Genomic DNA, 288,358 nt, shown 5'->3' with positions numbered 1-288,358 from the left:
TGCGCTGAGTCTAGAGGTGTCCCCAGGGTGCACATTAAAGTTGGGGGCAGTCTGCTGCCTTCCGTGCCTGTGACCTTTGATGCCCTTGGCGGACGTCCTCTGGAGGGCATGGAGCCAGAGGGCACTGGTCAACTTATCGGTGTCACAGGCGTCACCATGCCACCCTGTTCTGCCCGCTGCCCTTGAGATACGCTAGTGTCAGGATGGGGGTAATCGGAGCTGGAGACCACCTTCGTCTCCTTGGTGGCAGGCCCCAGGTTGGCCACCAGCACTTCCTTCTCTCTGAGATTGGCCATAGGGGGCTCCATGGTAGGGCTAAGTGACTGGACCACCCTCTGCAGTGCTTAGCGTTGTCCACCTGTGTCTGGGCCATGTCCCTCAGTGACTGGGACATGATGTCAAGGCTCTCAGCCATGGTCGTCACAGTCTGAACCATGCCTAGGACACACCACTCAGGGCATCGTGCTCCAGACTTTCCACTGCCACCCTAGCAGTGGTGGCCTCGGTGCCATGCATTGTTGGCATTGTTGCTGCGCCTGAAGCCTTTGGTGCTCCTCCAATCTGCCTTGCCGTCGCTGGAGTGTCGCTGACATCCCCTCCTGAATCTCCCGGCCGTCCCCTCGCGTCTGCATCAGCTCCAGGATAACCTGGTCCAGAGGCTCAGCATCGGACCAGGCCTCAGCTGAGTCGCGGGGTCCCTGACTCCGACTGCTGACTCCCACGGACGTTCCTGCCTCCACCTGATGTGCATCAACAACCAGATTGTGCCCTCGAAGCCTGTCCATTAATGTCGGCCACCAATGTGTGTGTCCCTGCGCTGGCAGAGGGTGTGGGTGTAAGCTGTGACACCTCGATTGTGGTCTCCTTGGCGCTCCTTTCTGAGGTGGTCTCTTGGGTGTCGGGGGGTGGGGGGTGATTTAAGGATTGTCCGTTCCCATCAGACAGAGATCCTGCAAGAATGGACATGTGATCAGTGAGAGGGAAGGGTCATTTTGTCAGACGTGAGCAAGTCACCTGAGGCAGGTCACCTGGGTGAAGGGCAGTGGATTCTCACCTCTCTGGCACGGGCCAACCTTGCTATCAGTGACTTCTCTCTCCTCAGGCGATTTCCAGGGCCCGTTCCTCAGAGGAGGTGTTGACTCAAATGTCTGGGTCTCCTCACCCTATCTTGGCCTATCTTGGCCTTGTCCATCTTGTTATGGGCTATCTTGTCTTGCGGGGACAAAGGGAGAACATTGTGAGCCACACGCTTGATAAGTCAGGGGGGTTTATGGTGGGCGGCATGTGTGGGTTGTGCCCGTGGGTGCGGGAGGGTGGAGGGGGTTCTGAGGAATAGGCTTGAAGACCAGATTTAGGAGGTGCAAGGCATCAACCAGTGGATTTTGGGGGGGGGGGGGGGGTGTGTGGGGGTGGTTTGCGAATTTGATGGGGTGATAGGCAGAATTGGAGAGAGGTGGTAACTTACCCTTGCCGCTCGTTGGAGGTCGTTGGTCTTCTTCCGACATTGGATACTTCTCGTCCTGGTCATGCTGCCCGTACCCACTGCCGCTGTCACTGACTCCCAGGTGGCATTCCTGACCCCTCTGGGGAGAAGGGTGACTGACCTTCCATCCACAGCGTTGAGAAGCCTGGCCAGGTTGCCATCGCCAAAGCGAAGAGCAGGCCTGCACACTGCCATGCTTGTGTTGTGACTGGGAGTGAGGGTGAGGGAGCGTTTAAAAGCAGCTCCTCCTTGTTAGCAGCACTGAGGCGCGAGGTGGGTGATCAGAAGGCGAGGGAGCCAATAATGTTGAGATTCTCGTGGGGGCTCATTTTATTAATAATAATAATAATAATAATCTTTATTAGTGTCACAAGTAGGCTTACATTAACACTGCAATGAAGTTACTGTGAACAGCCCCTAGTCGCCACATTCCGGTGCCTGTTCGGGTACACAGAGGGAGAATTCAGAATGTCCAAATCACCTAACAGCACGTCTTTCGGGACTTGTGGGAGGAAACCAGAGCACCCGGAGGAAACCCACACAGACACGGGGGAGAACGTGCCGACTCCACACAGACAGTGACCCATGCGGGAGTCGAACCTGGGACCCTGGCGCTGTGAAGCAAGAGTGCTGACGTTGAATACGGGCCGTGATCTCGTAAATGCGGCCAATACGGAAGTCGTCATCAAACGTGTTCAAAACCGGATTTTAACTTTTGTCCGCTGAATCACACCTGATATGTCTGAGTTTTCCGAAGCAATGGCTCAGGTAATTTGCTGTGCATCTGACAGTGATTCCAATGTTCTCCTGATTGACCCCCACCCCCACTCCCGCCCCCCCCCCCCGACCACCCGCCACCCCCACCCCGACCCCTTGCAACCTCCGTACACTTGAGCTCATCCAAACCTCGCTGTTTATATTTCACTCGCACCAAACACCATTCACTCCTACAAAGAATAAATAAATAACCTTTATTGTCACAAGTAGGCTTACATTAACACTGCAATGAAGTTACTGTGAAAAGCCCCTAGTCGCCGCATTCCGGCACCTGTTCGGGTACACAGAGGGAGAATTCAGAATTCTCAGCTGGTACGGGAATTGAACCCGCGCTGCTGGCCTTGTTCTGCATCACAAACCAGCTGTCCAGCCCACTGAGCTAAACCAGCGCTGCTCATATTTAGATTGGCTTGATTTACATCCGCGATGTCCCAATTATAAATTCTCATCTTCATGACCTCAGCCAACCTCCTTTTGTAACTTTCTCCATCCCGACAATCCTTTGGGACCTCAGCTCTCCTCCAATTCCACCCTCTTGCACATCCCCGATTTTAATCGCTCTGCCATTGGTGGCTGTGTCTCTCTCTCCAGCTGTCTGGGTCCCAACACTGGATTCCCTCCCTAAACCTCTCCACCTCTCTCTCTCTCCCCCCACCCTCCTTGAACCAACTCCTTAAAATCTAATCTTTCACCAAATCTTTGGGCATGGAATCTTGACAATGCAGAAGGAGGCCATTTGGCCCATCAAGTCTGCACCAACCCTCTGAAAGCGCACCCTACCTAGGCCCACTCCCCCGTAACCCCATAACCTAAGCTGCACATCCTTGGACACTGAGGGCAATTTAGCATGGCCAATCCACCTAACCTGCACATCTTTGGACTGTGGGAGGAAACCGGAGCACCCGGAGGAAACCCACGCACACACGGGGAGAAAGTGCAAACTCCACCCAAGGCCGGAATTGAACCCGGGTCCCTGGCGCTGTGAAGGCAGCAGAGCTAACCACTGTGTTGCTCGGTCACCTGCCTTAATATCTCCTTCTGTGCCTCGGTGTCAAATCCTGTTTGAAAATGCTGCTGTCAAGCACTTGAGATGTTTTACGACATTAAAGGTGCTAATAAATGCAAACATTGCTGTATATTGTAGCTAACCACACTTGACAATTACATATGGGCAATCATTAATGTGTCATTTTTGAATGAAGTGCATCACAAACTGGGATATGTTTGGTCTCGACAGCATTAGAAAGCTGTAGATTCAATCCTTATTTTTTTATATGGCCATTATGAATTCTTATACGTGCAGTTAGAATGGAATTTGCCCCAGTAAACAGATCACTCGATAGTTTCCGTCTCCTACTGTCAATGATGCTGGTTCCTCTCCCTCTGGCACCGGCTCGCAGAGATGTAATTAAAGATTGATAAATCTACATAATCACACGCGTTCTGAATGTGAAGCTTGGAATTTAGAATGGAAATATTGACAGGAAGTGTGCACAGAGAGAAGATTTTTAAAATTAAGAGAAATTAATTTGCATTTTCACTGCACCTGAGGTTCTCCCAAAGTTGGTGGCGGGGGGGTGGGGGGGGGAGGACGGGGGGGGGGGGGGGGGGGGGGGGGGGGGGGGGACGTAGTGGCATTGTCACTGGGCGCGTAAACCAGAGACCCAGGGTAATGCTCCGGGAACCCGGGCTTGAATCCTGCCACGGCGGATGGTGAAATTTGAATTCAATTAAAAATCTGGAATTAAAAGTCTAATGATGACCATTGTTGTAAAAACCCATCTGGTCCCTTGAAGGAAATCGGCCGTCCTTACCCGGTCTGGCCTACATGTGACTCCAGACCCACAGCAATGTGGTTGACTCTTAAATGGGCAATAAATGGGCATTAATGCTGACCCAGCAATGCCCACATCCCGTCAATGAATAAAGAAAATAAAGTCCCAAAGCACAAGACAAGGAAGTACCTGTAACGTTCCTTCCCTCTTGCAATATAAGATGCACGAGGCCAAGCTGCATGCAGCCTGATTCTACAAACAGCAACCTTTATAATAAAGGATAATCTACTTTTACTGGAGAGATAAATGTTGGCCCAGGACATTGTCGAGAAATCCCTTGTCCACCTTCGGTATGGTGCTGTGGGATTTCCTGCCTTCAGCTGAGAGGGGCCTCGGTTTAATGTCCACACCTGTTTTCATAAAAGTGATCTTTGTGTCATCTGAACACCCAGATGTTGCTTAATCCCCTTTCGCAATAACCCTCTGAAAATTCTTTGTGTAAATGCCTTAACTGAAAGTGTAACTAAAATATCCGTGATCGGCATTTAATATGCTATTATAGGGGCTGTTTAGCACAGGGCTAAATCGCTGGCTTTGAAAGCAGGCCAGCAGCACGGTTCGATTCCCGTACCAGCCTCCCCGAACAGGCGCCGGAATGTGGCGACTAGGGGCTTTTTACAGTGACTTCATTGAAGCCTACTTGTGACAATAAGCGATTTTCATTTTTCATTTCATGGGCGGCCCGGTGGCACAGTGGTTAGCACTGCTGTCTCACTCGCCAGGGACCCTCAGTAAATGTGACCATGTAGCTTCCAAACTGTCATAAAATCTCATCCGCTTCAGTAATATCCATTCATGATGGAAAGTTGCCACACTGTCCCGGTATATAACTCCAGTTTCCTACATTCAATCTGCTGCCGTTGAATCCCTACAGTGAAGTTGGAGGCCATTCGGCCCATCGAGTCTGCATTGACCCTCTGAAAGAGCACCCTACCTCGGCCCAATCCCCTGCTCTATCCTCGTAACTCCACCATTTTCCCCGAACCTGCACATCTTTTTGGGAGGAAACCGGAGCACCCAGAGGAAACTGCAGAATCCAATGCATGAACACGCGGGAGGATATGTGTGAATAAAGATTTATTACGGTATACACAATAATCTCAAAAGCAACAACTCTTCCTGAATGGCCGCATTTCCCGACCTGCACCCAGGTTGAGTTCTTTATACTGAGAGGTTCCTCCTGGTTAAGGGGAAACTCCTCCCCCAGTTACCAAGGGCTTCATACTCTGAGGGAAAGGGGGGGGGATTGTATCGAGCACAGTCCTTGGCACCTGAAGGGGTGGCGACAGTAACCCACGCAAACTGCACACACAGACAGTCACCCGAGGCCGGAATCGAACCCGGGTCCCTGGTGCTGTGAGGCAGCTGCGCTAACCACCGTGCCGCCCTGAGGTTTATTCTTAACTGCCCTCTGAAGTTACTGAGCACTCGGTTGTATCAAATCTCAGGCAGCTCGAGTGGGGGGTAAATGCCAAGCATGTCAGCAGCGCCTGCATCCGAGAGCAGAAACAAAAGCGTCTACAAAAACGAAACATTATACATTTTGTCACAGCATGATGACATTTAGCCATCAAGTTTACTTTCTGCTTTTTACTGACATTATGGTGACTTTAAGCTTCAAGTACACACTGTTTTATGATGAGTATCACTTATTTAATCTGAGTGTGTGTTTGATATTTGCCAAGTTGAGAAAAGAAATACAAAGCAATCACTTTTTTCCCTTTGCTTACTGGTGCGGGCTCCCTGCTGGGGAAAGGGTACAAGAAGGTTCGTGACAGGTACCACCCAGTACCGAGCCTAAGAAATCGAAAGATCGACACAGGTGAGAAAGGCCATCTCTCTCAACCTTGTTCATGCAGAATGTCTGCAGTATCGAACCGATCCTGACTCCCACGATACTCGCCTCCACCAACCAACTCAGAGCCTGTTCCGCATACTGACCATTCTGTCAGGTAAGGTTTGTGGTGATATGGCCCGGCAGAGTTCTATATATAGTTAGTAATGCAAACTCAATCCAGCTGATGGTGATAGAGATCTAGCATGTGACTCAAGATACCTGCCAGTTGGGAGTAAGACGTACAAGAGGATAGTCACACTTATAGTAGCTCCAGAATTCACTGAATTAATTTAGTAGTCATTGTCTGTATTATAGTTTGTTAGTTATCTTTCCACGTGTTTGTTAATAAAACATCTTTCTACTTAAACAACTAGGTGTTCTGTGTACATCATTACAATTGTTATATCTCAGAACACAACAAGGTTAACAGGGTAAAACTAAAGATATTTGGCCAGCTGCATGTTACACATCCCCACCTGATTTTAATCTCCATTTGTACATTTTGCATTATTGCTGAAAGCTTTCTGTGTGAAGCAGAATTCTTTGAGATCAATCCCAGATTCCCATTCATCTGACTTGAACCGCTGTCCTCTCCCAGCACTGAAATTGTGATTTGATTGACCACACTCCATCCAAGCCCCCTCACATTCATATCGACAAAAGCAAAATGCTGCAGATGTTGGAAATCTGAAATGAAAACAGAAAACGCTGGATAAACTCAGCAGACCTGGCAGAGCCTGCGGAGAGAGAAACAGAGTTAAAGTTTCGAGTCCAATGTGACTTTTTGTCAGAGCCGAAGGATGGGAGAAAGGTGACGGGGGTTTATGGCACTGAGGTGGGGGAGAGGAAGGAAGAATGACAGGGCAGGTCTGGGATAATAATAATAATCACTTATTGTCACGAGTAGGCTTCAATGGAGTTACTGTGAAAAGCCCCTAGTCGCCACATTCCGGTGCCTGTTCGGGGAGGCTGTTACGCGCTGCTGCCTTGTTCTGCATTACAAGTCAGCTGTTTAGCCCACTGTGCTAAACCAGCCCCAGTATAGGGCAGAGAGCAGGACAGATTAACTGATAAAAATGTAATGGAACAAAAGGCAAAGGGAGTGGTAATGGTTATAGTTACGAAACACAGTATTGTTCCAGAGAGAGTGTGAAAGGCAACATAATTAAAGGTTTTGTCCAAAAGCAAAAGGCTTTTAGACTGGCATGTGGCAAAAAGAAACATTATAAATGGGGGATAGAGGCTGTGGGTTGACACTGTTGAACTCAATGTGGGAGATAAGGTGCGTTCCTCAAGATCACTTCAAAGGCAGTGAAACTGCCATATCCATATTGGGCACATCCAAAACTTGAAGGTGATGAATTTAAAGTGGATGTGATACGGGAGCAGCTATATCGCTAATACCTGAGCCAATTTATCATCAAAAGCTAAAGCATCTGCCTTCAAAACCATCAAATGTGATTCCAAAGACAAGCACCGAAGATGTCGTACCATTCGAAGGATGTGTTGTGGTGAATCAACTTTTACAGATGCACTATAGAAAGCATCCTATCGGGCTGCATCACAGCCTGGCATGGCAACTGCTCGGCCCAGAACCGCAAGAAACTTCAGAGAGTCGTGAATACCTCCCAGTCCATCACACAAACCCGCCTCCCATCCATTGACTCCATCTACACCTCCTGCTGCCTGGGGAAAGCAGGCAGCATAATCAAGGATCCCTCCCACCCGGCTTACTCACTTTTCCAACTTCTTCCATCGGGCAGGAGATACAGAAGTCTGAGAACACGCACGAACAGACTCAAAAACAGCTTCTTCCCCACCGTCACCAGACCCCTAAATGACCCTCTTATTGGCTGACCTCATTAACACTAGACCCTGTATGCGTCATCCGATGCCAATGCTTATGTAGTTACATTGTGTACCTTGTGTTGCCCTATTATGTATTTTCTTGTATTTTCTTGAATTTTGTTTAATTCCCTTTTCTTCCCATGTACTGAATGATCTGTTGAGCTGCTTGCAGAAAAATACTTTACACTGTACCTCGGTACACGTGACAATAAACAAATCCAATCCAATCCAATCCAAGTAGAAGCAAATGGGCAGACGGTGAAGCTGCCTCTTTGTGTTGTCCGTGTAAACCTTCCTGATCTATTTGGCAGAGCGTGGTTGGCCAAGATTAGGCTTAACTGGGAGACAGTCACTCCATTAGTGGATTCAAAGTGCAATTTGCAACAATGTCTGAAGAAGTACGAGAAGGTATTTGAAGATTCACTTGGCGCTATGACTGGAGTTGAAGTACACATAAAAATCAAGCCAGACAGCACACGCAAATGTATCAAATCTAGCACTGTACCGTATACCATCAGGCCTAAAGTTGAAGACGAGCTCGAAAGGTTGGGAAGGACAGGAGTCATTGAACCGGTTGCTACAAGTGATTGGGCGACACTAATCATTCCTGTATTAAAGTAGGATGGCTCAGTGAAAATTTGTGCAGATTTAAAAACCCCTATTAGTGTGCTTTTGTGCATTATCCACTATCCTGATGGAAGCCTTGCTTGTTGGACTTTCTGGAGGGCAGGAATTCAGCAAAATTGATCTTTCAAAGAACCATCTGCAGATGGCTGCCGAATGACAGTCACTACTCGCCATAGTGATGCACAAAGGTCTGTTTCAGTCCAGAAGACTTCCTTTTGGAATAACATCTGCCCCTGCTCTTTTTCAAAGATCCATGGATCAAATTCTAAGTGGGTTGAATGGAGTGCACAGGATTGAGTGAACAGAAACACTTGGAGAATTTGGAAGTTACCCTAAAGCAGTTACACAGCCACAACCTGAGGGCTAAAAAGGAAATTTGCGACCTTTTCAAGTCATCCATAAATTACCTTGGTCATATTATCCACAAAGACGGTTTGCACAAAGAACCAAAGACAATGTCAGCAATCCTAGAAGCACCACCTCCTCAAAATGTGAGACAATTAAGGTTGTTTTTAGGATTGATTAATTATTATGGTAAATTTGCGCTGAATTTAGCAACACGATTGAAGCCTTTACGCACGTTGCTATGTGTCAAACAGGCATGGAACTGATCAGAAGAATGTGAAAATGAAGACAATGAAGTGAAAGATTCTTCACTGAAGTCAGAGCTTCGGCTCATTATAATCCCAAGATGAAGTTGCAGTTAGCTTGCGATCCCTCATCCTATGGGGTTGGTGCCATCGTCTCGCAGTTAGGAGCGGAACAACCAACAGCATTTGCTTCATGCAGAATTTAATGAAACCCAGCTAGTAAAAGAAGCTTCGAGCATCATTTTCGGTGTAAGAAGGTTCCGCCATTATCTTTATGGGCCTCATTTTATCTCTTTGATGGATCCTTGACCCTTGACTGCAATCTCTGGGCCGTATTCTTTAGCAGCTAATAGATTGCGTGACGACTGAGAGATATTAGGAAATTGGACCAAAGATGAAGTGGGAAATTTAGGGGTTAACAGCCTGAGGGTAAAACTGTCAGCACTAAGTCAGAGGTATACACCCACACCTGGCCTGAGTTACATTGTCCCATTCAGAATTAAATTTGTTAATGGGAATAAACAGGATAACCCTGTTCAGCCGGGGTCATTCATTCAAGATCCACTGTCCTCATGGACACTATTGTCTGACCAGCCATTAGCCCCTTATGGAATCTGACTACCTCTTTTGTCCAGAAATTGGAGGTCAGTTGCGTATTCATAACTTGGCCCTGCTCTTTTGTGTAAACGGGAGTGGATAATCAAAAGTCTCGATAGCGATGATGAGTTCAAGCCTGGACAGAACCATCTTTGAGGGGCTGGGTGGAGCTCAGAGATATAAAAGAATCCTATTTGACCAGTGTTATGGGAGAGGTGCTTTCAGAACCCCAAAATGTATCATGGAGTTCAACCAACCCCCACCTTTAATGGATTGTTGCTTTTGAAGCACACGGCTTGTTCCCCAGGTGTAGTATTACAATTATGGACACGTGGTTTTTAAAACAAACCAATGTTTATTCCATGAACTCAAATTAACCTTTTAAATAAAAATTGGATCTCTTAACACCCCTTACTTCAAAGATAACCCCAAAAATAATACAACACTACCCAATCCTGCAAACTGTTCCTTTACACATCCCAAAGACTTAAGAAATCCTTCAAACAGAAACACATTAGATTTATATTCAATACTGAGACCTTTTTACAACTCCAATTTCACCAAAGGATTAAGAGATAGTCCTTCATGGCAGAGATCACCAGCAATGCAGCTCACAGCTACACCCAAGCTTTCTTCAAATTGAAACTAAAGCTCCCAAAAGCAGAAGTGAGCTCAGCCCCCCCCCCCCCCCGTGACATCACTTCAGTAATATGATCAACTTAATTTCTTAAAGGTACATTTCTTAAACATCCAATTCTTAAAGGCACTCTCACATGACAACAGGTGGGAGCAGAAGGAATTGGAGGACGATTGGGAGAGGCCATGAAAAAACTGCAATAGAGACCGGCTTTTGGACAGTGCCTGAAAGAGCCTCACTACCAGCAGGAAGATGTTCTGTAATACAAGTATCATTTTTTCCTGGCTGTGTAAGTGGAGGTGAGAGCTGTATGTTCATTTTGCGTGCTGTTTAATGGAAAATTGTGTGTTCGTATTGAGAGATATATGGAAGCTGTTCATGTTATGTTTGAAGATTCGAAGTTTAAATATTGTTTTTCTTTTGTTATAATATAGTTTTGTTTGTAAAAATAACCATGGCTTATCCCTCAAGGCCTGGAGGGCAGCACAGTAGCACAGTGGTTAGCACTATTGCTCCACAATACCAGGGTCCCAGGTTCGATTCCCGACTTTGGTCACAGTCTGCGCGGACTCTGCATTTTCTCCCGAAAGATGTGCTTGTTAGGTGAATTGGACATTCAGAATTCTCCCTCAGTGTACCCGAACAGGCGCCGGAATGTGGGGACTAGGGGCGTTTCACAGTAACTTAATTGCCGTGTTAATGTAAGCCTACTTGTGACACTAATAACGATTATTTAAGGGCAGCGTGGCAGCACAGTTGCTTCATAGCTCCAGGGTCTCAGGTTCAATTCCCAGCTTGGGTCACTGTCTGTACGGAGTCTGCACGTTCTCCCCGTGTCTGCGCGGGTTTACTCTGAGTGCTCTGGTTTCCTGCCACAGCCCAAGGATGTGAAAGTTTGGTGGATTGGTCAGTGTCCAAAACGGTTAGATGGGGTTACTGCGTTACAGGGAAAGGGTGGAAGCGTGGGCTTTCATTAGATGCAGACTTGATGGGCCGAATGGCCTCCTTCTACACTGTAAATTCTATGATTCTATGAATCTTTACGCACAGTCTTGAAAGGGAATGATAGACAGCATATGTAGTCAGCTCCATATCATCAGCAACAAATGGATTGGTCATATGTTTTAGAACATAGAACAGTACAGCACAGAACAGGCCCTTCAGCCCTCGATGTTGTGCCGAGCCATGATCACCCTACTCAACCCACGTATCCACCCTATACCCGTAACCCAACAACCCCCCTCCCCCCCTAACCTTACTTTTTAGGACACTACGGGCAATTTAACATGGCCAATCCACCCAACCCGCACATCTTTGGACTGTGGGAGGAAACCGGAGCACCCGGAGGAAACCCACGCACACACGGGGAGGACGTGCAGACTCCACACAGACAGTGACCCAGCCGGGAATCGAACCTGGGACCCTGGAGCTGTGAAGCATTTATGCTAACCACCATGCTACCATGCTGCCGTGCAGTCATTAAAGCTTTCTGGAAAAGCATTGAAGGGCCAGGGAACATTATCAAGAGTAAACAAATTTCTAATATCTTCTCAGACATGCTACCATGCAAAGTTCACCAGCAAATGCCATTCAAGTTCAAGAGAAAATTACAGACAGTTTGATTTGTTAACTCCAACTGATGCTTCAGAGATTGTCAAATTACAACAGCAAGCTGAGATTGCTGGGTGGGAGAAAATCTCTAAAGAAAAAGCAGGGAGAGAGTGTTAGCTAGGAGCTGCACCACCAATGAGAAATGGGTACCAGCTATGATCCGAACAAAGCCAGAGTCAATATCATACACCGTCCAGTTTCACGATGTCATGTTGATCAGTTACTTGCTGCACAAAGTGAATTTGCAGAAACTTCTCAAGAGGTTCGACCTTTAGAAGATCTGGAGAGCTATACCTTGGAGCGGGGACAAGAGACAGTGAGGAGTTCAGATTCCGTTTCTGCTGACTTTTCAATGCCTATGGTGGCAGATACTGAAATAACTGCACAAGAGGGATGATCTACAGAAATAAATGAGGACATTTCTGAGGTCACAAATAGTCAAGTTCAAGAGCACCAAATTCTAACAATAAGGAATAGACATCCATCACAGAGACTATCTGATTGAATTGTACATATGAATAGAAATAATACATAAGGGGATCTGTTGTATAAATGTTAATTGTTGTCATTGCAGTAATGAAGTAAAGAGAGTGGGGTGTTATGTATTTGGGAATACATTCCTGCTGGTTATGCATCACGGGATGTGTAGTGATGTCAGCAGAGTGTTTGCGTGGGCTTTGGGCCGATCACCACCTTGACGATATGAGCAACGCTCGTAATAATGCTGGCCTTGCCACATCCAATGAAATAATTAATAATTAATTACAATCAAACCAAACAAAGACAATGGAGGTTAACAAGCAACTAACCTGTTGATGGTCCCATTACTGAGGGGTGGGATTATGGTGACAGTGAGGGTGGGGATCTCCCATTCTGATGAACGTGTGCTCGGAACGATGTATTTGAGGGAGAGTCTAAACTTTTTTTTATTCATTCATGGGGGTGTGGGCATCGCTGTCTGGGCCGGCATTTATTGCCCATCCCTAATTGCCCTTGAGGGAGCAGTTAAGAATCAATCACATTGCTGTGGGTCTGGAGTCACATGTAGGCCAGACCGGGTAAGGACGGCAGATTTCCTTCCCTGAAGGACATTAGTGACCCAGGTGGGTTTTGACGACAATGGTTTCAATCAGACTTTTAATTCCACATTTTTTCACTATCTGCAGTGGTGGGATTTGAACCTGGGTCCTCAGAGCCTTACTCTTTGTCACTGGATTACTAGTCCAATGATAATATGCTATCACCTCCCCATGCACCTTGAAGGGACAAGGTGGAAAATGACAGATCTGCTGTTAAATTGGTAGTACAAGTTAAAGTCAAGATCTGCCGACTCAGCAGACTACCAGTACAAACTCCTAAAGTTCACACAACACCCTCATCGAGATGGCATTTAGCATGAGCCAAGCACAGTGTGACCACCATTTTGGTACCAAACCGAAACCCATAGTGCAAAAACTACTTGTGGCCAAGGTTTTTTCACATTTTCAGGATGTGGATATGGTTAATAATGACGCCATTCATCGCCCACACACACAGTTGCCGTCAGGTTTCTTGATGCAGCAAAGTGGCTGGTTAGGTTTACAATCATTCGTGTTGGTGTGGATCCTGAGCCCCACCTCGGCCTAAAGCAGCTCAGGGTGGCAGCTTTCCATTCTTACAGGGGCATTGGGGGCATCAGTTGAGTTTTCTTGACAATCTGACAGCTTGGAGGTCACTTTCACAAACAGCGGACCTTTTTTTTTTCCAAATTCCCCAAGTATGAGCTGCCCCCAAGCTGTTTTCAAACAGCTGTTTTCATTCGGCTGTGCTGAGATTTAAGCTCAGCTTCACTGGGGGAACTGTGGCACAGCCGTTACACGATGGTCTGTCCACGCACGGAGCGATGGGGAGTGCAGCTTTGCTTTCGTGCATTGGGCTATTTGTCTTCGAGCGACACGTGCTACTAAATAGAGTAGGTGAGAGGGTCAGACAACTGGATGGCACCTGCCCTGAAATCGTATCAGTGCTGCATGATCCCGGAGAAGGGTAATTACACAGGGAAGGCTAGGAATTTCCCAGCAGCTTGTGAAAGTGCCAGCCATCACATTCCGAGAGACAAAATCCACAGCGAGATCAGTTACCAGCTCTCAGACAAATAACACAATGAAAGGAAAATGTGTGAGAGGCTGGATCTGCGGTGTATTAGTTACCGTTCTCTATGTGAGGCTGTTGCAGCATTTTTAAGAACGCTATTTTACTTATTCATGGAATGTGGGCAAGGGTGGTATTTGTTACCCATCCCCAGAGACACTGGTGGCAAGGCCAACATTCGCACTGCCGCAGTCCATGTGGCGGTCAGGGCGGGAGCTCGCCCAGCCTTAGGGAAGATGCTCCCATGGGCAAACTTGTATTTTCTATTATTCATTCATGTCCATTTATTGTCCATCCCTAACTGCCCACGGGCTGAGTGGCTGGTTAGGGGCGGTTAAGAGTCGATCACATTGCTGTGGGTCTGGAGTCACATGTCAGCCAGACCGGGTAAGGACGGCTGATTTCCTTCATGTCGGTGACCCAGACAGAGCGGGATTCCCCGTTTCTGAGGCTAGGTGCCAGCGCCAACGCAGAATCCGCGGGTGATTCATGACAAGACGCTAACCCCTCACCGATTCCGGTACCGGTGAGGGGCTAGCACCGGTGTCGGAGAATGGCCTTGTCCCGGGCTGCGCATGCGCCGGGCTGACGACCTGCACCAGTCACGCTGCAAATGATGGCACCGGCCACCCGCCCACAGTCCACACCCTGGCTACCCCCCCCCCCCCCCCCCCCACCACCACGTCCCTCAGCCCGATCAGAAGCCCCCATTCCGACCAGCGGCATGGATCCTGGATACTGCCGCAGCCGGCACACCAGCTTCCTGACCGCTGGGACCACGCGTGGTCCGTGCCGTCGGGAACTCGGCCCATCGGGGGGGGGCGGAGCATCACCAGGGGGTGGCTGATGACGCATCAACGGTGTTGTGACTGCGCACATCGCGCCTCCCCATTGGTGCTGATTTGGAGAGGGCGGAGCATCGCCAACTGGCGTCAAACCAGCGCTTGCCACAAATCCGGCGTCGGAAGCCATTTTCCGCCTGATCGCCGATCCCGAATTCGACGTCGGGCGATGGAGAATTCCACCCATTGTTTTTTACGACAATAGTTTCAAAAGTCACCACCAGACTTTTGCTCTAGTGTTTTACTGAATCCAAATTCCACCATCTGCAGTGGTGGGATTCGAACCCAGCTCTCTGGAGCTTTCCCTGGGTCTCTGGGTGCTGCTTCCCCTGGGTCTCTGGGTGCTGCTTCCCCTGGGTCTCTGTGTGCTGCTTCCCCTGGGTCTCTGGGTGCTGCTTCCCCTGGGTCTCTGGGTGCTGCTTCCCCTGGGTCTCTGGGTTCTGCTTCCCCTGGGTCTCTGGGTGCTGCTTCCCCTGGGTCTCTGGGTGCTGCTTCCCCTGGGTCTCTGGGTGCTGCTTCCCCTGGGTCTCTGGGTGCTGCTTCCCCTGGGTCTCTGGGTGCTGCTTCCCCTGGGTCTCTGGGTGCTGCTTCCCCTGGGTCTCTGGGTGCTGCTTCCCCTGGGTCTCTGGGTGCTGCTGTCTCTGGGTGCTGCTTCCCCTGGGTCTCTGGGTGCTGCTTCCCCTGGGTCTCTGGGTGCTGCTTCCCCTGGGTCTCTGGGTGCTGCTTCCCCTGGGTCTCTGGGTGCTGCTTCCCCTGGGTCTCTGGGTGCTGCTTCCCCTGGGTCTCTGGGTGCTGCGTTTATTGACAATACCTCTATGCCACCTCCCATAGCTGTGGGACATCCGGGACAGGGCCTAAGTTTGTGTCATGGTCAAGCTGTTGTACAAGGAACCAAGGACCAGTTTTTGGACGACTAATGTTGGCTCGGATTATTTCCAGTTGCATAGGGCAGTAATTTTCAAACTCAGGGTCGCGAGCCATGGGTGGGTCACAGGCAGTTGTTGGGAGGGTCGTGGGGTCATCATTCGCGACATTCACGGGAAGAAGTGCCCAATGGCCGCGACCGGTTTTTAAAGATGCCGCCGTGACCTGCTTTCAGAATGCCGGCCGTCCGTGCATGCCCCCTTGGCAGAGCGGCGGCCCGGAGCCCAGCAACACAGACTGCCTCCTCCTGACGTCAGAGCGCTGACCCAGGAGCAGATTCTTTATCAAAATTGATGGAGTCTCCCCTCCCGAAGCAGAGGCAGTGAACAGACCACATACCCTGGCCACTGTGGTGCGAGAGAGATCCCTTCATTTTGTAGCTGCCAGCAGTGCTGATGTGAGCTCCAGGGCCTCTGGTGAACAACCCACGAAGAAGCTGAAAGGAGGAACTAAGCAGAATAAAGATGGGGCGGAATTCTCCTCTCCCGAAAAAAATCGGGAGGGCCGTCGTGAACTCGGCCGAGTTTGACAACGGCCTCGGAGGCCGCTCCTCGCCCCCTATTCTCCCCTCCCGGCGGGGTTAGGAGCGGCGCTCCGTAAATCCCGACCGAGGGGGCGTCGCGCCAAGAATGATGCGGCCGGCCGCCTAATGACGTCAGCCGCGCATGCGTAGGTTGGCTGTCTCCAACCCGCGCATGCGCGACTGACGTCATGACACTGACAGCTCGAACCCGCGCATGCGCGGTGGCCGTCTTTCCCCTCAGCCGCCCCGCAAGACGTGGCGGCTTGATCTTGCGGGGCAGCGGACGGGAAATAGTGTGTCCGATTTGGACGCCGGCCCGACGATTGGTGGGCACCGATCGCGGGCATGTCCCCTCCCGAGCACAGTCGTGGTGCTCTTTCCTTTCTAGGCCACCTACAAGCCCCAAACGGGCTTCTCACTCCCATTTCACGACGGCAGCGACCAGGTGTGTTTGCCGACGTCATGAAACGTCAGCGAATGGCAGGCCGCTTGGCCCGTCCGGATTCTTCCAAGCCGGGGGAGGGGGGGAGAATCTCAGAGGGCACCAAGGGGGCGTGACATTTGTTAGGGGGCCCTCCCATGATTCTCCCACCCGGCGTGGGGAGCGGAGAATTCCGCCCATGATTTCTTGTGGTATGGATTTGTTATTTGTGCCAATGCAAATCAGGATACAAAGCCCATGTGCGGTGAAGTAAAATGAAATGAAACTTGCTTATTGTCACAAGTAGGCTTCAAATGAAGTTACTGTGAAAAGCCCCTAGTCGCCACATTCCGGCGCCTGTTCAGGGAGGCTGGTATGGGAATTGATCCGTGCTGCTGGCCTGCCCTGGTCTGCTTTCAAAGCCAGCGATTTAGCCCTGTGCTAAACCAGCCCCAGTACTGGCAAATGAAAGATTAAAACCTTCAGAACTTCAAAGGCATGGCGACTACAAAGACAAACATCTTGATTTTTTTTCAACGGATGCAATGAGATCTTAAATCTTCAGCTGAAGCCCTGAGCGGAAATGTAACATTGAAAAACAAAGCAAGTGAGATCGTGAGGACCAAGCAGGCTCACTTGGCACATTAAAAGAAATGGTGGGTCATGAAGTTTGACCAGCATGGGTCACGATATTCGGCCGGCATGGGTCGCAAAGATTGGCCGGCGTGGGTCGTGAAGATTTGCCGGCGTGGGTCGCGAATGTCGGCAGGCGTCGGTTCCAAAGGATGACTGGTTGGTAAAAATGGGTCCCAGCAAAAAAGTTTGAAAAACATTGGCAATGGAGGAACGAGGCAAGGATGCCCTGCATCCACCTCTTATTCATGTTGGTGACTGAGTTGTGGGTCATCGCTTTGGAAAATTCGGATAAGTGGAGAGGGATAATGGGGCCGGGGGGTGGGGGGGGGGGAGCATAAGGTATCGCTTTATGCCGATGACCTTTTGTTGTACATTAGGCACCCTGTTCCCGCGATGGGAGACATAATGGGGCTGTTAAGGCGGTTTGAGCTTTCTCCGGGTACAAATTCAATTTGGAAAAAAGCGATGTTTTCTGGTCACTTTCCCGGAGAAGGGAGTTAAGTCAGGGGTACTGATGTTTCGTTTGAGCTCTCATTTTAGACACTTCCCCAGGTGGTTTGGGATTGGGCGTGGCACCAGAGTTGTGGGGAAGGGGAAAAGACTAAATGGGTGGACGAATTGGGGTGGAGGAAGATCATAGAATTTCTACAGTGCAGAAGGAGGCCATTTGACCCATCGAGTCTGCATTGACCCTTGGAAAGGGCACCCTACCTAGTCCCATGTCCCAAACCCTACCCCCATAACCCCAGTAATCCCATCTAACCTTTTGGACATTCAGGGACAATTTAGCTGGGTCACTCCACCTAACCTGCACAGCTTTTTTACTCATCCAGGCATCACATATAAATTATGTGAGAAGAGATGACTGGACAAAGGGGTAGTTTTCTTGCACAATGCCATTCATATAGTTAAGGAAGGTGGTCAATGTTGTCAGGGTTTCAGTTCAGACCTGGAATATCACCAACAATTCCATCCTTCACCAGCTCGGAGTAAGTGCGTGACAACAGCTAGTGGTCTTCAGAAAATGAATGAAGCTCCGACTGAGGGAATTATGGACACTCGAGCAGCCAGACCACTATTGGCATCAGTGTTGCTGACTTGCTGCTGGATGGAGCAGCTCCCTGTGAACCTGCTCCCGGGCCTGGTCACACTTGCCATCAACAGGTCCAGGCACCGGGCAATCGAGGACATTCACGGCCTGGTGTCCCTGGAGAGGGAACATGCAGTGTCCATGGGCACCATCGAAGCCTTCTGTGCCCAGGGGCTGGGGTGCCATATTGACCCCTTTTATCACGTTTCGGTTTAATGTTTTAAGCTTAATTTGTGATTCGCTTTTCGTTTAAGGCAGTTTCCAATGAAAGGGACTGTCCCTTTAATTTGTCCCTCCGTTTATTTGACTTAGTTTCCTTGGTAATTTATGTTGATCCAAATAGTTGGAAGCTCCCCAGTGGTCAGTTAGGGTGTTCAGTTGTGACGAGTGATGTGTTAAGAAAGTGTCCAGTCATGGGTTGTGGGGAAATGATTTAATGGGTGGCCAACTATATCAGATAAGTCACTGCAATTAAATCCAATCAGGAATTCAGGAGAAATGTCTTTTTCCATAGTGGTGAGAATGTGGAACTTACTACCCCAGGGAGTTGCTGAAGTTCTGAGTTGGAGATGGTGATGTAACGTCGATGTTGCTGGAGCAGTAACCCAGAATCCTGGGCTAATGCTGTGGGGTCGTGGGTTCAAATCTCAGCACAAGAGCTGGTGGAATTTAAATTCAATGAATAAATGTAGAATCTAAAGCTAAACAGAGCCGAGCAAGCATCTCAATTCAAGGGCAATTAGGGATGGGCAGTGAACTTTGGCCTTGCCAGGTACACCATCAACTTGAAGAAAGGCGCTCTCTGATCTTCTCAAAATCTGTGGGTCTTCCAGTGCAAAGAACTGTCTTTGACCGAGTGTTGCAGACTGGCACATTCCAAGTCCAGGACTACCTGTTGGGGACTACTGCCGCCAATGCACAATGGGACAGGCCACTGTGTGAGGCATTTCAGCTAATACACACCGCGGGCCTGACAGCCGTGTAAAACCCCTCGCTCTGTGTGTTTAACCCGAAACGTATCTAACTGTATTGAAGCACTGGAGGGTGGAACGTGACCGATATATACGGTTTGAACAGAATTGTGCTCTCTGTAATGAAGATATTGTAATGTTTGTAATGTTCGCATTGCTGGATTGAAGAACGTCAGAGTGCCTCTTGATCTCCGGAGAAAATGTAAATATCCATAGAATAGTAGAGAATTCCTACTGCGCAGAAGGAGGCCATTCAGCCCATCGAGTCTGCACCCACCCTCTGAAAGAGCACTCTATCCCGCCCCTATACCCCCCACTCTGCGCTTTGATCATGGCCAATCCACCGAACCTGCACAATTTGGACTGTGGGAGGAAACCGGAGGAAACCCACGCAAACACGGGGAGAAAGTGCAAACTCCACACAGACAGTCACTCGAGGCCGGAATTGAACCCGTGCGCCTGGCGCTGTGAGGCAGCAGTGCTAACCACTGTGACAGCTTGATGTGCTGTCTGCTTCTGATATTTAATGAATAAAGTATTTTTGTGCAAAAAGAAATGTTGGCCTTACCAGTGACACCCAAACCCCATTACAACATTTTAAAATAGTGAATAGTATCGGTACCTTTAATAGGAAGCCAGACAAACATCGAGAAGGCCACTCTGCCCATCATATCTATGCCAGCTGAAAGGATTGAGCACCCAGCTAATCCCACTTTCTAGCATTTGGTCCCGTGGCCAGCAGGTTACAGCACTTCAGGATTATAGAATCTTAGAATTTACAGTGCACAAGGAGGCCATTCAGCCCATCTCGTCTGCACCGGCTCTTGGAACGAGCACCCCACTTAAGCCCCATGCTTCCACCCTATCCCCTTTATCCCCGTAAACCAGTAACCCTACCTAACCTTTATGGACACAAAGGGCAATTTATCATGGCCAACCCACCTAACCTGCACATCTTTGGACTGCGGGATGTAGGCATCTGGGATGGCCACTTCCAGAATACAAAATGGATGTTTGCAAAGACTATAGGGAAATATGGACAATGTTAGGAAAGAAGGCAGGCACAGAGCCTGGATGCGTATGGAGAAGGCAACTCCCAGACGAGACTGAAACTGTAGGTCAATTAGCATATTGATGGCCCATCTCCGGGAGCAAAGGAATAACATTCAAGTAACTGATACTGAGGCAGACACCCCGGCGCCAGAAAGACACAAACAAAGCCAGGCCAACGGCCACCTAAGACAAGCCCAGCCATCAGGGCACCCACCCCTTTATTGGTCAAGATCAATGCGAGTGATCAAGATACGGCCCAATTAATCGGGGCCAAGTTCAAGCCCCGCCCAAAAGCGTGTGAAGCCCCTTCGGGTAGAAGAAGAAGGCCCCGAGAGAGAATCACTCTCTTGGACTCAGCTCTCGAAGCGGAGCAGCCCGTCCACCAGCTGCACCAGAAGCAGTAAGTCCACGGTCAACGCTCGCCATCAGACGGACAACCTTAGCTGTTCTCCTGTCACCTCTTCGTACCCAACAGCCTCAGATCTGAACAACGGCCATTGTTCCTCTGACTGAGTGGGCGCCCGAGGTTAAGTATAGGCGTTAGTGTTGGAGATAGTTTAGTTTATGGTATTTTGTGCATGAGTAGATATTACTGTGTGTGTAAATAAATAGTATTGACTTTGAACTAACTAACTGGTGCATTTGTTCTTTGATCAGTAATTGGGTCTGAAATGAAATGGAAATCACTTATTGTCACGAGTAGGCTTCAATGAAGTTACTGTGAAAAGCCCCTAGTCGCCACATTCCGGCGCCTGTCCGGGAGGCCGGTACAGGAATCAAACCATGCTGCTGGCCTGCTTGGTCTTGCTTTAAAAGCCAGCGATTTAGCTCAGTGTGCTAAACCAGCCCCGTGGCACCTGCCGACTCTAGAGCAAACATAATTAGGATTAAGGAAGGCGACCATATCAACCGCTGTATTTGTATCCAGATAAATATAGCAACAGGGAGGAAACCGGAGCACCCGGAGGAAACCCACGCAGACACGGGGAGAACGTGCAGACTCCGCACAGACAGTGACCCAAGCCAGGAATCGAACATGGGACCCTAGAGCTGTGAAGCAACTGTGCTAACCACTATGCTACTGTGCTGCCCTCACATCCAGACACCTTTCAATGAGACCTGCTTTTGCGTCTGCACCATTCTTTCAAGCAGTGAGCTCCAGACCCCGACCAACCTTTGGAAGAAGAAATAAATTCCTTCTCTCGCTTTGAATCCTTCAACAATCACTTTAAATCTATGCCCCCCGGTCAGCGACCTCTCTGCTCAGGTATACAGGCCATTCCCATCACCATATCCAGGCTCCACACAATATTGTATATCTCAATCCAATCTCCACTCGGCTTCTTGTACAGAGGGCAACAACCCCAAACACCCAAAAGGACCGTGTTGATAGGGATGGATGTGAAAGGATAGGAAGAGGTTTGTGTGGACATGAACGTTAGTATGGACTAGCTGGACAGACTGGCCTGTTCTCTATGGAATTCTGTGGACTAAGTTAAAGTGTAGAAGGGCTTTGGAAAGAGATCAAATGGGGGCAACGTGAATTGACCCCAACGTTAATGGGGCTTAAAGGGTTAAGTTATGGGGAGTAGGCAGGACAGTGGAGTTAAAACCACAATCAGATTATTGACACTCTTGGTGAGGGGCAGAACAGACAAGATGGACCGAATGGCCTATTAATGTTCCTACTTCTTATGATCTTATGGCATTTAATCTTATGGGTGTAAATTCCATTAGCTTGGTTTGCATAGAAGGTTGAGGGGTGGTTTTCTTTATTCTTCGATGGGACATGAGTGGTGTTGGCGAGCCCAGCATTTATTGCCCATGCCTAATTGCCCTTGAGAAGGTGTTGGCGAGGCGCCTTGTTGAGCCGCTGCAGTCCACATGGTGTAGGTACACCCACCGTGCTGTTAACTTCCAGGATTTTGACCCAGTGGCAATGACACCTCAAGTCAGGGTGGTGAGTGACATGGAGGGGAACCTCCAGGGGGTGGGGTTCCCATGTATCTGTTGCCCGAGCCCTGCTAGATGGTAGTGGTCTTGGGTTTGGAAGATGCTGCCGAAGAAACCTTGGTGAGTTCCTGCAGTGCATCTTGTAGATGGTGCACACGGCTGCCGTGTGCACCATCTACAAGATGCACTGCAGGAACTCACCAAGTCACTCACCACCCTGACTTGAGGTGTCATTGCCACTGGGTCAAAATCCTGGAAGTTAACAGCACGGTGGGTGTACCTACACCATGTGGACTGGTGGTGGTGGTCGGTGGTGAAGGTTTGTGGAAGACGGTTCTGTCATCTTCTCCCTTGTCCTGATTCTGGATCTTGCTTGAGGAAAAAGCTTGTATTTTAAAACATGTTGGCCTTTCATTTCAGATGGTTCGAGGTTCTTCGAACTCTGTTTAGGATTCATCTCCATCTGCTGGAACATAGTGAGAATTACACATTCTCAGCATCCATCTTTCAAAATGGTCATGTGACTATGCAGGATGCCACATTTTGGCTCTGTGGGCAGAATCTTACCACCATTGAAGATGGTCCAAGCGGGGGTCCCGATCCCAGGCTGCCCACTTGCAGCATGTTATCGGGAGCCATCCCGGTATGACATTCGGCTTCCACCAGGTTCACTCCGCTCCTGATCTGATCAAAACCTGAAACCAAACTTGTACAAAAGAAACTGAACTCCAGAGGCGAGGTGGGTAACTATCCTTTACGTCTAACCAGTATTTGGGTGGCACGGTAGCACAGTGGGTAGCACTGTTGCTTCATAGCTCCAGGGTGCCAGGTTCGATTCCAGGCTTGGGTCACTGTCTGTGCAAAGTCTGCATGTTTTCTCGTGTCTGCGTGGGTTTCCTCCGGGTGCTCCAGTTTCCTCCCACAAGTCCCGAAAGACGTGCTATTTGGTGAATTGGACATTCTGAATTCTCCCTCTGTGTACCCGAACAGGCGCCGGAATGTGGCGACTAGGGGATTTTCACAGTAACCTCATTGCAGTGTTAATGTAAGCCTACTTGTGACAATAATACAGATTATTATTATTATTGATTAAGTGTAATGCCAAGGAGCCCAAGCTAAATTGGAGTCAATGGGAATCAGGGTGAAATCTCTCCGCTGGTTGGAGTCATACCCGGCACAAAGGAAGATGGTTGTGGTGGTTGGAGGTCAATCATCTCGGCTCCAGGACATCACGGCAGGAGTTCCTCAGAGTAGTGCCCAGGCCCAACCATCTTCAGCTGCTTCATCAATGACCTTCCTTCCATCATAGGGTCAGAGTGGGTAATTTGCTAATGATTACCCAATGTTCAGCACCATTTGTGGCTTTTCACAGTAACTTCATTGCAGTGTTAATGGAAGCCTACTTGTGACAGTAAAGATTATTAGTATGATGGTATATATTTTTTAAAAGTTTTAAAAAATTAATTTAGAGCACCCAATGAATTTTTTCCAATTATGGGACAATTTAGTGTGGCCAATCCACCTACCCTGCACATCTTTGGGTTGTGGGGGTGAGACCCACACAGACACGGGGAGAATGTGCAAACTCCACACGGACAGTGACCCAGAGCCGGGATCGAACCTGGGTTCTCAGCGCTCCCCAAGTCAGTCTGTCCACCGTTCTCAAGGCACAAGTCAGGAGCGTAATGCCTGGATGAATGCAGCTCCAATAACACTGAAGAAGCTCAAAAACATCCAGGACAACGCAGCCCATTTGATTGGCACATATCCACCGCATTAAACATTCACTCCATCCCACAATGATGCACAGAGTACATCGAGTGGACGGGGGGAGGATGTTTCCACTGGTAGGAGAAACTAAAACTCGAGGGCACAGCCTCAGGCTGGAGGGATGATCCTTTAAATCGAAGAGAGTGGTGGATCTGTGGAATTCATTGCCACAGAAGATGCGGAGGTCAATTCACTGAGTGCCTTTAAGACAGAGATAGATAGGTTCCTGATTAATAATAATAATCTTTATTGTCACAAGTAGGCTTACATTAACACTACTAAGGGGCTGGTTTAGCTCACTGGGCTAAATCGCTGGCTTTTAAAGCAGACCAAGGCAGGCCAGCAGCACGGTTCGATTCCCGTACCAGCCTCCCCGGACAGGCGCCGGAATGTGGCGACTAGGGGCTTTTCACAGTAACTTCATTGAAGTCTACTCGTGACAATAAGCAATTTTCATTTTTTTCATTTCAATGAAGTTACTGTGAAAAGCCCCTAGTCGCCACATTCCGGCGCCTGTTTGGGTACACAGAGGGAGAATTCAAAATGTCCAATTCACCCAACAAGCACGTCTTTCGGGACTTGTGGGGGGGAACCGGAGCACCCGGAGGAAACCCACGCAGACACGGGGAGAACGTGCAGACTCCGCACAGACAGTGACCCAAGCCGGGAATCGAACCTGGGACCCTGTAGCTGTGAAGCAACAATGCTACCCACTGTTCAGGGGTTATGTGGAGAAGACACGAGAATGGGGATGAGAAACATATCAGCCATGATTGAATGGCAGGGCAGATTCGATGGGCCGAATGGCCTAACTCTGCTCCTCTATCTCATGGTCTAATTGTTAGATGCACACGGAAGCTCCTTCAATAGAACCATCCAAATCTGCTACTTGTACCACCTAGATGGACAAAAGCAGCAGATACCTGGGAACACCACCAATAGCACGTTCCCCTCCAAGACACATACCATCCTGTCTCGGAAATATATTGTCGTTCCTTCACTGTTACTGGATCAAAATCCTGGAACTCCCTCCCTAACAGCACTGTGGGTGGATCTACATCACGTGGGCTGCAGCGGTTCAAGAAGGCAGCTCACCACCACCTTCTCAAGGTCAATTCGGGATGGACAATAAATGCTGACCTAGCCAGTGATGCCCGCATCGCATGGAAGAATAGTATCATCCACAAGTAGGGCAGCACAGTAGCACAAGTGGGTAGCACAGTGGCTTCACAGTGCCAGGGTCCAGGTTCGATTCCCCGCTGGGTCACTCTCTGTGCGGAGTCTGCACGTTTTCCCCGTGTCTGCGTGGGTTTCCTCCGGGTGCTCCGGTTTCCTCCACGGTAGCATTGTGGATAGCACAATCACTTCACAGCTCCAGGGTCCCAGGTTCGATTCCGGCTTGGGTCACTGTCTGTGCGGAGTCTGCACATCCTCCCCATGTGTGCGTGGGTTTCCTCCGGGTGCTCCAGTTTCCTCCCACAGTCTAAAGATGTGCAGGTTAGGTGGATTGGGCATGCTAAATTGCCCTTAGTGTCCAGAATGGCCCTTAGTGTTGGGTGGGGTGACTGGGTTATGGGGATGGGGTGGAGGTGTTGACCTTGGGTAGGGTGCTCTTTCCAAGAGCCGGTGCAGACTCGATGGGCCGAATGGTCTCCTTCTGCACTGTAAATTCTATGTAAATAGATTTTTTAAAAGGTGGAGTTCAACATGGAGGAGTATAGGGAGGGCATTAGCGATGACCAGCAGTAAGTTTCCTTTACAATTTGTGACCTAATGCCGTGGGACTGCATGGTGCCAGTAGTCAACGTTGAGGACTCCCAGGGCCATTCCTTCCTGCCTGTATACAGTGTATCACTGCCTCTGGTAGATCTGCCACTGAAACAGGACGTAGCCAGGAATGGTGATGGAGGAGTCTGAAACATGAACTCTCAGAAATGACTTGGACAGTCTGTCCAGCAGGGGTCAGTCACCAGAGATCACAAATATAAGATAATTGGCAAAGGAAAGATGGGGGGGATGAGGAGGATATTGTTCTACCCATTGGACTGTTGTGAGCCGGACCCGTCTACCTGAACGGGCGGTGGAAACAGATTGACTCATAACTTTGAGAAGGAAATTGGATTGATATTTGAAGGAGAAAGTCTTGCAAGACTATGAGGGAAAGAGAAGGGGAATGGGTTTAATGGAATAACTCTTGATAGTGGCCAACACAGGCATGATGGGCCAAATGGCTTCCTATGTGCATTTGAAGATGGAACAGAGAACAGTACAGCACAGCACAGGGCCTTCAGCCCACAGTGTTGTGCCGACCATTTATCCTAATCTAAGATCAGCCTAACCTACACCCCTTCAATTTACTGCTGTCCATGTGCCTGTCTAAGAGTCGCTTAAATGTCCCTAATGACTCTGACTCCACCACCTCTGCAGGCAGTGCATTCCGCACACCCACCACTCTCTGTGTAAAGAACCGACCTCTGATATCTCCCCTATACCTTCCTCCAATCACCTTAAAACTTTCCCCCCGTGACAGCCATTTCCGCCCTGGGGAAGAGTCTCTGGCTATCCACTCTATCCATGCCTCTCATTACCTTGTACACCTCTATCAAGTCACCTCTCTTCCTTCTTCGCTCCAGTGAGAAAAGCCCTAGCTCCCTCAACCTTTCTTCATAAGACATGCCCTCCAGTCCAGGCAGCATCCTGGTAAATCTCCTCTGTACCCTCTCCAAAGCATCCACATCCTTCCTATAATGAGGCGACCAGGACTGGACACAATATTCCAAGTGTGGTCTAATCAGGGTTTTATAAAGCTGCAGCAAAGCCTCGCGGCTCTTAAACTCAATCCCTCTGTTAATGAAAGCCAACACACTATATGCCTTCTTAACAACCCTATCAACTGGGTGGCAACTTTGAGGGATCTATGTATGTGGACCCCAATATCCCTCTGTTCCTCCACACTTCCTTTTTATTAAATTTAGAGAACCAAATTCATTTTTTCCAATTAAGGGGCAATTTAGCGTGGCCAATCCACCTACTCTGCACATTTTTGGGTTGTGGGGGCGAAACCCACGCAGACACGGGGAGAATGTGCAAACTCCACACGGACAGTGACCCAGAGCCGGGATCGAACCTGGGACCTCAGCGCCGTGAGGCGGTTGTGCTAACCACTAGGCCACCGTGCTGCCCTCAGCATTCAAATTCAACCTTGCAAAATGAATCACTTCACATTTATCAAGGTTGAAATCCGTTGAGGAGTTCAACTCCGAGGGGTTGAACCAGGGGCTGGTTTGCACAGTGGGCTAAACAGCGGGCTTGTAGTGACAATAAGCTATTACTATTATTATTATCTGCCACTTCTCAGCCCAGCTCTGCATCCTGTCAATGTCCTGTTCTAACCTGCAACAACCCTCAACACTATCTACAACTCCCTCAACCTTCGTGTCATCAGCAAACTTACTAACCCACCCTTCCACTTCCTCATCCAAGTCATTTATAAAAATCACAAAGAGCAGAGGTCCCGGACAGATCCTTGAGGGACATCACTGGTCACTGACCTCCAGGCGGAATACTTTCCATCCACTACCACTCGCTGTCTTCTTTCGGCCAGCCAATTCTGTATCCAGACAGCCAAATTTCCCTCTATCCCGTGCCCCCGACTTTCTGAATGAGCCTACCATGGGGAACCTTATCAAATGCCATATGGCTCTGAATCACACCAGGTGCTAAATTCAGTTGCGCGACAACAAACTGAGGCATCGTTGGTTAATGATTCGTTCAATTTTCATCCTCAGTAATTCCTCCCAACCACAAAGGGACCACCAGGAGGTGGTGTTCAAGCAAATACGGCATCTGGCAAAAGCCAGCATCGTGGACACTAGCCTTTTCAGCTCTGGCTCAGTAGATAGTGCTGTCACTCTGAATCACACAGCCAGAGGTTCAAATCCCATCTCTGCGTCTCGGGCCCTGAATCCAGGCTGACACATTGTGCACAGTGCGGAGAGCATGCTGCACTGTCCAGTAAGTCATTCAGCTGAGGTATTAAACAGAGGCTCCATCTACCCTCTCATTTGTCGGGCGAAGGGTGGATATCGGCCATAATAATAATCTTTATTGTCACAATTAACACTGCAATGAAGTTACTGTAAAAAACCCCTAGTCCTCACATTCGGGCGCCTGTTCAGGTACAGGGAGGGAGAATTCAGAATGTCCAATTCACCGAACAGCACATCTTTCGGGAGGAAACCGGAGCACCCGGAGGAAACCCACGCAGACATGGGGAGAACGTGCAGACTCCGCACAGTGACCCAAGCCGGGAATCGAACCACTTGACCCTAGTGTTGTCAAATAATCTTAGAACATAGAACATACAGTGCAGAAGGAGGCCATTTGGCCCATCGAGTCTGCACTTAGCCCTCACTTCCACTCTATCCCTATAACCCAATAACCCTTAATAATGGTGCTACCCACTGTGCTACTGCATATCCAGGACACTGGGGTGAGATCCTTCATCTTCAACCAATGGTGTGGGATCTTTATCATCTATCGGACAGAGCAAGTGGGCACACTTCACATTCTGTCTCTAAGGTGAGATTATTATTCACTGAACCACCATGACCCAAGACCCTGCATTGCATCCTCCAGTTGGATTTATCATTCTGTGGGCTCGTACTTTGCTGAGACAATGTTTACCAACACGTCAAAGGCTTTCCGCATTTCAAAGTTCTCTGGGATGGATCTGGGAGATGTGAGGAAGTAGTGAGTGTTGTGATCTCAGAAGACGTGTCCTCTGCATCTCACATCCTGAACGTATGCTGGGTTAAATGAGGCAGCGAGTTGTGCTGGTTTGATACGGTCACGGTTCAGGGAGAGGTGACATGGCTGAACGGTGTCAGTATTAATAATTAGCCAGCACCCAGAGACGGTCTCACAGGGATTGAGGCAAGCTCCCAAACACACAGCACCATCAAACAGGAACAAGAGGAAAGCACGGGGTCTCAGAGTACAGAAGACGCAGAGTGAAACAGGTAGGGAAAGGGGCTCTGCAGAAATGTCACAGTCAATGGGATAGAAAGAGGCAAGAGATTGACAACAACTTCCAATTATATAGCGCCTTGAACATCCAAAGAAACTTCACAGGAGCATTAACTTTTCTTTTCTAAATTTAGAGTACCAAATTCCTTATTTCCAATTAGGGAGCAATTTAGTGTGGCCAATCCATCTACCCTGCACATTTTTTTGGGCTGTGGGGGCGAAACCCACACAGACACGGGGAGAATGTGCAAACTCCACACGGACAGTGACCCAGAGCCGGGATCAAACCTGGGACCTCGGCACCGTGAGGCAGCAGGGCTAACCACCGCGTTACCGTGCCATCCCGGTAGCATTGATAGATTTTACACCAACTGCACAATAAAGAGACATTAGGACAGGTGACCAAATCGATCGGTAACGTCGGTTTTAAGGAGCAGCTTCCAGGACGAGAGAGAAGCGGAGAGGTTGAGGTAGGAAATTCCGGCGTTTACAATCAAGGCACAGCCACCGATGGTGGAGCGGTTAAATTCGGGGTGCGCAAGAGGACGGGATGTTGGAACTCAGAGATCCCAGAGGGATGTAGGCATGGCGGTGGTCACAGAGACAGGCAGGAGCAAGATCGTGCAGGAGGGGAGGGCACAGTGTTCCTGTGTCAGGCAGCTGCAATGGAGCTGGCGAAAGATATTTAAAATGAAAGAAAAACGTTGAGAAGGCAAAGGAGGAATGAAAGTCTGAGAAAGAACCAGACAGCGAAAGGCAGGAAGGACAAAAGCAGAAGGAGAGAAAGTGATAAATTAGCGAGGGTTAACGGCCAGAGTGTGCGGGGAGGTGAGAGGGTTTTGCCAGCTTGGAATGCGCATCTTATGTGGGCGAACAAACTAACCTCAGCTGACGATGTATAACTGTTGATATGTGCAGTACGTGTAAAGTCACTCATTCTGTGGATGGTGCAATGTTTCAGTGGAAGTTGGTTTCAGTTCCTCTGCAGGCAGCCAGATATTGAACAGGAAGCTGCTTTTCCTGATGAAGTAATATTACCGCTGTGTGTCAGTTAGATGTTTTACACCCCTCTAGTGCCATGGAGGGATTGCAATGAAAGGTTCTGGGGATGGCGGGAGATTGGGTAAACTCGGCCTGAATTCTCACCAGTTTTGAAGAATGAGAGGTGATCTCACTGGAACTGTTCTAACCTGCACAAATGACAAACTACCCCCGTGGACCTTGCAGAATACGAGCTCCTCCGATAATGGGGGTGGGGGACCCTTAATAATAGTTGGCTATGATGTGGAGATGCCGGCGTTGGACTGGGGTGAGCACAGTCCCGAAGCGTGGTACATTAGCGAGACCATGCAGACGCTGCGACAACGAATGAACGGGCATCGCGCGACAATCGCCAGGCAGGAATGTTCCCTTCCAGTCGGGGAACACTTCAGCAGTCAAGGGCATTCGGCCTCTGATCTCCGGGTAAGCGTTCTCCAAGGAGGCCTTCAGGACGCACGACAACGCAGAATCGCTGAGCAGAAACTTATAGCCAAGTTCCGCACACATGAGTGCGGCCTCAACCGGGACCTGGGATTCATGTTGCATTACATTCACCCCCCACCATCTGGCCTGGGCTTGCGAAATCCTACCAACTGGCCTGGCTTGAGACAATTCACACCTCTTTAACCTGGGGTTACCACTATCTCTGGATCTGTAAAGATTTAATTACCTGCAAATGCTCGCATTCAAAGCATTGTCTTGTATCTTTGACTTTGTCTACATAAATGTTTCTGGAACATACCTCTTCATTCACCTGAGGAAGGAGCAGTGCTCCGAAAGCTAGTGATTCGAAACAAACCTGTTCTGATGATGCTTAGAATGCGAGCATTTGCAGGTAATTAAATCTTTACAGATCCAGAGAGAGGGGTAACCCCAGGTTAAAGAGGTGTGAATTGTCTCAAGCCAGGACAGTTGGTAGGATTTTGCAAGTCCAGGCCAGATGGTGGGGGGTGAATGTAATGCGACATGAATCTCAGGTCCCGGTTGAGGCCGTACTCATGTGTGTGGAACTTGGCTATAAGTTTCTGCTCAGCGATTCTGTGTTGTCGGGCGTCCTGAAGGCCGCCTTGGAGAACGCTTACCCGGAGATCAGAGGCTGAATGCCCTTGACTGCTGAAGTGTTTCCCGACTGGAAGGGAATATTCCTGGCCGGTGATTGTCGCTCAATGTCCATTCATTCATTGTCGCAGAGTCTGCATGGTCTCGCCAATGCACCACGCTTCAGGACATCCTTTCCTGCAGCGAATGAGGTAGACAACGTTGGCCGAGTCGCACGAGTCACACCAAAGAGAAGGAATTGGTGGATGTTGAGTCTGGAGAAGGGTGTGTAGATAGCCTGGGTCACATTGAGATCCAAAAAGATGAGGTGTTGGGCGTCGTGAAAAATATTAAGGTAGATAAGTCCCCAGGGCCGGATGGGATCGACCCCAGAATACTGAAGGAGGCTAGAGAGGAAATTGCTGAGGCCTTGACGGAAATCTTTGGATCTTCACTGTCTTCAGGTGATGTCCCGGAGGACTGGAGAACGGCCAATGCAGGTCGGGAATATACAATGAATGGTAGAACCCTCAGGAGTATTGAAAGTCAGAGAGATCAAGGTGTACGGGTCCACAGGTCACTGAAAGGGGCAACACAGGTGGAGAAGGTAGTCAAGAAGCCATACGGCATGCTTGCCTTCATTGGCCGGGGCATTGAGTATAAGAATTGGCAAGTCATGTTGCAGCTGTATAGAACCTTAGTTAGGCCACACTTGGAGTATCGTGTTCAATTCTGGTCAGCACACTACCAGAAGGATGTGGAGGCTTTAGAGAGGGTGCAGAAGAGATTTACCAGGATGTTGCCTGGTATGGAGGGCATTAGCTATGAGGAGCGGTTGAATAAACTCGGTTTGTTCTCACTGGAACGACGGAGGTTGAGGGGCGACCTGATAGAGGTCTACAAAATTATGAGGGGCATAGACAGAGTGGATAGTCAGAGGCTTTTTCCCAGGGTAGAGGGGTCAATGACTGGGGGGCATAGGTTTAAGGTGCGAGGGGCAAGGTTTAGAGGAGATGTACGGGGCAAGTTTTTTACACAGAGGGTAGTGCGTGCCTGGAACCCGCTGCCGGAGGAGGTGGTGGAAGCAGGGATGATAGTGATGTTTAAGGGGCATCTTGACAAATACATGAATAGGATGGGAATAGAGGGATATGGACCCCGGAAGTGCAGAAGATTTTAGTTTAGTCGGGCAGCATGGTCGGCACAGGCTTGGAGGGCCAAAGGGCCTGTTCCTGTGCTGTACTTTTCTTTGTTCTTTGTTCTTTGACTAGTAATCCAGAGACCCAGGGTAATGATCTGGGGACCTGGGTTCGAATCCCACCACGGCAGATGGTGGAATTTAAACTCAATAAAATATCTGGAGTTAAAAGTCTAATGAAGGGGCGGCACGGTGGCACAGTGGTTAGCATTGCTGCCTACGGCGCTGAGGACCCGGGTTCGAATCCCGGCCCTGGGTCACTGTCTGTGAGGAGTTTGCACATTCTCCCCGTGTCTGCGTGGGTTTCACCCCCACAACCCAAAGATGTGCAGGTTAGGTGGATTGGCCACGCTAAATTGCCCCTTAATTGGAAAAAATGAATTGGATATTCTAAATTTATTTTTAAAAAAGTCTAATGATGGCCATGAAATCATTGTCGATTGTCCTAAAAACCCATCTGGTTCACTATGTCCTTTAGGGAAGGAAATCTGCCATCCTTACTTGGTCTGGCCTACATGTGACTCCGGACACTCAGCAATGTGGTTGACTCTTCAGTTCTCCCCTCTGAAATGGCCGAGCGAGACCCTCAGTTATATTCAACTTCAAAAACACCAGAAGGAATGAAACTGGGCCACCTGGTATCGGACCAGGCACCGGAAATAACAAAGGCAAACCCAGCCCTGTCTAACCCTGCAAAGTCCTCTTCATTAAAAGGCAAGTCCAGAGGACTGGTGACTAGTCAATGTTGTCCCTTTGTTTAAAAGGGTAGCAGGGATAATCCAGGTTAATTATAGGCCTGTGAGCCTGACGTCAGTGTGGGGAAGTTGTTGGAGAAGATACTGAGGGACAGGATTTATTCACATTTGGAAGCGAATGGACTTGTTAGTGATACGAACATGGTTTTGTGTGGGGAAGGTCAAGTCTTACCAACTTGATAGAGTTTTTTGAGGAGATGACAAAATTAATTGATGAGGGAAAGGCTGTGGATGTCGTCTACATGGACTTTAGGCGTTTGACAAGGTCCCTCATGGCAGACTGGTACAAAAGGTTAAAATCACATGGGATTCGGGGTGTGCTAACTAGATAGATAAAGAACTGGCTTGGCAACAGGAGACAGAAAGTAACAGTGGAAGGGTTTTTTTCAGAATGGAGATCTGTAACTAGTGGTGTGATGGACGATCAATTACACAAAGACGAGAGTTGGATGCAATCGAGGCTTTATTACACTGAGATGTGTGGCCTCCTACAGCAGCTGGCAAAATGGCTGCTGTACGGGGAGCACACATATTTATATTCCACCTACTGGGCGGAGCCAGCAGGCAGGGAACTACCCCGGTACCTGTAGTACAGGGCCTTACCATACATACCCTAATATATACAGCAGTATTTACTACCACATTCACCCCCTGTTGAGTCCGGCAGGGGGTGGTGGAGAACTATATATAGCACAAGTTTAATGAATGAAATGAAATGAAATGAAAATCGCTTATTGTCACGAGTAGGCTTCAATGAAGTTACTGTGAAAAGCCCCTAGTCGCCACATTCCGGCACCTGTCCGGGGAGGCTGATACTGGAATCGAACCGTGCTGCTGGTCTTCTTGGTCTGCTTTAAAAGCCAGCGATTTAGCCCAGTGAGCTAAATCAGCCTGTTTGGGAAGGCTGTTACGGGAACATTAATTTTGGGTCCGTATCCCGTATACAGAGAAAATAAATTTTGTGTCCAGAACCAATTCCAGGTTTAGCCGGTCCGGAGCCTTGATCTGACGTTGGGAGCAACGCAGTGGTGGCGGCGATTCTGGCGTCAGTCGGATCCTTGGTGACTCCGGGAGCGTGCCGAGATCCTCCATCCTCAGGCATGGGTAGGGGGGGGATGGATGGTCCTGGGGGGGGTCGCTGCTGGGTGCGCCAGGGGAGGGGAGGGTGGCGCCGGGCTGGGGGGGGTGTGTGTGGAACCTGCTGGTGCCAGGTCCCTGAGGGAGACAGTACCTTGGCGGCCGTCAGGGTACGCTACGCAGGCATACTGGGGGTTGGCGTGGAGTAACTGCACCCTTTCCACCAACGGGTCCGCCTTGTGGAGTCGTACGTGCTTACGGACATATACGGGTCCTGGAGCTGTGAGCCAAGTCGGGAGCGACACCCCGGAGGCGGACTTCCTGGGGAAGGCAAAGAGACATTCATGGGGTGTGTCATTAGTCGCAGTGCATAGGAGCGACCGAACGGAGTGCAGTGCATCGGGGAGTACCTCCTGCCAGCGGGAGGCCGGGAGATTTCTGGACCGTAGGGCCAGCTGGACGGTCCAGACTGTCCCGTTCTCCCTCTCCACCTGTCCATTTCCCTGGGGGTTATAGCTGGTCGTCCTGCTAGAGGCGATACCCTTGTGGAGCAGGAACTGACGCAGCTCATCGCTCATGAATGAGGGCCCCCTGTCACTGTGGATGTAGGCGGGGAAGCCGAACAGAGCGAAGATAGTGTTGAGGGCCTTGATGACAGTGGCAGACATCATATCAGGCATGGGATGGCGAAGGGGAATCTGGAGTACTCATCGACCACACTGAGGAAGTACATGTTCCGGTTGGTGGAGGGGAAGGGCCCTTTGAAGTCCACGCTGAGGCGTTCAAAGGGGCGGGGGCCTTCACCAGGCACGCGCGGTCCAGCTGGTAGAAGTGCGGATGGACTCCGCACAGACCTGGCAGTCTCTGGTGATGGCCCTGACTTCCTTGACGGAGTAGGGCAGATTGCGGGCCTTGATGAAGTGGTACAACAGTGTGACTCCCGGGTGACAAAGATTGTCGTGCAGAGTCCGGAGTGGGTCCACCTGTGCGCTGGCACATATACCTCGGGATAGGGCATCGGGGGGTTCGTTGAGCTTACCGGGACGATACAAAATCTCGTAGTTGTAGGTGGAGAGCTCGATCCTCCACCTCAAGATTTTATCATTTTTGATTTTGCCCTGCTGTGTGTTGTTAAACATAAAGGCAACTGACCGTTGGTCAGTGAGGAGAGTGAATCTCCTGCCGGCCAGGTAATGCCTCCAATGCCACACAGCTTCAACGGTGGCTTGGGCCTCTTTTTCGATGGAGGAGTGCCGAATTGCGGAGGCATGAAGGGTTTGTGAAAAGAATGCCATGGGTCTGCCTGCCTGGTTGAGGGTGGCGGCTAGGGCGACGTCTGATGCGTCGCTCTCCACTGTGTGCATCGCGGCCTTGGCAATGTTGGCCCTAATACGGTTGAAGGCCTGTTGAGCCTCAGCCGTCAGGGGGCAAAGGGTGGACTGGATGAGTGGGCGGGCCTTGTCCACATAATTTGGAACCCACTGGGCGTAGTAAGAAAAGAACCCCAGGCAGTGTTTGAGGGCCTTGGGGCAGTGTGGAAGGGGGAGTTCCATGAGGGGGCGCACGCAGTCAGGGTCGGGCCTTACCATGCACACCCTAATATATACAGCAGTGGTTACTACCACATGGTGTTCCACAGGGATCAGTGCTGGGGCCTCTGTTGTTTGTAATATATATAAATGACCTGGAGGAAAATGTAGATGGTCTGATTAGCAAGTTTGCAGATGACATTAAGATAGGTGGAGTTGCAGATAGTGAAGGGGGCTGTCAGAGAATACAGCAGAATACAGACAGATTGGAGAGTTGGGCAGAGAAATGGCAGATGGAGTTCAATCCCAAGAAATGCGAGGTGTTGCATTTTGGAAGATCAAATTCAGGTGTGAATTATACAGTAAATGGCATAACCCTCAGGAAAATTGACACAGAGGGATCTGGCCGTTCAGGTGCATAGTTCCATGAAAGTGGCAATGCAGGTGGATAAGATGGTCAAGAAGGCATTCGGCATGCATTGAGCACAAGAGTTGACAGGTCATGCTACAGTTGTATAAAACTTTAGTTAGGCCACATTGCTGGTCGCCACGCTACCAGAAGGACGTGGATGCTTTGGAGAGAGGGCAAAGAAGGATTACCAGGATGTTGCCTGGTCTGGAGGGTGTAGGTATGAGGAGAGGTTGAATAAACTTGAATTGTTTTTGTTGGAAAGACGGAGGCTGAGGGGAGACCTGATTGAGGTTGACAAAATTACGACAGGTTGAATATTCAGAAGCTTTTTTCCAGAGTGGAAGACTCGATTACAAAGGGGGCACAGGTTCAAGGTGAGAGGGGGAAAGTTTAGAGGAGATCATAGAATCATAGAATTTACAGTACAGAAGGAGGCCATTCAGCCCATCGAGTCTGCACCGGCCCTTGGAAAGAGCACCCTACCAAGGTCAACAACTCCACACTATCCCCATAACCCAGTAACCCCACCCAACACTAGGCAATTTATCATGGCCAATCCACCTAACCTGCACATTTTAGCACCCGGAGGAAACCCACGCACACACGGGGAGGATGTGCAGACTCTGCACAGACAGTGACCCAAGCCGGAATCGAACCTGGGACCCTGGAGCTGTGAAGCGATTGTGCTATCCACAATGCTACCGTGCTGCCCACCGATGTGCAGGGAAAGTTTTTCATGTAGAGGGTGGTGGGTCCTGGAATGCCAGGGGAGGTGGTGGAGGCAGTCACGATAGCAACGTTTAAGATGTAGCTTGATAGACACATGAAAGGGCGGGGAATGGAGGGATACAGATTGTTTGGGCAAAAAGTAATGAGTCTAAATAAGGAATCTGGATCAGCACAGGCTGGGTGGGATGAAGGGTCGGTTCCTGTGCTGTAATGTTCTTAGTTCTTTGTTCTATCTGGGGGCTTGTGCCAAAGTTGGGAGACCTGTCTCACAGACTAGTCAAGCAACAGCCTAACATAATCGTACTCACAGAATCATACCTTGCAGACAATGTCCCAGACACCCCTATCACCATTGCTGGGTATGTCCTGTCTCACCGGCAGGACAGACCCAGCAGAGGTGGCGGCACAGTGGGATACAGTCGAGGGAGTTGCCCTGGGGGTCCTCAACATCGATTCTGGGCCCCATGAAGTCCCATGGCTTCAGGTTAAACATGGACAAGGAAACCTCCTGCTGATTACCACGTACCGGCCACCATCAGCTGATGAATCAGTTCTCCTCCATGTTGAACACCACTTGGAGGAAGCACTGAAGGTGACAAGGGTGCTGAATATGCCTCATAACGCAGCGTAGCCAATCCACCTGCGCTGCACAGCTTTGGGTTGTGGGGGCGAAACCCATGCAAGCACGGGGAGATTGTGCAAACTCCACACGGACAGTGACCCAGAGCCGGGATCGTACCTGGGGCCTCGGCGTTATGAGGCAGCAGGGCTAACCCTCTGCATCACCGTGCTGCCCTGGGGAAAAACTTACTTGACCTTATCCTCACCAACCTGCCTGTTGCAGATGCATCTGTCCATGACAGTATTGGTGGGAGTGACCACAGCACAGTTCTTGAGGAGACAAAGTCCCATCTTCACATCGAGGAAGCCCTCCATTGTGTTGTGTGGTACTACCACCGTGCTAAATGGGGTAGACTTTGAACTGATCTAGCAACTCAAGACTGGGCATCCGTGAGGCGCTGTAGGATATCAGCAGCAGCAGAATTGTACTGAACCACAGGCTGCAACCTCATGTCCTGGCAGGGGGGAAACTCTCCACTGGGTGGAGTCATACCTGGCACAAAGGAAGATGGTTGTGGTTGTTGGAGATCAATCATCTCAGTTCCAGGACATCACTGCAGGAGTTCCTCAGGATAGTGTCCTAGACTCAACCACCTTCAGCTGCTTCATCAATGACCTTCCTTCCATCATAAGGTCAGAAGTGGGAATGTTTGCGGATGACTGCACAATGTTCAGCACCATTCACGACTCCTCAGATAATGAAGTCCATGTCCAAATGCAGCAAGACCTGGACAATATCCAGGCTTGGGCTGGCAAGTGGCAAGTTACATTCAATAAGAGTTTCTTTAAATATAAGAAAAAAAGAAGAGGTCAAAGTGAACATAGGCCCCTTAGAAAATGAATCTGGGGAGAAAGTTATAAGAAACAAGGAAATGGCAGAGGAGTTAACAGATATATTGCATCAGTCTTTATGGTGGAAGATAGTTTGAACTTCCCATTGATATTAAAGAATACAAGGGAGGAATTAAATACCATCTCTAGAGAAGTCATATTGACAAACTAATGGGGGTAAAGGTAGATAAGCCCCATGGCCCTGATGGTTTGCACCTGGGCAGCATGGTAGCACCTGGGCAGCATGGTAGCACAGTGGTTAGCACTATGGCTTCACAGCACCATGGTCCCAGGTTCGATTCCTGGCTTGGGTCACTGTCTGCACGTTCTCCCCGTGTATGCATATGTTCCCTTTGCGTGGTCCAGTTTCCTCCCACGAAAGACATGCTGTTTGGTGAATTGGACATTCTGAATTCTCCCTCAGTGTACCCGAACAGGCGCCGGAGTGTGGCGACTAGGGGCTTTTCACAGTAACTTCATTGCAGTGTTAATGTAAATCCACTTGTGACAATAAAGATTATTTTTTAAAAAGTGTGCAAAGGGATATAGATAGGTTAAGTAAGTGAGCGAAAAGTTATCAAATGGAGTGTAATGCGGGAAAATGTGAAATTGTTTATTTTGGAAGGGAGAATAAAAAGAACAGAGTATTATTTAAATGGAGAAAAACTTCAGAAAACTACAACATAAAGGGACTTGAATGGACTTGTGCACCAAACACAGAGCGAGCACAAATGTGCAGCAGGTAACCAGGAAGGTTAATGGAATGTTGGCCCTTATTTCAAGGGGGTTGGAGTATAAGAGTTGGGAAATCTTGCTGCAGCTGTACAAGGTGCTGGCCAGCCCACATCTGGAGCATTGGCAGCAGTTTGGGTCCTCTTACTGATGGAAAGTTATTCCATTGGAGGCGGTTCGGAGAAGGTTCACTAGGATGATCCCCGGTATGGAGCGGTTGTCTAATGAGCAAAGGGTAAACAGGTTGGGACTCCACTCATTGGAATTTAGAAGAATGAGAGGTGATCTCATTTAAAAAAAATAAATTTGGAGCACCCAATTCATTTTTTTCCAAATAAGGGGCAATTTAGCGTGGCCAATTTGACCTCCCCTGCACATCTTTAGGGTTGTGGGGGCGAAACCGACGCAAACATGGGTCGAGTGTGCAAACTCCACGCGGACAGTGACCCAGGGCCGGGATCGAAGCTGGGACCTTGGCACCGCGAGGCAGCTGTGCTAACCACGGTGCCACCAAGCTGCCCGAGAGGTGATCTGATTGGACAGATAGGATTCTTAAGGGTCTTGACAGGGTAAATGCTGAGAGGATGTTTCCCCGTACGGGAGAGCCGAGGACCAGAGGGCATAGCCTCAGAATGAAGGGCTGCTCATTTCAGACAGGCATGAGGAGCAATTCCTTCTCTCAGAAGGTTGTGAGTCTTTGGAACTCAACGCCACAGAGAGCTGTGGGGGCAAAATCCTTGTGTATATTTGAGGCTGAGATAGATAGATTCTTGGCCAGTAAGGGAATCATGGGTCATGGGAAAGGGCAGGAAAGTGGATGTGAGGAATGTCGGATCAGCCATGATCCTATTGAATGGTGGAGCAGGCTCAAGGGGCCAAATGGCCTCCTCCTGACCCTATTTCTTACGGTCTTATGGCTTTGTGGTTTCTGTCCCACAGCAGAGAAATTTCAACTCCTGGGTTTCCAGACACGTGGGACACCACAGCGGCAGAAATGGATTCCAGATCCCAGTCTCCATGCCTTGCAGGATTGAGGAAGGCCGTGGGAGATTTCCTGGATCTAATGGATGAAGTGCTGAGCACCGATTCCCAGCAGCTGACCAGCAGAGTTCCACAGCTTCATCAGAGGACAAAATATATGGTGAATGGAACAAGACCCAATGTAACTTCGACAAACAGTCCAGGATGCTCTAATTCAGTTCCTGGTGTGGGGGGGCGGGGGTGGGGGGGGGATGCTGACTGGGTTATGGCGCTAACTGATGGCGGTATCACCTTGGAAATGGGGTGAATGGCCACGAGTTATGGCGGTATCATGATCCACGATGACAGACCAACAGTGGTGAGGATTCAGGACCAAATGGCGGGTAGCTGCACGGTCTTAAAAAATATGTATATTAGGGTTTTGGTCCTGAATCCTCGCCTGACCCCTGCCCCCCCCCCCCCCCCCCCCCCCCCCAATCAGTGGCACTACTGAGACCAGAAAGCTACCCGCCATTTGATTGGCCAACACCTCTTGGAGGTCGAAGGCCCGGCTTATGCCAATAAACAGCCTGGCAGCTGTAATGATCGCAGGACATCCCTGAAAGGAGAGGGCGGGATCACCCCCCCCCCCAATGTTTTTGCTGGGGTGGAGGGAACGTCAGTGTCCTTCAGACTCCAGCCCCTCCACTGGGGTCTGGTATGGTGTGGTGAACATTATTACAATATCACAGGGTAATATCCTGCCTCTCCCATCTCCACCCTTCACTGTGTGGGATTAGCAGTCACCCACTCGATAATTAATGTTGCCTCACAAAGATATGGGCCAACAAATGTGGCTGAGGTGCAGATTGGGCCTAATCTCACAGAACACCAGGACAAGGTTAAGGGGCTAAATGAACTAGCGTTCCTGTGTTCGGAATAGCAAAGCAGGATGATCTGCTGAGGGGTCACATGTGAGAATGAGAACACATTATAGTTAACATCAGTGTATCTGCTTGGTGGTGAGGCGGGGGGGGAGGCTCCATTGGAAACGTTTATCAGTTTTTGAATATCGGTGAGGTGAAAATGCTTCCCTTCCTGGATGAATAGCCTCCTGTCACTTACCAGGCAACATTAAAGATCATCTGTCCCTCAAGGAGAATCAGTTGTGACTGCAGAGGGCAGCAGTGGATGGATTTTAAAATGACCCACAGACATTTAGTCAAGGCTGCGGGAAAACAATAAGACAGAGGGCATGGCCCCCCCTATTCCTCCGTGTAACAGCCTGCGAGTCTCCCCGTGCCAGGCCGTGTACTGGAATGATATTACGTGTGTCCTTTGTTGCAGCATTTTCAGCCCCAGGAAACCCACTCATTGCTTCTTGAGCAGCTGATCAGCAAACTGGAGGAATGCAAGAGGGAAGTCTGCACAAATCTCGAAGTGAGTTCACCAGAAAATCAGAAAGGTTCAGAGCACAATGAAAATGAGAATCGTTTGTAGAAAATTACTCCCCTGCTGTACCTGTCTTGGGAATTTTTGAGGGGGACTGTGTAGAGGGAGCTTCACGCTGTATCTAATCCCGTGCCGTACCTGTCCTGGGAGTGTTTGATGGAGACAGTGTAGAGGGAGCTTTACTCTGTATCTAACCCCGTGCTGTACCTATCCTGGGGGTGTTTGATGGGGACAGTGGAGAGGGAGCTTTACTCTGTATCTAACCCCGTGCTGTACCTGTCCTGGGAGTGTTTGATGGGGACAGTGTAGAGGGAGCTTTACTCTGTATCTAACCCCGTGCTGTACCTGTCCTGGGAGTGTTTGATGGGGACAGTGTAGAGGGAGCTTTACTCTGTATCTAACCCCGTGCTGTACCTGTCCTGGGAGTGTTTAATGTGACACAGTGGACTGTATCTTAATCCCTCTGTCTAAGTCTAAGTTACAAACCTTCTCTAGATTCTATAAGTCTCTCTGAACAACAGCAGAAGGGCTCAGATCTGAAACGACAGTAGAGTGTCCCAACGAAAACAGGATAATCTCTGGAGAAAAATGCAGAGTGGATCATACTGATGTGATACAAGTTATATACAGAACAACAATCCCAGTCACTTTGAGCCAGGCTATTTTATCATTCCTTGATAAGTCTTGTGCGATCACTACATTTCGCGATATTCAAATCACTGGTGTCCTTACATAACTCACAGCAATGATTGATCCCAATGAGCAAGAAAGATGATGAAAAGGATGAATCATCTGGGGCCCACTAAATTTACAGGATGGTATTTGATTTGGGTGGCATGGTGGCACAGTGGTTAGCACTGCTCCCTCACAGCACCAGGGACCCAATTTGCACGTTCTCCCCGTGTATGCGTGGGCTTCCTCTGAGTGCGCCGGTTTCCTCCCACAATCCACAGTGCAGGTGAGGTGGATTGGCATTGATCAATTGCTCCTTAGTGTTCAAGAATGGTTCGGTGGGGTCCACTTTCAGAGGGTCAGTGCAGGCTCAATGGGCCAAATGGTCTCCTTTTGCACTGTGGGGATTCTGTGATAGGCTGGCACCGCAGTAGATGCGACACTCTTTTTCAAATGTTGCCCAGTTGACTGCGATGTTTTTGTAAATCACGAGTGGTTGAATGCGGCAAAGTCACTGTGCCATTCCGTCAACACTTGACACTATTGAAGTATTAGATACCCAGGGACTAACAACGCAAGATGTTTATTAACAGTTACTGAGCAGCTGTTACACGCTGTGTTGCTGTCCACGCTCCAGGAGAACACAGGCGCTCCTGACAGGTGACCCCTGCAGTGGTTGCTTCATTCCAATATCCACTTGGCCAATCGGTCTACACTCACAATCACCAAGGAAACGGCTCACAAGTCCCCACAACCTGATGGCCTGCTTCCTCGGGTCTCAAAAGAATTGGCTGACAGCGGCATAGTGGTGTTATCATTGGACGAGCAATCCAGAGACCCAGAGCAATCCAGAGACCCAGGGCAATCCAGAGACCCAGAGCAATCCAGAGACCCAGGACAATCCAGAGGCCCAGAGCAATCCAGAGACCCAGGACAATCCAGAGACCCAGGGCAATCCAGAGACCCAGAGCAATCCAGAGACCCAGGGCAATCCAGAGACCCAGAGCAATCCAGAGACCCAGGGCAATCCAGAGACCCAGGGCAATCCAGAGACCCAGAGCAATCCAGAGACCCAGGACAATCCAGAGACCCAGAGCAATCCAGAGACCCAGGACAATCCAGAGACCCAGGGCAATCCAGAGACCCAGAGCAATCCAGAGACCCAGGGCAATCCAGAGACCCAGAGCAATCCAGAGACCCAGGGCAATCCAGAGACCCAGGGCAATCCAGAGACCCAGAGCAATCCAGAGACCCAGGACAATCCAGAGACCCAGAGCAATCCAGAGACCCAGGGCAATCCAGAGACCCAGGGCAATCCAGAGACCCAGGGAAATCCAGAGACCCAGAGCAATCCAGAGACCCAGGGCAATCCAGAGACCCAGAGCAATCCAGAGACCCAGAGCAATCCAGAGACCCAGAGCAATCCAGAGACCCAGAGCAATCCAGAGACCCAGAGCAATCCAGAGACCCAGAGCAATCCATAGACCCAGGGCAATCCAGAGACCCAGAGCAATCCAGAGACCCAGGGCAATGCTCTGGTGCCCTGGTTTCAAATCCCGACACTGCAGATGGTGAAATTGGAATTCAATAAAAATCTGGGATTAAAAGTCTAATGATGACCACAAAACCATTGTCGATTGTCGTAATAACCCATCTGGTTCGCTAATGTCCCTTAGGGAAGGAAATCTGCCACCCTTACCTGGTCTGGCCTACATGAGACCCACAGCAATGTAGTTGACTCTTAAATGTCCTCGTGGATGGGCAATAAATACCAACCCAGCCAGCAACGCCCCACATCCCAAGCACAAAAAAAACAATAGTTAGCCTAACATCAGTCACAGGGAAATTGCTAAAATCCAGTAGGAAGGAGCTTCAAGCAGAATACTTAGAAAATGATTGGGCAGAGTTAATATGAAAGGGTGTTCAGCTAAATTCTCAGAATTAATGGGGGAAATAACAAGCCGGGTGGATTGCGTAGCTGTGGTGTATGTAATTGCGAAAAGGAATTTGATAAGGGGCCTCATTAATGATTACTCCAAAAGGCAAGAGCTCATGGTGTGGGGGGTCACATTAACATGGATGAAACACTGGTTGACTAACAAGCAGCAGAGAGTAGATTTCGATTTCGATTTATTGTCACGTGTACAGGGCTGCAGTGAAAAGTATTGTTCTGTGTACAGTCCAGGCAGATCGTGAAGCATCTGGAGTGTAGTACTACTCAATAGGGAAGATGTGTGGAGTGATCAGTTCAGTCCATAAGAGGGTCATTCAGTGGGGTGACAGTGGGGAAGAAGTTGTTTTTGAGTCTGTTCGTGCGTGTTCTCAGACCTTTGTATCTCCTGCCCGATGGAAGAAGTTGGAAGAGTGAGTAAGCCGGGTGGGAGGGGTCTTTGATTATGCTGCCCACTTTCCCCAGGCAGCGGGAGGTGTAGACAGAGTCAATGGATGGGAGGCGGGTTCGTGTGATGGACTGGGCTGTGTTCACGACTCTCTGTAGTTTCTTGCGGTCCTGTGCCGAGCAGTTGACATACCAGGCTGTGATGCAGCCCGATAGGATGCTTTCTATGGTGCATCTGTAAAAGTTGGTGAGAGTCAATGTGGACATGCTGAATTTTCTTAGTTTCATGAGGAAGTATAGGTGCTGTTGTGCTTTCTTGGTCATATGGGTGGACCAGGACAGAGTTTTGGTGATATGCACACCTAGGAATTTGAAGCTGTTAACCATCTCCACCTCGACCCCGTTGATGCAGACAGGGGTGTGTATGACATTTTGCTTCCTGAAGTCAATAACTAGCTCTTTAGTTTTGCTGACATTGAGTGAGAAATTGTTGTTGTTACACCACTCCACTAGGTTCTCTATCTCCCTCCTATACTCTGACTCATTGTTTGAGATCTGACCCACTCGGGTCCTGTCATCAGCAAACTTGGAGATGCCACATAGTTGTGTGAGAAGGGATAAATGGGTAATTTAAAGATTGGCAACATTTAAAGAGTGCAGTGCCGCAGGCATCAACGTTGGAGTCGCAACTATTTACAATTTATATCAATGATTAGGATGAAGGGACCGGATGCACAGGAGCTAATTTTGCCAATAAGTACGTTGGCAAGAGGAGGTAGAGAGTCTGTAAAGGGATATATAGAGGGTAAATAAGTCGGCAAAACATTGGTGAAGTATAATATGGGAAAAGGTGAACTGGTCCAATTTGGCAGGGAGAATAGAGAAACGGAATATTATTTAAATGCAAATTGCAGAACTCTCCAAGTTTTGACTAAGATGAAGATGTCAGTTTGGATCCTGTACAGTTCATTTCGGAGGACAATGGATTAGATTCATAGAACCATAGAATCCCTACTGTGCAGAAGGAGGCCATTTGGCCCATCGAGACTCCCGAAAAAGCACCCTACCTAGGTCACTCCCCTGCCCTTTCCCCGTAATACCACCTAACCTGCACACTTGGACACTAAGGGGCAATTTATCATGGCCAGTCCGCCTCGCCTGCACACCTTTGGACTGTGGGAGGAAACCGGAGCACCCGGAGGAAACTCAAGCAGACACGGGGAGACAGACCCCAAGCTGGCTTCAAACCCGGGTCCCTGGCGCTGTGAGGCAGCAGTGCTAACCACTGTGACACCGTCATTCAATTTGGATTTGAATTGTTTTTGGGGTAAGAAAGGAGATGGATTAAGTCCTTGCCCTGTCCACTCTGCACATTGGTTTTGTAATTAAAGGAAGGAAGGAATAACATTTTAAAAAGCTCTGAGCTACAGAGGGATCTGGGCACCCTGGTAAATGAATCATAAATAGTTACTGTGCAAGAACCACAAGTGATTCGGGAGAGAAATGGGATGTGAGTGGAGTTGACACCGCAGCAAGATAAGCCATGATCTTATTGAATGGCCTATTCCTGCTCTGAAGCCAAATGTTCCTTTTTCCTGACCCTGCAACCTACGGATTTGGAATTACAGTGGGCTGAGAGTATCGGTTGGAACAATGATTAATGATCCCTTTGTTTTCTCTCATTCAGAACAAAATGTTCAAACAACCCAGCATGACGTGGCAAATGTCAAAAACGCTCGGTAAGTTTGAAAGTGGCCTTTTCCTTCAAGAGAAGAAAAAAAAAATGGGCGGGATTCTCCGTTGCCTGACGGTGATATCGTAATCGGCGATCAGGCAGAGAATCGATTCCGACGCCGTAATTGGGGCCGGCGCCGGTTTCCAATTTCTCCGCCCCCTCCAGATCTGTGTGACGGTGACGGGCAGCGCAGCCGCGATGCCGTTGGCACCTCATCGGCCGGCCCACTCACGATGCTCCGCCTCTGATGGGCCGAGTTCCCGCGACGCGGGACACATGTCCTCACACAAACCGTGAACCTGACCTGGCGGCTGTGGACTCGGTGCCGCTGGCCAGGGTGTGTGGGGGGGGGGGCTTCCGTGAGGGCTGGGTGGACTGGTGTGGGTGGCCAGGAGGTGGGCTGTGGTGTTGTGGATGGCGGGTTGGGTCCGGGACCATGTTGTACGGCGCGATCGCTGCAGCCGCGTGCATGCGCGGCCCGGGATCCGGGACCCGGCCATTCTCCGGCTGTTTTCAGGTCAGGAGGCAGGAGTTCCATTTGGAGTCGATGACATCGCCGGTACCGGAATTGCTGAGGGGTTTGCCCCGATTTTTTTCACGTAAACCACCCGCTGATTCTCCATTATAGCCACATTTAGCCGCAGGGACGGGGAATCCTGCCCCATGTGTGGTTAAACCTTCGGGGTCGAAGACTGCAAAGTGCCTCAGTATCGAAGGCAGTTGCAGTGCCCTGTGGGCAGGTTTCAGAGAGGAATCATACCTGCGCCATCCCCGACAGTGCAGGCAGTTTCGAACATCATTTTGGAGAGGGCGCGGGTATAGGCGATATGTGCTTGCACCTGCAGTATGCAGAATAGATGCATTGTGGTGCCTAACGTTGCTTTGACATCAGAACTACCATTTCCGACTTTGCCTCTATAGTGAATATCCTCTCTTAAACACCCACGGCTGAGTGTGCATTCAGCAACATGAGAGATCTGCCATCCCTGCTATTTAAAGGAACAATTCACGTTGCAGAGTAATTGCTCGTCAGATTCTGCTGGCTCTTGCTAGCTAGTTGGAAGGATTGGGTGGTTGGAGGAGTTCAGAAAGTTGCTACATCAGTTAATGGGATCAAGCTGTCAAAACCAAGACTCTGAGCTTTATTTTATTAAGAGAGTTTGTGAACCTGTTCAGCCTCACCGCTCTCCTCCCACACACCCAGTGTCCCAGAAATCCCCTTCTTGTACATGCTCAGTTAATACCCATTTCCTTTTAACATTAACAATTTAACAAACAAACCTTGGCAACGTTATTTGATGTTCGGATACTGGACCAGACCCCAGGTTTTGTTGGGAAAGCAGATGAGAAACCCCAAACAATTTGCAATTTGTAAAACTGCAAGGAAAGGATACTGCACACTAGACGCGAAGACTCTGACCATTAGGTATGCCTTATATTAAAACAAACGTTAATTTAAAACCAGAATCAATCACATTAATGTCAAAGAAATAGCTTTATAATCCATCACCTTCATTATGTATCTGTGCCAACAGCTAGGGGCTGTTTAGCTCACAGGGCTAATCGCTGGCTTTGAAAGCAGACCAAAGCAAGCCAGCAGCATAGTTCAATTCCCGTAACAGCCTCCCCGAACAGGCGCCGGAATCTGGCGACTAGGGGCTTTTCACAGTAACTTCATTTGAAGCCTACTCGTGACAATAAGCGATTTTCATTTCATTTCATTTCACTAAGCAACCCAAGACAATTCAAAATCACTTATAAATAAAGTTCTTTTTAATAAATTTAGAATATCCAATTCATTTTTTCCAATTAAGGGGCAATTTAGCGTGGCCAATCCACCTAGCCTGCACATCTTTGGGTTGTGGGGGCGAAACCCATGCAAATACGGGCAGAATGTGCAAACTCCACACAGACAGTGACCCAAACCCGGGATCTAACTTGGGACCTCGGCGCCATGAGACTGCAGTGCTACCATTGCGCCACCGTGCTGCCCTACTTATAAATAAAGTTAGAAATCTGGGTTACTTGCTGTTCTCTGTGCCAATCTTTGGAGATGGACCCTTTCAGGGACAACCTGAAAATCCTTCGGTCTTGTCAGACTCAAGTCCTGTGGCAAAACTGCCAAAACTACAGACAGACCTGGCTCCTCCCATTAATTACATCATCTGTATCCCACTAAGACGTCCCACTAAGATTATCTAGGACTAAACACCACTCACTCATAAATTGTTTACACACCATGGAATCTTCTTCACATAAACAATATTCCATTGGCCATCTATATGTAAACAAATAAATGGTTAAAATCAATGTGTACCTCACTTTACGAAACCTTAAGTTAAAGTAAAGTCACCATAATCCCAGATGACAATAGGCTGCTTTTTCCTTTGAGGGGGGAGAGCTGACTGGTGGTGATTTAACCTGAGGATCTCCCACACCTTAGGCGAGGGGCAAGATTGAGAAGGTGAGGTCTTCATGAATCATCACAGCTTCAGCAGACACACCACCTGTGCGTATTTGAACCCAGGGTTTTAATAGCATTACTACACAGAATATACAATTAGTCAATATGAATAAGGAGCAATTATTTCAACTGGGCGGAGCTCAAGATTTATTTAGATACTTGGAGTGAATGTATTGAGGGACATCGGTAGATGATAGTTATCTATGGTTCTGATCTGTGAAAATAGGACCAGGTCCTTGAGCTCTGAAGAAGCATCATGCGAACTCAAAACGAGAACTCTGTTTCTCTGTCCATAGATGCTGCCTGACTGACTGAGTCTTTCCAGCACTTTCAATTTTTTTCTAGCAACAAGCTGGTTGGGCTTTATTGAGTTTTAGTTCTTCTCAGAACTCCTCGTGTCACCATGGTTCCACGAGTGAGTAGATGTTCAACAGATCAGATGGTTTCATATATAACGCTGAGCTAATTTTCCAGAGATGATTTGGGAGGAGAAGAGGGCCTTGATGAAGATGAAGGCAGAATGTAAAGACGTGATAGTGATGCGAGCCGTCCTGAGCACAATGCAACGCCAGGTGAAGGAGAAAAATGAAGAGATAGCACGGTGAGTAACATAATAGGCATGTAGCTATCTGGAGTCAAACAAGGCAATATCCCCCACACTCATCCCCAAGATTTAGTTCTGTATAGTGAACTCCTCCACTGTTATTTTCTTCCAGGGCAGTCCCTCAGGATTGAAACTTCTTGGTTTCTATTCCGCTTCAATGGGTTGAGATGGTGATGTGTCCAATCCACAATCTGTAGACTCTGCCGCATGTGGGGCCATTGCAGCTCTAAGGGTCGGCTATGTGGATTGTTTGGAGGTTCCTGTACTCCCTCCAATGCCACAACTTCACCCTTTCCCATTCCTGAGCGAGCCGCCCCATGTGTTCAGCGTCTTCCTGAAAGAGCTCTCTCCATTTTGGTGGGTCACTAGTAGGGTCTCCCATGTGTCAGCGGGAATGCTTAGAGGACATCGCTAAGGTGTTCCCTCTATCCACCTGGGAGTCTCCCGCTGTGGCCCAGCTCTGAGTAGAGCAGTTGTTTCCACAATTTGGTTTCAGACAAGTGACATTCCCGACCCAGTGGAATTTAGCTGGAGTGATTAGCGCTTCGATACTGGGATTATTGTTTTGAGAGAGGATTCTGCAGGAGCATCACCTTTCCTGCCAATATATTTGAAACAAAGCACCACTGATGGTACTTCCCCAGTGCTTTGAGGTGTCTGCTGTAGGTTTTTGAAGTCTCTGAAGCGTATCGGATCATGGTGTGATGATTGTAGTTCTGTGTAGATGCAATACAACTGAGCAAACACTAGAGGGAGCACGGGAGAGCTATAAATACAGAGGAACAGGAAGTGAGGGCACACTTCACAGAAGGGAGAACTGGTAGCAAGACACAGGCAGGCAGGCAGCATCGAGGTAGCTGTAAGTTGAGCACTGAAGACAGTACAAACTCACAATAAAGCATCTACTCCAACTTTGAGACTACGAGCTTTATTAAGACACAAGAAACAACACACATGGGGAAGCTAAATGTTTCCATTATCTTGCCCAGCATTGTCTAGTTTTATTGAATATTTCCTCACCCTCTGTCTGAATATGTTTGACAGATTGAGGCGAGCGAGCATTGTCCAGCTGTGGGAACGAGAGAGACAGAAAGTGCTGTGTGAAGTCTTGGAGAGGTAAGAGACAGAGGGGGTGGCATAGTCCTGCAAACAAAGGAGCACACTCATCACTGTCAGTCTACCTCCTTTCCACCGTCCACCCCCACCCCTCCCCATGGCTCCTCCATTTCTCTGGTACCTCCAATGCCCTCCCACCAGCCTTCAAATCCTCCATGCACTCCAACTTTCCCTCGAATCCCAACATCCTTCAATGTGTCCCCTGTTGATCACTGACTAACACTATTCCCCATGCGCCATATACCAGGAAACTCTTCATCACAGTGAAAATCTGGAACCCTCTCCCCCAGAGGGTGGGGAGCAATTGAAAATTTTGATTTCTGAGGGTGATCCATTTCTTTTCATTTATTTTTAAATTTCATTTAATTTTTGTTCAGTAAGTGTATGAAGAGTTCTGGGAGCAAGGCAGGAAGATGATGTCAATGCACGTGATTAGCCGTTTTTAATTGGATTGTGAATTAATGGTCACCTTCCCCCAAACATTGGCCATCTGTCCGGCCTTTAGCCTTTGGCCTTGTCAATACAGGAATCTCACTGGAAAGGAACACACGGCCAACTCTTGGCTGTTAGAACAAAGAACAAAGAACAATACAGCACAGGAACAGGCCCTTCGGGCCTCCAAGCCTGTATCAACCACGGTACCTGCCTAAACTCAAACCGTCTGCACTTATAGAGTCCGTACCCTTCCATTCCCACCCTATTCATATATTTGTCCAGATGCCCCTTAAATGCTGCTATTGTACCTGCTCCCACCACCTCCCCAGGCAGCGGGTTCCATATATTTACCACCCTCTGTGTGAAAAACTTGCCTCGAACATCTGTTTAAACTTTTCCCCACGCACTTTAAACCTATGTCCCCCAGTACTTGACTCTCCTACCATAGGAAAGAGCATCTGACTATCCACTCTGTTTATGCCACTCATAATCTTGTAGACCTCTATCAGGTCGCCTCTCAACCTCTGTCGTTCCAGTGAGAACAGACCGAGTTTATCTAACCTCTCCTCATAGCCAATGCCCTCCATACCAGGCAACATACGAGTAAACCACTCCTGCACCTTTTCCAAAGCATCCACATCTTTCTGGTAGTGTGGCGACCAGAATTGTGCACAATATTCCAAATAAGGCCTAACTAAGGTCCTCTACAGCTGCAACCTGACTTGCCAATTTTACATTCAATGCCCCGACCGATGAAGGCCAGCATGCAGTATGCCTTCTTGACCACCTTATCCACATGTGTTGCCAATTTCAGTGATCGGTGGACATGCATGCCCAGATCTCTCTGCCTGCCAGTAGTTACAAGGGTTCTACCATTTATTGTGTAATTCCTACATGCATTGGACCTTCCAAAGTGTACTACCTCACACTTCTCCGGATTAAACTCCATCTGCCATCTCCCTGCGTAAAACTCCAACCAGTTTATATCCGGCTGTATCCTCTGACAATCCTCTTATCCGCAACTCCACCAATTTTCGTGTTGTCTGCAAACTTACTAATTAGACCAGCTACGGTTTCTTCCAAATAATTTACAGACACTGCGAACAACAGAATTGATCCCGATGGAACGCCATTAGTCACAACCTTCCATTCAGAAAAGTACCCTTCTACTGCCACTCTCCGTCTTCTGTGTCCAAGCCAGTTCTGTATCCAACTTGCCAGCTCTCCTCTGATCCCATGTGACTTCATGTTTTGTGCCAGTCTACCATGAGTTTGTCAAGGAGAAGAGGACAATTAAAATGCCAGGTGTATGAGTGGATTAGTAAAAGCACATACACTGAGGGATATTCCTGAGAACCGACTGACATTAAACTCCATCAGTGTTTGCCCGATCGTAGTGTCCTCCATGGTTGTGAAGGTCACTACAGGCGCACGCACAATTGATCCCCAAGACAACTGAATTTGCTTATGAAAAGAGAAAACAATGATGACAGGAATGGGGCTGATGCGCAGAGGGTGAATCGTGATGGGAAGAATCAACCTCACAGCCTCATCCCTGTTGCTAAAATATTAACACAATTTGAAGAACATTCTAAGAGCATTTATCAGAATTGAGTCTGTCATGTGGGAAAGAAGTGGCATAAACATGATGGGAAGAATGGTCTTTTTCAGGACTGCAAACCTGACTGAATCTATGAATATAATAATTCTCTTGCGTTTTATAAGTGGAGGCACAGAGTATAGAAGCAAAGTGGTGCTGAACCTTTATAAATTACTGGTTAAGCCTCAGAATATTGGAGTACTTTCCCCAATTCTGGGTGCCACACTTTAGACAGGGTGTCAAGACCTCGGAGAGGGGGCAGCTTCCGTGCCCAGGGGGCACCTCAGGGTCGAGAGTGCCTTTAACGACCCCCTTTAATCACTTTTTAATTTGGTGTCTTTAAGTTTCATTTGATCTTTGTTTTAGTTTGGGCAGTGCCCCTTTAAGGATCGGCCCCATTTTGATTTGTCCCTTAATTTGTTGACTTTCTTCTAATTGGTTGAACTTCAAAAGAGGCTCAAAGTCAAGGAGACCTCAAAAAAAGTTGAGAGAGGAGGTTTACTCGAATGGGTCGCAGGGATGGGGGGCTTTATGTGGAGAGTCTGGAGACGCTGGGATTATTCTCCTCAAGCAGAGAACGTTAAGGGGAGATTGAAATGAAAAATGCTATGGTCACGAGGAAGCTTCAAAGAAGTCACTGTGAAAAACCCCTAGTCGCCACATTCCGGCGCCTGTTCGGGGAGGCTGTTACGGGAATTGCACCGTGTTGCTGGCCTGGCTTGGTCTGCTTTCAAAGCCAGCGATTTAGCTCAGTGTGCTAAACCAGCCCATTTAATAAACGTGTTCAAAATCACAAAGGATTTTGATGATGTAAACAAGGAGAACCAGTTTCCACTGGTAGCAGAGCCAGTAATCACATGACACTGATTTAAGGTGATTGACAAAGAAGCAGATGAGGAGAATATTTTAACTCAGTGAGTTGTGATGTGCAGGGGTGTCTGAAAGGGAGGTGGAAGCAGATTACTAAAGAACTTTCGAAAGGAGAATTGGACAAATTCTTAAAGGAAAAATGTGAAGAGCAAAGGGGATGATGGGGGAACTAACTGGGGAGGTCTTTCAAAGAGACATCACAGGCATTTACTGTGCTGCTTTATTGGATGAATATTCTAATATTCTCAGTGAAGCTTCCTGGTTTCTTCTCTTTCTGACAGAGAGCAAGCGTTGAAAGAAGAGACAGAGGATAAAACGGCTCAATGGATGGAGCTTAAAGAGAAGCTGACAAAGAAGTTGAAGGTCACTTCATTTTTTTGGTTAACAGGTTGGATTGGCACTGAAACTACGTCCATGTTCAATGAGAGGGAAGAACTGAAGATGATCAATATTAGTAGAGAAACATGTTGGGGAAATGGATGGAGTTGAAGGCTCATCCCCAGGGCCTGACAATCTACATCCCAGAGTACTTAACAAAGTGGCTCTAGAAATTGATTTAGATTTATTGTCACATGTACTGAGGTACATTGAAAGGTATTGTTCTATGTACAATCCAGGCACATTGCTCCATACATGAAAACATACAACATAATCTATTTTTAAAAAATTTTGAGTATCCAATTTTTTTTTCCAATTAAGGGACAATTTATTTTGGCCAATCCACCCATCCTGCATATATAACATATAACATAGAACATACAGTGCAGAAGGAGGCCATTCGGCCCATCAAGTCTGCACCGATTTTGGACTGTGGGGGTGAGATCCACGCAGAGATGAGGAGAATGTGCATACTCCACATGGACAGTGACTCGGGATCTCACTCAGGCCCTGTACAGTTGTAGTAGAACTTTTATACTCCAACCCCTCTTATTAAAGATGAGCATTTAATTTGCTTTCCTGATTACTTACTGTACCTTTGTGCAAACATTTTTGATTCATATATGAGAAGACTCAGATTCCTCGATACAGCAGCATTCTGTAGTCGCTCTCAATTTAAAGAATATTCTGCTTTTCTGTCCTTCCCACCAAAGTGGATAATCACACGTTTTCCCGCATTATTTCCCACCAAACACATTTCTTCGTATAACCGTCTTTGCAGACACATTGCGTGGAATGTTACTGCGGGGGGGGGGGGGGGGGGGGCAGATGGTGTGGCCTCCCAACCCCAGAAGAAAAGTCAGTGTGGAGCCATCCTGCTCCATGCTGGCCCACCTCGCAGCCATAGACTGGGTGACATGGTAGCACAGTGGTTAGTACCGTTGCTTCACAGCACCAGGACACCAGGTTTGATTCCCGGCTTGGGTCACTGTCTGTGCGGAGTCTGCGTGTTCTCCCCGCGTCAGCGTGGGTTTCCTCCGGGTGCTCCGGTTTCCTCCCACAAGTCTTGAAAGACGTGCTTGTTAGGTGAATTGGACATTCTGAATTCTCCCTGAATACCCGAGCAGGCGCCGGAATGTGGCGACTAGGGGAGTTTCACAGTAACTTCATTGCAATGTGAATGTAAGCCTACTTGTGACAATAAAGATTATTATTATTATTGTGTGTGGGCTAAATGGGCGGCTTTTGGGATATCCGCCCGCTCACTGGGGAGGATGCCCTGCCCTCGGGAGCTGCCGGCCAAGCACTTTAGTGGGTGCTTCTGGGACTATAATAGAGACGGAGCAGAAGCCCAGTGGATCCCAAGACACAGGAAAATCCAGGGTTTTGGACAGGAGGGTATGAGCAGGTTAGGAAGGGGCAGAGGGTAGGGAGGGGTTGTGGTGGTGGAAGATTTACGGTAGAAAGAAAGAGTGGGTTCGACCTTCGGGCATCCGCCTCCAATCTGCCAAGAGCAGTGCCTGATCATAACTCCCCTTCCTTCTCACCCTTTGAGGAATTTGTTTAAAGACTTGGGGCTGTCTATTCGCACCCAATGCCAAGTACAAAGCAAAGTACAGCACAGGACACTTCGACCCTCCAAGCCTGCACCAACCATGCTGCCATGTCAAATGTTTTATTGCTTGGGCAGTGTATTGCAAGGGTCAATTGACTTGGTAACAGGCTTAATTAACCCTTGATTATCTATTTAAATAGTGTGGGTACTTTCCCGATTTCAGCATCAGCCCCCCCCCCCCCCCCCCCCACACACACACACACACTCATGGGGATGAGCTAGAAGGTGGCTGGGTATTCATCTGATTTTTCTGACCCCCTATCAAACACATGCCCGGCAGGGCCACGTAAAATGCAGCTCTTTGTGTCCTCTTCGCAACCTCCTGTCCCACCCAGCCTATCTTCAACCTATTTTCTGAGCGCATTTAGCCACCTTTATCTTCAGACCTTTAGAATGGTCTTTATTTAATTTTAAGACTCTAGTTTCAGACCCAGGTTTCTCACCCTCAAACTGAAGAACTGAAAATGAGAAATACAAACATGTTGTGATCACTCTTTCCTACAGGCACATTTACTATGAGATCATTCAGTAATCTTGTCTTATTACGCATTGCTAGGCCTAAAATAGCTTGTCCCCTTTTTTGCTCACCACACATTTTCTAAGACACTGATGAAATGTACTCAATGAACTTGTCCTCAAAGCTACCTTTACAATTTTATTTGTCCAACAAATATGAAGATTAAAATTGCCCATGATTATTGCAGCACCTTTCTTTCAGGCTCCCATTAATTTATGATTTTAACTATGTCTTACAGTGTAGCTACTGATAACGGGCCTGTAAACTACACCCACTATTGACATTTCCCTCTTCTATTTCCTATTTCCATCCAAACTGAATTGACATTCTAAGCTTCAGAACCAAGATAATTTCTCACTACTGTGTTTCTCTCACCCTTTATTAACAGAGCTACCCCACCACCTTTTTTATTTTTTCCTGACCTTTCTAAATTTCACATGCTTTAAATATTCAGTTCCCAGCCTTGGTCACCTGGCAACCATATCTCTGTGATGGCCTCCACATTGTATCTATTTAATTTAGTTTTATTTATTACATTGTGACAAATGGAGAACTTTAGGAATGTTGTCTTCTAAATATTGGGGCAATTTAAGGGTTAAACATCTGGGGTTATAGTGCGTTTGACTGCAGTGGTCATTCTTTTAAAAAATGATTTTGTTTTGCCGGGCCTGGGGCTTTAAGGAGCCAGAAGGTGAAACTGACCAGAGGAATGGGATTTTCAGTCTGGGCTAATGCACTGTGGTTTGACTGGGGGAAGTCCCTGGGGAGTCCCTGGGGAGTTAATATACTTTCAGCTCGGCGAGTTTTTCAGCTTGGGGATATGATGTCATTGTTACTGGGTGGAGCTAAGGGATGCAGAGGTATTTTGGAAAAGCTTTGCAGAGGAGTTGAAGGCTGATCTGTCTGACACTGTGTCCACACTTCTCTCACAGTACGATGGTTAGAAAAAGAGCAATAATATTTAAAGCAAAACAGTCTTGTCTGAGGACAAGGAAGGAGCTGAAACACACCAGGCCACCCATCATTTTGAAGATATTCAGCCAGAGTCTGAAGTGGTTCTAACAGGGGCCAAATCTGTTCTGTAAAGCAAGTGTTACTCTATGGCATGCTAATTTTAAGATGGATAAAGAGCTGTATGATTATTTCCTTGCTGTTTAAGGGGTAATTGCATGCTGTTGTTTTCAGGTGTGAAGTTAGAGTTTAATATTGTATTCATAATAACGTTCTGTTTTTAAAATACCAAAGCCCTATTTCTTAATGCAAGCACTCCTGGAGGGAATCATTCCTTCTGCACACTCTTACAAATGAATTAAAATAATAATAATAACCATTTTAGTCCAGTATCCCAGCCACTGTTGGGATCTGATCTGGGATTGTAATACTATCAATCCATCTGTCTTGTTATGGATGCATTCAGATAAAGAGTTTTTAATTGTGTCTTTTCAGCATTTGTTCCGACACTGACCCTATTCGCTGGTGAACTCTCATGTTTGCGCGCTCTGTCCCTCCCTGTCACCTTCTGCTTGTTATCACTCATTCCACTGTGGCCTTGCCTTTTCTAAATTTTTCCTGACTTCAGCCCTTCCTTATTCCCTGCAGAGGTAGTCTTCCCTGAACCTCACATTTGTGACCTGCCTTTTCTGGTTTTCCATTTGAATTTTTTGAAAGGTCGACGAGAGGGTGCCTCCGTGTGGAACCCCTCTTTCGTTCACTTACCCTTTCCTCCAGCCAAGTGTTCCTCTCAAGCTGGAAGGCCCCTGATTGGCCCCTCCAGCTTCAGGCACCCGCTTGCCACCTTGAATTGGGCAGCGAGCCTGTCTCTGTGCCAATCCAGGAGGTAGGTACCCTGGTCGAAACGTCAGATCAGTGATTGCCTCCCCCTGTGTGTGGGTTTGACTGTAAGTGTATGTGGGTGTGCATGTGGGTGGTTGAGTGGGTGATTCTGGGGTTCCCCCAACACCCATGGAATTGAACCCCAAAGAGATTCAACATCTGAGGAAGGAGGGGGGTGAGAATGGAAGGGAGAGAGCCAGGGCCATGAATTCTCTCACAAAGGGGCTTTTTGCCTTGGATGGAGTAGACCGGGTCATTGTCGGGTCACCCCAAATCTTCAATTTGAGACTAACAGAATCTGCTTTGTTAACAGGGACAGGAGGAAGAGATCCAAAAGCTGCGCTTGAAAGAGAAGATGTATGCAAAGTCCCTCTCTCACCTGGAAACCCGGGGGCTAAAGGAAGAGTTGAAATATCTGCGGCAACAATTGCTCCTGGCAGAGAAAGATTTGCGTGACTCTCACAGTGAAATCCTGATGCAGCAGCAGCGTACGGCAACATATCTCAAAGGCCTCAACACCGACTTACAGTAAGAACTTTCGGACTGAAAAATTGATATGCACACATTGTCATTGAGTGCCAGAAGCAGGGGCTCTATTCCCCTGTCAGGAGAGTCTTGAACGTGGGGTAACAGTCTGAGGATAAGTGGTTGAACTGAGATGAGGAGGAATTTCTTCACTAAGAGGATCGTTAATCTTTCGAATGATCGATCCCAGAGAGCTCTGGACACTCAGTCATTGGCTTTGACTGATCTCATGTCGATATTAGGACACTTGGGGAATGGAGGGGACTGGGTGAGATGGTGGAGTCGATGTGGAAGATGGGTCATGATCTTATTGAATAGCAGAGCAGGCTCGAGGGGTTTTACCTCCTGCTCCTATTTCCATGTTCTGTTATTATGCAATAAGCTTGACGGGCTGAATGCCTACTATTGTTCTTAATACCATTAAAAGAAAGAAGGATTTGCATTTGTGTAGTTCCTATCATGACCTTGGGATATCTCAAAGCACTTTCCTGCCAATTAAGTACTTTTTTGAGATGCAGGGTGGAATTTTCCATTTTATTGCAAAATTGTGGTGGCGGAAAGTTCCGGAAACACCGGAAGCGCATCTTCAGAAGTCCTTTGGTCTGCTGTATATGGGGCGTGGGGAGAGGTGAGCAGCGTTGTTCCTCTCCTCGGCTTGAGTTTGAAGACAACACATCGGAGTCATCAACTCGTTTTTATTTTTACTCATTTTTACGGGATGTCAATTTTACTGGCCAGCCAGAATTTGTGCCCATCCCTACCTGCCCTTCAGAAGGTGCTGATGAGTTGCCGTCTTGAACCACTGCAGTCCTTGAGGTGCAGGTACACCCACTGTGCTGTTAGGGAGGGAGTTCCATGATTTTGACCCAGCGACAGCTAAGGAACGACCGGTATATTTCCCAGTCAGGATAGTGAGTGACTTGGAGGGGAACCTCCAGGTGGCGGGGTTCCCAGGTATCTGCTGCTCTTGTCCTTCTAGATGGTAGGGGTCCTGGGTTTGGAAGGTGCTGCCTTAGGAGCCTTGGTGAGTTCCTGCAGAGCATCTTGTAGATGGTAATCACGGCTGCCACTGTTCGTCAGTGATGGAGGGAGTGAATGTTTGTGCAAGGGGACGTAAATCAAGCGGGGCTGCTTTGTCCTGGATGGTGTCGAGCTTCTTGAGTGTTGTTGGAGCTGCACTGATCCAGGCAAGTGGAGAGTATTCCATCACACTCCTGACTTGTGCCTTGTAGATGGTGGACAGGCTTTGGGGAGCCAGGAAGTGAGTTACTTGTCACAGGATTCCGAGCCTTTGACTTGCTCTACATTATTAATATGGCTAGTTCAGCTCAGTTTCTGGTAAATGGTAGCCTCCAGGATATTGATAGTGGGGAATTCAGCGATGGTAATGCCATCAAATGCCAAGGGCGATGGTTGAATTCTCTCTTATTAGAGATTGTCTGATACTTGTGTGATGCAAATGTAATTTGCCACTTGGCAGCCCAAGCCTGAATATTATCCAGATCTTGTTGCATTTGCGTGTGGGCTGCTTCAGTGTCTGAGGAGTTGTGAATGGTGCTGAACATTGTGCAGTCATCGGCAAACATCCCCATTTCTGACCCTATGATGGAAGGAAAGTCATTGATGAAGCAGCTAAAGATGGTTGGGCCTAGGGCACTACCCTGAGGAACTCCTGCTTGATGCTTGAGACAGTATCGGTAACAGTGACCTCCACACAGTCCCTGTGGAGACAATCATGTCTTCACATTGAGGATACAGTCCATCGTGTTGTGTGGAACTACCACCGTGCTAAATGGGAACAGATCCAGCAACTCAAGACTGGACCCATGAGGCGCTGTGGGCCATCAGCAGCGGCAGAATTGTATTCAACCACAATCTGCAACCTCACGGCCCGGCATATCCCCCACCATTACCACCCAGCCAGGGGATCAACCCTGGTTCAATGAAGAGGGCAGGAGAGCATGCCAGGAGCAACATCAGGCAGACCGAAAAGTGAGGTGTCAACCTGGTGAAGCTACAACACAGGACTACCTGTGTGCCAACCAGCATAAGCAGCAAGTGATAGAGATAAGCGATTCCACAACCAACGGATCAGATCTAAGCTCTGTAGTCCTGCCACATCCAGCCGCAAATGGTGGCGGGCAATTGAACAACTCTCCGGAGGAGGAAGCTCCACAAATATCCCCATCCTCGATGATGGAGGAGCCCAGCACATCAGTGAAAAATGTACGTTGCACTCGACGCAAAGACTCAAGTAAACGGAGGCTTGAATTGTGAATGCCTCTCCTTTTCAATCAGATTTCAGGCCAACGTGACTTCCTGCAGACGTGACGTAAGATTGGAAGGCGTGGCCAGGTTCCGCAAGCAGCTGCTTAACTCATGAGATGGTAATGAATGCAAATGTAAATGCTGTTGGCACCGCTAGGCAATGAGCTAACCGACCACTGGTAACCTGACATTGGGAGAATTACAACCTGGTTTTACACCGGCGGGTTTCTGAGTTTACTGGCTCCTGATATTCTCCGCTCTTGCCCGCTGAGAAACCCACCAGGGGGGTGATGGGAGACTCCCACCTGTGATCACTGTTAGAATGTAGGAAAGGTGGTCACAGACTTGTGAGCAGAAAGCTCCCAGAAACGCTAATGAGATAATGAGCAGATTGTCTGTTTTGTTAATAATTGTTGGCCGGCACACTGGGGAGATGGTCTCTTTGTTTAAAATGGCGCCACTAGATTTTTAACATCCACCTCAGAGAGATCTCAATGGCCTGAGATTTGAGGTAAAAACTTTCAGCGCTCCCCCTGGCACTGTGCCAACTTAAATATTGCGCTCAAGTCTGGAGTGGGCATGACCCACCTTTCCGACCCAAAGTTCAGAGTGCTCAGAAACAAGTTGAAAGGTTGAGGTGAAGACCACACAACTTATAGTGCAGGCGGCAAATTCCAAACCATGAATACTTGAACATCGCAACTCTTAGCTTCATTTTCCTGAAGGCGCTTCGTCTTCCCTCTCTCTCCCTCTCTCCCTATAGCAGCCACCTCCTGCCCACCACAGTTACCTCGGTAACAAACAACTTGCTGCCTAGCATCCACCGATGTTACTCTGGGCTGGTTACTAGGAGACATGTAACAGCCATTTGGGAATGCTACTCCCAGTGAATGTTCCCGTTTGGCTTCCTGCCTCTCCCCCCCCCCCCCCCCCCCCAACTGTGAGAGTCAGCTTAGCAATCCTTCCCATCAATAAGGTCACTGAGATTTATCATGTAATTGGCAAGGTTACTGGGTTAGTTAACTGGAGAAGCCGCCCTCAAATACCCCCCTCTCCCCCCCCCCCCCCCCCCCCGCCCCTACCCCGACCCCCCACCCCATCCAAAAAATTAACTTAGATTTATGTTCAAACAAAACAGAAAGTGAAAGTGACAATGAGACTGTCCGATTGTTGTAGAGGATTCAACAGGTTCACTAATATCCGTAAAATTGAGATTCTCCCAAGCTCTGCTACCTCTCTGCTAACACACACACGTCCTGTTCAGCCGCCATCCCTGTGTTCACTGGCCTACACTGGCTCTCAATACCTCCATTTAAAAACTCTCAGGCTCATGTTAAAATCCCTCCATGGCCTTGTCCCTCTCTCTGTGACCTCCTCCGGCCCTACAACCCTCCATGATATCTGCTCCCTCCATTTCTGTCCTTTTTCAGCATCTGCTAGTTTCCATCACAGCCCAGTGCCGACCATGTCTGCAGCAACCTGGGCCCAAAGCTGAGAAATTCATACCCCAAACCCTCGCCCGCTTCCGACTTTAAGATATTTGTTAAAACCTACTTGTGGCCAAGCTTTTGGTCAATTGCCCGACTGTCCCCTTATGTGCCTCAGGGTCACGTTTTGCTTGATAAAGTTCCTGAAAAGAACTTTGGCATATTTTATAATGTTAAAAATGTTACATAAGACCATGGGAAATCGGAGCAGGAGGAGGCTATTCAGCCCTTCAAGCCCAATCCACCATGGGAGATATAGGAGGGATGTCCGAGTGTGGTGAATGTGATTCACACCGGATTATAATCTGTATATACATGTGTCTGTATTGTAAGTGCAGTTGCATTACCTGTCCTCCAGGGGGAGTAGCTCTGGGAATGCTCGAGTTGTATGGGGCTTCTCCCTTGGCTCTGCCCAGGACTCCTCCCCCGGAAGCTGCTGTATAAAAGCTCAGTGCCACATGGTCAGCCGGCCAGTTCACCGAAAGTTCAATGGCTAATAGGCTGGCTCTGTTGTGAGTATATTAAAACCGCTATTCTAATCCTACAAGCACGTGTCCGTAGAATTGTTGGTTCCAACACTGAGGTAGGTTCTTTACTCAGAGAGTGGTTAGGGTGTGGAATGGACTGCCTGCTGTGATAGTGGAGTCAGACACTTTAGGAACTTTCAAGCGGTCATTGGACAGACACATGGAGCACACCAGAATCACAGGGAGTGGGATAGCTTGATCTTGGTTTCGAACAAGGCTCGGCACAACATGGAGGGCCAAAGGGCCTGTTCTGGGCTGTACTGTTCTATGTTCTATGTTCTATTCAATGAAATCAGGGAGGATCTTCTACCTCAACACCATTTTCCTGCACTATCCCCGTATCATTCAATGTTTTTAATGTGTAGAAATGTATCGATTTCTGGCTTGAACATACTTAACAACTGAGCTTCCACAATCCTCTGGGATAGAGAATTCCAAAGATTTACCACCCTCTGCCTGAAGCAATTCCTCTTCATCTCAGTCCTGTATGACCACCTCCTCATTCTGAGGCTTTGTCCTCTGGTTCTAGATACCTCCCCTGTCAAACTTTCCTACGAACCCTATACGTCTCAATAAGGTCGCCTCTCATTCTTCTCGACTCCATTGAGTACAGGCCCAACCTACGCAACCTGTCCTCATCAGAAAATCCCTCGATAGCCGGGATCAAATTAGTGAACCTTCTCCGGGCTGCCTCCAATGCCGGTCTATCTTTCCTTAGGTAAGGTGAGCAATACTGTTCACAGTATTTAAGGTGTGGGCTAACCCAGTGTATAGTTTGAGCAGGACTTCCCTGACTGTCATCACTCACTGATGATCCTTTGCTTCAGGAAAGCAGCTGTGAAGCAGTCCCCGGGATATTACCTGTCATCTGAGGACTTTCAGTACGTCTGCAGTCAATTGGAAGTTCTCTGTCGAGCTGCGCGAGATGGGACATTGAGAACATTACCTTCTGGCTCACCCGAGGCCCTTCTCACACTTCCCCAGGTAACATTTCACCCTTCACTTGAGGTAAGACACCAACATTAGCAACAGACTATGAAAATTCTGATGGACATATTCAGGCAGGTCACAATCAGTCGATGGAAACATGAAATGAAATGAAATGAAAATCGCTTATTGTCACAAATAGGCTTCAATGAAGATACTGTGAAAAGCCCCTAGTCGCCACATTCCAGCGCCTGTTCGGGGAGGCCGGTACGGGAATTGAACCCGCGCTGCTGGTTTTATTCTGCATTACAAGCCAGCTGGTTAGCCCACTGTGCTAAACCAGCCCCTGGTTCAACCCCTAGGAGTTGAACTCGTAGATGGAGTTCAACCTTGATAAATGTGAAGTGATTCATTTTGGAAGATCGAATTTGAATGCTGAATACAGGGTTAAAGGCAGGATTCTTGGAAGTGTGGAGGAACAGAGGGATCTTGGGGTCCGCGTACATAGATCCCTCAAACCCATTGGCCACGGATTAAAGATCCTTCTATATTGTTCGAGTAAACTTCCAGGACAGGTACAGCACAAGGTTAGATACAGAGTAAAGCCACCCTCTACACTGAAATGAAATGAAATAAAATCGCTTATTGTCACAAGTAGGCTTCAAATGAAGTTACTGTGAAAAGCCCCTAGTCGCCACATACCGGCGCCTGTTCGGGGAGGCTGGTACGGGAATTGAACCGTGCTGCTGGCCTACCTTGGTCTGCTTTAAAATCCAGCGATTTAGCCCAGTGTGCTAAACCAGCCCCTGTCCCCATCCAACACTCCCAGGACAGGTACAGCACGGGGTTAGATACAGAGTGAAGCTCCCTCTACACTGTCCCCATCAAACACTCCCAGGACAGGTACAGCACGGGGTTAGATACAGAGTAAAGCTCCCTCTACACTGTCCCCATCAAACACTCCCAGGACAGGTATAGCACGGGGTTAGATACAGAATAAAGCTCCCTCTACACTGTCCCCATCAAACACTCCCAGGACAGGTACAGCACGGGGTTAGATACAGAGTAAAGCTCCCTCTACACTGTTCCCATCAAACACTCCCAGGACAGGTATAGCATGGGGTTAGATACAGAGTAAAGCTCCCTCTACACTGTCCCCATCAAACACTCCCAGGACAGGTATAGCACTGGTTTAGATACAGAGTAAAGCTCCCTCTACACTGTCCCCATCAAACATTCCCACGACAGATACAGCACGGGGTTAGATACAGAGTAAAGCTCCCTCTACACTGTCCCCATCAAACACTCCCAGGACAGGCACAGCACGGGGTTAGGTACAGAGTAAAGCTCCCTCTACACTGTCCCCATCAAACACTCCCAGGACAGGTACAGCACGGGGTTAGATACAGAGTAAAGATCCCTCTACACCGTCCCCATCAAACACTCCCAGGACAGGTACAGCACGGGGTTAGATACAGAGTAAAGCTCCCTCTACACTGTCCCCATCAAACACTCCCAGGACAGGTACAGCACGGGGTTGGATACACAGTGAAGCTCCCTCTACATCAATGAAAGGAAACCTTGGTTGGTGAGTGGGCTGCATGCAGAGTCCTCTGTCATCTCAATGGGCTGCAAGATTGAAATCGCGCTTGTTCACTAACCTTGACCCCGTGAATAAGATTAAATACAGTTAATACAAGTGAATATTTCATAACATTGGGATAAAAGGTTCTTTTTCGGAATGGCAGCCGGTGACCAGCGGTGTCCCACAGGGTTCAGTGTTGGGGCCGCAGCTGTTCACCATATATATTAATGATCTGGATGAAGGGACTGGGGGCATTCTAGCGAAGTTTGCCGATGATACAAAGTTAGGTGGTCAGGCAGGTAGTGCTGAGGAAGTGGGGAGGCTGCAGAAGGATCTAGACAGTTTGGGAGAGTGGTGCAGGAAATGGCTGATGCATTTCAACGTGAGAAAATGTGAGGTCTTGCACTTTGGAAAAAAGAATCCAAGCATAGACTACTTTCTAAACGGTGAGAAAATTCATAAAGCCAAAGTACAAAAGGATCTGGGAGTGCTAGTCGAGGATTCCCTAAAGGTAAACATGCAGGTTGAATCCGTGATTAAGAAAGCGAATGCTATGTTGTCATTTATCTCAAGAGGGTTGGAATATAAAAGCAGCGATGTGCTACTGAGCCTTTATAAGGCTCTGGTTAGGCCCCATTTGGAGTACTGTGTCCAGTTTTGGGCCCCACATCTCAGGAAGGACATACTGGCACTGGAGCGTGTCCAGCGGAGATTCACACGGATGATCCCTGGAATGGCGGGTCTAGCATATGAGGAACGGCTGGCGTTCCTGGGATTGTATTCATTGGAGTTCAGAAGGTTAAGGGGAGATCTAATAGAAACTTACAAGATAATACATGGCTTAGAAAGGATGGACGCAAAGAAACTGTTTCCGTTAGGCGAGGAGTCGAGGACCCGTGGGCACAGCCTTAGAATTAGAGGGGGTAAATTCAAAACAGAAATGCGGAGACATTTCTTCAGCCAGAGAGTGGTGGGCCTGTGGAATTCATTGCCGCAGAGTGCAGTGGAGGCCGGGACGCTAAATGGCTTCAAGGCAGAGATAGATAAATTCTTGATGTCGCGAGGAATTAAGGGCTATGGGGAGAATGCTGGGAGGTGGAGTTGAAATGCCCATCAGCCATGATTGAATGGCGGAGTGGACTCGATGGGCCGAATGGCCTTACTTCCACTCCTATGTCTTATGGTCTTATGGTCTTAACAAGTTATATACCCTGAGCAGCACAGTAACACAGTGGTTAGCACTGTTGCTTCACAGCTCCAGGGTCCCAGGTTCGATTTCCGGCTTGGGTCACTGTCTGTGCGGAGTCTGCACGTTCTCCCCGCGTCAGCGTGGGTTTCCTCCGGGCGCTCCGGTTTCCTCCCACAAGTCCCGATAGACGTGCTTCTTAGGTAAATTGGACATTGTGAATTCTCCCTCTGTTCACCGAATAGTCACCGAACAGGTTGGGGAGTGTCAACTAGGGGATTTTCATAGTTACTTCATTGCAGTGTTAATTTCAGCCTACTTAGGGTTAATGGTGGCAGAGAAGAAAACATGCCTGTACGGACAACTCAGGTTTTTGGGTGGAATTTGACTTTAATTCTGAAGTCTTGACTTGAAGCACCAAATTCATAACCCCTGACCGTGCTGTGTGACTTCTGGTTTGCTTCTTCATCTATTCTGCGGTTACAGGAGTGTTATCTACTTGCCCGAAGTAGAAAATATTTCCACACAAACTATTTATTAACGAACTATTTGGAAATGGAAGCTGGGGGAGTCCATCTGCGTTTCCATGAAGGTTTGACTGATGATAATTGATTGTGTGTGTGTGTGTGTGTGTGTGTATGTGTGTGTGTGTGCTGACGTGAACCATGCCCACCTCTCTATTCTGCTCTCTGCCCGTAATAGAATCCTGCTGTGAGCTACAATAATCAGTGTTAGTGGACAATGGTCCGTCACATGTAATGAATCACTTTTCCTCCCAGACAGGAATTGGTAGAACTATTTTATTGCTTTCGGCCTTATTCAAGGTCCACAACGTGAAGGCTAACAGCTTCTCCTCACTCGTAGACATTAGGTAGGAAACCACCACCCCAACCCCACAGGGCTTCACTTGTCAGTTCCACGGGGAAATTGGGATAAAAATGTGTCAGGAGTTCTGAATTGAGTAGCGCCTCTTTGGCTTGCACAAAATCTCTCTCACTATGGTCCCCCTATTTCCACTTTTCATTTTGACACAGTAGATTGTACAAGGATTTCAGAATAGTTGTTAGATTAGGGACAAACCTTCTGTCGTAATTTAATAAATCGAAGAGTGATCGAAGTTGGATGTCATTTTGAGATCTGGGTGCCTCGCTAATGGATTTGACTTTCCAAGGCGACTTCTGCAGTTCCTTGGCGTCAATGACATGACCCCAGATATTCAGTTGAAGATTGAAAAAATTCTCATTTTTCTTTTCGGATTTTTAATCCATAATTTTCTAATCTCTGGAGTGTGGCATGCAGGTTGCGAAGATGTTCTTCCTCCTTCTTCCCAGTAAACAAGATAGCATCCAGATAACACCAGACTTCTCAAATCCACTTAAGATTTGGTCCATTGGGACAATGGACTGAAGTGATGCCAAATTGTCAACTTTTGCATCAATTACTGTTGTGAACCCTGATTCATATTCATTTGAAGATGTGCTTGACTGAGATCGATTTTACTGAAGTGTTGAACCTCCAGCCAACCCATCGAATAGGTCAATCAGGGTTAGAGGGAACTGCTCTGCACAAAGTAAAGGATTAATAGGGACTTTAAAATTGCCACAAATGAGTACAGATCCGTCTTTGTTCATCATGGATGCGCTTGACTTCGCCCAGTCTCTCATGTTAATGGGTTCAAGGATTCCCATTCTGACCAGCCGTTCCAATTCCACCTCTACCTTAGGTCTGATTGCGTAGGGCACTGACCTGGTAGCCTTTCAGCATCTCACCTGCATTTATTCCTTGATCTTCACTTTTCTGAGATATCCTTCATGCTTCCTAGCTCATCATCAAAGGCAATGCATGTTCCTTCAAGATTTTTGGCAGGCCTGGTTCGGAATCTGTCATTAGATTGAACTCGGCCAAAATCAATATGATCTTTTCCAGCCAAGTTCTTCCCAATAGTCCCGGATAATTTCCTTTGACTATGTGCAAGGACAGACCTTCCGTCTCTCCATTTAATTGCACCGTTATATCAATATGACTTCTCAACGGAACCACTTCTCCAGTGTAGATTTCTGACACCATTTTCAAGGGTTGCAGAGCTATTCTTGATAAACCATCTCTGGCAGCAGTGAGGCAGCTGCCCCAGTGTCCACCTCCGTCTTCACCAGCTGTAATGAAGTGACCCAATGCCGGTTTGTTGCACCAGTAATAATTAGTAGATTTAATGAGTAGACAAATTAGTAGTTTGTCTTTGGACTGTGAATTGAGTTCCTTCTCACGTTCTTCTCGTACCACATGGACAACTTTTTCCTTCATCCAGTTTGCCATTTGTTTTAGTTGACTCTTGCTTCCTGCAACGTTTGCCTGAGGCTTGTTTCTTTTTCCAACAAGTGTGTGCAATGCGGTCGTTTCTGCCACAGTTTCTGACGTGCTGTCTTTGCACCAACAGTTTGGTGCCCGGTTTATGTACACCGATGGCAAGTGCGGGTCTGTGTTTGTGTTCGACTTTCGGCCGACATCTTGTGAATTCTTGTGCTTGGTCTCAACTGTTGAGCTTCTTTGCTAATTCCATGGATTTGGCACTTCCAAAGCTTTATTTAAGGTCAGGTTGTTTTGGGTTAACAATCGCTTTTGAAGAGCTTTGCTCCTTGCGCCACAGACTGATCTGTCTCTGATGGTGTCGTTTAACACATCCCCGAATTCGCAGTGCTCGGCCAGTCTTTTTAGGGAAGCTACAAACTGTGTAATCAATTCTCCGTCATCTTGGTTGAGCTTCTGACCTATCCCTTTCTGCGATGACTAAAGGTTTTGCTGAATCGTGACCCTGCAAAATGTCCACTATTCGGATGTTATTGCGCCTGGCTTTTCCGGCTCTACCAGATTCCTAAGGCAGTTAAATGTACAGCCCCCATTATTCTCAGGAATGTTGGGACTTTTATATCTGCCGCTATCTTATTAGATTGGACAAAATAGTCGAATCATTCAGTATGTGAGCTCCATCACTGTATTCTCATACAACGGCGCCAAAAGCTCCCCCCATTTTGATGGGTGGCGCAGTAGCACAGTGGTTATCACTATTGCTCAACAGTGCCAGGGTCCCAGGTTCGATTCCCGGCTTGGGTCACTGTCTGTGCGGAGTCTGCACGTTCTCCCCGTGTCTGCGTGGGTTTCCTCCGGGTGCTCCGGTTTCCTCCCACAAGTCGCGAAAGACGTGCTGTTAGGTGAACTGGACATTCTGAATTCTCCCTCTGTGTACCCGAACAGGCGCCGGAATGTAGCGACTAGGGGATTTCCACAGTAACTTCATTACAGTGTTAATGTACGCCTACTTGTGACAATAATAAAGATTTTTTTTTTTTTAAATTAATTTAAAGTACCCAATTCATTTTTTCCAATTAAGGGGTAATTTAGCGTGGCCAATCCACCTACTCTGCACATTTTTGGGTTGTGGGGGCGAAACCCACGCAGACACGGGGAGAATGTGCAAACTCCACACGGACAGTGACCCAGAGCCGGGATTGAACCTGGGACCTCGGCGCCGTGAGGCAACAGGGCTAACCCACTGCGCCACCGTGCTGCCCATAAAGATTATTATTTAGATGTTAACACTACAGGCTGCGATACTAGGCTGACGATTTGACTGTGCAAATGGCCAATGACATCATCTCAGACACTATGGATACACAAATGAGAGCACCTTCCAACCCCATGACCTTTACCATCTAGAAGGACAAGAGCAGCAGACACATGGGAACCCCGCAAGTTGCCTCCAAACCATACAACCTCGTGACTTATTAAACATACCACCATTCCTTCACTGTCACTGGATCAAAATCCTAGTTTTCCATCCCAAACAGCACTGTGGGTGTACCTACACCACATGGGCTGCAGCAGTTCAAGAAGGCAGCTCACCACCACCTTCTCAAGGGCAATTAAGGATGGGCAATAAATACTGTCCTCACCAGCGTCGCCCACATCCCACGGGTTAATTTTTTAAAAAGATGTCACAATTTACTGACGCTAGCGATTTTTAGATTCAGCACAGGTTGTCAAAGCGGCGCAGTAATTATGTTCTGAATTTGAGTCTTTGGATTGCCAATCCCCAAACACAATCAGCATTCCATATCAACCAATCAGATTTGGAGTCTTTCACTGATTCTGTCCTGCCCGAATTTGTTGGTTATTAATTTCCGGACTTGGGTTCTGATTTCTTTTCCCCCCCCCTCTGTTCTGGTTTAACTCTGCTTCGTTTCCCACAGGATGTTCCTGTTTTGTTTCAGGCATCAACGGCGCCCCCTGAGAATGGACGAAACCTGTGAGTCAGTTATATCGTACCAGCGCTCTTGTCTTTCAGTGAGGTAGCCTCAATTTGTTTCACTCCCGGCGTATCTTGGGGAGGTGTCCCGTCTTGTTGGTGTTCACTGGCCCACTTGCTCCGCCACTTGCTGGCCACGTGATAGGCTAGTGAGGTCGAATGTCACGGTCTATTCACCAATCAGGACACGGCCTCCTCAAGTGAGGCATCATGTGACATGTGACATGCGCTCGGATTGATCAAGTGACAGGCGACATGTGACCCCACTCTTCCTGCGCCAAATCCGGGGAACTGCCCTGTGGCTTCCCACTCGTTCACATGAAGGTTGTCATCACATTTTGAAGATATTATTCTTCAGTCACACCCCTCGTTGCTGTCAGTCTCTAACTGCCACTTCAGAATGGTCCCTGTTTCTGCAACCCATTAAACGTGGTCTGTGTTATATTCCTTGTCTTGTACCCCAAGACAGCCAAAGCTGTAGTGTTGATAAAGAACATAAAACTATGGGCGCGATTCTCCCAGACAGGGAGAAATCGTAAGGCTGGCGTCAAATCCGGGCGGGTTTGACGCCAGCCTCCTCCTCCCCGACCGGGAACCGATTCTGGTTCTAGCATGCTGCGGCCGTGAACTCCGGCATCGCGGGCTTAACGAATTTCGTTAAGCCCGCTTGCCAGAGTTTGCGCCGGCTGACGCGCCACATGACGTCAGCCGCGCATGCGCGGATTGGAAGACTCCAACCCGCGCATGCGCGGATGATGTCATCGCGCATTTGCGCGAAACCCGCGCGCGGGCCGGGATGCCCCTCAGCCGCCCCGCGAAGTGATACAGCGGGGCGGCGGAAGGACAAAGAGTGCGCGGGAAACGGACCCGCTGCCCGCGATCGGTGCCCACCGATCGCGGGCCCATGGCACCCTTGGCACGGCCGTGGTACTGCCGTGCCAATCGGTGCCATGGTTTTAAAAATCGGGACTTTACGGCCGTTTTTACGAACGGCCAGACCAGGTGTGTTTGCCGTTCGTAAAAACAGCCGTAAAGGGCTTGGACTTCGGCCCATCGGCCAGCTGAGAATCGCTGCTGGCCGTAAAAAAACGGCGGCAGCGATTAGTGTCGGGAGTTGTGTGTGGGGAGGGGGAGAATAGCGGGAGGGCGTCAGACTAGCGTGGCCGTAAAATTTTACGAACCCCGCTATTCTCCGCACCGTCGTGAGTGCGGAGAATTGCGCCCTATATGTTTAAATCAAAACTAATTTATTTTACACTACTTAACTTGATTTGGCTCACACGCTCTACTGAGTAACAGTTAACAAACAATAATACTGAATCTGTGATACGGTAATTAATAATCTCTCTAATATGGCAGCACGATAGCATTGTGGATAGCACAATTGCTTCACAGCTCCAGGGTCCCAGGTTCGATTCCGGCTTGGGTCACTGTCTGTGCGGAGTCTGCACATCCTCCCCGTGTGTGCGTGGGTTTCCTGCGGGTGCTCCGGTTTCCTCCCACAGTCCAAAGATGTGCAGGTTAGGTGGATTGGCCATGATAAATTGCCCTTAGTGTCCAAAATTGCCCTTAGTGTTGGGTGGGGTTACTGGGTTATGGGGATACGGTGGAGGTGTTGACCTTGGGTAGGGTGCTCTTTCCAAGAGCTGGTGCAGACTCGATGGGCCGAATGGCCTCCTTCTGCACTGTAAATTATATGATAATCTATGTAATCTAAACTCTAACAACCTCACACTATCCTTCTACATCAAATTCTCCATCAGCTTCTTTCAGCATGCCTAGAGACGCAGCCTTTTATAAGATCACTCAGTGATGCCATCTAGTGTTAATGTACATGAACATCATCTTATTAACCCTTTACTATAATTGGACTATACATATCATTACAGTCTGTTTGCCCAACCATCTGGTATCTGACAGATTCCACGCGGAAGCATCCGCTCATTTGACAAACAGGATTTGGTGCTGCAGGTTTCCATGGAAACAGTTCAATGATCATAGTCAAGGAGCCAACACATGGTCCTCCGAAACCTAGCTGCAGTTTAGCATTCCTGGGTGACCATGGCTTATAGCTGAACATGGTTCCCTAAAGGATCCCTGGTGAGTTGAATCTCAGCTTCGAGCCAGTTCGCTGAACTTGCGGAGCCACTAGGCCGTGGGGTCCGTTTACCCGCTCCAGAGACCTGAGCACATGGCCCAGGATGGACTCCCAATGTCAGCGCTGAAGGAGTGCTGCACTGCCAGAAGGGCCATCTTTCAGATGGAAAGTTGAACCAAAGTTCCATCTGCCCTCTTGGGCTGGCATAACTGATCACATGGTCATGATGGGATGAAGAACAGGGGAGTTCTTTCAGGGGTTTTAAGGCCAATATTGATTTGTCAATTAATAATAATAATCTTTATTAATGTCACAAGAAGGCCTACATTGACACTGCAATGAAGTTATTGTGACAATCCCCTTTCCGATCACTAAAAAACGTTACCATGGCGTGGGGAGCACGGTAGCACAGTGGTTAGCACTGTTGCTTCACAGCGCCGGCGAGCCCGGTTTGATTCCCGGCTTGGATCACTGCCTGTGTAGAGTCTGCATGTTCCCCCGTGCCCGCATGGGTTTCTTCCGGGTGCTCCGGTTTCCTCCCACAAGTCCCAAAAGACGTGCTTGTTCGGTGAATTGGACATTCTGAATCCTCAGTGTACCCGAACAGGCGCCGGAATGTGGCGACTAGGGGCTTTTCACAGTAACTTCATTGCAGTGTTAATGTAAGCCTACTTGTGGCACTAATAAAGATTAAAAAGCAGATTGTTTTATTTATTCTTTTGTGGGATGTGGGCGTTGCAGGTTGGGCCAACATGTATTGCCTGCCAATGATTGCCCTTGAACACAGTTGGTTGCCACACTATCACAGAGGGCAATGGCGTGGCAATTTCTCTGGCTTCGGAGTCAACCAGCACACTGGGCTAAATCGTTGGCTTTTAAAGCAGACCAAGGCAGGCCAGCAACACGGGTTCAATTCCCGTACCAGCCTCCCTGAACAGGCGCTGGAATGTGGCGACTAGGGGCTTTTCACAGTAACTTCATTGAAGCCTACTCATGACAATAAGCAATTTTCATTTAATTTCATTGCTGTGGGTCTGGAGTCACATGTCGGCCTCACCAGGTAAGAATGGCAGATTTCCTTCCCCAAAGGAACAAGATGGGTTTAATCTATCTGGTCAACATTCTGATCCCAGACATAGCTGCAGTCTAGCATTCCTGGGTGACCATGGTTTATAGCTGAACATGGTTTAGTGGCTAGGGCTTGGCAGAAACTCCAATATTTTATATTATTTGTAAGACTGTGAGGATAGGACACCTCACTCCAGGAGTGGTTTCGCAAATAGGGATGTGGTTTATAAAAACAAACATTCTTTCCAACACTGTCTTAAAATAATTCTTGCCTGACAGCAGATAATTGCTTACAAATACCCCTTAAACAATACTACTCAATACAGTGAATAAATATCCTTAACTGCTATCTTTATTCCCACTTAAACAACAAGAAAAAAACTAATCTCAGCTCTCAATCCAATATAACTACCAATGGCGCATAGGAATACTTGCTTCACAGAGTTGTTCTTTGAGAAAAAGAAATCTCTTAACGTGGCTTTAAAGACAAGATCTGACTCCTGTCAGACCCATGCAGAAACTCTGGCGGTATACCTTCGGAATCTGTTTCTCGGCTTGTTTCAGTTCCCCCTGGTGACAGAGAAACTGGGAGAATTGATTTGCTGAGAGTTTCCAGCATTTTCTGATTCTATTTCAGATTTCCTGCACCTGCGGCGTTTTGCTTTAGCGAGAGACATGTAAGTTCTGTATATTGTATTTTTGTTTTCTAGAAATGGCCGGGAGGTACCAGAGAAACACAAAGGAAAATCAGCTGTCCCTGTAAACCGATTAGCTTCAGCTACTGCGAAGAAGACCAAGAAAGGAAGGAGAAGGTCAAAGGCAGGACCACACCAGAGGTCAATCGACCAATCAGAATTAAGAGATCCTCTCAGTAAATCTCTGACCCCACCATCATGTGATCCTCCATCATCCTCTTTCCCAACTGACCAGGACAAACTGACCAATGGTGATGACAAGGTGAAAGATGACCAATCAGACTCCCAAGAAAAGGGTCAGATGACTGCTCCCAAGGCAGTATGGGGTGTGGTTCAAAACGCAAAACTAAAGCCAGGTATCAGCTGATATTCTTTCAAATTAAATAATCATTCATGTGCAGAAGAGAATGTCATGCATCCCTCAGACATTCCCTTCCCGATCTCCATAACATCCTCCAATCCTACAACCCTCCGAGATGCTGCACTCCTGGGCCTGGATTCTGCGAGCCCCCGCGGAGAATCGACACCAATCGCGCTGGTGCGGTCGCCGTGGTGCCGGTCAGGGGCATTGAAAGCGGCCCCCGCGGCGATTCTGTGCGCTTGATGGGCCGAGTGCCCGCTGAGTTCCGCTGAGTCCCACCTGCATCGTTTGCGTATGGTCCCACCCGGCGGGACCTCAGCTGGGGGGCGCGGGGGGAAGCCGACTCCAGGGAGGCCCTCCACAGTGGCCAGGCCAGCGATCGGGGCAACCGATCGGCAGGCGCACTCATTCCGGGAGGGGGGGCCCTATGTTCCTCCATGCCGGGGTCCTGTAAGGCTCCGCCATATTGCCCGGGGGGCCGGTGCGGAGACGGCCATGGCGCGCATGTGCGGACCTGCGCTGCCCGTGTAGGGCTGGCTTTCAGCGCCGGAGCAGCGCACAGCATTCCGGCACCATTCTAGCCCCCGAGGAAGGGCTGAATGACTGGGCCTGGAGGCCCGTTGACGGCAGAGTCGCTTGCACCGGTTTTGATGCCGGCATCAACACTTGGCCGGGATATCAGAGAATCCCGCCCCAGGTCCGGGCTCTTGTGCTTCCCTGATTTTAATCACCCCGCCAGCTACGTAAGAACTAAGAGCAGGAATAGGCTATTGTATAGTTGCAGCAACTCTTCCCTACTTTTATACTCTATCCCTTTAGCTATTAGGGCTAAAATTCCATTAGCCTTCCTTATTAACTGTTGTACCTGCACGCTAATTTTCTGTGATTCATGTACAAGGACGTCCAGACCCTTCTGCACCGGAGCACTCTGACATTTCTCTCCGTTTAGATAAGTTGCCATTTTTCCAACCAAAATGGATAACCTCACACTTATCCATGTTAAATTCCACCTGCCAAATTTTGGCCCACTCACCTAACCTATCTATATCCATTCAGGGGCAGCACGGTAGCATAGTGGTTAGCATCAATGCTTCACAGCTCCAGGGTCCCAGGTTCGGTTCCCGGCTGGGTCACTGTCTGTGCGGAGTCTGCACGTCCTCTGCGTGGGTTTCCTCCGGGTGCTCCGGTTTCCTCCCACAGTCCAAAGATGTGCGTGTTAGGTGGATTGGCCATGCTAAATTGCCCGTAGTGTCCTAAAAAGTAAGGTTAAGGGGGAAGTTGTTGGGTTGTGGGTATAGGTTGGATATGTGAGTTTGAGTAGGGTGATCATTGCTCGGCACAACATCGAGGGCCGAAGGGCCTGTTCTGTGCTGTACTGTTCTAAATTCTAAATTCTAAATTAGTAAATTTCTTATTTCCTCATTGCAACTTACTATCCCACCTATTTTTGTGTTATCTGCATATTTGGCTGTAGTACCATCTACCCCTACATCCCAGTGATTAATATATGCCGTAAATAGTTGGGGCCTGAGGACCGAGCCCTGTGGCATCCCCACTAGTTACATCTTGCCAACCAGAAAAAGACGCGTTTATCCCGACTCTCTGCCTTCTGTTGGTTAGCCAGTCTTCCATCCAAGCTAATAAATTACCCCTAACCCCATATCTTGCGTATTAACCTTCTATGCGCCACCTTATCAAATGCCTTTCGGAAGTCTAGATCAACTACATCTACAGCATCCCCATTTTCCACTTGGCTTGTTACATATTTGAAGTACTCCAGCAAATAATTCAAACATGATTTACCTTTCAAAAACTATACTGACTCTGATGGATTGCATTTTCACTTTTCAAATGTCCTGATGTTACTTCCTTAATAATGAATTGTGACAATTTCCCAACAACAGATGTTAAACTAATTGGTCTGTAATTTCCTACATTCTGCCTCCCTCCCTTTTTGCACATGTCACATTAGCAATTTTCCAATCCACTGGAACCTTCTCCGTGTCCAGGGGATTGGAATATTATAACCAATGGATCCACTTTCTCCACTGCCACTTCCTTTAACACTAGGATGTAGCCCATCAGGCCCTGGAGACTTGTCTGCCTTCAATCTCAATCATTTGTTTAGTACTGATTCCCTATTGACAATGATTGTTCTAAGTTCCTCCCTTTCTTTTACCTCTGCATTACCTGTCATTATTGGGATGGTACTAGTGTCTTCCACCGTGAAAACTGAGGTGAAATATTGATTTAGCACCTCCGCCATTTCTGTGTTTCCCCACTATTAACTCCCCAGTCTAATCTTCCAAGGGACCAATATTAAGACCATAAGACCATAAGACATAGGAGTGGAAGTAAGGCCATTCGGCCCATCGAGTCCACTCCGCCATTCAATCATGGCTGATGGGCATTTCAACTCCACCTCCCAGCATTCTCCCCATAGCCCTTAATTCCTCGCGACATCAAGAATTTATCTATCTCTGCCTTGAAGCCATTTAGCGTCCCGGCCTCCACTGCACTCTGCGGCAATGAATTCCACAGGCCCACCACTCTCTGGCTGAAGAAATGTCTCCGCATTTCTGTTTTGAATTTACCCCCTCTAATTCTAAGGCTGTGCCCACGGGTCCTCGACTCCTCGCCTAACGGAAACAGTTTCTTTGCGTCCATCCTTTCTAAGCCATGTATTATCTTGTAAGTTTCTATTAGATCTCCCCTTAACCTTCTGAACTCCAATGAATACAATCCCAGGAACGCCAGCCGTTCCTCATATGCTAGACCCGCCATTCCAGGGATCATCCGTGTGAATCTCCGCTGGACACGCTCCAGTGCCAGTATGTCCTTCCTGAGATGTGGGGCCCAAAACTGGACACAGTACTCCAAATGGGGCCTAACCAGAGCCTTATAAAGGCTCAGTAGCACATCGCTGCTTTTATATTCCAACCCTCTTGAGATAAATTTACTATTCACTTTAGCTACTCTTTCTCTTTTATATACATATAGGAACTTTTGCCATCCCATCTTAGATTTTGCGCTACTTTTCTTTCATAATTGACTGTTGCTTTTTATATTACTTTTACGGAACCCTTTGTTGAGCATTAAAAGTTTCCCAGTCTTCCACCCAGCCACTGGCCTTTGCAATATGGTATGGCTTAGGTTTTGTCTTTATATTATCTGAAACTTCCTTGCTTAGTCATGGATTTTTTTACGATGACTAATCAATCTTTCTTCCTCCCTGGAGTACGTTTTAGTTGGAATAATTGAGTATCTCTTTAAACAAATGCCACTGCAAAACCTGTCCTCAAGTTGACGTAATTACCTTTGTCTAACTCCAGAATGTAAGGGCGCGATTCTCCCGAGTCACGAAGACTCAGGAAGCTGGCGTCAAAAACGGGCAGGTTTGACGCCAGCCTCCGCCCCCCCCCGACCGGGAACCAATTCTGCTCCCCGGTCGGGGCTAGCATCGCGCGGCCGTGAACTCCGGCATAGCGGGCTAAGCCCGCTAGCCAGAGTTAGCGACGGCTGACGCGTCAGATGATGTCAGCCGTGCATGCGCGGATTGGACGACTCCAACCCGCGTATGCGCGGATGACATCATCACGCATATGTGTGAAACCCGCGCATGCGCGGGCCGGTATGCCCCTCAGCCGCCCCGCGAATGGATACAGCGGGGCGGCGGAGGGAGAAAGAGTGCGCGGGGTAAGTACCCGCTGCCCACGATCGGTGCCCACCGATCGCAGGCCCATGGCACCCTTGGCATGGCCGTGGTACTGCCGTGCCAATCGGTGCCATGGTTCCCCAGATCGGGACTTTACGGCCGTTTTTACGAACGGTCAGACCAGGTGTGTTTTACGTTCATAAAAACGGTCGTAAAGGCCTTGGAAATCGGCCCATCGGCCAGGGGTGAATCGCTGCTCACCCTAAAAAAACGGCGGGCAGCGATTCGTGTCGGGAGGCGGGCGTGGGGGGGGGGGGGGGAGAATAGCAGGAGGGCGTCGGACCAGCGTGGCCGTAAAAATTTACGCCGCCCGCTATTCTCCGCCCCGTCGTGAGTACGGAGAATCGCGCCCTAAGTTTCTCCAGTTTATTGCACTCAAACTGAATCTGACATTCAGTCATGCGATGATCACTCTTCCCGAGAGGATCCTTAACTACGTGGTCATTAATTAATCCCTCCTCATTACACAATACCAAATCCAGAATAACCTGCTCCCTGGCTGGTTTCTTCAGAAATATATCAGTGATTTGGCCTCTACAGCTTTCTGTGGTCGAGAATTCCACAGGTTTTCCACACTCTGAGTGAAGAGGTTTTGTTCACCTCAGTTCTAAATGGGCTACTCCATATCCTGAGGCAATGGCCTCTTTATCAGTGCCTCCCCAGCCAGATAACATCCCTGCATCCAGTCTGTTCAGCTCTGTCAACATTTTACACTTTTCAATTAGATCCCCTCTCAATGTTCTAAACTCCAGTGACTACAGGTTGAATTGACCCAATCTCACCTCATAGAATCATAGAATTTACAGTGCAGAAGGAGGCCTTTCGGCCCATCGACTCTGCACCAGCTCTTGGAAAGAGCACCCTACCCAAGGTCAACACCTCCACCCTATCCCCATAACCTAGTAACCCCACCCAACACTAAGGGCAATTTTTGACACTAAGGGCAATTTATCATGGCCAATCCACCCAACCTGCACATCTTTGGACGGTGGGAGGAAACCGGAGCACCCGGAGGAAACCCACGCAGACACGGGGAGAACGTGCAGACTCCGCACAGACAGTGACCCAAGCCGGAATCGAACCTGGGATCCTGGAGCTGTGAAGCAATTGTGCTAACCACTATGCTACCGTGCTGCCCAGGTCATAACACCTGTCAGACCAGAAATATGTCTGGTGAATCTTCAGTGTACTCCCTCCACGGCAAGTATATCCTTTCCTAGATAACGAAACCAAAACTGCGCACAATACTCTAGGTGCGCTCTCACCGAGGGCCTGTTCATCTACTGAGACATCACTGCTCCTGTACTCCGGTTCTCTCGCAATGAAATGAAAAAAATGAAAATCGCTTATTGTCATGAGTAGGCTTCAATGAAGTTACTGTGAAAAGCCCCTAGTCGCCACATTCCGGCACCTGTCCGAGGAGGCTGGTACGGGAATCGAACCGTGCTGCTGGCCTGCTTTAAAAGCCAGCGATTTAGCTCAGTGAGCTAAACCAGCCCAACATGAAGGCCAACATACCATTATGCATGCTTTCTTTCAGTGACTGGTGTACAAGAACACCCAGGTCCCTTTGTCTGTCAATATTTTACAATCTATCACCATTTAATTAATACTCTGCCATTCTGTTTGACTATCTGAAGTGGATAACTTGACATTTATCCATGTTATAATGTATCTGCCACTCACTCAGCTTAGCTAATCAGATTGAAGCCTCTTAATATCCTCCTCATGACTTACCTTCCCACCATGTTTTGTGTCATCAGCATACCTAGAAATTAATACGTTTGACTCCCTCATCCAAATCATTGATGTATATTGTGAACAGCTGGAGCCCAAACAAGCTGGGGTACTGCATAACCCAAATAGTCACTGCCTCCCACTTTGAAAATTCGCCATTTGTTCCACCAGCTATCTCCGTATTTCAATGGTGTGAGTGATAATCCCTCCTTGACCAAATCTACATAAGGCTCAATTTCAGTCTTTCTAACGGTTTTATTTCAGATCAGAAGGATTCACATCTCAGTACGGTGTCAGGATTCCTCGATGTAGAATTGACTAGATGTCACAATCAGAGCTTCAGAGACCATGAGGTAAGGTTGGCCGTGTGACCCCTCAACCCTGCTGAGACAGACCAGTCAAGCTGGGAGTTTGTAAAAGAGCAGCTTGGATTTGACTGAACTAATCGCACATTTGTTCGCACACAATGCTCATTCCTCACAACATTTATTAACATTTATTTGCCTTCAACTCTGTCCATATGGTCCCATCAAACACCCCCAGGACAGGAGCAGCACGGGTTAGATACAGAGTCAAGCTCCCTCTACACTGTCCCCATCAAACACTCACAGGACAGGTACAGCACAGGGTTAGATACAAAGTAATGCTCCCTCTACGCTGTCCCCATCAAACACTCCCAGGACAGGTACAGCACGGGGTTAGATACAGAGTAAATCTCCCTCCACACTGTCCCCATCAAACACTCCCAGCACAGGTACAGCACGGGGTTAGATACAGAGTAAAGCTCCCTCTACACTGTCCCCATCAAATACTCTCAGGACAGGAACAGCACGGGGTTAGATACAGAGTAAAGCTCCCTCTACACTGTCCCCATCAAATACTCTCAGGACAGGAACAGCATGGGGTTAGATGCAGCGGGCGACGATTTCACTCCAAATCGCAAATCTCCGTCGCCTCGACAGTGGCGTCACTTACAGTAAACACAGATTGCATATCATTAGCGGGCCCGACCCGGTATTCTCTGGGACCTCCGCGATTCTCCTCCTCCAACGGGCCGAATTCCCGAAGGCGCAGTTCAGTTGTGCTTTTAAAATCATGAAACAAGCGTGGCGGCTGCTGAGGTGGGGGGGGGGGGGGGGGGGGGGGAGTGGGTACGGAAAGTGCCCAACATCACCATGTGTGCTGACTGTTGTACTGCTGGCCGGAGAACCTCTGCCAGGTCTGGGGAGGGGGAATAGCTGGAGGTGGCCAGGAGGTGGGTGTGGACGGGCATGGAGACCCATTGTCGCAGCCAGCAGAGGCAGCTGGAAAAAATGGATAGGAATAATGGATAGTCTGTCATACAGGGCAGGATTGGATAGGGAATAATGGGTGGTCTGTCATACAGGGCAGGACTGGATAGGGAATATTGGATGGTTTGTAATATAGGGCAGCATTGGATAGGGAATAATGGATGGTCTGTCATACAGGGCACGATTGGATAGGGAATATTGGATGGTTTGTAATATAGGGCAGCATTGGATAGGGAATAATGGATGGTTTGTAGTATAGGGCAGCATTGGATAGGGAATATTGGGTGGTTTGTAATATAGGGCAGGAATCAATAGTATAGGTTCAAACCCCAGATATTACATAGAATTAAGGTGACTCTATTACCAAAAGTGAAAACGGGGACTCCATGAGGTAACAATACCCCACAACACGAGGAGATGCGAGGTGATGCATTTTGGAAGATCAAATTCAAGAGCGGACTATATGGTCAATGGAAGGGTCCTGGGGAAAATTGATGTACAGAGAGATCTGGGAGTTCAGTTCCATTGTACCCTGAAGGTGGCAACGCAGGTCGATAGAGTGGTCAAGAAGGCATACAGCATGCTTGCCTTCATTGGACGGGGTATTGAATACAAGAGTCGGCAGGTCATGTTACAGTTGTATAGGACTTTGGTTAGGCCACATTTGGAATACTGCGTGCAGTTCTGGTCACCACATCACTAGAAGGATGTGGATGCTTTGGAGAGGGTGCAGAGGAGGTTCACCAGGATGTTGCCTGGTATGGAGGGTGCTAGCTATGAAAAAAGGTTGAGTAGATTAGGATTGTTTTCATTGGAAAGATGGAGGTTGAGGGGAGGCCTGATTGAGGTCTACAAAATTATGAGAGGTATGGACAGGGTGGATAGCAACAAACTTTTTCCAAGAGTGGGGGTGTCAGTTACAAGGGGTCACGATTTCAAAGTGAGAGGGGGAAAGTTTAAGGGAGATGTGCGTGGAAAGTTTTTTACGCAGAGGGTGGTGGGTGCCTGGAACGCTTTACCAGCGGAGGTGGTGGAGGCGGGCATGATAGCATCATTTAAGAGGCATCTAGACGGGTATATGAACGGGCGGGGACAGAGGGAAGTAGACCTTGGAAAATAGGAGACAGGTTTAGATAAAGGATCTGGATCGGTACAGGCTGGGAGGGCCGAAGGGCCTGTTCCTGTGCTGTAATTTTCTTTGTTCTTTGTTCTTTGTTCACTGCGCAGCTCCTGAGGTGTAACAACTCCTCAAGCAAGTGAAATGGCTTCAAATCAGTAAATAATTTCTCCCTTTCAAAGCACTTCCCATCGAGGAAACTGCATCCCGTGGATAGCAACAAGTCGGACAAGCTGCTCCTGTCTTCCTGCTGCCCATTTTCTACCCACCTCATGTGTTATTCGAAATGTAATGTTGCGACATGTCTAGGGTGCGTGAGCAAACCTAACTTCAATTCAAACTCATTTTGCTCCTGCAGAATGAATAGCAAAACTGGAAACTCGGACATTTGAACCATTTTGAGGAAATTGTTAGGACCCTGGGATGTTAAAAGTGAGAAACCCGTGACACCTCGTCACCCTCGAAATAACTCACAGCACGGAACCAGGCCATTCAGCCCATATCTCTCCCTCAATGTCAGGAAATCTAAGGAGCTGGTCATTGATTTCAGGAAGCAAAGTATTGTACACACCCCTATCTGGATCAACGGAGCCGAGGTGGAGATGGTGACAGCTTCAAATTCCTAGGTGTGCACATCACGAACAATCTGTCCTGGTCCACCCACGTCGACGCTACAACCAAGAAGGCACAACAGTGTCTACACTTCCTCAGGAAACTAAGGAAATTCGGCATTTTCACACTGTCTCTTACCAACTTTAACAGGTGCACCATAGAAAGCATCATATCTGGCTGCATCACATCCTGGTATGGCAACTGCTCGGCCCAGGACCGCAAGGAACTTCAGAGAGTCGTGAATACCGCCCAGTCCATCACACGAACCTGCCTCCCATCCATTGACTCTACATCTCTCGCTGCCTGGGGAAAGCGGGCAGCATAATCAAAGACCCCTCCCACCCGGCTTACTCACTCTTCCAACTTCTTCCATCGAGCAGGAGATACAGAAGTCTGAGAACACGCACTAACAGACTCAAAAACAGTTTCTTCCCCGCTGACTCCTGAATGACCCTCTTATGGACTGATCTAATCTCTTCTCTACTGAGTAATACTACACTCCTGTATGCTTCACCCATGCCAATGTCTATGTATTTACATTGTGTATTTTATGTTTGACCTATTATAGAACATAGAACATAGAACAGTACAGCACAGAACAGGCCCTTCAGCCCTCGATGTTGTGCCAAGCAATGATCACCCTACTTAAACCCACGTAACCTGTATACCCGTAACCCAACAATCCCCCCATTAACCTTACACTACGGGCAATTTAGCATGGCCAATCCACCTAACCCGCACATCTTTGGACTGTGGGAGGAACCCGGAGCACCCGGAGGAAACCCACGCACACATGGGGAGGACGTGCAGACTCCACACAGACAGTGACCCAGCCGGGAATCGAACCTGGGACCCTGGAGCTGTGAAGCATTGATGCTAACCACCATGCTACCGTGAGGCCGCATAAAATATTATGTATTTTCTTTTCATGTATGGAGTGATCTGCCTGGACTATAAGCAGAACAGTACTTTTCACTGTACCTCGGTACACGTGACAATAAATCTAACTCCAATCCAACGAGACTCCTTCCTCCCCCCTGCATCTCACCCAATAAACATCTTCTATCCCATTTTGACTCAGCACTTAGCCCATTCCCCCTTAAATGTATCCATATCATTCACTTTGACCGCTCCCTGTGGTAGTAAGTTCCACATTCTCACCCCCCTCCGGGTGGAGGAGAATTCCCGATGGGAGTTTTTCAAGACTATTATCACCTCTAGTTTTGGTAATATTTATGCACTGAAAGCTGGGAGCGCAGGCTACAGATCACAGGACAATCCTCTCAATATCGTCCAGTCCAATGAGCTGATCTTACTCTGGTGCTGAGGGCTCTTGCGAAGCAATGGGTGGTATCCCTGTCTCGGAGTCAAGTTCAGCACGCGGCAGCCAAGGAGGTTGTGTTGATAATGTGCCAAACAGGCTGATTATTGACTGGGAAGTGATTCGAACAGACACCGATGGCGGGACGGGTGGGAGAGATTCCTGATCAGCCAGTCCCTGCCAACAATATTCACACCTCCAGACTACAACATGCGTGGAAAAGTGTGAGCTGCCGCGGCAACTCAGACAGCTTTGGGAGCCGGTTGGTTGCTGTGGATCCAACAGCAATGGGGATTCGATAACCCCGTCCTGGCCTGCGTGACTTAGTGACCTTCATCCTTGCCCAACCCATGGTGGAGCTTGTAACGCTGAGGGTCAGACCTCCTTTTCGGCAGAGAGCTGTGACGAAGAAGGTGCCTGATTGAATTGGAGTTGAATCTCGGCCATTAAGGGACGCATTTGGAGTACAATTACATTTACAATTACACATTACACAAAGTGCAGCAGTAATCTAAAACTGGCAAAAGGCTGCGGGTGCTGGAGGAACAAGTCTGAGAGATTTGACAGAATCTTTGTGAGGGAGGAGCATCAAGGAATATGAAGAAAAGGTGAATGAATGGAGTTGTGATACAGGTGAGGATCTTGCTGAATGGCCTTAACCTTATATCAGCCATGATTGAATGGCGGAGCAGACTCGATGGGCCGAGTGGCCTAATTCTGCTCCAATGTCTTATAGTCTTCTAACCGACTCCAGTAATATGAACAAAATGAATCAGCAAATACTAATAGCAGATTATTTATTTTATAAAACAAATCATGAATAACCATTTTGTTTGACTGGATTAATGAGGTTAACAAGACTAGTTTGTAGACTTGTACACTTCTAATGATTGAGGATTCTCCCAGGAAGGAGGGCAAATTGCATCAGAAAACACTCCTCACCGCGGTACAGGATTTTATTGTGGCCATTACGTGGTTACCACGCAGCTGTTTATGCAGATCTGTTGCAAACAATTGGCTGTTAAGAGTTCTGACTTCCCTGGGAGACAGCACCAGTTCTCAATCAGAGTCCCATCTCCTCCGCACCGAGTTGTGTGTTGTGACAGTGGGTCCAGATATACCCGCCCCACGCGCTGGTACCATGAACTGCCCTTCGGAGGACCAGACACCGATATCCTCTGTCACCTTAAATACGATCTCGCTACGACCGTCTCGTTCCAGGAAGTTATAAATTAAACAAATCAGATAACGGTTAGGTTAACGTTGGGAAAATGGAAAGAAATCGCAACACAATGCCGATGATTGAAAGGTTCAATGGGTGAACCGTCCAACCCAGCAGGGAACTGGAGGAACCTCGAGCCTCCGGGCTGTGCACCTTTTGTTTGGCTTTGCCGTGTAAACTGTTACACACCAGCTCGATCCAAGAATCCACTAACAGTCCAGCGCAAACCCAAAAATATCGAGAGTTTGCCCAGGGGATTGAAAGGAAGATGAAAATGAGTAAACTGATTGTCAAGAGCTGGATTCAGCAGATTATTGATGTGAGGTGTAACAGGCTGGAGGAGGGACTGAGCTAAAATCCCCACTGGCTCCACCTTGGTGAGTGCGGCTCCAGCTGCCAAGACCTTGGCCGGGATTCTCAGTCTAAACCTGTCCCCCGCTGTATCTTTCAGAAGATTCTCTTGAAAACATTCGTCTTTGACCAAACTGCGGTCACCTGTCTCGAAATCTCTCACTGTCGCTCAGTGTCAGACTTTGCTTGATTACCCTCCTGCGAAACTCCTCAGAGATAAAAAGGCGCTATGTAAATGCAATTGTTTGTTGCTAACGCCACCAGCATTTTTTGACGGGACTCCGTCCAAAGGGACTTTATTCCTGTTGCATTTGAAACCTCGGTGTCATATCTGCCCCGGGTTCAGCTTTCATTCCATCACTGGGCTGCCCACCTCCACTCCTGTCTCAGCTCATACCCTGAGTAAAATAATTCCCTTGCTGCAGGACTCGACTATTCCGATATTCTCCTGATCAAACTTCCACCGTAAACCCACCCAAAACTCTGCTGCCCGGATCCCAACTGTGATATGATCTGCATACTCGTCTGCCATTGGGCCAGAGCGTCGGCTTACCATTGGCCCTGGTCGGTCATGTGCCTCTCGACCGATTGGCCGAGAGGCTGAGTTAACCACGCCTCTATCAACGAGGTATAAATGCTCAGAAGCCTGACGATCGTCCCTTTCCACTGTAGACGATCGCCAGGCTGTGTTCTAGTTAATTAAAGCCTGACTTTGGTAAATCACTCGCCTCACGTGCAATCGATGGTGCATCACCAACTTGCGCCAAATACCCCTTTACCCACATCGCCCACCCACTGTGCTCGCTGACCCTCATTGGCTCCTGATCTGCTAACTCTTCCATTTTAAAATTCTCACCCTCGTTGTCAAACCCCTCTCCACTCGATCTCTGTAATCTCTTCCAGCCCCGCAACCCGCTGAGGCCTCTGCACTCCTCCAATTCTGGCGTCCTGAATATTCCTGATTCTGTTTAATCGCTTCACCAGTAACGCCATGCCATCAGCCCCCCAGGTCCTAAACTCTGGAATTTCCTCCTTTAACCTCTGCACCTCTTCTCCTTTAAGATGCTCCTGGTAATCACTTCCTATTCCGTGGTTTTTGGTCACCCGTTCTAATATCTCGTGTGGTTCAGTGTCACATTTTGGTTTGATAACCATTCCGTTGGAGCACCTTTTATTTTTTTAAATATACATTTAGAGTACCCAATTCATTTTTTCCAATTAAGGGGCAATTTAGCGTGGCCAATCCACCTACCCTGCACACCTTTGGGCTGTGGGGGAGAAACCCATGCAGACGCGGGGAGAATGTGCAAACTCCACACGGACGGTGACCCAGAGCCCGGATCGAACCTGGGACCTCGGCGCCGTGAGGCAGCAGTGCTAACCACTGCACCCCTGAAGCAAATTTTATTGCATTAAGAGGGCTGGGAAATGCAAGTTGTTGTTCATCAGCAATCTGGTTCCCGGGTCAAACTCGATCCAGGCTAATGGTGGCCTCCTCCCTCCGCTCAGCTGTAAGCTCAGGGCACTATGAACCACAACAGAAAATTGCTCCGAATTCTTTTTTTTTCCAGTTTTATTTTCTCGGGATGTGGGCGTCGCTGGCTGGGCCAGCCTTTGTTGCCCATCCTTAATTGCCCTTCAACTGAGGGTCTCGCTCGGCCATTCCAGGGGCAGGTAAGAGTGAACCACATTGCTGTGGGCCTGGAGTCACATGTAGGCCAGACGGGGTAAGGACGGCAGATTTCCTTCCCTAAAGGACATTAGTGACCCAGATGGGTTTGTACAAAAATCGATGAGAATTTCATGGTCATCATTATTGACACAGGATTTATGTTCCAGATTTATATACTAATTGAATTTAAATTTCACTTAATTTTAACCCACGTCCGCACTGCAAGCCCACGTGTTCAGGGATGAGTTAATGGTACATTAATCTGTTTTCACGGAGTAATCAGGCCCTCGAATATTAATGATGCAGTGCCTCAGTTTCAGCATCTCTTCCGAAAGCTGGCATAGCTGACAGGGGTACTCATAGAATCCCTGCAATGAAGAAGGAGGCCATTCAGCCCATCGAGTCTGCACCCACCCTTCGAAAGATCACCCTAACTCGGCCCACTCCCCCGCCCTATACACATAACCCCACCTAACCTGCACATCTTTGGACTTGTGGAAAGAAGCCAGAGCACCCGGAGGAAACGGGGAGAAAGTGCAAACTCCACACAGACAGTCACCCGAGGCCGGAATTGAACCCGAGACCCTGGAGCAGTGAGGCAGCAGTGATAACCACTGTGCCACCGTCCCGCTGTACAGGCGCAAGAAGCACCACCCCAGACTGCATCTACCCATGCTACCACTGACTGGAGAGCGTCTGCTGAGGCGATAACTTTACATAGCGTCTAACACCGTGCTGAGTGTGTTTTCACTTTGCTTCTTCTCGTCCCTGTCTGTGTCAAGCGTCGCCTTGAGATAGACGGGAGATTGAGGACGTGAGGGACAAAGAAGACACTAGCGGCTGCTGTGGAGCTAGGGTGGCCTGTAGTGCCACCTGCTGGGTGATGCCATGCCCTGCGGCACTGTGATAGAACGTTATTTGGGGGGGGGGGCAATACAGCCATTCCCCTGATGGTGAACAGAAGACAATATTGGGGGAGATATCCTGTCTTCAAAAACCGGAGGGGGAGGGTAATCCAACCTAAATCCCCAAACGGCTTTTGTGCCGGCTTGTCTTCCCGTCGAGATTGTCCCCGTCTCCGCCAACGATGTAATGGTGTTCCCCCCCCATGACAGGTTGGGTGGGACACCAATTCAGCTGTGTCCGTAGTGGGGCAGGATTCCCTGGTGGGGAGGGTGGGGAGGGTGTCCGTGTCTGTCGGGGGGGGGTGGGGGGGGGGGGAGAGAATTCCCTGCCTAGTTTCTGCGATTGTTTAATTTGTATTTCTGCTTTTTGCGTTTATCTTTTTCTGATTGGGGAGCCTTTTAAAAATGGCGCCCTGATCTGACAGGAGCCGAGGGTTGCCGGAAGGGCGGGCTCTCGTGCTTGGTGACGTGACCCCGCCCCCCTGCACACTTTCAATTCTTACTTTCAAACAATGCTCCCCTCCCTTTTCCCTCCCGAGACATGAAAAGCAAATTGTAAAATTCTGCCCAATTATAGTGAGCAGTGAGACCGTCGCCCCCCCCCCCCCCCCCTCCCCCCCCGGGAAAGGAACGGTGCCAAATTCTTTGAGCTTAGTGTATTAATAAAAACCTGTCTGCAAAGTTACCGGGGGGGGGGGGGGGGGGGGAATGTTACGGTCAAGGCAGCATCAGCACCGCATCATCAAAAATGGCCGACATTAAATGGTCGCATTTAATGGAAAACTCCTGAAGAATTGGGAACCCATGAGAACTGTCGCTGACAGAGGGCTTTTCAACGCTGAAGGATGTCCCAAGGAGCATCTCCCAATTGAAACAACAAAACCTCTTGACGAGGCTCTGGAGCACTTCAAATCCAAAACAAAAAGCTGGAATAACCCCCACCATCCCTCCCCCCCACCACAGCAGAACAATCTGGTTCTCAGCTTCGTTGTGCACGTCAAGATTTCACAAAAAAAAACATAATTTGATTGCCACTGGTTAATTTGTTTCTTGCGGTGTTGGTTGACAGCAAAATATTGTCCCAGAAAAGGGGGGAGAACTCCTCTCCTTCAAAGTAGTGGATGTTGAGTCTTGCATGTCAAGCTCAGAATGTATAGTGTCATAACCCGCAGGGAACGTACAAAGTGGAAATGATTAAACTCTCTGTGAGACTCGCTGAATACAAGGTCCCCTGTTAAAGGGGGCGCGGAGCCCTAAACCATGTACAGCTAAACATCTGTATAATGTTGGCCAGTTGGTCACCAACACAGAGGAGAGGCCCGGCTGGGATCTTTCGTGCTGCGCAAATAATAATCATTGTAAATAAAATTTTATTTAATTCTACAACTTGGTGTGGACTTCCTTCATGGTCGAGTAAATGCACTTAAGGGGAAGCTGGATGAACACATGACGGAGAGAGGAATAGAAGGATTGGCTGATGGGGTAAGTGGGGAGGAGGCTCCTGTGGGACGGAAATCCTAGCATAAACCAGCAGGGCCAAATGGCCTGTCCCTAAGTGGTAAATACTGAGCAACAAAACTGCCGTACTTTTGGATCTCACTGTGCAGTGTTCAGTAGGTTGTGTTTTGCACATTGTGAAAAAGGAAGCCGGCCTGACATCTGGAAAGGAGGGGCTTCTGATAAGACATAACATGATGGAACTGATATCAGAGAGCCTGGAGGGGAGGTGGGGGGGGGGTTGCTGGAGACTGTGGGAGGTCCAGGCCGAGGAACAATTCTGAGGGGATACGGAATGAAGACAAATCCATTCTTCAGCTGAATGAAGAGGCTGCAACATCAATGGGGTGTGCCTGAGAAACATTAGATACCAGTTCCCAGAAATGACCCACACACACCTCAATAATCGCACAATTCACACTGAGTGAAATTAAAGAAACAACTTTGTAAAGACCTGATAGACATGAAGGTTCAAGAGTTTGAATGCCCCCATATTTGGTGTCCGGTTTGTGTAATGACAAAGATCATCAGAGATTGTAGCTAAAATTTCTTTGTTCTCACTGTGTTGAAGATTGATTTGATGGATCCCATGATTCCTTTCCCATGACAACAAAGGTTGACTATCCTGAGGTATACCTAAGTTAGTTCAGCGATGAAACCACCAGATTGAACTCCACGACTCTTCTCTCTAATGTTAGGTCCCCAATAGATACCTTCACCAGAAGAGTAGGAAGACAACTAACTGGTTGGGCCTATTCTCTTTGTAGACTTGGCATCTCTCTCGCTCGCCTGCTCACTCTCTCTCTCTCATGTCCACAACTCCATCGGGACCATTCGCTCTTTTGTACTTAAGGCTGGGAGGAGGTTTTCTTCAGACAAGAAGCAGAATGGGAATTGCACCAGGAATCCCCGGATCTTCTTCAGTTCTTCCACGGCTTTAGCTGGATCTTCCTCAGCCAGGCCAGCCTTAGCGGTGAAATCTGCCAGCTCGACATTATTCCGCACATGATCTGACGGGAGACACCTGAAGACCTGGATGAAGAGGATGAAACATTCTTTAGTCTTCTTGAACAACCCAAGTACATTCTCCGCCACCCTGCAATTTGTCCTTCTCCTCCGGCAACAACAGCTTCCATTTAAATAGCAGCTTTAATCTAGCAGGCACATTCCAAGGATTTTAACTGCTCATCAATGACCTCTGAAATGCTCCAACAAGTCATTCAGTCCAAGAGGAGGCAATTAGGGATGGGTAATCAATGTTTCCAGCAGCGCCCACATCCCATGTTAAATAAAACTCCAATGGGGAATTCAGGAGAAACCTCTTTACCCAGGAGGACTGGTGAGGCTGCGGAACTGGTGAGGTGTTGTTGAAGTAAACTGATCGATTTAAGGGGAAACTGGATAAACACATGTTGATGAGGTCAGTTGAAGGAGGGCGAGAGGTGCCAGCACGGACCAGGTGGACCGAATGGCCTGTTGATCTGCTGTAATTCTGCTAAAGGTAACCATTTGTTTCCTATTCTGAGCCCAACAATTTAAGAAGGATGTCAAAGCCTTGGAGAGGGTCTGGAGGAGATTTACTTGATTGGTCGCAGGGATGATGTTCTTCAGCTACGTGGGCGGGGGGGGGGGGGGGGGGGGGGGGGGGGGGGAACTGCAAATATTCTCCTCAGAGCAGAAAAGGTTAAAGGGGGATAATTAATCAAAACACTCAAAGTGTTTTAGAGAGTAGGAAAGGGGAAGCTGTTTCCACTGGCTTGAGGTTCACTAACCAGAGGACATAGATTAGCACATGGAAGTGAAGGGCCGAACGATCTCCGTCTGCATTGAAACAGGTTGACGATTTTTTTCATTGCTGTGACCCAGAGTGGGCTGCTCGAAACGGTGGTGGGGATCAGTTTCAATAATGATTCAAGAATCATTTTCAAAATAAAGTTGGATAAATACTTGAACAGGAGGAGGGGAGAGAGCCGCAGGGGAGGAACAAGGGAGGGGACTAATTGCCCAGCTCTTTCAAAGAGCCATTACAGACACGATGGACTGAATGGCCTCTTTCTTTGCTGTCTGTTTCCATGAGGTTTGTTGAAGGCAATATGAACTCAGCTCGGCAAAAAGGAAATTGGTGGATTCACCTTTTCATATATTGTAGCATTCCGAGCACTGGTTGGAATCCAGACTTCTTTGAAGAACTTCTCACTGATGGGGTCTTGTACCTGGATGGTGGAATCGTTGGACGCTCCGAGAATGAGCCTGTGAGAAACAATATGGTGAAAGAGCGCAACATTCACAAAGCGTGGAACAATGCCCTGCCAAGCTGTGGGTGGGTTCGCTTGGGGGAGGGGAAATACACTCCCGTCCTTCAGTATGGTCCCAGTAACTACATGAAACTTGTTCAATTACATTCGGGAAGGAGGGAACAGACAAGCGCTTGATACAGAACTGGAAACAACACTGTCACAATCAGTGTTCTGTGTTTGACAGAAGCATAAATAGAAACACTGCCTCATCAATTGCATTCAACTAGGCAATCGATCCAGATTATCCAGAGGAATACAGGAATGTAGCGGTTCTATTACTGGACTAGTAATCCAGGTGGATACAGGAGTGTAGTGGTTCTATTACTGGACTAGTAATCCAGGTGGATACAGGAGTGTAGCGGTTACATTACTGGATTAGTAATCCAGGTGGCTACAGGAGTGTAGTGGTTATATTACTGGACTAGTAATCAGAGGGATACAGGAGTGTAGTGGTTATATTACTGGACTAGTAATCCAGGTGGATACAGGAGTGTAGTGGTTATATTACTGGACTAGTAATCAGAGGGATACAGGAGTGTAGTGGTTATATTACTGGATTAGTAATCCAGGTGGATACAGGAGTATAGTGGTTATATTACTGGACTAGTAATCCAGGTGGCTACAGGAGTGTAGTGATTATATTACTGGACTAGTAATCAGAGGGATACAGGAGTGTAGTGGTTATATTCCTGGACTAGTAATCCAGGTGGATACAGGAGTGTAGCGGTTATATTACTGGACTAGTAATCCAGGTGGCTACAGGAATGTAGTGGTTATATTACTGGACTAGTAATCAGAGGGATACAGGAGTGTAGCGGTTATATTACTGGACTAGTAATCCAGGTGGATACAGGAGTGTAGTGGTTATATTACTGGATTAGTAATCCAGGTGGCTACAGGAGTGTAGTGGTTATATTACTGGACTAGTAATCCAGGTGGATACAGGAGTGTAGTGGTTATATTACTGGATTAGTAATCCAGAGGGATACAGGAGTGTAGTGGTTATATTACTGGATTAGTAATCCAGAGAGATACAGGAGTGTAGTGGTTATATTACTGGACTAGCAATCCAGGTGGATACAGGAGTGTAGTGGTTATATTACTGGACTAGTAATCCAGGTGGATACAGGAGTGTAGTGGTTATATTACTGGATTAGTAATCCAGAGGGATACAGGAGTGTAGCGGTTATATTACTGGATTAGTAATCCAGAGGGATACAGGAGTGTAGTGGTTATATTACTGGATTAGTAATCCAGGTGGATACAGGAGTGTAGTGGTTATATTACTGGATTAGTAATCCAGAGGGATACAGGAGTGTAGTGGTTATATTACTGGATTAGTAATCCAGGTGGCTACAGGAGTGTAGTGGTTATATTACTGGACTAGTAATCAGAGGGATACAGGAGTGTAGTGGTTATATTACTGGACTAGTAATCCAGGTGGATACAGGAGTGTAGTGGTTATATTACTGGACTAGTAATCAGAGGGATACAGGAGTGTAGTGGTTATATTACTGGATTAGTAATCCAGGTGGATACAGGAGTATAGTGGTTATATTACTGGACTAGTAATCCAGGTGGCTACAGGAGTGTAGTGATTATATTACTGGACTAGTAATCAGAGGGATACAGGAGTGTAGTGGTTATATTCCTGGACTAGTAATCCAGGTGGATACAGGAGTGTAGCGGTTATATTACTGGACTAGTAATCCAGGTGGCTACAGGAGTGTAGTGGTTATATTACTGGACTAGTAATCAGAGGGATACAGGAGTGTAGCGGTTATATTACTGGACTAGTAATCCAGGTGGATACAGGAGTGTAGTGGTTATATTACTGGATTAGTAATCCAGGTGGCTACAGGAGTGTAGTGGTTATATTACTGGACTAGTAATCCAGGTGGATACAGGAGTGTAGTGGTTATATTACTGGATTAGTAATCCAGAGGGATACAGGAGTGTAGTGGTTATATTACTGGATTAGTAATCCAGAGAGATACAGGAGTGTAGTGGTTATATTACTGGACTAGCAATCCAGGTGGATACAGGAGTGTAGTGGTTATATTACTGGACTAGTAATCCAGGTGGATACAGGAGTGTAGTGGTTATATTACTGGATTAGTAATCCAGAGGGATACAGGAGTGTAGCGGTTATATTACTGGATTAGTAATCCAGAGGGATACAGGAGTGTAGTGGTTATATTACTGGATTAGTAATCCAGGTGGATACAGGAGTGTAGTGGTTATATTACTGGATTAGTAATCCAGAGGGATACAGGAGTGTAGTGGTTATATTACTGGATTAGTAATCCAGGTGGATACAGGAGTGTAGTGGTTATATTACTGGATTAGTAATCCAGAGGGATACAGGAGTGTAGTGGTTATATTACTGGATTAGTAATCCAGGGAGATACAGGAGTGTAATGGTTATATTACTGGATTAGTAATCCAGAGGGATACAGGAGTGTAGTGGTTATATTACTGGATTAGTAATCCAGAGGGATACAGGAGTGTAGCGGTTATATTACTGGACTAGCAATCCAGGTGGATACAGGAGTGTAGCGGTTCTATTACTGGACTAGCAATCCAGGTGGATACAGGAGTGTAGCGGTTATATTGCTGGACTAGAAATCCACAGAGATACAGGAGTGTAGCGGTTATATTACTGGATTAGTAATCAGAGGGATGCAGGAGTGTAGTGGTTATATTACTGGGCTAGTAATCCAGGAGTATAGAGGAGTGTAGTGGTTATATTACTGGACTAGTAACCCAGAGACATACAGGAGTGTAGTGGTTATATTACTGGATTAGTAATCCAGGGAGATACAGGAGTGTAGTGGTTATATTACTGGACTAGTAATCCAGGTGGCTACAGGAGTGTAGTGGTTATATTACTGGATTAATAATCCAGGGAGATACAGGAGTGTAGCGGTTATATTACTGGACTAGTAATCCAGGTGGATACAGGAGTGTAGCGGTTATATTACTGGACTAGTAATCCTGGTGGATACTGGAGTGTAGTGGTTATATTACTGGACTAGTAATCCAGGTGGATACAGGAGTGTAGTGGTTATATTACTGGATTAGTAATCCAGGTGGTTACAGGAGTGTAGCGGTTATATTACTGGATTAGTAATCCAGGTGGATACAGGAGTGTAGTGGTTATATTACTGGACTAGTAATCCAGGTGGATACAGGAGTGTAGTGGTTATATTACTGGATTAGTAATCCAGGTGGATACAGGAGTGTAGTGGTTATATTACTGGACTAGTAATCCAGGTGGATACAGGAGTGTAGTGGTTATATTACTGGACTAGTAATCCAGGTGGATACAGGAGTGTAGTGGTTATATTACTGGATTAGTAATCCAGGTGGATACAGGAGTGTAGTGGTTATATTACTGGACTAGTAATCCAGGTGGATACAGGAGTGTAGCGGTTATATTACTGGACTAGTAATCCAGGTGGATACAGGAGTGTAGCGGTTATATTACTGGACTAGTAATCCAGGTGGATACAGGAGTGTAGTGGTTATATTACTGGATTAGTAATCCAGGTGGATACAGGAGTGTAGTGGTTATATTACTGGTTAGTAATCCAGGTGGATAAAGGAGTGTAGTGGTTATATTACTGGACTAGTAATCCAGGTGGATACAGGAGTGTAGCGGTTGTATTACTGGATTAGTAATCCAGGTGGATACAGGAGTGTAGCGGTTATATTACTGGACTAGTAATCCAGGTGGATACAGGAGTGTAGTGGTTATATTACTGGTTAGTAATCCAGGTGGATACAGGAGTGTAGTGGTTATATTACTGGACTAGTAATCCAGGTGGATACAGGAGTGTAGTGGTTATATTACTGGATTAGTAATCCAGGTGGATACAGGAGTGTAGTGGTTATATTACTGGACTAGTAATCCAGGTGGATACAGGAGTGTAGTGGTTATATTACTGGTTAGTAATCCAGGTGGATACAGGAGTGTAGTGGTTATATTACTGGACTAGTAATCCAGAGGGATACAGGAGTGTAGCGGTTATATTACTGGACTAGTAATCCAGGTGGATACAGGAGTGTAGCGGTTATATTACTGGATTAGTAATCCACGTGGATACAGGAGTGTAGCGGTTATATTACTGGATTAGTAATCCAGGTGGATACAGGAGTGTAGTGGTTATATTACTGGATTAGTAATCCAGGGAGATACAGGAGTGTAGTGGTTATATTACTGGACTAGTAACCCAGAGAGATACAGGAGTGTAGCGGTTATATTACTGGATTAGTAATCCAGGTGGATACAGGAGTGTAGTGGTTATATTACTTGATTAGTAATCCAGGTGGATACAGGAGTGTAGTGGTTATATTACTGGATTAGTAATCCAGGTGGATACGGGAGTGTAGCGGTTATATTACTGGACTAGTAATCCACGTGGATACAGGAGTGTAGCGGTTATATTACTGGATTAGTAATCCAGGTGGATACAGGAGTGTAGTGGTTATATTACTGGATTAGTAATCCAGGGAGATACAGGAGTGTAGTGGTTATATTACTGGACTAGTAACCCAGAGAGATACAGGAGTGTAGTGGTTATATTACCGGATTAGTAATCGAGGGTTTGACACTTTGTGGGACTTACTTGAAGCAGTGCAGTCGGAGTTGAAGGGCAAATTGTCCAGCCTTGTACTCCTCCCCGTCCATCACTGATGACACAAACTCTGTGTCCTCCACAATGACTGCCATCTCGCTGTCTCGCTTTCCCAGCATGCTTCGATCATTGATGTTCGACGAGCCTGGGATCACAGTAATCATTTGTAATAATGTGCAATTACCACCAATACACAAGTATGAAAACGTCAGCTGTGTTCCAATATCTGACAAGCCCATGTACGAAACGGACTTGTCCAGTTCCTTAGGATGTATCTGCATGAATACATCCTGTGTTGTCACAAGTACGGAGAGAGAGAAAGGTCATGTGCATTTCTATAGCGCTTTTCAAAACCTCAGGCCATCCCAAAGTGCAGCAAAGGCCATTTTATAGATAGATAGAATAGATATAGAATAGAACGATACAGCGCAGTACAGGCCCTTCGGCCCTCGATGTTGCACCGACATGGAAAAAAAACTAAAGGCCATCTAACCTACACTATGCCCTTATCATCCATATGCTTATCCAATAAACTTTTAAATGCCCTCAATGTTGGCGAGTTCACTACTGTTGCAGGTAGGGCATTCCACGGCCTCACCACTCTTTGCGTAAAAAACCCACCTCTGACCTCTGTCCTATATCTATTACCCCTCAATTTAAGGCTATGTCCCCTCGTGTTGTATTCATTCATTTTGTTGTATTCATTCTCAGTATGTGGGCAGTGCCAGCATTTATTGCCCATTAGGGCCAATTTAGAGTCAACCACATAGCCGTGGGTCTGGAGTCACATGTAGGCCAGGCAGGGTATGGACGGCAGATTTCCTTCCCTAAAGTGCATTAGTGAACCAGACGGGTCTTTCAAACAATCAACAAATGGTTTCATGGTCAGCCTTTGAGTTTTAATGGCAGGTACATGTTGAATTTGAAGATCACAATGTGCCGAGGTGGGAATCGAATCCAGGTCCTCGGACCATTACTCTGGGTCTCGGGGTTATTTGTCCAGTGACAGTTCCACAACACCACCGCCTCCCGAAGCACACAACTCACCTAATCCTTTGTCACATGCCATCACTTGTAATGTGGACCAGTAATCCAGCTGCTCAGTTGAGCACAGCAGGATCCCACAACAAAGAACAATACAGCACAGGGACAGGCCCTTCGGCCCTCCCAGCCTGTACCGACCATGGTACCTGCCTAAACTAAAACCGTATGGACTGACGGAATCCGTATCTTTCCATTCCCACCCTATTCACATATTTGTCAAGGTGTGCCTTAAATGCAGCTATCCTCCCTGTCAGCTCCGCAGGCAGCACGTTCCATGAAATGAAAAAAATGAAAATGAAATGAAAATGGCTTATTGTCACAAGTTGGCTTCAAATGAAGTTACTGTGAAAAGCCCCTAGTCGCCACATTCCGGCGCCTGTTCGGGGAGGCCGGTACGGGAATTGAACCGTGCTGCTGGCCTGCCTTGGTCTGCGTTCAAAGCCAGCGATTTAGCCCAGTGTGCTAAACCATATACTTACCAGTGTGATAATGACCAGAGAATTTGTTTCAATGATGTTCACTGTCAGGACTGTGGGCGAATGCCCACATTCTTCCAGGGGTAGTTCGTGTCACCTGAGTGAGTAGGTAAAGCCTGAGTTTCTGAGTTTAACATCTAATCGAAGAGCCAGTTCCTCGGACAGTGCAGCACTCCCTCATGGTTGGCCTTGAAACAACAGCTTGGTTTATGTGCTTGTGTCTCTGGAATGGGACATGAGGTCACAACCTCAGACTCTGAATCAAGAGTGTTAGCCACTCAGTCACTGCACCGAGCAAACCAAATTACAGAAAGGGAAACAACTCGCAATATTGTGCTGAGGAAAAGGTTGAAGCACAATGCTGAGACAGACAGGGAGCTTTACTCTGTATCTAACCCCGTGCTGTACCTGTCCTGGGAGTGTTTGATGGGGACAGTGTAGAGGGGGCTTTACTCTGTATCTAACCCCGTGCTGTACCTGTCCTGGGAGTGTTTGATGGGGACAGTGTAGAGGGAACTTTACTCTGTATCTAACCCCGTGCTGTACCTGTCCTGGGAATGTTTGATGGGGACAGTGTAGAGGGAGCTTTACTCTGTATCTAACCCCGTGCTGTACCTGCCCTGGGAGTGTTTGATGGGGACAGTGTAGAGGGAGCTTTACTCTGTATCTAACCCCGTGCTGTACCTGTCCTGGGAGTGTTTGATGGGGACAGTGTAGAGGGAGCTTTACTCTGTATCTAACCCCGTGCTGTACCTGTCCTGGGAGTGTTTGATGGGGACAGTGTAGAGGGAGCTTTACTCTGTATCTAACCCCGTGCTGTACCTGTCCTGGGAGTGTTTGCTGGGGACAGTAGAGGGAGCTTTACTCTGTATCTAACCCCGTGCTGTACCTGTCCTGGGAGTGTTTGATGGGGACAGTGTAGAGGGAGCTTTACTCTGTATCTAACCCCGTGCTGTACCTGTCCTGGGAGTGTTTGATGGGGACAGTGTAGAGGGAGCTTCACGCTGTATCTAACCCCGTGCTGTACCTGTCCTGGGAGTGTTTGATGGGGACAGTGTAGAGGGAGCTTTACTCTGTATCTAACCCCGTGCTGTACCTGTCCTGGGAGTGTTTGATGGGGACAGTGTAAAGGGAGCTTTACTCTGTATCTAACCCCGTGCTGTACCTGTCCTGGGAGGTTTTGATGGGGACAGTGTAGAGGGAGCTTTACTCTGTATCTAACCCCGTGCTGTACCTGTCCTGGGAGTGTTTGATGGGGACAGTGTAGAGGGAGCTTTACTCTGTATCTAACCATGTGGAGAGAGAAATACAGTTATTGAGGAGAATTTCCTATCCAGAGCCTAGGGGGTAATCTGGGGAATTGGCGATAAAATCTCACAGGGGCTGTTTGAGAACCAGCTCTGAGAGAATGTCATTAACCTGAAACATTAACTCAGTTTCCCTCTGTGCAGCTGCTACTCAGAAACTGACTATATCCAGCATTTTCTTTTTTATGAAATTTATATTCTGGCTGCAATGAGGAGAAAAATTATGAAACAAAGATTCTAAAAAATTAATTTAGAGTACCCAATTCATTTTTTCCAATTAAGGGGCAATTTAGCATGGCCAATCCACCTACCCTGCACAGCTTTGGGTTGTGGGAGCGAAACCCACGCAAACACGGGGAGAATGTTTAAACTCCACACGGACAGTGACCCAGAGTCGGGATCGTACCTGAGACCTCGGCGCCGTGAGGCAGCAATGCTAACCCACTGCGGCACCGTGCTGCCCCTGTGATGAAACAAAGATGTGCAGGTTGGGTGGATTGGACATGCTAAATTGCCCCTTAGGGTGATTTTATAGGGCATGTGATAGGGCATACTGTTACAGTAGTCCCCCTTTATAACGCGGGTGTTGGGGTCCAAGACAGCCACCCACGTTGCATCCGAGCCGCGGATATCCACGATGGGGGTTTTAAATTTATTTTAAAATCTATGCATGCGCTTCCCATTGTGAGTCTACGGGGGGCGGCTCACACAGCCTTGCCTTTGAAACTGACATGCAGCACAGGGTGCAAGCGCGTGCGGCAGATGGGGTACAGACGGCAAGACCTTGTAAGTTCCTGGTAAGTTTCTGTGGGTTGTTTTAATTAGATCCACGATGGGGGTTTTAAATTTATTTAAAAATCTATGCATGCGCTTCCCATTGTGAGTCTACGATGGGCGGGGGTAGAGGTCAGACCCCCGTAGACTCACAATGGGAAGCGCAGGCATAGATTTTAAAATAAATTTAAAACCCCCATCGTGGATCTAATTAAAACCCACAGAAACTTACCAGGAACTTACAAGGTCTTGCTGTCTGCACCCCATCTGCCGCACGCGCTTGCACCCTGCGCTGCATGTCAGTTTCAAAGGCAAGGCTGTGTGAGCTGCTCCTCTCTCACTGAATCTCAGTGAGAGAGGAGCAGCCAGCAGTCTCAATTTCAGCCGGCAGTGTCAATTTCAGCGGCCGGCTCACTTTAATCCGGAGAGGGAAGCTGACAGTTGGGGTCCATAAGCCCCCCCCCCCCCCCCCCCCCGCCGTATATCGCGAACCGCGGTATTGCGGAGCGCGGTATAACGGGGGACTACTGTATAACCTGCCTGCTTACCACTGGCTGGGGTCTAATGGCAACCCCACAATCCTGTGGGAGTATGAGCTTCCCCAATGAGATGGGCGGAGAAATCTTTAGCAGACTCCCTGCATAAATAGAGCCGGCCAGTTTGGAATCGGCTAGAGGAGAGTGAGCAGCAAGGGAAGTTGCTGCTGCTGTTGTGTATATATATGTTATTGTAAATAAATGTTATTTCTTTCTCTCCTTCGACTCGTGCTGGATTCTTCGTGGTCCTCACAAAACATACGTAGGTGATCTTTAAAAGGGTCGGTGCAGACTCAGATGGCCGAATGGCCTCATTCTGGACTGTAGGGAATCTATGATTCTAAAGTACAAATGAGATCAATTGTACTTGGTCAATCCATCCCTCCTGGGCCTTGGGCAACACAAGGAGTCTTGTTTTTCTCCTAGTCTCTGACTGTACTGTTTGGCACATTCTGTCTTTCACAGGTCTGAATCTCAGGAACACACAGTCACTCACTTTGCCGAATCCACTGCAAAAAGCGGGTGGCGATTAACTATTGCCATGAACGGTTGCAGCAACACTGGGACAGCCGAGTGATTCCAGGAAACCGGACTGGCGCAGCCGTGGGGAGATCCCATGAGATGTTGGTTCGTTCCCAGAAACCGCGGAGAGCGGCTTTGAGAGATGCCTTGGTGGTCACAGAGCCCGTGTGGTTTGTTTTTCCAAACTCCCTTTCATGCCCCCCCCCCCCCCTCCCACCCCCCCCCCCCCTCCCCCTTTCTTCCCAACCGCTGAACAATGTAGTTAGTCTGTTGGAATCGGCTCCAGGAGCTCAAATCACACCACGGCAGGTTTTACAATCTAAATTTAAACTAATTAAATCTGGAAATTAAAAGTAAAAGCTGTGAGATTTGTAATTTGTTTAGAACACGGCGAGATGTTATGTGTGCAAGGCACAGCCTGGTAGGGTGGTGGAACCAAACCCAATAATATCTTTCAAAAGGGAGTTGACTAAGTCCTTGAAGTGGAGGAGTTTGCTGAGCTTTGGCGAATTCATTGGATGGTTCTTTCAAAGAGCCAGAAAAAACATAATAGGGCCGAATGGCCTCCTTGTGTTCTCGTCGCCTCGCCCCGTGTGATGCTTTGGTCCTCCCCACTCCTGTATCTCACTCACCGATGATGACGGTGTTATCGTCAGCGATCAGCATCTTGCTGTGGACGTAGATGAGTTCAGTGACGAGACGCCCGTTCAGTTCCACATGTGTCCTGAGCCCACACACCGAGAAATAATTCATCCAGCGTTCCTCCACTGCCAGGAGAGAGAGAGGGGGGGGGGAGAGAGGGGGGGGGGGGGGGGGGGGGGAGAGGGGGGGGGGGGGAGAGAGAGAGCGGGGGGGGGGGGAGAGAGGGGGGAATGGGTTAACACACTCTTCAACTGTGGGAAGACATAGCCATAGCTGAGGGAAATGCATTTGACGTATCTACTTGGACTTCAGCAAGGCTTTTGGTCAAGTGCCACATGGGAGACTGACAGTGATGAGGCCATGGGAGCCAAAGAAATTTGGCAAATTGGATCCTGATTGGGTTGAGTGGCAGGAAGCAGACGGTGATGGTCGAAGGTCTTTCTGACAGGAAGCCTGTGTCCAGTGGGTCCCACAGGGGTCAGTATTGGGGCCGTTGCTGTTTGCGGTTTATATAAATGATTTAGACATGAATGTAGGAGGGTTGATCAGTAAGTTCCCTGACGATACGAAAATTGGTGGGGTGGGAAATAGTCAAGAGGGTAGCCTTTGATTACAGAGATGTAGATGGGCTGGTCAGATGGGCTGATCAGTGGCAAATGGAATTCAATCCAGATCAGTTTGAGATGATGCACTTGGGCAGGACAAACAAGGCAATAAAAGGTGATAAACGGCAGGACCCGAGAAAGCACCGAGGATCAGAGCGATCTTGATGTACATATATACTGGTCCCCTAAGAACATAAGAACTAAGAACAGGAGTAGGCCATCTGGCCCCTCGAGCCTGCTCCGCCATTCAATGAGATCATGGCTGGTCTTTTGTGGACTCAGCTCCACTTTCCGGCCCGAACACCATAACCCTTAATCCCTTTATTCTTCAAAAAGCTATCTATTCAATGAAGGAGCCTCAACTGCTTCACTGGGCAAGGAATTCCATAGATTCACAACCCTTTGGGTGAAGAGGTTCCTCCTAAACTCAGTCCTAAATCTACTTCCCCTTATTTTGAGGCTATGTCCCCTAGTTCTGCTTTCACCCGCCAATGGAAACAATCTGCCCGCATCTATCCTATCTATTCCCTTCATAATTTTAAATGTTTCTATAAGATCCCCCCTCATCCTTCTAAATTCCAACGAGTACAGTCCCAGTCTACTCAACCTCTCCTCGTAATCCAACCCCCTCAACTCTGGGATTAACCTAGTGAATCTCCTCTGCACACCCTCCAGCGCCAGTACGTCCTTTCTCAAGTAAGGAGCCCAAAACTGAACACAATACTCCAGGTGTGGCCTCACTAACACCTTATACAATTGCAGCATAACCTCCCTGGTCTTAAACTCCATCCCTCTCGCAATGAAGGACAAAATTCCATTTGCCTTCTTAATCACCTGTTGCACCTGTAGACCAACTTTCTGTGACTCATGCACTAGCGCACCCAGGTAGCAGAGCAGTGGAATACAGTGGTTAAGAAGGCTTATGGTATACTTGTCTTTGAGTTTAAGAGCAGGGAGATTCTGCTGGAACTGGAGAAAGCGTTGGTTAGGCCACAGCTAGAGGATTGGCGCACTTCTGGAATCCACATTATGGCAGGGGCGGGGGTAGGGGTGGTGGGTGATAGCACTGGAAAGGGTGCAGAGGAGATTTATCAGGATGTTGCCCGGGCTGGAGAGTTTAGTTATGAAGAGAGATTGGATAGACTGGGGTAGTTTTCCTTGGAGCAGAGGAGACTGAGAGGAGTGATGATTGAGATGTATAAAATGATGAGAGGCATAGAGTGGACAGGAAGAAACGTTTCCCCTTGGTGGAGTTGGTCAATGACCAGAGAGGCAGAGATTTAAGGTAAGGGGCAGGAGGGGGGATGTGAGGAAAACCTTTTCACCCAGAGGGAGGTGGGGGTCTGGAACTCGCTGCCTGAAAGGGGGGTGGAGGCAGAGACCCTCATAACATTTAAGTAGTATTTCGATGTGCACTTGCAATGTGAAGGCAGACAAGGCTGGAAAATGGGGTTAGAATTACATAGGTTGTTGATTTTGAACGGTGCAGATACACTGGGCCAAAGAGCCTTTTCTGTGCTGTACACCTCAATGACTCTAAACACAGTATTGGAAACAAGCCCCTTGGGTCCGATTCCATGCAGAGAAGGGAGGAGAAGATCATCACTCCAGCTACCAGCTTACACATTCGCCCACTCCCCATCACCGACGCACAGTAGCAGCCGTGTGCACCATTTACAAGATGCATTACAGCAACTTACCAAGGTTCCTTAGACAGCACCTTCCAAACCCATAACCACTACCACCTTGGACAAGGGCGGCAGAAACCTGGGAACCCCACCACCAGCCAGTCCCCCTCCAGGTCACCCACCACCCTGACTTGGAAATATAACAGTGTCACTGGCTCAAAATCATGGAACTCCCTAACAGCACAGTGGGTGCACCTACACCACATGGACTGCAGCGGTTCAAGACGGCAGCTTAACGCCACTTTCTCATGAGCAACTCGGGATGGGTAACAAATGCTGGCCTTGACAGCGAAGCCCACATTCCAGGAAATAATTTTAAAAAGAATGTTGGCTGGGGTGAGTAATCCTCCCGGACAGCCTGGACAATTCCCTTCATTGGCTACCAACACATTGGCACTGGTGAACTGCCAGCTGTTTGACTAAAGTCAAAATGAATCTAATTGGCTAACAAAGCATTTGTTCCTTCTTTCAATTGGCTGTTGGAAAGTGGGGGGCTGCGAGGATTGACCAATGGTGGAAGATCAGGGAAAAGTCTTCAGGAACGTCCCTAAATAGAATTAGCCATTCTTGATCAAAGAATCACTGCTGCCAGGAGGAGAGGGGGCAATCCTGGGCGGGGAGCCTGGGAGGGTGGGATTCAAGCCCATGTAGAGTAAGACGCCCCTGCCCCCACCCGCCTCCACTCAGTAAATGCACGAGGTAGCGGACAGGTACATTGCCAGCTAACATCATCCCCTCCCTCACGCCCTGTCTTCCCCTCAGCAACAGTGGGGAGGGTCATGGTCTCAACTCCTGGCTAACCCAGCCCTCACTCTGACCCCCCACCTCTCCCCCCACTCCCCCCACTCCACCCCACACCTCCCATCCCCCACACCCTCATCACACCCCCACTCACCACCCACCCCCACCCCCCCACTTCCCTCCCACCCCCCTCCTCCCTCCCCCCACACACACACACACCCCCACACCCCACTCCCCTCCCATTCCCCTCCCCTCACACCCACACACCCCCCAACAACCCCCCCACCCCCGACTCACTTTCTCTCTTTAACTGCTCGATGATTGAGTATTCTCCTTTAGCAATGGTCCTGTGGAGGGGAAAAGTTCCATTAGATTTGCGTATTACTGAAAAAAAGAGACATATTGTCAAAGCTTTTCGTCTTGCACCCATCTGGACAGATGCAAGAATACCAAAGTTCAAAGGGAGCAACAATGTCCACTGCGTGACATAAAGGTGCTGATGGGTTGGCAAGTTGGCTCTGTTTGGTCAAGACGTTGCCATGGAGACTTAGGTCGCTTCCATGGTCACCTTCAGAGATCCACAGGCCAGGCTGGGCCAGCCTCTGGATTGGCAGAAGACCAAACCCCTGTACCCGCACGCACATCGGACAGGCCGGATAGAGGATTGGGCTTCAGTGGTACACCCAATCGCCAGCCATGTAGGGATGTGTGAAGGAATTTTGGTGCTTGGGGAATGCCGGGCCTAGGAGTGAACAAAGAACAAGGAAAAGTACAGCACAGGAACAGGCCCTTCGGCCCTCCAAGCCCGTGCCGACCATGCTGCCCGAGTGGGGCGGGGGAGGGAAGCGGATACTGGACTAAGATATCAGAAAGAAAGACTCGCATTTAAGAATTTCCCAAGGCCTTTGCAGTCAATTAAATATCATTTGAAGTGTAGCTACTGCTGTGATGTAGGAAACGCAGCCCTCAATTTGTGCACAGCAGGATGCCATTGGTAGGTAACTATTGGACTAGTGGATGTGTTTGAGTGGTAGTAATGGTAGGTAACTATTGGACTAGTGGATGTGTTTGAGTGGTAGTAATGGTAGGTAACTATTGGACTAGTGGATGTGTTTGAGTGGTAGTAATGGTAGGTAACTATTGGACTAGTGGATGTGTTTGAGTGGTAGTAGTGGTAGGTAACTATTGGACTAGTGGAGTTTGAGTGGTAGTAATGGTAGGTAACTATTGGACTAGACACCAGAAGAGATTCATTAAAATTGTGTCATAGGCTCTTTAACATCTGCATGAGAAGACAGAGACTGTGGCAGTTTAAAATCTCAGTGAAGAATAGCACCTCCGACAGTGCAGCACTCCCACAGTACGGCATTGGGAGTGCCGGCCGAGATTATAGGCCCCGGGTTTCAGAACGGAAATGGGCACAGCCACCATGGGTGGAGTTATTTAAACCGGGGATGAGACGAGGCCCGAGTTAGAGGAGCACAGAGATCTCAGGGGGTTGTTGGGCTGGAGGAGATTGTCGGGATGGAGCGGGTACGAGGCCATGGAGAGATCTGACGACAAGGACGAGAAGTGTAAAACTGAGATGTTGCCAGCGCAGCATCAATGAAGGTCAAGGTTGATGGGTGAACGAGACTCAATACGGGTTAGGGCACAGACAGCAGAGGTTTCTGGGAGGTGGTAGTTGACCTGAGGTTGAAGTGCATGACAGCCTGGATTGAAGTCCCTCCACCTGTCGAGATGTCTCCTTCGAATCCGGGCATCAGCGGAGTCACCACATAAACACGGAATCTTTGCTTTTCCCTGTGAAAATAAATGAAATTACATTCAACCATACAGACTGTCTGACTGACTGGATCAAAAACAGAGACGTCTGGGGTATACTATACAAATATTTGAAGATGGCAGGACAAGTTGAAAAGTTTGTTATAGGATTTCACTTTATCGGTAAGGCAGAATTTAACGTAGTCCACCCTCGCCGCCGCTGACAGGTCCACTGCCATCACACTCAACTGAGTTCTGATTGGGAGCAGGCGGGCCTTCTGTCCGCCCTCGGAGGGAAGTCCCGGCTTGTCGGCCAGCAGCTCTCCAGCCCCTCCGGGCACAGCGCTGAGGTGGCCAGCAGAGGTACTGCGGTGCTCTGCCTGGAGGTATGTCCCAGGGATCCCGTGGGTAGGAGGCAAGGGGGTGCCCTGGTGGGGGGAGGGGGAGGGGGTGCGATCTTGGCATCAGGGGGTCAGTTCTGGATGAGTAAACCAGAGACCCAGAGTAGTACTCTGGGGATTCAAATCCCTCCACTGCAGATGGCGAAATTTGAATTCAACAAAAATCTGGAATCAGAAGCCTAATGGTGACCATGAATCCATTGTCGATTGTCGTAAAAACCCATCTGGTTCACTGAGGTCCTTTAGAGAAGGAAATCTGCCGTCCATACCTGGTCTGGCCGAAATGTGACCCACAGCAATGTGGTTGACTCTTAACTGCCCCCTCAAGGGCAATTAGGGATGGGCAATAAATGCTGGAACAGCCAGCGATCCCCACATCCCCATGAACAGATAAAAAATATATAGGTGCCACATCAAAGGTTACTAAATAGATAATGAAATGAAAGTTGCCAAAATTCCAGGGGATACTTTCCCTTTGAGGGCTGGACCAGACTGGTGATGATTTTACCTGAGGGTCACCACACCATACGGGAATTGAACCCGCACTGTTAGAATTGTTCCCTCTCACAAACCAGCCGTCCAGCCAACTGAGCTAACAAGAGTTCATGGGTTAGGGCAAGCATTGTCAAAGTCGGGGGCCTGACCCGCGGGTGGGTCGCGGGCGGGTGTCGGGAGGGTTGCGGAGCCGTCCGTCCCAGCGCTCCCGATAGCGCAGATCCGCACTCAGCCAGCAGCCGGCCTTTAATAACGCCAGCTGCAAGCGGCCTTCAAAATGGCTGCAAACATGTAAAAGAAATGTGGACGCACTGCGCATGCGTACCCCATCATCGGTGCGCATGCGCAGTGCGGCTGCATTTTTTATACGGTTGCAGCCTCTCTGTTACAAGTTCGGGGGTTTTTTATTTATTTTATTTTTTATTTTTTCATTTATTTTATTCACTTTATTTTTATTTTTTACAAGTTCGGGGGGGGGGGGGGTTTATTTGATAACATTTTACAGGAAAAAAATGCAGAACTTTGGACAGATGGAGACTCCATACTTTCCGACACCGGAAGGCTTCACCTTCATCCAACAGGTTCCATTGGAGGGTCCTGTACGAGGGCCAAAGGGACACAAAACAACTTCCTCCATTTTGTCAGCAGCAAAGAAGGTAAGAGGAAATGGTGGGTCGCGCAGGTCAGCCGGCGTGGACTGCGAAGGTGGGCGGGCGTGGGTCGCGAAGGTCAGTCGGCGTGGGTCGCAAAGGTAGCCAACGTGGGTCGCAAAGGTGAGTTAGCGTGGGTCGCGCAGGTCAGCCGGCGTGGGCCATGAAGGTCAGCTGGAGTGGCCCGCAAAGGTGGGCCGGCGTGAGTCGTGAAGGTCGGCCGGGTGGGGTCCTGAAGGAAAAGGTTTGAACAACACTGGGTCAGGGGGTAACATATAAACATGAATAAAGAATTTGTTTAACAATCAGGAAGCAAAGAATCAGGATAAATGGGTGAGCGTGCTAGATCTAGTGGAGTGGCACAGGGGTCAGTGCTGGGACATCAACTATTCAGAGTTTATGTCAGTGATTTGGATTAAGGGGCTGAATGTATGGTCGCAAAACTTGTTGATAGCACAAAGATAAGTAAATTGTCAAGAGGGGGCAAAGAGGAGGAGCACCTAGTACTGGCTCGGGAGTGAATAACAGTGTGCAGCTCGCTGGCTACACAGCATGTTTCTTTCTCCAGACAATCCACCTTTGGTGCAAAGACAATCTGCAGCCGTGGCCCCCGCTGACACATTGGCGGGGCCAGGAAAATCAGGCAACGTCAGGAATCCCGTGATGGGGTCCACCCTCGAAATCCTACCCCATGATTCGGAACACGTTTCTTTGTTGACGTAAAGACAAAATGTGTCCTTATAAAAACAGCTGTTGCTGAAACAGCTCCTCCACAGGCTGGAGCAGCCCTCCAGCTGGATACTTTGGGAATTCTCGGAATATTTAAACAACAACTGAGCCTTAAAAAAAAACCCCAAGTCAGATGCTGCTGTGCCCTCTTTCCACCACAGGTGGCTCTGTCGAGCCGTTACAGCGGTGGCACTTCCTGGGTCCGCGTGCCCTCAGATTCAGGCAGGCATACTGATTTCCTGAACCCCAAACCAGAACGATAAAGGACTGCTGTCCATTCCAAAGGGAGGTAAAAATTTGTCCGTCTCAGTTACAAATTCTTTACCCCAGCGCGTCGAGAGGGGCTCACGAGTAAGTTTCCAACTGTCAGAATTAGAACATAGAACATACAGTGCAGAAGGGGGCCATTCGGCCCATCAAGTCTGCACTGACCCACTTAAGCCCTCACTTCCACCCTATCCCCGTAACTAAATAACCCCTCCTAACCTTTTTTGGACACTAAGGGCAATTTAGCATGGCCAATCCACCTAACCTGCCCGTCCTTGGACTGTGGGAGGAAACTGCAGCACCCGGAGGAAACCCACGCAGACACGGGGAGAACGTGCAGACTCCGCGCAGACAGTGACCCAGCGGGGAATTGAACCTGGGACCCTGGCGCTGTGAAGCCACGGTGCTAATGACTTGTGCTACTGTGCTGCCCAAGAATGGGGGAGTTACCAGAACTAGTCTGGTATCGATTGATTGGAAACAAGCAAAGGGGTTTTACTGTGGTGCTGTCCATCTATGCCACCCCCCCCCCCCCCCCCCACTACCGTACGCCCCCCCCCCCCCCCTCTGAGTTACCTGCTCACTATTTACTAAATATTGGCCGGGACGCAATGGAGAAGACCTTCATCAAAATAGGGCCCATGGGATCTTTTACATCCACTTGAGAGACAGATTTAACATTTCAGCCAAAAGATAGCAATGCAGCACTCCCTCAGTCAGTCCAGCTTGTCACTGAAGAGCGATTGAAGCCACCACCAGCTGACTCCCTTGGCGAAGGTGCTCTCACTGAGACAGAGCAGGAACAAAGGGAAGCGGCCAGCAGTTATAGGATGAGTAAAAAGAACCTGCGTGAGCAAGTCACACACCGTCGGATGGGATTTAGGACCAAAATAAAGTAAAATGCTGCATTTAGGAAGGGAAGATGACAGAAGGTGCTGAAATAGCCTCGGACAGTACGAAAGTAACCTCACTTCAAAGGTACTTCACAGACTGTAAAGTGCTTAGGGACATGAAAGGTACTATTTCAATACAAAGAAGTAATTTTAATCCAAGTTAACTGACAAGTTTGGATCAGGTGGTGGGCGGCAGTGATCAAATTCTGCATCCAGCCCACCCACCGCCGATTTCAACCCAAGGTGACCAACCATATCGAAGACTGTCAGCCTCAATGTTATTTCGCTCTTTGACGTTCAGTTGTGACTAAATTGAGGCAAGGAACTGGCGGATTGGAGGAACTACCGCCTTTAAACCCTGGCCTGCCTTAGAAGTTGACCCCCAACAACTCCCCCCCCCCCCACACACACACACACAAACAGGCACGCCTCCCCCTGAAGTCTCCAAAGCCCTTTGGAAAATCGTGAGGTCGTGGAAGGTGCAGAGAGTTCTCAGCTGACCGGCGCAGGGCTAAACAACAACAGCAAACCAGATAGGGTGGTTTCCGTTGACTTTGGCAGGCTCTGCGATCCAGCCTGTTTACTTTGCACAACTCTTTGAAAATCAACAAAGGCAGAGTGAGTTCTTCTCCACAGTCAGCAGCTTTTAATCTCTGAGGGTCAGGGTCTGAGGGCGGCTTCAACGCACAACACTGAGCTCCAGCGATAGCCCAACATAAACTTTAAACCCAAGAATCCAATTGATGAGCCGATGTCCCAGGCAATTTCCACTGTCAGCTGGTGTGATTTATATGACAGCACAAACACATCCTTCCCAAACCTCCAAGCTGGAGATAATGAAACCGAGACATTTACAGTAAAACACAAATCGAGCTTGACTGACCTCCCATTTTTGCCCTCTGTAATATTGCTTGATTCCATCTCTCCCTCAGCGGTTCTGCTACTGTTTTTGTCACTCATGTTTACTTTGCACAACTCTTTGAAAATCAACAAAGGCAGAGTGAGTTCTTCTCCACAGTCAGCAGCTTTTAATCTCTGAGGGTCAGGGTCTGAGGGCGGCTTCAACGCACAACACTGAGCTCCAGCGATAGCCCAACATAAACTTTAAACCCAAGAATCCAATTGATGAGCCGATGTCCCAGTTTTTGTCACTCTCGACTCAAACCCTAAACTCCCACCCTTCTGAAAATTGCACTTATCTGAAACTCTTTTGCCAAGGTCCCACACAAGGGCTGGTTTAGCTCACTCAGCTAAATCGCTGGTTTTTAAAGCAGACCAAGCAGGCCAGCAGCACGGTTCGATTCCCGTACCAGCCTCCCCGGACAGGCGCCGGAATGTGGCGACTAGGGGCTTTTCACAGTAACTTCATTGAAGCCTACTCGTGACAATAAGCGATTTTCATTTCATTTTCATGTCCCGTTCACCCATCACCCTCAAGATCGCATTGGCTCCAATTCCAGCAATATGTCCATTTTTAAACACTCACACCTTGTTTGCAAATCCCCCAATGACTTCACCCCATCCCGACCCCGGTGATCTCCTCCAGTCCCAGCATCCTCTGAGTTTGCTGCCCTTCTCCAATTCTGGCCTCCTACTCATCTGACTTCCTTCCCTCCAGCAAACGTGGGCAGTGTCCGTTCCTTCACCGGTCAACCCTGACCAGTACGTCTTGGAAATTCCCTCCAACTCGGCACGTTCTTAACCTCTGAGACCTGGCTGGACGTTGGTCGCCTATCGCTAATATCTCTGTGAAGTCCTATGGCATGTTTAAATACATTGAAAGTGTTACAGCAAACCAAATTGTTGTTGCTCAGTTCCCTGGGTTTCATGGGGGGGGGGGAGTGTTATCCAGGTCTGATTGCTGGCATCATGCAAGGGCAATCTATTCCACGTTGGCAAAGTTGGTTCAGTAGATTGAGAGGCAGACTATAATATCGCATGCCATTAATTCTGGAAGGGCAAGAGTTTGCAGTGAAGGAGGAAGGACTGCCTAATTATAAATAAGTAATGGACCCGCCCCCACCAGTACTGTACCCCAGTGTTACACAGCGACAGACCCATCTCCACCAGTACTGTACCCCAGTGTTATACAGTGACAGACCTGTCCCCACCAGTACTGTACCCCAGTGTTACACAGCGACAGACCCATCTCCACCAGTACTGTACCCCAGTGTTACACAGCGACAGACCCATCCCCACCAGGACTGTACCCCAGTGTTATACAGTGACAGACCCGTCCCTAACAGTACTGTACCCCAGTGTTTGGGGCCTCACGGTAGCATGGTGGTTAGCATCAATGCTTCACAGCTCCAGTGGTCCCAGGTTCGATTCCCAGCTGGGTCACTGTCTGTGTGGAGTCTGCACGTCCTCCCCGTGTGTGCTTGGGTTTCCTCCGGGTGCTCCGGTTTCCTCCCACAGTCCAAAGATGTGCGGGTTAGGTGGATTGGCCATGCTAAATTGCCCGTAGTGTAAGGTTAATGGGGGGATTGTTGGGTTACGGGTATACGGGTTACGTGGGTTTAAGTAGGGTGATCATTGCTCGGCACAACATCGAGGGCCGAAGGGCCTGTTCTGTGCTGTACTGTTCTATGTTCTATGTTCTATGTTATACAGTGACAGACCCATCCCCACCAGTACTGTACCCCAGTGTTACACAGTGACAGACCCGTCCCCACCAGTACTGTACCCCAGTGTTATACAGCGACAGACCCGTCCCCACCGGTACTGTACCCCAGTGTTATACAGTGACAGACCCATCCCCACCAGTACTGTACCCCAGTGTTACACAGTGACAGACCTGTCCCCACCAGTGCTGTACCCCAGTGTTATACAGTAACAGACCCGTCCCCACCAGTCTGTACCCCAGTGTTACACAGTGACAGACCCGACCCCACCAGTACTGTACCCTAGTGTTATACAGCGACAGACCCATCCCCACCAGTACTGGGTACCCCAGTGTTACACAGCGACAGACCCGTCCCCACCAGTACTGTACCCCAGTGTTATACAGCGACAGACCGTCCCCACCAGTACTGTACCCCAGTGTTATACAGTGACAGACCCGTCCCCACCAGTACTGTACCCCAGTGTTATACAGTGACAGACCTGTCCCCACCTGTACTGTACCCCAGTGTTACACAGCGACAGACCCGTCCCCACCAGTACTGTATCCCAGTGTTATACAGTGACAGTCCCGTCCCCACCAGTACTGTACCCCAGTGTTATACAGTGACAGACCTGCCCCCACCAGTACTGTACCCCAGTGTTATACAGTGACAGACCCGTCCCCAACAGTACTGTACCCCAGTGTTATACAGTGACAGACCCGCCCCCACCAGTACTGTACCCCAGTGTTATACAGTGACAGACCCGTCCCCACCAGTACTGTCCCCATGTTATACAGAGACAGACCCGTCCCCACCAGTACTGCACCCCAGTGTTATACAGTAACAGACCCGCCCCCACCAGTGCTGTACCCCAGTGTTACACAGTGACAGACCCGTCCCCCCCAGTACTGTACCCCAGTGTTATACAGCGACAGACCCATCCCCACCAGTACTGTACCCCAGTGTTACACAGCGACAGACCCATCCCCACCAGTACTGTACCCCAGTGTTACACTGCGACAGACCCATCCCCACCAGTACTGTACCCCAGTGTTACACAGTGACAGACCCGTCCCCACCAGTACTGTACCCCAGTGTTATACAGTGACAGACCCGTCCCCACTAGTACTGTACCCCAGTGTTATACAGTGACAGACCCGTCCCCACCAGTACTGTACCCCAGTGTTATACAGTGACAGACCCGTCCCCACCAGTACTGTACCCCAGTGTTATACAGTGACAGATCCGTCCCCACCAGTACTGTACCCCAGTGTTATACAGTGACAGACCCGTCCCCCCCAGTACTGTACCCCAGTATTATACAGTGACAGACCCGTCCCCACCAGTACTGTACCCCAGTGTTATACAGTGACAGACCCGTCCCCACCAGTACTGTACCCCAGTGTTATACAGTGACAGACCCGTCCCCACCAGTACTGTACCCCAGTGTTATACAGTGACAGACCCGTCCCCACCAGTACTGTACCCCAGTGTTATACAGTGACAGACCCGTCCCCCCCAGTACTGTACCCCAGTGTTATACAGTGACAGACCCGTCCCCACCAGTACTGTACCCCAGTGTTATACAGTGACAGACCCGTCCCCACCAGTACTGTACCCCAGTGTTATACAGTGACAGACCCGTCCCCACCAGTACTGTACCCCAGTGTTATACAGTGACAGACCCGTCCCCACCAGTACTGTACCCCAGTGTTATACAGTGACAGACCCGTCCCCCCCAGTACTGTACCCCAGTGTTATACAGTGACAGACCTGTCCCCACCAGTACTGTATCCCAGTGTTATACAGTGACAGACCCATCCCCACCAGTACTGTATCCCAGTGTTATACAGTGACAGACCCATCCCCACCAGTACTGTATCCCAGTGTTATACAGTGACAGACCCATCCCCACCAGTACTGTACCCCACTGTTATATAGTGTCAGACTTGGATTAGATGGAGAGCAACAATTTCCTCTGTGGCACTTCTCCAGAACATGGTGGGTGGGTGCATAAACTTAAAATTGGAGCCAGTTTGTGTTAGGGTGAGGGATGGAAGCCCTATTTCACACAGAACTGAGTCAAAATCTGGAACTTTCTTTCCCAATCACCTGTTGCGCCTGGCGTTGAATTCGCAACTTCAGAACTTTAAGGTTAATAGAGTTTTGTTGGACAAGGATATTCGGATTATAGATCCAAGGTGGATAAGTGGAGCAGAGATTATTGATCATCCATGGTCTACTTGAATGGTGGAGCAGACTGAAAGGGGCTGAATGGCCTCCTCCTGTCCCCAGTTCTAATCAGGGAGAGGTACAGCACAAGGGTTTCCCAGAGTGAAATGTCAATAGTGATGAAGGTTCTCACTGCGTCTCTCTGATCCAGCGGTGGTCACATTACGTTACCTGTAAGCTCTCAGGATTCTCTGCACAATGGCATCACCAATCTTATTGAAGACGTACTTGTTGTCAGCACAACTGATGAAGAATTGGTTCTGACCAAACACAAAAAAGGGAAAAGAGAGAAGGGTGAAAATGAGCCAGATGTTGAACGTAATCTTTTTCCTAAGAGGCACTGCTCCCCATCCCAAACCAATCCCCAGCCTCTGGCTCTCAGTTATTTCTTTGCAAAGTTAACATCTGTTGCCGAAACCCTTATCCATTCTCTCATCTCATCCACCTTTTGTCTATATTCTCATGATAGCGAGTGTCACTCGCCCGGCCAACATTTATTGCACATCCCCCAGGACATAAAGAGTCAGCCCCATTCGTCTATTCCCACACTTGCCCACCTGGCCTCCCAACTTTCAACTTCTAATAAATTCTATCTCGTCCTTGAGTCAGCTCCCCATATCCTCACTTGCCCCGAGACTCGTTCTTCCATCACCGCCTTTGCTCACTGATGTTCATTGACTGTCTGTCTGGCAATCTCTCCATTTTAAAACTCATTCACGGCGCCGAGTCCCAGGTTCGATTCCCGGCCCCGGGTCACTGTCCGTGTGGAGTTTGCACATTCTCCCCGTGTCCGAGTGGGTCTCATCCCCACAACCCAAAGATGTGCAGGGTAGGTGGACTGGCCATACTAAATTGCCCCTTAATTGGAAATTAAAAAAAAAAAAAATTTTGAAAACTCACCTTTATTTTTAAATCCGTCGCCCAGCCCCAGCACTCTCTGAGATCTCTGTAAGCCTTTAATGGTGGGCCTCTTGTGAATTCTCTCCTCCCTCTACCCCAGCAATATGTCTCTATTGTGTATTGTATGTTGTTTATGCACAGTATACTGTACAACATGTGTGCACTGTGCGTGTACTCTGCAATGTGTACACACTCTGTATCAAATACTCTGCCTGGCTCTTTACATCTCAGAACAGTGGGCAGCACGGTAGCATTGTGGATAGCACATTCGCTTCACAGCTCCAGGGTCCCAGGTTCGATTCCCGGCTGGGTCACTGTCTGTGCGGAGTCTGCACGTCCTCCCCGTGTGTGCGTGGGTTTCCTCCGGGTGCCCCGGTTTCCTCCCACAGTCCAAAGACGTGCAGGTTAGGTGGATTGGCCATGATAAATTGCCCTTAGTGTCCAAAATTGCCCTTAGTGTTGGGTGGAGTCACTGGGTTATGGTGGAGGTGTTAACCTTGGGTAGGGTGCTCTTTCCAGGAGCCGGTGCAGACTCGATGGGCCGAATGGCCTCCTTCTGCACTGTAAATTCTATGATCTAACATTGCCTAAATCAGCAGCGAGGCAAATGCCCCAGCGATGTGCCTGAATGACGTTGCTGAATGCTCTCTCTGTACTGGTGGGAGCCAGTGTGGTCCTCACCTCAATGTAGATGTAGTGTTTGCTGTTTTCAATCACGTGTATGTAGGCGTTGTGAATAGATTCTTCGTGATATTTAATACCACACGACCAATCAGCAGCTGACCGCAACACCTAAAAAAACACGGAACATTTTATTGTGATCAGCGTGTTATCCTCCAGTCCCAATTGTCCATCCCGGCGATAGTCCGTCAGCACAGATACGCAACACAGAACTTACTGCACCTATCAGAGGCTCAGGTTACCCCTGAGGAAATGCGGCAGACAATTTGTGCACAGCAAGCACCCACAAACAGCACTGTGATCATGTCCTGATGATCAGTATTGAATAGGACTGATTGAGGGCTGCAGGACACAGGGGGGAGAACTCCCATTGCCCGTCTTCAGCGGGATCTTTTGCATCCAGCTGAGGAAACAGACAGGGTGTCGGTTCGATGTTTGATCTGAAAGACAGCACCTCTGACTGGGCAGCACTCCCTCACTACTGCACTGGAGTGTCAGCTGGGGTTTTGAGTTGGGACTTGAGCTCACAAAGCCCTGCCCTGGTGTTGAAAGTGCTACCCACTGTGCCATGCGCGGCACAAGGTTAGGTGCAAATGCACCAAAGCAGAACCGAGGCATATACACCAGGGCAGGTTTCCAGGTCAAGGTCCCCGGCCTGTGCTATCTCAGATGGCACAACAGCAGAGGGGTGATAGACTTGAGCTGAGTGTCTCGAGGGAAGGATGCAGGATGGACATGCTAACTACCTCAGTGACCGCCAGGGAAAGCCCCTGTGAATGGGTGACAAAAGAGTGGACTTGATCATGATTCCTTCCATAGTTGAATAGTCTGTCAACATTCCTGTTCCACGGGTAAGAGAAAGATCAACAACAGCAAAGAACAGGAAGGAAAGATCACTCAAGCGGAGAAAAAGCAGACAGTACATAGAAAGGGGGAAACCAAGAAGCAGTCAAATAAAGTGAGGCACAGAGATAAGGACAGATGGAAAAGCAGATAATGACATCAGAGATATACCCTCCACAAATATTACCGCAGGTCCCCAGGGAGGTCCCAGAAACTGAGCATTTCACTACTTATCAAAGGGTCAAAGGTGCAACTCTGGGGAGGTTGGACAGTCTGACCAATCGGTCTTGGTCAGTATATAGCGCCGACGGACATAGCAGCCGTGTGTGCTATCCACAAGATGCACTGCAGCAACTCAGCAAGACTCCTTCAGCAGCACCTTCCAAACCCACAACCTCTACCATCGAGAAGGACGAGGGCAGCAGATACCTGGGAGGTTCCCCTCCAAGTCACTCACCGCCCCGACTTGGGAATATATCGGCCATTCCTTCACTGCCGCTGGGTCAAAAACCATGAGCTCCCTCCCTAACAGCACTGTAGGTGTACCAAACCACGGGGACTGCAGCGGTTCAAGAAGGTAGCTCATCACCCCTTCTCAAGGGGCAATTAGCAACGGGGAATAAACATGAACCTAGCCAGTGATGTTTTAGGAAAACAGGACACATACCTGAACTCGAGCGTGGACTGAACCCGGCACCTGATAGCTCAGCTCATTTGCCGTCGAAAGTGACTTTGGCAAAAGGTAGGGGTAGGACAGGGGGCGATACTTGGCTTTAACGATCTGAAATAGAATAAAACACAGAAACTGTTACTCGTGTGAAACACAGAAGTTTCAAACACTCATTCAGTCAGTACATCGGTTTGAGCAGAAACTCAATGGGTTGGACTCGCTTTTGAGAACTCTGTACAGAGATTGGACTTCACATTCCACACTGACACTCCCAGTGGGGTGCGGAGGGAGAGCTGCATTTTGGAAATGCCATCCTCCTGAGAGATGCTAATAAAAGTCTGCCCTCCCAAGTGGTTGTAAAATATTCCTCAGCCACTGATGTGACGAGCAGCGAGGAGACTGACCCCGGTGAGCTGGCCCACCTGTGTCACACAACCAAACCCAATGAAAACAGATGATCTGATCATTAGCAGGCGGCTGGATGTCGGGGTTTCCTGGGTGGATCAGTGGCTGCCACATTTCCGACATCACAACAGCGACAACAATTTCAAAAATGCCGAATTGGTTGAAAAATGTTTTGGGATGTCTTTGAGGTCAGGAAAGGCGCCGGAGGAATGCATGGCCGTGCTCTCTTGTCAGGGGAATAGGAGCCGTCAATGGTGAACCTGACTGAACCTCGCTGCTCTGTGACGTCGACTGTGGTCAGTCTAAAAACTGGGCCCTCAAACAAAACGCTGGGGATGCTGGGAAAGCTGAAATAAAGACAGGTATGCTGGAAACACTCGGCCAATTGATAATGAGTTCAGTTGTGCCGAAAAGCCATTGACACTGGGCTGGATTACACCCTCGCTGGCAGGTTGAAGGGCCCATGAATTGTAGCCGGTGGTCTGCCCAGCCGTCTTCCCGCTCATCCCCAGATTGCCTCCCAATTTACTGGGGGGGTGGGGGGGGGGGGGGGGGCAGTGGGGTGTCGGCCAGCCGCTTGTCCTGTGACCACTTTAGAGTCTCACCCCATCCCTGTAGCTATTTCACCCCAGGCAGGGCGAGGCCACAGGCCACGAGGATATCCCGGCAGGTTTTACTGGGCCAGGTAGTATTGGGCAAGCGGACAGAGGGAACTACCTCTATGCCCATCGGAGGCATCGCACCCCCCCCCCTCCCCCGCCCACTCGCACCACCCCCAAACCTCCCTCCAGCCTCTCAAACCCAGCCGCTCATCTCCCCCTCCTCCCCCCTCACTGGGGTCTGCCAATTCCCCAGTTGACCTTCAGTCTGACTTCCATGACCTCTCTCCCTCTCTGGCCGCTGGCTGCGATCCCAGCAGAGATCACCATCCAAACCTGGAGCTGCTGGGACTACAGAGCTGCCCGTCAATCTGACTGGCCGGATTACCCCGCCGTGCAGCTAGCTTTTCCGTGGAGGGCCCCTGGGCAGGGAACATACGCCCATAAAATCCAGCCCATTAACTCGGTCTCTGCCCACTGACACAGCCTGACTTGCTCAGTATTTACAGAATTTTCTCTTTTCATTTCTGAGCATTAAGAACTCAGGTTCAACATCAAATCTGCGTTTTTATAAATTAAGAATACCCATTTTGTTCCCCAATTAAGGGGCAATTTAGCATGGCCAATCCACCTACCCTGCACATCTTTGGGTTGTGGGGGTGGAACCCACGCAGACACGGGGAGAATGTGCAAACTCCACACGGACAGTGACCCAGAGCCGGGATCGAACACGGGTCTTCAGCGCCATGAGGCCACTGTGCCACCGTGCTGCCCTTACCCAATCCATGTTGAAGTTGTTGGCTTTACTCAGGTATTTCCGGGAATTTGACTTGATCAGTTTCCTGCTCCTGGTTAATATCCAGTATTGACTGACCAGCTGACCAACTAGCCCATTGGCATTCAGCCTTTGAGTGACCGATGCAGCCCATCTCTGCCCGCCTGGGTGTGGGATGGCCACTCAGATGCACAAACTCCCCATCCAGGTGCAGAGCATCAGAGAAACAAAGACATGCATACACCTCCTCTCCATACCCTGTCTGGGTCCTTCAGTACTGTGGGTCTCGGTGGGTCTAACGGCCCATTTCTATGTTCTAGATCTCTAGGAGATGGAATAGTGTAGGGATTGAGTCACCTTTGTGAAGTTCCAGCGCTGGATGAAATGCCGTGCCACATTGCGCGCGGCCTTCCCATGCACCACTGCAGCAATATCGTGCCAAGGCATTCTGGGAGTCGTGTACCGGTCGATGAAATCTATGGGACAGATGGAGATGTTAGGCAAGAGCTGTGAAATCAGAGTCATACCAGGTCACATTCCCTGGCCAGTGAGTGGCCCCAGCATGAACAATGGGACAGGATCAGGCAAGTTCCAGGCCCAATCCAGGGCCTAAGTATTTTTCTAATGTCTACTAATTGGAATGTTCAACTTTTTTACAAACATTCACCTCAAACAATCAAAAGCAAAAAATGCAGCTACAGGTGTCGATGCACAGCAGGTACAGCACGAAGCAACAGTCATTACAAAGTTAGGAACAATAAAACCGGATGAATCAGGGACAAAATCCTCAACAAGGTCCCTCCCAGAATAAATGACCTGTCTGCACCCAAACAGCCAACATTATAGACCCACATCCCACCCATAGCTTCAAAACAGAATGACAAGGAAACAATACCCCGAGAAACCCATCACTCCGGGGAATCGACTAACTCTGACAGTGCAGTCTATACTCTTCCCGGATCTAGGCCGGAATGCGCAACCATCCTGTATCTTCGAGATGGCAAACGACAGGTACAACGACAAAGAGAAGATCGGGCACGGCCAAACCGGAATTATCAGCCCAGGAGCCCCCATAGAAGAAGTAAAAAGAGAGCAAGAAGAAGAGCCAAGAGCACGGAGCTGAGCTTCAAAGTCAGGAGAAGATTGAAGAGAAGAAGGGTAGGAACTTTCAGAACCAACTCCTCAGATTCACAATATTACGACCAGATGAGAACCGGCCAACTGACAGCCACATGGGCCCCATTCAACTCCCAAGAGGAACTGACCGAGGATGAGCATTGGACACCACCTTCGGACCTACCCCAATTCCTCACCTCTCCAGATGTGGGCCACCCACATCAAATCCCCCGTGGCTCCCCAAGGGAGATGCCTCCACCCAGGGAGCAATGTACTAACTGCAACTCCGGGCCTGGCCCAGGCCAGCACCACCATAGAATTGAGATTCCCGAAGCACAGCAGCCAGTTCTCAAACATGCTGGGAACCTCCATCACCTCAACGGAGACCCCAGGCTCAGCGGGACTCCTCACCAGCTCCTCCTCGTCCCCACCCGAATCCCTCAGTCCAGACGACAGGCCAGGCAACAGGAACGTAACCAGGCCAAGGCAAGCTTCCATCAACGACAGCGCTTTCTCTGCTACAAGAACCTCCTCATGTGCTGCTACTTCTCCATAAAGACACCTTTTGAACTTGGTTTCTGACGTCCCCACCACAGAGACGAGACATTCAGACGGATTAACTTCATCACTGGCAAGGGCGGCATGGTGCCGAGGAACCGGGTTCGATCCTGGCCCCGGCTACTGTCCGTGTCGAATTGGCACATTCTCTCCATGTCTGCATGGGTCTCACCCCCACATCCCAAAAAGGTGAGCAGGGTAGGGGGATTGGCCACGCTAAATTGCCCCTTAATTGTGAAAAAGAAATAATTGGATACTCTAAATTTATTTTTAAATATTTCATCACGAGCAGCAATCATCCTACGCTGAACACCTTACCATCAGGGCGTATCAAAGTAGTAATCTCTCTCATTGAAAGTCAACTGAGGACAAGTGGGGTACACCACACCTAATCTCACATTACTCATGTACAACATGGCCTTGGCTTTATTGAACGCTGCCCAACTTCTCTGCTCCAATGTGCTGATCTATCCTGATGGTGGTCCTCCTATCGACAGTCTCGATGGTCTTTCGCCCACCTGAGGACCCGCTCGGTGTCTTGGTACCTGGGTAGAAGCTGACAATGATTGCCTGTGGTGGCTCCCCTGATCTGGGCTTCTGCCTCAGTGACCAATGGGCCCAATTCGGGAGGTGAGAACAAGCCCCCCCTCCCCACCTCCACCAACTTTCCAAACATCTTGGACATATAGTCCGTAGAGTTTGAGCCCTCCAGACCATCTGGCAACCCAGGGATTCTTAAATGTTTCCATCTGGAGCGGGTCTCCAGATCGACCACCATGGCCTTCAAAGCTTTCCACTCTTCGGCCAACAACACCTTCTCTGCCTCCAGGGAAGGAACCCAGTCAGTGTTCTCTGAGAGCGCCTTCTGTATCACCGCACCGTGCTCCTCCATCCACTGGACCACCTTGGCCATCGATGCCCAATATTGGGGTCAATTCTCCCTCTGTTACCTTCTCCAGGTCCTCGGCGACCGCCTGCCGCTGCTTCTCAAACCCGTCCATCAAGAAACTTGCCAACGTCTCAGCCAATCACGGAGAGGCCACCGCGCAGCAGAAGTCTCCGCCATTTTCCCCCCACCGAGGCTCGAGGGACTTCTAAGTCTGACGACGATCCCTAGCCCGACTTCTGCCTTTTATTGTACTTACTGGGCATTACCTTTGTGAGGGGACCCAATTCCATCAAACTAAATTAATTTTCCCCCCCCGAAAGTAACCCTCAACCGGGCAAAAAGGGCCAAAATCAAAGTACCCTGGAGTGAGCCACTGCAGGTGCAACTGCTGCCCACATAACCACCTCCAGGTCCAAGGCTCCCATTTCAATGTGCGGTAAAAGCTAAGTGGCCATCGTCCCAGGTGGCCATCGGCTGCGCAATGACTTCTGATTGGTGCTGTACCTGTTACACATGGTGTCTCTTTACTCTCCTTTTGTTTTAATTATATATTTGTGAACATTTAAAAATTTCAAGAAAAATGCATTTTTTCAAAACCCTCGAGCGTCTGTTGTAATTTCACTCACCGTCAAAGGGTTTGTCCAACTGGACCCAGTCCTTGAAGACAAAGTTGCAATAGTCCTTCCCATGCCAGAACCTTGTCTGCCCGACCAACTCTCCGATGTCTGTGTGTGAACTGCATTCTGAACCCCTCTCTGCCTCAGGATGCACAACAGACACAAATCACATTCAGTATATTTCCAAATGAGTTGCCCAGAAAGTACTTCATGTCGTTTGTTAGGACACGGATTTAGGGTGAATAATGCCGATGCTATCTGCGAGTGACCTGCTTTATTTCATTTCATTGTGTTTCAGAGCCTTTGATTCTAGGAACGTTGGAGATGGTCGAGGAGTGGCCGCTGGGATTGATAGTCAAGAGCCATCCCATCGGGTAACGAAGAGGGGAATTGCCGTGAGGAGGCGGGGCACTGGGATGATGGTCATATCAGGTGACCAATCGCAGGAGTGCCGGCGCAGGAGTGGTTGGAGGTCATTTGATCCCGACCTTCAGGAATACATCCTTCAGTGTGCAGCGTGATGGTAATGCAGGTCAGGTTGCCAGAGCAACTCAAATGTTACAAGTGTGTTCCATTGCAACACTCAGGTTCAAAACCTGAAGTCCCACAGCCAGATAGGAGACCTGTATCTGGACACAGAGGCTCAAGTGACCATAGTTCCGAGACCCAGACCCAAGGGTCATGCTCTGGGGACCTGGGTTCGAATCCCACTATGGCAGCTAGTGAAAATTGAATTCAATAAATATCTGGAATTAAAAGCCTAATGATCACCATGAAACCATTGTCGATTGTCGTAAAAACCGCTCTGAGTCATTAATGTCCTTCAGGGAAGGAAATCTGCCATCCTTACCCGGTCTGGCCTACCTTTGACTCCAGACCCACAGCAGTGCGGTCAATTCTTAACTGCCCTCTCAAAATGGCGGAGCAAAGCTACTCAGTTCAAGGAGAATTAGGGATGGGCAACAAATGCTGGCATTGCCAGGGGTGGTGACATCACATGAGATTGACACTGACCTGATCCATGAGCTAAGACTATGACCCAGGTACAGAGTGAGGTCTACACTGACCCAGGTACAGGGTGGGGCCTACACTGACCCAGCCACAGGGTGGGGTCTACACTGACCCAGACACAGGGTGGGGTCTACACTGACCCAGGTACAGAGTGAGGTCGACACTGACCCAGACACAGGGTGGGGTTTACACTGACCCAGACACAGGGTGGGGTTTACACTGACCCAGGTACAGGGTGGGGTCTACACTGACCCAGGTACAGAGTGAGGTCTGCACTGACCCAGATACAGGGTGGGGTTTACACTGACCCAGACACAGGGTGGGGTCTACACTGACCCAGACACAGGGTGGGGTCTACACTGACCCAGACACAGGGTGGGGTTTACACTGACCCAGGTACAGGGTGGGGTCTACACTGACCCAGACACAGGGTGGGGTCTACACTGACCCAGGTACAGAGTGAGGTCTACACTGACCCAGACACAGGGTGGGGTTTACACTGACCCAGACACAGGGTGGGGTTTACACTGACCCAGGTACAGGGTGGGGTCTACACTGACCCAGGTACAGGGTGGGGTCTACACTGACCCAGACACAGGGTGGGGTTTACACTGACCCAGGTACAGGGTGGGGTTTACACTGACCCAGACACAGGGTGGGGTCTACACTGACCCAGACACAGGGTGGGGTCTACACTGACCCAGACACAGGGTGGGGTCTACACTGACCCATACACAGGGTGGGGTTTACACTGACCCAGAAACAGGGTGGGGTCTACACTGACCCAGGTACAGGGTGGGGTTTACGCTGACCCAGACACAGGGTGGGGTCTACACTGACCCAGGTACAGGGTGGGGTCTACACTGACCCAGATACAGGGTGGGGTTTACACTGACCCAGACACAGGGTGGGGTCTACACTGACCCAGATACAGGGTGGGGTTTACACTGACCCAGACACAGGGTGGGGTCTACACTGACCCAGGTACAGGGTGGGGTCTACACTGACCCAGATACAGGGTGGGGTTTACACTGACCCAGACACAGGGTGGGGTCTACACTGACCCATACACAGGGTGGGGTCTACACTGACCCAGGTACAGGGTGGGGTTTACGCTGACCCAGACACAGGGTGGGGTCTACACTGACCCAGACACAGGGTGGGGTCTACAATGACCCAGGTACAGGGTGGGGTTTACACTGACCCAGACACAGGGTGGGGTCTACACTGACCCAGACACAGAGTGAGGTTTACACTGACCCAGACACAGGGTGGGGTTTACACTGACCCAGACACAGGGTGGGGTCTACACTGACCCAGGTACGGGGTGGGGTCTACACTGACCCAGGTACAGGGTGGGGTCTACACTGAGCCAGACACAGAGCGAGGCCTACACTGGCCCAGACACAGGGTGGGGTCTAAACTGACCCAGACACAGGGTGGGGTCTACACTGACCCAGACATAGGGTGGGGTCTACACTGACCCAGACACAGGGTGGGGTCTACACTGACCCAGACACAGGGTGGGGTCTACACTGACCCAGGTACTGGGTGGGGTCTACACTGACCCAGACACAAGGTGGGGTCTACACTGGCCCAGACACAGGGTGGGGTCTACACTGACCCAGACACAGGGTGGGGTCTACACTGACCCAGACACAAGGTGGGGTCTACACTGACCCAGACACAGGGAGGGTTCTACACTGACCCAGACACAGGGTGGGGTTTACACTGACCCAGACACAGGGTGGGGTCTACACTGACCCAGGTACAGGGTGGGGTCTACACTGACCCAGGTACAGGGTGGGGTTTACACTGACCCAGACACAGGGTGGCGTCTACACTGACCCAGGTACAGGGTGGGGCCTACACTGGCCCAGACACAGGGTGGGGTTTACACTGACCCAGACACAGGGTGGGGTCTACACTGACCCAGACACAGGGTGGGGTTTACACTGACCCAGACACAGGGTGGGGTTTACACTGACCCAGACACAGGGTGGGGTTTACACTGACCCAGACACAGGGTGGGGTTTACACTGACCCAGGTACAGGGTGGGGTTTACACTGACCCAGACACAGGGTGGGGTCTACACTGACCCAGACACAGGGTGGGGCCTACACTGACCCAGACACAGGGTGGGGTCTACACTGACCCAGACACAGGGTGGGGTTTACACTGACCCAGACACAGGGTGGTGTCTACACTGACTCAGGTACAGGGTGGGGTCTACACTGACCCAGGCACAGGGTGGGGTCTACACTGAGCCAGACACAGGGCGAGGCCTACACTGACCCAGACACAGGGTGGGGTTTACACTGACCCAGGCACAGGGTGGGGTCTACACTGACCCAGGTACAGAGTGGGGTTTACACTGACCCAGACACAGGGTGAGGTCTACACTGAGCCAGACACAGGGTGGGGTCTACACTGACCCAGGTACAGGGTGAGGCTTTCGCTGACCCAGACACCGAGTGAGGCCTTCGCTGACCCAGACACAAGGTGGGGTCTACACTGACCCAGATACATGGTGGGGTTTACACTGACCCAGACACAGGGTGGGGTCTACACTGACCCAGGTACAGGGTGGGGTTTACACTGACCCAGACACAGGGTGGGGTCTACACTCACCCAGACACAGGGTGGGGTCTACACTGACCCAGACACAGGGTGGGGTTTACACTGACCCAGACACAGGGTGGGGTCTACACTGACCCAGGTACAGGGTGGGGTCTACACTGACCCAGACACAGGGTGAGGCTTTCGCTGACCCAGACACCGAGTGAGGCCTTCGCTGACCCAGACACAAGGTGGGGTCTACACTGACCCAGATACATGGTGGGGTTTACACTGACCCAGACACAGGGTGGGGTCTACACTGACCCAGGTACAGGGTGGGGTTTACACTGACCCAGACACAGGGTGGGGTCTACACTGACCCAGGCACAGGGTGGATGTGAGGTCTGAATTTTAACAAGTGGATACAAGGCTGTCATGTTTTAGCAAGAAAGATCTGTGAAAATCAGACATTTAAATGGAATGCAGGATGTGTGCCTGTACATTGATATAAATATGAAAACAGCACAATGCAGACATGACAAGCAACAGCACCTTGAAGAGTCACTGCCAGACTGATTGTTTCCTGTGAAGGTCCATTCCCATCGTCTGCGTGTTTCAGTTAACAATTTGGCAAGTTCGGCAGTCATTTTCGGTTCTCATGCATTGGATGTGTCTGGGAGAAAGCAGCAGGAGCTTGGCGTGTCAGAGAGGGGAGGGAGAGAGAGGCATGCAGGAACTGGAAGCTCAGAGCTGGCAGGCAAGCTGGGAAAGTGCACGGTCAGAGAGGGGTGTGAGCGAGGGAACTTGGTTACTGTTTGACGATTGAGCTCAGAATTCTAATTTATTCAGTTATTTACATGCAGATGTTCCAAGTTGTGCCCTGCGATAATAAACAATGCGTCAGGACAAATCAAGTCTATTGCTCCTTGAGAATCACTCCGCTTCTAACATAAATGCAGACAGGTGATCGAGGAGGAACAAAGACATGCTACCCTGTGTGCACTGACCTGGTCTGGTCGAACAACACTGATATTTTTTTTAAATATAAATTTAGATTACCCAATTCATTTTTTCCAATTAAGGGGCAATTTAGCGTGGCCGATCCACCTACCCGGCACATCTTTTAGGTTGTGGGGGCGAAACCCACGCAAACACGGGGAGAATGTGCAAACTCCACACGGACAGTGACCCAGAGCCAGGATCGAACCTGGGACCTCAGCGCCGTGAGACTGCAGTGCTAACCACTGGGCCACCGTGCTGCCCCAACATTGATATTTTGAAATTATCATCCTTGCTTTCAAATCTCCCCATGGTTTCACCCCCTCCCCATCTCGGTAATTTCCTGCAGCTTCACAACCCAAGTCCAGGCTCCTGAACACTCTGGGGGTAGCATTTTAAGGATGATTAGCGCTCAGCGTCCCGAGCATCTTTACCTAACATCCAGCCGCCGAGTCTCAAACCTGCGCTGCTGTTTGACACTCACTCAAGTGTTGATTGGCAGTGGGCGTGCCAGTGAAAGCCGTCGGCCAATCAGATTGGCTGATTGCTCTTCATCCCGGCCTTGACCAGCAGCGCTCTGCCTGGAACTGAGTCCTGGGACCTTCGACAAATGTAGGTTCCGGAGGTCCCGCAGCTGAGAGGCTGGAGTATGCCCATTGGGGACGGGATTTTCTTTGGGGGGGGGGGATTGTGACATTGGGGGAGGGGGTAATCTGGGGGAGGGGATGCCCGAGATCCAACATCCCGGGGGAGAAGGGCACCCCAAGTCTGAGGGGGCCTTCACAGTAAGGCACCCCCCCCCCCCCGAGATGGGGGAAAGGTCTTTTCTTTATCAATTTCCCACCCTACCCCCTCCTGCCAGCCTAAATATTGCCCAATTAAGGCATCTCCTGAAATCCTCTTATGTGAGTCAGAGTCAACCTGTGTTTGACCATCGATCCTGTGAAACCCCCTGGCTATTTAGAGAATGGTAAAGGCCTATATCAATGTGAATAACTGTTGAGAGTGTAAACGGTAACACATTGTCAGCGGTTGGTGATGCTGGGTGGATTACACAGATAGGAGGGAATAATACAAGGAAGAGATTGAAAATGAGGATGGGAATTTTCGGTGTTGCCATACCAGGCACCTTGCACAGGTGTGAACATTTCTTTAACTTGTCTCTTCGGTGTTTCCTGGGAAATGAAGTTCCACTTTTTCAGACCTTCTAAACATGAACCAAATTCAGGCATCATTCCTGTGATCCATCGATTCCCCCTTTCCAGATATTCTTCTCATCAAACACTCCCAGGACAGGTACAGCACGGGGTTAGATACAGAGTAAAGCTCCCTCTACACTGTCCCCATCAAACACTCCCAGGACAGGTACAACACGGGGTTAGATACAGAGTAAAGCTCCCTCTACACTGTCACCATCAACACTCCCAGGACAGGTACAGCACGGGGTTAGATACAGAGTAAAGCTCCCTCTACACTGTCCCCATCAAACACTCCCAGGATAGGTACAGCACGGGGTTAGATACAGAGTAAAGCTCCCTCTACACTGTCCCCATCAAACACTCCCAGGACAGGTACAGCACGGGGTAGATACAGAGTAAAGCTTCCTCTACACTGTCCCCATCAAACACTCCCAGGACAGATACAGCACGGAGTTAGATACATAGTAAAGCTCCCTCTACACTGTCCCCATCAAACACTCCCAGGACAGGTACAGCACGGGGTTAGATACAGAGTAAAGCTCCCTCTACACTGTCCCCATCAAACACTCCCAGGACAGGTACAGCACGGGGTTAGATACAGAGTAAAGCTCCCTCTACACTGTCCCCATCAAACACTCCCGGGCAGGTGGAGAAGTGGTTAAATACAGAGTTTCCTCATAATTGAGCCTACTGCAGTCGTAATATTGAAAATTGCAGTTCGTACCAAATTATAGTGTTCTAATCCTGAACCCAGGATGTCAGGCCCCAGTTTACAGTCTGTCAGTGTCAGCCGTGTTTTGCAGAATCTCTCGGAAAGCTCAGGCTCCCATGCTCCCGCTGAAGTAAGCCCTGGTTTTCCAACAGACTGGGATTATGTGATTCCCTGTGAAAGCTGACTGATTGTGGCGAGGATTGGTTTGAGTTGGGACAAGGTTTCTTTGTCCAGGGGCAGAGTGAATGCCTGCTGTGTGCGCAGGAGGCAGAATCCAGCCTTGCAGCGACTTTATTTCCAAGAACAACCCCATTAATTGGTCCCCAGCTACACAATGCTGTTTCTGTTCATGAGGACAGAGCGATTAATCCTGCTCCTGGCATAGTCCTCGACAAAACCCCTGCAAACAACCCCCTTTTCACTTATTAACTTCAGGCAACATTTCATCCAGTGCCTGCCTTGAGCCACCGAGTTTACCCCATTGCAGTTACTGATGCATAACGGCAATAACAATCTACAATTATGGTGCGTTAACATAATAAGATGCCCCAAGGTGCTTCACAAGAATGATTGTCAAACTAAATTTGACATCAGCGCACTTAAGGAGGTTATTCGGGGATGTGATTCAGTTAGAAAAATTAGTTATAAAAAACGTCTTAAAGGGGAATTCTGGAGCTCAGGGCCTGAGCAGCTGTAGGCACAGCATTGTGAGGAGTGAAAAAATGGCGGTGAAGGAGAAAACAATTACTCTGATGAAATATTACAGACAGCGGGAGCCGCTTTTCCATCTCCCGGTGGAGGTCAATGAATAAGATCACCAGAAAATGCCGTACTAGGGAATGGATTTTCCTGCCCCAGGAAGGCACGTCAAGGCAGGAAACTGCACAGCTGTGAAAAGACTTGGGCGCGGGTTGGGTGTACATTTTGGAAGGTGAAAATGTGCACAGGTTAGATTTCCCCAAGCTCAGAAGAAAATCTGCCCTCAGATCATAGAATCAGAGAATTTACAGTGCAGAAGGAGACCATTCGGCCCACCAAGTCCGCACCGGCCCTTGGAAAGAGCACCTTACCTAAGCCCGCACCTCCACCTATCCCATAACCCCATAATCCCACCTAACCTTTTGGACACTAAGGGCAATTGATCATGGCTCCTCCTTTCATTGGTGTTGTCTGACCTGTCAAGGATTTCCAGAATATTCTGTGTTATCTTTGAATGCAGACTTGTTTCTGCACAGGGAGCTATGAGTGAGGGGACACTCCACCACGAGGACCCCAGACGCCAAACAGTTCCTCACCAGATAAACTTAAGGCTCGTTCTTTGACTGTTTAGATCCCTTTTGTCAATTTCCTCAGGATTAATCCTTGCCCTCCTCCTTTTTCCCAGCTGCCCCTCACTAACATCATTCCAAATGGTCAGGTTACCAAGTGTAGACAGACGACACTCACTTCTACCTCACCAGCACCTCTCTCAATTCCACCACAGTCTCTAATTTCTCCCACCGTTGGTCTAACATCCGAAACCTAATTAGCAGAATCTTTCTCCATTCATTATTGGGAAGACAGAAGTCCGTGCCTTCAGTCCCTACTACACATATTCTAAACCCCACCAAATCCTTTCTCCTCCCTGGCAACCCCCAGAGGTTGACCCCAACTGTTGGTGTCTTTGACAGCCTACAGTAGCCAAGGTGAAGTTTCAAATCCACATCCACTCCTCAATACTATTAACATCGTCCAAAATCATTCAACGCCCTCAGCTCGTCCCCTGCTGAAACCTTCCCTCGCCAGTGCCTTTGCTAACTCCAAACCTGGCTGCCCAAACACATTCCTGGTTGACTTTCCAGCTTCCAGCAAACCCTGTTGCCCAAATCCTAACTCACACCAAGTCCTGTCCACCCATCTTCTCCTGTGTTCAGTGACATTCATTAGCTTCCAGTTCAGCAAATCATTCCATAGTCTCCCCCCATCCCTATCTCTGCAACCTCCTCCAGCCCTACAACCACCCCAAGATCTCCGTGCTTCTCCAATTCCGACCTCAGGCACAAATCCGACTTCCATTGTTCCACCAATGATAGCCGTGCTTTCCGTCATCTGGGGCGTGAAGACTGGGATTCCCTCCCTAAACTTTCTCTGCACCTCTCTCTACCTTTAAGACGTTCCTCCCTCCTTGTCAGAGCTTCGGGCTCACCGATCCTAATGTTGCGAGTGGTCAAATTTTGTTTAATAGTCATCCAATGAAGCAGCTTGGGACATTGTCCTGTGTTAGAGTTACTAGATCAATGTAACTTGGTTTTTCCTTGTTGAAACGTTGTACCTGGGGTGGGTTTGTGGGCCAGGTTCTGGATTTACAGCCACAAGTCGGGAAGGTCAGTAACTCCATGGGCGATTCAGAGGAGGAACAGGAAGGGCGCAGCAAGGCTAGTCATGTAGGCTGCTTCAAAGCAGAACTGTGCCTTTGTACCTACCCGTCATCAAAACCATGGGCAAACCTTCAGGAATGCTCCGACGAGCCTCAACATCAGTCATTCTGAGGCTGCTGAAGGCTCGTTTGGTAAATGCCCTTGATCCTGAGTCAGAGGTTCGTGCGTTCAAAGCCCACGTCAGGGATTTCAGCACAAAATCTCGGTTGACATTCCCACGCAGTGCTGAGGGAATGGTACACTGTCAGAGGTGCTGCCTTTTGAAGAGGGTGCTGAACGTCCCCCCTCAGGTGACCATCAATTGTTCAAATGCAGGACATGAAAGAGCAGGGGAACTTTCCCTGGTGTTGCCCCGGTCAATCCCTCAACTAATGTCACTAAAACAGATGGTCTGGTCAGTTACAGCATCGCTGTGTGTGGGATCTTTCTGTGCACAAACATTTCTGTGCACAAACTTCTCTGTGCACAAACTTTTCTGTGCACAAACTTTTCTGTGCACAAACTTTTCTGTGCACAAACTTTTCTGTGCACAAACTTCTCTGTGCACAAACTTTTCTGTGCACAAACTTTTCTGTGCACAAACTTCTCTGTGCACAAACTTCTCTGTGCACAAACTTCTCTGTGCACAAACTTTTCTGTGCACAAACTTCTCTGTGCACAAACTTTTCTGTGCACAAACTTTTCTGTGCACAAACTTCTCTGTGCACAAACTGGCTGCAGTGTTTCCGAAGTTAAACAGTGACACCACATCCAAAGCACATTATTGGGTTGTAAAGTGCTTCGGGAGGTGCCACAGAAATGCAAGCCCTTTCTTTCTCTCACACACTCAGTTGAGGAAAATGAACACAGGCGAATGTGAGGTTTTCTGTGCGGGAGAGGAGGTCAAATTTGAATCATTGGAGTGTTGACGACGGATGCAATTTCTTTGAGATTTACTTTGAGATTCATGAATCATTGCCACAAACTTTCTCCTGCCGTTGTACAGCCAGATCGCAGGGTAATGCCGTCTGCACAGGGTCTATGTCAGGACGTTAAATGGGTGGTTGAGTGTTGGACGTGCGAAATTGATGGGCCAATTGTCTTTGAGTTGCTTTTCTTAAATGATGCTCTCATCTGCACCGGAATTGAGAGGTTTTTATTATCAGAGCCATGGTTGCCCGATCCCAACACAGTGCAGATATTCTGAGAGATTGTTTTAGTGTTGGCTTAATATATATTCACTGCAAAATGCAAAGTAGCCAGATCATATATTAGCTGCAAAACCTGAAAATGATTTGCAAGCAACACTTTGCATCAAATGTTGATGGCACCTCCTATTTCTGAGTCAGCATCTGCCTAAGCTGATAACGGCAAGGTTCAACTATTGTGGGTAATATTTGCTAAACATTCCACAAGTTTGTGAAGAATTATTTTTTTGTATTCTGGGAGAAAAGAAACTGGGCAGCTGGGTTGAAAATAGACCTTCTTTAAGTTGTTGTTGTTGGTTTCGCCCTCGCCTCGGAGTGAGAGACCTGTGGATTCAATCCTGCTGAAGGACTGATGTAACTAAATGAGGCTGATAACCCCGGGGACAGTGCGAATACACTTTTGCAGTGTCAGTGGGAAATATCGTTTGCATGAGGGGTTTTGCTGGCTGCACCATCCAGGAATTTCCTGGACAATCCTAGTTGGTTGTCAAGATTGGCAATACTAATCCTGGTCAATATTCATCCTTCTGCTAACACCGCCAGCAAGCAGCAGAACTGGTCAAACCAAGGTTCCTTCGGCAGCACGTTCTGAACACAGGACCACCATTATTTAGAAGGGCAAGGGCAGCAGAGTCCTGCAAACACCTGGAGGTACCCCTCCAAATCACGCACCACGCCGGCTTGAAGATATAGAACAGAGAACAGTACAGCACTGTAAAGGCCCTTCGGCCCACAATGTCTTAAGACCATTTATCCTAATCTAAGATCAACCTAACCTACACCCCTTCAATTTACTGCTGTCCATGTGCCTGTCTAAGAGTCGCTTAAATGTCCCTAATAACTGACTCCACCACCTCTGCTGGCAGTGCATTCCACACACCCACCACTCTCTGTAAAGAACCTACCTCTGTCATCTCTCCTCTACCTTCCTCCAATCACCTTAACATGATGTCCCCTCGTGACAACCAGTTCCACCCTGGGGAAAAGGCTCTGGCTATCCACTCTATCCATGTCTCTCATCACCTTGTACACCTCTACCAAGTCACCTCTCATCCTTCTCCAGTGAGAAAAGCCCTAGCTCCCTCAACCTTTCTTCATAAGACATGCCCTCCAGTCCAGGCAGCATCCTGGTAAATCTCCTCTGCACCCTCTCCAAAGCATCCCCATCCTTCCTAAAATGAGGCGACCAGAACTGGACACAATATTCCAAGTGTGGTCGAACCAGGGTTTTATAGAGCTGCAGCAAAACCTCGCGGCTCATATCACCGTTCCTTCACTGTTGCTGGGTCCAAACCCTGGAACTCCCTCCCGAACAGCACTGCGCTGTACCTACATCTCATGGACTGCTGCACCTGAAGAAGGCGGCTCACCACCACCTTCACAGGGGGCGATTAGGAATAAGCAATAAATGCCGACCTTGCCAGCGGTGCCTGCTTCCCATGAACAGATTCAAAAAATGTTGCTAACCATTCTACACAGGAACCTTCCAAAAAATAGCAACGTGACCACAATCAGATAGTTCACTTTTTGTGATATCGATTGGGCGATAACTATTGGTTCCAGGGCACTGTGGGCAACTCTTGCGTTTTTGAATATTGTAGAAGCAAAGAGGCCTTGGTGTAAGATCTCACGTCGAGGAGGGCACCCAGCTCCGACATTGCAGGATTCCCTCTGTGCTGCCCTGGGAATGTCAGCCCGGATATTCTGCTCAGTCCCTGAGCTGGGATTTGAACCCATGACCTCTGACCCCGGGGGTGAGAGCGCTTCCCGCTGAACCAGGGCTCGAAGATCAATGTATGTTCCCCTGATTGTGCGACGTTGCATTCCCTACACGCGCACTCGCTGCATCCCAAACTGGGGTGGCAGAGGCAGAAGCGTCCCACCACACTGCAAAGCTGAAGCACCGAGCACGTCCAGGGTGTCAGACCCCCCCTGGCTTTGAGCAGCAAAAGCCCCACCACAGGAAGGAGGAGGAAGAAGAAAAGCTTTTCTCGAAATTTCAACTCACCGTCCTCGGAGTGATTGAGCCCAGGGCTGCTGGCCTGGTGGTACAATCGCTTCAGGTTGGGCAGCCTATCTCTGAGTAGGTTCTGCTGGCTGTTGTGAGTGTTATACCAACCTGCAGAGAGGCACATGGCAGCTGGTCTGGGGCAGTGTGCACACAATTCACCACCCCACCCCCACCCTGAACACTGCGTCCCCCTCTGCCCCCACCGAGTGGACAGAGAAGAAACTTACCAACGCACGTTTTAACCTTGCGAGGGGAGTCTTAAGGCATTGAATAAAAGCAGCTGCTCTCTTTAACAATGCCTAGTCCCTCCTCTTAGTGAAATCATAACGCCTTAACGAGCAATTTTGTTTCCAAGGCTCAATAAAATAGTTTCCAGTATCCACTGGACACGCGACTTCAAACGTTGAAGAACGTGGAGCTTTCTCACAGTCAGCAACTGTGGCTCAGTGCCCAACGTTCTCTGGGACTGGGTTTTGGATTTGACTCCTAGTCCACAGACTTGAGCACAAGACCCAGGCTGACTGACTCCTGGATTGTCGCAGGAGGAGAGTTTGGGTCGACTGTACCAGTATTCAGCGGAATTTAGAAGAATGAGAGGGAATCTCATTGAAATTCTGACGGTGCCGGGCAGACTGGATACAGGGATGTTGTTTCCCTCCGGCTGGGTGTCTGGAACAAGAGGGGGGGGTCACAGTCTCAGGATACAGGACGGGCCATTTCGGACGGAGATGAGGAGAGATTTATTCACTCAGAGGATGGTGAACCTGTGGAATTCTCTACCACAGGAGGCTGTGGAGACCAAGTCACTGAATATATTTAAGAAGGAAATCGATTGCTAGATTCTTAAGGAGTCGGGGGGCATGGGGAGAGTGGGGGTAAAGGTTTGAGATGGAAGACCAGCCATGATCATGTGGAATACTGAAGCAGGCTCGAAGGGCCGAATGGCCCACTCCTGCTCCTATTTTCTAAGTTTCTAACAGAGGTGTCATCTTTTGGATGAAACATCAATCATGGTTTGCCATCGCATGCGGAAGAGTCCATTCCAAAGAAGGTCCGGGAGCTCCCAGGTGGGACTCAGAAAGAGAATAGTGGAGATGGGGGGGGGGAGGTGGGTGGGGAGGGGCGGGGTTAGGAAACAGTAATTCCATTGGCTGACACCCACTTTCCATTACTGTCCAAACTAATTGGCAAGCCCACATCAGGGACATTGTCAAACTTGACAAGGAGGAATACCCCCCTTTGTGATCATTGGTTGAGGGTAACCCCTGGTGCTGGATTTTGTGTTCTTTAACGGGGTGAAACTCTGGCCCTCTGGCTCCCATTCCCTCCATCTCAACACTCAATCAAGCGTCTCATAGCCAATTACTGGCCCTCTAACAGGAAGGACGCAAATTCGTAGAATCATGGAATTTACAGCGTAGAATGAGGCCATTTGGCCCATCGTGTCTGCACCAGCCCTTGGAAAGAGTACCCTACTTAAACCCACGCCTCCACCCTATCCCCGCAACCCAGTCACCCCACCTAACCTTTTTGAACACTAATTTATCATGGCCAATCCACCTAACCCGCACATCTTTGGACTGTGGGAGGAAACCGGAGCACCCGGAGGAAACCCACGCACACACGGGGAGAACGTGCAGACTCCGCACAGACAGTCACCCGAAGCCGGGACCCTGGAGGTGAGGCAGCAGTGCTAACCACTGTGCCACCGTGCCGCCCAATTAAAGAGGCAGGTGAGGGGGTGGGGAAGGGGGGGGGGGTGGGGAGGTGATGTTGGTGAGTGTCTCTGTACCCAATCATCCCTGTTGGCAGGGACGTCACGCTGAAGATGGTTAAATCCACAGCAAGAAGTTCTTCATGGCTGGAATTGTACAGTTTCCATGAAGGCCCCGCCTTCTCAGCCTTGTCCCTCGCCTGAGGTGTGGTGACCCTCAGGTTAAATCACCGCCAGTCAGCTCTCCCCCCTCAAAGGGGAAAGCAGCCAGTGGTCATCTGGGACTCCGGCGACTTTACAGGTTCCCGGATCTCAAAATCAGTCTTTATTTGTCAAATCTTTGTTCAAATCATTAAACCCCGTTCAAACACTGCAGCCATCCCCAGGGGTGCCTGCCGGTTACATTTCACCACGGCCGCACTGCCCGGCCTTCTGCCACCTCAGGATAAAAGACTCCCAAACTATTTCTCGCTCAAAGTCCAATAAAGGCAGTGCACGATGCACAACGTGGGGGCTGGTGGCTGATTTTGGTGCCCACTCACCTTCCGGAATTTTGGGAGACTGACGGCGATGACATTAGATGACGTCATCGCGCTGAATTCTTTGTCAGTGCGGCCTGCCCAAACTGGGAAACTAAAATCTAACCGATGAGGTGTGAGACTGAACGCTAGGAAGCAAATCAGATGCAAAACGGTGTCTGGAATCTCCTGTAATTCCACTCCGAAAACAAGCAGCTCCCATTGAAAGCATGGGGCTCGTTTGCACAGTTTAACATAACAATCGATGTCTTTAAGGTTCAGTAGAATCTCAACTCTAGAACTCCCAGAAACACCTCCTGGAATTTACACAGCGACAGCATAAAACCCAGAACAGAACATAGAACATACATACATACATACATAGAACAGTACAGCACAGAACAGGCCCTTCGGCCCTCAATGTTGTGCCGAGCCATGATCACCCTACTCAAACCCACGTATCCACCCTATACCCGTAACCCAACAACCCCCCCCCCCCCTTAACCTTACTTTTATTAGGACACTACGGGCAATTTAGCATGGCCAATCCACCTAACCCGCACATCTTTGGACTGTGGGAGGAAACCGGAGCACCCGGAGGAAACCCACGCACACAGGGGGAGGACGTGCAGACTCCACACAGACAGTGACCCAGCCGGGAATCGTACCTGGGACCCTGGAGCTGTGAAGCATTTATGCTAACCACCATGCTACCCTGCTCCCCTGCTCCCCATGTAGCATGGTACCATGCCACCATGCTACATGGAACATACAGTGCAGAAGGAGGCCATTCAGCCCATCGAGTCTGCACCGACCCACTTATGTGGAGATATTTGACATTAGGTAAAGAACTAATCCTTCAATCTGATTTTTACCTGGTTAACTGTGGATCAAAGCTGAGGTGTGGCTCCCCTTGCCTGTAGATGGTGATCCACAGTCCAGTGTGACAGAGATAACAGTCACTAGAGAGGGTACTTGAGACAGAGGTTTTTGACATCGCGACCTGGTCCCTCATGGCCTAGGCAACCATAACACCCTGAATACGTTTCCACTACCAACCCCCTCAGGTGTCGGAAGTGAGACACTCGCACCCCCCCCCCCCCCCCCTCTTCCATCTCCTCCCACCCCAAGCTCATGTCACAGACGTTCCTCACAGCCAAAGGCAAGGTTCATTCCAGCCTCCCTGTCTGGGTTACCTTTGCAGATCAGTCATAAAATGTCATCGCTGTCCACAAAATGGTTGCTTTGGTCATTCTGAGGCCTTTCCGCGTAGTTCTTGTCGTGCAGTAATAGGACAGTGAGTGTTCTGGGACAATCTAAAATCGTCCCCCTGCCCGCCCCCAACCCCGCCCCAACCTGCCCCAGTCTGCTCTGCGCATCAAACACTACTGCCCAAACAACGGATCATCCCGCAGCTATTAATCATTGACCAACAGCCGGTGAATTGATTAGTCAGCATTAGGTTAGTTATTCAATTTGGCGTGCAGGTGATGTAAGTAAGTCATGCAGTTTAACAATCTGCATTCCGTCAGTAATTCATAATGCTCATGGGTCTGATCAGAATCTCCTAAACCCAGGAGCTAGGGAACAAGATCAGCAGGTGCACAGAAACACAATCCTCTCCAAAACCCCCTCCACGTCACACGCCATCCGTCCGAACTTGGACACACCTCATCCATTCTTTCAGTGCCACTGGGTCAAATGCCTGGAGCTTCCCAAACATCTTGATGACTGCACCAACACCGTATGGGCTGTCGCGGTTAGAGAAGGCAGTTCACCACCAGCTTCCCAAGGCTCGTTAGGAATGGACAATAAATGTTAGCCTTGCCAGCGACGTTGCATCCCAAAGAATGACCTAAAGATAAAAGGGCAAACAGCCTCTACCCGACCTGACCTCATTGAAGCACTTACCATGTTCTGAGCTGTCGATGCTACTCACGCTGTCACTGTGCTCCAGGTTCTGTCGCTGCAGCTGTTTAACCAGGTTCAGGACTGGGAAAGACTTTTTAGACTTTCCGATACCCTTCATCCTGGATGAGTCCACCTCGTCCTCCCCCTCCACACTCTTTTCAAGGGTCACCTTGGCTTTGTTTGTCTTGGCTTTGTCATCGTCACTGGGAGTGGTGAATGGCTGTGAAGACAGTGACGGTTTCCATGAGTTTCTAACTGTATTAAATGGGGGTCAGGGAAGCCTGGAGACGCAGCGTCACTGTGATGAAGAAGGACCTGTGGACGCTGGCCATTTTGGTGCAAAGGTGGACATGTTAGGCAGCAAAGAATTGGGTAAATATCTTCCTTTGGAATCCAATTGTCTTCCCTCTCTCTTTTTGCAATGGTTGCTGAAACAGAATGGGGGTAGGAGGATTTCACCAGTGACATACTGACCTCTGCTAGCTCCCTCATATCTATGTTCTGCACCCATGTGAGCATCCACACTGCATAGAAAACTATCTTCATCCACACATCGACTCCACACATTCACATTCTCTCTCTCACACACACACATTCACATTCTCTCTCTCACAAACACACATTCACATTCTCTCTCTCTCACACACACATTCACATTCTCTCTCTCACACACACACATTCACATTCTCTCTCTCTCACACACACATTCTCTCTCTCTTACACACACATTCTCACACACACACTGTCACATTCACATTCTCACACACACACTGTCACATTCACATTCTCACACACACATTCTCACACACACATTCTCACACACACACTGTCACATTCACATTCTCTCTCTCACACACACACATTCTCACATTCACATTCTCTCTCTCTCACACACACATTCTCACATTCACATTCTCTCTCTCTCACACACACATTCTCACATTCACATTCTCTCTCTCTCACACACACATTCTCACATTCACATTCTCTCTCTCTCACACACACATTCACATTCTCTCTCTCTTACACACACATTCTCACACACACACTGTCACATTCACATTCTCACACACACATTCTCACACACACATTCTCACACACACTGTCACATTCACATTCTCTCTCTCACATACACATTCTCTCTCTCTTACACACACATTCTCACACACACTGTCACATTCACATTCTCTCTCTCACATACACATTCTCACACACACACTGTCACACACACATTCTCACACACACATTCTCACACACACATTCTCACACACACATTCTCACACACACACACTGTCACATTCACATTCTCTCTCTCACATACACATTCTCTCTCTTACACACACATTCTCACACACACACACTGTCACATTCACATTCTCACACACACATTCTCACACACATTCTCACACACACATTCTCACACACACATTCTCACACACACACTGTCACATTCACATTCTCACACACACATTCTCACACACACATTCTCACACACACATTCTCACACACACATTCTCACACACACACACTGTCACATTCACATTCTCTCTCTCACATACACATTCTCACACACACACTGTCACACACACATTCTCACACACACACACTGTCACACACACATTCTCACACACACACACTGTCACATTCACATTCTCTCTCTCACATACACATTCTCTCTCTTACACACACATTCTCACACACACACTGTCACATTCACATTCTCACACACACATTCTCACACACATTCTCACACACACATTCTCACACACACACACTGTCACACACACATTCTCACACACACATTCTCACACACACGCTGTCACACACACGCTGTCACACACACATTCTCTCTCTCTCTCTTACACACACATTCTCACACACACACTGTCACACACACATTCTCACACACACATTCTCACACACACACACTGTCACATTCACATTCTCTCTGTCACATACACATTCTCTCTACTTACACACACATTCTCACACACACACTGTCACATTCACATTCTCACACACACATTCTCACACACACATTCTCACACACACACTGTCACATTCACATTCTCTCACACACATTCTCACACACACATTCTCACATACACATTCTCACACACACATTCTCACACACACACTGTCACATTCACATTCTCTCTCTCACAACACATTCTCACACACACACTGTCACACACACATTCTCACACACACATTCTCACACACACATTCTCACACACACACACTGTCACATTCACATTCTCTCTCTCACATACACATTCTCACACACACACTGTCACACACACATTCACACACACACATTCTCACACACACATTCTCACATACACACTGTCACATACACATTCTCACACACACATTCTCACACACACATTCTCACACACACATTCTCACACACACATTCTCACACACACATTCTCACACACACATTCTCACATACACATTCTCACACACACACTGTCACATACACATTCTCACACACACATTCTCACACACACATTCTCACACACACATTCTCACACACACACACTGTCACATTCACATTCTCTCTCTCACATACACATTCTCTCTCTTACACACACATTCTCACACACACACACTGTCACATTCACATTCTCACACACACATTCTCACACACATTCTCACACACACATTCTCACACACACACTGTCACATTCACATTCTCACACACACATTCTCACACACACATTCTCACACACACATTCTCACACACACACACTGTCACATTCACATTCTCTCTCTCACATACACATTCTCACACACACACTGTCACACACACATTCTCACACACACACACTGTCACACACACATTCTCACACACACACACTGTCACATTCACATTCTCTCTCTCACATACACATTCTCTCTCTTACACACACATTCTCACACACACACTGTCACATTCACATTCTCACACACACATTCTCACACACATTCTCACACACACATTCTCACACACACACACTGTCACACACACATTCTCACACACACATTCTCACACACACGCTGTCACACACACGCTGTCACACACACATTCTCTCTCTCTCTCTTACACACACATTCTCACACACACACTGTCACACACACATTGTCACACACACATTCTCACACACACACACTGTCACATTCACATTCTCTCTGTCACATACACATTCTCTCTCTCTTACACACACATTCTCACACACACACTGTCACATTCACATTCTCACACACACATTCTCACACACACATTCTCACACACACACTGTCACATTCACATTCTCTCACACACATTCTCACACACACATTCTCACATACACATTCTCACACACACATTCTCACACACACACTGTCACATTCACATTCTCTCTCTCACAACACATTCTCACACACACACTGTCACACACACATTCTCACACACACATTCTCACACACACATTCTCACACACACACACTGTCACATTCACATTCTCTCTCTCACATACACATTCTCACACACACACTGTCACACACACATTCTCACACACACATTCTCACACACACATTCTCACATACACACTGTCACATACACATTCTCACACACACATTCTCACACACACATTCTCACACACACATTCTCACACACACATTCTCACACACACATTCTCACACACACATTCTCACACACACATTCTCACACACACATTCTCACACACACACTGTCACATACACATTCTCACACACACATTCTCACACACACATTCTCACACACACATTCTCACACACACACACTGTCACATTCACATTCTCTCTCTCACATACACATTCTCTCTCTTACACACACATTCTCACACACACACACTGTCACATTCACATTCTCACACACACATTCTCACACACATTCTCACACACACATTCTCACACACACACTGTCACATTCACATTCTCACACACACATTCTCACACACACATTCTCACACACACATTCTCACACACACACACTGTCACATTCACATTCTCTCTCTCACATACACATTCTCACACACACACTGTCACACACACATTCTCACACACACACACTGTCACACACACATTCTCACACACACACACTGTCACATTCACATTCTCTCTCTCACATACACATTCTCTCTCTTACACACACATTCTCACACACACACTGTCACATTCACATTCTCACACACACATTCTCACACACATTCTCACACACACATTCTCACACACACACACTGTCACACACACATTCTCACACACACATTCTCACACACACGCTGTCACACACACGCTGTCACACACACATTCTCTCTCTCTCTCTTACACACACATTCTCACACACACACTGTCACACACACATTCTCACACACACATTCTCACACACACACACTGTCACATTCACATTCTCTCTGTCACATACACATTCTCTCTCTCTTACACACACATTCTCACACACACACTGTCACATTCACATTCTCACACACACATTCTCACACACACATTCTCACACACACACTGTCACATTCACATTCTCTCACACACATTCTCACACACACATTCTCACATACACATTCTCACACACACATTCTCACACACACACTGTCACATTCACATTCTCTCTCTCACAACACATTCTCACACACACACTGTCACACACACATTCTCACACACACATTCTCACACACACACACTGTCACATTCACATTCTCTCTCTCACATACACATTCTCACACACACACTGTCACACACACATTCTCACACACACATTCTCACACACACATTCTCACACACACATTCTCACATACACACTGTCACATACACATTCTCACACACACATTCTCACACACACATTCTCACACACACATTCTCACACACACATTCTCACACACACATTCTCACACACACATTCTCACACACACATTCTCACATACACATTCTCACACACACACTGTCACATACACATTCTCACACACACATTCTCACACACACATTCTCACACACACATTCTCACACACACACACTGTCACATTCACATTCTCTCTCTCACATACACATTCTCTCTCTTACACACACATTCTCACACACACACACTGTCACATTCACATTCTCACACACACATTCTCACACACATTCTCACACACACATTCTCACACACACATTCTCACACACACACTGTCACATTCACATTCTCACACACACATTCTCACACACACATTCTCACACACATTCTCACACACACACACTGTCACATTCACATTCTCTCTCTCACATACACATTCTCACACACACACTGTCACACACACATTCTCACACACACACACTGTCACACACACATTCTCACACACACACACTGTCACATTCACATTCTCTCTCTCACATACACATTCTCTCTCTTACACACACATTCTCACACACACACTGTCACATTCACATTCTCACACACACATTCTCACACACATTCTCACACACACATTCTCACACACACACACTGTCACACACACATTCTCACACACACATTCTCACACACACGCTGTCACACACACGCTGTCACACACACATTCTCTCTCTCTCTCTTACACACACATTCTCACACACACACTGTCACACACACATTCTCACACACACATTCTCACACACACACACTGTCACATTCACATTCTCTCTGTCACATACACATTCTCTCTCTCTTACACACACATTCTCACACACACACTGTCACATTCACATTCTCACACACACATTCTCACACACACATTCTCACACACACACTGTCACATTCACATTCTCTCACACACATTCTCACACACACATTCTCACATACACATTCTCACACACACATTCTCACACACACACTGTCACATTCACATTCTCTCTCTCACAACACATTCTCACACACACACTGTCACACACACATTCTCACACACACATTCTCACACACACATTCTCACACACACACACTGTCACATTCACATTCTCTCTCTCACATACACATTCTCACACACACACTGTCACACACACATTCTCACACACACATTCTCACACACACATTCTCACACACACACTGTCACACACACTGTCACACACACATTCTCACACACACATTCTCACACACACATTCTCACACACACATTCTCACACACACATTGCCACACACACATTGTCACACACACATTCTCACACCCATTCGTATTTTCACACACACATTTTTACTCACACACACACATCTACATTCTCACACAAACATATTCTTACACACACATTCATAGTCACACGCACACACATTCATATTCTCACATTCACAAGATACTGATTAGATTATTATTATTCTCACACGCATTCATAGTCTCACACAGACACATTTACAGTCACAGACACACATGCACACTCAGACACAAACTCACACACGCACACTCGGACACAAACTCACATACGCACACTCAGACACAAACGCACACACGCACACTCAGACACAAACTCAAACAGAACACACACATACTGACAGGCAAACCAAACTGAGCAAATACATAAACTCACATGCACACGCTGCCACACATACAAACACATGCACACCTTCACATATTCACACCTTCACACATTCACACACACACACACCATCACACAGAAATTCACACACACAGATACAATAAACATACACACCTTCACACCTACACTCAGACACACGCGCACACACGCATGCACACACACACACGCACATACATCACTGACCAAAGCTAGAGTCTAGATCTTTCCCGGACAGCATGGTTGGAGATTCTCATCAGGTGAAGGAGATACAGATCAGGGCTGTTCTTACTGTTTGATCGTTGGTTGTGCCGGGCGGTAAGGAGACATTCCGAGAGACGCTTCCCACATCAGTCAGTCGGTGCTCGTTATCGTCCCACCTCCCGTATGCCAAGTCAATGCCACCAACGAACGCAACCGATTGGTCAATGACCACGATCTTCTCATGGTGGGCCCACAGGTACACAGAGGAGGAGACGTGATCCGGGTGCCTCATCACCTGTGAGAGAAGGAAACCATAGCAACAGGTTGGTGCACGTTCAACAAACTGCTGTCCAGTCACTCGGCCGATGTGGAGAAAAACGGGAATGGCTGGAAGATCTTCACCTTCAGGACTGTCTTTCAGGAACTTGGGACTTTGTGAATCTGTAAATTCTGATGATCCTTCACTGGGATGAAAGTTCCTCAACACTCAAACCTGCCTGCAACCTCGTTCATGGAACTGTTCCCCCAAGGGAGGAGCAAGGACAAAATCAAAGTTATGGGCAGGGGGGAATGTTCAACAACAACTCACATTTAGCTGGCACCTTTAACTTAGCCAAAGTGCTTCCCAGGAACAATTACCAACTTTAATTTGACACTGCGCCACCCGAGGAGATATGATTTAAAAACATTTTTTTTTAAGAGTACCCAATTATTTTTTCCAATTAAGGGGCAATTTAGCGTGGCCAATCCGCCTACCCAGCGTATCTTTGGGTTGTGGGGGCGAAACCCACGCAGGCACGGGGAGAATGTGCAAACTCCACACGGACAGTGGCCCAGGGCCGGGATTGAACCTGGGACCTCAGCGCCGTAGGCAGCAATGCTAACCACTGTGCCACCGTGCTGCCCCCGAGGAGATATGATGACAGGTGACTAACATCTTGGCCAAGGAGACTTTAAAGAGCCTCTGACTGGAGGGAGGAGAAGTAGAGAGGTGGAGATGTTTGAGGAGGGAATATGTGAGGTGAGGCAACTGTAGAGTTCAGTTGGTCTTTCCTTTTTATTCTGTGCATGAAGGTGACCTGCACTTTGCAATGTTTTACAGCTACTCCTACACTGAAATGTAATCATTGTGCAGTCAAACACAATGCACGCGACCTCAACTATCGGGAAGGGCAAAGGTGATAGACACATGAGAACATGAGAAAGGGACATAAAGATCCTTCCATCTGCCCGCAGTCTCTCTGTCTCTGGGTCTAGTGAAAGCTGAGCAGCCAACAATGGAATAAAGGAAGTGGGGGAAGCAGAAGTGGCCAGAAGTTATTTTTATTCTCCTTGCAGCGGGAGGAAGAGGTGGGAGTGACGGACGATGGCCTGAAGGTGGAAGTAAAGAGTCACACTCGAAAGTAATAATAATCTTTATTGTTGTCACAAGTAGGCTTACATTAACACTGCAATGAAGTTACTGTGAAAAGCCCCTAGTCGCCACACTCCGGCGCCTGTTCGGGTACACGGAGGGAGAATTCAGAATGTCCAATTCACCTAACAAACACGTCTTTCGGGACTTGCGGGAGGAAACCGGAGCGCCCGGAGGAAAACCCACGCAGACGCGGGGAGAACGTGCAGAGTCCGCACAGACAGTGACCCAAGCTGGGAACCGAACCCGGGTCCCTGATGCAGTGAAGCCACAGTGCTAGCCACTGTGCTATTGTGAAAAGGAGGCCAGTTTGATAAACCACCACTGTACCGCTTGCTCTGACCAATAACCTTTTAGGCACAGCTTTCATGGGTGGCACGGTAGCACAGTGGTTAGCACGGTTGCGTCACAGCTCCGCCGTCCCAGGTTCGATTCCCGGCTTGGGTCACTGTCTGTGCGGAGGCTGCACTTTCTCCCCGTGTCTGCGTGGGTTTCCTCCGGGTGCTCCGGTTTCCTCCCACTGTCAAAAGATGTGCGGGTTAGGTGGATTGGCCATGCTAAATTGGCCTTAGAGTCCAAAGAATAGGGATAGGGTGGAGGGTGCTCTTTCCAAGGGCCTGTGCAGACTCAATGGGCTGAATGGCCTCCTTCTGCAATGTAAATTCTATCCTATTCTATTAGAATACAGAGTGATACATTTCTTTGCAAGCCATGTCGTGTTCCCCGCCACCCCCCACCCCCCCACATCCCCCCTAATGTTACCAGAAGAATATTGAGGCACTGTGGAAGTTGTCAAAAAAAGAAGCACAATGGTGTGATTATCAGCATCAGGAAAGTTTGAACAAGCTAGGACTCTTTTCACCAGAGAAATGAAATTCAACGATGTGGAATCTTTAATATTATGAGAAAGGGATTGATCGGATGGACAAAGAGAAGGGGCAGGGCGGGACAGGGGAGGGGCTTGTTTAGCACACTGGGCTAAATCGCTGGCTTTGAAAGCAGACCAAGGCAGGCCAGCAGCACGGTTCAATTCCCGTACCGGCCTCCCCGAACGGGCGCTGGAATGTGGCGACTAGGGGCTTTTCACAGTAACTTGATTTGAAGCCTACTCGTGACAATAAGCCATTTTCATTTCAAGAGAAGGGGCGGGATTCTCCGATTCCACGCCGATCGGAGAATCGCCGGGGGGGCGGGGGGGGCGAATCCTGCGACGCCAGCCCGCCGATTCTCCGGTGACGCAGGCACTGGGCCCCCCTGCCTGCACCACGGCGATTCTCCCAGTGCAATGTGCTGAGTGCCCGCCGAGTTCGACCGTGTCCCGCCGCCGTCGTTCTCGTGTGGTCCGACCCGGTGGGCCCTCGGCGTTCTCGCTGCGGGGGGGGGGGGGGGGGGGGGGGGGGGGTGCGGCCTGGTGGGGGCATCCGACTCCGGGGGGGGGGGGGGGGGGGGACCTCCACGGTGGCCTGGCCCGCGATCGGGGCCTACCGATCGGCCGGCGGGCTTATCGCGGTGGGGGCCTATGTTCCTCCGCGCCAGGCCCCTGAAGGTCTCCGCCATGTTGCGCGGGGCCGGCGCGGAGACGGCAGTCCACACACATGCGTGAACTCGCAACGCCCGTAGCGGCATGCGGGACCCGCACCACCCCTGCTGACGTCCGTATAGACAGCTGGAGCTGCGTAAGGCGCTCCAGTGCCGTGCTGGCCCCATAAGACCATAAGACATAGGAGCGGAAGTAAGGCCATTCGGCCCATCGAGTCCACCATTCAATCATGGTTGATTTCAACTCCATTTACCCGCTCTCTCCCCATAGCCCTTAATTCCTCGAGAAATCAAGGATTTATCAATTTCTGTCTTAAAGACGTCCCGGCCTCCACCGCCCTCTGTGGCAATGAATTCCACAGACCTACCACTCTCTGGCTGAAGAAATTTCTCCTCATAAATTTCTCCTCACCGCCCCCTGTGCAGTGTAAAATCACTGATCCTAGGGGCCCTTGTAAAATGCTCTGGTGTTTACGACGGCGTAAACCCAGGATCGGAGAATCCCGCCCAAGGTGCTTCCACATGTGAAGGAGACCAAGACCAGGGTCATAAACATAAGATGGTCACTAATAATTCCAGTAGGGGATTCAGGGGAAACTAAAACGGTGAGGGTGTGGGACTCACCATCAGATGGAGTTGCTGGGGTGAGTGGTAACAATGTATTCAAGGGGAAACTGGATAAACGCAAGTAGTAGACGAAGGATTTGATGATAGGATGATATGGAGTCGAGGGCAAACACCAGCATGGACCATTTGGGCCGAATGGCCTATTCCGACTCTAGGAATTCACAGTTACATTATATGTCTTTGATTTACAAACCCATTGAGAACTCGTGCTGAATCGATGGCAACGCACCTTAATGTTCGGGTGAAGGTGCAGCAAGGTCCGCTTGCTGTATTCACTGTTGATACCAAGGGCAAGTTCCACCTCTTTGTAGAGAATCACAAAAATCTTCACCCCTTGTTGCTGCCGGCAGAGGGACGGAAGAAAATTAACTCAAACCAGCCTCACTTCAACGAATGCTGAACATCACAAGGTACGCACGGAATCGTACAACATATTGAAGAAACTACCCCAACAGTGCAGTACTCCCTCAGTGCGACCACCAAGAATGTGAGCCTAAATTATGGGCTCAAATCACTGGAGTGGGACTTCAGAACATGACCACTTGACTTAAATGGACATGACTGATGCCCAAGAGAAATGGCCCTTTGCTATGGCATTCCCCTGACCCTGGACTGTGGGTTCGAGGGTCAGGGAGGGGAAAGGGACGCCCAATAATCTCACCCCTCCCCGTGGCCTGTTACTGTGGCAGCAGGCAACGGAGATCCATGGACCTGTCCTACGGTGTACATGTACAGACATGGAAGAGAAGAACTCACGGCTTTGCGCTTGAGCACGCAGTCCAGCCTCCAGTGATTCCCCTCCACCACCGGCCTCTTGAGAAAGATTTCTGGACTCAACCTGTGCTCCACCAAGTCAGAAAACAGAAGAATTATAAATAGTCACTGACCGCACCAGCATTTCACTTTAGGCCTGGAACATTCCTTGGGTCACACAGTAAGTATCAAGAATATTTTCTCAACCATTTCCCGAACTCTCCGGATGGTTTAATTTTAGTTAATCTCTGGATTGGAGTAATACTAGTGGGGAAGCATTAACCTCCCCTCCCTTATTGTCTTTAGAAACTGAATTGGGCTTTGCCCTTGTAACGCCAGAATGGCTTGCTTCAGAGGGGATCCAAAGTGAAGCACATTGTTGTGGGACTGGAGGCGATTGTAAGGGTAACGGCGTTGTTTATGTTGCTGCTGGGCATGTTTGGACTGATGAGATGTCTGGGATGATCTGGCTGTTGCCACACTCAGCGCCACCCAGAAAGTCTTCAGCTTCATCGAAGTTGATTTCACAACTCCGCAGAGCTGAGAAGATTAAAGGATTTACATTTAATAACAACGTTTAAACCAGATTTGGAATACGCTGTCTGAAAGTGAGGTGGATTCCAATCCAATTGCACGAAGGCAGACTTTTGTCTGCTTCCATAGCTGGTAATACCTGGAACAGGTTGCTAGCCTGTCGCCGGGGGGGGTATAGCTTCAGGGGTGCCATTCACACCAAGTACGGCTGACCAGGAGCCCCTCCCGCTCTTACCAGTCAGTGTGTTTGGAAGGATTTGCAGGTTCACAGACAAAATCTGTTTGTCCCCGTTACGAACCTTCCTTGGCCATCAACTTCTGGCTTGGGCTCAAACCCAGAGGTCGGCCGCGAAACCGTTGACTGGCCAGCCTCCATCACTCTCTGGGGAAGAAAGTTCCAGACCCTCGCAATCCTCCGTGAAAATAATTACCCCATCTTAAATTGGAGACCCCCTAATTTTTCAACCGTGTCCCCCAGGTTCCAACCCCTCCCCCTTCCCGAAGGGGAAACACCTTTCCGGCATCCACCCTATCAAGACTAAGATGAGGAAAAATGTATTTCGACACAGGGTTGTGAATCTTTGGAATTCTCGAGAGGGTTGTGAATGGTCAGTTGTTGAATACAGTTTGATAGACTTTTGGGAATGAAGTGAGTTAAGGCACAAGGGAATAAAGGAAGACAGTGAAGTTTAAGTTGAATATCTTATTGATGGACGGAGCAGGGTCAAGGGGCCAAATGGCCTCCTCCTTCTACTATACTTTATATTAAGACAAGTGAGCGAAAGTTTGGCCTAACTGGTGAGGTTTAACGGTAGCTTCCCCAGGTGGGGGTTGAATGCTCTCGAGCCATTACCCTGTTTGATGTTTTATTCTCTTGCTTCCGAAGAGTGTACATGATACAAAATGAGCTCATCTTCAGTGAAGACACAGAGCCCAAAGGGAGTGGGAGAAACAATTTTCAACAGAATCAAACATTCAACACCAAGATCACATCTCAGCTGGAAAAAGTAATGCTGCGCCTACCACCAATCGGTGATGAATATTTCCTCTCTCGCATTGTCCAAAGCATTGGCCAAATCTTCAAAATATCCTTTTGCATTTACGTACCTGCCAATAAAGAGAAGCAGGGGTGAAGGCTATTCATTCATACAACATTGCATCAAGTCCCAGACAGACCTAGAACACATTGAGACGGGGCAAGTGGGAGAAGCAGTAGGGGTGGTGGGTGAGGAGTGGGAGGTAGGGAGGATGATAGATCAGTAGGTGGGAAAGTTGGTCAATCTGTGGAAAGTGAAAGCGCCTCTGATGATTTAATGGCCTCTTGCTGTGCATGCACAGAAATAAAGTCACCATAGCCCCAGATGACCATAGGCTGCTTTCCCCTTTGAGGGGAGAGAGCTGACTGGTGGAGATTTAACCTGAGGATCACCACACCTCAGACGAGAGGCAAGGTTGAGAAGGCGGAGCCTTCATGAATAACCCCAGCCGGTACAGGAATTGAACCCACGCTGCTAGTCTCACTCTGCATCACAGTCCAGCCGTCCAGCCAACTGAGCTAAACCGGCTCCACCCCACAAACAGGCACAGTGAGGAATTCAGCAATATCGGTTCCCCTACGTCTGATTGGTTACCATTTGCACAATGTGTTTTCATGCACGGCACTGAAGGATTTGAAACGTTGATCTTCGAGAAACACTTTTGCGTGATTCTGAATGAACTCTTCTATCTCTTGACCCCACCAGCGAGCATGGCGGTAATTGTTGCATTTGATAATCAAAGTCCTGGATGGGGACAGAAATAACAGAATCAAATTAATGTTCTAGACTCCATCAGTACGGACCTTCAGATAGTACAGCGCTCCCTCAGTACTGACCCTCTGACAGTACAGCATTCCCTCAGTACTGACCCTCCCACAATGCGACACTCCCTCAGTACTGCCCTCTGACAGTGCAGCGCTCCCTCAGTACTGACCCTCTGACAGTGCGGCGCTCCCTCAGTACTAACCCTCTGACAGTGCAGCGCTCCCTCAGTACTAACCCTCTGACAGTGCAGTACTCCCTCAGTACTGACCCTCTGACAGTGCAGCACTCCCTCAATACTGACCCTCTGACAGTGCGGCACTCCCTCAGTACTGACCCTCTGACAGTGCGGCACTCCCTCAGTACTGACCCTCTGACAGTGCGGCACTCCCTCAGTACTGACCCTCTGACAGTGCGGCACTCGCTCAGTACTGACCCTCTGACAGTGCGGCACTCCCTCAATACTGACCCTCTGACAGTGTGGCACTCCCTCAGTACTGACCCTCTGACAGCGCAGCACTCCCTCAGTACTGACCCTCTGACAGTGCGGCACTCCCTCAGTACTGACCCTCTGACAGTGCGGCATTCCCTGAGTACTGACCCTCTGACAGTGAAGTACTCCCTCAGTACTGACCCTCTGACAGTGCAGCACTCCCTCAGTACTGACCCTCTGACAGTGCGGCACTCCCTCAGTACTGACCCTCTGACAGTGCGGCACTCCCTCAGTACTGACCCTCTGACAGTGCAGCACTCCGTCAGTACTGACCCTCTGACAGTGCGGCACTCCCTCAGTACTGACCCTCTGACAGTGCGGTATTCCCTCAGTACTGACCCTCTGACAGTGCGGCACTCCCTCAGTACTGACCCTCTGACAGTGCAGCACTCCCTCAGTACTGACCCTCTGACAGTGCGGCACTCCCTCAGTACTGACCCTCTGACAGTGCGGCATTCCCTGAGTACTGACCCTCTGACAGTGAAGTACTCCCTCAGTACTGACCCTCTGACAGTGTAGCACTCCCTCAGTACTGACCCTCTGACAGTGCGGCACTCCCTCAGTACTGACCCTCTGACAGTGCGGCACTCCCTCAGTACTGACCCTCTGACAGTGCAGCACTCCGTCAGTACTGACCCTCTGACAGTGCGGCACTCCCTCAGTACTGACCCTCTGACAGTGCGGCACTCCCTCAGTACTGACCCTCTGACAGTGCGGTATTCCCTCAGCACTGACCCTCTGACAGTGCGGCACTCCCTCAGTACTGACCCTCTGACAGTGCAGCACTCCCTCAGTACTGACCCTCTGACAGTGCGGCATTCCCTCAGTACTGACCCTCTGACAGTGCAGCACTCCGTCAGTACTGACCCTCTGACAGTGCGGCACTCCCTCAGTACTGACCCTCTGACAGTGCGGCACTGCCTCAGTACTGACGCTCTGACAGTGCGGCACTCCCTCAGTACTGACCCCCTGACAGTGCGGCAGTCCCTCAGTACTGACTCTCTGACAGTGCGGCACTCCCTCAGGACTGACCCTCTGACAGTGCAGCACTCCCTCAGTACTGACTCTCTGACAGTGCGGCACTCCCTCAGTACTGACTCTCTGACAGTGCAGCACTCCGTCAGTACTGACTCTCTGACAGTGCAGCACTCCCTCAGTACTGACCCTCTGACAGTGCGGCACTCCCTCAGTACTGACCCTCTGACAGTGCGGCACTCCCTCAGTACTGACCCTCTGACAGTGCAGCACTCCCTCAGTACTGGCCCTCTGACAGTGCGGCACTCCCTCAGTACTGACCCTCTGACAGTGCGGCACTCCCTCAGTACTGGCCCTCTGACAGTGCGGCATTCCCTCAGTATTATATTGGGATATGTTTGTGAAGCCACAGGGGCTGCCATTGAGCTGTGAGTCCAGCTGATTATGCTCCTGCAGGCTGCTGCATGGGAGATAGTCACAGGAAACCTACAAATGCTGTGACTCAAATCAGCTGACTCCACAAAGTCCAAATTTCAACCCATGTAAAATTCTATGAACAAAACTCCGCTTGAGTGGTTCGTGAGCCAGTTTCGATTGTTTGACTTGCTCTCTTTACACACTTGCCAATTCCCCAGTAACAACAAATTGATAGATACGTGACACGAACTCTTCCTGGATTTCATTTGAAATCTTATCGACAATCGCCTGGCAAAATTTCCTTATTACTTTCCCCTCCGGGCCAACCTTTACAGGCAACCAATTGGCGATTGATGACTTTCATTCGTCATTTCATCCTGCCACATTGGATCTTCACAATTGTAAATTGACACAAGCTCCCTGATAATTGCCCCTGCCTGTGTCAATATTTGCACCACGCATCTGTAAATTAAAAATCACCCAGGGAACCAACCCATAATATCACAGAACATCAGTCAGGCTGACACTGGTCAACATTCACTCTCTGCTGGTAAACCCCATTGGATTCTTTGTGCAAATCTCTGACTGACTGTTGGGGGCATAATTGGGAGATTCCTTGTGGCGCACTCAGGTAACGTCGCTGCTCGTGGTGGGCTTGGGTACAGATTGCCGCTAACGCCACCGCCATTCCTTGTGGCTGGTACAGGGGGTGGGATTATCTTTGGAAGTGAGCTGCAAGAATGACTTCAGCTTGAAAAGCTTTTTCATTCAGAGCGATGTGAGTGTGGTGCCCTGAAGCCACTGCACTCCAGCTGAGCTTTAAGCAGTGTTTTATAAAGGTTTACAATACCAACCTCCATTGGTAGCGCACCTTTAGATGTGTGAATCATCCCAAAGCGATTCGCAGGAACGTTATCCGACAATATTTGGCAGAGAGGTGTGTAACCATTCAGTCAAGGAATCCAAGTTGCTGTGGCAACGTGCCTGTTGTAGCTGTGAGCTGTGGATCGAGGCTCCACGTTTCTTTCCATTGCACGGCTAACCAGGAATTTCTCCCGCTCTTCCCAACAGTCATTGGCGTGTCACAAGGATTTGCTAGTTGATACTCAACCTGTTTGGCCACGTTTTGAACGCACCTCCCTTGACCATCAGATCTTGGAGCAGGACTCGGACACAGAGCTTCAGACTCAGAGGGGGGACCCTACCCACTGGCGCTACAACACTTCAAAGGTGTTAGGACAGGGGTACAAATGTTTGTGAAAGAGGTTTTGAGGTTGGAAATGTTGCAAACACTCAGAGGTGTGAGTCAGTCTTGACGGATGAAATGACCTTTTTGTGTCCACGTCAGTTTTCATACGTTAATGCATCAACTTGGCTTTGTTTCCTGTGAATGATGAGTGGAAATCAGCCAGGACTCCTTCATACTCTCCTGCGCCTCTGCTGATTATCAGCTGAGGCAAAGTCTGACTTGGCTAACGTTGCACAAACCCCGTGCTGTATATATAGCACCTTTCACAACCTGAGGACATTCTAAAGGGTTTTACAGTCAGCCCTGTGCTTTTCGGAAGTCATGATGTGGAGATGCCGGCGTTGGACTGGGGTGAGCACAGTAAGAAGTCTTACAGCACCAGGTTAAAGTCCAACAGGTTTGTTTCAAACACAAGCTTTCGGAGCACTGCTCCGAAAGCTAGTGTTTGAAACACACCTGTTGGACTTTAACCTGGTGTTGTAAGACTTCTTACTTTTCTGAAGTGTAATCATCGTCGGGATGCACGAAAGGCAGCTTCCAATTCGCGAGCAAGACCCATAAGCGGCAAAGCGACATTAACCGGAGAAGCAGTTTGAGCGATGTTGGCCGAGGACACGGGGAGATCTTGCCCTGCTCTTCTTCTAATGCTGACCATGGGAATGCCCCTGTCCACCTGCCAGAACAGACAGTGTCAGCCCAGGTTACATGCTCAAGTCTCCAGAGTGCGACTTCAACCAAATCCTTCTGACTCAACGGCACGAGGACAGCTCCCTGGGCCCCGGCTGTTGATTCTGATTTGGCTGCTGCAGGAATTATTACCAAACAAAGACGCTCCGTGCCATACCTGGACAGGTTTTCAATCCTGATGCCGTATTTAGTCTCAGTGTCCTTGGCACCCAGTTTGATGCTGAATTCTTTGTCCACAAGCAGAACAAAGGCGACGGCGCCAGAGTCTGGTTTCATGTACAAGAGAAAAGAATCTTTCACCGCTAACCATCTGGGGAGGAAAGCAGAGGAACAGCATTCAGATCGGACACCTCCAACACCCTCTGCCCAGTCCAACACCGAGATTTCAGGATAAAGTAAGCCCTACGCCTTGAAAGGAGATAATGAAGAGTCATAAAGTTATTCCGCACAGAAAGAGGCCATTCGCCCATCGTGTCTGCGCCAGCCATCAGACACCTGTCTATTCCAATCCCATTTTCCAGCACTTGGCCCATAGCCTTGTATGCTACGGTGTTTCAAGTGTTCATCTAAATGCTTCTAAAGTGTTGCGAGGGTCCTCGCCTCTACCATCCTTCCAGATTCCCACCACCCTCTGGGAGCTAACGTTTTCCCTCACATCCTGCCTAAATCCCTTAACTCTGAAATTAAATCTCTGCCCCCTGGTTATTGACCCCTCTCCTATGGGGAAAAGTTCCTTCCTGTCCACCCTATCCACGTGCCTCGTCATTTTGTACACCTCAATCAGGTCCCCCCTCAGCCTTCTCTGCTTTAAGGAAAACAACCCCAGCCTGACAAGACCCACTTGATAGATGGAACGTCCCAGCCCAGGCAGCATCCTGGTGAATCTCCTCTGCACCCTCTCCACCCTCTGCACCCTCTAAGGGGCTGTTTAGCACAGGGCTTAATCGCTGGCTTTGAAAGCAGACCAAGCAGGCCAGCAGCACGGTTCGATTCCCGTAACAGCCTCCCCGAATAGGCGCCGGAATGTGGCGACTAGGGGCTTTTCACAGTAACTTGTCTACTTGTGACAATAAGCGATATTCATTTCCAGTGCAATCACATCCTTCCCATAGTGTGGCCACCAGAACTGCACACAGTGCTCCAGCTGTGGCCTAACCAGTGCTTTATACATCACAACCTCCCTGCTCTTATATTCCACGCCTCGGCTACTAAAGGTAAGTATCACATCGGCCTCCGTAACCACCTTATCTCCCTGTGCTGCTGTCTTCTGGGATCTCTGGACATGACCCCCAAAGCGGGAACCTCATGGAGAATACAATAAGTTGCATCAAATGGACTGAGCTCACTCTGCCCTCCCCTGCCTATGTTTAGTTGCAGGTGAAAAACATATCACTGTCTTATTTGTTACTTCCAGACTTGACGACTCTAACCCATTGCTGGTCAGCATCCCATCCTCCAAATTCTTTAGATTTCAGTTCACCCGAAACTGTTGCCCATGTCCTAATTCACACCAAATCCCATTCACACACCTCACCGACCCACATGGGCCCCCAGTCCAACAAGTTTTCAATATTAAAATTCCTCCGCAGCCTCGCTCCCTTGTCATGTCATCCATCTTAAAGCCGTACCCTAATTCCAGTCTCTTGCACATACCCAATTGTAACACTCCACCATCGGCGGCCGTGCATCAGCTGCCTGGGCCCGAAGCTCTGATATTGCCTCCGCAAACTTTCTCCATCTCTCCCCATCTTAAAACCTCTCTCGAAAACTAAGGCTTTAATCGCCTTTCACTATATGTGGCTCAATGCCAAAGTTTGGGTGACAATTACTTCGGTTCAGCACCTTGGGATGCTCTGCTGTGTCAAAGGTTCTATATAAATTCAACTTGCTGTTGTTGAACTGGTTTACATCAGCACAAGAGGACATGTTGAAGCTGCTGCCCTGGCAGTTACCCTTCTCTCCATGGATGTCACATTAACCGACAGAAGGCTAACAAACGGCAATGTTACCCACCTCTTGGACCAACGATAACATATTTGACTCCTCCCGCAACAATTGAGTCCTGGAATTCTGTGACCCCCGGAGCGTTTCATGACAAAGCCTTCCCTACAAAGGAGAAGGAATTCTGATTAATGGCAGTGATCCAGAACATGAGGAAATATCTCCAGCAAAACATGAATGGGCTAATTTCATGGGCTACTTTGGCAGTTGGGTGGGGGGGGGGGGGGTGGGGGTGGGGGGGTGGTATCTGGTTGTAACCGATTGGTTGCAATCTGGAGATAGGGGTTGGCAACCCTTTTAGATTGCCCAGGAATTGGAGAAAATGCCCAGGGCACAACGCGGGGAGGAAAATAACCGGAGTGTGCAAAAAAATGGTCTTTAACAATTTTTTTCTTTTAAATGCTTTTGGCATTCATTGCAAAAGCATTGGGAGAACGGTGAGGAAAATCTGTCCGGCTGAGTCGAGCTCCCATTGTACAAAAGGGGGGCAATGGGTGGCCTCGGTCGTGCATTCCCCATTCAGGCCCCTTATTCAAACCAAGTCTAGTTGAATAGCCGTGTGTTTCTTCGCACTGCGGCTGCCGGGAAACACGCGGCTAAACTCGCTCGCTCGAGGGACTTTGTTCTCTTTTGGGAAGATCACGCCCTCATGCTCAGCAACGGCGGGCATTTATGAAAATAGTTCATGACTCACAAGAAAGATATATCCCAGTGAGGAAGGAAGATTCCAGGAAGGGGTCAAATCAATAATTGTTAACCAAGGAAGTTAAGGATAGTAGTAAACTGGAGGAAAAAGATTATACAATGTGGCAATGATTAGTGGTAATCCAGAGGATTTGGAAAGATTAAAAAACTAACAAAATATGACCAAAAAATGGAAGATATACAATGAAGGTAAACTGGTGAGTAATATATGACAGCAAAAACTACTTTAAATATATAAAAAGGAAGAGAGAGACCAAAGTGAACAGAGTCCCCTTAGAGACTGAGACTGGGGAAATAATAATGGGAAACAAGGAAATGTCAGAGGAGTGCAACAAATACTTTGTGTCAGTCTTCGCGACACTAATAACGACTAAATAATCAAGGGGCAAAGAGGGAGAGGAAATAAATATAATGGGAGGGATTGTCCGGTCTCTGATGCTGAAATCGCATTTGCCGATCAGCCGGAGAATCCCCATTGGCTTGCCTATCAGGGGCGGTGCCACTTTTGCGATGCTCCGCCCCCTCCAAAATGGCGTACTACTCTCTGAGTACGTTGCACGCTGTATGGATGGACTCAGGACGTTACCCTCCGCCCTCCCCCCAATGCTCCGCCGCCGATGGGCCGCGTTCCGGACGGCGCCGGTCACATGCGGTATTTTTTTCGGGAACTCGGCGTGGCAGCTGCGGAATGTCCAGTGCCGCCACAGTCGGGGGGCGGGGGGGGGGGGGGGGGGAGCCAATCCGCGGGCACTGGTGGGGGGAGGTCCAGGTGTGGCGAGCCTGGCCAAAGGAGGTCACTATTTGGCAGACTGGGTCCGCGGGCAGCCGCTGAAGGCCGCCGCCGTGTGCATTCTCCGTGTGCATCCACCTGTCAATTCTCCGGCCGTATCAGCAGATGGAGAGCTGAGGGCTTCACACTGCCTGCCTGCTAGCCCCCCCCCCCCCCCCCCCCCCCCCCACCAGACTGAGGATCGGTGGCCGTTTTGCGCCGTTTTTTTCGGTTGTAAAACGCCAGCGTTCCCATCTATCACTAGAGGAAAAGGACAAGGGAAACTAATAGGGCTAAAGTGTGGTGGTTCCCCTGTACCTGATGGGCTGCATCCTAGGATAGTAAAGGAAGTAGCTGCAGAGATAGTGGATGCACTGGTAATATATTCCATGAATCCTTAAATTCTGGAAAAGTCCCAGAGGATAGGAAAACTGCCAATGTAACACCATTATTCAAAAAGGGAGGGAGACAAAAAAACAGGTAATTATAGGCCAGTGAGCTTAACGTCTGTCATTGGGAAAGTGTGAGAGTCCATTATAAAGGATGTAATAGCAGAGAATTTAGAAATGCAGAATATAAACAAGCAGATTCAGTATGGCCTCGTGAAGGAGAAATCATGCCTGACAAATCTATTTGAATTCTTTGAGCAAGATAGATAAAGGGGGCCCAGTAGATGTAATATACTTGGATTTCCAAAAGATGTTCGATAAGGTACTGCATAAAAGTCTCCTCAATAAGATCCCATGGTGTTGGGAGCAGTATATTAGCCTGGATAGTGGATTGGCTAATTGATGGAAGACAGAGTTGGGTGGAGCATTTTCAAGGTGGCAGCCTGTAATTAATAGAGTGTCACAGGGACCCGTGCTGGGGCCACAGTTATGTACAATATATATTAATGACTTGGACGAGGGAAGTGAATGCACTATTGCCAAGTTTGTGGATGACACAATAATAGGTGGGACGGCAAGTGGCAAGTGATGACACAAAGAGTCTCCGAGGGATACAGACAGGTTAAGGGAGTGAGCAAAATCTTTGCGGATGTAATATAGTACATTAATATGTGAAATTACGCACTTTGGAAGGAAGAATAAAGGAGCTAAATATAAATTAAATGGAGAAAGACTGCAGAAAGCTGCAGCACAGAGAGATCTGGGGCTTTCTTGCATAAATCAGAAAAAGCTAGCAAAAATTGTTCATCAGGTAATCGGGAAGGAACAGGGAACGTCGGCCTTTATTTCAAACGGAATGGAGTACAAAAATAGGAAGTCCTACTCAAACTATACAAGGCACGAGGTAAACCACACCTGGGATATTGTGAACAGTTTTGGTTCCCTTCTCGAAGGAAAGATGTACTGGCAGGGAAGGTTCACTAAGTTTGTCCCGGGTATGGAGGGATTTTCTTATGAGGAGGAGTTGAGTGGATTGGGACTGTACTCAATGGAGTTCAGAAAAATGAGAGGGTGACCTTATTGATTCATATAAGACTCTCAGAGGGGCTTGACAGGGTAAATGCTGTGAGGTGGGAGAGTCTAGGACCAGAGGGCATAATCTCAGAGTAAGGAGTCATATAAGACAGAGATGAGGAGAAATTTCATCCCTCAGAAGGTATTGAATCTGTGGAATTCTTTACCGCAGAGAGCTGAGGGGGATGGGTCGTTAAGTAGGCTTAAGAAGGTAGAGAGAGGCCGATTTCTAATGAGTAAAGGTTTAGCTCACTGGGCTAAATCGCTGGCTTTTAAAGCAGACCAAGCAGGCCAGCAGCACGGTTCGATTCCCGTACCAGCTTCCCCGGACAGGCGCCGGAATGTGGCGACTAGGGGCTTTTCACAGTAACTTCATTGAAGCCTACTCGTGACAATGAGCGATTTTCATTTTTCATTTCATTTCAATCATCATGGGGAGAAGGTGGGAAAGTGTTGAGGATTATATCAGATCAGTCAGGATCTCACTGCATGCCATGCAGACACGATGGGCTGAATGGCCAACTTCTGCTCCTACGTTTTATGGTCTTATTTTCACTTACACGCCTTTTGGTCCCAAATGGTGAATGAACGACAGCTGGTTGACACCAATAAACTCCATCTGTAGAAAGAAGAAAGATAATTTGCATATATTCAGAACCTTTCACATCTACGGAACACCTCAAAACACTTCCCAGCCAATGAAATGCAATCAGTGGCCTCGCATAAGGAAGTGTGGCAGCCAATTTACGCATAGCAAGATCACACAAACAGCAATGTGATAATGACCCAGGCAATAACTTGCTTTTGGTGATGTTGACTGAGGGTGAAATGCTAGCCAGGGCTCCGAGTAACTCCCCTTCTCTTTTGTGTCGCGGGAGCTTCGAAATTCACCTGAAAGGACAAATGGGGCCTTGGTCACATCCAGAAGATGCACCTCCATCACTGCAGCACCCCCTCAGCACTGCGCTGGAGATTCAGCCTGGGTTAGAACCGCCCCCCCCCAACCCAGGATCCCGCCATGTTCTGCTAATGCTCCCTGTTGGTGGATGTATAAAGGGGCCAACGACTTTCCAGAACTGCGGGTGTGATTTTTTAAATTCGGGTTCAGCACGTGAATTATGTATCATTTCAAGGATGCGACATTTGAGCTGTCCGGTGTTCCAGATTCTTTGCCGGAGTTTTTTGGTTCACCCCCAGCAGACACGGGAGAACAGGAAGATCACGCTAGCGGGAAGGGCCAGATTCCAAGTACGGTCAATAAATTAAAAAATCAACAAGACACAACCAAATTACAAAATTATTTCCCCCTTTTTCTCCCCTCACTAATTGCCCCCACCCTCCCCCCCCCCCCCCCCCCCCCCCCCCACCCCAAACAACCCCCGCCCACTCACTGGCAACAAACAGATCCTTGAATAGAGACAGAAAGAGCCTCCATTTCACATAAAAACCTCCTTCTGACCCTCTAAAAGCAAATTTAATTTTCCCCAGTTGTAAGAACTCTGCCATATCCCCCAGCCACGCCGACACCCTCTGTGGCAGCGCCAACCTCCATCCCAGTAGGATTCGCCGCCGGGTAGTCAGAGTGGCGAAGGTCAGGGTATCGGCCTCCTTCCCCTCTCTAGTCCCTCCGGCAACTCCAAAACTCGCCAGCAACGGGCTCAGAACCATCCTGAACTCCATACTCTCCGACACTGTCTGGGAAATCTATGCCCAGAATCCCCCTAACTTCGGGCAAGACTAGAACATATGAGCCTGATTCATAGGCGCCCCCCCCCCCCCCCCACTCCCCCCCCCCCCACCCCCCCCGAGCCTTTCATGCCCCTCCACAACCTCAGTGAAGAAGCCATTCAAATGACCTGAGTTATAGGGGGCCCTGTCCGCCACCTTAAACTGTATCAGGCCCATCCTAGAGCAGGATGATGTCAAATTCACCTGGTGCATAATTTCGCTTCAGGCCCAACCCCCAGCTCTACCCCCAGCTCCCCCTCCCATTTCCAACTGGTCTCCTCCACTGGCATCTTCTCCATTTCCAGAAATCACCCATAAATATCCACAATCTTCCCTTCCCCCCCCGCTCGTCCTTAGTTAACAATCAATCCAGGAAGGTTTGCCTCAGTCGCTGAGGGAACGAGGGGAGCTCCTTATGCACAACATCCCTCACCTGTATGTACCTGAATTCACTCCCCCTCGGCAGCTGGGACTTCTGCAACTCCTCCAACCTCGCAAACCTCCCTTCCACAGGCAGATCCCTGACCCCCTTCCCGATGCCAACTCCCGTATGTCACGTCTATCCCGGCTGGTCGGAACTTATGATTTCCGCATATTGGGGTCAAAACTGACATACCCCCCTGTTCCAAAGTGCCGCCACGACCGGGGTGTTGGGATAGCTACCTGGGGAGAGCGGGAGTGGGGCCATTACCAAGGCCTTTAACACAGGAGGCCTCCTCCATCTGTACCCATTTTGAACCCCCCCACCCCCACCCCCTCCCCCACCCACCTCCAACCTCCTCCCGGACCCCACCCCCACCCCACCCCATCTGCCGTCCCCTCTGCAAAAACAACCCTCGGAATCCTGGGCACCTTACCTGCCCATACAAATTCCATGATTAACTTGCCCTCCCCTCCGAAAGAACATCTTTGGAAGGAATATCGGAAGAGTTTTATTATTATTATTATTATTAGAGACTGGAAAACAAATATAAAGCTCGGGGTAATGATCATCTTTATAGTCTGCACCCTCCCCGCTCAGGACAGCAGTGTATGCCACCTCCTCAAATCCCCTTTAACCCCCTCTACTGAACCAGCAAAATCCACTTACTCATCATGGCCCCATCATTGGCCACCAAAATTCCCAGATACCGGAAACCTGATGTGGCCAAATTAAATGGCAGGGCTGCTAAATGACAATCTCTGGGAATACCTCACTCCCCACTCAATTTATACCCAGAGGAGGCGCTGAACTTCCCTAATATTCCTTAATATGTCCATTATTTTCCCCATACATTCCATGGATTCGAAACATATAACAATAGACCATCTGGGTGCAATAACACCCTCTGCTCCCTACTTGCCCGTTCAACGCCCTCCCACTCTCTTGATGCCCGGAGTGCAGTAGCCAAAGTCTGAATAGCCAACAGCAGCGGGGACAGTGGGCATCCCCGTCTCGTGCCCCCATATCGCTGAAAATATCTCAAGTTCATCGTGTTCATCCTTACATTTCCCTTGGGGGGCAGCATACAGGAATCCCACAAAATGATCGTTGGCCGCAACCCAAACCATCCGAGGTTCTAAACAGGTGCCTCCATTCTACCCGGGCAAAAGCCTTCTCTGCGTCCGTTCATATAAACCTTCCACCGCTTTACCCCGAGAGGCAAAAGTGCGAACCACTGCGTCGCCGTGCTGCTATTTGAGTGATGCTGATCAGCAAGGGACTGTGGTGAAGAACCTCCTGCCAGCAGAATGCCAATGGAGCCTTGACTTCCGCCTCGGCCTGGAATCAATGCCTCAATCGGCAGACAGACAGTGCAGCAGAGAGAGGCCTTACCGTCGCATGGTAGTTCCGGTACATGGGCATCTTCAACAGTTTGGCCAAGTAATCTTCCAGCTGCTTCTGTAGAGGGAAGGAAAGAATTTCAGAAAACCTGGATGATAAAGGAGCTAAGTTGCCCACATTGATGCCTCTGGCAGAGAGGGCCCCTGTGGAGAGCGTGTGTCAGAATACAGGACCCAGAACACCAATGTCCATCAGGCACAGTAACAGAGCGGTGATGTTCCAGGGTGAATGATCCACAAAATATGAGTTCTGAGCCCAACTCGCCAATAAATAATCATAAATAAATCAACAGCGACAATATAAAAATTTCAAATCAGTTTAATATAAATAATAAATCGGGCAGTAAACAACTTTTGATTGTGACCGTGAAGCTGTTGGATCGTTGTAAAAACCCAACTAGTTCACAAATGTACTTTTAAATTGGCCGCTTCACCTGGCCTACACTGTCCCAACCTGTGACTCTTAACCTTCAACAACCCTCTGAGATCTCTGCGCTCCTCCAATACTGACTTCATTACATCCCTGGCTTTAACCCAATATTGACGGCCATGGCTTCAGGACCTAGACCCTGGAATTCTCTTCCCAAGGCCCAAGTCTCTCTCTTCCTTTGAGATTCCCGTTAAAACAAATCTCTTTCACTGAGCTTATGGTCACCTTATGCAGCTCAGTGACAAACTATCATCACATTGTCGTGAAGCACCTTGGGATGTCTTATTAGGATGAAGGGGCTATGTGAAAGCAAGTTGTTGTTGTATGCACTGGGGGTGTAACTGAAGGGAGGTCTCGCCCGTCGGATTGAGAGCCAGTGGGTGATCCATGCCACCTCCTGTGGCGAAGGTCTGCAGCATTAGGCGCTAATCAGCCACCTGAATGGCTGGTGGTGGATCTGCCCTAGGATCACGAGCCCCGGGGGCACCTGTTGAGAGTTGCCAGCTGACTAGAGGTCAGCAGCTGCTGATTGCTGTCAGCTCCATGGGTTGTAGTTGCCAGAAACATACCCACCAGGGGCCCAGGACCAGTGAGGGGCCCAGGTCACAGGTGAGTGAGGGCACGATAGGGGTCGTGGGGAGGGGATCTCTGTCTCTGAGCGGTGGTCAGGGATGTCAGAAGAAAGGGCAGAGGGTGGTTCCCAGTGGGCAGTCTGATGCCAGGTTCCTCAACATGACACTGGCAATGGGGTCCGACCCTTAAGTGGTTATTAATCAGCCTTCCCACCCTAGGGCTAATTGTGACAGAGGCCCATCCCACACCTTCTAGCCCAATTAAATTTGCCTGGGAGGAAGATATTAAGGCCCTATGTTGGAGACAACCCACTTGGTTATTGCCCAATGTAGCACAAAATCTCGTACAGGGTGGGGGGGGGAAACTTCCATTTTCATCGGGTTTCAGACGCACTGCCTGAAAAAGCAGCAAGACTCCTACGCTGACTCAGAGACAGAAGGCCCCGCTCTCCCTTCCGCTCATCAGGCAGTTACGTGGACAACCTGGGCCTCCCTCCCGACTGAAGATCCTGGGATATGGCACCCCACCTGCTCCCGCCTGCCAAGAGATTCTGGCCAATCAGAGGATGCCATGGCTGCTGCCATATCAGCAGCCCCTCCCCCCCCCCCTCCCCAGAATCCCAGGATTATGGAGCAACCCAGGGATCCGGTAGGTGCCTAACAGCACAGTGGGTGTACCTGCACCACTCGGACTGCAGCGGTTCAAGCAGACAGCTCACCATCATCTCCCCAACGGAAACTAGCAAAGAGCAATAAACCCTGGGGTAACCCAACGACATCCACCTCCCGTGAATGAATTCTGATAAAGGATGGGGGTGTTGCAGAGATAGGAAGGGGAGTGACATTGGAAGGATTTGAAATCAAGGATGGATGAAATTTAGAATCAAGGTGGTGTCGGACTGGGAGCCAGTGTACCTGGACCTGGTTCCAGCATCTGGATATGTAACTGACACCAGTATCCAGGTCTGCAATCGGCACCTCCACAGGACTCTCAGCAGTACATACACCCGGCTGCACCATCGGATAACACGTACCCGTCGACTAGAGATTTGTTCCTCTCTAATGATGTGTTCGGAGCTGCGAGGCAGAGTGGGCATAGTCCTGGGTTCTCCTCGCTTCACCGTCTGTCTCCTCACTGTGTAACTGGAAGCCAAAGACATCATTATCATAAAAGCGTACTGAAAGAAAAAGCATTTCAGCCCATCGAAAGTTCACTCGGCCTGTCTAGGACGATACCCACCCATTTAATCTCCTCAAGGGAAAATGTATCAAATTCCATCATCCCAAAAGTAAAACCCAGCAGAACCTGAAAATGTTGTGCTATGTGCCTACATGCCATTGTATGTAAAGTTGCCCAGCACTGGGGGTATGATGTATAGAGTCACATGGTAATTGGCTCAGCGAGATCACTCTGGAAGCTTGCCTACATAGAAAAACAGCTCCATGCAAGACAAATCTATGATGGACTGCGGCGGTTCAAGAAGGCAGCTCACCACCACTTTTTCAAGGGCAATTAGAAATGGGCAGTAAATGCTGGCCTATTTTTAAAAATACCTGGGATCTATGAATAGTTAAGGATTAGCAATAAATGGTTCATGTTTCAATATACACGTCTAAAGGTCCCATCATTTGACTAAAAATAAATTTAGAGTACCCAATTAATTTTTTCCAATTAGGGGGCAATTTAGCATGGCCAATCCACCTACCCTGCACATCTTTGGGTTGCGGGGGCGAAACCCACGCAAACACGGGGAGAATGTGCAAACTCCACACGGACAGTGACCCAGAGGCGGGATTGAACCTGGGACCTCGGAGCCGTGAGGCAGCAGTGCTAACCACTGCGCCACCGTGCTGCCCTTAAAGGTTTCATCATTGACTCATCTAAAGAACCCATAATATAACAGAAAATATTTTTTCATCCAACTTTGCATCTTCACACTGCTCACCTCGCCCTTCACCCCCCCCCCCCCCACAACATTGCCTCCTCGACTATCACTGCTAAAAAACATGTGGTGTCTTGCTGTGTTCAATTCCCTACTTTACATCAGCAATTACACTTAAATTGCCTGTGAGGTGCTCTGAGGTGTGTCTGAGAGATCTTGTGAAGCAAAATTAAATGATCAACACCACTCCTGCCCGAGAATTCATCGGAACTCCACTTCTGAGTTCAGTGCGCATTTCCCTTCCTCTATTGCAAGACCAGTTACTGCGTTTAAAACACGTTTGCCAACTATTGATTCAGTAGGGCAGTTAAGAAACAGGTCTTCGAGATATTATGTTGACAGTTGCCCAGGGCAGGGTCACCACATTCCACTGCTTTCCATCCTTGTCGGTTTTTTCCTACCGGTCTGACTGAGGTGATTTACACATAAAGCGAGGGCGAGGGAGGTGAGGAGCGTGCTGATTGCCCCCCCCCGCCCCTCCTCGGCCTCGCCCCCCCCTCCTCGGCCTCGCCTCCCCCCCGGCCCCGCCCCCCTCGGCCCCCCTCGGCCCCGCCCCCCCCTCAGCCCCCCCCCCTCGGCCCCCCCCCTCGCCCCCCCCCCTCGCCCCCCCCCCCCCCCCCTCACCCCCCCCCCCCCTCGGCCCCCCCCCCCCCTCGGCCCCGCCCCCCCCCTCCCAAGGGCGCCGAAGTTCAGCTTGCCCGGGGCGCCAGCAACCCTAGAGCCGGCGCTGGTCTGGAGTTTACACATTCTCCCCGTGTCTGCGTGGGTCTAACCCCCACAACACAAAGATGTGCAGGGTAGGGTGATTGGCCACGCTAAATTTCCACTTACATTGGAAAAAATGAATTGGGTACTCTAAATTTATATTTAAAGAAAGAGAAAAGTGTGAGAGCCATGTATTCAATCAAAACGTGTCCAATCAAAACGTAAACTTTTATTTTGTTTTTAAGATTTGAAGTTGATGACAGTTCTATTCATGTATAAATGATTCAGCATTTTCTATAACTCGTTATGAAATATTCGATGTGTATTAAATGTATTCAATCTTAATCAAGGGTCGAGGTTAGTGAGCAACCTTGCGGCCCACTGAGTTGAAGGAGGGTCACTCATGCGGCCCACTCACGGGCCCAGGTTGCTCCTCATTGGGTTAAAGAGCGTCTTAAAGGAGAGAGAGAGAGAGGTGGAGATGTGAACACCTTCCAGGAGCAAATTCCAGAACTTAGGGCTAAAGCAGCTGAAGCTATGAGATGGGGGTTAGATGGGAAGAGGAAAATAGCAACAGGCGAAGAACAAGAGATTTAACTGAAGGAACTCAGGCCACAGATGACGATTACCTCAGTGATTTCGACATGCAAGGCAAACCTCGCAAAAAAGACTTCCAACCCAAATAAATTCAAATATTGGTATTAAAAAGTACAGTTCAGTGTATAAATGCTCGAGGGGCTCAATGGCTCCTTCTTCCTCTGATTTACAGAAATTCCTCACTTTGAATGACTCCCCTGTTTCTTTTGTTACTTTTCTTATTCCTCACGGTAGCACAGTGGCTAGCACAGTTTCTTCACAGCTCCAGGGTCCCAGGTATGATTCCCGGCTTGGGTCACTGTCTGTGTGGCGTCTGCACATTGCTGACTGTGCGGAGTCTGCACCTTCTCCCCGTGACTGCGTGGGTTTCCTCCGGGTGCTCCGGTTTCCTCCCACAGTCCAAAGATGTGAGCTGGATTGGCCATGCTAAATTGCCCTTTTTGTCCAAAAAAGGTTAGTTGGGGTTACTGGGTTACGGGGATGGGGTGGAGGTGTGGGCTTAAGTAGGGTGCTCTTTCCAAGGGCTGGTGCAGACTCGATGGGCCAAATGGCCCCCCTTCCGCACTGTAAATTCTATGATTCCTGCCCCCAACTTTCCCAAACCCTGTGACTCTTTCAGGATTCTGGGGCAGTCGCCTCAATGCGCAAAGTCTCCAGTCGAGTGGGGTTGCATCCGTGATGCCTCAGCAACGTGGCTGGAAGATGGTTGGGGCAGGCGAGGCTGACAGTAGTGAAATGGAGGGGAAGGGAGAGGGTGTTTGTAGGGGCTATCCTCATTCCCACAGGCCCCTGCTTGGAAAAAGAAAGGAAGTTGGAAAGAAATAAAGGAGAGAGAAAGGGGTAGGTTGGGAGCGCGCCCCCTCAATCGCCCATACCCCGTGACTACAACTTCCGTTGGTGCGTTCCAGCTTTAAGATTACCTGCGTGTTGGGATTGGCAGGCGCAGGATGGCTTTGTATCGGAGAAGTTCCCTGTGAAGTTCTTGAAAATGTTTGTATTTCCTCTTGACCTTCCAGGTGAACTCTCCATGTTTCAACTCAATGGTGTAGACGTTGGGACTTGGGACCTGGTGGTGTCAAATGGGTAAGAAAATAAAACAGATGTTAGACCGTGTGTGACAGAGGCAGGTCTGAAATACTCAAGGAACGGGACTAACAAAGAGGTACCAAGCAGTCTAACTGTTCAATGCCCCACACTGTGGTCAAGTGCAGAGTGACAGGGTAGACCGCGCCTAAGTTTAATGATTCATTCAAAGGCAAACACCTCCCTCGTGTTGCACTTGGTCTGTCAGCCTGGCCTATCTGCACAAAGTAGATAAGTCACCAGTCCAGATGGGATGCATCCTAGGTGGTTGAGCAAAATAAGAGTGGAACGTACAGAGGCTCAAGGTTGCAATCTTCCAATTCTCAACAGGATGTGCCAAAGTATTGGAGGATTGCAAATGCCGCACCCCTGGGATAAACACAGCGATAGGCTTGTCAGCCAAATGTGGGAAAGAAACTCTGGGACAATAAACACTTTTTAAAAACTACTTCGCTCTGCACCTGAATGCAGTAAGATATAGGGCTATGGATCTTGTGCAGGAAGGTGGGATTAGAAAGGGCACCTGGGTGTCCCAGGGCTGGCATGAACAAGATGGGCTGAATGGTCTCCTTCTGTGCTGTAACTTTTCTATGGTTCTATGATGTTATTTAACCGGCATTTGGAAAAATACGGATTAATAAATGAAAGCTGGTGTGATTTATAAAAAAGGTCATCTTGCTTGATTAACTTGAATGAGTTCTTTATTGCAATAATGAAGAGGTTTAATGAAAGTAGTGTGACTGATGTTGTGTATATAGACTGTCAAAGGGTGTCCAATAAAGCACATATCATAGAATCGTAGAGCCTCTACAGAGCATAGGGAGGCCATTCAGCCCATCGAGCGTGCACCGACCTTCTGAAAGACACTCCACCCAAGCTCACTCCCCCCCCCCCCCCCCTTTCCCAATAACCCCTCAACATAACCTACATATCTTTGGACACTAAGCAACAATTTATCATGGCCAATACACCTAACCTGCACATCTTTGGACTGTGGGAGGAAACCGGAGCACCCGGAGGAAACCCACGCAGACACGGGGAGAACGTGCAGACTCCACACTGACAGTGACCCACCCAAGTTCGGAATCTAACCTGGGTCCCTGGCGTTGTGAGTCAGCAACGCTGACCACTGTGTTGCAGTGCGGCAATTATTGCAAAATAGAATCCCACAGGATTAATGTAGCAATGGCTGCAGGATACAAAACTGCTCACGGTCGGAAAGCAGAGTGTTTGGGTTTCTTGAGCTGGAGGGAAGCATTCAGTGATGTTCCACCCATTAGGATCACTGCTGGTTCTGAGATATATTCCTGACCTGGACTGGGGTGTAGATATCATAGAATTTATCATAGAATTTACAGTGCAGAGGGAGGCCATTCGGCCCATCGAGTCTGCACTGGCTCTTGGAAAGAGCACCCTACCCAAGGTCAACAACCCCACCCTATCCCCATAACCCAGTAACCCCACCCAACACTAAGGGCAATTTTGGACACTAAGGGCAATTTATCATGGCCAATCCACCTAACCTGCACATCTTTGGACTGCGGGAGGAAACCGGAGCACCCGGAGGAAACCCACGCACACACGGGGAGGATGTGCAGACTCCGCACAGACAGTGACCCAAGCCGGAATCGAACCTGGGACCCTGGAGCTGTGAAGCCATTGTGCTATCCACAATGATACCGTGTACCGGGAAGAATAGTAAAATTTGCTAATGGCACAAAGCTCCAAATGTGGGCAACAATATGGAGGTTAGTAACTGACTTCAAGAAGACATAAACAAACTGGGAAATGGGCAGACCCATGGTAATGCAATCTAACACAGTATTGTGAAGTGATACATTTTAGGTAGAGAAGATTAACTTGGCAACACAAACCAAATAGCACATTATTAAAATAACAGAGAGGCCTTGTGTAGCTATCTTCGAAGGTGAACAGGACAAGCTAACTTCAAAAAGCATATGGGAATCGGGGCTTTTTAAATAGAGACAACAGGGCACGAGGCCAGGAGGGTTCTGCTGAACCTTTATCAAACACTGGTTGAAGCTCAGTTGACACACTCTGGTTCCAGATCCAGGCGCCACACTTTAGGGAGGATCTCAAGTCCATGGGGAGGGCGCTGAGGAGATTTATTAGGATGGCCCCGGAGTGGAGGGGCTTTACGTGGAGAGACGGGAGAGCTGGGATTGTTCTCCTTGGAGCAGAGAAAGTTAAGGGGAGATTTAATCATGAAGGATTTTGATGGAGTAAATGAGGAATAATTGTTCCCATTGGCAGGATGGTAGGTCACCCGAGAATGCAGAATAACTGAAGGGGAGATGAGGAGAGATGTTTAACCCACCAATTTATTGTGATCTAGAATGCACTGCCTGAAAGGACGGGGAACAGGAACTTTCAAAAGGGAACTGGGTAAGTAATTGAAAAGGAAAAATGATTCAGGGCTACAGGTGAAGCGCAGATGATTGGGATTATTTGGATCGCTCGCTCAAAGAGCCAACACAGGAATGATGGGCCAAACAATCTCTTTTTGTATTCTATCAATCTGCGATTCCAATTCTCTGGAGGAGGGCCATCAGCTGACCCACAGACATCATGAGGGTTATCAACTCTGATTGGCCATATTCTTGGAGGTTTTGTCACATGACCTCCAACCACCCTGCTGTCCCCAACCCCACCACACCCACCTGCCACCCCAATTCTCCCTGGGGCGGGTCAGCTGATTAGTCCATCCTCATGGACATCCACCTCTGATTTAGAGAAATTCCACACTGTTAATGACTCCCCTGTTTCTTTTATTACTTTTCTTATTCCTCAAGGTAGCATAGTGGTTAGCACTGTTGCTTCACAGCACCAGGGACCCGGGTTCGATTCCCGGCTTGGGTCACTGTCTGTGTGGAGTCTGCACGTTCTCCCCGTGTCTGCGTGGGTTTCCTCCGGGCGCTCCGGTTTCCTCCCACAAGTCCCGAAAGACGTGCTTGTTAGGTAATTTGGACATTCTGAATTCTCCCTCAGTGTACCCAAACAGGCGCCGGAGTGTGGCAACTCTCATAATCACCTTTAATAATCTTTATTGTCAGAAGCACCCGCACCCATGGCCCCTCCTGTAGCGAGGCTGTGAGAGGGAGTTTTTGATTATCCTGGAATCGATCGCATCGTCTCACCATGGCTGAGTCAAGGCCGGGTTACCTGACATAACTCTCGCCGGGCATTTTCATTTTTGATACTCCAGGGTGGCCATTATATAGCTCCATAGTATCGGACAATGTCTGGGCAAGGGACAACTGCTCAGGACCCCCAGAGAATGGTACTGTCCTCAACACTGAGCTCATTGTTCTTACTCAGATAGGGTTTCATTCCTTCTGAGGGTTGTCCTGGGATTTCGCCGTTCAGGGACATGTGGTTTAGTTCAGACAGAGTCGGATTTTTTTGTGCCCAGGCCTTAATTTACATTGTGGACACCGGAAGTCTTGAAAAACGTTTCAGGTCATCACAGCCTCTTCTAATGCTGGTAAATGAGCCGGGCTTGTGGGCAACGGAAGGCGACTCGTCACATCGCCATCACCTTTACCGCGTTCCAGGGCAGATCTCGGAAAGATATTCACAAGCTGCAAATGTTAACATCCAGGTAACCGGGGGAATCACCATATCATATTTAAAAGGTCTAAATAAGAGCTTGTAGCAAGTTTTAAACTCACTGCTCGTTTCCATTCTGTGAGCTCCCGTTCGCTCAATCGGGAAGTTCATATTCCACTAATCCCATGGAGAGATCTATTGGTGATCCCCCGTATCCTTTGACCCCGTATCCATGTTTGAATAATTGTTGACAATCAAAAGAACCTTTACCCATATCTGATACCTTTAAAGTAATAAGCAGTGATGTTTCAGATTTTTTTTTCCTGAAGGTACAATTTGTTGATGAATAGAGTACTTCTCCCAGGTTTCCATTCCCAGTTGTGTCCTGGAATATTAGCCTTTATTTCCTGGAAGCTCCAGGATCGACCTGAAGGGTTACCACAGAGACAGCTGTCGACTGGGTTATTTCACCCTGTCCACCATTGACAGGGCACAAATCAGGAGTGTGATGGAATGTTCTCCACTTGCCTGGATGAGTGCGGCTCCAACAATACTCAAGGAGCTCAACACCATCCAGGACAAAGCCGCCCACTTGATTGGCATCCCTTCCCCAAATGTTAACTCCCCTACCACCAATGAATAGTGGCAGTCGTGTGTACCATCCACAAGATGCACTGCACGATCTCACCAAGGCTCCTTCAACAGCACCTTCCAAACCCATGGTCCCTACCACCTAGAAGGACAAGAGCAGCAGATACCTGGGAACCCCACCACCTAGAGGTTCCCCTCCAAGCCACTCACCACCCTGACTGGGAAATATATTAGCCGTTCCTTCACTGTCGCTGGGGCAAAATCATGGAACTCCCTCCCTAACAGCACAATGGGTGTACTTACACTACATGGACTGCACTGGTTCAAGAAGGCAGCTCACCCACCACCTTCCCAAGAGCAATTAGGGATGGGCAGTAAGTACTGGTCCAGCCGGCGCTGTCCACATCCCATGAATGAATCAAAATGATAATTGTGCCTGGGTTAATAGTGGCAGAAGCAAAGTTGTGGTTTGGTTCTAAGTGCAGACACCCTCACCTTTGATGTGGAAGTAAATCGTTCCACCTCCATCACGTGGACTTTGATAGGTTGTCCAGTGAGGTACACCTTGATCTCAGGTTCCTTGAAGGAATTTGTCTTGTAAATGGCTGAGAATGGGATCTGATAGCCACCTGAAACATAAAAGGTTGAAACATGGAACAGCACAGAAGGGATTATTCAGCTGAATGGGTCTGTGCCAGCTCCACACAGACTATTCCCACCCTTCCTCATCTCACCCCACCAGCTTACCCTTCTCTCCCTTTCTCCCTCACATGTTCAACTTACTTCTCCTTCAATGCATTTATTCTCTTTGCTCGAACCACTCCCTGAGGTAAATAATTCTCCCTTGGTGGGTTCCTCCGGTCTGCCGGCAGCGCACTCTCGCCCACCGATTTCCCGAGTGCATGGGAGCGACCATAATGGGAAACCCTATTGTCCGGGTGCGGGAACGGAGAATCCCCCTGCTGACGGGGTCCCGCCGCGTCGGAAAACGCAACTGGCGGATCGGAGAATCCCGGCCCACATTCCCCCCACTCTCTGGGTAAAGACCTGGGGCTGGATTCTCCCCTACCCGGCGTGACGGAGGGTGCCGGCGTAGGGGAGTGGCGCCAACCACTCAGGGGTCGCGCCTCCCCAAAGGTGGGGAATTCTCCCCACCTTTGGGGGCCAGCCCCGCGCCGGAGCAGTTTGCACCAGAAGACTGGCGCAAACACCCGGCGCAGTCGGAAGCGGGGCTGGCCGAAAGGCTTTCGGCGGTCGGCGCATGCGCCGGCAGTGACGTCAGCGGCAGCTGGCCGCTGACCTCACTGCCGGCGCATGCGCGATGCGGGGTTCTCCTCCGCGTCCGCCATGGCGGAGGCCGTGGCGGCGCGGAAGGAGAAAGAGTGCCCCCACGGCACTGCCCCGCGGAGTGAGCAGGGGGCCCCGATCGCGGGCCAGGCCTCCGTGGGGGCACCCCCCCGGGTCCGATCGCCCCCCGCCCCCCCAGGACCCCGGGGGCCTGCTCGCGCCGCTGAGCCCGCCGTTCCAGAGGTGGTTTAAACCTCGGCGGCGGGAGAAGGCCTCCCAGCGGCGGGACTTCGGCCCATCCGGGCCGGAGATTTGAGGTAAGTTTAAAAAAAATGAAATCCCGCCGGCGCCAGCTGTTTTCACAGGCTGCCGGCGGGATTTGCACAACTCCGGTTTATGACCGGCGGGAGAATTCAAAAACCTGCGGGAGCGGAAATAACGCCGCTTCCCGCCTATTCTCCGACCCTGCGTGGGGTCGGAGAATTTCGCCCCCGAATTCCCCGTTGATTTTATTACTGACTGTCTCATGCCGGTAGTTCCTGGTTCTGGCCTTCCCACAAGGAGAATCATCTTCAGGTCGGACCTATCAAACCTCTTCAGGCGTTTAGAGTCCTCAATCAGGTCACCCCCTCGACCTTCTCTTTTCTTCAGTATTGTCTGACCGATGGGAGCTCAGTGATAAACCACAACGCCTTGTTCCCTTGGCAGAACATCACCGCGGTGCAGAATTTCCCAAACCGCTGCAGTTGGGTTACAAATCACTGATTCAGCCTCAGCTGAAGTACTCTGGGCACCACACTGTCGGGAGGATGCCAAGGCCTCGGAAAGGGTGCGGGGGAGATTGACCAGGACGGTAAGAGGAATGAGGAACACAGGTTGAAGATAAGCGGCAAAAGAGCCAGAGGGGAGGTGAGGAGAGGGTTTTTTGCTTTTCTCACAGCGACTGGTCCTGATTTGGAAGACGCTACCAGAAAGATTGGCAGGGGCTGTGGGGAAAGAGCTGGCAACTTGGATTAATTATACAGCTCTTTCAAACAGCTGGCCAGAATACAGTGGGGACCATTTTGCGCCTGCGTTAACCGTGAGCGCAAACGTCGACGTGGGCACAAAATCCCGTGAGAATCGGAGATTGAGAATTTCCCAACAGCGAGATCAGATTTTCTCCCGCCCCTCGCCAGTGACGTAACAAGGTTTAAATACATTTCAATAAATTTTAATATAATCAGCGGGCCTTCCTGCCATATGTACCCTCCACATTTAGAATTCCCCCCAGTGTGGCAGTCGAGGGGAATCCATCGGGGACGCACAGCTAAGCATAGCCCCCGGGGGTAGAGGGATGTGCCCGGGGGCAGTGCCAGGGGCTGGCTCTCTGGGGAGTTCCATTGGAGGGATGGGGGGAGTCCCCTTATGTGTGGGTCGTGAAGGGTTTGCCCCGGTGCTTGTGGGCAGGGGGTTCTCCTTATCTATGATGGGGGGAGCATCCCCGGATCTATCGGGGGGGGGGGGGCGAGGACCACCCTCACGATGGCAATGACCGTGCCCCCAGACTCTCTGTGCACAGAATGCCAGAGAATCTGTGAGCAATCTTGCTGTGCGGCTGGAGAGCGACACACTGACTTTCTCACCCCAGCCAGCACTCTGTGCGAGTTCATTATATCTGGGCAGGTATTGAGGGAGGAAAATACTTTCAAGTGTTGCATGATTCTTGCATTTTAAGTGAAAGCCATTCTCACCGGGTTCTCTCGCATCGGTGACGGTATCACTGTCCACCTCCTCTCCCTCCAGACGCAGCTCATTGGTGTCAAGCTTCTCCATGAGTTGGCTGATGCCCGTGGCCACACCTTTCAGCGCAGATGACCGCTGTAACGAGCTTTGCATTCGCTCCGACATTTTGAGCTCTAGCACTCAGACACGAGACAGCCAGTCTGGAAATAAAGGAAAAATAAATCAACTTGTGTTCGTCTGGCACTCTTAACTTGATAAAACATTTCGAGACGCTTCATTTTTAAAAAATTCATTCATGGGTTGCAGGCATCGCAGACTGGGCCAGCGAGGGGCTGGTTTAGCTCACTCGCCAAAATCGCTGGCTTTTAAAGCAGACCAAGCAGGCCAGCAGCACGGTTCGATTCCCGTACCAGCCTCCCCGGACAGGCGCCGGAATGTGGCGACTAGGGGCTTTTCACAGTAGCTTCATTGAAGCCTACTCGTGACAATAAGCGATTTTCATTTCATTTCTGCTCAGCAGCTCCGGGGTCCCAGGTTTGATTCCCGGCTTGGGTCACTGTCTGTGCGGAGTCTGCACGTTCCCCCGTGTCTGCGTGGGTTTCCTCCAGGCGCTCCGGTTTCCTCCCACAGATCCCGAAAGACGTGCTGTTAGGTGAATTGGACATTCTGAATTCTCCCTCTGTGTACTCGAACGGGCACCGGAATGTGGGGACTAGGGGCTTTTCACAGTAACTTTATTGCAGTGTTAATGTCAACCTACTTGTGACAATAAAGATTATTATTATTATAGTGAACCAGGTGAGATTTTACAACAATCAACAATGGTTTCATGGTCACAATTAGATTTTAATTCCAGATGTTTTATGGAATTTAAATTCCACAATGGTGGGATTTGAATCTGGGTCCCTACACCACTGCCTCCTCCAGTCACAGGAATGATAGAAAGGAAAATCTGATTCCGATTTTATACAGTATCTGAAAGGTGGAGAGGTTAAAGGAGGGGATTCCAGAGCTTGGGGCCCAAGTGGCTAAAGACAAGGGACGGGATTCCTAAAGATGGGACCCTGGAGCTATGAAGCCATTGTGCTATCCACAATGCTACCGTGCTGCCTAACAATGATCTCAAGCTCTTTTTGCATAACAGGAACAACTTGGATTTATATACTGTAGCAAGTTAGTAAAGTCACTATAGTCCTAGATGACCATAGGCTACATTCCCCTTTAAGCTGACAAGCAGTGAATAACCTGAGGGTTGAGAAGGAAAGAATAACCTCAGTTGATACTGGAATTGAACCCACACTGTCAGGCCCCAGTCCAGCATCACTAATCAACTGTCCAGTCAACTGAGCTAAACCTTACAGAGATAGGGAGGGTTGTGGGATTGGAGGAGGTTACATAGATAGGGAGTGTTGTGGGGCTGGAGGGGATTACAGCGGCAGGGAGGTTGTGGGATTTGAGGAGATTACAGAAATAGGGAGGTTATGGGATTGGAGGAGATTACAGAGATAGGGAGGGTTATGGGATTGGAGGAGGTTACAGAGATAGGGAGGGTTGTGGGATTGGAGGAGATTAAAGAGATAGGGAGGTTATGGGATTTGAGGAGATTACAGAAATAGGGAGGATTGTGGGATCGGAGGAGATTACAGCGGTAGGGAGGTTATGGGATTGGAGGAGATTACAGTGGTAGGGAGGGTTGTGGGATTGGAGGAGGTTACAGAGATAGAGAGGGTTGTGGGATTGGAGGAGGTTACAGAGATAGGGAGGGTTGTGGGATTGGAGGAGGTTACAGAGATAGGGAGGGTTGTGGGATTGGAGGAGGTTACAGAGATAGGGAGGTTGTGGGATTTGAGGAGATTACAGAAATAGGGAGGTTATGGGATTGGAGGAGATTAAAGAGATAGGGAGGGTTATGGGATTGGAGGAGATTACAGAGATAGGGAGGGTTATGGGATTGGAGGAGGTTACAGAGATAGGGAGGGTTATGGGATTGGAGGAGGTTACAGAGATAGGGAGGTTATGGGATTGGAGGAGGTTACAGAGATAGGGAGGGTTGTGGGATTGGAGGAGGTTACAGAGATAGGGAGGGTTGTGGGATTGGAGGATATTACAGAGATTGGGAGGTTATGGAATTGGAACAACATAGAACATAGAACAGTACAACACAGAACAGGCCCTTCGGCCCTCGATGTTGTGCCGAGCATTGTCCGAAACCAAGATCAAGCTATCCCACTCCCTTTCATTCTGGTGTGCTCCATGTGCCGATCCAATAACCGCTTGAAAGTTCCCAAAGTGTCCGACTCCACTATCACAGCAGGCAGTCCATTCCACACCCTAACCACTCTCTGAGTAAAGAACCTACCTCGGACATCCCTCCTATATCTCCCACCCTGAACCTTATAGTTATGCCCCCTTGTAACAGCTACATCCACCCGAGGAAATAGTCTCTGAACGTCCACTCTATCTATCCCCCTCATCATCTTATAAACTTCTATTAAGTCACCTCTCATCCTCCTCCGCTCCAAAGAGAAAAGCCCTAGTTCCCTCAACCTGCTCTCATAAGACCTATCCTGCAAACCAGGCAGCATCCTGGTAAATCTCCTTTGCACCCTTTCCAATGCTTCCACATCCTTCCGATAGTGAGGTGACCAGAACTGCACACAATACTCCAAACTGCAACATAACCTCGCGGCTCTTATACTCAAGCCCCCTGTTAATAAACGCTAACACATTATAGGCCTTCTTCACGGCTCTATATACTTGAGTGGCAACCTTCAGAGATCTGTGGACATGAACCCCAAGATCTCTCTGTTCCTCCCCATTCCTCAGAACCCTGCCGTTGACTCTGTAATCCGCATTCAAACTTTTTCTACCAAAATGAATCACCTCGCACTTATCAGGGTTAAACTCCAACTTAAATTGGAGGCGATTACAGAGATAGAGAGGTGGAAGGTCATGGAGGGATTTGAAAACAAGTATGAGAACTTTATAATTGAGGTCTGAAGGTGGATGGACTACACCCCAGCATTCTAAAAGAGATAGCTGAGGAGATTTCGGAGGCATTGCTGGTGATCTTTCAGGAATCACTGGAGGCAGGAAGGGTGCCAGAGGACTGGAAAAGTGGCTAATGTAACACCCCTCTTTAAGAAGGGAGGGAGGCAGAAGATGGGAAACTATAGGCCGGTTAGCCTGACTTCGGTCATTGGCAAGATTTTAAATTCAATTCTTAAAGATGAGATTGCGGAGTACTTGGAAGTGCATGATAAAATAGGACTGAGTCAGCAGTCAAAGGGAGGTCATGATTGACAAATCTGTTAGAGTTCTTTGAGGAGGTAACAAGGAAGTTAGACAAAGGAGAACCAGTGGACGTGATTTATTTCGATTTCCAGAAGGCCTTTGACAAGATGCCGCATAGGAGACTGTTAAATAAATGAAGAGCCCATGGTGTTAAGTGTAAACTCCTGGCATGGATAGAGGATTGGCTGACTGGCAGAAGGCAGAGAATGGGATAAAGGGGTCTTTTTCAGGATGGCAGCCGGTGACTAGTGGTGTCCCTCAGGGGTCAGTGCTAGGACCACAACTTTTCACAATATACATTAATGATCTGGAAGAAGGAACTGAAGGCATTATTGGTAAATGTGCAGATGATATAAAGATCTGCAGAGGGACAGGTAGTATTGAGACAGCAGGGGGCTGCAGAAGGATTTGGACAGGCTAGGAGAGTGGACAAAGAAGTGGCAGATGGAATACAATGTGGAAAAGTGTGAGGTTATGCACTTTGGAAGGAGGAATGGAGGCATAGACTATTTCCTCAATGGGGAAATGCTCAGGAAATCAGAAGCATAAAGGGACTTGGGAGTCCTTGTTCATGATTCTCTTAAGGTTAATGTGCAGGTTCAGTCGGCAGTTAGGTAGGCAAATGCAATGTTAGCATTCATGTCGAGAGGGCTAGAATACAAGACCAGGGGGCAGCACGGTGGCCTAGTGGTTAGCACAACCGCCTCACGGCGCTGAGGTCCCAGGTTCGATCCCGGCTCTGGGTCACTGTCCGTGTGGAGTTTGCACATTCTCCCCGTGTCTGCGTGGGTTTCGCCCCCACAACCCAAAAATGTGCAGAGTAGGTGGATTGGCCACGCTAAATTGCCCCTTAATAGAAAAAAAAAATAATTGGGTAATCTAAATTTATTAAAAAAAAAAAAAAAAAAAGAATACAAGACCAGGGATGTACTTCTGAAAATGTATAAGGCTCTGGTCAGACCCCATTTGGAGTATTGTGAACAGTTTTGGGCCCCGTATCTGAGGAAGGATATGCTGGCCTTGGAAAGGGTCCAGAGGAGGTTCACAAAAATGATCCCTGGAATGAAGAACTTGTTGTACGAAGAACGGTTGAAGACTCTGTGTCTGTACTCGTTGGAGTTTAGAAAGATGAGGGGAGAAAATATTGAAACTCACTGGATACTGGGAGGCCTGGATAGAGTGGATGTGAAGAAGATGTTTCCACTTGTAGGAAAAACTAGAACCAGAGGACACAACCTCAGACTAAAGGGACGATCCTTTAAAACAGAGATGAGGAGGAATTTCTTCAGCCAGAGGGTGGTGAATCTGTGGAACTCTTTGCCGCAGAAGGCTGTGGAGACCAAATCACTGAGAGTCTTTAAGACAGAGATAGATAGGTTCTTGATCAATAAGGGGATCAGGGGTTGTGGCGAAGGCAGGAGACTATCAGCCATGAATGAATGGCGGAGCAGACTAGATGGGCCGAGTGGCCTAATTCTGCTCCTGTGACTTATGGTCTTCTGTTGTTGGTTAATGTTATAACCCACACGGGATGACCCACTGCCCTGTGGACCTTGCAGAATACAAGCACCCCCGATAAGGAGGGGGGGGGGGGGACCCTTAACTAAGTTCATGTGCCTTTGCGTAAATCGAGTCGGCCAGTCAGAGAAGGCTCAGTGGGGAATGCCGGGATCTGTACATAATAGTTAACGTGTTAAATAAGGTCAATTTGTATTTTCTCTCCAACTCGGTGTGGACTCCTTCCATTGCTCCTTACGAAGGTTAACAAGGTGTTAACGTGGGCCAGCGAGCACAGAGAGGATTAGGAATGGGACTTAGTGTGAGTCTGAACATCGGCACTGGGGATTTGGATGATTTCAGGTTTACAGAGGGTGGAGTGTGGGAGGTTGGCCAGACGTGCACAGGAACATGTCAGATCTGGAGGGTTTCAGCAGAAGCTGGGGTGTGGCATTGGTGAAGTTGGGCGATATTAGGAAGGTGGATATAAAGGGAGCAGATATGTGACGAGGAACTCAAAGCAGGGCCAAATATGGCTCCAAACAGAAAAATTATCAAAGAATTCTCAACAATCCGTGCCTTCATTTCCTTTGAATATTTTAGTTCAATGCTTACAAAAATAAACGAGATGGAAAACGAGGCAGCTTTGGCTGACTGTCAAGAACATCCAATCAACTGCTTTCTGATTGGATGATTGAAGGAGGGACACTTCCAGGATTGGTTTGTCGAGTGACCAATGTTGGCGGCATTGGGGAGGGCGGGGGGGTGGTCACTGTGAAGCAGGAATCTGCGTGGTAACATTTCTTGGAGCATGGACAACGCGAATTAGCAACAGGAGGAACAACGCAGGCGAGAACAGGAAGGGTCTGACAGCAGCTGCTGAACAATTATCTCATCCAATTTGGTGCTTCCCTTCTTGCGTAAACTGGGCTTCCAAATTCACCACTTGCAAATGAGGCAATGTCTGCACTGCCGTCTGAGTCCAACTAGAAAAAACTAACAAGCTTTGGAATGATCCCAGGAGGATGCTCTGAGGTAGTGGCCAACACTCCTCAAAACACAAATATTGACACTGCGGAAAAATAGAAAAGAAGGACTTTCATGCCAGGGGCGGCATGGTGACGCAGTGGTTAGCACCGCTGCCTCACGGCACCGAGGACTCATGTTCGATCCCGGCCCCCAGTCACTGTCCGTGTGGGGTTTGCACAATCTCCCAGCGTCTGCCTGGATCTCACTGCCTCAACCCAAAAAGATGGGCAGATTAGGTGAATTGGCGACGGTAAATTGCCCCTCAATTGGAAAAAGAAATTGGATACGCTAAATTTATTTAAAAAAAGAAGGACTTTCATTTTTCTATTAATTCTTTCATGGACGTCGGCATCGCTGGTAAGGTCAGCGTTTGTTTCCCACACCTAATTGCCCTTTGAACTGGGTGGCCTGGCCAGGCTAATTTAGAGAGGGCAGTTAAGGGTCAACCGCATTGCTGTGGGCCTGGAGTCACGTGTGGGCCAGACCAGTCAAAGACGGCGGATTTCCTTCCCTGCAACACATTGGCGAACCAGATGTGTTTTTTTTTCACATCTATTCTGGCCACTGTTACTGAGACGAGCTCTCATGGAATTGAATTTTAATTCGACCAGCGTGGGATTTGAACCCATGTCCTTGGCCGGGATGCTGGATGACTCGACCAGTAACATCGCCACCACCATCTCCACAAAGTGCCTTTCACCACACCAAGAAGTCGCAAAACACTTCACAGCCAATGAAGAACTCGGCAATTTGAAGGGAGGACTGCATTTCTTTAATATATGTTTTCCTATGGATTCAAATGAAATGAAAAATAAAAAATGAAATGAAATGAAAATCGCTTATTGTCACGAGTAGGCTTCAATGAAATTACTATGAAAAGCCCCTAGTCGCCACATTCCGACGCCTGTCCGGGGAGGCTGGTACGGGAATCGAACCGTGCTGCTGGCCTGCTTGGTCTGCTTTAAAAGCCAGCGATTTAGGCCAGTGAGCTAAACCAGCATGGCAGGGGTGGGGTGGGGGGGGGGGGGGGGGGGGGGGGAGAGGAGGGGGGGTAGTGGGGGGGAGGTGGGTGAGGAATGGACTTTTCCACCAAGGTCATCTCCTTCCACAGCCCATATACACTGTCGCTTCTCATAGACGTTACAAACTCATTTAATCCCCTATTGGGAGATTATATAAAGGCCCTCCATCGCCCTCCATTTGCTTAATATGTACAGTTTATTAACTCTGTTACCTGACCCTGGAACCTTCATTTCCACAGATCACATTTCCTTAGTCCCATCCACAAGGGATTTATGAACGACTTTGGTCTTTTCCTCTGAATTTCACCCAATAACTTTCAGCCCCATTCCTGTCGCACAAGCTGTCATTTGGAGCAAATTAATTTGTACATAAGGTCATGTTCCTGGATGTCTAGTCAATGGCATTCGGAGAAGGAGAAAATAGATCATCAATGTCGCAATGACCCAACGTACCTTGTGAAAAGGTATCAGTCTGCCAGGCTTTGGGGCAGAGATGGAGTTAGAGATGTCTCTGATATTTACCTGACACAAACAGTAGCCATTGATCACCCCTTAGACTTCTCAACTCCAACGGATACAAGCCCAGCCTCTCCAACCATTCTTCAGAACACAACCCACCCATTCCAGATATTAGTCCAGTAAACCTTCTCTGAACTGCTTCCAAACCATTCTTCCTTAAATAAAGAGCCCCGTACTGTTCACTGTACAGTCTCACCAATGCCATAGAATCCAAAGATTCATAGAATCCCGACAGTGCAGAAGGAGGCGAATGGGCCCATTGAGTCTGCACTGACCTTCCGAAAGAGCACTCTACCTAGGATCACTTCCCCGTCCTCCCCTTGTAGACTCATGCATTGATCATGGACAATCCATCTAATATGCACATATTTGGATTCTGGGAGGAAACTGGAGCACCCAGAGGAAACCCACGCTGATACGGGGAGAATGTACAAACTCCACACAGTCACCCAAAACTTGAATCGAACCTGGGTCCCTGACACTGTGAGGCAGCAGTGCTAATTACTGTGTCACGGTGCCTTGGAAAACTGAAGTATAATGTCCCAACTTTTGTATTCACTTCCCCTCTCAATAAACAATAACGTTCTATCAACTTTCCGAATTGCTTGCTGTACCTGCTTACTAATGTTTTGTAATTCATGCACTCAGACACCCAGATCCCTCTGCACCTCACAGCTCTTCAATCTCTCGTCATTTAGATAATGTGCCTCCTTTTTTATTCTTCCTGCCAAAATAGACAATTTCACATTTTCTCACATCATACTCCATTTGCCAGATCTTTGTTCACTCACTTACCCGATCCATATCCCGTTGTAGCTTCCTTATGCCACTTACTTTCCTACCTATCTCTGTATCAACAGCCAATTTTGCAACCATACCTTCAAAATAGTCGTTTGTAAAAATTGTATAAAGTTGAGACACCAGCATTAATCTCCACAGCACAACATTCATTAATCTTGCCAACCAGAAATTCGCCCATTAATGCTTACTCGCTGTTTCCTGTTAGCTCGCCAATCTTCTCTCAATATCAATACATTCCCATCCACACCATGAGCTTTTATTTTAAGCAATAACCTTGATGTGGCACCTTATCAAATGCCTTCTGAAATCTAAGTACAGTACATCCACCTGCTCCCCTTTATCCACAGGCCTATTACTAGAACATCTTTAACGATAGCAAAAATGTTAGAAGCTACGACAGATGTTAAGCTAACTGGCCTGCAGTTTCGTGCTTTCTGTCTCCTTCCCTCCTTGAATAAAAACCAAAGAATCCCTACAGTGCAGAAGGAGGCCATTTGGCCCATCGAGTCTGCACTGACACAGGATAAACACTTGACCTACCTACCTAATCCCATTTGCCAGCACTTAGCCCATAGCCTTGAATGTTGTGACGCGCCAAATGCTCATCCAGGTACTTTTTAAAGGATGTGAGGCAACCCGCCTCTACCCCCCTCCCATGTGCTTTGCTTTATATAGATTGCGGGTAGTGTCTTGAGATGGACTGAAAGCTGATTAGCAGACAGGAAGCAAAAGGTTGGAATAAATGAATGTTTTTCCGATTGGCAAGCAGTGACTAGTGCGGTACCGGAGGGATCAGTGCTGGAACCTCACCTGTTCACATTATATATTAATGATTTGGACGAGGGAACTGAGTGCATTATCTCCACATTTGCAGGTGATACAAAGTTGGGTGTGAGGGTGAGCTGTGAGGAGGATGCAGAGATGCTTCAGCGGGATTTGGACAGGCTGAGTGAGTGGGCATAGACATGACAATGTGGATAAATGTGAGGTTATCCACTTCGGTAGCAAAAATAGGAAGGCAGATTATTATTTGAATGGGTGTACATGGGGAGAGAGGGATACTCAGCGAGACCTTGGTGTCCTCGTGCATCATTCGCTGAAAGTAAGCGTGCAGGTACAGCAGGCAGTAAAGACGGCAAATGGTATGTTGGCTTCATAACAAGAGGATTTGAATATAGGAATAGAGATATTTCATTGCAATTGTATCGGGCATTGGTAAGGCCACACCCAGAGTATTGTGTACAGTTTTGGTGTCCCTATCTGAGGAAGGATGTTCTTTCTATGGAGGGAGTGCAGCGAAGGTTTACCCGGCTGATTCCTGGGATGGTGGGACTGTCATACGAGGAGAGACTACATCAGTTAGGACTATATTTATTGGAGTTTAGAAGAGTGAGAGGGGCTCTCATAGAAACTTATAAAATTCTAACAGGATTAGACAGGGTAGATCCAGAAATAATTTTCCCAATGGTGGGGAGTCCAGATCTAGAGGTCATAGCTTGAAGATAAGGGATAAATCTTTTTGGACAAAGCCTCCTTCATCGGGGTAACAATACTCTCTCCACCCACTCCTTTAGCGAGGTCATCAATCGCTTGCGATGCTTGTCAAAGTGCTCATAAAATAGCCGCTCAATCTCTCTCACCATCACTGTCAATTGGGTGACTGTCTGTATGGAGTTTGCACGTTCTCCCCGTGTCTGTGTGGATTTCCCCCGGGTGCTCCGGTTTCCTTCCACAGTCCAAAGACATGCAAGTGTGGCGGATTGGCCATGATAAATTGCCCTTAGTGCCCAAAAAAGTTAAGTGGGGATACTGGATTACGGGAATGGGGTGGAGGTGTGGGGTTGGGTAGGGTGCTCTTTCCAGGGGCTGGTGCAGATTCAATGGTCCTCCTTCTGCACTGTCAATTCTCTAATTCTATGGTCACCTCAGCCAGCTTATCCACTGTAAAGGGCACAGCCCCACTCCACAAGCCATTTCCCGACATCTTTCCTCCCGCTGGACTGCCCATCGAACTCGCCGGAGGACCTTCGCTTGTCCCCTTTCTCCCTGGATTATTTTCCTGGATTTATGACATCCTTTGGTTGCCTTAGACTTTCCCACAAATAATCAGAACCAAATTCTCCCCGGAAACTGGGTAGGAAGGGGCAAAAACCAAAAGCTCAAACAGGGGCCACCCAATGTGTGACCTCCACCGACATGTTGCCACCGGACGTCATGTCTGATCTGAAAGACGGCACGTCTGGCAGTACAGCACTCCCCTGATACTGCACACCTTTTATGAGTTGATGCCATATTTCAGCCTGATAATGCTCTTTTGTGTTGCCCTGCGGAACCTTTATGTGTTCAATGTGCTATATAAATATTCAAAGAACCTTTCACTGAAGAGCAGATTTATGGTAGTATTGGGCCTTGAAAGTGCAAAGGTTGGAAGTTCTTAGCATGTAATAAGGGAGCTAGTATCAAATTTAATGTTGCATGTAACCAATACTGTATTGGTTGGTAAGATTATTGGCGTGGTTTCAATCTCCTATTTACTGGTGGCTTAGCAGGTGGTGATTGGCAAGAAGAATTGAAAAGTGCAGAAGTTACGTTAGAAATACAACCAGGAAGTAATGGCCGGGTTGATGTATTCTGTGTGTTTTTACACTGCCATAACCACAGCTAATTTCAGAAACCGGCATTTCAAAACCCAAAGTAACTGTTTGGCCAATGAATACTTATTCTCTGGGGTTTGTGATGTCACAGGTGACATATAACTTGGAAGTGGCCATTTGTAAAAAAAATTTTTAATGAAAGTTTTCACAGCGCATGGGGAGTATTGAATTGTGCAAACCCATTGCGAAACCATTTTGATTCATACGGAAAAGGAAACAAAAAGTGCTGAACATACTCGGCAGGCCAGACTGCGGAGAGGAGAACAGAGCGAACACTGATGGCCTTCCATCGGACGTCAGAAATGTAACAGGTTTTAAACAATAACTGATGGAGGGAAAAGGTGAGGGAGGGAGATCAGAATGAAAGGGAAAGCCTGTGATCGGGTGAAGGAGAGATGAAATGACATAAGGGATGATGGAACGAGGCAAAATGAGGTGGTAAAGGAAAAGTACAGAAACACAAAGAGATGGGCTGAGAGTTTTGGGATGGGGAATTTGACCCTCACCCCGTTCACTCATCACCTTTGTGCCCATTCACTTATTGGTTCCTGATCTGTCAACGTCTCAAATTTAAAATTCCCATCCCCATATTCCAATTCCTCCCCCCATTGGTTTAACCCCTCCCCGTCTCTGTTACTTCCACCGGCCCCATAACCCTCCGAGATCTCTGTCTGCTAATTCTGCTCTCTTGCTCATTTCTCATTCTCTGTTGACATGTAAACTCTGAGCAACAAGTGACCCACGAAAGAGAAAATGCTGGAAAATCTCAGCAAGTCTGGCAGCATCAGTAGGGAGAGAAAAGAGTTAACATTTCGAGTCCGATGACTCTTTGTCAAAGCTATCAGAAAGAGAAAGTGGGAAATATTTATACTGTGGAGTGAGAATGAAAGATGAGTCATAGCCACAGAAACCCAGGGAAACCGGGTGCTGATGGCCACAGATACCGAGGGGAAAGAGTGCTAATGGCAGTCCCCAGAGAGAACAAAGATGTGAAAGGTCAAACAGCAGGGAAACTAACATCAGAGGATGAACTATAGGTGTGGGGGGAGGGGGAAGCAAAGAGGACAAGGTGAAGGAAAGGTGGATAAGATTGGGGGGAAATTAAATGTATATTAAGAAAGAAAGAAATGGTAAATGGGTTGAGGTGGGGTAGAGCTGATCATCTGAAGTTGTTGAATTCGATGTTCAGGCCGGAAGGCTGCAGCGTGTCTAACCTGAAGATAAGATGTTGTTCCTCCAGTTTGCGTTGAGCTTCACTGGAACATTGCAGCAGGCCAAGAACAGACATGTGGGCATGGGAGCAGGGTCTTGTGTTAAAATGGCAAGCAACAGGAAGGTCAGGGTCCTGAATGCGCACAGTCCGAAGATGCTGAGCAAAGCGATTACCCAGTCTGCGTTTGGTCTCTCCGATATAGAGGAGACCACATTGGGAGCAGCAAATGCAATAGACCAGATTGGAAGAGATGGAAGTGACCCTCTATCTCTTTTACCAAAACCTCGAAATGTATTTATTTATTTAGGCGCGACACTTTCGCTCTGAGGAACATAGGCAAATTATCTAATGTTATTCACATATTTTGTAATTTGTACGGGTGCGATTCTCCGCCCCCCACGACGGTTCGGAGAATAGCGGGAGGGCCTTCCCGACATTTTTCCCGACCTCCCGCTATTCCCCCCCCCCCCCACGGCCGCCCCACAGCACGAATCGCTGCTCGCCGTTTCTTTACGGCGAGCAGCGATTCTCCCCTAGCCGATGGGCCGATTTCCCAGGCCTTTACGACCGTTTTCACGAACTCCAACACACCTGCTCTTACCGTTCGTGACAACGGCCGCAAAGTGCCGTTCTGGAGAACCATGGCACCGATTGGCACGGCCGCACCACCAAGGGTGGCATGGGCCCGCGATCAGTGCCCACAGATCGCGGGCAGCGGGTCCGAACCCCGCGCACTCTTTGTTCCTCCGCTACCCTGCTGGATCAGTCCGCGGGGCGGCTGAGCGGCATAACGGCCCGCGCATGCGCGGGATTCACGCATATGCGGATGACATCATCGTGCGCATCAGCCGCCATTACCCTTGGCGCGCGGGCTCAGCGAAGTTCGCTAAGCCTGCGATGCCGTGGTTCACGGGGCCCCGCTGCTAGCCCCGACCGGGGAGCAGAATCGGGTCCCGGGAGGGGGCGCGGAGGCTGCCGTGAAACACGGCCAGTTTCACGGCAGCCTTCATGCGCCCGTAGCATTTCCTCTTTCCAAATAAGCTGCAGTAATATTGGCCAAAATAGTTGCATTATTTTCTCCACGATCTTACTGCATCGTCACAAGGATCAGTAAGAATGAACACCAACTCCTCCTCCACAATAGTCCTCAATACCGGTGCCCAGCAAGGCTGCGTACTTAGCCCCCTACTCCACTCCCTGTACACACACAACTGCGTGGCAAAACTTGGTTTCAACTCCATCTACAAGTTTGCTGACGACACGACCATAGTGGGCCGGATCTCGAATAACGACGAGTCCGAATACAGGAGGGAGATAGAGAACCTAGTGGAGTGGTGTAACGACAACAATCTCTCCCTCAATGCCAGCAAAACTAAAGAGCTGGTCATCGACTTCAGGAAGCAAAGTACTGTGCACAACCCTGTCAGCATCAACGGGGCTGAGGTGGAGATGGTTAGCAGTTTTAAATTCCTAGGGGTGCACATCACCAAAAATCTGTCCTGGTCCACTCACGTCGACGCTATCACCAAGAAAGCACAACAGCGCCTATACTCCCTCAGGAAACTAAGGAAATTCAGCATGGCCACATTAACCCTTACCAACTTTTACAGATGCACTATAGAAAGCATCCTATCGGGCTGCATCACAGCCTGGTATGGCAACTGCTCGGCCCAGGACCGCAAGGAACTTCAGAGAGTCGTGAACACTGCCCAGTCCATCACACGAACCCGCTTCCCATCCATGGACTCCATCTACACCTTCTGCTGCCTGGGGAAAGCGGGCAGCATAATCAAGGATCCCTCCCACCCGGCTTACTCACTTTTCCAACTTCTTCTATCGGGCAGGAGATACAGAAGTCTGAGAACACGCACGAACAGACTCAAAAACAGCTTCTTCCCCACTGTCACCAGACTCCTAAATGACCCTCTTATTGACTGACCTCATTAACACTACACCCTGTATGCTTCATCCGATGCCAATGCTTATGTAGTTACATTGTATATCTTGTGTTGCCCTATTATGTATTCTCATGTATTTCTTGAATTCTGTTCAATTCCCTTTCTTCCATGTACTGAATGATCTGTTGAGCTGCTTGCAGAAAAATACTTTTCACTGTACCTCGGTACACGTGACAATAAACAAATCCAATCCAATCCAATCCAAGGGAGGCCATTCATCCCGTCCTGAGCCTTCGACCCAGAGGCTTCTCGTGAATAATTTTATACCAAGCACAAGCTATTTCCCCTTTTGGTTAATGCAACAGATCCCAGACACTATTTTGAAGAAGAGCAGGAATGTTCTGCCCAATATTAATCAACCTTCCAAACACACAACCTCGAGCACCTTAAAGAACAAGGGCAGCACGTGCATGGGAACACCTCCAACAGCAAATTCCCCTCCAAGCCTCACACCGCCCTGACTTGGAATTACATTGCTGTTCCTTCATTGTCACTGGGTCAGGAGAACTCCCTCCCTAACAGCACTGTGGGTGTACCTACACCATGTGGACTGCAGCAGTTCAAAAAGTCAGCTCGTCACCAGCTGACGAGCAAGGGCAATAAATGCTGGCTGAGCCAGCGATGGTCATGTCGCATTAGCAAGTACATTTTTTGAAAGGTCCCTCAAACACGAAAAAACAGATCTGGGCCGGGATTCTCCCCCACCTGGCGGGGCGGGGAGTCCGGCGTGTCGGAGTGGCGTGAACCACTCTGGCGTCGGGCCGCCCCAAAGGTGCGTATGTTCGCGCATGCGCTGGTGCATCAGCGGCTGCTGACGTCATACCGGCGCATGCGCAGGGGAGGGGGTCTCTTCCGCCCCCGCCATGGTGAAGGCCATGGTGAAGGCAGAAGAAAAAGAGTGCCCCCACGGCACAGGCCCCCCCCGCCGATCGGTGGGCCCCGATCGCGGGGCAGGCGACCGTGGGGGCACCCCCCGGGGTCAGATGGCCCCGCACCCCCCCCCCCCCCCCCCCCCGCCCCAGGATCCCGGAGCCCGCCCGCGCCGCCAATCCCTCCAGTACCAGGGGTGGTTTAAACCACGCCGGCGGGAAAGGCCTGTTAGCGGCGAGACTTTGGCCCATCGCAGGCCGGAGAATCACCGCGGGGCCGCGGAATCACCGCGGAGAATCACCGCCCGCCGACCGGCACAGCGCGATTCTCGCCGGGGGGTCGGAGAATTCCGCCCCTGGTCATTATCACATTGATGTTTGTGGGATCGCACTGTGCACAAATCTGCTGTCGCGTTCCCTACACTCCAACAGCGACCACACTTTAAAAAAGGTACCTCGTTGATTGTGAAAGGTTCAGGGAAGTTGCTGCGTAAATGCTGATTCTTTCTCTGCTGTGTGTCAGCTTTGAAACATGCGCAACATCATTTCAATCTGGTGCTACGCTCCCTTCTGCTCAGGTTACAGGCTGAACCGTACTGTGAGCCGAATGCTGAGGAAGGTAGTCACTGGGTTCCCTGTGTTTATTCCACATGCTCAGGCTGATACAAACGAATGAGTAACAACTGATCTCAGGCTCCACCCAGGTTAGAATCATTTCCTCTAAAGACTGGGCTGTCTGGAATATTGTACAAAGGTTAATGGCTCTGAAGAAACTTGCACAGTGAAATTGGTTAAACACGGTGTCTCAAACTCTAGATATTTGTTTGCTGGAGGGTGGGGGGGAGGGGGTGTGTGCAGTGGAACAGGTTATTAGTTATTCACAACACTTCACCTGCTCATTCAAGGAGCATTACAATGACTTTAACTAAAGTGAAAGTAAACATTCAACCCTGACCAATGGGGATTGATGGGCGTTACCCTAAACTCTCAGTATGACTGTGGAGTTATTTTTAATTTGTTTATGGGATGTGAGCATCAGAGGTCAGACTAGCATTTATTGCCCATCCCTAACTACCCTTGGGAAGGTGGTGGGGAGTCGCCTTCTTGAACTGCTGCAGTCCATGAGGTGTAGGTGCACCCACAGTGCTGTTAGGGAGGGAGTTCCAGGGTTTTGACCCAGCGACAGTGAAGGGACCACATCAGAATGGTGTGTGGCTTTGGATCTGCTACCCCTGTCCTTCCAGGTGGTAGAGGGTTGGGAGGTGCTGTCAATGTAGCTGAGAACTCTGAGGTGGGATGACGTGGGCGGCATGCTATACATATATGCCTGGAACTCGCTGCCGGAGGAGGTGGTGGAAGCAGGGACGATAGTTTAAGGGGCATCTTGACAAATACATGAATAGGATGGGAATAGAGGGATACGGACCCCGGAAGTGTAGAAGATTTTAGTTTAGACGGGCAGCATGGTTGGCACAGGCTTGGAGGGCCGAAAGGTCTGTTCCTGTGCTGTACTTTTCTTTGTTTTTTATATGCACCATATCAACAGGTGGACCATTAATCCAGACAAATTTACGCCCAGCATATAAAACTGCACTATTGACACACACATAAACCAAACTTTTTCTCTCCATTGCAACCCCTCAGTCGCTCACTTAGAGCTATTTACTGCGCACAGAGTGGAGCGGGGGGCTCAATCCTGCGCCCTGGGTTTGGGGTTAATGTTGGCTATTCTCCTCTCAAACTCACTCAACCACGGTGACCCCAAAACTAAGTTTGGATCGGCAGTGAGTTAGTCGCAAGGTAGCAGTCCACCTGCTTAGCCTCAGCCTCGGGAGGTCCTCTGGTTTGGATGAGATGAAGCTACACTAATCTCGAATTCAATCGGGAGTCAAGTAATTTGTCAAGGATATCAACTGCGGCCCAATGGGTACCTCTTACCATTAGAGTTTGGAGGCCCCACTCCAGATGCTGAACACATCATCCAGGTTGACACCCCCTGTACGAGTGCTGAGAGTGTGCTGAAGTCTATCAGGTTAAATCTTAAACCAAGTGTCCTGTCCTCTCATTTGGGATTAAAGATTTTGTAGCTTCTCCTGGGACCAATATTCATCCCTCAGTCAACGTCGCTGAAACAGATGATCTGGCAAGAATCACATTCCTGTTGGCTGCCACGTTTCCTACATTGCAACAGTGACTACATCATCAAAAAGAGGTTTGTGAAAGGTGTTGTATAAACACCAGTGTCTATTTTTCAATCTGTTCTCAGTGGGAGCACCACAGAAATGCCAGAGTCAGCACCTGAGATCTCGTCAAGTTTTTTTTTTTGTATCATGAAGCATTAATCTGCTGGTGGGGTAGTTTGCAATCTGATAAACACCCTTTGTGTGACAGCAGTAGACGTGTAGTGACTTGGTGTCTAACGGCTATGACAGCGCACTATTAGCCATGGAAAACAGAGTCAGCAGACAATCTTTTCAGTATGTGTAGCCACCCAGCACTTTGTATGTTCATCACTGTCTGCTTCGTTGGAATAACCATCTCCAAAATGGAAAGTCTGATCGTGTCTGGCAGACTAGCTTTCCAAAATAATATTCATTGAGAATCACTGACTGTCACATGGGTGGCCAACTCCAGCAGTGAGATGATTGGTTGTTTTTTTTAAGGGGGGGTGATTTTTCTTTGAAGTATTTACTTTGGGAATGATGTTGGCCAAACCGCTGGAAGACCTCTCCTGCCTTTACATAGATTCTACAGGCCATTTGGCCCATCTGTTGAATGCTGGTGTTTATAGTCCACAGGAGCCCCCTCCCACACTCATTATGTCTACTCTCCCTGCCCCTCCCTATCCCTTCCCTCATCATGGGTGCGTCACACTTCCCATAACTGCATCAATCTGGCATGGAGTTGGCAACACTCATCCCGCTGAGACAGAAGGTTGTGGAAACCAGATTGAGCACAGAACACTGGGCCAACACTCCAAGGCAGTACTCAGGGGGAAGTATTATTTGTTCAACATTAAACCATAGCCCCATCTGCCCTCTGAGCTGTACAATAAAGATCCCGCGACACTACTTTGAAGAACAGCGGGAGAGCGCTCCCTGCTATCCTGGCCATTTACCCCTCTATCTGTGGGGCAGCACGGTAGCATTGTGGATAGCACAATCGCTTCACAGCTCCAGGGTCCCAGGTTCGATTCCGGCTTGGGTCACTGTCTGTGCGGAGTCTGCACATCCTTCCCGTGTCTGCGTGGGTTTCCTCCGGGTGCTCCGGTTTCCTCCCACTGTCCAAAGATGTGCAGGTTAGGTGGATTGGCCATGATAAATTGCCCTTAGTGTCCAAAATTGCCCTTAGTGTTGGGTGGGGTTACTGGGTTATGGGGATAGGGTGGAGTTGTTGACCTTGGGTAGGGTGCTCTTTCCAAGAGCCGGTGCAGACTCGATGGGCTGAATGGCCTCCTTCTGCACTGTAAATTCTATAATTCTATCAACAGCTCGAGAACCCGATCATTTGGCCATTATCACATTGCTGTTTGCGGGATCTTGCTATGCTTCGTGTCCTACATTACAACAGCGACGACCGTTTTACTTCACTGGCTACTGAACTTTGCTTTAGGACATTCCTTGAGGGTGAAGGGCTCAGTAGAAAGCCAAGTTTCGGCTTTTTAATGCTTGAACCATTTGCATTTGGCAGTGAGTTCTGGAAACCTGGTCATTCTCTGCAAAAAGAAACGCCCCCTTATTCAATCATTTAGTCTTGTGTTCTCATCACCTTGCGGTGGGCTCAATCGCAAGTGGAAACCAACTCTCTTCGCCTGGGAGTGTTGTGGGATCTGTACGGTTCAGTCAAACAGGAAGACATCCCAGAGAAGGATAGCTTACACTGTACAACAACAACTTGCCTTTATATAGTACCTTTAATGCAGTGAAACATCCCCTCCCAATGCAACTGATAGGAGCGTAATCAAGCAAAATGTAACAATGAGCCACAAAGGGAGGTATTAGGGCAGATGGACCAATCTGATATCTCACCGATTTCATGGAAAGCGCGAAGACATGACAGCTCCTCCATTGCAAACATGGAGAAGTTATTCCTTCGAGTGCAGTGTGCTTAAATAGACTCTTTTGAGGGTTTTCTAATCATTTCTGGGATGTGGACGACGCTGGCTGGGCCAGCATCTCCTACATCAGACTCCTATTTATTGACTACAGCTCCGCCTTCAACACCATAATCCCAGCCAAGCTCATATCAAAGCTCCAAAACCTAGGACTTGGCTCTCCATTCTGCAACTGGATCCTTGATTTTCTGACCAACAGACCACAATCAGTAAGAATGAACACCAACACCTCCTCCACAATAGTCCTCAATACCGGTGCCCCGCAAGGCTGCGTACTTAGCCCCCTACTCTACTCCCTGTACACACACGACTGCATGGCAAAACTTCGTTCCAACTCCATCTACAAATTTGCAGATGATACGACCATAGTGGGCCGGATCTCGAATAACGACGAGTCAGAATACAGGAGGGAGATAGAGAACCTAGTGGAGTGGTGTAATGACAACAATCTCTCCCTCAATGCCACAAAACTAAAGAGCTGGTCATCGACTTCAGGAAGCAAAGTACTGTACACACTCCTGTCAACATCAACGGGGCCGAGGTGGAGATGGTTAGCAGTTTCAAATTCCTAGGGGTACACATCTCCAAAAATCTGTCCTGGTCCACTCACGTCGACGCTATCACCAAGAAAGCACAACAGCGCCTATACTTCCTCAGGAAACTAAGGAAATTCGGCATGTCCACATTAACCCTTACCAACTTTTACAGATGCACTATGGAAAGCATCCAATCTGGCTGCATCACAGCCTGGTATGGCAACTGCTCAGCCCAGGACCGCAAGGAACTTCAGTGTCGTGAATACCGCAAAGTCCATCACACGACCCTGCCTCCCATCCATTGACTCCATCTACACCTCCCGCTGCCTGGGGAAAGCAGGCAGTATAATCAAGGATCCCTCCCACCCGGCTTACTCACTCTTCCAACTTCTTCCATCGGGCAGGAGATACAGAAGTCTGAGAACACGCACGAACAGACTCAAAAACAGCTTCTTCCCCACTGTCAGCAGACTCCTAAATGACCTTCTTATGGACTGACTTCATTAACACTACACCCTGTATGCTTCATCCGATGCCAGTGCTTATGTAGTTACATTGTATATCTCGTGTTGACTATTATGTTTTTTCTTTTATTCCCTTTTCTTCCCATGTACTGAATGATCTGTTGAGCTGCTCGCAGAAAAATATTTTCACTGTACCTCGGTACACGTGACAATAAACAAATCCAATCCAATCCAATCCAATCCAGTCCATCTATTGCCCATCCCTGTGGGCATTTAAGAGTAATCCCGATTGCTGTGGATCTGGAGTCGCAGGTAGGCCAGATCGATTTCCTTCCCTCAGGGACATTAGTGAACCAGATGGGTTTGTATGACAACCAACAATTGTTTTGTGGTCACCTTTTCACTCCAGATTTTTAAAAAATGAATTCAAATTTTACCATCTGGCCTGGCTGGATTTGGAACCCAGGTCCCCAGAGCCTGATTCTGGGTTTCTGAACGACTAGTCGAGCGACAATACCGCATTGCCACCGCCTCCCCATGGAGGGTGATGGAAGTGCAGGCAATCGAAGAAATTGGAAGAGGGAATGGGTCTGATTGGACCAATCTACAGAGTGTTAGTATGAACTTGATGGGTCAAATGGCGTTCTTGTGCTCGTAATACCTCAAAGGATCTATGACTCAAGGTTTTTAAGAAATATCGAAATGGAGCAGAGAGAGCGATAGCGAGGTGGAGAGATTGAGGGAAGGGTTTCCAGAGACACTGGTTGAAGCAGCTGAAGCTGTGGCCATCATTGGTGGAGTGAATGTAATTGGGGGTTGACAGGAGGCCAGAAATGAAGGAGCATGGAGATCTCATAGGCTTGTGGGGCTGGTGAATTCTACCTCGCTATGGAGTTGGCAGGCTGTGGGGATTTGCAAACAAGGATGAGAACCCGTGGTCTTCCCGTTGCAAGGACAAAGCAGCAGACACGTGGGAATACCACCACCCGCACGTTCCCCTCCAAGCCACATCCCGACCTGACTCGGATATACTCCGGCCGTTCCTTCACTGTCACCGGGTCACAATCCTAGAATTCCCTCCCAAACAGCACTGTGGGTGTACCTACACCACATGGGCCACAGTTATTCACCACCACCGTCTCCAGGACAATCAGAGATGGGCAATAAATGCTGGACTTGTCAGTGACTCTCACATCCAATGAATGCATTAAAAAATTATTTTAAAATTGAACGGTTGCCTGACTGGGATCTGGTGGAGGTCTGTGAGCCCCAACGCTGGCGATGAACAGGTTTGGTGCAGGTTAGCGTGCAGGCAGTCGAGGTTTGGATGAGCCGAGGTTTAGGGTTAGTGGGAAGGGAATTTGGAAAGCAGTGGAATGGTCCTGCATTGCAGCTTCACACTTTGTCAATTAGGCGTTGTTGACACTTTTGCTCATTACAATGCATGGCTCACAGGTCCAGACACGTGTTTCACAATGTGACACAGCTGCCGCTTTGAGATTACACATTGCAGAATAAAAACAACACTGCAGCTTTTAGACTGTGGCCGTAGGTTTACGGTTTATCATTGTGCAATATTGATAATTCACCGGGAAATTGCCTGGGCTGTGTGGAGCAGTACCTGAAGCATGGCTTGCCCAATGCTGTCGTTGGTAAACCAAAGACAAACCATATCCCCTTCTAATCTTGCCTCAGCGGGAAAGGCTTTTCCCTCTGGGTTGGACGGCGGTGGGGGTCAAGCTCCACTCTGCAGATTTAATCCAGGCTGACACGGCCAGAGCACACTGAGGGAGTGCTGCATCGTCAGAGGGTGAAACCTTAAAGCAAGGATCCATCTGCCCTCTCAGCTGCATGTAAAAGATCCCTCGCCCACTATCTCGAAGAAGAACAGGGGCCCTGGGTCAATACCTATTCCTCAAACATCACTAAAAAGCAGATCACGTGATTCGGATAAAAGATCACTCGACCGAGACATTGGGCTGAATTTGCCATAGGAATGGGACCAGACTATTGGGACCAGGTGGGATGCCAAACCTGCACACGGCCTCACTGCGCTTGTTGGAGCAACTTTAGATTAGATGGCCTCCTAATCAGAGGTCCACGTTGGACAATTAATGATGGAAGATAGACCCAGTAAGTGCGAGGGCCAAAAGGAATGTCCGCAGTAATGTACAGACCACAACCCCATCAGGAGAGGTGAGTGTGAAGGGAGAAGAGGAAGACAAAGGGGGAGCCTCAGAATGGGAGCACCCACGCAAGTGTCCCTCATCAATGGTGAAAGAAATGAGAAAATACTGTGAGGACCTCGGAGTGGAGGGTCCACCCCCTTCAGAAGAGTGGAAATGGCCAATCCTAGAGCCCCTCGGAGAATTACGGCTGCCCAATGCTGCCCCTGACACCACAGGGGAACCATGCGAGGGTGAAAAAGTCACTCTGTTGTGGGAAAATGGCCCTCGACTGGGGCCTAAATTGGCTTAACTGCTGGTGTACCTCTGGGGAGCGGGCTGACAATTACCATGGCAGCCTGACCTTGGAACTCTCGCAAGGAGGAAGGAACGTCATTGGGGAGATCTCCAGACAAGAGTTTCCCAGTCCTTTCCCAGGCCAGCCCCCCAGCCTCCAAACCAACCTCCACATGGCTGAGAAAAATCAGTTCATTAACTCTAGTTTCTCTCTCCAGACCTACTGAAAATTTTCCGCATTTTCTGTTTCATTTGAAGCTTGTGAAACGCACAGCTTCTTGTCAGTAACACGATGATTTTGGATGTTTTCTGTCTAAAGGAGAATGCTGCTCGAGTGAAGGGGACTGTCACACTATATTTCTGATAAATTCAGATGTTTAGCAGGGTCCCATGCTTCACTGTAGCCAATGAGTCACATGTCATTTAGTGAGGAAGTTTATATTTTGGGAACTATTGAGAGTTGAGAGTTTATGCGCAATCGTGAGGAGCATAGTGGCGATGGTGGGGGAAATGGTGCAAGATAGTGGTAATGTCGCTAGACTTGCAATCTAGAGGCCCAGGCTAACGCGCCAGGAAGATTGGTTTAAATCCAACCATGGCAGTTGGCGGAACGTAAAATCAATTAATAAAATCTGGAATTGATAATCAGTCACGGGATTGTCTTTACCTGGTCTGACCTACATGTGACTCCAGACTCACAGCAATATCGTTGCCTATGAGAAATGGTGTTGGGCAAATTGATTGAAGGCCGATAAATCCCCTGGTTATCCACTTTGGTAGCAAAAACAAGAAGGCAGACCATTATTTGATTGGTCATGCATTAGGAGAGGGGAGCGTGCAACGAGACCTGGGTTTCCTCATTGGCCAGTCACTGAAGGTAAGCATGCAGGTGCAGCAGGTGGTAAAGAAGGCAAATGGTATGCTGGCCTTCACTGTAAAAGCATTCAAGTACAGGAGCAGGGATGTGTTGCTGCAATTATACAGGCCTGTGGCGAATGGTTCCATCAAGGGCCTTGGTGAGGTTACACCTGGAATATTGTGAGCAGTTTTGGTCTCCTTATCTGAGGAAGGATGTTCTTGCTATGGAGGGAGGGCAGCAAAGGTTTACCAGACTGATTCCTCGGGTGGCAGGTCTGACGTACGAGGAGAGATCGTGTCGGTTAGGATTGTATTCACTAGAGTTCAGAAGAATGAGGGGGAATCTCATAGAAACCTATAAAATTCTAACAGGACTGGACAGGGTAGATGCAGGAAGGATGTTCCCGATGGTGGGTGGTGTCCAGAAACAGGGGTCACAGTCTGAGGGTATGGGGTAGACCATTTAGGACAGAGACGAGGAGAGATTTCTTCACCCAGAGAGTGGTGAGCCTGTGGAATTCATTACCACAGGAAGTAGTTGAGTCCAAAACGTTGTATGGTTTCAAGCAGCAGTTAGATATAGAATTTAGGGTGAAGGAGATCAAAGGATATGGGGGAAAACGGGATTAGGCTACTGAGTTGGATGATCAGCCACAATCATAATGAATGGTGGAGTGGGCTTGAAGGGCCGAATGGCCTCCTCCTTTCTAAGAGACCCAGTTCAGCATTCCGGGCCAGGAATGTGGAGATCCGGCATGGGGAACGATAACGGGAGCAGAATGGTAATCCGATGCTGATTCCCATTCCTTGGAGGATTTGGCGCATTGTCCCATCTTCCCAGTGGATAGAACTCATCAGCCAGTCAGAAAGCTGGAAAGTTAAACCTCTCCTACAGAGATTTGAGAATGTAATCTACGTTGGCACTGGGGGATTGGCACCTTCCACAGGATGTTAGAGCGAAGCCTCATCTGCTCTCTCTCAGTTGGTTATAAAATAAACTCCCCTGGCCACTATTTCAAAGAGTAGAGAGTTCTCCCAGTGTCCTGGGGCCTATATTTATCCCTCTGACATCAATAAAAATAGATTATCTGGTTACTCTTACTGTTTGTGGGATCTTGCTGTGCGCAAGTCGGTTGCTGCATTTTTTACATTACAACATTGCAAGAAGTTTTTTATTGGCTCCCAAGGGGTTTGGGACAACACAGGCACTGTAAAAACGCAGCCGTTTTCTTTCTGAATATTTATGAGTCAATGGGAAGATTTTAGATTTCCTTGTTTGATATGAAGCAGTTAAAGTTTGATTGTTTTGTCTGAGAGCCAACTTAATTGCAATTAACAGCAATCAACAGTGCCTGGCTGTACCAGGCTAACCCGAGATGGTGTAGATAGCGTAGGCTTCAGATCTGACAGACTTTTAAATGTGCTATAACCAACTCTCCGGCTCTCCAGCAATAAACATTCATATTTCATCGATTTTATTTTCCTCGTTACTCGTTGCGTCCTCCATTTTGAACCTCTTGAACTCCGTAATTCAGTGAACCCCCGGGAAGCTATTTCCCAAATACTTTCCCAGTGCTCCTCCTTCGGCCGAATTCTCCGGCCGTCGCGATTCTCCCTTCCCGCCCGCAGTCCATCCCTGCCCACAGGCTTCCCGAAGGCATGGGGTGTCTTCAATGGGAAATCCCATTGGCACGCGGCAGTTCAGAGAATCCCGCCACCAGCAGATGGCGCAGCGCCGAGAAACGCAGGAATGTTGGGGCGCGGGATCCTGCCCCTCAACTCTTGATTGGCTCTGATTGGTCAGATCCTGGACAATGCCCAGTCGAAGCCCTTTTGGATGAACTGCCCCACACGACCACATCAACAACCACCCACATATCTATAGCGCCTTGAATGTGCGAAAATGTCTCCAAGGTGCTTCACAAGCGTTCTGAAGGTCAACTAGGAATGGACAATAAATGCTGGCCCAACCAGCGACGCCCACATCCCGAGTCACGGATGCTGATAGGAAATAGGACAGAAGAATGTATTGAGGCCACTGTGAGCCTCCTCCATCATTCAGTAAGGCCATGACTGAACGTATACATGGCTCTACTTTCCTGACCTATCCACCATTCCCTGCACTCCCTTTGTGTCCAAAAACCTATTGGTCTCAATTTGAATATACGAAGGAGATATCAGGACACGTGATCAAAAACCTGGTCAAAGATATAGGGCACAATCCTCCAGCCGCGCTGCGCGGGAAAAGCGCCGGCTCCAGGGAGCTCGCAACGCCTTGCGAGATTCAGCGTGTTCAACTTTTGGCAAATCAACATGTTAGAGTGAGACAGTGAGCCTCACTCTAACTTGCCTATTCCCGAGGTACCTGAGGATTTGGCCGCAGGGACCCCGGGTGAGCGCTGTTTGGTATCGGTGCCCACAAATGGGGACGAGAGGGAACGGCACTTGTGGGGGTCTCCAAGGGGATCGGAGGCCCCCAGCTGCATGCCTTTTGGGCAGGGTGATGCCCTGGCACTGCTGCTGCCACCTGGGTGCCCAGTGGCACTGTTGGCTGACAGGGCCACTGGAAAGGTGCCGAGCTGACATTCCTTGCAAGCGATCAGGCTGGGTGTTGGGTGGCTGGGGGGGGGGCATGTATGGAGGTCGGGGATTCTTTTGGGGGCCTTGGATCTGCGCATTGTAAAAATGGGGCAATGTGCCGACCACGTTCCCTGTTCAGACCCCTCATTCAACACGAGTAGTGCTGAATAACCACGTGTTTCTCAGCACTGTGAGAGTGACGGGAATCACGCGGCTAAATGCCCGCGCTACGGAAATTTGGTCCCTTTACGGAACATCGCGCCCATGGGTTTCAAAGAGTATCTGGAAGGAGCAGGGAGTTTAAATTAGGGAGTCGCAGAGCCCAGCAGCTGAAGGCACGGCAGCCAACACTGCGATGCTTAAAAACAGAGAGAGAGAAGCCAGAACGGGAGGAGCATAGAGATCTGGGAGGGTTGTGGGGCTGGAGGAGTTACAAAGATAGACAGGGGGCAAAGCCATGAATGGTTTTGAAAACAGGGACGTGAGCGTGAAAATCAAAGCTTGACAGGGTCTGGAGCCAATGGGTGAGCACGGGGGGAGGGGGGGGGGATATGGGAGATGGATTCGGTGTGAGGTGGCAGTCAGGCCAGAAGATCAATGAAATAGTCGAGTCTGCAGCAGGGACTGAGGTTAATGTGGTGGCGAGGCCCCTTTAAGGGCCAAGTCCTCACATTCCACATGAGTGGAACACACAAACCCCGACCAATGGGGAAAGGGCACAGGGTCCTGGGAATGGGGTCCAGGGCAGAGTGGACCCTGGAGCCAGAGAGAGAAGACCTGTTTAGCGACTCTGCTTGTGTATAGTTTACCTGTACTTGTTATTGATGAACCCTTGCTCCGTTACACTGGAAGTCTACCTGGTATCGCCTTGAGCCAGGACAGTTAATATCATTGATCTTATCAATAGTTTATAGTATCCTCAGTGAATTTCTAAATCACCGAATCCCATTTGTTAACCAGAATCTATCTCGTTCCTTCTTGAAATCTTTTCCCATTTCCAGTTCCACCACCAAGTCTGACAAACTGTCCTCAAACTCCTATCTAAATTTCCTTTCTACGGTCCTTAATTTGTAAAGAGGACTCGTTCTGCTTGATTCAGTTTTGTGTTAGCTGGGCCTCTGCGGGTAAATCTCTCCCAGCTCAGCCACAAGGTTCTGAGTTCAACTCCCCCCCTCTCCCAGATGCTTGAAGACAAATCCAGTCTCACGCTAGTCAGTGCAGTGATGAGGGTGTGCTGCACTGTCCGGGGTGCTGTCTTTCCGAGGAGTTATTGACCTCTCGTGTAGAGGGAAAAGATCTGATGAAACAATGTGACGAAAGGCAGTGATGTTCTTCGCAGTGGCCTGATCAGTATTTATCCCACAATCAATATCACTGAAACTGATCATCTGGCCATGATCGCAATGCTGTTTCTGGGATTTTTGTCTGCCAAAAAATGTCTGCCATGTTTCCCACAATACAACAGTGACATGGGGGTGTCCCAAGGTGGTGACAGGGTTTGGGTTATGGTTCATAGAATCAGACAATCCCGACAGTGCAGAAGGAGACCATTTAGCCCATTGAAGTGCAGCGAACCTCCAAAAGAGCATCCTACATCGGCCCAATCCCCCGCCCCATTCCCATCGCCCAACCGAACCTGCACAACTTTGGATCGGAGGAAACCCACGCAGACATTGGGAGAAATTGCAAACTCCACACAGACAGACACCCGGGGTCCCTGGTGCTGTCAGGCAGCAGTGTTAACCATTGTGCCACCGTGCTGCCATAACTAAAGGTGAGGATTTTCATCTCCCACATGTCTGAGAAGCTTACAGGCTTCAGTCTGTCCAAACATTTCACAAATATTAACACTTGCGTCACATCGTTTCACAGTCAACTGCTTCCAGAGAGACAGGGCCCAAGCTCTTCAACATTTTCCCACACTCGCATGCCATTCCCCGAGGTTCAATAATGACCAGGGTTCACACAAAGCAACACAGGAATAGAATGTGACCAATAGCATTAACGCATGGCACCAGATCACGGATCGTTCAGACATCCCCACCAGTACTGTACCCCAGTGTTATACAGTGACAGACCTGTCCCCAGCAGTACTGTACCCCAGTGTTATACAGTCACAGACCCGTCCCCACCAGTACTGTACCCCAGTGTTATACAGTGACAGACCTGTCCCCAGCAGTACTGTACCCCAGTGTTATACAGTGACAGACCCGTCCCCACCAGTACTGTACCCCAGTGTTATACAGCGACAGACCCATCCCCACCAGTACTGTATCCCAGTGTTATACAGTAACAGACCCGTACCCACCAGTACTGTATCCGTGTTACACAGCGACAGACCCGTCCCCACCAGTACTGTACCCCAGTGTTATACAGTGACAGACCCGTCCCCACCAGTACTGTACCCCAGTGTTATACAGTGACAGACCCATCCCCACCAGCACTGTACCCCAGTGTTATACAGCGACAGACCCGTCCCCACCAGTACTGTACCCCAGTGTTATACAGTGACAGACCCGTCCCCACCAGTACTGTATCCCAGTGTTATACAGTGACAGACACGTCCCCACCAGTGCTGTACCCCAGTGCTATAGTGACAAACCCGTCCCCACCAGTACTGTACCCCAGTGTTATACAGCGACAGACCCGTCCCCACCAGGACTGTATCCCAGTGTTATACAGAGACAGACACGTCCCCACCAGTACTGTACCCCAGTGTTATACAGAGACAGACACGTCCCCACCAGCACTGTACCCCAGTGTTATACAGAGACAGACACGTCCCCACCAGTACTGTACCCCAGTGTTATACAGCGACAGACCCGTCCCCACCAGCACTGTACCCCAGTGTTATACAGTGACAGACCTGTCCCCACCAGTACTGTACCCCAGTGTTATACAGAGACAGACCCGTCCCCACCAGTACTGTACCCCAGTGTTACACAGTGACAGACCTGTCCCCACCAGTACTGTACCCCAGTGTTATACAGAGACAGACCCGTCCCCACCAGCACTGTACCCCAGTGTTATACAGAGACAGACCCGTCCCCACCAGCACTGTACCCCAGTGTTATACAGTGACAGACCTGTCCCCACCAGTACTGTACCCCAGTGTTATACAGTGACAGACCTGTCCCCACCAGTACTGTACCCCAGTGTTATACAGTGACAGACCCATCCCCACCAGTACTGTACCCCAGTGTTATACAGTGACAGACCCGTCCCCACCAGTACTGTACCCCAGTGTTATACAGTGATAGACCCATCCCCACCAGTACTGTACCCCAGTGTTATACAGTGACAGACCCGTCCCCACCAGTACTGTATCCGTGTTATACAGCGACAGACCCGTCCCCACCAGCACTGTATCCCAGTGTTATACAGTGACAGACACGTCCCCACCAGTACTGTACCCCAGTGTTATACAGTGACAGACCCGTCCCTACCAGTACTGTATCCGTGTTATACAGCGACAGACCCGTCCCCACCAGCACTGTATCCCAGTGTTATACAGTGACAGACACGTCCCCACCAGTACTGTACCCCAGTGTTATAAAGAGACAGACCCGTCCCCACCAGTACTGTACCCCAGTGTTATACAGTGACAGACCCCTCCCCACCAGTACTGTACCCCAGTGTTATACAGTGACAGACCCGTCCCCACCAGTACTGTATCCGTGTTATACAGCGACAGACCCGTCCCCACCAGCACTGTACCCCAGTGTTATACAGTGACAGACACGTCCCCACCAGTACTGTACGCCAGTGTTATACAGAGACAGACCCGTCCCCACCAGTACTGTACCCCAGTGTTATACAGTGACAGACCCATCCCCACCAGTACTGTACCCCAGTGTTATACAGTGACAGACCCGTCCCCACCAGTACTGTACCCCAGTGTTATATAGTGACAGACCCGTCCCCACCAGTACTGTACCCCAGTGTTATACAGTGACAGACCCGTCCCCACCAGTACTGAACGCCAGTGTTATACAGTGACAGACCTGTCCTCACCAGTACTGTACCCCAGTGTTATACAGTGACAGACCTGTCCCCAGCAGTACTCTACCCCAGTGTTATACAGTGACAGACCCATCCCCACCAGTACTGTACCCCAGTGTTATACAGTGACAGACCTGTCCCCACTAGTACTGTACCCCAGTGTTATACAGTGACAGACCCGTTCCCACCAGTACTGTACCCCAGTGTTATACAGTGACAGACCCGTCCCCACCAGTACTGTACCCCAGTGTTGTACAGTGACAGACCTGTCCCCAGCAGTACTGTACCCCAGTGTTATGCAGTGACAGACCCGTCCCCACCAGTACTGTATCCCAGTGTTATACAGTGACAGACCTGTCCCCAGCAGTACTGTACCCCAGTGTTATACAGTGACAGACCTGTCCCCAGCAGTACTGTACCCCAGTGTTATACAGTGACAGACCCGTCCCCACCAGTACTGTACCCCAGTGTTATACAGTGACAGACCCATCCCCACCAGTACTGTACCCCAGTGTTATAGTGACAGACCTGTCCCCAGCAGTACTGTACCCCAGTGTTATACAGTGACAGACCTGTCCCCAGCAGTCCTGTACCCCAGTGTTATACAGTGACAGACCCGTCCCCACCAGTACTGTACCCCGGTGTTATACAGTGACAGACCTGTCCCCACCAGTACTGTATCCCAGTGTTATACAGTGACGGACCCGTCCCCACCAGTACTGTACCCCAGTGTTATACAGTGACAGACCCGTCCCCACCAGTACTGTACCCCAGTGTTATACAGTGACAGACCTGTCCCCACCAGTACTGTACCCCAGTGTTATACAGTGACAGACCTGCCCCCACCAGTACTGTACCCCAGTGTTATACAGACCCGTCCCCACCAGTACTGTACCCCAGTGTTATACAGTGACAGACCTGTCCCCACCAGTACTGTACCCCAGTGTTATACAGTGACAGACCTGTCCCCACTAGTACTGTACCCCAGTGTTATACAGACCCGTCCCCACCAGTACTGTACCCCAGTGTTAAACAGTGACAGACCTGTCCCCACCAGTACTGCACCCCAGTGTTATACAGTGACAGACCCGTCCCCACCAGTACTGTACCCCAGTGTTATACAGTGACAGACCCGCCCCCACCAGTACTGTACCCCAGTGTTATAGTGACAGACCTGTCCCCAGCAGTACTGTACCCCAGTGTTATACAGTGACAGACCCGTCCCCAGCAGTACTGTACCCCAGTGTTATACAGTGACAGACCTGTCCCCAGCAGTACTGTACCCCAGTGTTATACAGTGACAGACCTGTCCCCAGCAGTACTGTACCCCAGTGTTATACAGTGACAGACCCGTCCCCGCCAGTACTGTACCCCAGTGTTATACAGTGACAGACCCGTCCCCAGCAGTACTGTACCCCAGTGTTATACAGTGACAGACCCATCCCCACCAGTACTGTATCCCAGTGTTATACAGTGACAGACCCATCCCCTCCAGTACTGTACCCCAATGTTATACAGTGACAGACCTGTCCCCAGCAGTACTGTACCCCAGTGTTATAGTGACAGACCCGTCCCCACCAGTACGGTACCCCAGTGTTATACAGTGACAGACCCATCCCCACCAGTACTGTATCCCCGTGTTATACAGCGACAGACCCATCCCCACCAGTACTGTACCCCAGTGTTATACAGTGACAGACCCATCCCCACCAGTACTGTACCCCAGTGTTATACAGTGACAGACCCATCCCCACCAGTACTGTACCCCAGTGTTACACAGTGACAGACCCATCCCCTCCAGTACTGTACCCCAGTGTTATACAGTGACAGACCCGTCCCCACCAGTACTGTACCCCAGTGTTATACAGTGACAGACCCATCCCCACCAGCACTGTACCCCAATGTTATACAGTGACAGACCCGTCCCCACCAGTACTGCACCCCAGTGTTATACAGTGACAGGCCCGTCCCCACCTGTACTGTACCCCAGTGTTATACAGTGACAGACCCGTCCCCAGCAGTACTGTACCCCAGTGTTATACAGTGACAGACCTGTCCCCAGCAGTACTGTACCCCAGTGTTATACAGTGACAGACCCGTCCCCAGCAGTACTGTACCCCAGTGTTATACAGTGACAGACCCATCCCCTCCAGTACTGTACCCCAGTGTTATACAGTGACAGACCCATCCCCTCCAGTACTGTACCCCAGTGTTATACAGCGACAGACCCATCCCCACCAGTACTGTACCCCAGTGTTATACAGTGACAGACCTGTCCCCAGCAGTACTGTACCCCAGTGTTATACGTCTCAAAAAACATTCTCGAGGCTCAGCTCTGTTTTGGGATGCTCATGTGCACCTTTGGCTGTTTTGCAATTCACATGTGTACAGTGTGAATGTTTTATATTCCCACACTTATGCATTACTGATATCCTGCTCCGGTTAGGATACTGACCTTGCCGTGGTCTGATCAACCCTGTTTCAGTATTCCGGAACTGACTGCTCTCCTCCTGTTCCTGCAGTCCTGTTTGCCCAGGGCAGTGTGGAATTTGCTTCTTAAAGATGAGGTAAGACTGATTCATGGCCAGTGACACCCTAGCATTGCAGTCATCCGGTAAGCTAATGTATGTGCTGATATTGATTGTCCTTAAAACTAATTGGGTGTGAGTTTGATCATTCCCCCTGACCTGGCAGAAGTCTCTGTCTCAGACAGCCATTCCAGAATAGACCCACTTGTCTTGGGTTTGCGTTTGTTTATTGTCACGTGTACCGAGGTACAGTGAAAAGTATTTTTCTGTGTGCACCTCAAACAGATAATTAAGTACATGAGCACGGTAGCACAAGTGGATAGCACTGTGACTTCACTGCGCCAGGCTCCCAGGTTCGATTCCCCGCTGGGTCACTGTCTGTGTGGAGTCTGCATGTTCTCCCCGTGTCTGCGTGGGTTTCCTCCGGGTGCTCCGGTTTCCTCCCACAATCCAAAGACGTGCAGGTTAGGTGGATTGGCCATGATCAATTGCCCTTAGTGACCAAAAGGTTTGGAGGGGTTATTGGGTTACGGGGTTAGGGTGGAAGTGAGGGCTTAGGTGGGTCAGTGCAGACACAAAGGGCCGAACAACCTCCTTCTGCACTGTGTGATCCGTGTTCTAAAATAAAATAAAATGAAAATACCTAAAAGGGCAACAATACATAAACACCGGCATCGGGTGAAGCATACAGGGATGTCGTATTAATCAGGTCAGTCCATAAAAGGGTAATTTAAGAGTCTGGTAAAAGCGGGAAGAAGCTGTTTTTGAGTCTGTTCGTACGTGTTCTCAGACTTCAGTATCTCCTGCCCGATGGAAGAAGTTGGAAGAGTGAGTAAGCCGGGTGGGAGGGGTCTTTGATTATGCTGCCTGCTTTCCCCAGGCAGCGGGAGGTGTAGATGGAGTCAATGGATGGGAGGCAGGTTCGTGTGATGGACTGGGCGGTGTTCACAACTTTCTGAAGTTTCTTGCAGTCCTGGGCCGAGCAGTTGCCATACCAGGCTGTGATGCAGCCAGATAGGATGCTTTCTATGGTGCATCTGTAAAAGTTGGTAAGAATCAGTGGGGACATGCCGAATTTCCTTAGTTTCCCGAGGGAGTATAGGCGCTGTTGTGCTTTCTTGGTGGTAGCATCGACGTGGGTGGACCAGGACAGATTTTTGGTGATGTGCACACCTAGGAATTTGAAACTGCTAACCATCTCCACCTCGGCCCCGTTGATGCTGACAGGGGTATGTACAGTACTTTGCTTCCTGAAGTCAATGACCAGCTCTTTAGTTTTGCTGGCATTGAGGGAGAGATTGTTGTCGCTACACCACTCCACTAGGTTCTCTATCTCCATCCAGTATCCTGACTCATTGTTATTCGAGATCCGGCCCACTATGGTCGTGTCGTCAGCAAATGTGTAGATGCTGTTTGAACCAAATTTTGCCACGCAGCCGTGTGTGTACAGGGAGTAGAGTAGGGGGCTAAGTACGCAGCGGGGCCCCGGTATTGAGGACTATTGTGGAGGAGGCGTTGTTGTTTATTCTTACTGATTGTGGTCTGTGCATCAGAAAGTCGAGGATCCAGTTGCAGAGTGAGGAGCCAAGTCCTAGGTTTTGGAGCTTTGATATGAACTTGGCTGGGATTATGGTGTTAAAGGCGGAGCTGTAGTCAATAAATAGGAGTCTGATGTAGGAGTCCTTGTTGTTGAGATGCTCTCGGGATGAGTGTGGGGCCAGGGAAATGGCACCTGCTGTAAACTGATTGTGGCGGTATGCAAATTAAGACCATAAGACATTGGAGCAGAATTAGGCCACTCGGCCCATCGAGTCTGCTCCGCCATTCAATCATGGCTGATATTTTCTCAACCCCATTCTCCTGCCTTCTCCTCATAACCCCTGATCCCCTTATTGATCCTATCTATCTCTGTCTTAAAGACTCTCAGTGAATTGGCCTCCACAGCCTTCTACTGCAAAGAGTTCCACAGATTCACCACCCTCTGGCTGAAGAAATTCCTCCTCTTCTCTGTTTTAAAGGATTGCCCCTTTAGTCTGGGGTTGTGTCCTCTGCTTCCAGTTTTTCCTACAAGTGGAAACGTCTTCTCCAGGTCCACTCTATCCAGGCCTCGCAGTATCCTGTAAGTTTCAATAAGATCCCCCCTCATCCTTCTAAATTCCAACCAGTACAGACCCAGAGTCCTCAACCCTTCCTCATACGATAAGTTCTTCATTCCAGGGATCATTCTTGTGAACCTCCTCTGGACCCTTTCCAAAACCAGCACATCCTTCCTTAGATACGGGGCCCAAAACTGCTCACAATACTCCAAATGGGGTCTGACCAGAGCCTTATACAGCCTCAGAAGTACATCCCTGGTCTTGTATTCTAGCCCTCTCGCCATGAATGCTGACATTGCATTTATCTTCCTAACTGCCGACTGATGCTGCACATTAACCTTAAGAGGATCATGAACAAGGACTCCCAAGTCCCTTTGTGCTTCTGATTTCCTAAGCATTTCCCCATTTACAAAATAGTCTATGCCAAAATTCCTCCATCCTAGGAGTATGGAGTTGATGGGCTTCAAGGCCAACCTCTTGAAGCTCTTCACTATGATTGATGTCTGATGTCAGGGCCACCGGATGGTAGTCATCTTTTTGATTCAGCTTCGGGCTTTGGGTGTCACTATTGTCCGTCCCTAATTCTCCTTGGGAAAGCGGTGGCCATATGAACCGCTGCAGTCTCTGTGGTCTTTCATTCTTGCTATTCTTTGAAGCAGTTTGATAGAGCTGAGTGCTTCACGACCCTTTGGCAGTGGAACTGGAGTCACGTTCAGCAGTGGTTCCTAACCTTTTTTTTACGTCATGTCACACTTTTAGACGATAAATATTTTGAGGCACACCTCTTATTTTCTCCAACTAAACAGCCCTCTCGCAAACCCTGTTATCTCTCAAGCCTCCTAAAAATATATCAAGCCACCATTGAATGCATTTTTTATCAGTTTAAGAAGTTCCCAGTGGAAGCCTTATCCCCATTTACATGTCAAATATAATATTGGAGCCTGCTTCTCCTTTTCATCACTTTATTGGTTCCTCTTTCTTACCTCTCGTCATCCTCCCTCACCGGGAACTTTGTTTATTTTTAATCCGCTCCCTGTCTTCTCTTCCGTTATTATTTTCAACCACTCCTTGTCTCCCTTGTCTCTCCCAGGCTCTTGCGCCCTTTTCCTGTTTCTGTGACCTGTGCGGACGCCTGGGGTCTTTTCCTTCAATCCCATGGTCGGCACCTCCAATTCCCAAAGAACCTGCGTCCGCCAGGAAGGGGCTGTGCATTGGCGGTTCGGAATGGTATGCGTTGGTAATCTGAACCGTGCATGCGGCAGCCTGGAATGGGCCTTGTATGCGCAGTTACGATTTTTTTGTTACAGCGGTGAGGCCCACGTTCATGCTCCTGACCAATGTAAAACAACCTGCGGCCTATTCCCAGCCGGAGTATCCGTGAGAGACCCAGGGCGCGATTCTCCGCCCCCCCACGCTGGGCGGGAGAATAGCGGGAGGGCCTCCCGACATTTTTCACGCCCTCCCGCTATTCTCCCCCCCACACGCCCTTCCCACGCCACGAATCGGCACTCGCCTTAAGAGGCCGCTGGGCTGAGCGGCCGGGCCTTCACGCCCGTTTCAACGCGGCAGCAAACACACCTGATCGCTGCCGTCATGAAACGGGCGCCAGATGCCCGTTTGAGGTATCTGGGGGCCCGATTGGCACGGCAGTACCACAGCCGTGCCAAGGGGGGCATAGGCCCGCGATCGGTGGGCACCGATCGCGGGCCGTGCGTCCTTAACGGACGCACTCCTTTCCCTCCGCCGCCCCGCAAGATCAGGCCGCCACGTCTTGCGGGGCGGCTGAGGGAAAAGACGGCAACTGCACATGCGCGGGTTGACGTTGTCAGCCGGCGTGACGCTTGACGTGCGGCCTTGACGACCGTCGTCAAGGCCGCGCCGCCGTGACACACGGGGCCGCACTCCTAGCCCCGCCCGGGGGGGAGAATCGGCCCCGGAAGTGGGCGTGAAGGCTGCCGTGGGTCACGGCCTGTCCCACGGCAGCCTTTACGATTCTCCGCATTTGCGGGGAATCTCGCCCTAGATTTATTTTTGTTGACATTATGAAAATGAAAATCGCTTATTGTCACGAGTAGGCTTCAAATGAAGTTACTGTGAAAAGTCCCTAGTCGCCACATTCCGGCGCCTATTCGGGGAGGCTGTTACGGGAATCGAACCGTGCTGCTGGCCTGCTTTCAAAGCCAGCGATTTAGCCCTGTGCTAAACAGCCCCTGGTTGAATCGTGTTGAATCTTGCGTTGCAACGCACTTTGTGGAACCTTCACGGCAGAATGCCGCTTCACACTGGGTTGGGAACCCCTGACATTTAGGACCAGGCCAAGTAAGAACAGCTGGTATCCTTCGCTGTCGGACATTGGGTTTTTACAACCATCACGCAGGCACAATGACCTCCTTCTCTGCTGTATCATTCTCTGATCCAATGGAGAGAACGTGAGACAGAAAGCAAGGGAGAGAGAAACTGAAGGAGGGTGAGAAGGTGCTGCAGATGAGTAAACAAGTCAAGTCCTCATTATTAACGTCAGGAAAATACAATCGAGGCACTTTCAAGAAGATGGTTTATCAGAGCTGGTAAAACAGATCAGTTCTATTACTGTCTTATTTTGAGCAAGAGTTTGGCTGCGACCTTAATGTGTTTATTTAGTTTGTCAAGTGGTCTGATGAGGTTGTAAAAATTCCCAGCTATAAAGTTACCACAAAAACATCCTCGTTATATTGCACAGCCATCAGTCAACTGTGATTTTCAGCATGCACTCAGCAGACTGAGACGCCTGCCCCAGTGCCCTCCCCCTCCCCAGATACATGGGATCATTGGCTAAATGTTGGCACCTGTCCCGGTTGTGGAGTTAGTTAAAGGCCGGCCAGATTCCACTGACTAGAGCAATTGGCAGCAGAGTAACCTGATAGAGTAACATATGTCCCGGCTACCTGCAACCACAGCAACGTTTCTGGGAGTGAAATGATTCATTCTTGGGATGTACGGGACACTGACAAAACCCGTTATTACCCTTCTTTGTATTATTGGAGGTTGAAACAGTGCGAATGTCTTGGACAGCCAGTCAGTCAGTTCACGGACAGGGAATGTGAGATTCTGCACATTACTGAGGTACAGGTGGTTTGTCTGTCTACAGTGATGGAATGGTTTGATCAGCGTACCATCTACCACCTTCAGTGCACTCATACAAACACACGAATTCGGAGAAGAAGTAGGCAATCGGTCCCTCGAACCTGCTCCGCCAATCGATAAAGAAGAACAAAGAAAAATTACAGCACAGGAACAGGCCCTTCGGCCCTCCAAGCCTGCGCCGATCCAGATCCTCTATCTAAAACTGTCGCCTATTTTCTAAGGATCTGTACCCCTCTGCTCCCTGCCCATTCATGTATCTGTCTAGATACATCTTAAATGACGCTATCGTGCCCGCCTCTACCACCTCCGTCGGCAATGCGTTCCAGGCACCCACCACCCTCTGCGTAAAGAACCTTCCACGCACATCTCCCTTAAACTTTCCCCCTCTCACCTTGAAATCGTGACCCCTTGTAATTGACACCCCCACTCTTGGAAAAAGCTTCTTGCTATCCACCCTGTCCATACCTCTCATGATTTTGTGGAACTCAATCAGGTCCCCCCCCCCAACCTCCGTCTTTCTAATGAAAATAATCCTAATCTACTCAACCTCTCTTCATAGCTAGTGCCCTCCATACCAGGCAACATCCTGGTCAACCTCCTCTGCACCCTCTCCAAAGCATCCAGATCCTTTTGGTAATGTGGCGACCAGAACTGCACGCAATATTCCAAATGTGGCCTAACCAAAGTCCTATACAACTGTAACATGACCTGCCAACTCTTGTACTCAATACCCCAGCCGATGAAGGAAAGCATGCTGTATGCCTTCTTGACCACTCTATCGACCTGCGCAGCCACCTTCAGGGTACAATGGACCTGAACTCCCAGATCTCTCTGTATATCAATTTTCCCCAGGGCTTTTTCATTTATCGTATAGTTCGCTCTTGAATTGGATCTTCCAAAATGCATCACCTCGCATTTGCCTGGATTGAACTCCATCTGCCATTTCTCTTCCCAACTCTCCAATCTATCTATATTCTGTTGTATTCTCTGACAGTCCTCCTCGCTATCTGCAACTCCACCAATCTTAGCATCATCTGCAAACTTGCTAATCAGACCACCTATACCTTCCTCCAGATCATTTATGTATATCACAAACAACAGTGGTCCCAGCACAGATCCCTGTGGAACACCACTGGTCACAGTTCTCCATTTTGAGAAACTCCCTTCCACTACTACTCTCTATCTCCTGTTGCCCAGTCAGTTCTTTATCCATCTAGCTAGTACACCTTGGATCCCATGAGACTTCACTTTCTCCATCAGACTACCATGGGGAACCTTATAAAATGCCTTACTGAAGTCCATGTATATGACATCTACAGCCCTTCCCTCATCAATCAACTTTGTCACTTCCTCAAAGAATTCTATTAAGTTGGTAAGACATGACCTTCCCTGCACAAAACAATGTTGCCTATCACTGATAAGCCCATTTTCTTCCAAATGTGAATAGATCCTATCCCTCAGTATCTTCTCCAGCAGCTTCCCTACCACTGACGTCAAGCTCACAGGTCTATAATTCCCTGGATTATCCCTGATACACTTCTTAAACAAGGGGCCACCATTAGCAATTCTCCAGTCCTCCGGTACCTCACCCGTGTTCAAGGATGCTGCAAAGATATCTGTTAAGGCCACAGCTATTTCCTCTCTCACTTCCCTCAGTAACCTGGGATAGATCCCATCCGGACCTGGGGAGTGTCCACCTTAATGCCTTTTAGAATACCCAACGCATCCTCCCTCCTTATGCCGACTTGACCTAGAGTAATCAAATATCTATTCCTAACCTCAACATCCGTCATGTCCCTCTCCTCGGTGAATACCGATGCAAAGTACTCGTTAAGAATCTCACCCATTTTCTCTGAATCCTTGCATAACTCTCCTCCTTTGTCATTGAGTGGGTGAACCCTTTCTCTAGTTACCCTCTTGCTTCTATACGAATAAAAGGCTTTGGGATTTTCCTTAACCCTGTTTGCTAAAGATATTTCATGACCTCTTTTAGCCCTCTTGATTCCTCATTTCAGATTGGTCCTACATTCCCAATATTCTTCCAAAGCTTCGTCTGTCTTCAGTCGCCTAGACCTTTTGTGTGCTTCCTTTTTCCTCTTAGCTAGTCTCACAATTTCACCTGTCATCCATGGTTCCCTAATTTTGCCATTTCTATCCCTGATTTTCACAGGGACATGTCTGTCCTGCACTCTAATCAACCTCTCTTTAAAAGCCTCCCACATATCAAATGTGGATTTACCTTCAAACAGCTGCTCCCAATCCACATTCTCCAGCTCCTGCCGAATTTTCGTATAGTTGGCCTTTCCCCAATTTAGCACTCTTCCTTTAGGACCACTCTCGTCTTTCTCCGTGAGTATTCTAAAACTTACAGAATTGTGATCACTATTCCCAAAGTAATCCCTGAAACTTCAACCACCTGGCCGGGATCGTTCCCCAATACCAGGTCCAGTATGGCCCCTTCCTGAGTTGGACTATTTACATACTGCTCTGGAAAACTCTCCTGGATGCTCCTTACAAATTCTGCTCCATCTAGACCTCTGACACTCAGTGTATCCCAGTCAATGTTGGGAAAATTAAAATCTCCTATCACCACCACCTTGTTGCTCCTACATCTTTCCATAATGTGATTACATATTTGTACCTCTATCTCACGCTCGCTGTTGGGAGGTCTGTAGTACAGCCCCATCATTGTTACCGCACCCTTCCTATTTCTGAGCTCTGCCCATATCGCCTCACTGCTCGAGTCCTCCATAGTGCCCTCCTTCAGCACAGCTGTGATATCCTCTCTGACCAGTAATGATGAGATGGCTGATCTGTTTCCGTTTCAAGTTCTACAATTCCATCTACCCCCCGAAAATCTCTGTTCGCCTTGCCTTGCTAGAATCTACCTATCTCCGCTCTGCCAGTTTAAGCGACGAGTTCTCAGAAGGTCCTGAGGCCCATTCAGCCAATTGGGCTGGAATGCAGGAATCCTGGGGCTGGGCGTGGGTTTTCCTGGCAGTTCGGAGTTGTGGAGCACGGTGCCTTAATCTCACTCTCTGTAAATAGTTATTTATCTTAATGAACCGTTTATCCGTCGATTTACTTGATGGTTGCCACTCTTTCAAGATACCACATTTGGCGACGAGGATGAATCTCTACTGCTACAGAAATCAGGAGAGTAGAGCTTGTGTGGAAACCTTTTTTCTTTGAAGCAACCTCGTTCAGTAATCTGTGAGTGTCAAAATGCCCCGTTCTCGGCAAAACTTGAGACATTCGATCCTAACAGGGAGCAGTGGGCGCTATATGTCGAACGCCTAATCCATTTCTTTCAGGCCAATAAAATTGCCGCGGGGGGGGGGGGGGGGGGGGGGGGGGGGGGTGAAACAAAGCGATGTGTAAGCCTATTAACAGCCTGCGGGGCCCCGACCTATAACCCGATTAGGTGTCTGACTTCCCCAGAAGCCCCCCGACTCCAAAACCTTTGAGGTGCTTGTGGAATCGGTCGAGGTAAATGACCACCCCATGCCATCGATATTAACGCAGCGAGAGCTCCTGGGGAAGACCACAGCGACATTCACGCTGCGCCTCAAATGGCCGAACAACGTGAGTTCGGGTTTGCATTCATGACCAATACACGACAAGGATGTGAATAGGGGGAATACGGATCTCGGAAGTGCAGAAGGTTTTAGGTACCCAATTCATTTTTTCAATAAACGTGGCCAATCCACCGACCCGGCACATCTTTGGGTTGTGGGAGTGCCGGAATGTGGCAGCTTGGGAATTTTCATCGTAACTTCATTGCAGTGTTAACGTCAGCCTACTTGTGGCAATTAAGATTATTATTATTATAGAAAGTTAAGTCTGAACGCAAGCGGTTAAAAGAATTAAGCAGATTCGAACCTGTATAGTTTCAGAGTGGGCAGCACTCATTGTGGTTAAGCCCGATGGGACCATTAGGATATGTGGGTGTTGTACATGTGGGTTATTGTAGTTGTGGGCAATGTCTCTTTAAGAACCATGTCAGGTGACATCTGTGACATCGTTGGCTACTTCGCGGGCTTTCGCCCTTAGTCTAGTACTAACCTTTGTACAGTGAAGACCTCATACAATCCCTACGATGCGGAAGGAGGCCATTCAGCCCATTGAGTCTGCACCGACCCTCTGAAAGAGCATCTTACCTAGGCCCATAAACCCATAACCCCACCTAACCTTTGAGCACTAAGCGACAATTTACCATGACCAATCCACTTAACCTGCACTATTTAATAAACCGTTGTTAATGTTGCTTTCAACCCATGTGTATCTGCAATCTATTTATTTTGCACTGTTACTCAGAAGATACAACAGCGGAGACTATAAATTATCCGCAAATCAGGTGGCAAAATTGGACGGATACCCAATACTAAGGATTGAAGATTTACACGCCATATTAGCAGGAGGTTTAACTTACACTAAACTTGATATGAGCCATGCGTATCAACAATTAGAATTAGATGAAGCAGCTAGAGTATACACGGTAACCCTTCAAACTCTCATCGGCCCTACACATGATGAAACGTTTATTACAGGACCTTCCCAAGAGGGGTGTCTCTCTAGACCGGGGATTTTCAAACTCAGGGTCGCAACCTGTGGGTGGGTAGTGGGCGGGTGTCTGGAGGGTCACAGAGCGATCGGCCGCATTGCTCCCGACCGCAGGGAAGTGCCCAACAGCCACGACCGGCTTTTAGCTTGGGCATGCCGGCTGCCGCGGTGAGCAGCATTCGGCCTTGTTCCAACCGATTGGCATCCAGATTATCGAATCGGTGATTAGCATTCCTGACGTCTCATCGGCGCCTCATTGTTCAGCTGACTAATAGGATGAGGGGGGGGGCAAGAGGGAGGGGGGCAAGAGGGGGGGGGCAAGAGGGGGGGGCAAGAGGGGGGGGCAAGGGGGGGGCAAGAGGGGGGGGCAAGAGGGGGGAAGAGGGGGGGAAGAAGAGGGGGGGGCAAGGGGGGGGTGGCAAGAGGGGGGAGCAAGGGGGGGGGCAAGAGGGGGGGGGCAAGAGGGGGGTGGGCCGTACTTCCGGTGGTGAGGCTGTTGGAGCTCGGGGCCTGTGAGGGACACGGAGAGAGGCCGAGGGAGGTTAGTGTGAGAGACACGGAGAGAGGCTGAGGGAGGTTAGTGTGAGGGACACGGAGAGAGGCCGAGGGAGGTTAGTCTGAGGGACACAGAGAGGCTGAGGGAGGTTAGTGTGAGGGACACGGAGAGAGGCCGAGGGAGGTTAGTGTGAGGGACACGGAGAGAGGCTGAGGGAGGTTAGTGTGAGGGACACGGAGAGAGGCCGAGGGAGGTTAGTGTGAGGGACACGGAGAGGCCGAGGGAGGTTATTGTGAGGGACACGGAGAGAGGCCGAGGGAGGTTAGTGTGAGGGACATGGAGAGGCCGAGGGAGGTTAGTGTGAGGGACACGGAGAGAGGCTGAGGGAGGTTAGCGTGAGGGACACTGAGAGGCTGAGGGAGGTTAGTGTGAGGGACACGGAGAGAGGCCGAGGGAGGTTAGTGTGAGGGACACGGAGAGAGGCCGAGGGAGGTTAGTGTGAGGGACACGGAGAGGCTGAGGGAGGTTAGTGTGAGGGACACGGAGAGAGGCCGAGGGAGGTTAGTGTGAGGGACACGGAGAGAGGCCGACGGAGGTTAGTGTGAGGGACACGGAGAGAGGCCGAGGGAGGTTATTGTGAGGGACACGGAGAGAGTCTGAGGGAGGTTAGTGTGAGGGACACAGAGAGAGAGGCTGAGGGAGGTTAGTGTGAGGGACACGGAGAGAGGCCGAGGGAGGTTAGTGTGAGGGACACGGAGAGAGGCCGAGGGAGGTTAGTGTGAGGGACACTGAGAGGCTGAGGGAGGTTAGTGTGAGGGACACAGAGAGAGAGGCTGAGGGAGGTTAGTATGAGGGACACGGAGAGAGGCCGAGGGAGGTTAGTGTGAGGGACACGGAGAGAGGCTGAGGGAGGTTAGTGTGAGGGACACGGAGAGAGGCCGAGGGAGGTTAGCGTGAGGGACACGGAGAGGCCGAGGTAGGTTAGTGTGAGGGACACAGAGAGGCTGAGGGAGGTTTGTGTGAGGGACACTGAGAGAGAGGCTGAGGGAGGTTAGTATGAGGGACACGGAGAGAGGCCGAGGGAGGTTAGTGTGAGGGACACGGAGAGAGGCTGAGGGAGGTTAGTGTGAGGGACACGGAGAGAGGCCGAGGGAGGTTAGTCTGAGGGACACAGAGAGGCTGAGGGAGGTTAGTGTGAGGGACACGGAGAGAGGCCGAGGGAGGTTAGTGTGAGGGACACTGGAGAGAGGCTGAGGGAGGTTAGTGTGAGGGACACGGAGAGAGGCCGAGGGAGGTTAGTGTGAGGGACACGGAGAGAGGCCGAGGGAGGTTATTGTGAGGGACACGGAGAGAGGCCGAGGGAGGTTAGTGTGAGGGACATGGAGAGGCCGAGGGAGGTTAGTGGTGAGGGACACGGAGAGAGGCTGAGGGAGGTTAGCGTGAGGGACACAGAGAGGCTGAGGGAGGTTAGTGTGAGGGACACGGAGAGAGAGGCCGAGGGAGGTTAGTGTGAGGGACACGGAGAGAGGCCGAGGGAGGTTAGTGTGAGGGACACGGAGAGGCTGAGGGAGGTTAGTGTGAGGGACACGGAGAGAGGCCGAGGGAGGTTAGTGTGAGGGACACGGAGAGAGGCCGAGGGAGGTTAGTGTGAGGGACACGGAGAGAGGCCGACGGAGGTTAGTGTGAGGGACACGGAGAGAGGCCGAGGGAGGTTATTGTGAGGGACACGGAGAGGCCGAGGTAGGTTAGTGTGAGGGACACAGAGAGGCTGAGGGAGGTTTGTGTGAGGGACACTGAGAGTCTGAGGGAGGTTAGTGTGAGGGACACAGAGAGAGAGGCCGAGGGAGGTTTGTGTGGGGGACACGGAGAGGCCGAGGGAGGTTTGTGTGAGCGACACAGAGAGAGGCTGAGGGAGGTTAGTGTGAGGGACACGGAGTGAGGCTGAGGGAGGTTAGTGTGAGGGACACGGAGAGAGGCTGAGGGAGGTTAGTGTGAGAGACACAGAGAGAGGCCGAGGGAGGTTAGTGTGAGGGACACTGAGAGAGGCTGAGGGAGGTTAGTGTGAGGGACACGGAGAGGCCGAGGGAGGTTAGTGTGAGGGACACTGAGAGGCTGAGGGAGGTTAGTGTGAGGGACACGGAGAGGCCGAGGGAGGTTAGTGTGAGGGACACGGAGAGAGGCTGAGGGAGGTTAGTGTGAGGGACACTGAGAGGCTGAGGGAGGTTAGTGTGAGGGACACTGAGAGAGGCTGAGGGAGGTTAGTGTGAGGGACACAGAGAGAGGCTGAGGGAGGTTAGTGTGAGGGACACGGAGAGAGGCTGAGGGAGGTTAGTGTGAGGGACACAGAGAGAGGCTGAGGGAGGTTAGTGTGAGGGACACGGAGAGGCCGAGGGAGGTTTGTGTGGGGGACACGGAGAGAGGCTGATGGAAGTTTGTGTGGGGGGTGAGAATGGCGGGTCTGCATGCTGCCATCAGCACCAGTTCACTGGCTTGAACAAGTACTTCAATGCTGACACCATCACAGTGAGGAGGAATGATGTGCAGCTACAGAGACAGGGATTGCAACAATTTGCTTATTCTTCAAACTGAGATCCGAGAATAAGGAACCAGCAGCAATCACAAAAAATACTGTGTGTGTTTCTCCTCCGAAGCAGGTCCTGCGGAATTTACACACCAGCTTGTGAAATCTGTGAATGTTTGAAACGTCGGCAATCATGAGACTATAATGGGGTATTATAAGTTATCAGTCTTCACAAATAAAACTCATGGGGCACCATGTACTGTCTAAAAAAAAAAGAGACTGCTGTCTGCATTCATGCCCCCTCAGGGCGATCCAGCACTGCCCAAGCACACAGCCCAGCGGGACAGACTGTTTCCCCCTGACGTCAGTGCGCTGTCCCAGTACCGTCTCCTCCTGACGTCAGCGCGCTGTCCCAGTACCGTCTCCTCCTGACGTCAGCGCGCAGTCCCAGTACCGTCTCCTCCTGACGTCAGCGCGCTGTCCCAGTACCGTCTCCTCCTGACGTCAGCGCGCTGTCCCAGTACCGTCTCCTCCTGGCGTCAGCACGCTGTCCCAGTACCGTCTCCTCCTGACGTCAGCGCGCTGTCCCAGTACCATCTCCTCCTGACGTCAGCGCGCTGTCCCAGTACCGTCTCCTCCTGACGTCAGCGCGCTGTCCCAGTACCGTCTCCTCCTGACGTCACCACACTGTCCCAGTACCGTCTCCTCCTGACGTCAGCGCGCAGCCCAGTACCGTCTCCTCCTGACGTCACCACACTGTCCCAGTACCGTCTCCTCCTGACGTCAGCGCGCAGCCCAGTACCGTCTCCTCCTGACGTCAGCACGCTGTCCCAGTACCGTCTCCTCCTGACGTCAGCGCGCTGTCCCAGTACCGTCTCCTCCTGACGTCAGCACGCTGTCTCAGTACCGTCTCCTCCTGACGTCAGCGCGCTGTCCCAGTACCGTCTCCTCCTGACGTCAGCGCGCTGTCCCAGTACCGTCTCCTCCTGACGTCACCACGCTGTCCCAGTACCGTCTCCTCCTGACGTCAGCGCGCTGTCCCAGTACCGTCTCCTCCTGACGTCAGCGCGCTGTCCCAGTACCGTCTCCTCCTGACGTCAGCGCGCTGTCCCAGTACCGCCTCCTCCTGACGTCAGCGCTGTCCCAGTACCGTCTCCTCCTAACGTCAGCGCGCTGTCCCAGTACCGTCTCCTCCTGACGTCAGCGCGCTGTCCCAGTACCGTCTCCTCCTGACGTCAGCGCGCTGTCCCAGTACCGCCTCCTCCTGACGTCAGCGCTGTCCCAGTACCGTCTCCTCCTGACGTCAGCGCGCTGTCCCAGTACCGTCTCCTCCTGACGTCAACGTGCTGTCACAGTACCGTCTCCTCCTGACGTCAGCGCGCAGCCCAGTACCGTCTCCTCCTGACGTCAGCACGCTGTCCCAGTACCGTCTTCACCTGACGTCAGTGCGCTGTCCCAGTACCGTCACCTCCTGACGTCAGCGCGCTGTCCCAGTACCGTCTCCTCCTGACGTCAGCGCTGTCCCAGTACCATCTTCACCTGACGTCAGCGCGCTGTCCCAGTACCGTCTCCTCCTGACGTCAGTGCGCTGTCCCAATACCGTCTCCTCCTGATGTCAGCGCGCTGTCCAGCACCGTCTCCTCCTGACGTCAGCGCGCTGTCCCAGTACCGTCTCCTCCTGACATCAGCGCGCTGTCCCAGTACCGTCTCCTCCTGACGTCAGCGCGCTGTCCCAGTACCGTCTCCTCCTGACGTCAGCGCGCTGTCCCAGTACCGTCTCCTCCTGACGTCAGCGCGCTGTCCCAGTACCGTCTCCTCCTGACGTCAGCGCGCTGTCCCAGTACCGTCTCCTCCTGACATCAGCGCGCTGTCCCAGTACCGTCGCCTCCTGACGTCAGCGCGCTGTCCCAGTACCGTCGCCTCCTGACGTCAGCGCGCTGTCCCAGTACCGTCGCCTCCTGACGTCAGCGCGCTGTCCCAGTACCGTCTCCTCCTGACGTCACCGCGCTGTCCCAGTACCGTCTCCTCCTGACATCAGTGCGCTGTCCCAGTACCGTCTCCTCCTGACATCAGTGCGCTGCCCCAGTACCGCCTCCTCCTGACGTCAGCGCGCTGTCCCAGTACCGTCTCCTCCTGACGTCAGCGCGCTGTCCCAGTACCGTCTCCTCCTGACGTCAGCGCGCTGTCCCAGTACCGTCTCCTCCTGACGTCAGCGCGCTGTCCCAATGCCGTCTCCTCCTGACGTCAGCACGCTGTCCCAGTACCGTCTCCTCCTGACGTCAGCGCGCTGTCCCAGTACCGTCTCCTCCTGACGTCAGCGCGCTGTCCCAGTACCGTCTCCTCCTGACGTCAGCGCGCTGTCCCAGTACCGTCTCCTCCTGACATCAGCGCGCTGTCCCAGTACCGTCTCCTCCTGACGTCAGCGCGCTGTCCCAGTACCGTCTCCTCCTGACGTCAGTGCGCTGTCCCAGTACCGTCTCCTCCTGACGTCAGCGCGCTGTCCCAGTACCATCTCCTCCTGACGTCAGCGCGCTGTCCCAGTACCGCCCCCTCCTGACGTCAGTACGCTGTCCCAGTGCCGTCTCCTCCTGACGTCAGCGCGCTGTCCCAGTACCATCTCCTCCTGACGTCAGCGCGCTGTCCCAGTACCATCTCCTCCTGACGTCAGCGCGCTGTCCCAGTACCGCCCCCTCCTGACGTCAGTACGCTGTCCCATTGCCGTCTCCTCCTGACGTCAGCGCGCTGTCCCAGTACCGTCTCCTCCTGACGTCAGTGCGCTGTCCCAGTACCGTCTCCTCCTGACGTCAGCGCGCTGTCCCAGTACCGTCTCCTCCTGACGCCAGCGCGCTGTCCCAGTACCGCCTCCTCCTGACGTCAGCGCGCTGTCCCAGTACCGTCTCCTCCTGACGTCAGCACACTGTCCCAGTACCGCCTCCTCCTGACGTCAGCGCCCTGTCCCAGTACCGTCTCGTCCTGACGTCAGCGCGCTGTCCCAGTACCGTCTCCTCCTGACGTCAGTGCGCTGTCCCATTGCCGTCTCCTCCTGACGTCAGCGCGCTGTCCCAGTACCGTCTCCTCCTGACGTCAGCACGCTGTCCCAGTACCGTCTCCTCCTGATGTCAGCGCGCTGCCCCAGTACCGTCTCCTCCTGACGTCAGTGCGCTGTCCCAGTACCGTCTCCTCCTGACGTCAGCGCCTGTCCCAGTACCGTCTCCTCCTGACGCCAGCGCGCTGTCCCAGTACCGCCTCCTCCTGACGTCAGCACGCTGTCCCAGTACCGCCTCCTCCTGACGTCAGCGCGCTGTCCCAGTACCGTCTCCTCCTGACGCCAGCGCGCTGTCCCAGTACCGTCTCCTCCTGACGTCAGTCCGCTGTCCCATTGCCGTCTCCCCCTGACGTCAGCGCGCTGTCCCAGTACCGTCTCCCCCTGACGTCAGCGCGCTGTCCCATTGCCGTCTCCCCCTGACGTCAGCGCGCTGTCCCAGTACCGTCTCCTCCTGACGTCAGCGCGCTGTCCCAGTACCGTCTCCTCCTGACGTCAGTGCGCTGTCCCAGTACCACCCCCTCCTGACGTCAGTGCGCTGTCCCAGTACCGTCTCCTCCTGACGTCAGCGCGCTGTCCCAGTACCGTCTCCTCCTGACGTCAGTGCGCTGTCCCAGTACCGTCTCCTCCTGACATCAGCACGCTGTCCCAGTACCGTCTCCTCCTGACGTCAGCGCGCTGTCCCAGTACCGTCTCCTCCTGACGTCAGTGCGCTGTCCCAGTACCGTCTCCTCCTGACGTCAGCGCGCTGTCCCAGTACCGTCTCCTCCTGACGTCAGTGCGCTGTCCCAGTACCGTCTCCTCCTGACGTCAGTGCGCTGTCCCAGTACCGTCTCCTCCTGACATCAGCACGCTGTCCCAGTACCGTCTCCTCCTGACATCAGCACGCTGTCCCAGTACCGTCTCCTCCTGACGTCAGTGCGCTGTCCCAGTACCGTCACCCTCCTGACGTCAGCGCGCTGTCCCAGTACCGTCTCCTCCTGACGTCAGCGCGCTGTCCCAGTACCGTCTCCTCCTGACGTCAGTGCGCTGTCCCAGTACCGTCTCCTCCTGACGTCAGCGCGCTGCCCCAGTACCGTCTCCTCCTGACGTCAGCGCGCTGTCCCAGTACCGTCTCCTCCTGACGTCAGTGCGCTGTCCCAGTACCGTCTCCTCCTGACGTCAGCGCGCTGTCCCAGTACCGTCTCCTCCTGACGTCAGCGCGCTGTCCCAGTACCGTCTCCTCCTGACGTCAGTGCGCTGTCCCAGTACCGTCTCCTCCTGACGTCAGCGCCCTGTCCCAGTACCGTCTCCTCCTGACGTCAGCGCGCTGTCCCAGTACCGTCTCCTCCTGACATCAGTGCGCTGTCCCATTGCCGTCTCCTCCTGACGTCAGTGCGCTGTCCCAGTACCGTCTCCTCCTGACGTCAGCACGCTGTCCCAGTACCGTCTCCTCCTGACGTCAGTGCGCTGTCCCAGTACCGTCTCCTCCTGACGTCAGCGCGCTGTCCCAGTACCGTCTCCTCCTGACGTCAGTGCGCTGTCCCAGTACCGTCTCCTCCTGACGTCAGCGCGCTGTCCCAGTACCGTCTCCTCCTGACGTCAGCGCGCTGCCCCAGTACCGTCTCCTCCTGACGTCAGTGCGCTGTCTCAGTACCGTCTCCTCCTGACGTCAGCGCGCTGTCCCATTGCCGTCTCCTCCTGACGTCAGCGCGCTGTCCCCAGTACCGTCTCCTCCTGACGTCAGCGCGCTGTCCCAGTACCGTCTCCTCCTGACGTCAGTGCGCTGTCCCAGTACCGTCTCCTCCTGACGTCAGCGCGCTGTCCCAGTACCGTCTCCTCCTGACGTCAGTGCGCTGTCCCAGTACCGTCACCTCCTGACGTCAGCGCGCTGTCCCAGTACCGTCTCCTCCTGACGTCAGCACGCTGTCCCAGTGCCGTCTCCTCCTGATGTCAGTGCGCTGTCCCAGTACCGTCTCCTCCTGACGTCAGCGCGCTGTCCCAGTACCGTCTCCTCCTGACGTCAGCGCGCTGTCCCAGTACCGTCTCCTCCTGACGTCAGCGCGCTGTCCCAGTACCGTCTCCTCCTGACGTCAGCGCCCTGTCCCAGTACCGTCTCCACCTGACGTCAGCGCGCTGTCCCCAGTACCGTCTCCTCCTGACGTCAGCGCGCAGTCCCAGTACCGTCTCCTCCTGACGTCAGTGCGCTGTCCCAGTACCGTCTCCTCCTGACGTCAGCGCGCTGTCCCAGTACCGTCTCCTCCTGACGTCAGCGCGCTGTCCCAGTACCGTCTCCTCCTGACGTCAGTGCGCTGTCCCATTGCCGTCTCCTCCTGACGTCAGTGCGCTGTCCCATTGCCGTCTCCTCCTGACGTCAGCGCGCTGTCCCAGTACCGTCTCCTCCTGACGTCAGTGCGCTGTCCCAGTGCCGTCTCCCCCTGACGTCAGCGCGCTGTCCCAGTACCGTCTCCTCCTGACGTCAGCGCGCTGTCCCAGTACCGTCTCCTCCTGACGTCAGTGCGCTGTCCCATTGCCGTCTCCTCCTGACGTCAGCGCGCTGTCCCAGTACCGTCTCCTCCTGACGTCAGTGCGCTGTCCCATTGCCGTCTCCCCCTGACGTCAGCGCGCTGTCCCAGTACCGTCTCGCCCTGACGTCAGCACACTGTCCCAGTACCGTCTCCTCCTGACGTCAGTGCGCTGTCCCAGTACCGTCTCCTCCTGACGTCAGTGCGCTGTCCCAGTACCGTCTCCTCCTGACATCAGTGCGCTGTCCCAGTACCGTCTCCTCCTGACGTCAGTGCGCTGTCCCAGTACCGTCTCCTTCTGACGTCAGCGCGCAGCCCAGTACCGTCTCCTCCTGACGTCAGCGCGCTGTCCCAGTACCGTCTCCTCCTGACGTCAGCGCGCTGTCCCAGTACCGTCTCCTCCTGACGTCAGCACGCTGTCCCATTGCCGTCTCCTCCTGACGTCAGCGCGCAGCCCAGTACCGTCTCCTCCTGACGTCAGCGCGCTGTCCCAGTACCGTCTCCTCCTGACGTCAGCGCGCTGTCCCAGTACCGTCTCCTCCTGACGTCAGTGCGCTGTCCCAGTACCGTCTCCTCCTGACGTCAGTGCGCTGTCCCAGTACCGTCTCCTCCTGACGTCAGCGCGCTGTCCCAGTACCGTCTCCTCCTGACGTCAGCGCGCTGTCCCAGTACCGTCTCCTCCCGACATCAGCACGCTGACCAAATAATCTCCTCCTGACGTCAGTGCGCTGTCCCAGTACCGTCTCCTCCTGACGTCACCGCGCTGTCCCAGTACCGTCTCCTCCTGATGTCAGTGCGCTGTCCCAGTACCATCTCCTCCTGACGTCAGCGCGCTGTCCCAGTACCGCCTCCTCCTGACGTCAGCACGCTGTCCCAGTACCGTCTCCTCCTGACGTCAGCGCGCTGTCCCAGTACCGCCTCCTCCTGACGTCAGCGCGCTGTCCCAGTACCGTCTCCTCCTGACATCAGCACGCTGACCAAATAATCTCCTCCTGACGTCAGCGCGCTGTCCCAGTACCGTCTCCTCCTGACGTCACCGCGCTGTCCTAGTACCGTCTCCTCCTGACGTCAGCGCTGTCCCAGTACCGTCTCCTCCTGACGTCACCGCGCTGTCCCAGTCCCGTCTCCTCCTGACGTCACCGCGCTGTCCCAGTACCGTCTCCTCCTGATGTCAGTGCGCTGCCCCAGTACCGTCTCCTCCTGATGTCAGTGCGCTGTCCCAGTACCGTCTCCTCCTGACGTTAGTGCGCTCTCCCAGTACCGTCTCCTCCTGACGTCACCGCGCTGTCCCAGTACCGTCTCCTCCTGACGTCAGCACGCTGTCCCATTGCCGTCTCGTCCTAACGTCAGCGCGCTGTCCCAGGACCAAATTTATTTTCAAAACAGCAGAGTCTTCCCACCAGTAGTGGCAGCAGAGAGGCCAGCACCTACACTGACGCGATCTGTGCTTTGGCCGTGGAATTTGTAGCTTCCAGCAAGCAAGCAACAGGAGTGTGTGAAGAACTGAAGATGGATCAATTTGTGAGAAGGAAGAGAGGGCCAGAGACACATACAGGCCAGGATCTCGCAGCTGAATCTGCCGTTGAGAGCTTCTCAGGAGAGTCCACGGCAAGACAAAACAGTGCTGGAGTGAGCTCCAGGGCCTCTGATGAACAATCCATTAAGGAGAAGCTGAAATCAGGAACAAAGCAGCATAAAGATGATTTCTTGAGGTATGGCTTCATTAATTGTGCCAATGCAAATCAGGATGCAAAGCCCATGTGCGGGTAAGTACTGGCAAATGAAAGATTAAAATCCTCAGAACTTCAAAGGCATTTGAAGTCTGTGGCAAATTCAAGGACAAGTATCTTGATTGTTTTCTTCAAAGGTCGCAGCGAGAGCTTAAATCATTAGTTGAAGCCCTCAGCAGAAATGCAACATTGAATGACGAAGCAAGTGGGACCGTCAGGACCAAGCAGGCTCACCTGTCACATTAAAGGTGTGGTGAATATAATATAGATGTATATATGATAATTCACACTGTCTTTGTAAGCGCAGTAGCGCTATCCTACCACTAGGGGGAGTAGCGCTGGGAGCACTCAGGAACTTGTACTGGGCTCCACCCTTGGCTCCGCCCACGACTCCTCCCCCTAGTGCAGCTGTATAAACACCCTTGTCCAGAGTCAGCCTGAGTTCACTACGAGTTCATCGACAGGTAACAGGCTGGCTCTGAAGTAAGTCGATTAAAGCCTAGATTCACATCGGAAACACGTGTCTGGTGAATTGATGGTTCCATCAAAAGGTAAGCAAAAAAGTTGGTTGTGAAGTTCGGGTAAAGGTTGGCTGGAGTGGGTCCAGAAGGATGGCCGGGCGGCAAAAATAGGGAAAGGGAAAAATGTGCGTTCCAAACTCAAAAGGTGGCAAATTTAGGGTTTTGTGTTGACAGCCAAGGGCTGCATCCGATGGAGAAGATAGAGGCAGTTAAGAAAGCCCTGCCCCCAAACAATATCAGAATTTAATTCTTTTTTTAAAATGGTGAATTATGATGAAAGATTTAATTCCTAATCTTTCTACAATGTTGGCACCCATTTCTCAAGAAGCGCCAGAGGTGGTACTGGAGAGAGCGTCAGAAAGAAAGAGGTCTTTGGACAGGTCAAACTAGTTTTGCAAACATCCAGTCTCTTGGTTCATTTTGAACCCCTCAAAAGAGAGGGTTCTCACCCCCAGCACATTTTCTTGTGGAATCAGAGCAGCTTCCGTGCACAAGATGTAAGATGTCCATCAGGACCCCAAGACCTGCTCTGGGGTCTGGGCAGCTGCTCTGGGGTCTGGGCAGCTGCTCTGGGGTCTGGGCAGCTGCTCTGGGGTCTGGGCAGCTGCTCTGGGGTCTGGGCAGCTGCTCTGGGGTCTGGGCAGCTGCTCTGGGGTCTGGGTAGCTGCTCTGGGGTCTGGGCAGCTGCTCTGGGGTCTGGGCAGCTGCTCTGGGGTCTGGGCAGCTGCTCTGGGGTCTGGGCAGCTGCTCTGGGGTCTGGGCAGCTGCTCTGGGGTCTGGGTAGCTGCTCTGGGCAGCTTCCCTGGTGATTGTCATTTCAGCAAGTTCCCCTCTCCCTGTCACCTCCTGATTTACAGCAATTGCTGGAATAACTTTTGTATTCGCTATGGTGAAGACAGAGGCAAAATATTTGTTTATTTCATCCATCATTTCATTATTATCAGGGTCCTGGGTTCGATTCCTGGCTTGGGTCACTGCGGAGTCTGCACGTTCTCCCCGTGTCTGCGTGGGTTTCCTCCGGGTGCTCCGGTTTCCTCCCACAAGTCCCGAAAGATGTGCTGTTAGATCATTTGGGCATTCTGAATTCTCCCTGTGTACCCGAACAGGTGCTGGAATGTGGCGACTAGGGGCTTTGCACAGTAACTTCATTGCAGTGTCAATGTAAGCCTACTTGGGACATTAATAATAATCTTTATTACTGTCACAAGTTGGCTTACATAAACACGGTAATGAAGTTTCTGTGAAAATCCCCTAGTCGCCACATTCCGGCGCCTGTTCGGGGGAGAATTCAGTCTGTCCAATTCACCTAACAGCACGTCTTTCTGGACTTGTGTCACAAGTAGGCTTACATTAACACCGCAATTAAGTTACTGTGAAAACCCCCTAGCGCCACATTCCGGTGCCTGTTCAGGTACACAGAGGGAGAATTCAGAATGTCCGATTCACCTAACAGCACGTCTTTCGGGACTTGTGGGAGGAAACTGGAGCGCCCGGAGGAAACCCACGCAGACACGGGGAGAACGCACAGACTCCGCACAGACAGTGACCTGAGCTGGGAATCGAACCCGGGACCCTGGCGCTGTGAAGCCACAGTGCTAACCACTATGCTACCATGCCTCCCAAGATGGTGGGGAAAGGTCTGTTACCTCTGTTAAGGTGCGAACCTGGGACCCTGGCGTTGTGAAGCAACATTACTAACAAATGTGCCACCCTTGTGAGAGTATTATTAGAATGTGTTTCTCCTAATTCGCGTTTTAATCATTCTCTGCTGTTCTTTATATTCTGGCCAATCACCTGACCTACAATTCATTGAAGTTTGATGCTTTTCTTAACTTCTTCAACTAACCACGGATGGTTGGTCGTCCCCTTAGAACTTTTCCTCTCCAGCAGTAATAGACTCATTCTGAGTATTCTGAAAGAACCCCTTTGATGTGTATCATTGCTTCTCTATTTGTCTCTCCTGACCTAGTATCCCAGTTCACTTCAGCGAGCTCAGCTTTTATGCCCTTATTTAAGTTTCAAATACTAGTCCTCGACTCACCCTTTCCCTTCCGAACTGGATGCAAAAGTCAGTCATATTGTGGTCGCTGCTAGCTCGGGGTGCCTACACTCTGAGCCCATTAATTAATCCTGTCACATGACACTTACCAACTCTAATATGACCTGCTCACTGGTTAGTTCACTGCCACCACCACCGACGCACAGTAGCAGCCGTGTGTACCATCTACAGTATGCACTACAGCAACTCACCAAAACTCCTTCAAAATCAGCTTCTAAAGCCACAACCCTGAACAAGGACGGCAGGCGCGTGGGACACCACTATTGTGGTCAGTGTTTCTATTTGTACCTTCTTGTGAATTTCTTGCTTTAAAAAAATAATAAACCTTTTGAAATACTTTGGTTTGCCCTGGCCATCAGTGAAGCAAACAACCGCCACTCTGAAAGAAAAGATCGGAAAGAAGATCCTCCAGTGTTGACAATGAAAGAATTAACAAATCAACACCAAGATCAGAAAGAAAGCAGAGATCACTCGATCACAAACGGCTCTGCTCACAGTCAGTTTAGTCAATGTTGTCCGCCTCACAGTTAGCTAAGATTTGGGGACACGGAGAAACCTACCTCGTGTTCGGAGCCATAGTGCGACACACAGACTGCGTGACGTCCAGTAACTGTTCGCTCGGCCAATGAACCTTACCAGGCCAAAGTGCGACAAAACATGCTCAGCGAAAAATCCGAGTTACAACATGGAAACGGGCCATTCACCCATCCAGTCTGTGCCTTCCTGTACTCTCCACATGAACAAATGACGCTAATCACATTTACCTGTGTTGTTCCCTGTAAGTTGTCCACCCCCTTTTCATTCATACCAATACAATCGAGTCACATTGAGTTTATAGCACAAGAACAGGCCATGTAGGTGGTTACATGGGCAGCATGGTGACACAGTGGTTAGCACTGTCGCTTCACAGCGCCAGGGTCCCAGGTTCGATCCCTGGCTGGGGTCACTGTCTGTGCGGAGTCTGCACGTTCTCCCCCGTGTCTGCGTGAGTTTCCTCCGGGTGCTCCGGTTTCCTCCCACAAGTCCCGAAAGACGTGCTGTTGGGTGAATTGGACATTCTGAATTCTCCCTGTGTACCCAAACAGGCGCCGGAATGTGGCGACTAGGGGCTTTTCACAGTAACTTCATTGCTGTGTTAACGTAAGCCTACTTGCGACAATAATAAAGATTCTGATTATGCCCCACATTAACCTCCTTCCACCCTACTTCACCCCACCCTAACATCTTATCTTTGTGTTCCCTTTTCCCTCTAGCTAGTACACCCTGGACCCCATGCGATTCCTGCCATGGGAAACTTTATCAAACGCAATCTTGGAGGTTTCTGCCTCTCCTGGTAACCCTGGAAATGTCGTCCACAGTCTTGCCACATTCTCTGTGTGAAGATGTTTCTACCATTGAGTATACAGTTAATCTTGTATCGATGGCCCCCTCGTTGGAACAGCCAATCAGCAGTGACTGGAAATTAGATATTTTCTCAGTTCATTTATCTAGACTCAGGGGACGCGATTCACTGATCTCAGGACTAAGTGTGCAAAACGGGCACGGGCAGTAGCGATTCTGGCCCCCACAGGGGGTCAGCACAGCACTGGATGGATTCACGCCGCTCCAGCCTTACATCCTGGCGCAGACTGGGAGTGGCACCAACCCACGGTTGCACAGTCGCCAAGCGGCACATGCGCGGTAGACTCACGGAGCGGTCCGGCCCCGAAGCTTCATGGCACGGGGATTCTGGGGCCGGAAGCGCAACAAAGTAGGCCGGGGGGGGGGGAGACTTCGACCCGCCGATTGGTGAACCCCGATCGCGGGCCAGCCCCCATCGGAGGCTCCCCCCCCCCCCCCCCCCCCGGTGAAGGAGCCCCCCCTCCCCCACCCGCCACAGGCCGCCCCCCCGACCCTTCGCGCAGAGTTCCCGCCGGCAGCGACCAGGTGTGAACGCACCGGCAGGTCTCTGCCGTTTCCACACGGCCACTCGGCCCACAAAGGCCAGAGAATCGGCAACCCAGCTGCGGACAGCGGCCCGCGACCAGCGCTGCGCCAAACACGCCGGCCCAAATGGTGCCGATTCTCTGCTCCTCGGAGAATCGCCTACCGCGTCGGACAGGCGTCGCAGGAATAAATGGTGCGAACGGCGATTCTCCCATACGGCGCGGCATGGGGGAATCGCGCCCATAGAGTCCATTGCAGCACAGAAAGAGGCCCTTCGGCCCATTGCGTCTGTGCCAGCCATCAAGCACCTATCTATTCCAACCCATTTTCCAGCACTTAGTCCGTAGCCTTGCCTGCTGTGGTGTTTGAAGTGTTCATCTAAATGTGTGTTAAATGTTGAGAGTTCCGCCTCTATCACCCTTTCTGGCAGTGAGTCCCAGATTCCCACCACTCTCCCGGTGAAAAGGTTTTACCTCAAATACCTCAAGTCTCCCGCCCCTTACATTAAATCTATGTTTGATTAGGAGTAGTCAGCACAGCTTTGTGCATGGGAGATCATGCCTTGCAAATTTGTTAGAGTTCTTTGCTGAAGTGACGAGGAAGGGCGGTAGACATAGTCTATATGGTCTTCAGTAAGGCCTTTGATAAAGTTCCATATGGTAGGCTGCTCTGGAAGGTTAGATCACATGGAATCCAGGAAGAGCTGGAAAATTGGATATACAATTGGCTTGAAATTTTTTTTTTTAGAGTATCCAATTATTTTTATTTCCAATTAAGGGGCAATTTAGCGTGGCCATTCCGCCTACCCTGCACATCTTTGGGCTGTGGGGGTGAGGCCCACACAAACACGGGGAGAATGTGCAAACTCCACATGGACAGTGACCCGGGGCCAGGATCGAACCTGGGACCTCAGCGCCAGGAGGCAGCAGTGCTAACCAGTACACCACCGTGCCGCCCTGATATACAATAGGCTTGATGGTAGGAAGCAGAGGATAATTGTGGAAGAACGCTTATCAGACTGGAGGCCTGTGACTAGAGGTGTGCCTCAGGGATCAGTGCTGAGTGTTTGTTATCTAGATCAACGATTTGGATGAGACTATACAAGGCATAATCAGAACATTTGCAGATGGCGCTAAAATAAGTGGTATTGTAGGTATTGTGAACAAAAATTGCACCAGGGTCTTGATCAGCTGGGGTGGTGGGCCGAGATATGGCAAATGGAGTTCAATACCGATAAGTATGAGGTGTTGCATTCTGGAAAGTCAAATCAAGGCAGGACTTTCACAGTGAATGGTAGGACCTTGGGGAGTATCGTGGAACAGAGGGACCTTGGAGTTCAGCTGCACGGTTCTCTAAAGTTGGAGTCACAGGTAGATCGGGCAGTGAAGAAGGCTTTTGGCATGCTGGCCTTCATCAGTCAGGGCAGTGAGTATCGAAGTTGGGAATTAAGCTGCAGTTGTACAGGATGTTGGTGAGGCCTCTCCTGGACTATTGTGTTCACTTTTGGGTCGCCTTGCTAGAGGAAAGATGTTATTAAACTGGAGAGAGGGCAGAAGAGATTTACAAGGAAGTTGCCAGGACCCGAGGGACTGAGTTACAGGGAGAGATTGGACAGACTGGGACTTTTTTCTTTGGAGTGTAGGAGACTGAGGGGTAATCTTATAGAGGTGGATAAAATCATGAGAGGCATGGAGAGGGTGAAGGCATTTAGATTGTTCCCAGGGTTGGGGAATCAAGAACTCGAGGGTATGGGTTTCAGTTAAATGGGGAGAGAATTCATGGGAACCTGAGGAGCAACATTTTTTACACAGAGGGTGGGACGTATGTGGAATGAGGCGGGGACATTGACAACATTTAAAGGGCATTTGGACAGATACATGGATAGGAAAGTTGTAGAGGGATATGGGCCAAATGCAGGTAAATGGGGTTAGCTTAGATAACATAAGAACATAAGAACTAGGAGCAGGAGTAGGCCATCTGGCCCTTCGAGCCTGCTCCGCCATTCAATGAGATCATGGCTGATCTTTTGTGGACTCAGCTCTACGTCCTTTCTCAGGTAAGGAGACCAAAACTGAACACAATACTCCAGGTGTGACTTCACTAACACCTTATACAATTGCAGCATAACCTCCCTAGTCTTGAACTCCATCCCTCTAGCAGTGAAGGACAAAACTCCATTCACCTTCTTAATCGCCTGTTGCATCTGCAAACCAACTTTTTGCGACTCATGCACCAGCACACCCAGGTCCCTCTGCACAGCAGCATGTTTTAATATTTTATCATTTAAATAATAATCCCTTTTGCTGTTATTCCTACCAAAATGGATAACCTCACATTTGTCAACATTGTTTTCCATCTGCCAGACCCTAGCCCATTCACTTAAACTATGCAGACTTCCAGTATCCTCTGCACTTTTCGCTTTACCGCACATCTTAGTGTTGTCTGCAAACTTGGACACATTGCCCTTGGTCCCCAACTCCAAATCATCTATGTAAATTGTGAACAATTGTGGGCCCAACACGGATCCCTGAGGGACACCACTAGCTACTGATTGCCAACCAGAGAAAACACCCATTAATCCCCACTCTTTGCTTTCTATTAATTGACCAATCCTCTATCCATGCTACTACTTTACCCGTAACGCCATGCATCTTTATCTTATGCAGCAACCTTTTGTGTGGCACCCTGTGTGGCACCCTGTGTGGACCAGTTTGGGCTGAAGAGTCTGTCGACGTACCGTAGATTCTATGATTTTATGTCTTCTCATTATTGACCCCTTTACTAAGGAGGAACGTTCCTTCCTATCTATCCATTCTTTGCCACCTCAATCAGGACCTCCTCAGCTTCCATTATTCTGTACTTAGTGATGTTGGCGAAGGGAAATGGCCAACAGAACGTTCCTGCTCTTCGGTGAAATAGTGTCGATGGGACTTTGACACCAATCTCAGAGGGCAGCAATCCCACATTATACTCCTGGGAGTATCTAACCCCATGCTGTACCTGTCCTGGCAGTGATTGATGGGGACAGTGTAGAGGGAGCTTTACTCTGTATCTAACCCCGTGCTGTACCTGTCCTGGGAGTGTTTGATGGGGACAGTGGAGAGGGAGCTTTACTCTGTATCTAACCCCATGCTGTACCTGTCCTGGCAGTGATTGATGGGGACAGTGTAGAGGGAGCTTTACTCTGTATCTAACCCCGTGCTGTACCTGTCCTGGGAGTGTTTGATGGGGACAGTGTAGAGGGAGCTTTACTCTGTATCTAACCCCGTGCTATACCTGTCCTGGGAGTGTTTGATGGGGACAGTGTAGAGGGAGCTTTACTCTGTATCTAACCCCGTGCTGTACCTGTCCTGGGAGTGTTTGATGGGGACAGTGTAGAGGGAGCTTTACTCTATATCTAACCCCGTGCTGTACCTGTCCTGGGAGTGTTTGATGGGGACAGTGTAAAGGGAGCTTTACTCTGTATCTAACCCCGTGCTGTACCTGTCCTGGGAGTGTTTGATGGGGACAGTGTAGAGGGAGCTTTACTCTGTATCTAACCCCATGCTGTACCTGTCCTGGGAGTGTTTGATGGGGACAGTGTAGAGGGAGCTTTACTCTGTATCAAACCCCGTGCTGTACCTGTCCTGGGAATGTTTGATGGGGACAGTGTAGAGGGAGCTTTACTGTGTATCTAACCCCGTGCTGTACCTGTCCTGGGAGTGTTTGATGGGGACAGTGTAGAGGGAGCTTTACTCTGTATCTAACCCCGTGCTGTACCTGTCCTGGAATGTTTGATGGGGACAGTATAGAGGGAGCTTTACTCTGTATCTAACCCCGTGCTGTACCTGTCCTGGGAGTGTTTGATGGGGACAGTGGGTGCAACGTTTAGTGAAAATGCTCCCTAATCGAAAGTTGGTGTTTTGATCTGCGAATGCTTTAGAGGAATCGCAAGATATCTTCAGAAGCAGTAAGGGTCCAGGAACCGGATCAGGTTCGAAAATGGCCAGAAACCCCAGTAGCTGCAGCTGTGACAGAAAGTTTAAAATAGATGTCCAATAGATGCACAGCCTCCTGAACTGCATGGCAGCTTCCTAATGCAGTAAATAAACTCCTCAGTCAGCCTTGCGAGAGAGAGCTGGGGAGCGCAGCAGAGAGCAACGTTAACACTAACCTCTGACAATTGAACCCTTGACTCCATCGTGGCTATTCGAATCGTCGGGCTGAACAGAAAGCGAGCAGAGTGCAGGGGAGCTGAAGTTCCTGTTGTGAACTGGAGGATTTCCACCTTCGAAGCAGGCGAGCTGCTGTGTAGCTCCTAACTTCAGCAAGGATCTGCAGTGCAGCAGCACGCTAAACTTGGAGCCTCACCCACACTGGCGGACACAGACTCGCAGAGAGGCAAGGCTTGCAGATGGACCCTCCCACCTCAAAGCCAAACCCAGCTGGAGAACAGCAATAACTCTTTCCCCTCCTGCCTTTTTGGCGCCTGGGTTAAAAATTGGAACCCAGTTTAAGCACAGAGGCTGCCCTCCTGCCCACTTTGAGTTTTATTCAGGGGGGGGGTGAATGATTTAAATCCTGTGGGAGAACAGCCACAAGATCCTACCTTGTGTGGGAGTTGCCACAGACAACATGAGTTATTGCAAAAGGGTAACAGTTGGGGCAGAATGAATCACACGGCGCTCCTTGGCAACTGCTCCTCGCTCAGGGTGTCATTTTAAATTTAAATGAGGTTTTCACAATTCGCTGAATTGTAATGGAAAGAAGGAAGTTTAATTCATGTGAGAAAAACTATTCGCTCATCAGTGAAGTTGGCCAGCTCAGAGGCTGGGGGGCGGGGAGAGTTTGGATCTACTGCCCTCTGTTGGAAAGAGTTAGTCTTGCCACTTCAGGAAGCAGGTTAAGGAAGGAGCAGCACCTGGCAACTCTCAACTCTGTCACGGTGAACATCTTGGCCTGCTCGAGTACGAGCCAGCCTTCCCGGCATTCAGATTTTTCCAAGGAATGCCGGAATACTGCACCAGGAGAAAGGGATAACACTGAATTGCAGCGATACCACGCGGGCATGTGGAGCAGGAGTGGGCCATCGTACCCAGTATGAATTCCAATCGTGTTCAACCATCACCCTCGTGCTTCTTGAGCTGCACCGTGCCTCCTCAATTTAAAAAATGATCGTCCTTGTTTTCAAACCCCTCCCTATCGCTCCAACCCCACAACTCTCCGAGATCCTCGCACTCCTCCAATCCTCGTCTCTTGAACATCCCTGATTATAATCACTCCACTGTTGGCGGCCTTGTCAATATCTGCCTTGCCAAACTCTGGAATTCCCTCCATAGATCTCTCCGCCTCACTACCTCTCTCCCCTCCATTAACGTTGCTTGATGGCTTTCCCGTGAAGCCCCTTGGGTTGGCTGTTTTACCGTCTTAAAAGCGCTATAATAAAAATAATCTTTATTAGTGTCACAAGTAGGCTGACATTAACACTGCAATGAAGTTACTGTGAAAACCCCTAGTCGCCACATTCTGGCACCTGTTCAGGTACACAGAGGGAGAATTCAGAATGTCCAATTCACCTAACAGCACGTCTTTCGGGACTTGTGGGAGGAAACCGGAGCGCCCGGAGGAAACCCACGCAGACACGGGGAGAACGTGCAGACTCCGCACAGACAGTGACCTGAGCTGGGAATCGAACCCGGGACCCTGGCGCTGTGAAGCCACAGTGCTAACCACTGTGCTACCATGCCTCCCAAGATGGTGGGGAAAGGTCTTTTACCTCAACCTCTGAGTGCTGAATTCAGCTGAGGGAAATTTAAGAGTCAACCATTCGGGCGTGAGTCCAGAGAGGCCCAGCCACTGGAAGGACAGGCGGTTTCCTTCCTCAAACAGACATCTGCCACCAAGCTGAGTTTTTACAACAATCCGTCAGTTTCCTCAAAATCCTTGTGCAATTTGTTGCAATGTTGTGAAGTGAAAGGATGATTCTGGTCCTGACCAATTGAGACTGTGGGCGGGATTCTCCGATCCCCCGCCAGGCCGGAGAATCGCCGAGGGGGAGGGGGGGGGGGGGGGGGGGGGGGGGGGCGTGAATCCCGCCACCTCCGGCTGCCAAATTCTCCGGCGCCGGAGATTTGACAGGGGCGGGAACCATGCCGCGCCAGCTGCTGGCAGCAGCACCCCCCCCCCCCCCCCCCCAGCGATTCTCCGGCCCGCAATGGGCTGATTGGCCGGCCGTTTTCAGCCAGTCCAGCCGGCGTATGTTACACCAGGTATTTGCCGGGGACTGAGCTGCGCGGGCGGCCTCCGGGGTCCTCGAGGGGGTGTGGGGGTATCTGGCCCTGGGGGGGTGCCCCCACAGTGGCCTGGCCCGAGATCGGGGCCCAGCGATCCGCAGCGGGCCTGTGCCGTGGGGGCACTCTTTTGTTCTGCGTCGGCCGATGCAGAGACTAACCACCCTGCGCATGCACTGGGATGACGCCAAAACACGCTGGCGCTCCCGCGCATGCGCCAACTCACGGCAGCCGGCGGAGGCCCTTCGCCGCTGGTTGGCATGACGCCAAGCCCCTTCCCTGCCGGCCGGGGGGGCACAAACCACTCCGGAGCCGGCCTAGCCCCTGAAGGTGCAGGGGATTCTGCACCTTTGGGGCAGCCCGATGCCAGAGTGGTTCATGCCACTCCTTCGTGACGGGTAGGGGAGAATCCCGCCCCAAATTTTTAATTGAATTGTGAAGCAAGTTGGCTGTAATTAACATAGAAAATGAGAAAGGAAATGCCGACTAAGTCCTCGTCGCCAGTTGGGCCAGACTGAGAAATGTTTCTATGCCCAGGGAGATGTTGCAAAGCCAATCTCTGCCCATCCCAGGGGATTGTTGGAACCATGGCTGAGGGAAATCGAATCCATGATGTCGTTGGGCACGCGTCCCCTGGGAAACTCACCATGACAGACTTCTGCCTCCCTAAAACAACCAGTGCCAAAGGTTGTGCCCCCAGAGGACCTCATTACAGCCTTGGTTCAAACTATGGACAATAGAGCTGAACTCCAGAGGTGAACTGAGAGTGACTGCCTTGAATTCAAGGCCATATTTGACCGAGTATAGCATCAGGGAACCCTGGCAAAGCTGGAGTCAATGGGAATCAGGGGGAAAATACTCCACTGGCTGGGGTTATGCCGGGAACAAAGGAAGATGGTATGGTTTTAAGAGTTCAATGACCCTTTCCCCCAGGACATCACTGCAGGAGTTCCTCAGGGTCCAACCATCTTCTCAGTTGCTTCATCAATGATCTTCCTACCATCGTACAATGCTCAGCACCATTCCTGACTCCTGAGATACTGTGGCAGACCATGTCCAAATGCAGCAAGACCCGGATAATATTCAGGTTTGGGCTGACAAGTGGCAAATAACATTCACATACACAAGTGCCAGGAAATGGCCACTTCCAACAAGACAGAACCCAACCATCTCCCCTTAGGATTCATTGATATTCCCACAGCTGAATCTCCTACTATCAACATCCTGGGGGGGGGGGGTGTTACCATTGACGAGAAACTGAACTGGACCAGCCATATAAATGATGTGGCTACAAGAGCAGGTCAGAGGCTAGGAATCCGACAGCGAGTAACTCACTCCTGACTACCCAGCGTCTGTCCATCATCTACAAGGCACAAGTCGGGAGTGTGATGGAAAACTCTCCACTTGCCTGGATGAATGCAGCTCTAACAACACTCAAGAAGCTTGACAAGGAGCTGGTTTCGCATAGTGGGCTAAATAGTTGGGTTGTAATGCAGAACAATGCCAGCAGCGTGGGTTCAATTCCCGTACCGGCCTCCCTGAACAGGTGCCGGAATGTGGCGACGAGGGGCTTTTCACAGTAACTTCATTGAAGCCGACTTGTGACACTGAGCGATTGTTATTCTATTATTATATTACCATCCAGGACAAAGCAGCCCATTAACCTTAAATATTGACTCCCTCTACCACTGATGCAAGGTGGCAGCCGTATGTACCATCTATACTCCCTAACAGCATTGTGGGTGGTCAGGGGTGGTGAGCAGTTTGAATAGAAATTGGTGACGAACGCAAGTGTTGCTACGATGATAGTGGTTTCGCCACAGGCATTGACTTTGGTAGAAAAAGGCCCACTTTCAACCAGGTCAAAGTACTGCACATGTTGGTGTTTAACTGACAAACGTATGCTCCCATTCCCTAACCAGGGAAGTGAAGCCATGGAAAAACACTCAATCTCTGGAGTTTCTCTGAAAGAGAAAGGAAAACTTGAATTTTAACTGGCTGCGCCATCGCCAGCCTGAATCTCTACAATACCTCCTTAAATCTCTGACTCCTCCATTAAACCGCTGTCTGAAATCTACCTCTCTTGCCAAACATCTGGTCAGCTGTCCAAACATCAGCTTATGTGTCACGGTGTCAAATTTTGTTTGATAATCACTGCTCTGAAGCATTTTGGGAAGTTTTACTCTGTTAAAGGCAAATGCAAGTTGTTGTTGTTCGACCCATCGCTACCCTGGGACAGTACAAACTATACGCACACTTATTTAACTACATAACCCGCCATCGCTCTGTGCCAGCCCCGGCCACAGCCGAGGGTGGTTTGACGTGGCAGTGAGCTGCTGTTCTGTGGGAACACAATCTTGCGGTCTTTATTGGCTTGTTTGCAACATGGCAGATAGCCCAGGCATTCCTTCATTGGCCCCCAATCAACAGTCGGCTGGAAAACAAACTCTGCTCCTAAATCCTGGTGCCTCCTCAGCGGCCAGACCTCACTCGGGGCTGCAAATCAGGGGGAACTATTTGCAGAGTTAAAAGGGAAGATGAATCCTCGAGACACATGGTTCCCATTATCTGTCCAATTCCAGTGTGCAATTTGAAGGGCTGTGTTTGTTGTGAGAGTGCAACCCCACCCATTCCCAGAACGAAACACCAGAACTAGTTTATCTCCCCCGTCAGCTTCCCCCCCCCCCCCCCCCCCCCCCGCTCCGCAGTATGGGTTTCTCTCCAACTCTCCTGAAGTAACAAAATGAAGGAACAAATTTACAGGACGGATAGTCAGAGGCTTTTTTTCCCCGAGGTGGAAGTGTCAATTACAAGGGGGCACAGGTTCAAGGTGAGAGGGGGAAAGATTAAGGGAAATGTGCAGCGTACATTTTTCACGCAGAGATCAGTGAGTGCCTGGAACTCGCTGCCAGAGGATGTGGTGGAAGCCGGCACATCAGCAACATTTAAGAGGCATCTGGATGGGTTCATGAATAGGGAGGAAATAGAGCAATACGGACCGAGTCAGGGCAGAGGTTTTTCTTAATAGTTAGGGCATCATTATCGGCACAGGCTTGGAGGGCCGAAGGGCCTGTTACTGTGCTGTACTGTTCTGTGTTCTCTTTGTTCTTTGACTCCACAGCACTGAGGGCGCTGGATGGCCGAGAGGGCGCTGGATGGCAGAGAGGGCGCTGGATGGCCGAGAGGGCGCTGGATGGCCGAGAGGGCGCTGGATGGCCGAGAGGGCGCTGGATGGCCGAGAGGGCGCTGGATGGCCGAGAGGGCGCTGGATGGCCGAGAGGGCGCTGGATGGCCGAGAGGGCGCTGGATGGCTGAGAGGGCGCTGGATGGCTGAGAGGGCGCTGGATGGCTGAGAGGGCGCTGGATGGCTGAGAGGGCGCTGGATGGCTGAGAGGGCGCTGGATGGCTGAGAGGGCGCTGGATGGCTGAGAGGGCGCTGGATGGCTGAGAGGGCGCTGGATGGCTGAGAGGGCGCTGGATGGCTGAGAGGGCGCTGGATGGCTGAGAGGGCGCTGGATGGCTGAGAGGGCGCTGGATGGCTGAGAGGGCGCTGGATGGCTGAGAGGGCGCTGGATGGCTGAGAGGGCGCTGGATGGCTGAGAGGGTGCTGCATTGCTGCTGGTGCTTTTGTTTGGATGAAATGTTAAGCTCCCTGGTGTCCTGGGCCAATCGTGGTCCCACAACCGAACACATGATCTGGTAATTCTCAAACTGCACTTTGTGGGATTTTGCTGTATGCAAACTGGCTGATGCGTTTCCCCACATCAAAACCAACTGCACTTCAGACAATATTTCATTGGCTGCAAAATGTTTTGGGACTTCCTTTAAAATTGTGAAATGTGCCTTGTCAATGTAAGTTCTTTATTAATAATAAGACCATAAGACATAGGAGCGGAAGTAAGGCCATTCGGCCCATCGAGTCCACTCCACCATTCAATCATGGTTGATTTCAACTCCATTTACCCGCTCTCTCCCCATAGCCCCTAATTCCTCGAGAAATCAAGAATATAAGAGTATATATAATACTCTTATTGTCACAAGTAGGCTTACATTAACACTGCAATGAAGTTACTGTGAAAACCACCTAGTCGCCACATTCCGGCGCCTGTTCGGGTACACAGAGGGAGAATTCAGAATGTCCAATTCACCTAACAGCACGTCTTTCGGGGCTTGTGGGAGGAAACTGGAGCCCCCGGAGGAAGCCCATCCAGACTCTGGGAGAACGTGCAGACTCCACACAGACAGTGACCCAAGCGGGAATCAAACCTGGGACGCTGGAGCTGTGAAGCCACACTGCTAACCACTGTGCTACCGTGCCGCCTCAGGCACTGTTGCGGTTCATGAACACAGCTCACCACCACCTTCTCAAGGACAACTAGGGCTGGGTAAGCAACACCCTGGGGGTTACCATTGATCAGAAGCTGAACTGGACTAGCCACATTAATACTGTGGCTACCAGGGCAGGTCAAAGGCTAGGAATCCTACAATAAGTAACTCACCTCCTGGCTCCCCAAAGCCTGTCCGCCATCTGCAAGGCACAAATCAGGAGTGTGATGGAATACTCTCCACTTACCTGGATGAGTGCAGCTCCAACAGCACTCAAGAAGCTCAACACCATCCAGGACAAAGCAGCTCCGCTTGATTGCTCCCCCTTCCACAAACATTCACTCCCTCCACCACCGACGAACAGTGGCAGCCGTGTGTACCATCTACAAGATGCACCGCAGTAACTCACCAAGTTTCCTTAGACAGCACCTTCTAAACCCACGACCACTACCATCTAGAAGGACAAGAGCAGCAGATACCTGGGAACCCCACCACCTGGAGGTTCTCCTCCAATTCACTCACCACCCTGACTTGGAAATATATCGGCCGTTCCTTCTCTGTCCCTGGGGCAACATCCTGGAACTCTCTCCCTAACAGCACAATGAGTGTACCTACACCTGAAGGACTGCAGCCGTTCAAGAAGGTCCAAGGGTAACTCGGGATGGGCAATAAATGCTGGTCGAACCAGTGACGCACACATCCGTAAATGATTTTTTTTAAAATTCCAATCCGTTTCCCTGAGTGCGGTAATCAACCAACCTGGCCCAGGTTGCAAGAGGACGAACTTGATGTGGAGAAGGCATTTGATCGAGTGGAGTGGAGTTACCTAATTGCGATGTTGGAGAAGGGGTGGGGGTGGGTAGCCATTCCGTGTGGCAGAATCCCAATTCAGGCATCTGGGGGGGGGGCAGGTGGCAGATGATCCAGGACTGGACAGGTCTTCGGAAGGTGAATTTCTCTTGCCTGGTGGGGAGGATGAAGACTGAATTGGTGAGCTGAAATAATCTCCCTCTGTCGGTGGTGGGCCATGGACAGGCGGTGTTGGTGGGCCGGGTACAGGCAGTGTTGGTGGGCCGGGTACAGGCGTTGTTGATGGGCCGGGTACAGGCGGTGTTGGTGGGCCGTGTACAGGCGGTGTTGGTGGGCTGGGTACAGGCGGCGTTGGTGGGCCGGGTACAGGCGGTGTTGGTGGGCCGGGTAAAGGCGGTGTTGGTGGGCCGGGTACAGGCAGTGTTGGTGGGCCGGGTACAGGCAGTGTTGGTGGGCCGGGTACAGGTGGTGTTGATGGGCCGGGTACAGGTGGTGTTGGTGGGCCGGGTACAGGCGGTGTTGGTGGGCTGTGTACAGGCGGTGTTGATGGGCCGGGTACAGGCGGTGTTGATGGGCTGGGTACAGGCGGTGTTGGTGGGCCGGGTACAGGCGGTGTTGATGGGCCGGGTAGAGGCGGTGTTGATGGGCCGGGTAGAGGCGGTGTTGGTGGGCCGGGTACAGGCGGTGTTGGTGGGCCGGGTACAGGCGAAGTTGGTGGGCTGGGTACCGGCGGTGATGGTGGGCCGGGTACAGGCGGTGTTGGTGGGCCGGGTACAGGCGGTGTTGGTGGGCCGGGTACAGGCGGTGTTGGTGGGCCGGGTACAGGCGGTGTTGGTGGGCCGGGTACAGGCGATGTTGGTGGGCCGAGTACCGGCGGTGTTGGTGGGCTGAGTACCAGCGGTGTTGGTGGGCCGGGTACAGGCGGTGTTGGTGGGCCGGGTACAGGCGGTGTTGGTGGGCCGGGTAAAGGCGGTGTTGGTGGGCCGGGTAAAGGCGGTGTTGGTGGGCCGGATAACAGGCGGTGTTGGTGGGCCGGGTAAAGGCGGTGTTGGTGGGCCGGGTACAGGCGGTGTTGGTGGGCCGGGTACAGGCGGTGTTGGTGGGCCGGGTACAGGCGGTGTTGGTGGGCCGGGTACAGGCGGTGTTGGTGGGCCGGGTACAGGCGGTGTTGGTGGGCCGGGTACAGGCGGTGTTGGTGGGCCGGGTACAGGCGGTGTTGGTGGGCCGGGTACAGGCGGTGTTGGTGGGAGGGTACAGGCGGTGTTGGTGGGCCGGGTACAGGCGGTGTTGGTGGGCCGGGTACAGGCGGTGTTGGTGGGCCGGGTACAGGCGGTGTTGATGGGCCGGGTACAGACGGTGTTGGTGGGCCGGGTAAAGGCGGTGTTGGTGGGCCGGGTACAGGCAGTGTTGGTGGGCCGGGTACAGGCAGTGTTGGTGGGCCGGGTACAGGCAGTGTTGGTGGGCCGGGTACAGGTGGTGTTGATGGGCCGGGTACAGGTGGTGTTGGTGGGCCGGGTACAGGCGGTGTTGGTGGGCTGTGTACAGGCGGTGTTGATGGGCCGGGTACAGGCGGTGTTGATGGGCTGGGTACAGGCGGTGTTGGTGGGCCGGTACAGGCGGTGTTGATGGGCCGGGTAGAGGCGGTGTTGATGGGCCGGGTAAGGCGGTGTTGGTGGGGCCGGGTACAGGCGGTGTTGGTGGGGCCGGGGTACAGGCGAGTTGGTGGGCTGGTACCGGCGGTGATGGTGGGCCGGGTACAGGCGGTGTTGGTGGGCCGGGTACAGGCGGTGTTGGGGGCCGGGTACAGCGGTGTTGGTGGCCGGGTACAGGCGGTGTTGGTGGGCAGGGTACAGGCGATGTTGGTGGGCCGAGTACCGGCGGTGTTGGTGGGCTGGGTACCAGCGTGGTTGGTGGCCGGGTACAGGCGGTGTTGGTGGGCCGGGTACAGGCGGTGGTTGGTGGGCCGGGTAAAGCGGTGTTGGTGGGCCGGGTAAAGGCGGTGTTGGTGGGCCGGATAACAGGCGGTGTTGGTGTGCCGGGTAAAGGCGGTGTTGGTGGGCCGGGGTTACAGCGGTGTTGGTGGGCCGGGTACAGGCGGTGTTTGGTGGGGCCGGGTACAGGCGGTGTTGGTGGGCCGGGTACAGGCGGTGTTGGTGGGCCGGGTACAGGCGGTGTTGGTGGGCCGGGTACAGGCGGTGTTGGTGGGCCGGGTACAGGCGGGTGTTGGTGGGCCGGGTACAGGCGGTGTTGGTGGGCCGGGTACAGGCGGTGTTGGTGGGCCGGGTACAGGCGGTGTTGGTGGGCCGGGTACAGGCGGTGTTGGTGGGCCGGGTACAGGCGGTGTTGATGGGCCGGGTACAGACGGTGTTGGTGGGCCGGGTACAGGCGATGTTGGTGGGCCGGTACAGGCGGTGTTGGTGGGCCGGGTAACAGGCGGTGTTGGTGGGCCGGTAAAGGCGGTGTTGATGGGCCGGATACAGGCGGTGTTGGTGGGCCGGGTAAAGGCGGTGTTGATGGGCTGGGTACAGGTGGTGTTGGTGGGCCGGGTACAGGCGGTGTTGGTGGGCCGGGTACAGGCGGTGTTGGTGGGCCGGGTACAGGCGGTATTGGTGGGCCGGGTAAAGGCGGTGTTGGTGGGCCTGGTACAGGCGGTGTTGGTGGGCCGGTACAGGCGGTGTTGGTGGGCCGGGTACAGGCGGTGTTGGTGGGCCGGGTACAGGCGGTGCTGGTGGGCCGGGTACAGGCGGTGTTGGTGGGCCGGGTACAGGCGGTGTTGGTGGGCCGGGTACAGGCGGTGTTGGTGGGCCGGGTACAGGCGGTGTTGGTGGGCCGGGTACAGGCGGTGTTGGTGGGCTGGTTAAAGGCGGTGTTGGTGGGCCGGGTACAGGCGGTGTTGGTGGGCCGGGTACAGGCGGTGTTGGTGGGCCGGTTACAGGCGGTGTTGGTGGGCCGGGTACAGGCGGTGTTGGTGGGCCGGGTACAGGCGGTGCTGGTGGGCCGGGTACAGGCGGTGTTGGTGGGCCGGGTACAGGCGGTGTTGGTGGGCCGGGTACAAGCGGTGTTGGTGGGCCGGGTACAGGCGGTGTTGGTGGGCCGGGTACAGGCGGTGTTGGTGGGCTGGTTAAAGGCGGTGTTGGTGGGCCGGGTACAGGCGGTGTTGGTGGGCCGGGTACAGGCGGTGTTGGTGGGCCGGGTACAGGCGGTGTTGGTGGGCCGGGTACAGGCGGTGTTGGTGGGCCGGGTACAGGCAGTGTTGGTGGGCCGGGTACAGGCGGTGTTGGTGGGCCGGGTAAAGGCGGTGTTGGTGGGCCGGGTACAGGCGGTGTTGGTGGGCCGGGTACAGGCGGTGTTGGTGGGCCGGGTTCAGGCGGTGTTGGTGGGCCGGGTACAGGCGGTGTTGGTGGGCCGGGTACAGGCGGTGTTGATGGGCTGGGTACAGGCGGTGTTGATGGTCAGGGTACAGGCGGTGTAGGGCAGCACGGTGGCCTAGTGGTTAGCACAACCGCCTCACGGCGCTGAGGTCCCAGGTTCGATCCCGGCTCTGGGTCACTGTCCGTGTGGAGTTTGCACATTCTCCCCGTGTCTGCGTGGTTTTCGCCCCCACAACCCAAAAATGTGCAGAGTAGGTGGATTGGCCACGCTAAATTGCCCCTTAATCGGAAAAAAATAATTCGCTAATCTAAATTTATAAAAAAATAAAAAAAAAATAAAAAAAGGGTACAGCCGGTGTTGATGGGCCGGGTAGAGGCGGTGTTGGTGGGCCGGGTACAGGCGGTGTTGGTAGGCCGGGTACAGGCGGTGTTGGTGGGCCGGGTACAGGCGGTGTTGGTGGGGCCGGGTACAGGCGGTGTTGGTGGGCCGGGTACAGGCGGTGTTGGTGGGCCGGTACAGGTGGTGTTGGTGGGCCGGGTAGAGGCGGTGTTGGTGGGCCGGGTACAGGCGGTGTTGGTGGAACGCGTACAGGCGGTGTTGATGGGCCGGGTACAGGCGGTGTTGGTGGTCCGGGTACAGGCGGTGTTGGTGGGCCGGGTAAAGGCGGTGTTGGTGGGCCGGGTACAGGCGGGGTTGGTGGTCCGGGTAAAGGCGGTGTTGGTGGGCCGGGTACAGGCGGTGTTGGTGGGCCGGGTACAGGCGGTGTTGGGGGGGGCGGGTACAGGCGGTGTTGGTGGGCCGGGTACAGGCGGTGTTGGTGGGCTGGGTACAGGCGGTGTTGGTGGGCCGGGTACAGGTGGTTGGTGGGCTGGGTACAGGCGGTGTTGATGGGCCGTGTACAGGCGGTGTTGGTGGGCTGGGTACAGGCGGTGTTGATGGGCCGGGTACAGGCGGTGTTGGTGGGCCTGGTACAGGCGGTGTTGGTGGGCCGGGTACAGGCGGTGTTGATGGGCCGGGTACAGGCGGTGTTGGTGGGCCGGGTACAGGCGGTGTTGATGGGCCGGGTACAGGCGGTGTTGGTGGGCCTGGTACAGGCGGTGTTGGTGGGCCGGGTACAGGTGGTGGTTAATATTCTGCCACGATTTTTGTTTTATGCCTGCTGATCTTTTGCTGAAGATGTTTTTAAAGGAGATGAAGATCTTTCCAACCTTCCCGATAGTGCCTGCCTCCTCGGTGCAGGAGGAGGTGCTGCCAGCCAGGAGGGTGGGCGAGGGGTTCTGTTTTGGCGATTTACGGGAGGATTTTGGAGGAGTATAAGGTGTCCATGGAGGGGGGGTTAAGGCTCAGTGGGAGGAGGAGCTGGGGTCGACGATAGAGGAGAGAGTGCGCTGCAAGGTGCTGTGGAGGGTAAATGCCTCGACCTCATGCGAGAGGCTGGGGCTGTTACAGCTGATGGTCCTGCCAAAGTCCAGGATGAGCGGACTGTTATGAGGGGGTGGAGGATGTCTGTGAGAGATGTGGAAGGAGGGGTCCTAGGAACCATGTCCAGAAGTTTGGTCCTGCCCAAAGCTGGAAAGGTTTTAGAGGATGGTTTTCAGCGTCATTTTGGGGGTTTTATATGTAGATGTGGAGCCCGGTTCCCTGAAAGCCACACTCGGGGTATTGGACTAGACGGAGTTGCGGACGGGTGTGGCGGCAGATGTCTTGGCCTTCGCCTCGTTGATTGTTCACAGACGGGTCTTGTTGGCGTGGAGGTCAAATTCTCCACCCTGTGCCTCGTGTGGCGGGGGAACCTACTGGAGTTGTTAGCCCTGGAGAAAGTGACATTTTCCCGAGGGGGCGGAGGGGGGCAGGCGGGGTGGGGTGGGGGGGGGCGTGGGGTGGTTGCGGGGTGGTGGCGAGTGATGAGTTTTATAAAGGCTGGGGTTTGTTCATTCTGCATTTTGGAGAGTTGGTTACTATTGGCTGTTGCTGGGGGAGGAGAGGGAGGGAGGGGGGTGTGCAGGGTTGAGGGGGTGGTAGGTATAATGTGTTGGATGGGTTAGCTGCTGTAAAAAGCTCAAAATTTGGAATACAATTATTTTTTTTAAAAGATTGACCCACTTGACACAGTTTGAATTCCTGGTGCAAACTATTCTCAATAATTGTGTGATTTACAATTGGTCTCACCATCTGAGATGAAAAAAAGAGATTAATCGCCCGATTCTTACTGTTGTATTTCTTTGAAAATAAATTTAGAGTACCCAATTCTTTTTTTCCAATAAATGGGCAATTTAGCGTGGCCAATCCACCTACCCTGCACATCTTTGGGTTGTGGGAGCGAAACCCAGGCAGACACGGGGAGGATGTGCAAACTCCACACGGACAGTGACCCAGGGCCGGGATCGAACCTGCTTGCCTGGGTCCTCGGTGCCGTGAGGCAGTAGTGCTAACCACTGCGTTAACGTGCCGCCCGCTTAGTGTTGTCTTTTTGTAATGATATAAAGACATCAAACCGCCCAGTGGATTGGGTAAAGCTGCTGTCGGCTCATTTATTTAAACCAGGCACATGAGGTACAAAACAAAGATACAAAACCTGAAGACATTGGCAGCAGAACTGTGGGCGTGTGTTCTGTTGGAAGGCAAAAGTGAAACGAAGATTGGATCGCATGACACATTTCCCTTCTGGTGACACCATGCTGCTATTCCTGGAAGGGATGTTACAGCACCTATGACTGGGACATATTGGTCGAGCCAACTGGGGAAGGGGGTGGGCGTTTCAGGGTGTGGTCTGGTCGGGTTGGCAGGTTGGAAACAGGGACTGGGTCTGGGAAAATGTTGAATTATCTAGTCTGGGAGACCCAGCTGAGAACTGCACAGATCAGCAGCCTGAAAATAGTTCTGAAAGGGTCTCCAAAATCCTGCTGACCATCCTCAAAGTCTACAGGTAGCGATAAATGTTACCCAGCAAAGATTGGCCACAATCGCTGCAATTAACACAACAGGTTTGTTTCTATCGTAACTGTTGAATTCAACTCTGGAGGCATAGACACACATGGGAACAACAGAAGTCCAATCCGCCCCTCGAGCCTGTTCTGTTATTTTACTGGATCATGACCCATGACCAATTAAGTGCTGTTGCCCCATTTCCTTGATGTGCGAATCCAGGACAGGGGCATATTCTTAAAATTAGAACTGATTGGTCCAGGGGTGATGTCAAAAAGACCTTCTTTGCTCAAAAAGGGTGTAGAAATCTGAAACTCTCCCTCGAAGGGCTGGAGATTTTGTGGTGAAATAGATGTTCCAGACTGGGGTGGATGGTTGGGTAATGGGTCGTGAGGAATACGGAGTTAAGCTGGAAGATGAAGATAGCGAGTACACAGCACCGATGATGCCACCGGGACCGAATGCCCACTCTTCATCCTGGGTCATAAAGACCTGAAAAACCGGCACTTGTATCGCACCTTTGACAACTGCAAAGTGCTTTAAAGGCGGTGTGGAGTCCCTGTTGCAATACGGTCAGCACTGTGCTCAGTTTGTGTCCAGCAAGGACCCATAAACAACAAAGACCAGATCACCTGTTCACCGATGCTGATGGATATGGTCCAGGGGCAATTGCCCGGTCTTCCTTGATAAAAGTGGCACAAAACCGTTTGGACTCACCCACAAGACAACACCTCTGACAGTGTCGCATTCCCTGCGCACTGCACTCGGAGTGTCAGCCCGATTTCTGTCTGAACTTACTCCCACCACATTCAGAGGAAAGAGCTGCTACCTACTGACCACACCTTAAAAGCTCAAGAATTACCTGTGGTTAATGTTAAATGACAATGTTGAAATTCAGCATTGCCCCCCCCCCCCCCCCCAAAAAAAAACCCAGCCCACTTGAATCCCAATGCCTTGAAGAAGCCGCAGCTGAGGAACTGATGGGGTGGGGGGTCAGGGTTCAAAGAAGGAAAATACATGGCTTGAAATATCGGTGCGACTATGCCACTACAATGAGGGGACGCAGTTTAAAAATAAGGGGTCTCCGATTTAAGGTGGAGATCAGAAGAATATTGTTCTCTTCCTCGGAGAGCGGTGGAGGGAAGTTCCCTGAATATTTTTAAAACAGAGGTTAAATAGATTCTTGATAAGCGGAAGGTGAAAGGTTATGGAGGCGGATTGCAGGACCGAGGCCACAATCTGATCAGCAATGGTTTCATTGAATGGCGGAGAGTTCATGGGGCCGAATGGCCTCCTCCTGCTCTGGATTTAGATGACTGTATGCCTGGCAATGACTGGTTTTACTGTTCAGTTCTCAATATCGCCCAACACCAACCTTTGTGCTTGAATATAGAGTTCCCGTTCGTTTGACATCCAAATCTTTACCGACAGAAGCATCCGTTGAGCATCTGTAGAGGGCGTAGAGATGAAAGAGAGCCAAAGTTAGGGAGGTCTAAAATAATATCCAAAAACTCGCAGTTTCTATATCCACCATTAGTCAGATAATGTGCACAATAATTGAGGCACAGCGACTATTGTTACAATATTGATGAGGCTGGTTTAGCTCACTGAGCTAAATCGCTGGCTTTTAAAGCAGACCAAGGCAGGCCAGCAGCACGGTTCGATTCCCGTACCAGCCTCCCCGGACAGGCGCCGGAATGTGGTGACTACGGGCTTTTCACAGTAACTTCATTGAAGCCTACTTGTGACATTAAGCGATTTTCATTTCATTTCATTTCATATTGCCCCCCCCCCCCCCCCCCCCCCCCCCCATGCTCAGCAAGTAAAGAACAAGAGAATTGTGAGTTCTCATTGACATAAATAGAATTTACAGTGCAGAAGGAGGCCATTCGGCCCATTGAGTCTGCACCGGCCCTTGGAAAGAGCACCCTACTTACGTCTACACCTCCGCCCTATCCCCGTAACCCCACCTAACCATTTAGGGCAATTTATCATGGCCAATCCGCCTAACCTGCACGTCTTTGGACTGCGGGAGGAAACCGGAGCACCCGGAGGCAACCCACGCAGACACGGGGAGAACGCGCAGACTCCACACAGACAGTGACTCAAGCTGGGATTCGATCCTGGGGCCCTGGTGCTGTGAAGCAACTGTGCTAAACACTGTGCTACCGTGCTGCCCATGTCCATACTCATCTCCATATTCATCCCACCATGTTCTGCCCACTCCCACTGCATCGACCCTACCATGTACCATGTCCAAATACCCACCTCGCCACTTTGTCCAGCAATTCTCCACCTGCCCACTGGCCCCCCACGCATATTTTCTGCGCCCCCAGACACACGTCCCATGTGCTTCGCCCCCTCCACCCCCCACACCGCTGCACAATCCATGACAGGTTGGCTACAGCCACCAAGAGATTTGAAGCAAACCTGGGTAAATAGATTTGAGATACAGATCAGTTGTGACCCATTCTATTGCATCCCCCCCCCCCTCTTTCTAGAGAGAGGAATGTCCTACTCCTCGCCCTGTGTCAAAAAGACTCGAAGATCTAGCATTTCTATCACACCTTCCCTGATCTCCAGACACCTCAAAGTGCTTTACATCCAATGAAGTACTTTTGAAGTGTGGTCACTGTTGTAATGCTGGAAAATGCAACAGCCGATTGGTACACAGCAAGCTCCCACAGACCGTGATATGACAATGATATTGTCCAGAGCCCCAGATGGACTGCTCCAGCTCTCTGAACCTGGACTGACCAACAACACAACCAACGTGTACGTCCATAGGGGCGTCGCACTGACTCGAGATGCTAACTGAGTTTCTCTCTCCATAGACTCTGCCAAACCGGCTGAGATTTCCCAGCATTTTCCGCCTTTGTTTCACACTTCCAGCACCCGCAGGATTTTGCATTTAGATTATTTAGCAAAATCACATTTAATGGAAAATGCATTTTGAGTTTTGTTCGCATGGGCTGGTTGGGTACTTTCTGTACCTTGCCTGTAGCAAACTGCAACTGGGCCATGCTGTTTGACACAATCCGCTGCCAGTCTTTGGCAAGATGCCATACCTGGCATCACGCTGTCACTGAAATTAATCTAGCACATCACTCATTTGTGCGGTAGCAGAAGGTCTTGTTGGATGGAAGGCAGCAACCTGTTAGTGATGAACACCACTCATGTTGCTTTTCAGAGTAGCAGCGTGACACAGCTGGCTTCACCTGTTGCTGAAAGCTTCCTCCCAGGGTGTGGTGAATCACAGTAGCATAATTCACACTGTATTACTATGTCCCTGGAAGCTCGGCACACGAGCAGTTGCGCTGCTCTGCCACTAGGGGGAGATGCACTGGGAGTGTACGGGAGTTTGTACAAGGGCTCCACCCTTGGCCCCACCCACGGCTCCTCCCCCCTAACCGGAAGTATAAAGGTTGATGCTGAGAGCCTGCCTGCCAGATCATCTGGAATTCATCGTGTCACAGGCAGGCTCTGTTGTAAGATGATTAAAACCACTGTTCCCTTCTAACCACGTGTCGCGTGAATTGATGGTCTCATCGCAGGGTAACCTGGAGTAGTCAGGGCACTGAATGTGACAGCCTTCGGTCCACCCATGTGTTTGTGCTGCAATCAGAGTGAAATGATGGGATCAGGGTAGCCATTATCCCACAGGATGCCTTTGATGTGCTCTACTTCAGTGTCAAGCTTGCACATTGAACAAATGACTCGGGCCCTATTTGCGAGGTTGGCGATAAGGCCAATCTTCTAGCACGTGGAACTATAAGAGTCCCGACATGTAGCCTGAGCAGTGAAGGTAGACGTGTAGTAGACCGGGTGGAGAATCCCCTGGACAATTTCTCCACCAGTATCTCAAGAAAGGGAGTTCATGTCAGTGCTCCATTTTGAATGTGAAATTGATGGCAGGAGGGGGTCCAGTTCTGCCAGTCACACAGGTGAGTGCTGTGGTATATGATTTTCGGTGCCACTAGACACATGCTAGGTATGTCCATCCCGAAGACTGGGTGGGCCGTTTCAGACAGCATGTCCCAGCCACTGATCACAACAGGCAAGGTCCAGACCGTACCCAATCAGACCATTCTCGCAACAGTCAAAACACAGTCAGAAAGATCTTCAGCACAAAAAAGGACCTTCAGCCCAGGGTGTCCATTATTAGATGTGATTCCCTGATTGGACAACACTTTCTAAATAACCCTCAGTGTCCTAAGAATTACACTGACAACCCATTTAAGATTGTCAGTCGGGTTCTGAGTGTAGTATATTTGTATGTACTGGAAGCTGTGTACCTTAATAAACAGGGCCTGTTCTATGTTGACAGAAATAACACGTACACACATTGCATCTGTTTCAGCTGAACAAAATAAGTGACACACATTCACTGGTTCATTCCACAGGGCAATGCCTTGACCAATCAAAGCTGGTTTAAATTTCAAAGAATGCTTGGCAGTTAGCTGTCAGTCACCTTCACCTGGTGTATTCTCCATGCTAACGCCTCTACCAATCAGAGTCTAGTTGCCAACCAATCAACAGCCTCCCCTCATACAGTATAAATTTTTGTTTTCACTGGCAGTGGTATTCTTGTGATCGGCCTGATGAGTGCAAGATGAAAAGCTTCGACAAAAAGCTTTTTTTTCAGCCACACTCAATTGGATTACATCACAGGGTGAAACATTGCAGATATATGTCTCCTAAATCCGCTCCATTTTTGTGTCTGTAAATGTCTCTTTAGATGTGCTCAAGTAACCATCCAGTAAAAGCCTTCCACCTGTATTTACTTAACTTTAATTGAAACGATTAACAGGTGATGGGTGAATGCAGCAAAGTGTGAGTTCGGCTGGGGGTTAGCAGAGTTCTACTCATGCCTAATGTGGCATGGAGGGTGTGACGTGGCATGTCAGCGAGGAGGGTAATCGAATACATCAGTCTGCAGAAGTTCCTGGGTTCAATACTTGAGCATTGCTTCGCGAGGCAATGAGGCTCAGTGCTAGGGAGTCTGCGCTGCCAACGGGGTACTGCGTGTGAATGTCCACCGGGTGGGGCCAATTTCCACATGGGCAACGATGCCTCCCACAGTTGAATTGCTGAGTGAATCACCGCCATCAGAAACGGCCATCCATGCAACTTTTCAACAGGTAGCACAAGTGGTCAGCACTGCGGTTTCACAGCGCCAGGGTCCCAGGTTCGATTCCCCGCTGGGCCACTGTCTGTGCGGAGTCTGCACGTTCTCCCCGTGTGTGCGTGCGTTTCCTCCGGGTGCTCCGGTTTCCTCCCACAGTCCAAAGACGTGTAGGTTAGGTGGATTCGCCATGGTAAATTGCCCTTAGTTTCCGGGAAGGTTAGGAGTGGTTGTTGGGTTGCGGGGATGGGGTGGAAGTGAGGGCTTGGATGGGTCGGGGCAGACTCGTTGGGCCGAATGGCCTCCTTCTGCACTGTATGTTCTATATTCTATGTTCTGTGAGGGAGTAGATAGATAGATAGAGATAGAGAAATACAGCACAGAACAGGCCCTTCGGCCCACGATGTTGCGCCGAACTTTTGTCCTAGGTTAATCATAGAATTTTGGACAATTTGTCATGGCCAATCCACCCAACCTGCACATCTTTGGACTGTGGGAGGAAACCGGAGTACCCGGAGGAAACCCACGCAGTCACGGGGAGGATGTGCAGACTCCACACAGACAGTGACCCAAGTCGAAATCGAACTTGGGACCCTGGAGCTGTGAAGCAATTGTGCTATCCACAATGCTACCGTGCTGCCCTTAAGAAGTTAACCTACACTCCCTTATTCTACCCTAATCCAAGTACCTATCCAATAGCCGCTTGAAGGTCCATAAATTTTCCGACTCAACTACTACCACAGGCAGTGCATTCCATGCCCCCACTACTCTCTGGGTAAAGAACCTACCTCTGACATCCCCTCTATATCTTCCACCATTTATCTTAAATTTATGTCCCCTTGTAATGGTGTGTTCCACCCGGGGAAAAAGTCTCTGACTGTCTACTCTATCTATTCCCCTGATCATCTTATAAACCTCTATCAAGTCGCCCCTCATCCTTCTCCGTTCTAATGAGAAAAGGCCTAACACCCTCAATCTTTCCTCGTATGACCTACTCTCCATTCCAGGCAACATCCTGGTAAATCTCCTTTGCACCTTTTCCAAAGCTTCCACATCCTTCCTAAAATGAGGTGACCAGAACTGCACACAGTACTCCAAATGTGGCCTGACCAAGGTTTTGTACAGCTGCATCATCACCTCACGGCTCTTAAATTCAATCCCTCTGCTAACGAACGCTAGCACACCATAGGCCTTCTTCACAGCTCTATCCACTTGAGTGGCAACTTTCAAAGAACAATGAACATAGACCCCAAGATCTCTCTGCTCCTCCACATTGCCAAGAACCCTACCATTAACCCTGTATTCCGCATTCAGATTTGTCCTTCCAAAATGGACAACCTCACACTTGTCAGGGTTAAACTCCATCTGCCACTTCTCAGCCCAGCTCTGCATTCTATCTATGTCTCTTTGAAGCCGACAACAGCCCTCCTCACTATCCACAACTCCACCAATCTTCGTATCATCTGCAAATTTACTGACCCACCCTTCAACTCCCTCATCCAAGTCGTTAATGAAAATCACAAACAGCAGAGGACCCAGAACTGATCCCTGCGGTACGCCACTGATAACTGGGCTCCAGGCTGAATATTTGCCATCCACCACAACTCTCTGTCTTCTATCGGTTAGCCAGTTTGTTATCCAACTGGCCAAATTTCCCACTATCCCATGCCTCCTTACTTTCTGCATAAGCCTACCATGGGGAACCTTATCAAATGCCTTACTAAAATCCATGTACACTACATCCACTGCTTTACCTTCATCCACATGCTTGGTCACCTCCTCAAAGAATTCAATAAGACTTGTAAGGCAAGACCTACCCCTCACAAATCCGTGCTGACTATCCCTAATCAAGCAATGCCTTTCCAGATGCTCAGAAATCCTATCCCTCAGTACCCTTTCCATTACTTTGCCTACCACCGAAGTAAGACTAACTGGCCTGTAATTCCCAGGGTTATCCCTATTCCCTTTTTTGAACAGGGGCACGACATTCGCCACTCTCCAATCCTCTGGTACCACCCCTGTTGACAGCGAGGACGAAAAGATCATTGCCAACGGCTCTGCAATTTCATTTCTTGCTTCCCAGAGAATCCTTGGATATATCCCGTCAGGCCCGGGGGACTTGTCTATCCTCAAGTTTTTCAAAACGCGCAACACATCTTCCTTCCTGACAAGTATCTCCTCAAGCTTATCAGTCTGCTTCACGCTGTCCTCTCCAACAATATGGCCCCTCTCATTTGTAAATACTGAAGAAAAATACTTGTTCAAGACCTCTCCTATCTCTTCAGACTCAATACACAATCTCCCGCTACTGTCCTTAATCGGACCTACTCTCACTCTAGTCATTCTCATATTTCTCACGTATGTGTAAAAGGCCTTGGGGTTTTCCTTGATCCTACCCGCCAAAGATTTTTCATGCCCTCTCTTAGCTCTCCTAATCCCTTTCTTCAGTTCCCTCCTGGCTATCTTGTATCCCTCCAGCGCACTGTCTGAACCTTGTTTCTTCAGCCTTACATAAGTCTCCTTCTTCCTCTTAACAAGACATTCAACCTCTCTTGTCAACCATGGTTCCCTCACTCGACCATCTCTTCCCTGCCTGACAGGGACATACATATCAAAGACACGCAGTACCTGATCCTTGAACAAGTTCCACATTTCACTTGTGTCCTTCCCTGACAGCCTATGTTCCCAACTTCTGCACTTCAATTCTTGTCTGACAGCATTGTATTTACCCTTCCCCCAATTATAAACCTTGCCCTGTTGCTCGCACCTATCCCTCTCCATTACTAAAGTGAAAGTCAGAGAATTGTGGTCACTACCTCCAAAATGCTCCCCCACTAACAAATCTATCACCTGCCCTGGTTCATTACCAAGTACTAAATCCAATATGGCCTCCCCTCTGGTCGGACAATCTACATACTGTGTTAGAAAAGCTTCCTGGACACACTGCACAAACACTACCCCATCCAAACTATTTGATCTAAAGAGTTTCCACTCAATGTTTGGGAAGTTGAAGTCGCCCATGACTACTACCCTGTGACTTCTGCACCTTTCCAGAATCTGTTTCCCAATCTGTTCCTCCACATCTCTGCTGCTATTGGGGGGCCTATAGAACACTCCCAACAAGGTGACTGCTCCTTTCCTATTTCTAACTTCAACCCATATTACCTCAGTAAGCAGATCCCCCTCGAACTGCCTTTCTGCAGCTGTTATACTATCTCTAATTAACAATGCCACCCCCCCACCTCTTTTACCATCCTCCCTAATCTTGTTGAAACATCTATAACCAGGGACCTCCAACAACCATTTCTGCCCCTCTTCTATCCAAGTTTCCGTGATGGCCACCACATCGTAGTCCCAAGTACCGATCCATGCATTAAGTTCACCCACCTTATTCCTGATGCTTCTTGCATTAAAGTATACACACTTCAACCCATCTCCTTGCCTGCAAGTACTCTCCTTTGTCATTGTTACCTTCCCCACTGCATCACTACGTGCTTTGGCGTCCTGACTATCGTCTACCTTAGTTGCTGGACTACAGATCCGGTTCCCATTCCCCTGCCAAATTAGTTTAAACCCTCCCGAAGAGTACTAGAAAACCTCCCCCCCAGGATATTGGTGCCCCTCTGGTTCAGATGCAACCCGTCCTGCTTGTACAGGTCCCACCTTCCCCAGAATGCGCTCCAATTATCCAAATACCTGAAGCCCTCCCAAAGTCAGCTCCTTTCAGGAGAAACCTTGGCAAACCACAGCAATGAAGATAAATCTTGGGAGGAGGCATTTAACACAGGATTTCATTGTTGAAATTTATTTACTAGCACAGCATTACCGAGTGCCCAATAAACCCTGAGGATTTTGCAACGATCTCGCCTTACCATAAAGAACTTGAGTTTGAGTTGCAGCAATCTGATCGTGCAGTTGGCAGGGCAACATCTTACAACACATGGTTAGTAAAATCTCTGGGACTTTATGCAATTGAATAATTACCCAGTGTACAGACGTTCAAAGGCACGGTTTGTGTGGAAGGGAAAAGTTACATTGGGAGAGGTTAAGTGATCAGCAAAATTGTAGCAAATACAACTCCATTATGGGGAGATGTGGAGTCCTCCAAGGAATACAAATAAAAATGTTTTCTTAATGGTGAAAACCTGGGAACAGGAAGAAAGATTTGAGAAGGTGGGAACTGAATCGTAACCTTTCGATCTATTGAGGGGCAGCACGGTAGCACAGTGGGTAGCACGGTTGCTTCACAGCTCCAGGGTCCCAGATTCGATTCCCGTCTTGGGTCACTGTCTGTGCGGAGTCTGCACGTTCTCCCCGTGTCTGCGTGGGTTTCCTCCGGGTGCTCCGGTTTCCTCCCACAGTCCCAAAGATGTGGAGGCGAGGTGGATTGGCCATGATAAATTTCCCTTCGTATCCATAAAGGTTAGGTGGGGATATGGGGATAAGCTGGAGGTAGGGTACTCTTTCCAAGGACTGGTGCAGACTCGATGGGCCGAATAGCCTCCTTCCGCACTGTAAATTCTGTGATTCTGTGAGAATGGAGATTTCCTTGCACACGGTATCTCAGGGTAAGTCTAAGGCGCTGCAAGGGGTGATGGTGGGTGGGTGGGTGGGGGAGCTTAGGGGTTGAGGTGCTGTGGTGGTGTAGGGTACTGTCACTGGACAATTAATCCGGAGACCCAGATGATTACTTAGGGGCCCAGTTTTGAATCCCCCCCCCGGGTAGATGGTGGAATTTCAATTCAGTAAAAATCTGGATTGACGGCCATGAAACCATTGTTGTAAAAAGAATCCTCTGTTTTGCTCAGGTCCATCAGGGAAGAAACTCTGCCTCTGGTCTACATGTGACACCAGTCCCACAGCAATGTCATTGGCTCTTTTGTCTAAATTTAAAGTGCCCAATTCTTTTTTTCCAATTAAGGAGCAATTTAGTGTGGCCAATCCACCTAACCCTGCACATCTTTGGGTTGTGGGGGCGAAACCCACGCAGGCACGGGGAGAATGTGCAAACTCCACACGGACAGTGAGCCGGGGCCGGGATCGAACCCGGATCCCTGGCGCCGTGAGGTAGCAGTGCTAACCACTGCGCCACCGCGCCGCCCGCAATGTGGTTGACTCTTAAATGCTCTCTGAAATGGCCACTGAATTCCAGGGCAATTAGGGAAGAGTGACAAGGGTTACCCCACCCAGCAAAGTCCACACCCCCTGAATTAGAAAATAAACATACCTCCTGGATCCAACAGTCCGCACCTCTTTGTCGTTCCTGCAGCTCAGGAAAGTCAGCCGGACAGATTGAGTAAACGTGAGGTTACCAGCCTTGTTATAATATTTAAGTTGGTGGATCGACCAAACACTCCCTGCCCCGCCTCCAGTTAAAATCGCAAGTCGGCGGTTGGAGGCACGTTTAGATCAGGATTCAGCTTTCCAACAATTTAACCTCCCACGTGACCCTGACCTGCCTGTTTTCTGGGGGTGGAAACTTCCCCTCTGGGTGTCCAGGGAGAGAAATCTCTAAAAGGCACCGGGCAGGTAGTGGAATGATGGCCTTGACCTTAAGGAGTCTGGACTAGAGAAGGGGAGGAAATGGTCCGTCAGCGTGACAGAGGTTGGGTCAGGTCCTGTCTGGAGCAGCTCTGCTCAGCAGGTTCCACACGTAGAGGCATTTGATAAGGTGCCACATCAAACATTATTGCAGAAAATAAAAGCTCAAATTATAGGGGTAATATATTTGTTATATTACCACGACTGGCAATATGTTGTATTCTTTGGGGGCGATTCTCCAAAATGAAGACCAAGTGTTCGCTCCGTTGTGAACGCCGTTGGGTTTCACGATGGTGCAACACGGGCGCTGTGACGACCGGTTCTGTCCCCCACAGGGGGCCAGCACGGCGCTAGAGCAGTTCACTCCGCTCCAGCCTCCCTTCCCGGCGCCAAATGGGCACCACGCCAACCCGCGCATGCGCGGGGTACATCTTCATCGCGCCGGCCCCGACTCAACATGGCATCGGGGTTCAGGGGCCGGCCGCACAACAAAGTGGGCCCGGGGGGGCGGGGGCGTGGGGGAGAGAGGCTGGCCCATCGATCGGTGGGCCCCGATCGCGGGCCAGACCCCATCAGAGGACCCGCCCACGGTGAAGGTGCGCTTTTCCCCGCCCCACAGGCCGCCCCACGACCCTTCGTACAAAGTTCCCGCCGGCAGCGACGAGGGGTGAACAGCGCCTGCGGGACTCTGCCGTATCCGCGCGTCCCTCGGCCCATTTGGGCCGGAGAATCGGTGGCCCCGCCGGTTCCAGTGGCTCACGGCCAGCGCCGCGCCAAACGCGCCGGCGCAAATGGCGACGATTCTCCGCACCTCGGAGTATCGCGCGCCGACGTGGAGGCGTTATGGCATGGTTGCGGTGATTCTTCGGCCCGGCATGGGGTTCGGAGAATCGCGCCCTTTGTCTTTCCTCCAGAATGACCCGATGTAGGGGGCGATTCTCCAAAATGGAGACTATGTGTTCGTGCCGAGTGAACGCCGTCGCGTTTCACGACGGTGCAACACGGGCGCTGTGATGACCGATTCTGTCCCCCACAGGGGGCCAGCACGGCGCTGGAGAGGTTCACGCTGCTCCAGCCTCCCTTCCCGGCGCCAAATGGGCGGCGCACAAACCCGCGCATGCGCGGGGGACATCTTCAGTGCACCGGCCCCAATGCAACATGGCATCGGGGTTCAGGGGCCGGCCGCACAACAAAGTGGGCCCGGTGGGGGGAGAGGCCGGCCCACCGATCGGTGAGCCCCGATCGCAGGCCAGACCCCATCAGAGGCGCCGCCCGGTGAAGGAGCGCTTTTCCCCGCCCGGAGGCCACCCCCCCCCCGAACCTTCGCCCAGAGTTCCCGCCGGCAGCGAACAGGGGTGAACGGTGCCGGCGGGCTCTGCCGTTTCCATGCGGCCGCTCGGCCCATCTGGGCTGGAGAATCGGCGCCGATTCTCCGCACCTTGGAGAATCGCGCTCTGGTGCCGGGACATCGTGGCGCAGTTGCGCCGATTCTCCAGCCCGGCGCGGGGCTCGGAGAATCTCACCCGTGTTGACAAAGAATATACCAATGAAAAGATTCAAATAAACTAATTTATTATTACACAACTAATTAAATGAAGTTCGCACACTCTACTGAGTTATAGATAATAAACAAATGATTTTGAATCTGTACGACAGTACTCAATATTTATCTAACTACTAACTGCACTATGACTTGACCTTTTGCTATAGATCTCTAACCTATTCTCACCCCGCTCTCTCCGTGTTCTCTTCAGATTCTCCATCAGCTTCGATACGGAGCAGATACGGAGCCGATACGGGGCCGATACGGAGCTGATACGGGGCCGATACGGAGCCGATACGGAGCCGATACGGAGCCGATACGGAGCCGATACGGGGCCGATACGGAGCCGATACGGAGCCGATACGGGGCCGATACGGAGCCGATACGGGGCCGATACGGAGCTGATACGGGGCTGATACGGGGCTGATACGGGGCTGATACGGAGCCGATACGGAGCCGATACGGAGCCGATACGGGGCTGATACGGAGCTGATACGGGGCTGATACGGAGCCGATACGGAGCCGATACGGAGCCGATACGGGGCCGATACGGAGCTGATACGGGGCTGATACGGAGCCGATACGGAGCCGATACGGGGCCGATACGGAGCCGATACGGAGCCGATACGGGGCCGATACGGGGCCGATACGGGGCCGATACGGAGCCGATACGGAGCCGATACGGGGCCGATACGGGGCCGATACGGAGCCGATACGGAGCCGATACGGAGCCGATACGGAGCCGATACGGGGCCGATACGGGGCCGATACGGGGCCGATACGGGGCCGATACGGGGCCGATACGGAGCCGATACGGGGCCGATACGGGGCCGATACGGGGCCGATACGGAGCCGATACGGGGCAGATACGGGGCCGATACGGGGCCGATACGGAGCCGATACGGGGCCGATACGGAGCCGATACGGAGCCGATACGGGGCCGATACGGGGCCGATACGGAGCCGATACGGAGCCGATACGGAGCCGATACGGAGCCGATACGGAGCCGATACGGAGCCGATACGGGGCCGATACGGAGCCGATACGGAGCCGATACGGAGCCGATACGGGGCCGATACGGAGCCGATACGGAGCCGATACGGAGCCGATACGGGGCCGATACGGAGCCGATACGGAGCCGATACGGGGCCGATACGGGGCCGATACGGGGCCGATACGGAGCCGATACGGAGCCGATACGGGGCCGATACGGAGCCGATACGGGGCAGATACGGGGCCGATACGGAGCCGATACGGAGCCGATACGGGGCCGATACGGAGCCGATACGGGGCCGATACGGGGCCGATACGGGGCCGATACGGGGCCGATACGGGGCCGATACGGAGCCGATACGGAGCCGATACGGGGCCGATACGGAGCCGATACGGAGCCGATACGGAGCCGATACGGGGCCGATACGGAGCCGATACGGAGCCGATACGGGGCCGATACGGGGCCGATACGGAGCCGATACGGAGCCGATACGGGGCTGATACGGAGCCGATACGGAGCCGATACCGAGCCGATACGGAGCCGATACGGAGCCCTGCACTTCCGGCCCGGGTCCACGCAACATGGTGGACCCACACCACGGGCCAGCCCTGACAATATAGGGACCCCCCAAGATCGTGTACGCCTACCTACCGGTGGCCCCCAATTGGAATCCTGGCCGTCCTGGAGCTCCCCCCGCCCCCCCGGTGACGGACCCCCCCCCCCACCCGCCACCTTGGCAGCCGCGGACTGAGTCCGCAGCCGCCACTCCGAGCTCTCGCCGGGTGAAACCATGAGTGAAGCAAGCCGGCGTGATCTCGGCCAGTTGTCGGCGGAGAATCGCCATCTTTCAATGGCCCCCGACTGGCACTGCGTCGACTGTGCGCGCGCCATTTGCAGCAATTCTCCGGTCCCTGGAGAATCGCGGGAGCGGCGTCGGACCCGATCGCGGTGCTGACGCCCATTCTCCGCCCCCGTGCCGAGCAGCGATTTGGTAGCGGAGGCTAGCGGTGGCTAGCGGAATCCTGGCCAGTGTAATTAGTAACACCCTCCAGTGTTTGATTTGCACATAGATGCAATTATTAACCTTTCACTATATTGATAATATACATATCCTAACAATATTGGCATGGATAGAAGATTAGCAAGCTGTATAAACACACATGCGCACTCACACACACACATACACAAACCTTTTTCTCATTCTCCCATCAGCCACGCCGCCGATTCCCTTTGCATTGAAAAACTATCCATTTAATTCTTGAGTATAGTAGAGGGTGGCATCCACAGCCCTCTGCGGTTGAGAATTCTAAATATTCACAACACTTTGAATGGCAACATTTCTCCTCATCGCACTGGGAACTGGGCGGCCCTTGTATTCGGAGACGATACACTTTCTAATCTCAGCAACCAAGGGAAAACTGCCTCTCCACAAGCACCTGGGAGCCACTGAGGGAACAAACTGATCTGTCTCATGTGGAAATGGGTGGTCTTGGTATAATAGACCTCATCTAATCATAGGCTCTCACTGAGCACAGGAACTCCTGTTCCTGAATAGTCACTGCTGGGTGTGTGTGTGGCTGCATGTGTGCGTGTGTATGTGTGTGAATGTGTGTGTGTTTGTATGCTTATGTGTTTGGAGTATGTATGTGTGTGTTGGTGTGAGTGTGAATGTGTGTGTGTGTTTGTACGTGTGCATGAGTGTCTGTATGTGTGTATGTTAAGGTGTTCGTGTCAATGGGCGTATGTATGCATGTGACGGTGTGAGGACGTGTGATTGTGAGTGCGAAAATGTGTGTGTATGAGTGTGAGGGTGTGTGCTTCTGTGTGTATGTATGTGTGTGCGTGAGTGTGTGTGTATAAAGTCGTGAGGATGAGTGTATGTGTGTGAGAGTGTATCTGAAGGTGTGTGCGCGTGTATGAATGTGTGTGCGTGTGCGTGTGTGGGTGTGAGAGTGTATCTGAAGGTGTGTGCGCATGTATGAATGTGTGTGTGTGAGTGTGTGTGTGTTTGTGTGAGTGTGTGTGTGTTTGAGTGTGTGTGTGAGAGTGAGAGAGTGAGTGTGTGTGTGTGAGTGTGAGAGTGTGTGTGTGTGTGTGAGTGTGTGAGTAAGTGTGTGCGAGTGAGAGAGAGAGTGCGTGTTTGTGAACCTCTCCTTTGATTGCCACTTTGCCGTGGTGGAGATTATCTGAATTCAATGAACAAAGAAAGAACAAAGAAACATCCAGCACAGGAACAGGCCCTTCAGCCCGCCAAGTATGTGCCGACCATACTGCCCATTTAGCCTAAAATCTTCTAACTTCCGGGGTCCGTATCCCTCCATTCCCATCCTATTCATGTATTTGTCAAGATGCCCCTTAAATGTCACTATCGCCCCTGCTTCCACCACCTCCTCCGGCAGCGAGTTCCAGGCACCCACTCCCCTCTGTGTAAAAAACTTGCCTCGTACATCTCCTCTAAACCTTGCCCCTAGCACCTTAAACCTATGCCCCCTTGTAATTGACCCCTCTACCCTGGGGAAAAGTCTCTGACTATCCACTCTGTCTATGCCCCTCATAATTCTGTAGACCTCTATCAGGTCCCCCCTCAACCTCCCTCATTCCAGTGAGAACAAACCGAGTTTATCCTCATAGCCAATGCCCTCCATACCAGGCAACATCCTGGTAAACCTCTTCTGTTCCCTCTCCAAAGCCTCCACATCCTTCTGGTAATGTGGCGACCAGAATTGTATGTAATATTCTAAGTGTGGCCTAACCAAGGTTCTATACAGCTGCAGCATAACTTGCCAATTTTTATACTCAATGCCCCGGCCGATGAAGGCAAGCTTGCCGTCTGCTTTCTTGCCTACCTTCTCCACCCGTGTTGCCACTTTCAGTGACCTGTAAACCTGTACATGCAGATCCCTCTGCCTGTCAATACTCTGAAGGGTTTAACCTTCCATTCAGAAAGTAAATTTAAGGAGAAGTTAGACAGATTTTTAATTGGTAATGGGTTGAAGGGCTATGGACAACCGGCAGGACGGTGGAGTTAAGGCCAGGGTGAGATCAGCCATGAACGAATAGAGGAGCCGACTCAATGGGCCAAATGGCCTAATTCTGCTCCTATATCTTATAAACCTATGAGAAGGTTGAATATTCCTTTGATCCCAAGATCAATGCCATCGGGAGACTTAAACTCCTGGCAGAGTCAACCATGACGGTCAGACAAGTCCTCAACGGCGGATCAGGCAGTAGATACTCATCGGGTATCAATGGCTGCAGCAATGGGGAGACTCCCCAGTCCTCGCGGTTCCCTCTGCCACTCGAACTGGATCTCCCCTCTGTCAAAGACCACGTATCTGCCGATATGCAATGGCAAACCCAGGTTTAGAGATGTCCCGTGCCAGGTGTCTCCCTAGAGAAAACCAGCACCCCCCGAACACAGCCAAGCCCTGCGGTGATTGGCAAGAGGTGACAGGGGCAGGACCGTGAGATCTGGAAGTCCTGAGTTTCGGACCGGCGCATAGGCGGTGAAGATTGATTCGGTCGTCTCCCTCTTGGATAAGAATAGGAGAGCATTTCAGCAGCTTTCTTCATGACTGAGCACCCCTCTTCAGGATCCACTCTGCGCACCCCGCCTGGGCAAAGGGCAAGGAAAGGTGCCGTACGAATAGTCCGTTCCCTTCCCAACCTGGCTGGCAATCCCCATCCAGCAGCTGATCGACCTGTGGTCAGAAAATCAAAGTTAATCTGAATTTCAGAAACTGGAAAGTACCAACCCTCATGGATAATGAACTAAACAATCGACTGGAACGGAGAACTGCCCTTGTTGTCGTGAACTCAGGCACTTCAACACTGGCGCTGCTGCCCTGCCAGACACCCGAAGAGCTGGCCAAGGGCAGCTGAGGGAAGATGGTGGCGATTACATCTTCTTCTGGAGAGGAAAACCCGCGGATCAGCCCAGGACGCATGGAATTGGTTTCACCCTCAAGAACAAATACATCAGCCGACTCTCAGAGCTCCCTGTCGGCATCAACGAGCAGATCATGACCGTCCGGCGACAACTTGCCAAGAACCAGCAGGCGAGCATCAGTCGTCAGTGCCTACGCCCCAACCCCTGATGCCAATGATGAATCCAAAGAAGGCTTCTACTCCACCCTGGGCACCTTACTCTCCAACATTCCTGAGGAAGATAAGATCATCCTCCTTGGGGACGCCAACGCCAGGGTTGTAAATCTAGAAAGGAACCATTGGAAAGGAAAGATTTGGGAATTGCAACTCCAACGGGATTCCCCTGCTTGCCAAATGCACGGAACACCAGCTGGTCATCACTAACACACTGTTGCACCAAAAGGACAAGTTGAAGACTTCCTGGTCACATCCATGATCAAAGCACTGGCACAACTTTGTCATCATCCAATCCTGAGACCAAACGGATGGCCCTCATCACCAAAGCGATGACCAGTGCAGATGACTGCTGAACAGACCACCACTCATTCCTTTATATCCATCAAACCCCTAAGAAGCTGCAGAAGATGACACAGCTCAGAAAAACGATCAGCATTGAACGACTTCAAGAGCCAAGAATGCTGGTCAACTTCCAGCAATGTCGTTTCCAAAATCTCCAAAGTGTCCATTCTAACGGAGTGGAGGAAAACTGGGAAGAGCTGAAGACGGTCATCATCTCAAAGTGTGAAGGAACCATCGGGCTACAAGACCAGGAACCACCAAGACTGATTCAACAAGAATGACAACACCATCCAAGACCTCATCGGCAAGGCAAAGGGGCGAGCTCATCAATCAACCACAGCGAAGGTACAAAAAGAACTAGGAAAATCAAGGAACAATGGTGGGCTGAGAAAGCTAAGGAGCTGCCACTCCTCGCTGGCAAGCACGACACCCGTGACTTCTTCAGTGCCAGCAAGGCCACATACGGACCCAGTACCTGAGGCTTCGAACCAGTGTGGAATAAGGACAGAACCGTCTTGACACACAGAGAAAACATCGCCTTCAATGGAGAAAACACTTCAAAGAACTCCTAAACCTTGGTACAATAGATGAGGATGTGTTTGAGGCAATCCCCCAACTCCCCATCAAAGATGAGTCGTAGAAATCGAGCATGCAAGTAATAATAATTATTTTTTTTTAATTTAGTGTGCCCAATTGTTTTTTTCCAATTAAGCGGCAATTTAGCGTGGCCGACCCACCTTTGAATCTGCACATCTTTGGATTGTGGGGGTGGAACCCACACAGACACGGGGAGAATGTGCAAAATCCACACGGACCGGTGGAGTAGAGGCCAGGATGGGATCACCCAGGGCCGGGATTCAAATACGGGTCCTCAGCACCATAGGCTGCAGTGCTAACCACTGTGCCGCATGCCGCCCTGCATGCAAGTAATAATAATCATTTTTATTATTGTCACAAGTAGGCTGACATTAACACTGCAATGACGTTAATGTGAAAAACTCCTAGTCGCTACATTCCGACGCCTGTTCGGGTTCACAGAGGGAGAATTCAGAATGTCCAATTCACCCAACAAGCAGGTCTTTCGGGACTTGTGGGAGGAAACCGGTGCACCCGGAGAAAGCCCACGCAGACACGGAGAGAGCGTGCAGACTCCGCACAGGTAATAACTCCACAGCAAATAATAAGGGATGCAAATAGAATTTTGGCATTTATAGCAAAAGGAATTGAGTACAATGGTAAGGAAGTGTTTTTGCAATTATACTAGCCATTGGTAAGACCGCACCTGGAGTATTGCGCATAGTTTTGATCCCATTATTTGAGGAGGGATGTAGTGGCATTGGAGGAAGTTCAGAGGAGGTTCAGTAGATTGATTCCAGAGATGAGGGTTTGCTGTATGAAGAGAGATTGAACAGTTTAGGCCGATACTTTTTAGAGTTTAGAAGAATGAGGGGAGATCAGATTGAGGTATACAAGATGCTAAAAGGTATAGATAAAGTAGACTTGGAGCTGATGCTTCCTCCTGTGCGGCATTCTAAAACAAGAGGTCATAATCTTAGAATAAGAGGTTGCAAATTTAAAACAGATTTGAGGAGGAACTACTTCTCCCAAAGGGTTGTGAATCTGTGGAATTCGCCACCCCAGAGTGCGGTGGATGCTGGGGCAGTGAGTACATTGAAGGAGGAGTTAGACAGATTTTTAATTGGTCATGGGTTGAAGGGTTATGGAGAACGGGCAGGAAAGTGGAGTTGAGGCCAGGATGGGATCAGCCATGATCACATTGAGGGTGTTTAGGCTCAGGAGACTACGTTGCCGACTCCCGCTCTTAGGTCATGTGTTGTAGGGAGGCGATGCTCTGGCTGATTTTGCAATCCTACTCTTGGCCTGTAACATGGTCCGTAGCAGATGAGGAGCAAATCAGTCATGATAGAATGGCGCAGCAGACTCGATGGACCGAATGGCCCAATTCTGCTCCTGAATCTTATGAACTTATGAAAGGTGATCTTGGACTCCCAAAAGTGGGCAACACGGTAGTATAAGTGAATAGCACTGTGGCTTCACAGCGCCAGGGTCCCAGGTTCGATTCCCCATTGGGTCACTGTCTGTGCGGAGTCTGCACGTTCTCCCCGTGTCTGCGTGGGTTTCCTCCGGATGCTCCGGTTTCCTCCCACAGTCCAAAGACGTGCAAGTTAGGTGGATTGGCCATGATCAATTGCCCTTGGTGTCCAAAAAGGTTAGGAGGGGTTATTGCGTTACGGGGATAGGGTGGAAGTGAGGGCTTAAGTGGCCAGTGCACACTCGATGGGCCGAATGGCCTCCTTCTGCACTGTATGTTCTAAAGTCAGAGCTCCCATTAAACATGTGAAGAATGGACAAGCTGCAGGAGTGGATGGAATCTTAGCGGAGATTTTTAAACTTGGAGGAGAAGAGATCACGTGTCAGCTCTACCAGCTCTTCCTGAAAATCTGGGCCAGGGGAGAAATTCCTGCCAACCTCCGGGGTACTGTCACCAGCAGCTTCAAGAAAGAGACAGCTGACTGTGGTAACTACCGAGGAACATCCCTATGGTCCATCACTGGAAGATCATCATCCAGATCCTCGCTACCTGAGTACCCCATGCTCAAGTACCCCCCCCGTACCTGAGTACCCAATGCTCAAATACACCCCCGTACCTGAGTACCCCGTGCTCAAGTACCCCCAGACCTGAGTACCCCATACTCAAGTAGCCCCATAACTGAGTACCCCATGCTCAACTACGCTCATACCTGAGTACCTCATGCTCAAGTACGCTCATACCTGAGTACCCCATGCTCAAGTACCCCCGTACCTGAGTACCCCATGCTCAAGTACCCCCATACCTGAGTACCCCATGCTCAAGTACCCCCGTACCTGAGTACCCCATGCTCAAGTACCCCCGTACCTGAGTACCTCATGCTCAAGTACCCCAGTACCTGAGTACCCCATGCTCAAGTACCCCATACCTGAGTACCCCATGCTCAAGTACCCCATACCTGAGTACCCCATGCTCAAGTACCCCCCTACCTGAGTACCCCATGCTCAAGTACCCCCCTACCTGAGTACCCCATGCTCAAGTACGCTCATACCTGAGTACCCCGTGCTCAAGTACCCCTGTACCTGAGTACCCCATGCTCAAGTACCCCCATCCTAAGTTCCCCCGTCCTGAGTACCCCATGCTCAAGTACCCCGTACCTGAGTACCCCATGTTCAAGTACCCCGTACCTGAGTACCCCGTGCTCAAGTACCCCCGTATCTGAGTATCCCATGCTCAAGTACCCCCGTACCTGAGTACCCCATGCTCAAGTTCCCCCATACCTGAGTACCCGATGCTCAAGTACCCCCATACCTGAGTACCCCATGCTCAAGTACCCCCGTCCTAAGTACCCCCCGTACCTGAGTACCTCATGCTCAAATACCCCCCGTACCTGAGTACCCCATGCTCAAATACCCCCCCCGTACCTGAGTACCCCATGCTCAAGTACCCCGTCCTGAGTACCCCATGCTCAAGTACCCCCGTACCTGAGTACCCCATCCTTAAGTACCCCATACCTGAGTGCCCCATGCTCAAGTACCCCCGTACCTGAGTACCCCATGCTCAAATACCCCCCCGTACCTGAGTACCCCATGCTCAAGTACCCCGTCCTGAGTACCCCATGCTCAAGTACCCCGTACCTGAGTATCCCATGCTCAAGTACCCCGTATCTGAGTACCCCATGCTCAAGTACCCCCATACCTGAGTACCCCATGCTCAAGTACCCCCATACCTGAGTACCCCATGCTCAAGTACCCCCGTCCTAAGTACCCCCCCGTACCTGAGTACCCCATGCTCAAATACCCCCCGTACCTGAGTACCCCATGCTCAAATACCCCCCCATACCTGAGTACCCCATGCTCAAGTACCCCGTCCTGAGTACCCCATGCTCAAGTACCCCCGTACCTGAGTATCCCATGCTCAAGTACCCCCGTCCTGAGTACCCCGTACCTGAGTACCCCATGCTTAAGTACCCCATACCTGAGTACCCCATGCTCAAGTACCCCCGTACCTGAGTATCCCATGCTCAAGTACCCCGTATCTGAGTACCCCGTGCTCAAGTACCCCCATACCTGAGTACCCCATGCTCAAGTACCCCATACCTGAGTACCCCATGCTCAAGTACCCCCGTCCTAAGTACCCCCCGTACCTGAGTACCCCATGCTCAAATACCCCCCGTACCTGAGTACCCCATGCTCAAATACCCCCCCATACCTGAGTACCCCATGCTCAAGTACCCCGTCCTGAGTACCCCATGCTCAAGTACCCCCGTACCTGAGTACCCCATGCTCAAGTACCCGTGTACCTGAGTACCCCATGCTCAAGTTCCCCTATACCTGAGTATCCCCTGCCCAGGTACTCTTTTACCCCTGAAATGGATTACCCCTGTATTCCAATTCCTCAGTAATTGTAAATGCAATTAGCCCAGTGTCCTGGCCAATCTCTCTCCTTCAACTTGCTGCTAAAACAAACTACTCGGGTGAATTCTTGGGTCTAAAAGTCCCTGGAATGTGCAGGGTCTGTGAAAGGCATTACAAATGCAAGTAATATTACTATTACAGTTTAGTGTGCAGTAATTTTGCAGAATTACCTCTCCCTTCACTATGCTCTGTCAGATCACCTCCCAACCTGAAGACCTGCTTCCTCCAGTCCCAGCGAATGAAGCTCTCCTTGCTGATTAGCTCTCTGCCTTGTCGGCGTAAAGGTCCAGCTACTGCGTATCCGGTGTTCAAGGCGTGACTCGCCCTGTGCAAGGTGAACTTCCAGGCACCAGTCACAAACTAAACGCACCTAATGGAGTTGGAATTTGATACAGACTCACAGCTCATAAATCAACACTCCTGCCAATAACTTCAGCCATGCTTCTAACCAAACAGGTCCCCACCTTCTTCTCAAAGGGAGTTTACCTCACATACAGGCCAGCTTGGGAAATGTCTGATCGTTAAGCCTCCAGACTAAACCCCCTTTGCTGCTGTGTGCATGGAGGTACACGGTGACCCTGCTCAATACCTGCCGTAGCTCAGTTAACGCACACACACTGAATAGCTGCACCACCCTGTGGTTTTGTGTACAATTATATTCTGGCCCAACAACAGGAAACAATGAGACTGGGAACAAGGCCCAGGAAACATTCCAACTCAATGAATCATACTTTCTCAAGAGCTGAGTAAAATTTGCTAACTATTGTGGGCTGGAAAAGCAGATTAAGAAAGCATACAGAAAACGTTCCTTTATAATTATTGTGTGTACTTATGCTATTGTATGTACCTATCAAAATAGATTGAGAATAGATCCAGCAGCTCAGGATTGGGTACCCATGAGGGGCAGGGAGCCATTAGTAGCATCGGAATTACTCAGCCACAGTCTGTAACCTCATGGCCAGGCAGGTCCCGCACACGGTCATCGCCATTGAAGCAGAGGATCAATCCTGGTCCAGTGCAGAGTGCAGGAAGGCATGACAGGAGTAAACCCGGCAAACCGAAAAATGATGGGGCGGGATACATGTGGCCTCCCGTGCGCACTCTGGATTCTCCATCTCGCCAGCCGGCCAATGGGGTTTCCCACTGTAAGGCAGCCCCATGCCGTCGGTAAATCCCCAGGCGATCCCGACGGTGGAGAATCCAACTCGAGGTGACTACCTAATGAATCTCCAACATCAGATTACACGTCTGGCAAACAACAGAAGCAGCAAATGATTGCCAGAGCGAAGCAATTCCACAACCATTAGATCAGATCAAAGTTCTGCCACATCCAGTCGTGCTGTACCTGTCCTGGGAGTGTTTGATGCAGACAGTGTAGAGGGAGCTTTACTCTGTATCTAACCCTGTGCTGTACCTGTCCTGGAAGTGTTTGATGGGTACAGTGTAGAGGGAGCTTTACTCTGTATCTAACCCCGTGCTATACCTGTCCTGGGATTGTTTGATGGGGACAGTGTAGAGGGAGCTTTACTCTGTATCTAACCCCGTGCTGTACCTGTCCTGGGAGTGTTTGATGGGGACAGTGTAGAGGGAGCTTTACTCTGTATCTAACCCTGTGCTGTACCTGTCCTGGGAGTGTTTGATGGGGACAGTGTAGAGGGAGCTTTACTCTGTATCTAACCCCGTGCTGTACCTGTCCTGGGAGTGTTTGATGGGGACAGTGTAGAGGGAGCTTTACTCTGTATCTAACCCTGTGCTGTACCTGTCCTGGAAGTGTTTGATGGGGACAGTGTAGAGGGAGCTTTACTTTGTATCTAACCCTGTGCTGTACCTGTCCTGGGAGTGTTTGATGGGGACAGTGTAGAGGGAGCTTTACTCTGTATCTAACCCCGTGCTGTATCTGTCCTGGGAGTGTTTGATGGGGACAGTGTAGAGGGAGCTTTACTCTGTATCTAACCCTGTGCTGTACCTGTCCTGGGAGTGTTTGATGGGGACAGTGTAGAGGGAGCTTTACTCTGTATCTAACCCCATGCTGCACCTGTCCTGGGAGTGTTTGATGGGGACAGTGTAGAAGGAGCTTTATTCTGTATCTAACCCCGTGCTGTACCTGTCCTGGGAGTGTTGCTGCTGATATTGGTGCCTGGAATATAAAGTGTTCCATTCGAGGGGATTGATGCAAACCTAAATGTACTAAAATAGATACAGATGTCGATGTGTTATTTTGTAATTCTCCGCAGTCTGGCTGAGATCTATTAATATGCGTCATTTCAACAAATTCCAAAGCATAAATAAATTACAGGAACCACATCAGAATGGAAGGATTGAAAAATATCCCTGTGCAGAGAGTGGGTTCCCCAAGATCACCGCATTCCCGTGACTCTGATTGAAGCTCAGGAGAAATGAGGGGTTATCTTTCCCTTTCTCCCAGATTGTGGTGTAAAGCAGGAGGCAGATTATAGAATGCTCCAGTCACAGCTCACACATGTTTAACTCCAAGAATATAACATTGCAAGCCTCTTCACCAAACACGTTGCCAGCAGCAACCACGACTCCGATTGCACCTTCAAATTCTATTGCTCCCGTCCCCACCCCACCCCTTATCTCTGGAATCTCCTGAAAAACAACAGCCTGTATTATCAGACACTTCCGCATTGTTCAATTTCCCAAGCCACTTCACAAGATCAATGATTAAACAGCAAGGTGATTATTCCATTGGTCACTACAAGAGGCTGGTTTGAAGGAGCTTCTTGAGGGATGAGGGAATATTGGAGGGTGTAAGGCGCCAATGATTGGATTGGATTTGTTTATTGTCACGTGTACCGAGGTACAGTGAAAAGTATTTTTCTGCAAGCAGCTCAACAGATCATTCAGTACATGGGAAGAAAAGGGAATTGAACAGAATTCAAGAAAATACATGAGAATACATAATAGGGCAACACAATATATACAATGTACTACATAAGCATTGGCATCGGATGAAGCAGACAAGGGTGTAGTGTTAATGAGGACAGTCCATAAAAGGGTCATTTAGGAGTCTGGTGACAGTGGGGAAGAAGCTGTTTTTGAGTCTGTTCGTCCGTGTTCTCAGACTTCTGAATCTCCTGCCCGATGGAAGAAGTTGGAGGAGAGCTGGGATCTGGGAAGGTTGTGTTTTGTGCGTCTGGGGTCTAGATGGTGATTTGGGAGAACTGGCCATTCTCCCAAAATGTGCTACTCGAGTCTGTAGTTTTTGAAAACCATTGCTCCTCATCTATGTCAAGTATTGAAGCATTTGGAGCCTCCACGAGCCTGGCGTTCCCCTCCTCCCAGATCTCTCTTACTTCCCTGTCATGTGATCTGATATCAATATTACATCAGCATGACCCGTATGTTTCTGACATGAACCCTTTCCTCTGCAGGATGTGGGACTGGGGGAATTACAGATCCAAGGAGAGGGCAAGGATGAGAATTTGAAAATCAACGTGTTGGAGGATTTGGAGCCAATGGGAGCACAGAGGCTGATGGGTGAATGGGGTTAAGATATGAGCTGCAGACCTTTGAATGATTTACAGTTTATAGAAGGTAGGAGATTGGCTGGAGACCTTTGAAATAGCGGCACTCAAAGTTACGTGAAGGAAGGCCGTGTGGTTTCTCGATGACAAGCACTTTTCCCTCAACTCAACCATTAATAAAACAGAGAATCTGGTCATTGATGTGTTGGCTTGTGTAGGCTTGAGAGATGAACAGACACTTCCAATACAGATGAAGGTTCAACTCAATTTTATTAACTGCTTATAACTAACTAACACACGATGACTGTGGGTCTAAATGATGCTAACTTAAACTAGAGACCTAAGCCTTGTCCAAACCAGTTGATTCTCTCAGCACGTGGTGTGAGTCTGTGCTGGGCTGGATGAGTTCCTGTTACACTCAGAGGCAGCACCCAGAATGAGCGGGAACCGTGGTGCCCTCTGTCTTTATAGTGTGTGTATTCTAACTGGTGATTGGCTGCGGTGTTCGTACATGTTGATTGGTCCCTGTGTGTGTCCATCAGTGTGTGTTTGCACCATGATATACTGGTATATATTATGACAGTCGTGATCATATTGCTGGTAATGTGACATTGTTGCGTTTGATTTGGTGTTACAGTTCCTACATTTGAACAGCAATGACACTTGCAAAATATTTTCTTAGCTGTCAATGAGGTTCTGAAAGATGTTGGACAAATGAACGCTCTGTCTTGTTGAGTGCGAAAGGTTTAACACAGATGAGACTTGACCCAGTGATGTCTCTGCCCTCCAAGAGTTACTTCCCCAAAAGGTACACGACAAACCCCTTTACCCCCATCCATTCCACGTGTCTGGACAGGAAACCTCAGCCAAGCAGCAATAGGCAGGCATTTCCCAACCACAGTCTAAGAGCAACAATTCAAAGAGACTTTTGAACGTGGAGCATGTGTTCAGCAAGTTGGTGGCATGTCGAGAGACAACTGGCCTGAGATTCCTGATGTCTGTTATCCCTTCCTCACAGCCTGAGCACAGTTACCGCAACGACCTGCTCACTCTGTCCCAGCTCACACCATCCCACCTAAGCAGCTGGGGAGGAAGAAAAGGTGTAGCCGGAGGATGGGCTGGACAGGGAAGGGGAGTTGGGTTTGTCAATTGTGAGATGTGCTCAAACGGCAGAGGGATGTTAATAATAATAATAATCTTGATTATCACAGGTAGGCTTACATTAACACTGCAATGAAGTTACTGTGGAAAGCCCCTAGTCGCCACACTCCGGCATCTGTTCGGGTACACAGAGGGAGAATTCAGAATGTTCAACTTACCTAACAGCACGTCTTTCGGGACTTGTGGGAGGAAACCGGAGCACCCTTTTATACTTTTCACTGTACCTCGGTACACGTGACAATAAACAAATCCAATCCAATCCAATTCAGAAGAGTCAGATGGACTTGGAAAGAATAACTCTCCACAGTCACTGCCAGACCAGCTGAGTTTATCCAGCATTTTCTGTTTTTCTCTAATTACGAAATAGATTATTTTGTTATGTTCACATTGTTGTTTTTTGGGAGCCTGTTATACACAAATTGCCTGTTGTATTATCATAATAATCTTTATTGTCACAAGTAGGCTGACATTAACACTGCAATGAAATTACTGTGAAAAGCCCCTAGTCACCACATTCCGGTGCCTGTTCAGGTACACAGAGTGAGAATTCAGAATGTCCAATTCACCCAACAGCACGTCTTTCGGGACTTGTGGGAGGAAACCGGAGCACCCGGAGGAAACCCACGCAGACACGGGGAGAACGTGCAGACTCCGCACAGACAGTGACCCAAACCGGGAATCGAACCTGGGACCCTGGCACTGTGAAGCAACAGTGCTAACTACTGTGCTATCATGCATAATCTACACAAATGATTTAGGTGGAGGGGCCAATGTACAGTCGCTGAATTTGCTGGTGGCACAAGGACAGGTAGGAAAGTAAGTTGCGAAGAGGACAAAACGCGCTGGAAAAGGGATCCAGACAGGTTTCAGTGAGTGGAAAAAAATTTGGCAGATGGAGTATACGGTGGAAAAACGTGGGGCGGGATTCTCCGGAAAGCAGCAGGGCGGGGAACTCCGGCGGGAAGGAGTGGCGTGAACCACTCTGGCGTCGGGCCACCCCAAAGGTGCTATATCCTCGGCACCTTCAGGGGCTAGTCCGGAGGCAGAGTGGTTTGCGTCGCCCCGGGTGCCGAAGGGCCTCCGCCAGCTGGCGCGAGTTGGCGCATGCGCAGGAGGGGCCAGCATGTGCTGCCGTCATCCCAGCGCATGCGCAGGGGGGGGGGGTTCATCTTTGCTCCGGCCATCACGGAGTGGTACACCAGCCAGCGCGGAGGAATAGAGTGCCCCCACGGCACAGGCCCGTCCACCGATCGGTGGGCCCCGATTGCAGGCCAGGTCACCGTGGGGGCACCCCCCCACCGGGGCCAGATCCCCCCGCGCCCCCCCCCTCCAAGGACCCCGGAGGCCGCCCGCAGATCCAGGTCTCACCGGTAAGTACCAGCTCTAACTTACACCAACGTGACCAGCCTAAAATGGGCGGCCGCTTGGCCCATCACAGGCCGGGGATTTCGGGCGGCCCCGGGGCCCGTAGCGTCGCGCTGATCCTCGCCATTCTCCGAGGCTGGCGGCGCGATTCACGTCAGCGGGATCTTTGGGGGGCCGAAGAATTCGGCAGCCGGCAGGATTCACGCCGATTCTCTGACCCGGCCGGGGGGGGGGGGGGGGGGGGGGGGGGGTTCGGAGAATCCCGCCCGTGAACTTTCCAATTTTGGCAGGGAGAATAGATACAACATGTTCCCTAAATAGAGGAGGTTTGCAGAACTCTGAAGTGCTGTGGGATCTGGTGATTAGAAAAGCAACTGGGATTAGTGATTAGGAAAGCGAATGGAATGGTGTGGTTTATTGCCAGGGCAAAGGTATATAAAAAGTGGGGAAGTTGCGCTGCAGTTGTACAGGGCATTGATGAGACAACATCTGAAGTACTTTGCACAGTTTTGGTATCCTTAAGGACAAAGTTACATTTGAGGTAGTTCAGAGAATGTTCACTCAAATGTTGATTCCTGGGATAAGGGGGATATCTTCGGAAGAAAGGTTGGGCCTATATCTGATGGAGTCGAGGAGGGTGAGATGTGATCCCATCAAAACGCAAGACAGAGTAGATGCAGAAAGAATGCCTACCCCTGTGGGAGAGATCAGAACCTGGAGGACACCATTTAACAAAGAACAATACAGCACAGGAACAGGCCCTTCGGCCCTCCAAGCCTGTACCAGTCATGATACTGACCTTGGCCAAAACCCTCAGCGCTTCCTTGTGCCGTATCCCTCTATACCCATCCTATCCATGTGTTTGTCAAAATGCCTTTTAAACGCCGTTAATGTATCTGTTTCCACAACCTGCCCTGGCAACGCGTTCCAGGCACTCACCACCCTCTGCGTAAAATACCTGCCTCGCACATCTCCTCTAAACTTTGCCCCACGGACTTTAAACCTATGCCCCCTGGTGGCTGACCCCTCCACCCTGGGAAAGAGTGCCTGCCCATCCACTCTATCCATGCCCCTCATAATCTTGTAGACCTCTATCAGTCACCCCTCAACTTCCGTCTTTCTAATGAAAACAGTCCAAGTCTATTCAGCCTCTCCACATAGCTAACACCCTCCAGACCAGGCAACATCCTGGCAAACCTACTCTGCACCCTCTCCAAAGCCTCTACATCCTTCTGGGAGTGTAGCGCTCAGAATTGTGCGCAACATTCCAAGTGCGGCCTTACCAAGGTTCCATACAACTGTAGCATTACTTGCCAGTTTCTATACTCAATGCCCTGTCCAATGAAGGCAAGTTCAAATAAGTCTCCTTTTTTAAAAATAAAGATTAAGCTCATGTTTCTCTCTCAGAAGGCTGTGAAACTCTCTTCCTAAGACAGTGGTGGAGGCAGGTTATTGAATATTTTTAAGGCAGAGGTACACAGATTCTTGACTAACAGGGGAATCCAAGGGCACATGGGGGGGGGGGGGGGGGGGGGGGGGGGGGTGGTTGGTACAATACTAAAGAATCTATGGAGCACATGTGACTCCAGCCCCACTCCCACCTCGGCTTAGCTACACGTGACTCCTAACTCCTGGAAGGCGTCACCAACAGTGTTATCAAGTGATACTCACTTGGCAATAACCTGTTCACTGATGTTCAGCTTGGCTCCCACCAGCATCATTCAGCTCCTGACACATTACAGCCTTAGTTCCAACATGGACAAAAGAGGTGAGTTGAGAGGGACTGCCTCTGACACCAAGGCAGCATTTGACTGAGTATGACATCAGGCACCCCGATCAAAACTGAAATTAGTGGGAATCTGGGCAAACTCTCCGCTGGTTGGAGTCATAGACATAGACATAGAACAGAACAGCACAGAACAGGCCCTTCGGTCCTCGATGTTGTGCCGAGCATTGTGCGAAACCAAGATCAAGCTATCCCACTCCCTGTCATTCTGGTGTGCTCCATGTGCCTATCCAATAACCGCTTGAAAGTTCCTAAAGTGCCTGACTCCACTATCACAGCAGGCAGTCCATTCCACACCCTAACCACTCTCTGAGTAAAGAACCTACCTCGGATATCCCTCCTATATCTCCCACCCTGAATCTTATAGTTATGCCCCCTTGTAACAGCTACATCCACCCGAGGAAATAGTCTCTGAACGTCCACTCTATCTATCCCTCTCATCATCTTATAAACATCTATTAAGTCACCTCTCATCCTCCTCCGCTCCAAAGAGAAATGCCCTAGCTCCCTCAACCTTTCCTCATAAGACCTATCCTGCAAACCAGGCAGCATCCTGGTAAATCTCCTTTGCACTCTTTCCAATGCTTCCACATCCTTCCTATAGTGAGGTGACCAGAACTGCCACACAATACTCCAAATGTGTTCTCACCAGGGTCATGTATAGTTGCAGCATAACCCCGCAGCTCTTAAACTCAAGCCCCCTGTTAATAAACACTAACACACTATAGGCCTTCTTCACGGCTCTATCCACTTGAGTGGCAACCTTCAGAGATCTGTGGACATAAGTCCCAAGATCTCTCTATTCCTCCACATTCCTCAGAACCCTGCCGTTGACCCTGTAATCCACATTCAAATTATTTCTACCAAAATGAATCACCTCGCACTTAACAGGGTTAAACTCCATCTGACATTTTTCGGCCCAGCTCTGCATCCTATCAATGTCCCTTTGCAGCCTACAACAGCCCTCCACCTCATCCACTACTCCCACCAATCTTGGCGTCATCAGCAAATTTACTGACCCACCCTTCAGCCCCCTCCTCCAAGTCATTGATAAAAATCACAAACAGCAGAGGACCCAGCACTGATCCCTGTGATACACCGCTGGTAACTGGTCTCCAGTCTGACAATTTTCCATCCACCACCACCCTCTGTCTTCTATGTGATAGCCAGTTACTTATCCAATTGGCCAAATTTCCCTCTATCCCACACCTCCTTACTTTCTTCAGTGTTCTATGTTCATGAGCCGACCGTGGGAAACGCCTTACTAAAATCCATGTACACGACATCAACTGCTCTACCTTCATCTACACACTTAGTTACCTCCTCAAAGAATTCAATCAAATTTGTGAGGCAAGACTTACCCTTCACGAATCCGTGTTGACTATCCCGGATTAAGCTGCATCTCTCCAAATGGTTATAAATCCTATCCTTCAGGACCTTTTCCATTAACTTACCGACCACCGAAGTAAGACTAACCGGCCTATAATTACCATGGTCATTCCTATTCCCTTTCTTGAACAGAGGAACAATAACTGGCACAAATGAAGATGATTGTGTGGTTGGAGGTCAATCATCTCAGCTCCAGGACATCCTTGCAGGTGACTTTTAAGGTAGTGCCCTAGGCCCAACCATCTTCATCTGCTTCATCAATGACCTTCCTTCCATCATAGGGTCAGGAGTGGGGATGTTTGCGGATGACTGCACAATGTGACAGCACCATTCGTGACTCCTCAGATAACGAAGCAGTCCATGTCCAAATGCAGCAAGACCTGGACAATATCCGAGCTTGGGTTGACAAGGGGCAAGTTACATTCATGCCACACAAGTGCCAGGCAATGACCATCTCCAACAAGAGAGAAACAAGAGAGGGAGGAGCTGATAGAGGTCTGCAAAATTATGAAGGGCATAGACAGAGTGGATAGTCAGAGACTTTTTCCCAGGGTAGAGGGGTTAATTACTAGGGGGCATAGGTTTAAGGTGCGAGGGGCTAGGTATAGAGGAGATGTACAAGGTAAATTTTTTACACAGAGGGTGGTGGGTGCCTGGAACTCGCTGCCGGAGGAGGTGGTGGAAGCAGGGACGATAGTGACATTTAAGGGGCATCTTGACAAATACATGAATAGGATGGGAATAGAGGGATATGGACCCAGGAAGTGTAGAAGATTTTAGTTTAGACGGGCAGCATGGTCGGTGCAGGCGAGGGCTGAAGGGCCTGTTCCTGTGCTGAACTTTTTTTTGTCTTTTGTTCTAACCCCCTTCACATTGAATGGCATTACCATCACTGAATCCCCCGCTATCAACATCCGGGGGGGTTACCATTGATCAGAAACTGAAATGGACTGTCCACATCATAGCCATATAAATACAGTGGCTACAGAATCCTAGGAATCCTGCAACTGGTAACACACCTTCTGATTTCCCAAAACCTGTTCACCATCTACAAGGCACAAGTCAGGAGTATAATGGAATACTCTCCACTTGCCTGGATGAGTCTAGCTCCAACAACTCTGAAGCAGCTTGACACTATCCAGGATAACCCAGGGACGGACGTTTTTTCAGGGGCTGGTTTAGCACAGGGCTAAATAGCTGGCTTTTAACATAGACCATGGCAGGCCAGCAGCACGGGTTCAATTCCCGTACCAGCCTCCCTGAACAGGCGCCGGAATATGGTGACTAGGGGCTTTTCACAGTAACTTCATTTGAAGCCTACTTGTGACAATAAGCGATTTTTCATTTAATTTTCATTAAAGCAGCCCGCTTGATTGGCATCCCTTCCATACACATTCTCTCCCTCCACTACCGATGCACAGGAGCAGACGTGTGTACCATCTACAAGATGCACTGCAGGAACTCATCAAGATTCTTTAGGCAGCACCTTCCAAACTCATGACCACTACCATCTAGAAGGACAAGAGCCTCACGGTAGCATGGTGGTTAGCATCAATGCTTCACAGCTCCAGGGTCCCAGGTTCGATTCCCGGCTGGGTCACTGTCTGTGTGGAGTCTGCACGTCCTCCCTGTGTGTGCGTGGGTTTCCTCCGGGTGCTCCGGTTTCCTCCCACAGTCCAAAGATGTGCGGGTTAGGTGGATTGGCCATGCTAAATTGCCCGTAGTGTAAGGTTAATGGGGGGATTGTTGGGTTATACGAGTTATGTGGGTTTAAGTAGGGTGATCATTGCTCGGCACAACATCGAGGGCTGAAGGGCCTGTTCTGTGCTGTACTGTTCTAAGTGTCTTCTAGCAGCAGATACCTGGGAACCCCACCACCTGGAGGTTCCCCTCCAAGTCACTCACCACCCTGACTTAGAAATATATCGCTGTTCCTTCACAGTCACAGCCAAAATCCAGAAACTCCCTCCCTAACAGCACAGTGGGTATACCCACACCACATGGACTGCAGCTCACCACCACCTTCTCGAGGGCAATTAGGGATGACCAGCAACCCCCACATCCCATAAAGGAATCTGTTACAACTCCAAGAGGGCATCAGAAGAAATCTCTAGATGCTTGACCAAGCGGGATTGATAACTTTATCCCCACATTGGAGGGAATGATGAACAATAAATGCCACCTTGGTAACATTATTCTTGCATCAAAAACAAATAATCATCATCAGATCATTCACCCGAGACAAAAACATTCCATTAACTCGGTGTTACCCTGAGAATGCATAGAATCATTGAGTGATACAACATAGATCGAGGCCATTTGGCCCTGAGCTTGTGCTAGCTCTTTCATAGAGCTATGCAATTAGTTCCCCTCCCCCTATTCTTTCCCCAAAGACCTGCAAATACTTCCCTTCAAGAACTTATCCAATTACTGTTTGAATCTGCTTCCACCACCCTCTCGTGCAGCGCCTTCCAGATCGTAATGGTTGTATTTCCTCATGTCGTCTCGGGTTGTTCAACTCAATGTGAAAATTAAAATTTAAAATGTGTGTGTTTTTCTGCCGTTTTATATAGGCTTGACAGGATCTACTTGTTAGACAGCTACACTGTCTGAGCAGGCCCAAGAAAGCAAGAATTCACATTGTACATACCTCCACCTGCATCAGCTGTACCCCAGCAATTCCAAAGAAGTTTGGGAAGGGTTCAATTCAGCGGTGCAAGGGATGAAAGAGCCAAACGCTATTTGGTACGGCAGCCAGTCAGCAAGCGAGTGAGCAGCTACTGAAATAACCAACAACTAGTGGTTTGATTGTGTGGGAGATAGAGGCTTGTGAAAGCAGAGTTCAGGAAGTTTAACAGCGACGCAGTATGAGGAATGGTGGAGCAAGCCATTACGTTGGAGAATTTCACAGTCCAGCTTTAACCTGCTTGCTCAAGATTTGCAAACCTTTATCCGTTTGTCAGCCAGGAGGCAGGGGGAGCTTGTTCATCGTGATACTCCTTCCTGATTGGCAGTCTGCACTAAATCAGGGTGGGGCTCAGTGATGACAGAGAGCAGCTAAAACATCAGTGACTTTGCCTGTAGTCAACACCTTGCTAATTCTCAAACACTAGCTTTCGGAGCACTGCTCCTTCCTCAGGTGAAGGAGCAGCGCTCTGAAAGCCAGTGTTTGAAACAAACCTGTTGGACTTTAACCTGGTGTTGTGAGACTCCTTACTGTGCTCACCCCAGTCCAACGCCGGCATCGCCACATCATTGCTCAGTCTGACTCAGCTTTTATACTTCAGCCAACCCGCCCTTTGGGGAAACTGAAATAGGGTCTGGGACGAATGTCATGGAGTTTAATTTTACTCCGTCTGGTTTTATTACAGCTGGTCTAACAAGCCATTCAGTTCAAACACGATTTGGGATGGCCAACAAATGGGGGGGGGGGGGGGGGGGGGGGGGGGGGGGGGGGGGGGGTAGGGGGATGGCGGCGCAGTGGTTAGCACTGCTGCCTCACGGCACCAAGGACCCGGGTTCGATCATGCTCCCGGGTCACTGTCTATGTCGAGTTTGCACGTTCTCCCCGTGTCTGCATGGGTCTCACCCCCACAACACAAAGATGTGCAGGGTAGGTGGATTGGCCACGCTAAATTGCCCCTTAATTGGAAAAAAATGAATTGGATACTCTACTTTTTTTAAAAACTCGAAACAGCACAAATTCTTTGGAAAGCCCCATTGAATTGGAATATAGTGACTGGAATAAAGCAGGAAAAGGGGGAGGATGTCGATGAATCTAGCAATTGGAGGTTTGGGGCATATTATAACAATGGGGGTTTTTGGCACAGTGCCGAGCAGAGATGATGTTGTTTATCCTGTTGTATACGGACGGCCATTGCCTGGCTCTACCAGGCAATCTTAGACACCGGGCTTGTGGGCAAGAACACGTACGGCCACCTGGGAAGATGGGCCATCAATTAACACAAGTCGAGTAGTGAATGAAACTGTGGCTTTAATAAGCTAAACAGGAAGCCTCCTGGCCACTGATCCTGAACCGGGGCAGGGCCAGAGGTCCGCCACCTTTATACCGAGCCCGAGGGGAGGAGCCACAGGTGGAGCAATCAGGCAGTGGTTTACCACAATACATGTAATACAGTAACAGTGGTTTACCACATTCACCCCCTGTTAAAAAAGAGTCCAGCAGGGGTGAAGTGGACTTAAAGGTCGAGTCTGTTGGGGGCTTTGACCTTCCGCCCTGATCGCCTCAGTCCCGGCTGTGGTGTGGGCACTGATGTCGAGACCTGTGCGTCCGGGAGCGTGTTGCCTTCCTCTTCATCCAGTAGTTGAGTCGGTGGAGGTGGGGCGGTGTATGGG

At 50.0% G+C, this 288,358-nt stretch overlaps 2 protein-coding genes across 6 annotated transcripts; one reads left to right on the top strand and one right to left on the bottom strand.

Moving 5' to 3' along the window:
* The first annotated feature begins 40,108 nt into the window (after positions 1–40,108).
* On the top strand, positions 40,109–83,436 carry LOC119976533. The gene is made up of 12 exons (XM_038817097.1): positions 40,109–40,287; positions 41,454–41,546; positions 46,256–46,307; positions 49,242–49,368; positions 50,416–50,487; positions 53,674–53,755; positions 58,049–58,263; positions 63,370–63,550; positions 70,485–70,540; positions 74,417–74,757; positions 80,479–80,567; positions 82,806–83,436. Exons 1-12 carry the CDS (start codon positions 40,141–40,143, stop codon positions 83,013–83,015), a joined length of 1,665 nt encoding a protein of 554 aa, XP_038673025.1. The 5' UTR covers positions 40,109–40,140; the 3' UTR covers positions 83,016–83,436.
* A 6,623-nt stretch (positions 83,437–90,059) lies between these two features.
* On the bottom strand, positions 90,060–286,731 carry LOC119976532 (phospholipase D1-like). Of its 5 annotated transcripts, none has more exons than XM_038817094.1 (28): positions 286,653–286,731; positions 254,073–254,145; positions 178,022–178,213; positions 175,497–175,630; positions 170,678–170,823; positions 167,547–167,655; positions 165,503–165,568; positions 162,519–162,577; positions 159,034–159,126; positions 157,178–157,330; positions 153,032–153,181; positions 152,424–152,507; positions 150,870–150,951; positions 150,343–150,453; positions 146,622–146,828; positions 139,805–140,024; positions 135,659–135,769; positions 123,575–123,703; positions 120,743–120,861; positions 118,604–118,717; positions 117,094–117,204; positions 115,684–115,772; positions 107,165–107,278; positions 105,773–105,822; positions 102,432–102,566; positions 97,132–97,285; positions 92,336–92,453; positions 90,060–91,235 (listed from the first exon to the last, which is right to left on the bottom strand). In XM_038817094.1, the coding sequence occupies exons 3-28, from the start codon at positions 178,176–178,178 to the stop codon at positions 91,011–91,013; spliced, it is 3,240 nt and encodes a 1,079-aa protein (XP_038673022.1). In that variant the 5' UTR covers positions 178,179–178,213; positions 254,073–254,145; positions 286,653–286,731; the 3' UTR covers positions 90,060–91,010. The 5 variants fall into 5 exon arrangements, with proteins under 5 accessions (XP_038673022.1, XP_038673020.1, XP_038673019.1 ...); XM_038817092.1 differs by lacking the exon at positions 286,653–286,731 and adding an exon at positions 274,984–275,121; XM_038817091.1 differs by lacking the exons at positions 254,073–254,145; positions 286,653–286,731 and adding an exon at positions 239,149–239,370.
* Positions 286,732–288,358: the final 1,627 nt, after the last annotated feature.

Source organism: Scyliorhinus canicula, chromosome 13 (assembly GCF_902713615.1).
Source record: "Scyliorhinus canicula chromosome 13, sScyCan1.1, whole genome shotgun sequence".
Taxonomy (NCBI): Eukaryota; Metazoa; Chordata; class Chondrichthyes; order Carcharhiniformes; family Scyliorhinidae; genus Scyliorhinus; species Scyliorhinus canicula.
Note: the sequence above shows the minus strand (reverse complement) of the source record. Positions and strands in the feature narration are given on the sequence as shown.

Excerpts from the sequence above, each read along its gene's own strand:
- LOC119976532 (XM_038817094.1), bottom strand. The coding sequence starts at position 178,178 with ATGTCGGAGCGAATGCAAAGCTCGTTACAGCGGTCATCTGCGCTGAAA. Across the intron at positions 135,770-139,804 it reads CATCGACAGCTCAGAACATG|GTTGGTATAACACTCACAAC; the intron begins GTAAGTGCTTCA and ends GCCTCTCTGCAG. Across the intron at positions 97,286-102,431 it reads CGATAACACCGTCATCATCG|GCTCGTCGAACATCAATGAT; the intron begins GTGAGTGAGATA and ends CTGTGATCCCAG.
- LOC119976533 (XM_038817097.1), top strand. The coding sequence starts at position 40,141 with ATGGATTCCAGATCCCAGTCTCCATGCCTTGCAGGATTGAGGAAGGCC. Across the intron at positions 53,756-58,048 it reads AGCTGACAAAGAAGTTGAAG|GGACAGGAGGAAGAGATCCA; the intron begins GTCACTTCATTT and ends CTTTGTTAACAG. Across the intron at positions 63,551-70,484 it reads CATTTCACCCTTCACTTGAG|GATGTTCCTGTTTTGTTTCA; the intron begins GTAAGACACCAA and ends CGTTTCCCACAG.